The 288,358-nt window shown below is 33.2% G+C and overlaps 9 protein-coding genes across 12 annotated transcripts; 2 read left to right on the forward strand and 7 right to left on the reverse strand.

Annotated features, from left to right (window-relative positions):
- Positions 1-1,945: 1,945 nt before the first annotated feature.
- LOC135844057 (neuropeptide CCHamide-1 receptor-like) lies at positions 1,946-134,861 on the reverse strand. Its single transcript, XM_065362156.1, has 4 exons — positions 134,654-134,861; positions 59,536-59,579; positions 7,773-7,890; positions 1,946-4,047 (listed from the first exon to the last, which is right to left on the reverse strand). The coding sequence occupies exon 4, from the start codon at positions 4,043-4,045 to the stop codon at positions 2,921-2,923; it is 1,125 nt and encodes a 374-aa protein (XP_065218228.1). The 5' UTR covers positions 4,046-4,047; positions 7,773-7,890; positions 59,536-59,579; positions 134,654-134,861; the 3' UTR covers positions 1,946-2,920.
- An 11,294-nt stretch (positions 134,862-146,155) lies between these two features.
- mts (protein phosphatase 2 catalytic subunit mts) lies at positions 146,156-157,887 on the forward strand. Its single transcript, XM_065359626.1, has 8 exons — positions 146,156-146,431; positions 146,807-147,016; positions 147,124-147,387; positions 147,464-147,636; positions 147,719-147,826; positions 148,805-156,660; positions 156,729-157,036; positions 157,110-157,887. Exons 1-6 carry the CDS (start codon positions 146,330-146,332, stop codon positions 148,875-148,877), a joined length of 930 nt encoding a protein of 309 aa, XP_065215698.1. The 5' UTR covers positions 146,156-146,329; the 3' UTR covers positions 148,878-156,660; positions 156,729-157,036; positions 157,110-157,887.
- LOC135842256 (solute carrier family 25 member 16-like) lies at positions 153,889-155,780 on the reverse strand. The gene is made up of 7 exons (XM_065359625.1): positions 155,666-155,780; positions 155,498-155,590; positions 155,283-155,416; positions 155,004-155,189; positions 154,723-154,879; positions 154,503-154,644; positions 153,889-154,426 (listed from the first exon to the last, which is right to left on the reverse strand). Exons 1-7 carry the CDS (start codon positions 155,715-155,717, stop codon positions 154,252-154,254), a joined length of 939 nt encoding a protein of 312 aa, XP_065215697.1. The 5' UTR covers positions 155,718-155,780; the 3' UTR covers positions 153,889-154,251.
- A 229-nt stretch (positions 157,888-158,116) lies between the features above and the next one.
- Positions 158,117-159,515, reverse strand: LOC135842259 (transcription factor A, mitochondrial-like). 2 transcript variants are annotated; one of them, XM_065359628.1, is made up of 5 exons: positions 159,298-159,515; positions 159,039-159,190; positions 158,734-158,933; positions 158,569-158,664; positions 158,117-158,503 (listed from the first exon to the last, which is right to left on the reverse strand). In XM_065359628.1, exons 1-5 carry the CDS (start codon positions 159,351-159,353, stop codon positions 158,312-158,314), a joined length of 696 nt encoding a protein of 231 aa, XP_065215700.1. In that variant the 5' UTR covers positions 159,354-159,515; the 3' UTR covers positions 158,117-158,311. The 2 variants fall into 2 exon arrangements, with proteins under 2 accessions (XP_065215700.1, XP_065215699.1); XM_065359627.1 differs by having other exon boundaries at positions 159,039-159,202; positions 159,298-159,510.
- A 1,379-nt stretch (positions 159,516-160,894) lies between these two features.
- On the reverse strand, positions 160,895-166,231 carry LOC135845191 (uncharacterized). Its single transcript, XM_065363658.1, has 12 exons — positions 166,033-166,231; positions 165,745-165,953; positions 165,470-165,675; positions 165,292-165,387; positions 164,937-165,221; positions 163,562-163,629; positions 163,287-163,492; positions 162,944-163,201; positions 162,660-162,865; positions 162,487-162,585; positions 162,145-162,414; positions 160,895-161,577 (listed from the first exon to the last, which is right to left on the reverse strand). The coding sequence occupies exons 1-12, from the start codon at positions 166,092-166,094 to the stop codon at positions 161,143-161,145; spliced, it is 2,400 nt and encodes a 799-aa protein (XP_065219730.1). The 5' UTR covers positions 166,095-166,231; the 3' UTR covers positions 160,895-161,142.
- Positions 166,232-167,942: 1,711 nt separating this feature from the next.
- Positions 167,943-170,897, forward strand: LOC135842261 (troponin C-like). The gene is made up of 6 exons (XM_065359630.1): positions 167,943-168,146; positions 168,248-168,272; positions 168,358-168,501; positions 169,344-169,463; positions 170,035-170,166; positions 170,444-170,897. Exons 1-6 carry the CDS (start codon positions 168,144-168,146, stop codon positions 170,470-170,472), a joined length of 453 nt encoding a protein of 150 aa, XP_065215702.1. The 5' UTR covers positions 167,943-168,143; the 3' UTR covers positions 170,473-170,897.
- LOC135842254 (SH2 domain-containing protein 4A-like) lies at positions 170,761-205,159 on the reverse strand. Of its 3 annotated transcripts, XM_065359622.1 has the most exons (10): positions 204,792-205,159; positions 190,474-190,529; positions 177,036-177,218; positions 175,438-175,579; positions 174,588-174,765; positions 173,990-174,152; positions 173,678-173,807; positions 173,208-173,356; positions 171,428-171,625; positions 170,761-171,041 (listed from the first exon to the last, which is right to left on the reverse strand). In XM_065359622.1, exons 3-10 carry the CDS (start codon positions 177,214-177,216, stop codon positions 170,938-170,940), a joined length of 1,245 nt encoding a protein of 414 aa, XP_065215694.1. In that variant the 5' UTR covers positions 177,217-177,218; positions 190,474-190,529; positions 204,792-205,159; the 3' UTR covers positions 170,761-170,937. The 3 variants fall into 3 exon arrangements, with proteins under 3 accessions (XP_065215694.1, XP_065215693.1, XP_065215695.1); XM_065359621.1 differs by lacking the exon at positions 190,474-190,529 and having other exon boundaries at positions 204,792-205,156; XM_065359623.1 differs by lacking the exon at positions 190,474-190,529 and having other exon boundaries at positions 173,678-173,783; positions 204,792-205,149.
- A 3,052-nt stretch (positions 205,160-208,211) lies between these two features.
- On the reverse strand, positions 208,212-210,882 carry Orc4 (origin recognition complex subunit 4). Its single transcript, XM_065359624.1, has 8 exons — positions 210,316-210,882; positions 210,041-210,225; positions 209,801-209,966; positions 209,573-209,724; positions 209,192-209,491; positions 208,986-209,120; positions 208,742-208,891; positions 208,212-208,665 (listed from the first exon to the last, which is right to left on the reverse strand). The coding sequence occupies exons 2-8, from the start codon at positions 210,212-210,214 to the stop codon at positions 208,498-208,500; spliced, it is 1,245 nt and encodes a 414-aa protein (XP_065215696.1). The 5' UTR covers positions 210,215-210,225; positions 210,316-210,882; the 3' UTR covers positions 208,212-208,497.
- Positions 210,883-211,763: 881 nt separating this feature from the next.
- Positions 211,764-217,322, reverse strand: LOC135842260 (ly6/PLAUR domain-containing protein 6B-like). Its single transcript, XM_065359629.1, has 5 exons — positions 217,213-217,322; positions 213,202-213,346; positions 212,851-212,934; positions 212,627-212,757; positions 211,764-212,549 (listed from the first exon to the last, which is right to left on the reverse strand). The coding sequence occupies exons 2-5, from the start codon at positions 213,302-213,304 to the stop codon at positions 212,358-212,360; spliced, it is 510 nt and encodes a 169-aa protein (XP_065215701.1). The 5' UTR covers positions 213,305-213,346; positions 217,213-217,322; the 3' UTR covers positions 211,764-212,357.
- Positions 217,323-288,358: the final 71,036 nt, after the last annotated feature.

Consider the following 288,358-nt stretch of genomic DNA (forward strand, 5'->3'; position numbering starts at 1 on the left):
TTTTAGACTTTTTTTGTTCAAAAAATCGCAACACTGCTAAAATGTCATCAAGAAAACATGTTTCCTGGAATAATTTATGAATTTATAAATAACTTGTTTTGCCTATTTTTTAAAAAGAAAAATGTACGCGTATTTTTTGATCACTTGGTTCATTTTGTTTCGAATTTAGAGTTTTCGTTTTTCAGCTTGAAAAATCCTTTTCAGGGATACCTGTTACTCAAACTGAAATTTTTGCATATTTTTTGCATATTTTGGGTGAAAAAATTGATATTTTCATAATATTTCTGCATAAAAATCCTAGCTCTATAATTATAAAGAAAGCTGAAATTCTTTTTTTGAATGTTATCGCTTTGATCAAAAAGCAACTCAAAAGATTGATTTTAATCGCTACATTACCTAATACCTACTTTCGGAATTTGCTTGGCCTCCGAACTATGAAAAATCGAATCAATTTTTGTAGTTTGCATGACCTCTAAATCACGAAATTTTAAATCATTTTTTGGAATTCGCATGTTCTTTACACTAGACGAAAAAACAAATCAATTTTTAGAGTTTGTATGGCTTCCAAATTTCGAAATTTCAATTTGATTTTTGGGGTTCACATGACCTTCAAATTATGATGATTTAATTACAAATTGACTTCTGGGGCTTACATGGCCTCTAAACTATAGGTACATATGAAAAATTGAATCAATTTTTGGAGTTCGCACGGTCTACGAAATTTCAAATCAATTTTTGACACCTACATGGCCTCCAAATTACGAAATTCAATTTGTATCTTGGAGCTTTGGGAAGCCAGACAAGCGGGCAGACGACCTTATAAAAGGATCGACAGACAGACAGACAGACAGATCACCTTAAGATACCAGACAGGTGAGTCAATGACCTTAGGAAACCAGACAAGAAGATAGACGACGTTAAGAAGCTTGAAAGACAGGTCAGTGACCTTAGGAGGCCAGCCAGCCAGCAAGATCGACCGACAGACAGACTAACGACTGTAAAAGTGTAAATCCATTCAGGCGGGGTCAATGACCTTAAGATGCCATATAGCCATAATGCCAGATATACGACCTTGAGAAGGCAGACAGACGGCCTTCAGAGGTCTTATATATGGGTCAATGACCTTTGGAGACCAGACACGGGTCGATGACCTTGAGAGGCCACCGCCAGGTCGGCATGTAGATAATCTGGAGAGGCCAAACAGGCGGACAGACGACCGTGAGAGGCTAAACAGGTAGGTCAATGACCTTGAGAGGCCAGGCAGGCAGACAGACAACCTTTAGATGCATTGGACATGTTGTGCCAAACAGCTCTTTTGACGCTGGATCCTTGAAACATGTACTTGAAGTTTCATAAATGTTGGCTGCATTGGTAAGACTATCATTTCATCAGCCGTACCTGAAGATTTTTTTAAAAATAGGATGATGAGAGAAGTAAATGCTCCAACGTGGAAGCTGAGAGCTCTGAACTGCTCTATCGATATCTACTTCAACATTTAAGATAATTGTTGCTGATTTTGGCTGCATAGGTAGGGCAGGGCTATAATTTCGCCAGGGCTACCAACTTTTTTTTATGACATATTTTAAAAGGGAGAAGAGGGTTGCGCTTATGCTCGGACTGGGTGCTCTAATTTGCCCCAAAGATGCTCTATCCAATCAAAGGGCCTTCCTTGCCTCCTAAACTGCATGGTAGGGCCAGCGAAATCTATTTTCCAATCACTCATTTTGAGGTTTCACATAATTGGAATTTTCAGAGAAAGTTGTCCTCTTGAAAATCGTGTACTTTTTTACACATACTTACCTACTTATCTACGTAAAAATATGCCCCAACATATTTAAAAAAAAAAAAAAAACTTTCACACACATTTTGATTGTTTCCAGTAAGTATTGGAAGGGAGGGAGAAAAAGCAGGTACTTGGCTTTCTCCAAAAATTATTGTTATTTTTATTACTAGAAAAATATATTCGAGATATTATGAGTATAAAACGATTCGTATACATGATTCACATAGATAAATACAGACAAAAGGTTCGTTTGTTAATAATCGCATATTTACAATTTAATTTACAACATTTACCAAAAAAAGAGGTCTTTACTTCTGTACAAAATAAAAATTCTTAACATTTAATTCTTATACAATAAAAATGGTATGTTTTAGGAATTTTTGTAACAAAACTGAAAAAATTAAAGTAACTTTTTTTTTTATCGTGTATTCCACAGAGTAAGAGTCCACTGTACCTCATCGTACTAGAAGGGTAGATAGATGTATGTACCTACTATACTAAACCTCGTGTACCATTTTACACAGAAGGGTAAGTAGGTATGCGTACCTACCCAAATGTTTTTGTATGTATTAAATCGAAATTCCATTTACGTTTGCGGTTGTGGAGGTTAAAATTTCAATTTTTTTTCGCTTCGTTCGCAGACTGAAAAGATTAACATCTTTTTTGCCATCTGCAATAAATGGAGAACGGGTGACAGGGGATAATGCGCGTAAAATACGTCACCGCGACTAAGTGCCAGAAAGAGATGAGTTACTCTACGTCTACATGCACACAAATACTCGTATCATTCTACCATAATACTTGTTTGTTGCGTAGCCTATTTTTGAAATAAGCTTACGCATCGAGAGATCAGACATTTGTAAATAAATGAAATTATTCGAGCTTTTGTGTCAGTGTAGGCCTGTATAATATTTTTGTTGGAGGTTGAAATGCGTACATTTGAGCGAAATAATGGCTTGCGAGGGAAATCTTTTAGCCTGTACGAAGGAATGGAAAATGGAACTCGATGTAATTTTAAAATGTGACTCTCGCTCTGAAATAATGACAGATTTGATACACGTTGACTAGAAAATAGAGACGGGTAGGTACGAGTTACAATTTGGTAGAGTCAAAGCCATCGTTTACTATTGCTAACCGTCAAGAGGCATCAGTGTTTGTCAAAGTGATTTGGTGTGTTAACACGGAATTATGTCTGCGACACGATAAACTATTAGCTCGCGTGGATATGTTATCAGAATTTTGACGAGGTGTTTTACAGCATACGAACAAATACCTGTTGAAGTATTTGCGAAATACGCCGCTGATGAAATATAAAGCGATCGGGTTAATGCAGGAGTTGATGAAACTCAAGCAAAACGCCGCGATACGGAACGTATTCCAAAATTCGTCGAAATCCTCCTGGGAAGTGGGATAGAAGTGGAACCACAGCATGAATACGTGATGCGGCAGGAAGCATATCATAAACATGATTACAAACGAGAGTACCATTTTGGCGACTTTTTTACGAGCTCGAATCTGCGACGACTGGCCCTGCATTTCACCGGGCATATTTCGAGTGGTCATTTCCAAGTGTTTGGCCATCAGGATGTAGAAGCACGCTATTATACAAAGTGGCACGGCGTAATAAGCTAGGAATTTAAACAGCACAACCCCTTTGCGGTACTTTTCACCGAATTCTTCCGGGTATGGGAAACAGTACTCGATCTCGTGATTGTCCACTAACTTGGTGGTTTCTAGATTTGAAAAGAAGGCCGAAGGCATCGCTAATAATCCGGCTAGGAGCCAAATCGCAATGGCTATTACCAAAGTGAATGGTTTCGATGAAATACGTCGACGGATTGGATTCGATATCGCACAGTATCTTTCGGCGCTCAAAGCTGTTAACGTGAATACCGATACTCCGACCGAGATATCTTTAGTTGCCTCGGATATCTTGCATATGGTTTCGCCGTATGGCCAAGAGTCAAACGTGTACACAGTTGACGTGAAAGGTACACTCGTCAGAATTAACAGCAGATCTCCCAACGCCAAGCTAATGATATACGTGTTGGGTACATTCCGCATGTTACGGTGGCGCATGAATATTAATATCAACGTACCATTGCCTAAAACACCGACCAAGAATATCATGGCGAAGATAATCGGTACGACGTATGTCTCCAGCCGATTCTTAAATGGGATGTAGGCCTCGCCGGTCGGCGATAACGAGATGTTGATCGCGTAACATGGAGTTACATCCGAACAGGAGTCACCAACAGGCATATCTGCAAAAAAAAAAAAAAAAATTGACTTGATTGAGATGTTACCTACACAAGAGCATCTTCGTGCTAATGCTAGAGCTGATGAATATGCTTATATGGAAAATAGCCAGGTATTGGACGTTTATAGCCTCTGGTAAACATGGTTTTGCATAAGCGTGACCATCGTGTGTTCCTTTTCTTGTTTGAGTGAAAAATATTTACCATACTCGTACGTTTATGGAAATCAGAATTTTCGAGAGATTTGGTGGTATTATTTTGGTCAAAGTTGATAAAAGAAGTTGAAAAAAATTGTATTCAAATTTTAGTGCGGTGAGGGAAGTATCCCAACTTCCACGAAAATTTTTGAAGTAGACAAAACTAGATCCAAACAGTCTGCAAAAAATATCAACAGCTATAATTTCAGGTGTTCGAGTGAATTTTTGATTTCTAGTGAATTTTTGAAAATCAAATGGCCAAAAATGAGAAAAAAATCAATAATTTCATCCAAATTGACTTGGAAAGCTTATCAAAAATTATCTACCTGAAGATTTCGAAAATTTCAATGAAAATCTAGCTTCACAATTCAAAAAATTACAATTTGCAAAATTTATAATTCTTTTGTCAAAAACTAGGTAGGGTAAATCAATTTTCAGGAAAATTCATCTTCAAGATTTTACGAATATTCTTGCAATTTTTGAATGATTATAGAACCAGCTTTTCGTAGAAATGTTTGAAATGTTGGCAGCACTTCGATAGAAAATTGTTGACAGTTAATTTTTTTAAAAGAATTTAACAATAATATTTTTACTAAAAATGTTTGGGAAGGAGTGCAAACCATTTCATGTTTTTTTTTTTAAAAATGAGGAATCTCAATATTTTTTGAACGCCCTGTTGAGAAGTAAAATGAGGTCTCAAATCGAGTTGGAAATGGCTCATAACAGGATGTAAAACCTGAAATCGGATCTTTATAGTGCTATTTCAGAAACTTTACCCAACGGTTGAGGGGTACTCAGCTGTCAAAAAACAAACATTTCCCCCCAAAAATCACCCAACTTTGAGATCATAATAGTCCCAGTTCTTTGGTCTTGGGAGCCCCAATTTTTTTCTGGTAAGCTGTCAACTAAAAAGATAGGTAGGTATACCCACCACCTCTGCGAATTTGGTTCAAATCCGTGATACATTTTCCTATAATTTATATTGAATTATTTTTGGTTTTATGAGAAGCGCCTAGTTATACTTGGAGAATTGAGTGAGCAGTGGTTGAGATTGCTATTTCTGCTCGCTTATTTTGTTACATAAGATTGCTACATAAGATGATATATATTTTGTGAGACATAGTGACCAAAATCCCATTTTGGGTGAGGAGTACCTATCTGGAATACTCAATTGAGGAAAGGCTCGATAGGGACGCGGACGGTGTGAGACTTCTTGACTTACGAACCCGTCTAAATTATACTAAAAACCAACTCAACATCAAAAGTATTTTCCCAACGATTCTTTTTCCGGGAGGGAGGGGGTGGTATGTAGGTATTCCGATTACTTACGCTTTTAAAAAAATTTTGCGCAGGGCTCGGGACAAAAAAATTGAAAGAGTAGGTAAAAATACTTCGAAAAGCCAAAGTTCAAAATGCTAATTTCATTTTTCAATTTTTGGTAAATTTTAAACATTTTCTCGAGCCACCTCCATTAAAAAAAATTTAATAAAAAATAAAAATATTCAATCAAATTGTGGTAGAATTGGTGAAACATGTGGTTTTTACTTTATTCATCAACTCTCCTACCGTTTTAGAGCTTCCATGCAGAAGATATTTTAATTTTTCAGCTTAAAAATGTCTATGAAAAAGAACCTAATAAAAATTTATCATTCAAATGTTCTGATTCATCATTTTTGTGGCCATTTTAATCGTTGGAAATTTGTGTTTGGCCTTTTTAGTGGCCATTTTTTTTCCTAAACTAGGAAATCCTAAAGGCCACTGAAGACTCAAGAATGACTCGAAACCATTACAATCAATTTAGGAGATCGTTTCAGCTTTTCAACTCAATTTGATAACAATTTTGGTTTTTGTATGGAAAAAATGGCTGGTGTAAACATTTGAATTCTCAAAAAACAATTTTTGAAAATTCAACCTGAAAAATTTGACCTGCTATTTTTTTTATTCCTCGCTGTACAGTGCCAAAAATTTTCTGTTGGCTGGAATACCTCCCTTGTAAAGTTGCATATTTCTTCAAAAAATTAAAAATTTATGAATGCCTGGTACTTTAGGGAGGGGGGAGGGAAAGATCGTCATGGATGGTTCTCCAAACCATTTCAAAAATGTCAAAATTGACATTTCTGTTGAAAAATTTCTTTGGTAGGTAAGTAGTATTCAGCCAATTTTTTTTCAACTTGCAAAAATTCTGGACATTATCGAGGGTCATTCGTGGATTTTTTCTAATCGGATCTTCTCAGCGAAATGCACGTATTTTTTACTTTCACAATTACAACTTTTTTCAACAAACGATCACAGAAAAAGTCGAGGAGAAAAGGTGAGGAGATAAGGGAGGAAAAATTTTCCCATAACAGTTTCCTAAATTAATTTACAAAATATTCAAAAAATTTCTTATCCATTGATTTGTGAACGGAGAGGTGAATTTCAACTTTTCATAACACATAGGCAACTATTTTGAACTTTGTTTTGGTATTTGGGTTGAAAATTGGCTTAATTGATAGGTCAGACCCTAAAACAAAAAAATGAGTGATTTTTTTAAATTTAAATTTTTTGTGGTCAGGAGAGACCGTCGAAGTTGCGAAAATGGCCATTTTTGCCCTACTTCAAGAGTTCGTAGCGACGTCTGTATTGTTTTTGAAAAAAACCAAGGCCATTTTCGGATTCTACGCAATTTTTTAAGTAAACTACTTTCCCCGATTTTTTATTTTCAAAGTTTCAAGCGAATAAGACTAATTTTTCTAAATACGAAAAATTCAATTTGAACTTCGGGTGAACACAGTTCCGCGCCACGGTTACGTGGTGGAGTAACGTCAGCGTCGCGCGCTCTGAGTTTTAAAATATTATACAAATAAAAATCTTCCGTACTCGCTTGAAACTTCAACAATCGAAAATCGGGGAAAGTAGTTTACTTAAAAAAGTGCGTAGAATCCGAAAATGACCTCGATTCTTTTCGCAAAACAATACTGATGTCACTACAAACTGTTGAAGTGGAGCAAAAATGACCATTTTTGCAACTTTGATCATTTCTCATCCTGACTACAAAAACAACTGAAATTGAAAAATCCCACTCTGTTTTTTGTTTTAGGTTCTAAATTGTCGATTAAGCTCATTTTAAACCCTAGCACAAATTTGCCGATGTCTATAGTGGCATGCGGGGAGGGAGGGATGCGAGGTGTGAATGTTGAACAAAGAAATTTTTCTTGATCTCCATCAATCATCCAAGTACCTATTGCCACGATCGATACATTGCCAAGAAAAATTCACTCATTTTGATCACATAAAATAATTTTACTTTTTGTTTTGTAAAAAATTGATAGGCCTGCTTATAGTGATTTTGTGAAACAAATTTTCAAAATTCGAAAAAATTGATCATTTAAAAAAAAAATGTTTCCAATTATTTCGTAATTTACCAAATTTTTATTTATGGGGAGAGGGGGATAAATTTTCGTGTTTTAATGTACACAAACCGACGAGTTTTATTGAAGTATTCATTTATTTATATTTCTATCCTTCATGAGGGAGACTTAAGTAGGTACTTACCTAATTATCAGTGAGTCTCTCGTCGCACCAACCAAATGCGTTTCAAATTGGCCAGTCTGATTTGTTAGCAAATCGACCAATATGGGTGAAATCATATAACCGACATAGGCATGGTGTTCTGAAACACAAAAGATGAAAATGATTACTTTAATGTTAAATGTTTATTTAAACTAAGTGCATAGTTATCTTAATGTAATATTTTGACTTTATCTCATCGCCTTAATGTACCTACAACCAACATCTTATTACATATGGTGCAGGTATACATATATATACCTAGCTAGGTCTAGGTTTAATTTCACAAGTAGAAATGCCTACCTACGAGTAGGTATATCTTAACCAAACAGCACTTATAGAAAAATCTTAATAGCATGCGTTCCCGTACGACTTAATTCGTCACGAAAACGATCGCATTTAGGTACATTAAAAGTTAGTACCTGAAGTGCAAATTCACCTACTTATGAAATCTCGCGTTGCACGAAAGTTATATTCCTAATTAAAATAATGGCCGAGTTCGTGTAAATTTGCAACCGCAAAGTTTCAGTGAACTATGCTGAAAATGTTCTTATAAAAGGAAACGCTATAACTACGCTTTAAATCGTTTATATTTTCCACTGAATCTGCTAAAATATTTTATCAACTCGAACCTCTTATAGCTGTTGTAGGCTTGATGGAAGCAAAAAGTTTTCCAATTTCGTCGCATATACATACATCGAAATATACGAATTCATTTTTCGACTTTAATAAACGCTCATCTCCTACCTGTATGAATTAAATACGATGTATTAAGCGATATGCATTCTCTGTACGTAATTATTTTGCAAATCTTAATGAGCGGTTCTTAATTTGCGAATTCAATTTGTTTCAATTAACGAAATTAAACGCTTGCCTCTACTTCTATCTTAAACTTAATAGAATTAGGGGTGGCTGGACATTATATGTACTATAGGTACGTTGTAGGAGCTCGAGTATTTTTAGGAGAGATATTAAATTGAGAATTCCTATGTAATTTCCTTTGACTGGCGATAAAAAAATGTTATAGGTATTAGGTAGGTATAAAACTTGAAAAGTTTTTTGTCGTCTATATCGTAAAAGCTCCCGTGAAAGTTCTATCGAGTTGTTATTTGTATAGGTATACAAAAAACGAAAAAAATATTTCTTCGACAACATTCTTGCAATCCCGACTGCTCAACAAAAAATAAACTTTCTGTCTTTCTCTTACAGTCGAGTTGCTGACGAGGTGTCAAGTAGACTTTATAATTTTACCGAGATAGGTATACGAATGAATTCCTCCTAAAAATTATTACTTCTACAACTAAGTACCACATAAATGACCTAAATTAGTGCAAGAAGCCGACGTTTTGTCTTCAGATAGTTTTTTCAAAATATTGTTCGAGTCTTTGAAAAAAAAAGATTGACTGTGATTGCCTCAAACCGGCGTAGGGTGTTTCCTTGTAAAGTATTTGTTTAGGCTTCATGATAAACGCCCAATATTCAACTGTCAATTTATCGTTAATTCATTCCTTAGTTGAATTCAAATTCAGAGACCAAATGCTCGAATCTTCATATTAAAATAAGCAACCTTTTGTTTAATAATGTCAGGTCACTTAAAAACATAATAGAACCAAATCTAGCTACCCGGAGATGTCGTTTATCTTTTGATAATGATGTTGGGATCAATTTTTTAAAGCAAACACACTTTGAGATTCGAATAAAAAAATTTCACGAAGTTTTCGTTCTGCTGTTATTACTTAAGTTAGATAGAAAGTGAATTGAAAAGGAAAATAAGAAAATTAGAGGATTTTAAGTACCTACAGAAAAAGAAGTTGTAAAAGTTCTCAAGATAGGTACATACTAGTTGAAAGAGCAAATGTTTCTTGAGAAAACATCACCTTACTGAAAAAGAAAAAAAACACTATGTCGAACAAAAATGTGTCAACTGTTTCACGCTGTAAATAAAGTGCATAAAAGAAAAGATGGTGAGAAAAAAGAACTACATTGGTGATGAGAATAACCAACTATACACTCCAAAAATGCAAATGATTGTTGCTGTTATTGTTTCCTTGAGGGGGGGGGGCAGCTTTCTCACGTGTTATATGCCAAAAAATTCCACTATCGAAAGTTTCTTTATGTTAGAAATACGGTTCTTGAACTGGAACTTTCCAATTTGAACACAAACCAGACTAGATCGAAAAAGTAACTAAGATTTAAGGTCCAAAAGTTCATTTTCGAATTTTTGAAAATTAAAAAAAAATTCAAAAACAGGTTTGAGTTTTTTTTATGGCTGATTGTATTAGTTAGGAACTCGAAAAAAATGTCGTGTCGGAAAATGTTGACCAAATTCAGTAAAAACTTTCATTCGAAGTGGAGAGTCACTCAGAAAAAAATTTAGCTTTTGAGGTGCCCTTAGAAGGATGATATGGGTTCTCAAAGTGAGGAAATTTTTGAAAAATTGTGGTTTCTTCACTTTAGCCTCTTCCCAACCTGTTTTGGGGGAAAATTACTCATTTTCAGAAGATTGGTACTAACCTAGGTCTTTGCCATCAAAATCCAAGAACTTTTTTAGGGTTCAACTGAGCGGAGTCGTTCGTAATTTGTAACTCTTTTCCTCACAAAATAGTTCACATTAATTATGTCGATGACGAAACAATATTGGAACCACGAATTTACGTACTTACTTATAACCTATCCAAAAATAAGCGATCAGCAAATTTTCAACCACTCAATAATAGAGTCCTAAAAGTGGTCTTGGATTTTGGGACCATTTTTCCAAAAAATAAAAATTGGTTTGGAGCTCCAGCTTTGAGGGCTCATATTTCCCCTCCAAAGACACCTCCGGAGCTGAAAGTTTTTCTGAGCAACTTTCAACTCAAAATGAAGTCTCCAATGAATTTGAAAATCCTCCATTTTGTCTTTCACGATCCATCAAAGTGAACCAATGTGAATGTCTTCTTCAATTTAACTCCCACACATCAATACCTATCTATGTACCACTTTTGGGCGATTCTGGAGCCTCCGGAAATTTTTTAATTTTCTCCAGATACTTTAAATCACTTTGGGCACCAAAAAGGCCAATTTGAGATTATTTTCGAGTCGAGTGATCGTTTAAACCATTCGTTTCATACCTTCGTAGAAAATTTGATTTTTTTTCAATTTTTCTAAAATTTACAAATTGATTAAAAATTTATTTTTGAATTGGCAGTTGGCACGCCTGGAATTTTGCGATAACCACCTTAAACAATCGAGAGGGTACTGAGTAAATTTCCAGCAGAGTTAATTAATCCCAAAGTTCATTCTTAAGTCCTATACTTAGAGCGATATGAAATTTTCTGTAAGAAATTTGAAAACTCGCTGGAGGCTCCAAAACAGTCAAATTGCGATTGTTTTCGAGTCGAGTGATCATGCAGACACACGAGATGATATCTTGTCGAAAAAAACCGCGAGATGTATAATTTCTTTAAAAATTAGATTTTTGTGATTGTGAACAACTTCTTCAAATGAAGATAGGCTATGTGGAATATCCTATAACTTCATCCCTTCAGTTATTAGAATAGGCAACTTGACTCACTTTCACGTGATTAGCATTGCTGGATCGCCAGGCAAAATATTCGATACTTGTCCTTTAAAACGTACAATAATATACACAATAGATAGGTAGAGGTACTATATACCATACGTTGAAAAATTACAACAAAAAAAAAACAAATTTGGCTCATCTTGAAAATTCTAATTAGGTAGAATTCATTTATTTGAAAATTTGTTTCTTTTTTTAAACCATCAAACCATCATAATTATCTTCATCTTTTGAAGAAAGCAACCCATTTCAATGACGTAATTTATTCACCTTTACTCATTCAGTAAAATTTAAACCATGGTGCACTGAACATCTCGTAAAGCACATTTTATCCAATATTTTCCCGCAAAAAAAAAAAAGGAAAGGGAAAAAAGAAACCAGAATAGACTGTGAAGTAATTTTTCGAAACATTTTTTTTCGAACATTTTCTACCACATAACTCGTAATTGTTAACGAACAAAAAACATAAATCCGCACAGGGAAAAAGATAAAAATGGTAATGTAAAAAAATCTTGCAACCTCCCACAATCATTTTTTTTTTTTTACCAAACTCTTTATTTTTTTCACTAGGCGCGTTAATTACGAAAAAAAAAAAAACATAAACCGTACGAGAATTAGCTGAAACTCGTTTTAAATCCGAAAGAACACGTCTTTCACAAAATCATTACCTACGTACAAATAAACCGTTACGTTTTAAGTACGTAACAATCACGGAGCATTTGCGAGTTTGAATTAAACTTACGAACTAACGAGTAGTAAAAGTCTTGAAAATATGAAAAGTTCTCGTATATACTAGTACGAGTATTCCCTTAACGCAATAGAATAGTGAAGCCCGTAGAAGGTCAATTTTAAGCCATTTTTCTTATTTTTTTCCGCATTGGCGAGGAACACGAGAACAATCATTTCATTCACTTTGAAACTGTTGGTAACTTTATGGTGGTTTTGTTAGAAGAAACAGAATATACAGGTAACGAGCGATATTTAATGCTGGTAAGGTATCACACAACTATGTTTCAAATATGCCAGCCAAAAAGCCTCCTTAGAGAGAGCCACGGTGTACAAGAGGCAAAGTATAGAAGGGACAATGGAGAAAATTTTTTCTAAAATGAAAAAAAAATAACAGAAATTTGACGTAAATATAATTCTAACCAACCAAAATAAAGAAAATATTTGATCTGAGAATTTTGAAAATTTTTCAACTGAATGAACTACTCACGACCTCACGTATAGCGAAAAACTATAGCTGAATTATCAAAATTCTCCGCCAACGAAAAAGCAATTATTCTTTTTTTTTAACCACGTAGGTACCTACCTTTTTCGTTTGAGAAGAGATTTTCAAATTATTCCGGATGTAAGAATAATAATTTTGACGAGAAATTAAAATATTTTTTCTTTGACTTTGAAAAGTAGAAAAGTGAGTGGAGTATAACTTCGGTATTTGAATCAATTTTTTCAAAACCATTTCAGTTGTAACTAATGCAAAATAAATCACGTTATTCTTGAATAAATTTATTTTTCAAAGTTCTGTTTAAAATGATTGTCAGAAATCGTATTTTTTTGTAGGTAAATAAAAAAAATCTACATAAGCATACATTATACATGGTGTCCCATAAAAAGTAAGTATCAGATAATTTGCTATAGGTAAGTTTAGATACCTACCTATTAAAAAAAAAAAATTCGTAAACAACGTCTTCAAAGTAAGTGGCGAGTTTTGAAAATTTTAAGAAAAAGAAATGTGTACAATTTTAGAATCAGTAAAGATAACTTTTTAACCAACTTAAGCTTAACAAACCCTCTCATTGTATAACAACTTACTTTTTTCATCCTTAAACTAGAGATTGCAAATATTCGCGAGAGCCTTTCAAAAAATAAAGTTTTGATAAACGCGACGAAGGAATACATTTATTTTTTATTCTTTAATAAAAATAATTACTTCAACATCTGTATAATCTTTAGTAAAGAAAACAACCGAACATCTGCTACAATTGCTTTTTCGACCATTTCTAATTTCAAATTCATTTTTATTCCAGCCGCTTAAAAATTTCCAAATATACCGCTCATACAATTCAAATTTAAACTCTCAAATCCGAATGTAAATTTATGTCTCAACGTTTGCGAAATTTTTTCGCGTACGTTTTAGTATTACGTACAAACGAAATCGCTAAATTAAATCTACACGCTTTGAAAACACAATTTCCTACGACGTCGTTAAGATATTTCGCAGATTTATAAATTAAAGTTTCGATTACCAGAATGTTGTGTATAAGAGAAAAGAAAAACAGCCGAATTTATTTCCAATTCGATATATCTATAGAAAAGTTAATACGATTCTGAAAATACGCGCGAAAATAAATTTTGAAAAAATTAAACGTTAAAATATTATTGTTTTAAATTCCGCCTGTTTTATTAAATAAATTTATGCGTAACGTCTAATGAAATGTAGATATAAACCAAACAGCACGCTTGGTTTAACTTGTTAACCGGCGAAACTTTGATTTTCATTGATGAAAAAGCTGAATCGAAGTTCGAGTACACACTCCAAGGAATACGTTTATAAATTTCAAAAAGTAACAAACCAAGCATTAATAATTTCGTTGATTTATTTTAATAAAGCGCATGTTTGTCAAGGTCAAAAAAAAAGAAAAACATCCTACAAGTGAATCTCCCTCGAAACGGAAGGGTCAAGAGGGGAAAATAGGCACCTATAAAGAAAAAGAGAAGACGAATATTGAGTGATAATAACATCATATTTTTAGCCAACTCGAGAAAATGAATCTCGATTAATTTCCCCATCGCGATAAACATGAATTTTAACGACATGGAACCTTTTATAAGTATATTTGATGCTACCACCATCGCGTAAGCGGCTAAATAATACATATAAATTTAAACCTCATCATCGGGATACGAAAATGGATGTTAAATCTTTATTATTTGCTCGCTATTTTTCTATAATGACGAAAACTTGCGAGAAAAATACGTTCGAATGTTTCCTCTTCTAGTTAAAAGAAATAAGCTCGTATTTTTCACAAATAATGTTAGTTCTTCGTTGCATCTGGACTTTCCTACTGTTCCTTCCGCGTTTTCGAGTAGATAACTTTTCCAACACGTGTGGCAAACGTGTTAGACCATTTGGTAATGTAGGACTATCAAATTACACGAATTTATGTTCATCATTGCGAAGACCTGTACGAGTGGATTTTTACTTTGGTGATCTATTTTTGAAAAAAATCAAAACATATTATTTTTGTTGTTTGATGTTGAAATGGAAATTTGAAAGATCTTGAGACTGCTTTAAAAAAACCAACGAATTTTCAAAAATACATCCTCATGCCATTTCATTACTTATAAATCTTGAAATATTATTGAAAGCTACATTTTTTTTTTTGGCGATTGTTCCCTCAAAAATAAAAGTACTCGTATTTACCAGTAATAATCATACCAAAAAATTGCAATCAAGAAATTCGCAATAAAAAAGTAGGAAAAAATAAAAGTCATTCGAATCACAAAAAATATTGCCAATTGAATTGACCAAAAATTACTACCTAATAGTCGGAGAGCCCGCTTAAGGATCTATTGCAATTGCACCCCCCCCCGTCGATCCTCTGGGACAACTTTTTTTAGGGGGTCACCTGAAATCGCAGATTTTGCGTTCCAGCAATCCAGCATAGGACTTGCACAAAATTTTTCCAACTGTACAAAAGTAGATTGAAAGATCAAGCAAAAATTTATCACCTGTCAAAAATTCAAGTGCTAAAGTGGGTTTTTCGATTTTTGATGAATTTTTGAAAATCAAATTTAGGCCAAAAATGAGGGGAACATATCAAAATTTTACCAAATTGACCAAGAAAGCTGAAATTTGAGATATACCCTATTTTTGACATGCCGAATCGATTGGAAGCTGTTTCAAACCATTTTGAGCCGTTCTGGAGCCTCCAACAGATTTTTAGAACTCGAAATTACCACAAAATTTCATCAATGGAGTTGGATAACCGAAATTTACCCTGCAAACTAATTTTAATACGCTACGAAGTCAACTCCACGGGGATTTCAAGTCGTTTTGGAGCCTCCAGCAATTTTTTGAAACTTGAAATTCCCACCATCAAATGGAGTTGGATAACCGAAATTTACCCTGCAAACTAATTTCAATACGCTACGAAGTCAACTGAAGGGGGATTTCAAGTCGTTTTGGAGCCTCCAGCGATTTTTTGAAAATTACTGAAGCCTCCAGCAGATTTTTCAAACTTTGAATTTTTACAAAATTTCATAAAAAATGTAGATGGAAAACTGAAATTTACTCTACACTCCAATTTTAACACCGTCTGAAGACGACTTCAAGTGGGTTCAAGTCATTTTGGAGCCTCCAGCTACTTTTTAAAAATTACTGGAGCCGCTAGTAGATTTTTGAAACTTGAAATTCCCGCAACTTTTTACCAAATGGAGTAGGCAAGCTGAAATTTACTTCGCTAACTAATTTCAGTGCGATATGAAGTCGACTACATGGTGGTTTCAAATGGTTTTGAAGCTTCCAGCTACTTTTTGGAAATTTCAATTTTCCAAAAAACGTCATACGACCTATCAAAAAGTCGCTGGAAGCTCCAAAAGGACTTGAAATAAACCAGCAGTCGACTTCATAGCGTATTGAAATTAGTTTGCAGAATGAATTTCGACTTTCCATCTCCGTTTGATGAAATTTTGGGGAAATTTCAAGTTTCAAAAATCTGCTGGAGGCTCCAGTAATTATCAAAAAATCGCTGGAGGCTCCAAAACGACTTTAAATCTCCCTGCAGTTGACTTCGTAGCGTATTGAAATTAGTTTTCAGGGTAAATTTCGGTTATCCAACTCCATTTGATGAAATTTTGTGGGAATTTCGAGTTCTAAAAATCTGTTGGAGGCTCCAGAACGGCTCAAAATGGTTTGAAACAGCTTCCAATTGATTTAGCATGTCGAAAATAGGGTATATCCCAAATTTCAGCTTTCTTGGTCAATTTGGTAAAATTTTGATTTTTTCCCCTCATTTTTGGCCTAAATTTGATTTTCAAAAATTCACCAAAAATCGAAAAACGCACTTTAGCACTTGAAATTTTGACAGGTGATGAATTTTTGCCTGATCTTTCGATCTACCTTTGTACGGTTTGAAAAATGTTACGCAAGTCCTATGTTGGAACGCAAAACTGCGATGTTGGCTGATCTGTCAATCAAAATGGCCGCCATTTTGTAAGTAGGACCACTTTTTTTTTGAGTACAAGGTCTAGAAATGTTCTTTAGGACTTCCCCTTTAAGAAAAAAGTTGTCCCGGAAGATCAACGGGGGGGGGGGGGTGCAATAGATTCTTAAGCGGGCTCCCCGACTACTAGTAATTAACAAAAAAAAAAAACTAGTAATTTTCCAAAAATATCATTAACTCGAAATTTCCACTCATTTAAAAGTATTTTACTAAAAATTTGGCATTTTTTCTTTCAAACCAAGGCATGCAACTTAGGAACCCCTCCTCCCATGCTTTTTAAAAAGATAACGTTATCTTTAAAACAAATCAAAACAATTCTTTTGGTAAAATATACTCAAATAAATTAAAATTTTCAAATAAAATTCCTTCAGGGTAATATTTTTATCAGTGATAAGACCTACATCTGTACTACGATTACCTACAGGTTAAATATCAGTAATAGATGAGAATGTATGATATTTAAAAAATAAAAATACACTGCATGGTACATAACGGGTTTACATATTTACCAGACGTTTGACGTAACAGTTACTGAGTTTTCCTGCAAAATAAAAGCCTATTTTTTTTGTTTTTTTTTGTTCTATTAGCTGACATCTAAGCCTATAAAGTTACCACGTAAATTAGAATGTACATAACATCATGTCAGTGTTTTTTTCACCGGTCATGTAACATTTTAGATATGAGTTAATTTGATTGGACAGCCTACTTAAAAATTTAGCTAGATTAAGTCCTGCGCTTGAAATAGTAGGTACCTTAGTACCTGTTAGGCCTATTTGTTGTAATAAAATAGAAGGTCGTTAGTCTGGTGGAATTTATTTTGACGTTAATTCGACATAAAGTGGTGATAGCTGTTTTTCAAATTAGGTACTTAAGTGACTTAGTATAAAGGTACTGTTGTTGGCTTAATTATTTTAAGAAAACATCTTTGACAAAAATTTCATAAAGATGGTAGAGTATCTACAGCTTATATAAGATAAGAGTTTGTTTGGACTCGCAGAGAGCTAATGATAATTGTAATGGTTGGAGCGAATAGCAGTATTAGAATCGTCATAGAAGAAAAAATGTATAAGGTCGTTCGTAACGTTGATTTTGCTTGGCTGATTCTTTAGGATTTAGAAAAAAAACGCGGGGAAATTGTCCACAGAGCGTATTTTTACAAAAATCTATATCACGTTACGCTTACTTTCAAAAAAAGGCGCAGATATTCCATTAAAGTTGAAAGTAACTGTCAAAGAGTTTCAAGAAATTTGAATTTTATTTTACAATAATAAATTCAGGACATGTTTCCTGTATAGAGAATCATACGAGACTTTTTAAATAGTATGTAGGTAATTCAACAATTGAACATTTGCACTGTCTCCTCCCACTTTGCTGAAAATTAATCAACTCCATCAGTGCTCAGATTGTATCCTCAATAATGTGAAAATTTCTCGTATTTATAGGGTGGCAACATGGGCCTTTTCGATATCTCAAATACGACCTACGACGTTCTAATTTATTGTTTTTCAACTTCCTAGTTTCTTTTTACTTACATTTTGTATTTTATTTTGTCATCTCATAAAACAAAATCTGTCATTTTGATTCGACTAATTCGTATTCTGCACTTAATCTCGATAAGTTTGATCACATCCGAAGAAGAAAAATCTTGCGATTTTTATGATAGATGGATACAATGTATGTTAGTAATTCCGCGATGTCGATCGTGATGTGAAAGGCTGAAAACATATTTAACGATTGTATAAAACTCGATTTTTTATTTTATTTTCAACGACGTCAATTTAAGATAAAATAATGACTCTACAGTATCTCACGTAATTTATAAACGAGTCAAACGAACATATATAGGGTCATAGGGTGAGTAAGTAACTTAAGTAAAGTAGATATATACGACAAACTGTTAAACGTTTGACTTTTATTTATTTGAGGAAACGTTTTTATTGTATCTACAATTTTTTATGACACTAGTTTTTTCTATTACTTTCTATCGAAATCTTTTTTTTTTTTTTTTACTTTAGTTATTTAATTTGATGACATAATCTTCGCTGCTTTTTTTCTACCGCTAAAAGTTGATAATTTTACAACAATATTGGCGTTAAACAAAGGATGAATTTTTTACTAAGGAAAAATCTTCCACTATTAGGCTAACAAGTGTTAAAATTTTCTCGAAAGCGGCCGTTTTCGCCGGTCTGAGAAACTCAAATTAACAAAACTTGCACAGAAACTGACATCAAGGGAGAAATGTGAAATGAAAAGAAAAAACTTTTTCATTCGCACTTTTCCTGGTTGGATGCTTTGAGAATTGTTAAAGTCTTTAAAAATACTCGTATAGTCGACGAATTTTTAAAAACTTGAAATATTTTACGCTTAATTTTAACTATTGAATACTGATTTAGTTTCAAGCGTATTCAAATCAGATCTACTGTGAATCCTGATTTTCTTAATTCATCGTGCTGTAGTCTTCGTTGTTTGTAAAAATTGAAGTAGGTACCTACAATTATAATGAGGGGAGAATGAAACCTCCGCAATAATTCAACGATACTTCGATAAATTCAAATGAAATACTTACAGGTACCTAGGTAAGTAAGTAAGCAAATAAATGTCCAAATAACAACCGAGTGACTGAAAAATCATGCCCATTTTTCCAATCTCAAGTTATCGAAAGTCAAATAGTTTATCTACGTATGTAGGTAAAGTAGGTAGGTATATATACTTGAAAATTACCAAATACAAGTAAAGAATAATTTATCAAAAAGTCACCAGCCAAAGAAATTACTTGTAATTTACCAAAAAATTGCTAGTAATTTATCAAGAAATTACTTGTAATTTACCAAGAAATTACTTGTAATTTACCAAGAAATTACTTGTATTTTACCAAGAAATTACTTGTAATTTACCAAAAAATTACTTGTAATTTACCAAAAAATTACTTGTAATTTACCAAAAAATTACTTGTAATTTACCAAAAAATTCCACCAGTAATTTACCAAAGAGAAAATTACCAGTATTTACCAAAGAGAAAATTACCAGTAATTTACCAAAGAGAAAATTACCAGTAATTTACCAAAGAGAAAATTACCAGTAATTTACCGTAAAACTACCAGTATTTAACTGTAAAATAACCATAATTTACCAAAGAATTTCCATTTTGTAAACATTCTGTTCCTAATGCATATTTTTGAAAAGTTGATTTAGTGGTTTGATTAGAAAAAAATGTCAAAAAATAGATGAATTTAGACAATTTGTTTGAAATTTTTTATGAAGATTGCGGTAATCAAGGTATTTTAACCTAATCAGGACGAATATTTGAAAAACTCATATCATGAATAATATTAAGCAGTTTAAATAGGTATCACGTTACGCTGTTTTCTAATACGTTTTATCATAAAAAAATCTATAATTATCTACCTAGGTATCTGCGAAACAGTTAATGCAAGATCAAAGCTAGTTGAAAAAAGAAGCGATCTCTCGTCAAATATACTGTATTTTAAAATAACACAAATCCTGAATTCTTTACTAAAAATAATGATCTTTTGCGTTAGTACCCTTCTAGTTTAGGTACCCAGGTAGGTATTTTATGAAAAAAATGTGAAAAACAACAACAATAATAATCATACGAGAGATTTAAACCTTCAGTGTGGGCAAACAATCCGCATATTGAATCAGAAATGAAAGTTTCCTTTCCACTTGGTAATATACGAAAAGAAATAGTTTCAATTTCGCCACGAACTCCCACTTGAGAGGTTATTTGCTCGGAACGAGTTAAGGTAAAATGGAAATTAAAAATAACAGCAATTTTTCTTTTCAGAATTGCGAAATTTGTCTAGAAAAATGAAATCTTTTACCGTTATGTAATCAAGCTAGGTTGAAAGAAAAAAAAAAGGGAAAACGACGATTAATACTTCTCGAAAGTGTATTACGCTAATGCGATGAAAACCTATAGTTTTTCTCGCAAGAAAATATGAAACTCGAGTAAAAATGAGACGATAATGTGAAAAAATTTTCTCACATTTAGCCCGAGATTACACGAATAATTTTTTTTTTCATCTCGAGGAAAACATTGTAAAACAACAACGCCAAAGAGTAATAAAAACGCGTAAACGATTTTTTTTTTCTAAATTGGAGACATTTCACGATTATTTATACGATGAAATTTTCGACGAAAAAAATCACATCTTTTGGTGGATGACTAGGTGAACATGGTTGGTTGTAAGTAATGATTTTTAGCGTTTACCGAAGTAATTAGGTACCTATGTAGGATCAAGTGTAATTCTAGCTCTTGCTGCTGAGAAGTCCAAGTATAGACGGTACAAAATATTTTCACTATAACTCGAGAAAAGGGTGCAGTGATAAAGCTAATGGTCTTCATTACCGTGTACAATTCAGCGAATTACTTAGAATTACCTACTTTGGTAAAATGTACCTAATACTAGGCTGTTTTGCGTTCCGTACACGACGAACGATTTAGCTTTGTAATAATCTCCGCGAGTTGGTTAATTAATTGGCGGACGTGTTTAAAATTTTGATGAAAGGTAGGCGACATTTGTCTTTGTTAAGAACCCCAGTACAATTCACTGTTTCGCGTGTTCCTTTAATGTTTCATTTTGTCAGATGGAAATTATCCGCTATTTTTCGATAATAAAATTTCACCACTGTATAATCAATGTACAGTAGGAGCTGCTGCGGGTATAAAGTATAAAGTTTGTCACTTATCTGCGCCAAGATTATAATCGGAGATGTAGCTGAACTTTACAGGTTGCAACAGGGAGAATATTAGACCAACTGTTGTGCGGCATTTTTAAGGTAACACGAGGAACACGTGGTTTTTCGAGTTTATTAAACTCTTCTAGTCTTTGTAATAAATGAACGAAAAAAATTTTCGTCGTTAAAACCGAATTGGCAAAGTTGCCAATTTAATACTGTAAAGCTAATGCGCTTTTACTTACCAATATCTACGTCGAAAAAACCCATCAAGTTTCATCAATCGTGGTGTAATTTTATACGATTTGATAGAACGGTTTCTTACAGTACCTATTTGACTTTCCTACTCGTAGATATATATTCTTAATGTTATTTTTTGTATAGAATTTTATTACCTACCGTGTGGTTTTTGTGTGAAAGTACGAGTATAGAATCTGCGTCGTAGAGTATCATTTTAGGTAGGTAGGTATATTATTCGTTGTTTTTAATCTTTAAAATTCTACAAAAGTGTATATTTTTCGAACATTTTCCCTTTCCCCCGGTTCAGATTTGAATAGTTGGCCTATCTAGATACCTTACCAAAGTGATATAATCTTACAGTAAGTTACAAGTAATTAAATTAAATACGTTGTCATTAATCTTAGGTACTTAAGTATTGAATTTTTTGACGAGTATCGATACCTACTTCAAGCAATTGAAATGAGGAGATTTCCTTCAAATTCACAGTCGATTTTTCATCATTCCCAAAATAAAATTTTAGGTTGAATTGAAAGAAAATCTTGAATAGGTGTGTTGATTTCCAAAAATTACGTACTTACTAATAAAGAAAGATTTTTCATGAGAAATTTCGAATTTTGGAATAAAAACAGAAGCCTTTTAGATTACCCAAGATAAATCATCGTAACAGAAAATGTAGGTAGGCAATTTTTGGTGAATTACAAGTAATTTTTTTAAATTAAGAAACCTACACTGTTACTCAACTTTTTGATTAATTACCTACTGGTCATTTTTAAAATAAATTTTCGTCTTTTCGTCTGTTTTTTCTGTTCTTTCTTTCTTCCATTCATTCTTCCATTCGCATTCTTAGCCAAAATCAAACAATCAGAAGTGAAAACAGTGGGTGTGTTCAGAACCAAGTTAGGACCTGTGTTTGAGACAGACACCATTTTAATCAGTGAATGTGCTGTGCTCAGACCCAAGTTAGGACCTGTGTTTGAGACAGACACTATTTCAATTGGAAAGTGTGTTCAGACCCAAGTTAGCTCATGTGTTTGAAACCAACACTGTTTCAATCAGTGGGTGTTTTCAGACCCAAGTATGGATCTGTGGTTGAAACAAACACAGTGAGAGACTCAAATTCAATATTTCCAAAAATTTCAAATAACAAACAAGAAACCTACTCCACATTCTTGCCAAAATCAAACAATTAGAATTAAAACTAACTGTGTTTAAGACGGACACGGTTTCAATCAGTGGGTGTCTTTAGACCCAAAGTTGGGACCTGTGTTTGAGACACACACCATTTCAATCAATGGGTGTGTACTGTGTTTAGACCGAAGTTAGAATCTGTATTTGAAACAGTCGGTCCTTTGGTTGAGACGAACACAGTGTTTCAAATTCAATATTTCCAAAATTTTCAAAAAGCAACAAGTGATTAAAAAACATTATCTTTCAACAACTTTTTAAAAATTTTTATTTTAACCCTCAATTATCTTTCATTGGAACCCGAATTGAATGCTGAACTGGACAGAATACTGAACTGGCTAAACTGAAGTGAATGCTAAACTGGGCAGAGTAGAGTACAGAACTGAATTGAACTTAATACTTGACTAAATACTGAACTAATAATACTAAAATTTTATAATATTTTATTTTTTCCAATATTTTTTCATTAATTTATGCATTCATACCTACATTTATTCATTCATTTGTTTTTTTGTCTTTTAGTCTTTTCATCTTTTCGTCTTTTCGTCTTTTCGCCTTTTCATCTTTTTGTCTTTCTTTTCGTCTTTTCGTCTTAATTTTTTTGGTAAATTACAAGCACTTTTTTTGGTAAATTACAGGTAATTTTTTGGTAAATTACAGCCACAGGTAATTTTTTGGTAAATTACAAGTAATTATTCGGTAAATTACAGGTGATTATTTGGTAAATTATAGGTAATTTTTTGGTAAATGCAATTGATTTTTTGGTGAATTACAGGTAATTTTTGTGGTAAATTACAGGTAATTTTTGTGGTAAGTTACAGGTGATTTTTGTGGTAAATTACAGGTAATTTTTTGGTAAATTACAGCCACAGGTAATTTTTTGGTAAATTACAGCCACAGGTAATTTTTTGGTAAATTACAGCTACAGGTAATTTTTTGGTAAATTACAAGTAATTATTCGGTAAATTACAGGTAATTTTTTGGTAAATGCAGTTGATTTTTTGGTGAATTACAGGTAATTTTTGTGGTAAATTACAGGTAGTTTTTGTGGAAAGTTACAGGTGATTTTTGTGGTAAATTACAGGTAATTTTTGTGGTAAATTACAGGTAATTTTTGTGGTAAATTACAGGTAATTTTTCATTTTTGTGGTAAGTTACAGGTGATTTTTGTGGTAAACTACAGGTAATTTTTGTGGTAAATTACAGGTAATTTTTGTGGTAAATTACAGGTGATTTTTGTGGTAAATTACAGGTAATTTTTGTGGTAAATTACAGGTGATTTTTTGGTTAACTAAAGATAATTTTCGTGGTAAATTACTAGTAGTTTTTTGGTAGATTACAGGTAATTTTTCGGTAAATTACGGGTAATTTTTCGGTAAATTACGGGTAATTTTTCGGTAAATTACGGGTAATTTTTCGGTAAAATAAAAGTCATTTTTTGGTAAAATAAAGGTAATTTTTCGGTGAATTACAAGTATTTTTTCGGTGAACCAAAGATAATTTTTCGGTAAACTAAAGGTAATTTTTCGGGTAATTACAGATGATTTTTTGGTAAGTTACAGATGGGGTAAATGTGCCCAAGTTTGCGCGCTTCCTAAGATTGCGCAGTAACGATTTCTCAGAACCAGTGAAAGTTACAACATTGACGTAACTTTTTGGTGGGTAGGCTAGGTAGGTACATTTGTGCCATAATTAGTCAGGAATACGAGTATGCATTTACGGCAAACCGGGTAGGCAACTTATTTTACATCATTTTTCCATACAGTTGAAATTGTTCGAATACGTATTTACGGCAAACAGAGTAGGCATCTTATCTCACATCTTTCTTTCAGTCGATTTTTTTCGATTAAGTACCTACTCGCAAACTGAAAGAGCAAGGAGAATTTTTCATAATAATTAAAATAAGTACTTTTATTGCAATCTTGCAGTCAAATTCAAATGAAAAATTGAATTCATCGAGCATGCGTAGAACTCATTCTAAAATCTGTAAATTTTCAGAACATGGTTCGCTTGGACGACGCAATTTTTTTGCGAGCTACATATTAATCTCCATTTCCCAAGTTTTCTCTTTAGTAAAAAATTAATGAATTTTTTCAATTTTTCAAAATATTTCAAAATTGACATTTTTAAATGAACGAGTCGAGATGGAAAGTGAATGCTTCGTATCACTTCCCGAGGTCTTAATGCCACGTTGGCCTCCCACCAATAATGAATATAAAGTATCGGACAGCCTTAAGCAAAATAAATTCAGTTCCTTCTCTATTTCTTTCAAGCAATTTTGCCCTCGTTCTTTTGCGAAGTGGCAGACAAAATCCGAACACATGTAAAAGATAATCCAGTAGCGATTTCAAAAAGCTATTTTTCAACCTCATAATTACAAATTGTTGCCAACTCGGGGAAGAATTTCACGGCTTGAATCTTTCTCTTTGAGTAGCTTATTTTTCAAAAGCGTTGTACTCTAAAGAGGAACGCGCTACATTGAACTTGACAAAGCTCTTAACGAATATTTCAAAGACGAAAAGTAAAAAAACAACGCTTTAGTTTACTTGTTGAGAAATTTAAATATTTATAAAACGTCTCGAAGAAACAGCAATAAATCTAATTACGGGGAAAAGCTTTTTTTTAGCAAAGGCCGTAAAAACACTAAATATTTATAGGCTACGATAAGATAATAATTAAAATCGCTATTTACATAATTAATCGGAAAATGTCACTTCGTATCATTACAAAATCATTAGAATTGTGTTCCATTGAAAGATTGTTTTCACACTGGTTTTATTCGAATTGACACAGTCGAGAATGAACGTTTATTATAAGAAGTCAGTACCTTTCATAATATTTATCGAAATAAACATTTCTTCTCGCCTTTATGTAAATTTCATTATAGAATACCTAATATGGAAATTTATTTTCAATTTGAATAAATACAAATTCGTCCAGAATGTTGAGATATATTCTCGTGTGTTATAGGTACCAAATAATTTAACGTGTATTCTTGCACAATTTACTATTCCAAGAATCAATTTTCAGTTTATTGCGTTTTTTTCTCCTATAAACTGCATTTGTTTGCTCATTTAAGAAGTATACATAGAAAGAGAAGAAAAATTGTGCCAGCGATAAAGAAAAGCTACGTCATTGCATATACTAAACCAAGCTCGAGAATACAGAGTAACTTTATAAAAATTGCAAAAATAATGAATTCCAAATATTCAATAGTTTACGATTTACTACGAACAATACATATAAGAAGGGAGAAAACTTTTGCGAAATTGTACAACACAAGCGCGCGACGACGATGCAAGTTGCGAGTGCACAGCACAGTTTTCGAGAATTTCTTATTTTTTAATGTCGTAATTCATTTGAAAATCTTTACCAAGACATTTTTGATTCGAAAGTCTTAATACTTTGCGAGTTTCGCATGAAAACACTATTTCACGGATAATGGTTAAAGCACGTAAAATTTTATTCGCACCGAATGTTTATCTATTTACATCATCTACTTCTGCACACTTTTAAATTTCATTCGATAAATTTTACACGCGTTCTAACGCATAATATGCTATGGAGACCTTGTTCGCCTTAAGGTACTACGAAGACCAACCGCGCGACATCTTTTCGAGATATCGATAACGTTCGATGGTATGGGATCGTTTGCAGATTTTTTTTCTATTACTTATCGAAACATTCTACTGGTGGCTTAAAATATTGAACTTTCTCGACAATAAATTATCGACGAGGCTTGTACATTTGCACAAGTTTCTTCCAACTATGAGACGAGAGTTTAGTTTATAATCGAGACCACAAACTGTTACCGTATATTAGAAGAGACGCTCGTGGAGTTATATAAAATGAGAAAAAAAAGTTCAACTCGAGTAATCCATCAAAAATTATTTACGTATTGAATCTTTATAAATAAATTGGTTATTTTTTTTCTTCTTTATTCTTTTCGCCAGAGTAAATCGTACCCATACTTTATTTAGGTACTGTCAAACCTTATATTATACAGTTTACAGGGTTTAAAAAAATATACCTCAACTCGGTATTCTTTTTCACACGCGTATGTCTTTAAAAATTTTGATACTTGACGGGAATATTTTCTTTAAAGCTTACATTTTGAATAATAAATCGTCCAAGTTTCTCATTCCGTTTTAAAAATGAATTTTTTAACAGACACTTTTCGTAACAATGCGATATTATAGTCGAGTGTATAGCACGTCAAGATTAACTACATCGACCCCCATATCTTGGGTAAATTAAAACCCAGGTACCTTCCTACGTACCCAAAAGTAACGTAGCAGTGAAATTTTATCAGCGAAATGTGACTTAATTTGAAGAACACGTGCGGTAAATATCGCTATCGTAGACCTTTAGTAGTGTAAGGTTGGTAAATGCTTCTGCTATATGTGCAAAAACGTTTGTTAAATTTACCTTTGATAATTTTAAATCAACTTTTGGTCCAGAGACGTTTTTACAGGTGTGTAGGAAAAACATGGCTTAAACATCACGTAACAATTAAAATTAACGAGGGTGGTTTAATATAGAAGGAGGTTGAAGCAGTCGCGTAGGTATTCGTCTGTAAGTATTTTCTGTTTAAAGGTAGGTATCGAAATACAGGTTGTTGATACTCGTAGTTGAACTTTTCACATAGGTATCTGTCTTTTGAATGTTTCCTATTAAAGGAGTCTTCATTACTAATTGTTTACCTTCCTACTTTGTAAATTAAAGAAGACTTTGTATCGGAGTGGACGTTTTCAACAGGGGTGGACTTAGCCTTTTCGTGCCTCTATAGGCAGACTAAGAATTGCTGCCTTCCCAAAAATACTTCTCCTGAATTTTTCTCAATCCAGAATGAATCTCAAGAATCCTTGAAAAAATATTCATACAAACTTCACTATTTTTTTTCAAATTTCCTTTCCATTTTCGGAAAGAAAATTTGAAGAAATTTTAATGGTGAGAGGAGGGATAAGTAGTACATAAATAAGTATCTTTAATACAGAATGATAAAATTCCACTAGATAAAATTATCAAAAGTGATTTTTCGCAATTGCTTTCTCAATTTTGAATTTTGTTGGATGTAAAATTTTGAAAAATGAGCGTTGAGAAAATTTTTAAACACCATTAAAAAAATTTTCAATCACATTTTTTTTGCAACCAATTTCTCAAAAATTTTGGATTATGATGAATTATCTATCATAATGTTAAATTTTTGAGAGCTGAATTTCATTTTTTTTAAAATTTGGCAAATGAAAATTTTAGTTTGCTTTTTGAATATGGTCAATATCAGATCCAATCGAAGTAGGTACACAGAAAACCTTACCAATGGTTGAATTATCAATCCATTTTCGACCTTCCAAACCGTTTGGATGCAGGTTTTGAGCCGCCATAGAGCCTACATCGAATTCCTAAATTTATATTTTTGAACAACATATCTTCAAAATTGCTCAAATGAAGTTTAAGTCACCCCCTACAAACTCGTAGTCGTTTTACTCCTAACCTCATCAATTTAGGTATAACTTTTGAAAAAAAAAAAAAATAGAAAATGCGTGTCGATTTAAGTGGGCAGAAACGAATTTCGGAAAATTGTGTCTGAATTAATTTAATTAAAAGAGGTCAAAAATCTTCATCAATTATGCTTTATGAATGCTAAGATTCAAATTCAACTTTTTTTCTTGACAAAAGCTTAATATTGCCACTCCCTAAAATCGGCCACCCTAGAGAGCTACCTATATCCCACGTAGAAAAAGTACACTGGTGTCTATTGGAAAATCAGCAGTGTTTCTTAGTAAGGAATTGCCACTAGTGATTTACTTCTCCTATTCAAAATTATGAGTGATGAGTTACTGCTGATTTCTCAGTAGAGTAGCACTACTGATCCACCTACACAAATCAATGGTATTTCACTACTGTCTAGTATGTGTGTAGTAAATCACCACTGGCAATTCCTTACTAGGAAACACTACTCATTTCTAAGTGTGTGTCAGAAGTGTTTCACTACATGCTATCAGTATCAGTGGGGTGCAATAATTTTCAAAAATCAAAAAAATAGGGTTGGGGAATTTTATTTTGAATTTCCCTATCATTGTTGTGATGCTCACGTCATGTATGATTTTTCCTACCTATAACATTTATAGAAAATTCCTACACCTATACCTCGTGGGGATTCGAACCAGGGACCTACGGATGTCTGACTATACAACCCTAACCACCTGACTACTAGAGCACTACAGTAGATGGGGCATTTAAAGAATATATTTGTTTGCAAACACTCAATTTCAACAGTTCGTGAATTTGAATGTTGAAACTTGAAAATAAGAATAATTGGTGAAGTTCTCAAGAGTGCCGATTTCATTTTTTAAAACTATTTGATCCCAAGTCCCAAACCCAAAATGAGCTCCAAAGGGGGGGGGGAGGTACAAAATTGCAAATTTTTTAAAGAAGTGTGCTGTTGATGTCAACATGTTAAATTTCAATGGCGCTGATCACTGAATCAATTTTTGAAGACCATTTAACCCCAAACCTCAAAATGGGCTCCAGAAGGGGAGGTATATAGAAGTACAAAACCAAAAATTATCAAAAAATATATATGGGTATCAAAATCTCAAATTTTTGGGTTCAGAATTCATTTTTTAAGACAATTTGACCTCAAACCCCAAAATGGGCACCAATGTGGGAGGTACAAAATTGTAAACTTTTTAAAGAAGCACATTATTGATTTCAAATTTTGAGTTTTCAATGATACAGAATCCATTTTTGAAGACCATTCTACCCCAAATCCGAAAATGGGTTTCAAAAAGGGAAGTACAAGACCAAAATTTTTTGAAAATTTTGAAAAAGTATGTTATTAATATCAAAATTTGAGTTTTCCGAATCAATTTTTGAAGACCATTCAATCCCAAACCCGAAAATGGGTTCCAAAGCTGGGGAGGTACAAAAATGAAAATTTTCCAAAAAAAAGTGCAATATTGGTGTGAATTAAAAATTTGGATTTTCAATGGTGTAGATCAGACTTAATTTTTGAAAATCATTTGATCGTAAACCCCAAAACGATATCCACAGCGGAGATTCAAAACCAAAAATTAAATTTTCTAATATATTTGGACACAGAATTCCTTTTTGAGAACAATTTGATCCTAACTTCCCAAAATGGACTTCAAAGGGGAGGTACAAAGTCAAAAATTTTCCAAAAAGGTACAAAGATAGTACAATATTGGTATCAAAATCAGGATTTTCAATGGCCTAGAAATGATGTTTGAAGATAATGTGACCCCAAAACCCAAAATTAGCCTCAAAAAGGTGTAAAATTGCAAATCTTCTCAAAAAAAGTACAATATCGGTATCAAAATCTGGATTTTCAATGGCACAGAATTTTTTGTTGAAGATCATTAGACCCTAAATTTGAATCTGCAGTCCTTCATGTTCAAAATCATAGGTATACATAATCTGATATCTGCATAGCATTCTTTAAAACTTATGAATTTTTTTCCTCTTCTCCCACCCTAATTGGGGGATTTTTAGTTAACAGGGCAATTGGTTGATGACGTTACTAGTAAGGTGTACATTTACTAGTAAATAACTATTAGACCATTACTATTCAGTAGGCAAACAGGATGGCAGAGTGGTGCATTGTGTGGTAAATAATTATTGATGTGTAGTAAAAAACTACAACACATCTACTGAGTTGTAGTAAGTAACTACTGAGCCATGCTACTCTGTAGGCGAACACCATTGTTGAGTGGTGCATTGAATGGTGCATTGTGTGGTAAATAATTATTGATGTGTAGTAAAAAACTACAACACATCTACTGAGTTGTAGTAAGTAACTACTGAGCCATGCTACTCTGTAGGTGAACACCATTGTTGAGTGGTGCATTGAATGGTGAAATATTACCAATGTGTAGTTAAAAACTACTAATCTACCACTGAGCTGTAGTAAATAACTACTGAACCACTACTATTGAATAGGTAAACACCACTGTTGAGTGGTGTATTGAATGGTGAAGTATTATTGAGTAGTAGTTAGAAACTACTACTCTACTACTAAGCTATAGTAAATTACTGCAGAAGTCATACTGCCCTGCAGTGCAACACTACTGTCCAGTAATGAATCAAGTACTGAAAGCACTACTGATGTGGTGTGAATTACTACTTAGCACTACTGTTAGGTAGTGAATTACCACTGCCCCCTGTAAGTTTTTTTTACGTGGGATTACCTGCAAGTAACTCCAACCCTGATTTTTCTACTTCTCTCAAAGTTTTGAGAGCAGAAAAAAAGATTGTGAAATTATTTAGATGGCGGAAATTTTAATTCTATGAGCCAAAGAGTCTCCCTTTTCCCTCGTTCATCAACTGGAGGGGTCCCAACCGACATGTAAAATTATGAAACCGAGAAAAGCTAAATCGAAAGATTATGCAAAAATTTATTGGGTAAGTGCTACCCAAAATTTCAGGTCGAGCTGAAGTGAATTTTTCAATGTATTAGCAGCTTTTTAAAAATAAAATTCGTACAAAATTGAGAAAAAATCAAAATTTTATCTAATTGTCCTAGAAAATCTAATTTTGGTATGTACCAGCTCTATTTTTGACCCCTTCCCCCAATTAGTTTCAAATCGTTTCAAGCCTCAAGCAAGTTTTTTGAAAGTTGAAATGCCCATAAAATTCTATACGTACACCCAATGAAATTGGAAAACTACGCTGAGTCCATTGAAAGTGATTTTGAGCCGTTCTGAACTGTCCAGACATATTTTGAAAATCTTGAAATTTCAAAAAGGGTGATAAAAAGATGAACAGATCAAGTATAAACAATAAGCATTTTTTAAAAAGCTACCTAATAAAATTCAGATTTTTTTGCATTTTTTTTGTTTAAAGATTTTCAAAAGTTTGCCACAAATTGAAAAATGCATTTTAGGACCTTAAATTTTGACTGGTGATGTATTTTTGCATGCTCATAGCTCTCTCCACTTGAAAAAATTCTCTCATAAGAAAAAAAACATCAAACTTTTAATTTAAAAATAAAAATAATTATATTTTGAACACAGCATGAATAATTTTGATACTTTCTCCAAAAATTATGATTTTTGATTTGTTTTCCTTGGAGAAGGGGGAGGGGAGGAAATTTATCCGATTTTTCTTTTTTTTCTTTTTTTTAAAAAAATAATTCTAGAAATTGATAATTCGGGGGAGAACGAAAAAATGAGAGCTATTTTCAGTTCTTCTCAGGTTTTAACACCGTTAATTTTTAAGAATCTTTCCATTATTTTTTCATTTTTTAAAAATAATTACACCAATAAAACACCTTATTTTCATGAAAATTCTCGACAAAACATGGAAGAATTGAGAGATGACTTTATCCAGGGAACGTCTCAGCCACTCAATCATCGATCTCATTCATTTTTCTATCGATGCATAAGGGCTTGTCAAAACAATTCCACCTCAATCAGTTGAAAAAAATGATCGATCTGGAGTTTTGACCTTTTTAAAACAGTCCAAACAGTTTTTATGAATTTTGTAAATATGTAAAAAAACATCAAATAATTGGTGTTAATGTTGAGGGAATGGAGGTGCAAATTTTTCTAAAAAAAAAAAACTCATCACGTACTTAAATAGGTACTTACATTTAGGTCAAATTAGGCAGGCAACTTATTTCACATCATTTTCTTATAAGTAAAGGATCTTCCGTTATGAATTTTTCTTTTCATTTTTCGATTTTTCAATCAAAGTGAATCTTATTGAAAGCACTGCCTCTGACTCAACTACGATCCTTCCTTCTCGTAATTTTTTTATGAACCCAACTCGTTCAAAAGATATGTAAATTGTTCGCTTCAACAAACAATCCTATTATTTCAAATTCTTCGAGATAGCAAATAAAAACATCTGAGATTCGAAAAAAATTACCCTAAATTGAAATTAAAAAGATTTATTTGTTTTTTATTCGAAGTTCCAAAAAATACACTCGTACACTTATGTGTAGCCTGCACGCATTCATATTTCACGCAGTTCTCTTGTGTGAGTATTTCCCTGTAGAAAAATTTCATTGAAATACGGTTCCCTGTCTTTTTAAATATCGCTCCCTCGAGGAAATTTCAGTCTATTGCCACAGTACACCCATTTTGAATGAAAAACACGTCGTTTTTTTTAAGTACAAAGAAATTTTAACATGACCATGGAATATGTAACAGCTGAGACCTCGACCACTACACAACCCTTTTTTAGAATGTTTAATCGATGGCCAAAAGATGCTGCTGTGAATTTTTATAGGCAGGTACGTCGATTTTCTAATTTTCAACATTTTTCCGCTACATTTACTAGGAAGTATGCTGATATAAAGTAGGTAGCTTCCTACCAACAAAATCATTTAAGCTAATAAATTAGATTGTTTACCTATCTAAAACTTTTTTGAGTCTCAAAACTAGGAAATTTCATATTGTTCAAAATAATAACCAATTTAATATAAGCGAAAGCTAAGAAAACAAACGTTACATTTTATCAAGAGCGATATTGATTTATGTACGAGCCATATCAGATGGAAGACAAGGCATGTAACACGAGGATGTCCGAACCGTGGTGTAACTAATTTACCAATAAGGTATACATAGTACATACAAGGTATTACCGAATACCTACGTGTGAGGTTTTCCTAACATATGCGAAGTCGTTTACTTCAACTTTTACCGAATTATTTCCTAAAACCGTGAACCCTTTTTGGTTAGGTACCTCGCAGGTAATCTGGGGTAAAGGTTAAGAAAAAGGAGAGATGATCCGTATCAACATCAATTTTATTAAATTAGCTGGTTTTCCAAAACTTTGTACTATATGAACAAGTTTAATAATGATGCAAACTTATACTTTATTAACCGACACTTCGCCGATATAGATTCGTATTTTCCGAGTACGAAATTTTGTTTCACGTTGCGACTAAAATACCAAATAAGACGAAATTATCTAATTAGATATTCCACTGTTGAGTTTTATCGTGGAATTTTTTCGTCTATGGTACGAATAGTTTTAGATTTACTACACATAGGTAACTATAGATACAGCTTACTTGAAGAACAGACAACTTTTTCTATCCGTGAGTAAAAAGACCTACCTATGTATTCTTTTTTTTTTTAAATCATGATTTAAAATTTTGTAAAATGAGAATCGATGAAAATATACTTGTACACCAGTAGGTAAGTTACAGTGTATTTCAAGGTGACGCCTACGCTCGAATGTTTTTCCAAAATAAATTCGATGCAACACTATTTTATATAGTTTTGTTGAACGTTTCAAAAGTAAAATAGTCATTTAACTTCTTGGTATCGATACAAACCTCGCGAAATTTCCGATTTAGGCACGCAGAAATGAAACGTGTCTGTGTAGTTTTCAACTCATAAACCAGCTGCCAAGTTTTCAGCTTTTGTACTTCATTACAGCCTGAATGAAAATCAAATTTTCAAGTTAGGTAGTGCGAGAATTAAGATAAAAAGTCAAGTTTCATTCACAGGCTGGCTCGAAAATTCTACGACGAGTGAATGAAAAGTGGATTTGTCGTTATTACCTACGTTGCATTTTACGTAATATTCGGCTAAACAGGAGAAGTGGGTTTAATTTTTGGTGTATTTTTTTTTTTTTTTGAAAATAAATCATGAGTAGGTATATACCTACAAGTTCAATGTTAATCATTTAAAATAATGAAACAGTCGATTAGAACATGCCTACAAAGATACTTTATCATTTTTTTGACCAGCCATCGGTCATGGTCTATGTCAATCGACATGCCATAATACTCAGCTGTGAGGAAACGAGATGCATTAGGGAATTTTCAGAAATTTAGACTAACCTTTACTTGGAAAAAACAGATATACTATATGTACGCTTCTTTTATAGGTATGAAAAAATAAATTCATTTATTGTAGCAATACGCGAACATACGGGATTAATATTATTCAATATATTCTTCAAATTTGGAAGGGATGGCAGTGAGAGAGGGATGTGGTACAATTTGGTGGAATGAGCAGAATTCAATTAGAGTCAAAACACGATATAAGAAATATTCATTCTCATATTTTGCAAAAAATTGAAGAATTTTTGCGAAAAATAATCAAAAAAATACTTCATTAATTTTTGAAAATACCTAATCGTGGTCTTTTTCATATCTACCTTCATTAAAAAGATTATGCTCAAAATGAATGGAATTGTCCATCACTCATTAGGGTGGATCACAAAAAACATTTCAGAGAATTTTGACAGACTTTAGGGGAAATCCTCATTTTGAGCTGAAGTGTCACACAAAAAATTTCAGTTCTAAGAATGTACATATCTGGAGGAAATGGGGCTTCAAAGTTCAGGAATTTTCGAAAAAATAATGGTTTTTTCGCTCTCGCCAAATCCAACCTGTTTTGGAAAAACAGGTACAGTTCCAAAGGATAGTAATTGAGATTCTGTGTCAATCTAGGACATCACTATCAAAATTCAAGACTACTTTTTTGGTTTAACTGGGCGGTTGAAAATTTTCAAATCGTATTTCTGAGTAAATTCGGGTTTTGAAAATTTTTTCTTCTGAAATATTTCCCATTAATCAAGCCAAAACATGGAAAACTATAATTTCTGTAATTGGGGGAAAATTTTGGAATACAGTGGTTTCAATTTTTCAGTCGTTACAGCCAATTTTCAAAAAACCAAAAATATTTGGTAAGTTTTTTTTGGCTATTTTTCTCGTTTTTTTGAAATTGTCCTCAGTTTCAGAAATGATATCTTACCAACTTACCATGTTTTGGCTTCATCATCATCCAGCTGTATTACCTCTCTAGGTGGTGGTCGTCGTCATGGTTCCTTGTCCTTTACTGGACATTGGAAATTGCATTTTTGTGGTACCCTAACAGGGTGAGGCGAATGCCTATTGCCACTGCGATTATTCTGGGGAATCGACGTTGTTTGAGCTTTCACGTAGTAGTTTCCCGTTGCTTTCTACGCTATCTACAAAGTAGCTCATACATCACTAGCTGGGTTTTTACAGCCCTGAGTTCCATAATCACCGCTACCTATAGTTGCTCAACCAGTTACAGCTTTTTGACACCAGCAACAGATTGCGTGCATTTCTGTTGCCTCTGCTGATCTGGTGCTCGGAGCTTAACGTGTAATAGATGTTAAATGCACTACAATGTATACATTACACGTTAACGCCTGCGTCTCTAGCGGGATTTGAAACCTCTTGTTCAGAAAGCCGAACCCACTATGCCACTGAGCATACTCTAGATGGTATTGCATACAAATCAACACGTACCCTCATACCAATTTGGGCTTACATCCCTTATGTTGGTGTTACCTTTATTGCATTGATTACATAAATCTCATGGAAATTGGAGCTAGCCGGGTTGTTTGGAGACTCTGAGCTCCTCAGTATTGACCTCTATAGACGCTCGAACAAGTTTTAGCTTTTTGATTCTGCCAACAGATGGCGTGCGTGGTCTGTTAGCTTGGCTAATAACTGGTGGTCCTCCTGTACTTGGTGTGTAATGTGTAACGTGTAATATTGATAACTGATTAGTGCACGTGAGATTTTTTTGATGACATGCTCAAGCTTGCCTCTGTAGCTGTATTGGATTCAAACCAGGTTAGATGCCTCATTAACCCGCCTCCCCCAGCATTCAAAAATGTCATTGACTAATAAATTTTCCTGCGCTAGAACGAAATATGACATGGCATTGGGATATGCACCATTAATTTCTCATGTTGAGCATTTTGACTACTTTTTTATTTTAAGGGTCAAACAATTTTTAAAAATTAAAAAAAAAATTAAAAACAGGTGGAATCATTTTGACTCCTCACTGACAATTGTGTGTCATTGTCCAACTTGCCCTTGCACAGTAATTTGCCTATCCTTTTAATTTAACTTATATGGGGCAAAAAATCTTGGGCTTCTAGCCTGTGCAAAAATTGTTTAAAAATTTCTGCCCCTTAAAATAAAAAAGTAGACAACCTTCTCCACAAGGCAAATGAATGGCAGAGCATACACGCATGTGTACCAGGAGTCCTTACTAACTACCCTATCACTCGTTCCTTCGGAGTGATCACAGGAAGAAACCAGTTTGTGACAATTGTCACCATGGCTGCGATTATGAACTTTCATTACAGTCAACGAATTCGTTAACTCTTCGTTAACTTAATGTGAGATATTTTCTGACGTAAACTTAACATGGCTTAACGAAAAGTTAACGAAAAGTCACAGAAAAAATATGCGAGTTCATAATCGCAGTCCACGTTGGGGTCGGCAGGTTAACGGAGGCCCACGGCTCTTAGTCTTGAATTTTTATGGCAATGACCTTGGTCGATGCAAAATAATATGAAATACCATCTTTTGAAACTAGACCATTTTTGTAAAAACAAATTCAGTAGGGGCGTTGCTAGAACAAAAAAAGCATCATTTTTTCAAAAATGCTCTACTTTGAATACACATATCTCCCCTTCACGAGCACCTCCAGAGCTAAAAAATTTCTGAGTTACTTTCAACTCAAAATGAAGGCCTCCACTGAATTTGGTCAAAATCCTCACCAACATTTTCATTTAGTAATCCGCTTTATTGTTTATTATTACCAATAATATAGGCACCCATTTATTTGACAGACTTCTTCTCCCTCTCCACACCAAAAAATTGCATTAGATAATAAATATGTTCCAAAAGTAATTTTTCAAAAAAAAAAAAAAAAAAATAGTCAAGATCCGGTAAGTAGAAGAGTTTTTAAAGCTCAACTCTCCGTTGAAACCCATTGAAAAATCTGAACAATAGCCATGCAATCACTTCTTTAAAATTCATCTCTCTTTTCATAATTTTATACAAAAATTCGAAAAACTCTCCCTCCCTTCTTCCTTCTAAAAAACACTACTCTTGCCCATTTCCCCTCACTCGAGTACCGACGAAATTGAAAAAAAAATCATTAAAAAACTTGAGTAAATATTTCTGACATGGGAAAAAAATCGTCAAATTTTCTCATTCTTTTGTAAGCTGAAAATTTAAAAGTTCGGTAGGTAACTTCTTAGTCAAACACTTTTTCGTTAATAAAATATTAGTTCGAGATTTTCAGATAAAAGATGTTGCGTGTTTTGACCTTTTCGTAGCATGTGTAAAGTTTCCATTGAAACGCTTTGAGAGGCAGTTCAAGTGGATAATTCCCTCGGTGAGAAAATGTGCAAACTTTTTTCTCGCCAGTAGATTCCTACTACGTACCTTTTTATTCTTGATTTTGTTTTAATCGCTTTAAGGTTTATATTAACTTAAGCCTTGTTTAAGTTGTTCATTTTCGATTTCATTCGGCGCGGTGGTGTAAAAATTTAAACTTTTGACACGTGTTTGTGTTTACAGAAAAATGAAAATTATTTGGAAATTTCTCTTTTACCTAATCGATGCCTTATTTATTTATTTTTAAAAGGAACTGCTATAAATATTTTAAGCAAGTTACGCGTCGAAGAAAAGTTTTAATTGTTTGAAAGTTTAACCCGCCCTTTTGTGATGCAAATGAAGGTTTTTTTCGATTGCTAAACGAAGAAGAGGAGGATGAAAAGGGAGTAAAATCGTTTGGAAAAATGATCTTATATGTCGTATGCTCAGCTAGGTACCTATATGTATGGTAAAAGGTACTTGGGTTTATCTCGACATGAGACATATACGATTACCGATGGAAAAATATAGGCTACGTATTGACGATCACACCTTTTACGTGATAGCGAAATGTTTTAGGATTTCTTGTCGTTGAAAGCTTGATTTAAGTTTGCGGAATTCAATTTACTAAGATATACATCTGGCATTGGATGATTAATCAGTTTGTTTTTCCTGTAACATCCTAATCATCCGGCAGTGGCAGCAAAACTCTACGAAAATAGATTATTCCAAAATTATAATCGTATTTTGATGGTAAGAAAACTTAGCAAAGGGTTGATATTTCGAGATACGAAACGCGAACGTGTTCGAAACGCAGTCAAGATTCCTTTACTTTTTTGCAACGTCTTTTGCCAGCATAACCATAAGATAGTTATATAAGGCTACTTTTCACTTCGAGGCGAACTTTAACCCCAAAAATAACATCGAGTTTATAGTCTCAAAAACCTTATAATATTCGAGAACAGAGTTAATTTGGCAAAATTAATTAAACCCATTAGGTTAACGGCTAAAAAAGTATATTGTTTGGTAAGTTATTTAATTCACTTTGGTTAATGTTTTCCATTTAACGTATTTATCTTTCTAATTGCATCAAGAGATAAGAAAAAAAAATTCAAGAAGGTTTTTTTTCACTAGTTCTTCTATAGGTGTACTAATCGAGTTGGAAAAATGATTCTAAAATATACTTAACGAGTTCTTTTTTGTTGCAAAAGTAAAAAAGAAACGTTGTTTTTTAAAGCTAATTAGGCAGTTTAATCGTTTGAATTAATGTCGAGTAAAAAATTTAATTTGCATACCTTTATTTTGTGTACGAGAAATGGTCCAGATTGGCAGATTTCTTAACGACTGACACGCCATATATTATAATTTTATATCCTACCAGTCAGCATTTCCACGTTAAGGCGAAAAAATATGTGTTCGAGAAGATATATATTTATTCAAAAAATATTTGTTTCGAAAACCGCGACGCTATTTTTCCACGTGAATAAATTTATCAAACCCGCGACAAAATTTGAATTGAAAATAAATCTCGAAGAAGTGGAAAATTTAAGTTTTTGCTCAACTTTGGTCTAGCTTCTTTGTCGAATATTATAGTGAGGAAGTTAAATACGTAATAAATTCAGTTTAAGGAAATTATGAATGTGTGGTGTGTGTTTTTTTTGCCCTATGGTAGTCGAAGAGAGTTGATCCGTATTTCGAGTTACTTGGGATGAAGTGCTTTTTTTTCGTCGTGACATCTTTTGCGTTACGCGGCGGGAGCTTTTTGAATTCACATCATACGTAATTTTTTGCATACAAAGGTTCCTTTACGAGAGAAAAAAATGCGAATATGCGATGAAAAAAGGCGTAAATAATAATTTAGCGTATGCTCTGCCAGCCTGTTTTTTCCTTCGCACGAAATAGGCCTACCTACTTTTTTCTGCTTGATAAATATTCGTACGCTTTTGAGTGTGAGAGAGCAGTAAAGGCAAATATTTTATAAATTTATAAATTTAATAAAGTTTATCGTGGTATGCGTATAAAAGGAATTAAATATATCAAAATGGGAAAGCATCACTGTATCATTTGTCTGATGCGTGAAAAACAAAAAATTACCTGCGGTATACCCACTTATTTACCTATAGCTGTATTATACCAACCACATTTGTATTTTGTATAGAACATTTTTCAAAAGGTTAAAAAACACCCGTTCGCATGAATTATTTTCGTGTAGCTAACGTTCGCTTATACCGACTTGATTTTCGACAAGCTTCAATATTTTAAACAAGTGTTGGCGTTTTGTTTTTTTACTTTTTTTTTTTTTACTACATATACAGAAAGAGAGAAATTTAATGCATCCCTTGTGCTGCAGAGTTTATTCTTTGTAGATATATACAGGATGATGTGCCCGCATCGACACATTGCTGAAAAAAAAGCACCGAAACAATCCAGTCTCTCGGAATTACTTCTCGGGTTGATGATCCTTTTAATAAGAGTGGCTAAAAACTTCGTCTGAGGATACCTGCGTTGGATGTTGTCGCTCTTTTTATTCTAAAAATAGCTCACATAGGTCACAGGTTGCTTAAAAGTATAGCTAAAAATAGTCGTCGTTGTGTTTTTTTAGTTGAATTTTCTCAACTGTAATTTTGGCGTCGAAAAGAAAATAAAAGCTAATACATAGCGTAGGTATACGAACTGAGAAAATATGTGCTTGGGATGAGAAGAAAAAGGGTAAGCGAGGATCGGATCTATTCCATTGTCTCATGCCTGTGAGGAGCTCGTCTGCTATAAATATCTTCGTCTACATGCTCCTCATTTCTAATCGGTTTTGTCGAAGAAATATAGCAGAGAAAGTTATTTTAGTTCGCAATAAAAATACAGGGCGTTCGAGGAGTGAGGAATCAAAATTAAAATTTGGCGATCCACTGATGGGTGGCATGAAAATTAAATTAGAGGTATGTAGCGATACCAAAGAGTACCTAGTCTAGACCACGTTGTAGGGTTCATCATACTCAGTTCAAGCTCCTTTGCCTGTTCATTGTAGGCAACCGTGTACACGTGAAAGTACAATAGGTAGGTATGTTATTTGTGCTAAAAAGTTCCTGTGATAATAATATTGTCAGACATTTAAAAACTTGAAAAAAAAAGTTTATCCATTTCCAATAATAGAGTAGTGGTATGCTTCTGAATTTACATTAGATATTACATCTGAATATCGAAAATCTTGAAAAAATTATATATTCCGAACACTTTTAGTAACATTGAGGTGGACCCTTTTTTAGATCTTGAGTATGATTTTCAAGAACTTGGAAAAGAGATCAATAAATTGCAATATTAGACATTGCTTGAAGAAAATCTGTTGAAGTTTTATAAAAAAATGATACCTCATTATTAATTTGGTGGATTAACAGGTATTAGGTTACTGTTAGTACTTTTGGTGAATTATTGGTAATTTTTGGTAAGTTACTGGTAATTTGTGTGATATTGATGGTAAATTTGGGTAAATACTGGTAATTTTGTTGGTAAATTACGGGTAATTTTGTTGATAAATTTCGGGTAATTTTGTTAGTAAGTTACGGGTAATTTTGTTGGTAAATTACTGGTAATTCTGTTGGTAAATTACGTTTATTCGCGTTTGGTAAATTATTGGTAATTTTTGGTAAATTACTGGTAATTTGTGTGATATTGATGATAAATTTTGGTAAATACAGGTAATTTTGTTGGTAAATTACTGGTAATTTTTTTGGTAAATTACTGGTAATTTTTTTGGTAAATTACTGGTAATTTTTTTGGTAAATTACTGGTAATTTTTTTGGTAAATTACTGGCAATTTTTTTTTGGTAAATTACTGGTAATTTTTTCGGTAAATTACTAGTATTTTTTTTGGTAAATTACTGGTAATTTTTTTGGTAAATTACAGGTAGTTTTTTTTGGTAAATTACTGGTAATTTTTTTAGTAAATTACTAGTATTTTTTTTGGTAAATTACTGGTAATTTTTTTTGGTAAATTACTGGTAATTTTTTTTGGTAAATTACAGGTAATTTTTTGGGGGGGAAATAGGGGACCCTGCCCTATGACAGCGCAGTTCCTAAGATGGCACAAATTCAAATTTCTGGCATCTGGCAACGCTGTCTTTGTGCTTCACATCTTCAACTTTTCAACGTAGTGCATACTTATTGTTAGTACTCGCTCGAACAATTACCTTGCTTTCTTGAGAACACATTTTTGTTTTTTTGCTTAAAAATTTGATCGTTTCAATTTGCCGGAAGCTCTTCCAAATTGGTTTCATTACTAAAAGTGACTGAAAGTATCTTATAATGTGTGAAATTTCATCTACTTTTTAAGGCGCCACTCAGTTTTTTCATTAGTGTTCATGTTCATTCAAAATTGACTAAAATTTGAATTTGTATAACCAGTCCTATGATGGCACAGCCGCAAAAGCAGGAGCTTTTCATCGACAAAAACGGGTAGATTTAGGTGAATTGTGTACTAGTGTATATGGTGTGCCTAATGTTACATGTTTCTGTTCAAAATATTTCATAAAAATGTATTATTGCGAAAAGTTTAAAAAAGTGGGGTTGTCAGCCAAATTCACTGAAAAAACTCTAACAGCCTTTAAACAAATAAAATGGGGTAAATTAGGGATCCTAATGCATTCAACATGATAATTTCAATCAAGTTCAAACAATGTAGTTACAGTTTTACTTTTAAAATTGGATTTGCACCGTCGGCGCATTTGACCTTACTTACTATACAATTCATTCAATTGAGACAAGAGTTTGAAACCAAAAGTTTTATGTTTCTGGTGGTAAGTAGTAGATAGTATGAGGGACCTTCCATCAAATTTTTGTCCATTTTGGTTGGATACTTTAGGAGTACCAGGCTTCAGAAAAAAATTGCTCTGTCTTAAGGCTGGTTCCCCTACAGGTGATTTTTTGGTAAATAACTACGGGTAATTTTTTGGTGAACACTGGTGATTTTTTTTTTTAGTAAATCAAGGGTAAGTTTTTTTTAGTAAATCAAGGGTAACGGTTAAGTTTTTTGGGGAAATTAAAAGTAATTTTTTTGGTAAATACGGGTAATTTTTTGATAAATACGGGTAATTTTTGGTGAATACGGGTAATTTTTGGTAAATACAGACAATTTTTTGGTAAATACAGGTAATTTTTTTAGAAAATCAAAGGTAAGTAAGTTTTTTGGGGAAATTAAGGGTAATTTCTTGGAGGGAAATTACTGGTAATTTTTTTCTGGTAAACTACTGGTAACATTTTTTTTTTACATTACTTACTTACTGGTAGATTTTGTTAAATTATATTGTACCCACTGGTAAGTTTTGTTAGTTTTTGGTGAATTACTTGAAATGTTTGGTAATTTTCTTGTAATTTGCAGAGGTGTGCCGAACAGGGGATGTCTCACTCCCTCAGGCAGAAAAATTTTGGCAGAAAGTTGAGATGAGTTGGAAAAAGTTGGAGAGAGAAAATCAAAAAAATTCCAAATGCCAAAAACGATGGGCTTTTACTTCTTGAATTATAAATTTTCAAACTTCCGCCCTCGTTTTGCTCGGTTCAGATCATTCTTCTTTTCCTGTCTCATCTGACCATAGTTGGATAGTAGAAAAATTGTCTTCTCATTTCAGAAATAATGTTGAGCTTGAACTTGAAAAAATATTTATTCAAAGACGCCCAGCATCTAGACTTTTAGCGTCTGATGTTGTTTCACTTAAAATTTTTCAAAAAAAGTCTAACTTTTGCTAAAATATCGAAAAATTACAAATTTTTTGCCAAAACTTTGGAAACAATTTCTCATTTTTTCCGAAATTGCTTTGTTTTAAACATACTTATACATATACATATGCAAAAGTTATCCTATGTTCTGAGAGAAATGAAAAATTGCAAATTTTCGAGACACATCGAGAGCTTTTACCCTAGTCTTACTCGAGCCTTATTCATATTCTTGAAAATATTTGTATTTTAATTTCCTGAAAACTAAAAGTAGATACTAAAGCCATAAAAACTAACTTTTTTCATCATCAAGAATGCAAGAATGATGTTTAACGCCAATTTTTCACAACTTTCGTCTTTTCTTTTCTCCGACTTTTTCGTTTCTAAATACCCCATGCATACTCGTAGAATAAAGAAAATTCGGCAGAAAAAGGCATAGCAACTTGCTGCGAACCTTTTTTTCATTCATTTCAAGCGGAAAAAACGTGATAAAAATCTAGGCATCGTTTCATCGGTATATCTTGTCTATGAAAAAGTAGTCTTATTTGGGAAATAAATAGTATAGAATAAAATTCCCACAATGGTGCCAAGAATTTTTTGCTTTAAAATTTTTATAAACACGGGCAAAAAATAAAAATTGATTTTTCTCGAATGAATATAAATTGTCGAGCTATTTGGTTCCAGCTGAACGTTACTTCAGCCTCGACAAATTTTTCCAACTTGGAAATTTTCTAGTTTGTAAATTGCAAAGAAAAGGATTATGTTTCGTTTTCCTCATTTATTGGCTTTAAACATTTTAGAGTATGTAGTACGAGTAGCTCGTGGAAGTGTATTTTGAAAAAAAATCTAGACCCAATTTTTCCCCCCATCTCGTTTGATGACGCGTGTAAATTATTTCTTTAAAATTTCCTTCCTTTGAAAATCAATTTCATAAAAAAAACCACACCAAATTGGTTTCACCGGTTGTAAAAACAATTACGATCGAGCCTTTTTTTCCGTTTGTATCAAATGCTCGAGGATGTTATCGTGGTTTTTGTTTTCCATTAAAGGTGTACCTATCTTGATAAATTATAAACGAGGATAAAGAAGGGAGTAAAAAATTTAAACACATATTCGTCATAATTCATACTGCGAATGTGGATTAAAATGACACTAGTAAAAAAATGGCTTCGTTAAAACAAAACTGACACGATGATATGTCGATTACGAATTCATTTTTATTTTTATAGTCTCCAACATCCTATTCAAAATGTTTAACATCATTAAAACGAAGTTATAATCGTAATGCTCTTACACCAAATGTATAAATGAAAGAAAATTGTGAAAGCTACAAGTTGAGGTTTTCATTTTTGGTGTTATGCAGGTATAGGTATAGTTTTTCGTACACTGTAGATAGGTACTCTTAATGAAGCAAATTCGTCTCTTTTCAAAATATCACTTAATCAGCATCTTGTATATGCAATGAAGAAACCCTACCCTTCCCTGCAATGGTAAAATGTAGGTATAGGTACCTCTCTGCCTATGCTATATTAAAATCTAACAAAAGGGTAGTGCGGTTTTCCATTTTGTTAATTTCTTTTTCTCACAAGTGACATTTTTAAATCCTACTTTTGTTCGAAAAATGTATAGTTTCATTAATCATTTATTTTTCTCGGTGTACTCGTAATTAATTACATAGACTTGTCATAGCATCCATGCGTCATCTGTAAAATAAAAAGGATTTTCCATAAAAATTCTATTACTGCGTGTACGCGTCTTTCAGCTGGAAAACATTTGAAATTCGATTTTACTACAGCACACGCGATTCAAAAAAAGAAAAATCGTAGGCAATTTCTCGGCTATATAGGTAGTGTGTCAATAGGTAACAGTAAGCCTACCTATGGTCGATATGGTTCCCAATAATATAATCCCAAGTAAGGGATTTTTTATTTAATAACCAGAAGTATAATGTCGGCTGTTGTTTTGTTTACTAGGATGTTTGTTTATAATGTGTATAGAGTAAAGAGTAGATAATGGTGGGAGGATTTTACTTAAGCCTGGATTTGAGTATTAAGGTCTGACGTTTTCGATTTCGTGGCGTGGTTTTATCTTCTGCTATCTAATTGCTTCGGATACCTTAAAACATATAGATAGGTATCTCGGTTTGACCCTTTTTGTATTCTCGCAAGATACTTTATTTGACAAGTAAATTTCGTATCGGTATTTGTGTGAGTAAATTTTTAAAACCATTCTTGTTTTCTTTCGTGTATGTACTCTCGACTACTTTGTTGGACTTGTACATTAAGGCAACTCTTATTTATGTACTTGAGGTAATTTTTTTCATCACTTGGATCCCTTCTTGAGTTTTTGGGTTTTTATGGCGAAAATCCGACAAAATTGTAGTCTCCTGTTCAAAAAACATGCTCTTACATAATATCTAGAGTGGACCGAGAAAAAATTGACGAAGGGTGCTGGTCAAATTTAGTGGAGACCTTCATTTTGAGTTGAAAGTTATTCCGAAATTTTTTTATTTCTGGAGGTGTCCCTGAAAAAGAGATATGGATATTCAAAGGGGGGAATGGGCTATTTCCATCAAAATTTAAGACCATTTTGAAGGTTCCACGAGCAGTTAAAAATTTGAAAATCTCTAAAAATTTTCATGAGCTTTCTTAAACGAAAAATGTGGCATTCATCATTAATAAATAACACGAAGAACTTACTCCAATTCAGTCTAAATTTCCAAAAAATTGAAAAAAATCATCAAGCTCACTAAATGACGCAGTAATACGAACTGAAAATATATTTTTTCAGTTTTTATGCCTGTCTAGTATTTCAAGATATACTAGGTCTAATACACATTTACAAAATCTACTTGTGCACGAACACGAATCAGACATCTTATTCCGAGCTAGGTGATTTGACTTGTACAAAAGTCCATTAAAACGAGGTAAACATTTTATCGAGGAAATCAACGAAATAACCCTCGAAGACATTTCGAATTACAAACCTAATAAGATTGATACAATTGTCTTCAATAATGTGAAAACCTTTATAGGACTATATAACGGTGACAAAAGCAAAGATGAATGAGTTTTTCGTTTTAGAGCTTTTTTTTCTTCTTTTCCCTTTTTCTTTCGTTTTTCTAGTTAACGTAACGCTTGTCATTTTGCGACGGGTTTAGAAACTCGATCAGAGTATACTTTATAGCAAATACACCACCTACTTATGGTAGAAAAGATACTGTTTTTTTTTCTTTTTTTTTCTAGAAAAATTCACTTCCTTATGTCTTTATGAATTGTGTTATAAATTTCATCATGGTTAATTACCTCTTTTTATAGGTTTTAAAGTGAAAGAAGGGGAAGAAAAGTCGTAATGTATTATAAAGTAGATACACGGCTTCGCCTATGTAAATGTTGAAAAAAAGATATTGTTTTGAAGCCTTATAAAGTAACCTGATACCATAAGACATAGGTACACGAAACGTTGAAAACTTTTTAATTAATCTCCAACCACTAAAAAGACTGTTACCTATTGTGAGATTAATTTACAAGTTTTTTTTTTTCGTTCGTTCATTTTTCTGTAATTTTTTAGCTTTGGTGTATTGTTTGTGGAGAGCTTTGAATTAATTTAGTAAAAAAATAATAATCTACCTACTTATAAGTCATGACATACCTCTATACTATACAGATGATCTCGTTTTTGTAGTTTTTTGTTTTGTTTTAATTAACGTTTTGAAAGAAGAATGTATGTACTTACCAAATACCTACATTCTAATAAATTTTTGATACTGTTAGGCTGTTTTTTTGGGTTCTAGTGCAGGAAAAGAATAAAGATTTATCAAAATTGATTAGTGTATTAAAAACAAAAAGTGGGATTTCTACTTCATATAAACATAAATTCCCGAACTTTGGCAATGTCTTTATCAATAAAGCGTTGAAAAATAAAACAACTCTTTATTTCCTGTACAGTGTATGTTGGCCTCAGTTCAGCGCCTTCCATCCGGTGGTAAAGCAACCTATATAGACCGTTGTCAAAGAGCAGAATATGTCAAAAACGGGCCGAGTTTATTTGCTGGGCACTTCGGATTTTTGTGAGTAGGTAGTAGGTCTAGGTAGTAAAATTATTAAATTAATAATCTACTCTCAATGTGTAGTTATTTTTATAATACATACACATAACCACAAAGACATCATGCCTTAAAGGATTGTCTAAAGTTCTGATCCGAATGATGCATTTTAAAGAGGTACATTAGGACACGTGTATATGGCAGAAAAAAGCGTGGGAGGATTTTGACCAAATTCAGTGGAGACCTACAATTTAGGTACCGGCGGGTAAATACGCCTGTCGGGTAATCACGCCACAATGCTAGTTCTCGAAAAGTACTGTATATTTTGGTAAGATCACTCTTCTGAAATAATTTTTTACATCACAGCACTCCGCCAATGTGAGTGTTAGAGTGTGGGAAGCCTTTTTAAAAATTTTATTGGTGATTGAAATTTCACTCTCAAATTTTTTCCAATTTTTCAAGAAATTTAAAAAAAAAAAAAGTTATTGTAAATACTGTTTTTGATACAACATCTGTCTCGATATTTAATACCGATATTATTCTGCTTGAATTTATTAATTTTGAAAATAATACCATGACGGTAATTACACCACATTATTTTTGATGGGTTATTTTTATGGGGGTTTTCGAAAATCAAATTTTTGCACCAAAAAGGCAAAAAGTACATGTTTCTTGGCCTCACAAATCGATTGGAAGTAGTTTCCAGCAGTTACGAGCAGTTCTTAAGCCTCCAAAAAAATTTTAAAAATAACAATGACGACCATACAAAATTACACCCAATCTTGTTGGAAAGCTGAAATTTTGCACATGGCACATCATTGATCTCCCAAATTGACCCGTTTCCGAGTTTTTAGGCATTTCCGCACCATTTTTGAGGAATTTCGGGCCTTTTTTTTAATAAAAAAAAAAATTGTGGCGTCAAGGTAGGGTAATTCCACCAATTGAGGTACCTCAACAAAAGTGTTACTGGTGCTTTTGTCAAATTTTATAAAAATAATTCAACAGAGGCAAATGAAAATAAGATAGATTTCCGCTTCTTTCGACATATTCACCTTAAAAAAACACTTTGATACGGCTTGACAATTTTAGTTTTAAAAAAATTGTGGTGTAATTACCCGCCGGTATCTTAGTTGAATAAAAAGTTACCCAGGAAAAACTTTTGCTCAGAGATGCTCCTGGAAAGGAAATAATATAGAGGTCTTTGTCTTTAAATAGCAGACAGTCAAGGTAGGTGCCTACCTACTTCTGAAAGAAAATGAAATTTGAAACTTCAAAACTCAAAGGAATTACAGTCTCAATGATTTAAAATGTTTTGGAGAATATTAAAAATTATTCGTTAATTGTGAAAATAGGCTATCAAAAGAGTAAAAGATTGGATCTAATCTGATCAGAACAGGTCCAAACTCATCAAAACTATGATCTGATTAGATCTGATTGAAAGAAGCCAGATCAATTCTGTTCAGATCAGATCGCAATTTCGATTAGGCTTCTTTCTAAACTGAATCAGATCAAACCTGATAAATTTTGTTCAGATCTGATCGCAGATCCAAGTGGATTTCTCTTTAAATTACACCTGATCAAGTCTGAACATCTAATCCAATCATAAATACTGATCTGATTATTTAGATCTGATCAAACAGGCTTGATCAATTTTGTTCAGATCTGATGGCAGATCCAATTAGACTTCTCTCTAAATTGATCAAAATTCAAAAATTCTAATCTGATTAGATTTGATCAAAGAGACCCGGTCAATTCTGTTCAGATCAGATCGCATTTTCTATCAGATTTCTCTCTAAATTGAATCTGATCAGAACTGAACAGATCTAATCCGATCAAAACTCTAATTTGACTGTATCTGATCCAACAAGCCTGGTCCATTTTGTTCAGATCTGATCGCAGATCCAATCAGATTTCTCTCTAAATTAAAACTGATCAAGTCTGAATATATAATTCGATCAAAATTCTGATCTGATCAAACCGACTTGATAAATTTTGTTCAGATGTAATATCAGATCCAATTATACTTCTCTCTAAATTGATCAAACTTGAAAATTTTGATCTGATTAGATTTTATCAAAGAGACCGGGTCAATTCTGTTCAGATCAGATCGCATGCAGTTTCAATCAGACTTCTCTCTAAATTGAATCTGATCGGAACTGAACAGATCTAATCCTCTAATCCGATCAAGACGCTGATCAGATTAGATCCGATCAAAAAGACCTGATCAATTGTGTTCAGATCAGATTGCAATTTCGATTAGGCTTCTTTCCAAATTGAATCTGATCAAGTCTGACCAGATCTAATCCAATCAAAACTCTGATCTGACTGTATCTGATCTAACAAGCCTGCAGGTCATTTTTGTTGAGACCTGATTGCAGATACAATCAAATTTATTTTTGAATTAAAACTCATCAATTCTGAACATCTAATCCGATCAAAATACCGATCTGATTAGATCTGATCAAACATGGCTTGATCAATTCTGTTCAGATCTGATTGCAGATATAATCAGACTTCTCTCTATTGGATTTGACCCAATCTGAATACCATGGGTCTGATCCGATCAACGCTTTATCAGATGAAATCTCATCAGATCCAAGAAACTCAAAAATAATGAAAAAAGTGTTTAAAAAAAGGGGAGGGGGAAAATAGTAGTACATAATTGAATCACTTGAATGTAACCCAACTTAATATGTGCCTATTTTAATATTCTGTCAACATACAATAAAAATACCTACCCAAATAAAAAAATGTTTAAAAACGAAAAAAAAGTGAAAAAATTTTCAGCACAGTGGAAAAATATGGTACCTATCTAATAAAAATGCATAAAATGGCAAAAATGTCGACCATTTTTGAATTGAATTGAAAGTGAAAAAATTCGACGTTGGCTCCTATTTAATTTAATGCCAAATTGAAAATAAGCCGCACGCTCTAAAAATTTTATCTGCCACGAAGAACACCGCAAGCAAAGAAAAAAATTGAGAAATCGATTTTTTAAACTGCACCTTCAATATGCTCATTCGGGTATATTTCATTAAATTATTGAAATTTCATTTTCTTAAATTAGATACTAGGTACCTTCGTGCCTGTCTTTGAATGAATGAAAATGAACATTTTTCAGATACTTACTCGAAAACAATTATTTTTCAGAACTGAAATTGGAAACACTTCAGTTAGTAGCATCGTGCAGCGTACACAAGCCTAGAAATGCGTTTGGTCACGACGACTTAACAACATTACCAACACAGAGCTGGCGGTAATTTTACAAATATTTGATGATATTAGAGGTGTGGTTAATTTACTCATATTTCTCCACAATATGGGTCAGGGAAATGGCATTCTGGCATCGTGTAATTTCCGAATGAAAGTGAAATTTTCACAGTCGATTTACTTTCATCACTTTCATCGGGTATAAGAGCAACATTCACGAAAGCTGTTCAATTTGAGGAAATATACCTAGAAGGCTAGAAAGCCAGCTCGACGTTTTGTTTACATATTAAAAGTTTTTCTTTTCATTTTATCAATGCAATGATTCGATGGTTAATTTATGCACCCTTTTTTCAATAAATTTTATTCATTGCGATGTGATCCTCATCCCTCTGCCGACCGACATTTTCATTTCGAGATTCCCAAAATCCATCCAATCGGTTGTTTTGAAAATTCTTCTCATTCGGTTAGTAATCTCATACTTTAATAAAACTCCACCATTCGGTTTATAATTGAACGAGGAAATTTTCCGAGCTGAAATCGATCACGTGACATGTGTCATTCTATGTACTACAAAAACGCCGGCGAAAATACTCGTACAAAGAAGAAGACGACAAACAAAGCATAAAGCATAAGACCACTCGAAACAGCAGCAACGCTTACGTCGAAAGTTAATAATAAAGTCAGATTATCGACATTTGAGAATAAATACAAGGCGCGGAAAATCGGAAATAGATTTGTAAACGAGCAGAAAGGGGAGGAAGAAGAAGAGAGGGCAAAAAAATGAGTTTACATTAACATCATTTTTCGATATAACATCGAGTAAAATCGATAAAAATTTCATTTCGCGAGTAGGCCCATAAAAATGGAGGGGGACGGGGGGGGGGTAGTTTTAGAAAACCTCCGATAGACTGGATGACGAATACGAAACACGGTAATTGCGGTAAATTGTTCACGGAGCAGGAGCTATGCAATCAATTCGAAAATGGTTAGAATGTTTCTCATTTGAAATTGTTTAAGGTCTCGTTATTGGTGATGACAACTGTAAGTACGTTGTTGAATGGTAAATTTTCACACGTTGAAAGCGCTGCTGTTAGTAAAGCTCGATATTTCGGTCACGTTTCACGGTTTCAGTATCGGTAAACGAACCTTGAAACTGTTTTTGTTTTTGTTTCTTTTCATTTTTCGCGCTGGAAAAAGCGCGGTAAAAATCTCTTATCACGTGTTGACGCCGAACTAAGTAATTTTCATCTAATTATGGTACATTTCTGTCTACCATTGTTTGGTACAATTGTACGAATTTTCCAAGCTCGCTACTAGGTTGCTAGGAATTGCTATATTAACCTCTTTTCTTCCATACAATCGAATAGTAACGAGTAAGCGTAGGTACGTAAAAAAATACTCGTATATAGGCTGGGTCCTGAATCGTAAAAAATTGTTTTGCTTTTTTACGATTTCAGACGTGCTTGAAATTTTTGAAATACAGTAAAAATTACTTTAGAGAAAGATTTTTAGTGTCGGATTTTCAAAAATGGCCAATATGCAGAAGGTCGTGCGTATACGTGGCAAATGATCGGACATTTACTCGGCTGTTTTTGAAATTCGCCTCGTGTGCTCCTCGAGTTTCGCCAGCAGCGTAATGCTGAATGGTTGAAATTTTTCGTCCATCTAAGCATTTCGCGAATCGTTCATTTTATATTCATGTATGGTTGATTTTTTCGCGTGGCATTTTTCAAATAACCTACCATGTACCCTTGTTTTTCGTACGAGTATATGTGAGTCGATCTGTATACGCTTCGGAAAGTTTACAACTTTGGGTACGAAATTGAAAAAGTTTACTAAATTTTTATTCTCGTTTGCATATTATTTATTTGATAAGATTTTAATACCGCATTTTTATAATACATGTTTATCTTACATTACGATACAGCGTTGGCCTATTTGTTCTACTGCATTATGCATTTTGCCAATGTATAGATATATTCGTATGCTCTACCAATTTGTACCAAACATTTATACTAATTAATTAATCAATAACGATATACTTCGAGCACGTCCATTTCATATGTAAACCTGAAATAATTACCCGAGCAAATGGTAACGCTGCGGCTATGATGTCATTGTTATTATGGTGAAATTTCAACAAGCATGTAGCCAACGGGCTTTACCTTTTGATTTATGCCCTGGTATCCGGTGTGTAAAACACGAGCAATTTTGCGCTTTGGTGGTTTATTTGAAAAGAAAACACACCATTTTTAAGAAACACAATAGACCAATTGTTAAACTTTAATTTGCGGAAAATTTTCCCTCTCTATACCAACACATTTTCGTAATATTTTCGAAAAATTATTACGCTGGAAATGGTAGGGTAAGTATAGGAAGACTTCGGTTGATTTTTCAAATACGAGTTGTTTGGGGGAAAAAATAACAAGAAAAATACTCGTTTTCGATAGAAAAACAGGTGTTTGGTTGGAAATGGAAAATCAAAAAATATCTACCGCTACCTACAGATAGCTGTTAATACATATAAAAATGAATCGTAGTGTAAAAAAATACCTATCTTTGTTGATAAAAGTACGTATTTGCCTCGGACGAAATTATATTGGCACGGATGGAATATTGGTAGGTAATGCTACCCTTACTACAAGGTATTACAATTTGTCATTTTCATTTTTTTTCCTCTGATGAAATGATCGCGTAGCTTATGCGATCCAGGTTCTTAATATTTGTGTGTGTTTTTAAATTGGATGACCATTTTTTTTTCTTCATTTCGTAAATTTTGTTTACGTTTTTTGTAGACCTGTCTGCTTTCTTATACTGAAACACACTATTTGGATATCTAGAATATCTAATATTATGTGTACCTATAGGTACTTTGAACTTTGATGAAAAACACGACGAGAAAATTGGATGATGTTTGTATTTATTTTCTACTATGTCGGTTGCTTATAAGGGATTGTTTTGATCGTATCGTATTTGTCTCTTTTTTTGATGCAGGAAGCATTTCATATCATACATTTTGATAGTGAGTACCTATATTATAGAGGTGAGGACAGAATGTTTCATCAAATAATAATCTCCTTTCATCATTGACATAGGCAACATAGGATGAAATATTATCGAATTCAAATAGACACTGTTGCTTTGCAATTTCAAGCAGGGCAGCGAGAACTCAGAAAACTGCATTCTCATTCGTACATTTTTCGATTAGGTACATATTTCCCTAAAGAAACGCCTCCCCAGTCACTCATTCGTCAATTTTGATTATTTTCTTTTTACCAGAGCATAAGACCAATAGAACTGCGTCCGAGAGTATTTCAGCCATCAAAATTAAAATTTCAAGATAGTTCCAAAATATTGTACCTATAAATTTGGTACATGATTAAAAAGTTGAACAATGACGGTTATTTTTAAAAGTAGGTACCTACCTACATATTTTTGGTCAAATTTAAATTATGTTGGAACAATTCCACATCGTCGTCTTAATACGCAAAGTGGCCAACTCCATTTTTGTAAATTGTTCGGGAAATGCGAAAAACAGCGTTATCAACAACTATTGATGGGTGTTACATAGTTATAAGGTTATTTATTAAAGTAAAAAAAAAATTCTGCTAAAAAATGTTTTCACTTGACACATTTTAAGCCACTTTGAGTGGAGTTAGATATTTTTCCCAACTTCAAACGCGGATACTACGTCAGTGAATTCACCTGAGGTAATTTTCAATGTCGGAAGTTATTTACGAAGTGTTCACCTTTCAAATGGTGTTCATAACTCATTTTCACATAATGTAAAAATGAAACTGTTTCACGTAGCTAAATACACAGTGAGTTATCCTTTAGCGGAGTTCGATAATTTTCCCGACTTCAACCACAGATAATGGAGGAATGGGCCTGCACAGGCGTGTTTTTAAGGCTTCAACTTATGAATTAAGTGAAGAAAAATTTGATGATGCTCTTAACTCATTTTGGCCAAAAATTGGAGTTAGCCATTTCGCGTATTAAGACGACAACATGGAGGTCCTATTTTGACATAGGAAATTGAGGATGATGATGATAGCATTTTTGTGAGTTCAATTTTTACAAAATAATGTCTCAAAATTTCATATCTGGGATTTAGAAATTTTTCATTTATTTCAATAGGTCACACGACAAATATTCAAAAATCCTAATACTGGCTCTTTTTTGAGCTCAGAATTCCTCAGTGATCCTATTTGCACTGATTCCTATGAATATGGGTGTCTCAGTACAACAGGTTGTGGATGATTTGGTAGTATGGTTCAGAATAAATAAAATGAAATTAAATGTTGAGAAAACAAACCCAGTATATTTTGGTCACATCACACAGAATTTAAATTTGGAACTGCCTAGTGCCTATTACTAAAGTTGAACGTCTAAAATTTCTGGGAGTATTCATCAACTCCAGTCTAACTTGGACTGATCACATAGACTATCTTACTGGGAAACTATCATCAATAAATATTATCTTCTTTGGCAATTAAAAGGTGTCATCAATGTGCAAACTTTAAAAATGGAGTATTATGGATTGTTCCAGTCCAATATGGCATATGGCTTGGTGTTTTGGGGTGCTAATATTAGTCGTATGCGCAGAATTTTTGTAATACAAAAATGAGCAATTAGAATCATCTATCAAATGCAAGTTACTGAATCATGCAAGAATGTCTTTCTTTCAAATGAAATTTTAACCTTACCCTGCTTATACATATAAGCTGATAGCCCAAATTGTGAAGAAGGGCATAGTAATAGTACATTACGTGACAGGAGCGGAAAGTATGTGATTAACGAGTGCAAAGTTTAAGGAGCATGGCGAAGCTGAGCGACTTAAATCGCACAAGTTAATCGTGTTACTGTCCAATCCTGTCGCGTATACTATCTTAATTTCATATGAGAGGAAAATAAATGCTGAAATTTTAAAAAATGGCTAATTTTGAATACTACTCATTTTCCGATCATATGAAATTAAAATTACATAAGTACTTACCCCTTAACATAGTCATGCATTATACTAGAAATAGGCAACAACTTCATAGCACACAATTCAGGACTAAATTTTACCAAACTAGTAGGTATAGACTTCATGGCTGCAAAAATTTATAACAAAATTCTAAATGAAATCAAAATTATCAATTGCACAAAATTATTTTCCAAAACTCTGAAAAAATGGCTGCTAAAAAAAGCATTCTATTCAATAGATGATTATATGGACGCTGTTACATAACTAAGTGCATTATTATTTTAAAGATATATAAGAATTAAATATGTGTGCTAATCCTCCATATGTATACCTCTGAAGTGCTGTACATGGCCCTATCATTTTATTTTATATTCATTTTTTTATGTATCTTTTCTCTCATTTCCTATACTGTAAGCTAGTAAAATAACTATATGAAAATGCAGCATATGCTGCCTATTGCAAAAAATAAATTCGATTTGATTTGATTTGAACAACATTTTCATGGCAATATTTGAAATTTTTACAACATTTTAGCTAAATTTTATAGATTTCTCAATACTTTTTTAAAAAAAATATCACAATTTTGAGCACAAACTTCTTCAGAAACGCTCAAAAACATATTCTTATCGATCTCATGACACCATCGAAAAATTCTGACAGTAATGACTCAATTTTAGAATCAAAATTCTTCAGAAATGCTCAATAAACATTTTCATTGGCATATTTGAAGTTCTCACAAAATTTTAGCTCACTTTGATAGGCCTATCAACGCTTTTTAAAGAATACGAAAATCACAATATTTTCAACACAAAATTCTTCAGAAATGGTCATAAAATATTTGGAATTTTTCCGAAATTTTAACGGTTTTTTATAGGTCTCACCGTCTTGTGATATTTTTTCAAAAATTTCAAAAATCACCACTTAAATCATTAGCTTAAAATTTTTCAGGAATGCTCAAAAAATATTTTCTTTGTAATATTTGGAATTCTGGTGAAATTTGTAACTCATTTTGACAGGTTGCATGGCACTTTCTAAAAAATTTCAAAAATTACAGATCAATTTTGAGCGCAAAATTCTGCTCAAAAACTGTTTTAGAATTCTCATAGAATTATAACACATTGTAATACTTTGGTACAAATTAGATCTTTCGACATTTTTTCAAAAATTTCAAAAAACACGACATTACTTTGAACTTAAAATTCTTCAGATAGGTATCTTCTTTTTGAATTGTCAGTTTCGCCAGATATTCCAAACGCAATAAAAATAATGAGACCTCCCCCTCTAATCCATACTCGGAAAAATTAAGATGGGCACGACGATGATTATTTTTATCTGCCATCGAAGCAAGAAGAACTTGTTCAAAAAAGGCGAGCAAAATCGAAAACCCCCGACTTTTTCAATCTATAACAAGATAAGCTTGGCGTATTATACACGAGTGTGATCCACATTTGCGGCGAACTGAGTAGGCAATTTTATTAACATGTGCGTTGTGCGAGATTCAATAATTCAATATCCTATTCCGGAGATAATGCAACTGGCATACCAAGTATAATCTTCATTTCATTCATTTATTTTGACGTTGAATGAGAGGAGAAGAGTTTTTGAAAACGATTTTTGAACCACAAAACGATTGAGTAAGAATTAAAAATTGTTCACTCCTCGTGCTATGAGACCACCAAAATATTGTTTGACGAGGAGCTCATCAACTCGAAGTACCTACATCACTTCAGGAAAATCAGATAAAATTGAAATTGAAAATTAAACGCATAGGTAGGTACCTATTATCATTCCGAACAACATATTTTGATTATAAGTTTGGCCCATTTTGAAAAAAATAAACACTTTTCTTGAATGTGGGGGAGGCAGCGTCAGACAGGAAAAGCCTCTGAAAACAAGACAGATATAGGTAATGAAAAATGCTCGGTTTTTCATCATTTTTAGAAAATCTTGAAACAAATTCAACTTTACAGACCCCCCCCCCCCTTACCCTCTTTTTTCCTATTACAATTCGTGTCAGTGTTCAAAATATCGAAATAGAAAGTAAAATATCAGAAATGGTTGTGAAATATTTCTTAAAAGAACTAGGATATTTGTACGTACGATAGGCTAAATTTCCGTTAAAATTCAGAGCAGTTTCTGTTTCTGCTCTCGGTTATTCGTAATTGATTGTTTGTCTCTATTATAGGAAACAATTTCTTATTAAAACTTTGTCTTCGTGACAAAGTAGAGTGTTACCTACACTACCTATCAACAATTTGGTCTACTCGTATCTATACGAGAATGGAATCTTGGAATGGTATAGACGGAACAATGTTGACTGCAACTAACGCTCGTCGTGGTTCTTTGCGTGAAAAATTTCATTTCGATGCAAAAAATGTTAACATCATCGAACATTATTTAATTTCACACATCGAACCAGTCGAGTGTTTCATTTGGCTTGGCTTGGCTTCAAAAAACAACTACAAGTAAGTGCTCGTACATCGCGCACTATGGAAAATACCGTACAATTTTCCACTTTTTCCTCTTTCAACGCCAACAGTATTTTCGCACCCATCTCGAGAATATTTTCACAATTGTTTTATGTGTTTTTTTTTTTTTTACAAAAGTAAAAATAACAACAACAAAAGTTTCCTTTTGTAACCATAAAGGTAAATTCGAATTGTATTTTAAATCCGGTACTTTTCATCGAGATTTTAGAAGCTAACATTATACCTACTGTATAAATCTTAAAAAGAACAATCTTTTTTTATGTGGTTTCTTTTAATTTCACTTTTGCAAGTTTTTCATTCTATTAAAGTTTATTTACCGTGTTTCGAGAGATGTTCCGTGTTTTTCTATTTTTCTCTTTCTTTCTTCCTTTGTCTCTGTCTCGCTCTCGGTTAATATTTTGGATTTTTTGTTTTTGTTTTCTTTTAGGTACTTTTTTTTTCATTTGACATAATTCACCTCGATGGATTTAGATTTTATTGTCAGGAAGTTTTAAAATGGTTGTAGAAATTACTTAGTATGTTTCACTGAAACATATTTCATATTTATAATTTGAATTTACGCCTGCTTTGGAACAGGAAAAGCCGGCTTGAAATGCAGCTTTTATTACGCTTTATATCTCGCGCGCTTTTAAAGCACTAAAAAAAACCAATCGTTTTAACGAGTGAAAATGATCGAAATCATTTTTTCAAGCCATTAGTTCCGGAAAAATTAAAGCTCTCGAGTAATATTATGCACGTAACATAATCACGTGAAATAATGTTACACACCGTGAGATGAGAAATAAGCACGTGCACTTGCTGGACGAAGTGATATAATAAAAGAATGGGTAACATGCAAAAAAGCTTTTAGTTGAAAAATTACTGTGAGATTTTTTACTATGTGAGTTGTGAAAAAAATTGAGGTTTTATCCTCGAGAAAAGAAAATTTGTTTATGACGCGCACCTGTACAATATATGTGGAAGAGTGGAATATTTTTTTTATCATATTTTCAGTATAAGTTTTCGCAACTTTTTTTTTCATGAGTCTTTTATAATTGACTTTGCTTATAAGTAGGAAGTAGGTGTAATTAAACTGTCAAAGGCTTTGAGTAGGTACTTATAATAAGTAACTTTTTTCTCTTATTGAATTGATGGGAACAATGGAATTTTATTGAAATTTTCAAAGCGTTGAAATAGAATATAAAATAGCTCAGTGTTCGCATAATTCTTGATTAAAGAGAGCTCTTTGAGATGAGGAAATTTTGATGACTTTTAATTTTTTTTTAAAAATATGTAGGTACACAAATGCTTACTTGGGAATATTCTTCAAGATTTTAAGAGGAATGATGATTGCAATCTGTAACAAAAGAAATATGATAATTATGATTAATTTCTTGAAAGCTGTTCTTTAAAATAATCTGTAAAAGACAGTTCAGTTTATTTCAAAATAATTACAATTGAAGCATGTGTTTCCAAAACGCACATGGTAGTAGGTACCTAAGTCCAAAAAAATATTGATAAGAAATTCATGGTACTTAGTACATACAATTTGGAAACGTAGAAATGGCCCAAATTGGTTGATTTTTTGATATGTTGTAGCCAATACCCTTGGGCACAACATATCAAAAAATCAGCCATTTTGGGCCACAACTTTATGCTAGATGGCCTTGCAACCTCAGAACCTTTGAAAATGGACTTGGTGCGTTTTGGAAGCATATGCTTCAATTCATGAAAAGGAGGAGTCTGATTTGGTAGAGAAATTTCTAGTTCGAATAAAGCTAAGTATATCGAAAGAACCAGGGGAACGTGATAAGATGTGATTAGATCAGATTAGATCAATTTTATAGTCTTGTTTGATTAGATTCAATCAGACCTCTTCAGGTCTGTGTAATTTGATCTGATTCTCGTATAATCAGATCAGATCCAGATACCTATTCCCTGGATTCACATTGATCGCGTCAGAAAATTAATCCTATCTCAGCAGGTGTGATTTGACAAGTTGTATCATTTATCTACATATGATCTGAGTGACCTCCCAGCAGAAAATTATAGGATCTTATCAGGTCTGAACAGATCTAGTCCGATCTGGTCAGACCATGATTGGATCCAGGGAGTGTCCAGATCTAATCAGGTCTGCTCTGATCTGATACTTTATAATCAAATGAAGATGAGATCTATTCAGGACTAATCTGATCCAAACAGGTCTATCCTATTGAATCTGATCAGATCAGATCTGATCTGGTGAGTTGAAAATGGATTCATGGAATGTCCGGATCTGATCAGATTTCATTAGATACGTTCAGATCAGCTTAAGTTCTGATCAGATAAATTTGAGCATTGATCAGATCAGTTTGAGACCTGATCAGATCTGATTAATCAGTCCAGATCAGACCTGATCAGATCCAGAAATTCCTCAGATCCAATTTAAAATTGGCCAAATCTAGTCAGATCAGAGTTTTGATCGGATTGGATTTGATCAGACGTGATATGATCAAAGTTTTGATCTGATTAAAGCATGTTCAGACCCAATCAGATCCAATAGGGGAGAGATCTAATTGAATGTACATAGATGTCTAATTGATCAGTTCAGATAAAGCCTGATCAGATCCAGAAATGATAAAATTCAATCAGATCTGGTAAATCTGATTACAGTGATAACTTACCCTTGGTTACCTAAACTTTATTTTATCTATTCACATGAGGATCAGAGCACATATAAAATTAGATTTAATAGCTGACAGTTAATTTTCTGATCTGATCAGATATATTTTTTTCAATAAAGTATAATATTTAAATTGAAATTAAAACTTGCGCCGGTAGGGACTTTCAACTTTAACGCGTCAATTTCTAAGAATAATTTTTTGCCAATTGTTAAAATACATTTTGAAAAAAGATGGGTACGTACGAAACAAATAAAACTGTACTTAATGCAGCGAATTTGTTCATACTCGATTGAAACAATAAAATGTATGAAAATAAGGTTTCAAATTGTCGGTTGATGGAGAATTTTTTTAATAATTTCGTATTTGTTAAAGTAGGTACGCGATAGCATTTAAATATGCTTGGAAATGTTCAAGTCCATATTTTTCGAGTGCTTCGATAAAATTAAATTTCTCGAATAAAGTTTTTTCATTTCGCAGGGTTTTATTATTTTTTCGTCGATGATTCTTATATAGGTACCCATAGTTACCTACCTACTTGAACTGCATTATGCGTTGTAGGTAGGTAAGGTACCTACTTATTTATACCGTAATACGAACTTTTACAAAACTAATTAACAAAAAGAAAACCTGAAGAAATCCTGGTGGTGTAACATTTCAAAAAATAAAGTTTTCATAGGTTAATTCTATCCTCTTTTTATTCTCGCGATTACGAGTAATATCAATTTACAAAACACATATAGGCACTTATATTATCTACATTAGGTACCTGCCTATCTTCTACGCTTGCAGTATGTGTACATGTACACATAGGATATAGGTATCTTAAACTTGAAATACTTAAGTATTTCGAAATTCCGTATATTGTATCTTACATAAAGGAGTGAGAGAATTTAATTATGTTTTGTGTTTGGAAATTTTCCAACGTAAAGCTTATTTCTCTAGAGACATTCTAGTCGAAGTTGATGCGTTTAGTGAAACTTTCAAAACGTCGTAATTAGTTATGCTTGCATTAAAATCTTTGATCTCAATCGAATGTACGAGAGAATGACAAAAAACACGATAAATTTTCCTCTCAAGTTTTATAAAACCGGAAAATATCAAGATTTGTTGATTGTTGATGATTTGAAAATTACATTATGTACTTAGTATGTTTTATGATATTTTAATATGTACCTACACCTACCTACTCTATTTGAACTAATGCGTCATATTTTGGTTGAATTTCGTCAGACTCGAAGTTCAGCTGTAAATAAATGGAAATTTCGAAGGAATGTGTTAAATATCCAGTAAATCATTCAGACAAACGGATCATTTGGAAATTTTACTGAAACGCTGCTGTTTCATTTGTTGAAAAACCACAACTTGGTAGGTACCTAGATATGATTTATTAGTCGTTGAAAGCGAAGCTGTTTGTTAGCTATGGGATTTTCTTCATAGATTCAATTGGTGTTTACCAGCTTAAATTTATTCGAGAGCTTGAGTAATAGGTATTAGGTACTAGATTCATTTCAATCATGCGATAAATAAGTTTTTTTTTTTGCCAAAGAATGGTATATATATTTTCATAATAATAGATACCTATTTATGTACTAATTATTACGCCAATTAATTTCAGGGTTTTATGCACAGAAATTAATTCCAAAAATTTACAACTTGGGGGAATCTAATGTAGAATGAATATCAATGAGGAAATAATTTCCTACTGCGTCGAATAACGTGCGTGTTATTTCAAAAAATTAATATTTTTCAGCTCGAGTACGTTTTCTTATTATTATTTTACATTTGAAAAGAAACTCTACTTAGGTAGGTAAGTACAATAATAAGAAGCTTAAACGATTTAAGTCGAGGGTGTCTCTCAGCCTAACTTCTTTATTGTGAGAGATACCTACCTATACGTAGATATATATTGCTTAATCAGTCGCCTCGTAAAACCACCCACAATAATATAATGCAAATGGGCCATTTCGAAATTAAATTCAGTTAAGCACGTCGTTCAATACAGGCTACATTGAAATGCGAATGGGCTATTTTCGATAAAAATAGTGAAATTATCTGAACGATTGAAAACATTTCTTTTATTTTGATAAAACAAAAAAAAATAATAAAACCAAATGGAACAAGAAAGCCTTCAAATTGATATCTATACCTAGCTTAATCGTTTTTAAACCCTTTTTTTTAAAAAAAGAAAATAAGAAAAAAATTATACCTATTGGCATTGACGATTGGTCCATTTTCAAAAATGAGAGGGAAGAAATTTAAGCAATTTCAGATTTCAGAGTTTTCAGGGGGAAACTACCCAAGAACGACAATTATGTTTTTTTAATAACCTAATTAAATTATAACATTGTGACAATAGGTTGAAGACGTTATTTGAAAAGAAATTGTGAGTTGGTGTATTTCTGTATGTAGAAAATTAGGTTGGTACTCAAGACTTCCATCACTCTGTAAAGTCGACCTACTCTCCTTTCCGAATCGATTGACAGCAAGGATCAAATTTTCAGCTGCTAAAGGTGATTACCACTAAGTAATAACGTCTTCTGAAGTGTGATTGCTCTTTAAAGGTGATCACTTGATCAGAAATGACGTTTTTTGAGTTACAATGGGCCATTTCATTTTTTCATCTTTTTGTGCAATTTTTGAAAGATGTTGAAAAATTGAAAAAATCAAACACTATAAAACTCTTAGTTTGCTAATCGGGCAATTCATTTTTTCTTCGCTACTCTATGAGCTTTCAAGCTCCCTAATTACAAAAAAAAAAAAAATTAAATCGATGGTTGAGTGATCAAGAGATTTTCTTGTTGTGTCTTAGATAAGCGCGATATAATTCTGTCTTCTTAAATTTTAAAAATTAACGCTTCGAAGAGATTTTGTAGCGAGTTGTTTTGTGGTCAAGTCTGAATGTAAGAAGGAAACATCTTTACGACAAAATTTAAGAAAAAAATGCTGTCCAATTTTCAAGCAAAAAAGAGCAAAATGTGCTAATATTTTATCTCATCCCACCTTCATCTCTTCTCTCATTACTTACAGAAAACACTGAAACATTGGGAACTGAAAATCATTATTTTTGATTGATTCGTACAAACGTCATCCTAATCTCTTGGACTTGCCCTTTTAAATTTTTTTGTTTTTTTCAAGAAACAAATAAAAAACATAAATATAGACTAGGGAAAAAGTTTCGATAAACTTATATAATTCAAAATATAAAGCACCTGTTTGAAACAATGAAATATAATCTTCCGAATCGAAACGCCTATTGAATGCAAAATACTCGTATAAAAATAAATTATCATTAAATTGCCACGAATTGTTTCCTTTAAAAAATTCTTGTTGATTTACTGTTTAATTGCCATAAAAAGCCTTCATTTAAGGGGGAAAAACAAAACAGTAACGCTTGACATAAAAAGTTAGTTCATCAAGTTTTATTTAGTTAGATAGGTACATAGGTAGGTACTTATTTTTCAAAAGCGAGAACCTGAGAACATATAATTTCAGACAAATTCATGATTAAGAGCCAGGTAAATTCTTTTTCAATAACATATCCTAGAATGGATTAATTAATTTGGAAGGGAATAGGTCGGGCATAAGTGAACGTAGCCTGATGACATAAGTATGTATCTATGACCATTGACCGTGCATAATTAACGTTCATTCATGCAATTTATTGATAGACCTATTTGAAAGCAAATTCGTAAAAATAAGCGAAATATGCGGACAACGACATCAAAAATTTAAATAGGCGGAGGTGGAAAAAAAACAGCCAACCTAGGTAAGCTTTCATTTTCCATACGATAACACTAATTACTTATACATTCGATAAACACATTTACGAATGTCCAGAACATTTTATATTTACTCACACAATGACGATTATTGATTCATAAAGTCAAAATTCAGCGAATAAGTTTCTTTTTTTTATATTTTATTCGAATGAATGATAATTCGTCAATTTTTTCGTGTAGGTGAAAATAAAGAAATGTTTTTAAATTAATTTGTACAAATTAATTTTTAATATCTCACCAAGACTACAATAGGTAAAAAGATTTAACTGAATTAAGTACCTAACCTTATATTCTGATTTTTAATTTCAAATAAGTATATACATTATCTGAAATTTCTTCTCGACTGAACAATTTTAACATTTTATTTGAATTTATTTTTCTGAATTCGACTTCATGTCACCAAATTGAAGGCATTCCACGATAAATTCATTCTTTGGAATTAACTCCACTTGGGTGAAAAATATCATTTTCAGACCAGTTGATGTTTTTCGTCTTTTTGTTTCACATTGAATTTTTTTCTGTACGTCTCCCTTCATTCTACTCCTTATTTTTTTCCACTTAAATTAACTCATTTTCACAATCACAACTCATTGTAAACGTAGTTTTTAGGTGCGTAGTTTTTTTCTACGTAATGGCAGAAGAAAAAATTTAAGCGGAAACAAATACCATCCCCTCGTGTATTCTGCTGCAAGTTTTTAGAAAACCAGCAAATCGAAATATAATTCTTATCAACGCACGATGTGTTTGTAACGTGAAAAAAAAACCTTTTCATTAAATCTTTTCGCAGTAAAATATCTTCGTTGGGTTAATTTATCGCTCGGTGATTTTTTTTCCACCAATCGATGGTTTATTTGTGTACAATGTGCTCGTATATTGTACGTGTATACCCATAGACGATATTTGGGCCAGTTTTTTTCCCTCTGTCGAAGACTGTAGTCTGTAAACACTTGACGAATAATTGTACCTACGCGAGTTTACTTTGAGAATGAATACTTTAGTCGCGTTTATAAAGGAATAAATAAGCTACGTTGTATATAGTTATGTACTTACGAGTACATGCTGACATATATACGAATCCACAATGAAATTCAAAAATGTTGTAAAGTAGGCCCGAGTACAATAATACAGACTGTTTGTTAGGACCATTTCAACTTTTTTTTTCTTCAATCATACGAGCGTTATACTTTTCGCTAACGTCAAAAACTTTAGTAACAGTTGGCATATTTCTAACGTCATAAAATTTCGTTTATAAATTAAATCTTGGTCCAAAATTTCAAATTGAACAACTTTTATCATTCATAACTAAAGACATGAAGTAAGCGTAACATTTTACAGGCAGGCGGTAGGCACTTGTAAATCTCCCATAAGTTATGCTCGTTTTGATGCAGAGGTAGGTACCTGACTACTGAATATTTTACATTTGAGTAGCGTGGAATTCTTTCGACCGACAATAATATTTCAAATCGAATCCACTTTAGAAAGTAGGTACTGCTACGTATACCTAAATTCCTATTTACATTTTTTTCAGTCTATTACCTACGCTTAAATATGCGAATACAGTGTACGAGTTTGGAATACTTCTGTGAGAAAAAAATTAATTGGGAGTGAAAAAATTCAACCATCATTCTTTCATATAAGAGTACCTACGCAGAGGCCGAAACGGCGAAACCCAACTCTTTCAGAAATCGAATAAACTTTTGATGAAATTTACCGTTTTATGATATGCTAGTTTATCAAATGTAGTCTGTGGGTTGATTCTTTCTGTATGATTTCTTATGCAGTAGGTATACCTACCTGCCTATACCTAGACCTACGAGTTTCGAATACTTATGTCGAAATTTTTTAAAAATTAATTGGGCATGAAAAAATTTAATCACCGTACCCAACTCTTTCAGAAAAAAAATGGAGTGTGCATGTAACATTAGAAATCTGATTACTTACAAGCAATTTTTCAATTAATTACTAGGTAGTAGGTAATTTTTGTTGAATCTAGAGACGCTTGACGTCTGACAAAATAATGTTCATTTTACATAGTAAAAAGTAAATTACTAATCATTCCTTTTTCTAGTAAATCACTGCAGCAATTTTTTCTAGAAAAAAAATGCCCAATTTATGTTGAAAAAATCACGAGAATGTCCTCATGACTCTAGAATTTTTTTTTGAATGTCTGGTGACTCTTTGGTGAATCTTGGTAACTTCTTGGTGATAGATTCACCAGAAGTCACCAAGTAGGTTTTTTGTATTTTTTATGGCAAATTATTGGTGAAAAACTACCAGAATGTCCTCATGATCCTAAAAATTTTTTTTAAATGTCTGGTGACTCTTTGGTGAATCTTGGTAACTTCTTGGTGACAGATTCATCAGAAGTCACCAAGTAGGTTTTTTGTATTTTTTATGGCAAATTATTGGTGAAAAACCAACCAGAATATCCTCATGACCCTTGAAATTTTTTTCGAATTTCTGGTGACTCCTTGGTGACAGGTTCACCAGAAGTCACCAAGTGGGATTATCGACTTTGTTAAGACTAATTGTTGGTGGAAAACCACCAGAATGTCCTCTTGACCCTAGAAAATTTTTTGGAATGTATGGTGACTCTTTGGTGAATTCTGGTGGCTTCTTGGTGAGAGATTCACCAGAAGTCACCAATCGAGTTCTTGACTATTTTTCAGAGGAATTTTTGATGAAAAAATCACTAGAACGTCCTCATGACCCCAAACATTTTTTTTCGAATGTCTGGCGACTCCTTGGTGACTTCTTGGTGAGATATTCAGCAGAGGTCACCAATTGAGTTTTTGGCTTTTTTAAAGTGAATTTATGATGTATTAACCACTAGAACATTCTCATGACCCTAGACATTTTTTTTGAATGTCTGGTAACTCCTTGGTGAATCCTGGTGACTTCTTGGCGACAGATTCACCAGAAGTCACCATGTAGGTTTTTTGTATTTTTTATGGAAAATTATTGGTGAAAAACCAACCAGAATATCCTCATGGCCGTTGAAGTTTTTTTTCGAATTTCTGGTGACTCCTTGGTGACAGGTTCACCAGAAGTCACCAAGTGGGATTATTGACTTTGTTAAAACTAATTGTTGGTGGAAAACCACCAGAATGTCCTCTTGACCCTAGAAAATTTTTTGAATTGTCTGGTGACTCTTTGGTGAATTCTGGTGGCTTCTTGGTAAGAGATTCACCAGAAGTCACCAATCGAGTTTTTGACTATTTTTCAGGGGAATTTTTTGATGAAAAAATCACTAGAACGTCCTCATGATCCCAAACATTTTTTTTTGAATGTCTGGTGACTCCTTGGTGACTTCTTGGTGAGATATTCAGCAGAGGTTACCAATTGAGTTTTTAGCTTTTTTTTTAGGTGAATTTATGATGTATTAACCACTAGAACATTCTAATGACCCTAGACATTTTTTTGAATGTCTGGTAACTCCTTGGTGAATCCTGGTGACTTCTTAGTGACAGGTTCACCAAGTCACCAAGTGGGTTTATTGACTTTGTTAAGACCAATTGTTGGTGGAAAACCCACCAGAATGTCCTCTTGACCCTAGAAATTTTTTTTGGAATGTCTGGTGACTTCTTGGTGAGAGATTCACCAGAAGTCACCAATCGAGTCTTTGACTACTTTTCAGGTGAATTTTTGATGAAAAAATCACTAGAACATCCTCATGACTCCAAACAATTTTTTCCAATGTTTGGTGGCTCCTTGGTGAATCCTGGTGACTTCTTAGTGACAGGTTCACCAGAAGTCACCAAGTGAGTTTATTATCTTTTTAAAGACGATTTGTTGTTGAAAAACTACCAGAATGTCCTCAGGGCCTTTGAATATTTTTTTGAATGTCTGGTGACTTCTGGTGACTTCTTGGTGAGAGATTCACCAGAAGTCATCAATTGAATTTTTGATTTTTTCAGGTGAGTTCATGATGAAAAGATCACTAGAACATTCTCATACCTAACCCTAAATAATTCTTTTGAATGTCTGGTGACTCTTTGGTGAATCTTGGTAACTTCTTGAGAACAGATTCACCAAAAGTCACCTAGTGAGTTGTTAATTTTTTTTAGGTGAATTTATGGTGATAACCCCACCAGAATGTCCTCATGATCCTGGAAATTTTTTTGATTGTCTGGGATACCTTGGTGAATTCTGGTGACTTCTTGGTGACAGATTTCACCAGAAGACACCAAGTTGGCTTTTTTGTCTTTTTTATGGCGAATTGTTGGTGAAGAAATCACCAGAATGTCCTCATGGCCTTTGAAAGTTTTGTTTGAATGTCTGGTGGCTCCTGGTGACTTGTTGGTTAGAGATTCACCAGAGGTCACCAATTGAGTTTTTGCCTTTTTTTTTATGTGAAGTTTACGGCGAAAAAACCACTAGAACATTCTCATGGCCCTCGAGATTTTTTTGAATGTGTGGTGACTCCTTGGTGAATCCTGGTGACTTCTTGGTGACCGATTCACCAGAAGTCACCATGTGAGTTGTTGATTTTTTTAAAGGTGAATTTATGGTGACAACCCCACCAGAATGTCCTCATGACCCTAGAAATTTTTTTCGATTGTCTGGTGACTCCTTGGTGAATTCTGGTGACTTCTTGGTGACAGATTCACCAGAAGTCACCAAGTGAGTTGTTGATTTTTTTTAGGTGAATTTATGGTGTAACCTTCACCAGAATGTCCTCGTGACTCTAGACATTTTTTTTCAAATGTCTGGTGACTGCTTGGTGAATTCTCGTGACTTCTGGTGACTTCTTGGTGACAGATTCACCAGAAGACACCAAGTCGTTTTTTTGTCACGAGTAAGGTAAATTGTTGATGAAAACTCACCAGAATGTCCTCTGAGCCTTTGACAAACTCTTGGTGACAGATTCACCAGAAGTCACGAAGTGAGTTTATTGTCTTTTTAACGGCGAATTGTTGGTGAAAAATCCACTAGAATGTCCTCACAGCCTTTGAAAAGTTTTTGGACCCTGAATCTTCAAATAAGATGGGGCCAGGTAGAGAATAAGACATCGGAAGGTGATTTTTTGTTCTATTCTTATTCAATGTACTACTGAAAAAAAGCAAAGGTGCATAGAAATATTATTTTCAAAGTGAATAGTTTTTTGTTTTGTTTTTTTTAATTACCCGCACCTACTGAAAAAAATTTCATTTTTAATTTTTATTTTGAATTTATATTTTTTTGAGGCGAAGGAAGAAGGGGTTGTCTTTTAAAAACATCAATAACTGCATATGATGCTAACATATCAAGCATTAAATTATCTTCTTCAAGGCTCAGTCTTTTGGCACTCCAACTAAAAATCATTATTAGGAGGTCATTGTCAGAACTATGAGAAATATTCTGTCTCAGACCTAAATTTCATCGATTTTTGAAAAACATATTTCTGAATAGATTTTACATTTTCATCAATTGATTCATTATTTTTGTTCTTTAACTACCTATCTCTTAGTGATTAAATTCACGATGAAAAAAATAGATACCCTTCTAGCAATCTATCTACGTAGGTATACTCTTTGCACTCGTAGGTAGGTACCTAATTCGTATCTTTTATTTTTATTCATACCTCGTTCATAGCGGTTATCTCAAAGCTTGAAATTATTGTTTTAGCAGAAGCGAGTAGGTGGCAGCCATAATTTACTTTGTGTTAAAGCGTGTACGAAATTTACTTTTCTTTTCCATGTGTACAATACACATTCTACCTACCTACATATACTACAAACAATACAAGCTGACTTTTGTCTATTCAAAAAAAGGGAAATCGGTCCGTTGCGATTTTTGCAGACAATAGAGCGAATTTTACTCAACGTCGGAGTAAATACACTACGTGAACCGCAAACTCATCCGCTTAATTTTCGGTTCAAGTTTTGCTTTTAAATATTAAAAACCGCAATCGGGTTTCTTATACTATTCGCAACTCTGCACCTAAAGGTTTAGTCTACCACAATTAATAGCTGTTGCTGGAGCGATCGTGTAAATAGTGTTTTTTGTGGATTAATGAATTACTCTCTACTGTGTAGTGTTACCGTGCCCATATAAAATTTCCGAGATGAAGAAGTTGTTGCCGAGTCAAAGAGAACGTCGAAAAGCATTTTATCTAAGTGCTTGCCTAATCTGTACGCGTTGCTAAAATTAAAATGGTCTATAAAGTTTCGCAGAATCTTGGTACAAAAGACTTGCCAACAATGTAAGTGAAAGAAGACTGGGGAGATCTCGGTTATGTACTCTGACATTTGATAAAATCTGAAATCTTTCGACTGTAATCATCGTAATGTTAATCTACAAAGTTGAAATTTTTTTCATCGTGGCAAAAAATTGTGCCTTTCAAATTCTCTGAGCTGCTGTATTTGTTCTGATTTTAAATAACAAATTTCTTAGAGAGACTTTTTTTCTGGATAAAATCATCATCTTTATGGTAGCCGGGTACCTATACTATAGTCGTTTCAAGTACCTATCTACCTATGTTTCCTTTTCGGGGCGTTTATAATTCAACTCTCGCAGAAAATAAAAACGAAGAAAGCAATTTAGCGATTAAGATTTTTAAAACATTGTATTGTATTTTACCGAAAGAGCTGACTCTTTGCGTATTTTACAGCATACAGACAGGTTGTACATTTACGTGCAAGTTAAAACTTTTCGTCAAGTTATTAATGATCTAAAAGCTAATCCTATGCAAGCTTTGTATTTTCTTAGTGGAATTTTAATGAATTTTATCGATCACCTGTGCATGTTTTCTGGTTTGTTTTTTTCCCACCCAATTCGTCTCTCGTGCTATCTTTTCTTCCTCGTTTCTCGTGTTATTCAATCGTATTAGATTGTGGAGTTAAATTTTCAATTTACTTTTATCAAGGTGTTATTAAAGATATTCTCGGATTTTCACGCGGTTAAGTACAATTTTTCATCTGTTTTCGACGTAATCTGTCGAGCCATTTTACATGATTGTCATGATTGCTTAAATTTATTCCTACAAGTCGAATAGGCACATGATGAAATTTTCTAAAAAAAAAAAAAAAAAAAAAAAAAAAAATGAATACTTTAACAAGGAAGGTTTTCAAACTGATAGAAAAATCTTAGCCCAAGTTCTCAAGAGTGTGACAAAATGTCAGCGTTTCATGTAGACCAACGGCCATCTTTTTCAAAAATTTTTCAAGTAAGTATGACATAATGTCGAGAATTTATCGGTGTTTTTTCCAAATTCTTAAAAGTCAGACAAAAGACAAGAAACTCTAACATTAAAATAGAAGAAATTGAACATTTTTTTCATAGTTTTTAAAAGTCTGGCATAATAATTTTAATAATTTATCAATTTACATTTTTTATAAGTATTAAGTTCTTAAAAGTCAAACAAAATTTGGAAGTCTCGTTAAAATTTTGTACTGACGTAGGTAATATCAAAAGTGTTAAATCCTGATCTTTGTTCATTGGTCAACTTGACTTAATGCTCTATCATACATGATCATTTGGACCCCATCTTCAGCGGATCCGGACCCAGTCGGAGCATTATGCTGAGATCTTTCGCAGTCTGACGCCCGGCTCCGGACAAATGTGTCAGTATACTCGTATTTGATCTGATCAAGTCTGGTCTGGTCTGATCATCCGGACCATGGTTTACAGCCCATGTGTCTGGACAGTTGAGGTCATTGACTTACGTGTCTGGCCTCCCAAGGTCGTCTGTTGGCCTGTCTGGCTTCTTAATGTCATTGACCTACGCTTGTCTGGCCTCTCGAGATTGTCTGTGTGTGCTTATATGGCTTCCCAAAATAGGTAGTGTACCTGGCAGTATATATTCTCTCAGGGTCATTGACCTACCTGTGTAGTCTCCCAAGGTCATCTGTCTGCATTCCTGGCCTCTTCAGGTCATTGACTCGTCAGCATGGGGCTTCCCATGGCCACTGACCTACTTGTCTGGCCTCTTATGAACGCCGTGTCTGGCCTTTCAGAGTCATTGGCCCATCTGGCTGGCCTCTGCCAAGGTCGTCTGTCTGCCTATCTGACTTCTCAAGATCGTCTGTCTTCCTGTCTGGCCTCTTGAAGTCATTGACTCGTCTGTCCAGCCTCTCAAGGTTGTCTTCGTGCCTGTCTGGCTTCTTGAAGTCATTGACCCGTCAGTATGGCTTCCCAAGGTCGCCTGTCTGTCTGTTCGTGACAGATCGTCATGTCTCAATTTCCTGATGTGATCAGATCCCATCTTTTCCTCATGAGTCCCCAATATTCTTTTTTTTTCTTTTTTCGTTAAGTAATAATTTTTTTATACCTACAGACACGCACATTTTTTTTCAATTTAGGTACATTTTAAAAATTTCTGCTTCAAATAGAAAAAATTGAACAATGTTTCTATTTAAAAAAATCAGTTTTTTTTAGAACCAAATAGAAAGCTTAACTTTTATCTATTTTCTTAATCAAATCTCATTTTTAAAAATACGTGCACCTAGGTAAGTACGTTTAATAATCTTGAATACTTCTTAATAAAAATAAATGTTAGGTACTTACTCTGCTCTATTGAAGAGGTAGGTAGGTAAATAAATGGATAGGTACCAGTCTCCAGCAACACAATACACTTAAAATTTCAACTCGAAATATCAGTTACTTCGTGTTTCAAACAATCTTTTGAGATTGACTATATAAAATTCGGAATCTTAGTATATCGATATTTTTCCCTTAAGTTCAATAAAACATAGCCAATTTTGAATTTCTCTCAAGTCATGTTCACATTTTAAGAAAACCTCGAACACCAATACCCAATTCACGTAGATACTTTGGTACTTACCATTTTTTTACTTCATATTTCTGCGTTTAATTTTGAAACGAATCTCAACAAATCAACGTAATTAATCGAGAACGTCATGATACTTGAATGATGAGCGAAAAAATTCAAATAAATTACACTTTTCGGCAAAACTACCGCGTCGCGTCGCATCGTTCGTGTAAGTGAAAAAAATGATGTATTCACTCGAGCCATTTAAACGGCTCGAAATTCTTGCTATACAAAATAACAATAATAAATCGCCTGCTACCTTCTATAGTATAGCTACTCAATTTCATGATATTCCATATTCAATACGAATGAATTTACTTGTGTCATAAATCGTGAGAAACATTTTTCATTATTTTTTTCCTTCGATACACAACTCTCAGCATAATTCACAAACGAGCTCGAATTACCCGCATCTACACTATGTAGACTCGTTTTTTTTTCTTTGCTTTTTCTTTCGTATTTGTTGCTACCTATATTTTCAATTTGTGAACGTTTAATACATTGTCGGATGTGTTTTCCTTGAATCTCAACTCAACTTTTTTCAAGATGTATACGTCGTTCTACACCTTATATTGGTTTTTTATTTTTTCTATTTCAAGAAAAGAAAAGCAAAGGAGAAGAAAATGTTGGGGCGTTAATCTGTAGAATGGTTTCGGTTTGTTCCGCCAATTATATGGTTTTTTGATTTTTTTTTTTTTTAGTATGTACGTATTATGGTTACGTTAATGGTTCATTCTAGTCTAGGCGATATTTTTTGTTCGCCAAACGCATTTCACTTTTTTTTTTTGCCAACTGTATGAACTGTAGATTGGAAAACGTTGCCACTGGTGATGAATAATTTGTAAAAAATTTTCTCTCTCTTGTTAACAGATTTGAGAAATTTATGGGATTTTTGAACACGTGCTTTGAAACTATACGAGCTTGGTTTTTTACTGGCTAAGTTTTCTCATCTAATTAAAGTTTTGAAATTGCCTATGTAAATACAGATTAGTACGAGCAATAATGCTTAAGTGGTACACTATTGATAAACTATTTTTGAGCATTTAGTTTTGAAATTCGAGTACATATTTTCTAATACCTATATTATCCTAAAAAAAAGAATTCTAGAAAAACGACTAAATAAAGCCAAACTATGACTTTGCAATTTTCCTTGTAGAAATTTCGTTTTAATCTTAAATAAAATTCGATTAAAAAATTTAAAAAATTTACTTTTTTGAAATTTTTTGATTTAACAAACGCTTTTATAGCAAAATGAATTGTAGCATGCGCGACATTAGACGATTTGGTTTTGGAATTTTCGGTGGCACTGCTCAATTGCTCATGGTCATTCGTTTCTCTCGAGGAAGGGCAAGGTGGGGGTCAAGAGCATGTCCCTGGATTTGTACACGTAAAGAATTGAAAAAATATATCATCGAGTTTGATTTTTTTATCTTTTTCTCGGCCAAATGAATGTCTATGTCTTTATTTGATAGTAAACTTACAACGCTGTCATCGAAATCAATATCTCTGAACTTACCAGTATACCTATTGAAAGCTGTAATGATTGTTTAGATGAATTTTTCTCGATATACCAATAACGAGAAATATAAACTCGTAAGCCTTTTACGTTAATAATATAGCTACCGAAGTATCTACGTAGCTTAATCCAAAAAGACATACACGACTGATTGAAAAAAACTCGCAATTTTTAGCACAGAAAAGAAAACCAAGCATACGATAACTAACTATGCACCGAGTAGGTATAACAAATGGGTTTGTTTGTTGTCTCGTTTTGTTGGCAAAAAAACCAACGCGTTTTATAGCTGATGAAAAAAAATAACGTAGGTAGTTCTGGGGAGGGCAGGGCTTTGATTAATTAGAGGGGAGATGCGAATTTCTCCCTCGTGGCCCATTTAAAAATCGTCGAAAAAGTATAAGATTTTTTACAAGTGCAGATTTCCTCATCAGGTGGAGGTGCTCTTCCTGTACTACGAAGTTTGTGGAATTTGTTTTTGAAACGTGAAGTCCAAACGAGTGTTTAAATGTTAGATCGTGGCTACACTGGAGTAGGCCACGCCTATATTCTCCGACGATCTGTATATGCGTTGTGTATAATGTTCACGGAGACCAGTTCTCCAGTATGTTATGTACGTATTCGTGTGTGTGTTTTCTGTGTACAAGTGGCGCGATGTTTATCAATTTAATAAAGGCGTTTAAGCCCCTGTTTGTGTTGTTATTTCGCGATCGCGATGATACATAAGTTAGAAACGTATTTTCTAACATGGTGGAGGCGAAGCCGGGTAACCCCTCAAATGGTAATTCCCGCAGTGACGCGAATTTGAAGGTCCGAGGTCCGAGAACAAAATACCTATCTACCAAGAGATTAGGTATCAAGGTGACGATGACGCGAACGCGAATTCGGATGCGAGGAGAAGAACAAGATACCTGCCAAGTGATCAAGTATCAAGGAGATGAGTAAAATATTATCTGGGTAATATGTATCCTTTTCATACTATATTTTTGTGCATGTTAGTTGGCCAACTTAGGTAGGTTAATGTTATTTGCATGTACATGTATATGTGTGTGGTGGGTAGATAGGTAGGTACATATCCACATACGGATAGGTATAATATTGTGTGTATTTTAGATAGGTATATACCTACTTACCAATAGGTATTATATGTTGCATCAGATTGCTTTTAGTAGATCTACGTATTCGTTCGCTGTTGTCTGCAGCAGCAGCGGCGGATACAGGTTAGGGTGACAGATTCTAAAAATAGCATGTGTTTTAGAGTTCCCTTTTGGCGGCATCATTTTACGACTTTGCTTGTTTTACTTGCATGTGTGTGTATAGGTATAGGTACCTATTTTATTACGTTAAATATTATGCAGTGGTCATATACTCGTACATGAGTATTTTAAAGGAGTGCTTATGTTTTGAGATCTGCCGCTTGGCTAAAATAATAAGATTTAATGATGCAGAACTTTTTTATTGTTTTTAAAAAATGTCAACCGGCCGGTGATAAAAGGGATGCGACAAGTGTATGTGTATTTGGAGCTGGAATACTGTGTATTTTTCAATTGTGGTGTGCTGTATTTTTCATGATGTATGGAATTTGAAAATTACGAGCTCTTAGTAAATTTTAATACCTAAGATTTCTTTTACCACAAAGAAATCTTGCAGCTGCAGAGTGGCGAGTTGAGATGCGAGGCACAGAGGTGTGGTTTATTCTTTCAAGTGCCTGTATGTAGTGTAGTACCTACTAGGTTTACATTTAGTATTGTGACTGTGACTGTGGTGTATGTTCACGATCTTTTGTGTGCTTTCTTTGGAGATTATTTTTCAATTTTAAATTGATAAAACTACTGAACTATTGATTGTGCTTTGTGGTGTGTACTCTAGTACAGTTCGAGAGTGTGATTTGCTGATTTGTTTATTGCAGTCAAGGTGAGAAATGATATATGTTTACCTAGGTACTACCTACTTAAAATGTGATAAGAGTGTGGGTTCATTGTTACACACTGGTTTCAGGATCTCAATATGAGTGTTCCATATTGCTGAAAATGAATCTCAGTGGGTAACATGAACGAAAAGTGAGCTATCAAGCAAGTTAATAGCTGGGAATATGAGAGTACCATATTCTTGGGGATGGACTTGTGAGATAGTAGGTATAGGTGAGTTTGATATTTCTTTATGAAGAAATTTTATTTGATGAAAATTTTAAAAATGAAATTTTGAATTATGTGAGGACCTTCAATCAGTTCAGTAACTGAAAATAATGAGTGTGCCATATTTTCGGTGACAGTTCTGTTTGATTGTTGTTTTGAGATGTGAAAAATTATTAATTGAATTTTAAATTTAAATTATGATATGAGATCTGTCTTTTGTGTGTTCATCTGGGTACATGAGTGTTCCATGGCTCATGATTGGATGCATGGAAAGTCAGGAGAATTATTTAATAATCTTATTGAGTGGTACTTGCTATTTTTATAGATGAGTAGTCGAGGTTGAGGAAGAGGTCGAGGTCGAGGTCAAGGTCAAGACCAAGGTGGTGACCCAGATTTGATAACTACTATTTTACGACAGCAAACAGAAATCCTAAGGGCCCTGCAAGGAAATCCCTCAGGTACAATTTCGATAAAAACTGATTATAAGCTTACCTCTGATATGCGCTTTGATGTGTGGTATGATAGTTTCTCAAGTGAACTGTCTGCACTTGATCTGCTCGATATAATTCAAACTAATATTATTCCGAATCGTAATTATACTTCGAATGAAATTGTGATTAGAAAGAATAAGGTTCGGCATATTTTGATTAATCGAATTGATACTAGTTATCACAATAAAATTGTAAATATTCGTGACCCTCTTGAAGCATTGACTAAAATCAAGGAATTTAGGAAAGCCGAAATAAATTCTACATCATCGACTTTGCAAAAACAACTTGAGGATCTACGTTTTAATAAAGGTTCCGAATCTGTGGCAGAATTTATTTTGAGATTTGAGGCAGCCGTTCAAAAATTTGAAATGTTATGTAAACCTCTTGAAAACGATGCCAAATGCAATCGTTTCATAATTGCAGTTAGGGAGCAGTACTCGTTATATGAGTTGACTGCTGAGACTAGGTTCATACAGTCAAATTATGACGAATTGATGAAATTATGTTTATGGTTCGAATCAAATGAGAAAGAAAAGCAAGTGCTTGTTACAGAGCCTGCTTCAGCTTTTCGATTTGGAGATGATAGAGGAGGTGTTTCTCAAGGTCAAAATAGTCGAGGTGGACGTGGCTTTGGAGGATGTGGACATAGAGGTGGTGGACGTGGATTTGGTGCTGGGCGTGGCAACCGTGGTAATCGAAGTAATCGTGGCAGTGGCGTAGGACGTGGAACTGGTCGTGGAAATGGCTATGGAAATGGCTATGGAAATTTTTCAAATTATGGAAATTTTCCAACTCGTGGAGGTTTTCAACATCGAGGAAGGTTTCAAAATCCCAGGCATGGTTCCGAAGAAAGGCGAACGGATTATTGCTTCAATTGCGGTGCAAACAAGCATCGAGCGTCGGAATGCTTCATCGAGCCTGGCAGCGGTATACGGTTTTGTTACAAATGCCACAAATACGCTCAGCACATCTCCTCCTCATGTCCCCTAGCCACTCGAGGTAAAATTAAGAACAAAACTCCCAAAAATAAAAATGATAGTGAAAAAGACAAAAAGTAATTAAAAACTTGAATTATAGCGCTACACGAGGTGAGATTAACAAATGAGACGAGTACATCAAATGAGATAAGCACTTCTGGTCAAAGTGGTGTAGTGCTAGCAGCAGGTGTGGAACAAATGAGATCTGAGATAGGTAAGTCAAAAATTACTTTTGTAGCTGATTGTGGTGCGAGTGAACATCTTATTCGAGATTGTGATATTTTGAAAAATAAAAGAGATAGGCAAGTATCATTGCGTGGTGCGAGCGAAGATGTTCACGTAGATATTACTCAAAGTGGTGAGTTATATGTAAAAAGTCTGTGTGGTGAGCCATTTACTCTGAAAAATGTTATGTATGCTAAAAATGCTTCTGAAAATCTATTATCTCTGAGAAAATTTACTGATAATGGATATTCAATTATTTTGAATTCAAATACTATTGAAATTTTTAATCCTAAAACAAAACGTACTTTATTTACTGGAGTTTATAAAAATAATGTGTGGGTTGTAAATTTTGATTTATGTGATGAGAATGAAAAATCTGTGAGGGGCGCAGCTTTTGTAGCGAAGAAACGTAAAATTGATGAGGTCAGCAATGCAAATGAGACAAGTAACGAACCAGATAAGAAATTTAAAAGTGACGTGAATGTCAAAAGTGAAGGTTTCAAAATTCATGAAAATTTAGGGCATATTTCACGATCATATTTGCAGCAAATGGCTAAACGTGATGAGAAACTGAAAAATATAAATTTTGATGAGTCTATACTTGATTGTGAGGTGTGCATTGCTGCAAAGATGACGCGATTACCTTTTAAGAATGATAGGAGATTAGCTATTAGGCCTTTAGAAATTATCAATTCTGACGTGATGGGACCTATTAGGCCAATGACCTTTCCTCATAAGTATAGGTATGTTGTATCTTTTGTTGATGAGTTTTCAAGATATGCAAGTACCTACTCAATAAGAACTAGAGATGAGGTTCCTGCTTGTTTTGAGAAATTTCTGGTGAGAGCAAGGAACAAATTGGGAAGTGATGTGAAAGTTTGCTATTTGAGGTGAGATGGTGCGAAGGAATATACTCAAGGTAAGATGAAAGAAATTTGTGAAAAAGAAAAGATTGAACTTGATGTATCTCCTCCTGATACTCAACAATTGAATGGTAAGTCCGAGCGCTGGAATCGTAAACTTCAAAATACCGTTAGGTGTTTTATGATTGATTCAGGATTACCAGCTAACCTGTGGCATTTAGCTGTTGATGCTGCAACTTATGTGTTGAATAGAACATGTCATAAGGGTATCAATTTTGAAATACCGTTGAATAAATTTGATCCTAGAGAGAAGAGTGGTCTCAAGTATATTTCTCGTTTTGGTTGTCTTGCTTATCACAAAATCTTGAAGAAAAGTGATCTTAAGAAGTTTTCTACTCGAACTTATAGTCAGGAAAAATCGTCAAAGAACAAAGATAGTCTGAAGCGTTATTTCTTAGTAGGATATTCTTCAAACAGCTATAAACTACTTGATATTCAAAGTGGCGAGATTATTAATACACGTGATGTGAGACTGAGACCATCAGTAGTTTATAAGGACGTGTGTGATGAGATTAAGTCGTCGGCTATACCAACTGTTGATGAGACTATCAACTATGATGAGTGGTTTTCAAATGCTAATGCTGAACTTGAGATATTGAAACAAACTAGTTTGAATAAACCATTTACAAGATCAGAGGCGCGAAAATTGGAGATTCAGCAGAATTTGATTGCCTTAGCTAAGTTTGATGATAAAGGTGATGTGTTTGCTTTGATCAACAATGACCCTGTCACTTATTCAGAGGCAATTTCTAGAGAAGATGGCAAAGAATGGCTAGAGGCTATTGAGGAGGAAAAATCATCTATGGTTGAGAATGACGTTTGGGATATCGTAAGGCGAGATGAGTTAGAACCTGGAACTAAGATATTGTCTCACAGATGGGTGTTTCGTAAGAAAATTTGTGTAGGTGGTATTACGAAATATAAGGCAAGGCTAGTTGTTCGTGGGTTTGAAGATACTAATAATTATGAGTTGTATGAAACGTTTGCACCAGTGGAAAGACTACCGAATATTCGAACTATTTTCTCTCTTATTAATAAGCTAGATCTTGAGGTAACTCAGTTGGATGTCAAGACAGCTTTTCTTTATGGTATATTAGATGAGCCAGTTTATATGGAGGTTCCTGAAGGAGTGTTGTCAGATGATGTGCGGGGGGAGTATGTTTGTAAATTGAAGAAGTCTCTCTATGGTTTGAAGATAAGTCCGAAGAAGTGGAATGAGAGGCTTGAATCTGAAATCCGAGAGATAGGTTTGGAGAATACTTTGAATGAGCCATGTTTATTTACATTTCATCAGGATGGAATAATTGCTGTTATTGTTATCTACGTGGATGATTTGATTGTGGCCAGCAACAATGCGGAGAAAATGAAAGAAATTGTTGATAAATTGTCTTCAAATTTTAAGATCAGTGATCTAGGCGAGTTGAAGAAATATTTAGGTATAAATATAACACGTGATAAGAAAAATAAGGTGATAACATTAGATCAGCGTGAATATGTTGATAAGATCTTGGAGCGTTTTGAGATGAGTAATTGTAAATCAGTAAAAACTCCAATGGTTGAACGTGGCGTGATGAATAAGGAGTTGAAAGCTTTAGAAGAGAGTGAAGAGGGAAGTGAAAGTAGGAAAATGTTGGAATTAACTGAATTTCCATTTCGTAAATTGATAGGTTCTTTACGATATTTAACGGATGGTACTAGGCCTGATATTGCTTATGCGGTTCATGAGTTGAGTACTCATATGTCAGCACCTACAAATTACGATTGGATGAGAGCTAAACATGTGTTGAGATATTTAAAAGGAACTCGAGATTACTCATTAAGGTATGAAGGAAAATGTGATGAGTTGGAAGTTTACGCCGATGCAAGTTTTCGTGATGTGCAACCTTCAATGAAAACAACTGAAGGATATATTATTAAATTATTTAGTGATGTGATTTCTTGGGCGGCGCGTAAAAGAAAGAGACGTGTAACCTCAACTTGCGAGGCTGAATTCCGTGCTTTAAATGAAGCATTACGTGAGATGAAGTGTTTGCAAAGCACTATAAAAGGTGTGATGAATCGATATTTATATCCAGTGGTTGCATATTGTGATAGTGATTCAGCTGTGAAATGCACTACTGTTACAAGTAAGCCAAAGTTGAAACATGTGATAGAAACTGAAGCTCAACTGGTAAGAGAGTGTGTGAAATTTGGAGAGGTGAGAGTAGAGAAAGTAACTTCAGAAGAGCAGTTGGCGGATATCTGCACAAAACCGCTACCTATACCTCGTTTTTCTATTTTAAGAGATGAGCTCCTATCTATTATTTAAATTCTAATGCTTTTGTTGTAAGTTTCAGATACACACGATTTAAATGTGGAAAGTTACCTGGACATCGATCTTAATGAAGATGAACTTGATCTAAAATGATTGTTGGTGAGAAAAAGATTATGTGATGTGTCTCAAAATTTTATTCTATGTAAACAGAGTGATGCGAATATAAATAGTCACAGTGTTTTGGCTTTACTGTGGCGGGGCTTCTGTGTGGTGTGATTTATGAATTTTTCTTTTTCAAAATTTTTTTAAATTGTATATCATCGGAGAATAGGGGGAGTGTTAGATCGTGGCTACACTGGAGTAGGCCACGCCTATATTCTCCGACGATCTGTATATGCGTTGTGTATAATGTTCACGGAGACCAGTTCTCCAGTATGTTATGTACGTATTCGTGTGTGTGTTTTCTGTGTACAAGTGGCGCGATGTTTATCAATTTAATAAAGGCGTTTAAGCCCCTGTTTGTGTTGTTATTTCGCGATCGTGATGATACATAAGTTAGAAACGTATTTTCTAACATTAAATATATCTGCCTACTCATAGCATAGATGTTTGAAACAGGATGTTCAAAAATTTGAAGCACTCTTGAGGCTTAAGGAAGGGTTCTAGACAAAAATCATTAGGATTGTAGAGAATTTAATATCAAATTCTGTGAGTCATTAATTTTTTTCAATGAGGTTTCATCTTTGAGATACTTTGCGAAAACTGTAAATTCTGAAATTTGAAATAGAATGCTCGATACTTTTAACCTCCTCTACCCCTCTTTCGCAAACAATGTTGACAGGTACAAAGCTCTCTAAAATAGGAAAATTCAACAAATTAAATAAAACAGCAGAAAGAATATTATCGTTTTTCAAAAGTTAGTATGAGCGTAATTAAGACAATAGTTATGGAAAAATATAAAATACAGGAAACAAAATTGGAAAACTTTATCGAGCTGAGAGAAAATAACAACGAGATAATTGCCGACTTCTTTTGAAAATTAATTTTCACCAACTTATCCTAAAGACCGATTGGCATTTATTAAATTTCAAAAGAGTTCTAATTTTCGATGTTTTGTCACCTGATTACGTGACTTTTGGGATTACGTTTCCTTCGATAATTGCCTCAAATGAATGAATTCTACGCTACTGTTGGATAATCTGCAAAGTGTAAGGCGTATAGCACATCGCATATTCGTTTCATCTTTCGTCTACCTATTTTCATTCAGATAGGTGTACGTAGGTACCTAGAGTAGATTTGACATTTGAACTGAAAAGGTCGTCGAATATGTGCCCATTTGCGCAACGTGCGGAAAAGAAAAACGAAAACGACCAATTTGTAAATTATTTCAGGCACGTTGCTATTGGTGTAGGAAACATATTAACAATTAACGAACAATTAATAACGTTTATTATAAAAAAAATAACAAGGAATATAATTATTACATCTTAACGCTTCGAATATCATAACAAGAATACTCGTACATCACGTACACACGAGGAGAGAGACACAACGAGCGTAATTACCGGGAATTACCCGTGAGGTTTACCACACTCGGCCATTCTGCAGTATGTGTTGTCCTCAACACACCGATTCACGCACTTTTTACGAAATTTCGGCGAACGCAACTCCGGGGAAATGGTACAATTTTCCTCCGAAAAACAAAAACGACAATTATCGCGCTTATCACTAACAATAAACGATTTTTCACGAACTGGTTTTCGCTTCCTTTTCCGATTACGAACACGAATTTCACTCTTTTCAGCAATTTTGCCGGCGTTTTCGACTCGAACGAAGTTGACAGACGTTTCAACGATGTTACACGGCGATTTTTCGGCACTAAACACGACACTATTTTCGTTTAACGACACACGATTCGCCTGTGTGATGATAAATTGATCTTTCCACTTGATCATCGCAACATTCGGGTTTTCGATCCAAGAACAGCCAATGACGAGAGGAACAGGTAACGCATTATCACGGAGGATTAGAATTTCCGTTTCGGGTACTGCCACACCATCGACTGAGACCGTACCTACGATTTTACCAAGTACTTCCGATCCGTTTTCCAAATTACCAACGCCGAAAATTCTCGTATTCGAAGGGGGTTGAATAGTTTCGCACAGGGTGACTGCAGTTGACGCTCGCATCACACATACGCTACTACCATTATCGATCAACGCTCCCGAAATCGTTTTTCCGTTGATAACAGCCGTTTTCACATATTTTTCACGATCAACACCTAACGCTGTATTGACCAGAAGGACGGATTCGGACTTTTTCGTTTCAGGATCAGGAACAACCGGTTTTTCGTTTTCACTTTCAGCAACGTCAGGTTTCGATTTACTAGATTCAAATTCACGAAGTCGTTTGCTCCAATCGGCAGCTTTCGAATAATCGTAAATACGTAGATAATTCGCCATATCTTCGGACTTAAACCCAGCACAAACAGCATTTTTCGATTCTGCAACGGATGCACCAACATCTTTAGCTAAACGCAGCTTATCGAAGATGTATTCGATTGATGATTCGTTATCTTGTTGACATCGCGCGGAGAAACGTTCCCACTTGTCAACCACGTTTCCATCATCTTCGCCAATAAACGTTTCCCAAAAACAACTTCGAAAATCGGACCACGATTTGATATCGTCCGCATTGAGTAGATACCAACTTTTGGCTGCTTTCGTAAGTAATCGCTTCGCAGTTTCCAGCTTTTGTAGGTTATTCCAACCACCGATCAGGCCTTGATTTTCGACGCTTTTCAACCATTCTTTTGCTTCAGTAGCAGACACCTCACCCGTAAACTTCGATATTTCCGGCAGTAGCACTGCGCTGCTAGCTGCTTGGACGATTTCGCTAACGGTATTCATTGAGAGGTCCACTTTCGATGGAGAAAAAGGTGGCGATTGATTTCGTTTCGTTTTGACCATGCTTTCGGCAGAAATCGCGAACAACACACAAAAACACACGTTCAATTATTCAAAACACTTCGTTGACGCACATTCGACCACTTCTGAAATATGTAGGAAACATATTAACAATTAACGAACAATTAATAACGTTTATTATAAAAAAAATAACAAGGAATATAATTATTACATCTTAACGCTTCGAATATCATAACAAGAATACTCGTACATCACGTACACACGAGGAGAGAGACACAACGAGCGTAATTACCGGGAATTACCCGTGAGGTTTACCACAATTGGATGGGAACAATTAGGAAACCCTGATTCGGATATTATTATTTTAAGGAAATAGATGAAACTACCGAAGACCTTTTATCCAGGCGGAAAATATGCTACATTTGTGTACCGCGGCGGTCGTGAGAACAGTTTTTACGATTATTTGCTAGGTCGTTTAAAAACCCTCATTTTGTTTTCATCCCAAAACCACCTATAATAAAATGAAATTCTCGTACAACAAATTTCTTCATTTCCACCTTGTACATAACGATGTGTGAGAGGCGCACGATGCGAATGCGATGGCGAAACCAAAGTTGATTTTCTAATTTTACATAATTTATGACGTGTTATTTAAAGTAGCTTATAGTCGCGCGTATTATTAATGATGCCATCTAAAAGTGTACAAATGGTTGGTTTTAGGTACCTTGCGTTTATATTGAAACAATTGTCGTAGAAGTTTATTATTTCTGATAAAATGAGTTTGAGTGCTACGAAGGTATAAAAATTTTCAGACTTGTATTCGTATTGTTGTATAGGCATGACATAAGTAGGTATAGCGGGGTAAATAAATTACATCGTTTCAAAAAGTTGAATTTTTCCGGGCTGTAGGCCATGAAAAAAACACCCGGCTCAATTACTCAAAACGAAAGTTATATCCATATAACGATATCGTTAAACTATACTTACGTCTAATTTAAAATATATTTTATATTACGTTGAATACATTATAATATAGTTGAATTGGAATATATGGTGAATTTTTTGCAGCTTCAGACGGTGTATATAGGCAGTGAAAATTCGCGATAAAGTCATATTTCCTCGCTGGAAAAAAAACTTGGCAAGAAGACGCAAAATGCGGAAGAATAATAGCCTATTAATTCTAACGATTTACCGATTGGCCATTTGCAAATATACACTTTTTTCAAGGTGCCAATTTATTAATCAACAGCAGGTGAGTGTTCTATTTTTGGAATACGTGCAACAGAAAAAATATCGGTGGTCGTTGCTGGAGTGTCGAATTTTCTCTTGAAATTATTCTACTATAGCGATGAGGGAACCCTTTCAGTAGAGCATGGGTGTATTAAAGACCCACAGATATATACCTACTGCAATTACCTGGATACCTACTTCATTTTTTAACCAGACATGTTTTTTTTGTAAATATTAAAGAATTACTCATGAGAACTTTAAAAAAAAAAAAAAAATGTTATTCACAATTACAAAGATAGTTTCATAGGTACTTATGACTAAATTTCTTCCATCTCGTAAGTAGGCAACTAAGCATACTTAGCTACTAGGTGCTCAGAAATATTGAGCACTCCACAGTCCCAGAATGAGTCACAAATTTTTAAAAGGTTGGAATTTTCACCCCTTTCTCCTCCCCTACCCTTCCGCAGCCCCTCAAAGTTGTTAGCATTGATGAGAATTTTCATTTTTTTCACCAGGTGAAAAAAGTGGTGTCACCCACTGCAGTTGAAAAAAAAACAATGAATCCAAAAATTTTCCATTTTTGCGTCAGAATTTTAAAAAATCTCTTTTTTGAGAAAAAATGTTCCTCGGAAATTCAACTACCTGCTCAAGAAAAAATCAGAATTCTTTCAAGTAAGTACCTAGTGATGTTATGAGCATATGCTCGCCGAGCAAATGCGCGCAAATGCCCGCATATGCGCGCATTTGCGCCCAAAAATTTTGAGCAAATGCTCGAAATATGCGCGATGAAAAAAGCATGTGACATATCAAAATACACGCCAGAGGTCGCTATTGATGAATAAACTAATAAAAACGCTGTCAAATTAACTCTCCTCCCCCAAAGTCAGAAAATGAAATCATTTGAGCAGTTTTTACTTTGAGTCCATAACAATTTCTCGGTAAAGAGTGATGAATTTTGGTTTTATTTGATTCTCAACGGTCAAAATATTTGAAAAACGTATCCTTCAGAAAGTTCTGCTGTTTTCCCTTTTTTTTCATGATGTCCTGTTTGTTTGACATACTCACTTGTTCTATTTTTAAATCATGAAACAAAAGTTTTGAGACTCTTCCTTCTGAAAAATATTGAAGTATTTTTGGGAGAAATGGCTTGTCTTTTCATATTATAACTAAAATTTTTTGCCATTTCCATTTATTCTTTTTTCTTCTTCTTCTTCTTCTTCTTTTTTGTTGAAAATATGAATGTCTAAAAATTTTCTATGAAGTGATGATAAATTTGGGGGGGGAGGCATCAAAGCATCTAAAAATTTAGAATTTAAAAAAAATCGAAATTCTTTTTGAAGTAGTGAAAAAATAATATTGAACCCCTCCCCCTTCCATTCAAACAAAATTCGAGAAATTGTCTTGCTTTGTCTTTTTTAATATTTTTTACCTAATCAAGTAATCATAAAACAAAAATTTGGGGCCTCCCCTTTCTGAAAAATATTGAGGTAGTTTTGAAAAAATGGCTCGTATTTTCATATTTTGAATCAAAAGTTTTTCCATTTCCCAATTATTTTTCCCTTATTTTGAAAATTTAAATTTCTAAAAATTTTCACTCTAGTAATGATAAATTAGGGAGGAAAAATCTATACATTTTAAAATTTTGAATCGAAAAAAAAATTGATTTTAATAATATTGAACATTTTCGCTCGACCATAGAGTCCGAACGGCTCCCAAAGCTCGCGACGCGAGTACAATTGAATACGTCGTATCTTACGATTTAGCCTATTGATGAGTTTTTTTTTTTGAGTAAAATTTTAGTGTTGGCCTTAGTGTTGGGGGGCGTTGTGTCCGCTCACCTCGGCTTCGCCTCGGTTGCGCGGGTCGCTTTGTTGTTCATACTATGTCTGTTAACTTCCCTCGGCCTTCGGCCTCGGTGAGTACAATTTTTTTATAAACAACCGCAAGTGCTACATACACGGTAAATGTCCAGCCTCCGTCTGAACTCACCAAGGGGAGTAATGCTCATCGAATGAAATATAAATTTTAAACGGCTCGGCTTCGCCTCGCCTAATTCGGCATATCATTCAAAACATAATATTGATAAATTTATTCATTGTTTGAAAGCAAAAAAAAATAATTTAATTACTTTTTCTGTAAAAATTCAACTTGTAAAAATAAAAATCACGAAAAAAAATTTTGAAAAAATTTGTGCCGGACGCGGGAATCGAACCCAAGACCTCTTGCACAGCAACCCGTTATCATAGCTAAGCCGCCACGGAGGCAGCTTGCCGGGTTGCGTTTTTTAACCGTTTACAAGTTGTGAAACATGGACGAAAACTACCCCCCCACGCGCGCGCACGTATACGCGTACATACATACGTACGGGCACACGGGAGCCGTTCGGACTCTATGGTCTATCAACATTTTCCCCTTCCTTCAAAATAAAATATGAGAAATTGTCCTGCTTTTATAGTCCTATTTTTCATGTTTTTTCGTTTTTTGGACAACTTTTCATGTTGAAAATCACAAATAGAAGCAAATAACGTTCATTTGTGGAATTTGCGCGCAAATGCGCGCATATGCGCGCAAATGCTCACCTTGCGCGCAGGCAAATGAATATGCGCGCATTTTAACATCACTATAAGTACCTAACCCCTTTTTGAAAAAAAAAATATTTGGGCACTAAATGATGTTGGTTTTCTTATTTGGAGCCATTGGAGCCTTCCACTTCCCTTGGAAAAAATTTAAAATAAAACATTGGAGTTTGTGTGAAATTTGTAACAATTACATCTCTGGTCTAAAGACTTCTAAATAATCTTATTTTCAAGAAAAACCTCCCTTTGTAACTCTTTCATTTCTGGACAAAATCATTCTGAATTCCTCTGATTCCCTTAAATAGAAATTCCTAAAGTTTGATTTATCTAAATCATTTCCCCTACATTAGAGTACCTAAGGATTTTTCAAAAAAAACTGAAATTAAAATTTTTTAATTAGGTACTTCATCATTATCGAGTCGTATAACCGCTCGAGGTGGTTTCGCATACAAATCAACGCGTACTGTTATACCGAATTTGGTATTTGGGTTTGGGCTAACATCCTTTATGTTGGTGTTGCCTCTATTGTGTTGATGACATATCTCATGGAAATTTATTTTTGAGCTTCCACTAGTAGTTTCCCACTTGCTTACTAGTGACATCTACACAAGCACATTGGAGCTAGCCGGGTAGTTCAGAGACCCTCAGCTCCACAGTGTTGACCTCTATTCGCGAAAAAACCCTCGCTTGGGTCGCTAGTATCGCAGTCCTGAAAAGGTGATTAGATGGTAATATCTTTGGTGATTCGCGAAAAAACAGCAAATTTTTCGATTGTTCGCGAGTTCTGATGAACTTTTAGTTAGTCTTAAATTAAAGACAATGAAATTCCCTATCGATTGATACTAATTTTTCACCATTTAGAGGAAAATTAACGATTTAATGAATACTTTTACCGCATTTTTCATACTATATGTCACCTTTAAACTAAAAATTGTCGAACTTTTCAGTAAACCTATGCATATGTTGATGTACCAAAATATTCGGAATTTCATCTTCTTTAAAATGATTTTTTACCGAAAGCTGTAGAAGCAACCGTTCAAAAGTATTCGAAGTTTAAAGTTGCGAAAACAAAGCAAAAACCAGCTACGAACAGTAAGTATTGAACTTTGGACTAGAATTACTCGAAATTTTCAGTGGACACCTAGGTATTTTAATATAGCAAAATGTTCGTAATTTTATCCTCTTTAAAGTGCTTCTTTACCGAAAGCTCTACCTTCAACCGTTCAAAAGTTTTCGAAGATAATGTCACCAAAATGTTCAAATTGCGTTATCACTGTTATCAATTCAAACATGTGTTGATGAATAATCACTTTCCGCAACTTTGATCTTCGAAAACTTTTGAACAGTTGAAGGTAGAGCTTTCGGCAAAGAAGAATTTTAAAGAGGATAAAATTACGAACATTTTGCTATATTAAAATACCAAGGTGTCCACTGAAAATTTCGAGTAATTTTTGTTCGAAGTTCAGTACTTACGATTCGCAGCTGCTTTTTGCCATGTTTTCGCAACTTCAAACTTCCACAACTTTTGAACCGTTGCACATAGAGCTTTCGGTAAAAATCCATTTTAAAGAGGATGAAATCCCGAACATTTAAATTATTTAAAACGCGCACATGCTCACTGAAAATTACGAGTATTTCGAGTTTGAAGTTGATGTACGTAGTATGCAAAAATCAGCAAACTAAAAGTATTCATAAAATCGTTATTTTTTCACGAAATGATGAAAATTTAACATCAATCGATACGGAATTTTATTGTCTATAATTTGATACTGCACTAAAGTTCACCAAAATCCGTGAATAATCGAAAAAGTTGAATTTTTTACACGAAAAATTGCATTCACCTTTTCATCATATCACCTTTTCAGATAGTTGACGGAACAGCCGCTAGGTGTCAGCCACTTCGTTTTTTTTCGCGAATAGACGCTCGAACCAGTTTCAGATTTTTGATTATGCTAACAGATGGCGCGCATGATCTGTTAGCTCGGCTAATAACTATAGTAGTCCCCCATTACTGGGTGTGTTATGTTGATAATTGCACAAATGATTTTTAATTACATGCACAAGCTTGCCTCTATAGCTGGGTTTGAACTGGGTACCTCATGAACGGAGGTCTGCGGCTCTACCTACTACGCCACCTACTAGTAAATAAAGAGAATTTTTTCCATAATTTTTTTTTATCATTCCCATTATTCTTGGACACTGTGAACCTACTTGAAAAATCGGGATACAATAATACCTATAGCCAAGAGGTGAAGAATTAATTTTTTAGAACATCCAATTGCATGTTTTCAGAAATGAGGGGGGGGGAGCAATTTCACTCTTACAAAATCCGGAACGTGGAGAAGGACAAAATTGAGTATGGTAGTCCCCACTTAATGGAATTGGTTTGGGCCGAGGTACTTTTAATTCTATTAACCAGGATATTCTAATAAGCAGTCCAATAAAAAAACGCAAAACAAATTTCAAAATATGTATCCTATATCTTTGCTTAGAGCATTATAACATAACCTTGCACGATGAAAATCCTACTCGGATTAGGGCTTTCCCACTGGTCATAAATAAGCTTGGACTTCCTACAGCATAATTTTCATCATTTTCACATAAAATTTCCAATTTCTACTCGTATTTATTTATTAGAATCGAGTTGGGACCCGAGATGTTTCATTCTATAAACCCAAGAAAGCTGAAGGATAAAAACACACAAAATTCCAAATTCTGTTGAAATTTCTTCACTTTTTGATGTTTTTTAGGAGTTGGTTTCAGTACTTTTTTGGTTGTTTAGTTAGGTTGGTATATTTAGTCTTTTAACATGTTTTGAACACTTTTTTGGGCAATTTTTATAAAATTTTACAAAAATTTCATCTTTTTTTTGCCAATTTTCACTCATTACAAAATAATCTTCATTTCGTGTTTTTATGCCATTTTAACATATTTAAAACATGTCTTTTTTCATCCACTTTTTGTTACATTTTGTTGAATTTCCATGATTTTCTCCAACTTTTGAAGATTAAGCATAAGCAATTCTATTAACCGAATTCAATGCTCTTTTTCACTAAAATAAGAGATAAAATTTACATGTAAGAAGATGCAAGCGTTCCGTTCCAACCCATTTCGATTCCATTATCCGAATTATTCTATTAACCGCGAATGTACATTAAGCGGGGACTACTGTATATTAAATTGTGCTTTCTTGGTGAATATAGATCAAATCCGAGGATTACAAATGCAAAAACGTAAACATTTTAATTCCTTAGTTTTTCTTATTTTTCTGGAAGGAGGAGGGCAAGTCAAGTTCCACTTTTTCACCATATAGAGGTGTCAAGATTGAGTACAAAATCCAAGGATTAGAATGTAAAAACGAAAAAATAATAATATTTTGGATTTTTTATGTATTTTGAGAACTGGAAGGGGCGGGGGAAAGCTTCCGACACGACTTACAAAATTTCCAGTTTGAAAAATGTTGTCCAATAAGTACTTCCATTTTTTCACATTTTGTGTTTCGAGGATGCTCGAAGGCATCATTTAGGTACCTACTTTTCTTCGATGAGACTAAAAATTTAATGGGTGTGATTTTCTCACCCGGGTTCACAATTTCAGGAGTTGAAAGCATAAAAAAAAAAATTGAAGAAAAATTGTAACCGACTTATACTTTTGACACAAAAATTGTTTGGAGTGCTCGATATTTTCCGACCTTTAGAATCGAACAGACTGAGTTTAAAAATTTTTTAAATTTTTAGTGAGTATTAGTAATTTTAATTTTGATCCTTGTGCCAGCTGATCAACATTAAGGACTATGCAATACGAAATAATCTTTAAAATGTGTTCAAAAGTTGATAATTATTATGACTAATGCAATGCTGAAATTGCAGAACAACAATTTTTTCGCGATAGCACAACTCAGTCCCTTTAATCCAGAAAAATAGACAAACACACCAACTCATGCTCAACGTGAGTTGCCTACTCGCCAGATTCCAGCAGATCATGACCAGTAACCTACGAAACACCCTGTACTATGTATAATTTCGCATCTGTTCGCATTCGAAGCCATTTTTCAGCTCGTGTTTCGAAAGACAAAGCGAGCAACAAGACACCTGTAGCTCGACTCATAAAGTTAATACCGTAGACTGTTTAATTAGATATTATATAAATCGGGTCAAAACGATGCGCGTATTTAAATTACGCTAATTCTTATTAAAGCGCAGAAAAAAATTAATATCGTGACAACGAAGTCATTAAAACGTCATGCAGGGTAAATGGTGACGCCAACGTTGGAAATTGCGGAAATTTCATAAATCTATCTAAAATATCTGCTTTTTCTCTCGCGCCTTTTCTTCACTAGTAACATCTGAAAACGACATGAAATCCGCCCGCTGGTTGTCATTTCAGCCGGAATAGCATTAAAGCTTTTCGCTTTTCTCTGAGGAAACTTAATACTTTCAAAATTACGACTTATCTTTGCCCGTTGTCGTCGTCGTCGTCGTCGCATCGCAGCGTGGTGAGCGTGAGCGTGAGATTCAATATTCGCGGCTAAAAGAATCTCTTCGGGTACGGTGAATCGCAAAGTCATAGTGCCCATTGTTCGCACACCACAATGCGATTTGCGGATGGCTTGTATACTTATACACTATGCGATGCTGGCTGGGTAAGGGTAAATAAGACAGCAGCGTGTCTTTTTCAGCAAAAATTGCCACTATGCCAGCGAATCGTACTTACCTACACTATACACAGTCAAAGTCACTCTCGAGGGTTCAGATGTGCTTCGTATACGGAGTATAGACTGCAACCCACGCGGCAAATTTTCATTCGTGAGACACGTTGGTGTACAGCCAACGATATAATGATGTTTGCATTGTACCGTACACTGAGAAGTGAGAGGTACCTATAGCCGTTCTTCTCTGTTTTATAACTACCTTAGTGTAGTCGATTCAAATTAAGCATTGTTCGCGCTTCAAATGTACAAATACCTACCTATATCTCGCTTAGAATGGAATATTTTCATTTTTATAGCGAAGGGTGGGTAGTTTTTGTGAACTTTTGCCAGCTTTAAATGCACTCGAGAAATTCGCCGGTTCAAAGTACTTATTCGCGGATTTTCTATTGTAATTTTTCACCGTATTCACGACCATTTAATAAGTACATTAACTGATTATGGTATACGTACTACGTAGAGACGTGTTCTCTTTTTACAACCAGCAACGGAGATATATTTTTATTTTTGCTTTTTCCATTCAACCTGTGTATTATGTCTGAAACTTTTCTCATTCAAGTTTGGAAGAATAAATACGTGAAAAATGGCGGGAAAAAGTCTGGTCGTAAATTTACAGCACGTTTTTTTCTTATTTTTAGTCCAACTTCTTTTCATACGAGTGGAATTTAGCTGTTGCTGTTTCAGCACGGAAAGGAGGGAATCTCTCACTTGTCACTTGTCAGTCACTAAAATACCGTTTATGCTCAATTTTTTTTTAAAGCATGAGGACCTATGAGGTTGCTCTTGAAAAATTTCAGGTGCTCGAACGAATAATTTAGGGTTTCAAAAAAAATAACCAAAAAACTGCATCAATCAACGGGAAAAAAATGGTAAAAATATTTTTGAGGCCAAATTAATCCTTTTACCGTGGATTTTGATTTTAAAAAACCAGCATTATTCAGTAAAGTTTCACGAAAATTTCTTAAAACTGTAAGTATCAAAATGCCATAAAAATGTTCAAAATTAATTGAAAAATGATTTAACATCCCACAAAATGAACAAAGTAGCACAAAAAAATCAAATTTTAAAACAGTTGTTGAAAATTGCAAAAAATTGATCAATTAGGTAGATATCATTAAAATGGAGGGGAAATGTGAAAATATTGCATAGGTTTCCAAAGTACATACTTATCATAAAAATTGTAAAACTGGAATAGAAATAAATCACTTCAAGAAAATTGCAAGAAATTGATGTACCTATCTAACATCATCAAAATTGAATGAAATTTTACAAAAATTACACATTAAGTAAGCATCACAAAAAAAATCAATTGAGGTACAAAGAAAGAAGTTATTCGAAGTCCTGAGGAAAATCGAAGTAAATAAACAATAGTACCCTATACCTAATTGAAGAAATATACACGGATAACGTAAGGTGCACTGGGGCAAGTCAGAACGATTTTTCGCAATTTCAACTTTGACCAGCTGTTACTCCCCTTCTAATGAACCAATATGGATCAAATTTATTATGTAGGTTCCCATAAGGGTTCTTAACCTATGGTGAAAATTTGAGCGCGATTTACGCAGTAGCCTTCGCTCAGTGGAATAAAATATAAACTGTTCTGACTTCCCCCAATTGGGGGAAGTCAGAAGGGGCTAAACTTTGCAGAGGCGTAGATCACAAACGGAGCGTCCTATAAAAATTGCATAGTAACAAAGTTGTAGAGAATTTAATTCTCATTGAGATTACTCTCATCAGATTTTCACTAGGACGCACGGTTCGTCCGCTATATGCGAAAAACTAAGAAATAGAAAGTCTGCATTTTAGAACAAATTCAAAACAAGAACAAAATACAATTGAACCAAAGACATCTAAAATGAAACCGAATCGCGAAAATTTTTATGCCGTGATGAAGTGGGGGTAGTACCCTCAAGTCACCTTTAGTGGCACTTCGCCAGATATAAACCTCTAGGCGCTAGAGCAAGTTTTCTAACTTACCCCGAATTCCAACTTCCCCTGGTGCACCTTAATAAGAGTAAGATCTGGAAACATGTCAGAAGCGAATAAGATAGGAAAAGGAGTAAGACAGGGATGCCCAATGTTGTGTAGCATCAAATACTGTCAACTAACAATACTGGCAACTGGCAACTCCATTTAAAATACATTGAGCGTTTTTGTCGCACCAAGGGCGCTATCTGAGCTGCTTGGTCTGGAAGTAATACTCATGTCAAGGGCTGTGATTGGTCGATTCAAATCTTGCGACTACTCATGGCTATCAGTACCACATAACAAACCGATCTGATAGGATTTATTTATATACCAGGCCGCTACGAGGATTAAACATCATTTTTCAACAGAGTTGCCAGTATTGTCAGTTTACAGTATTTGGTAGCATGTTCAACATCTACTTCAACAACATGATTATAAAATGGCTGAAAACCAAGCCAAAAGGGCTAGACATCAATGACACCCATGTCAATACCTTGCTATTCACTGATGATCAGGTGGTCTTTGCTGACAATGAAGATGACTTGCAGAGAGCGATGTGCAACCTTCAGAAAGTACCAGATTGATACGGAATGAGAATCCACAAATGTGATGACATTTAGGGGGAAAGAGCCAATACACAGTAAAATTGTTGTAAATGGACTGCCAGTAGAACAAGTCAGAAGCTTTAAATATCTCAGGTGCGAGCTATCTTATGAAGGAGAGGTCGATGCACTACTTGAGATCAACAAATTCCTTAGAGTAAGCGGTGTGATAACCCTAGCCATCCCTTCCCTCCAAGAAAAGTCAGAGCCAAAAACTCGAATCAGAATCTACAATACACTGGCAAGACCAATGCTGATGTATGGAAGTGAGACATGGACAATGAGAAAGGATATAAAAAGCAGAGTAAATGCAGTGGAAATGAGATTCATGTGAGCCATGGCAGGATATTTGAGACAAGATAAGAAGAGGAATGAAGACATACTGAAGGAGCTAGGAGCAGATCCAATCATTGGACAGGTGAAAGATTACAGAAAGAAATGGCGAAGACACATTGATAGAATGTCTGACAAACGGTCCCCTTGAAAAGTCAAAGAATACACTCCAACTGGCAGGAGGAGCAGTGGAAGACCGAAGAGAAAACTTGATGATACACCTGCAAGCAATTCTTCTACAGTTTCCCAGAGGGGCTGAACAGCTCACCTGGACAAAGTTCAATGATGAGCAACCAGGGCTGTAAGGTAATTCATGTTGGTAAATTACGGCGGTATTTTACCAAAAGTTTATTACCATATTTTACCATAATTTACCAAAAAGCCAAATTGAACACTTTTTTCCCATCTTTCCTTCATAAATTTCCAAATTTCCATGGAAATTTATGATTTGAAAGTTACCAAAAATTTTCTCCATATAAATTTCCAAAAAATGACCATGGAAAATTTCCTCTAATAGGCTAACACCTAAAACAGATGAAAATTTACTTCAGAGGCAGGTCAGAAGTTCAGAACTTCAAAGTCAAACTACAAATAACTCTTCACATCCAAATTAGTAAAATACCATAATACCATAAAATACTGTATTTTAACGTCATATTTTACCAGCGAATAAATTACGGTAATTTAACAGCCCTGTGAGCAACATAAAAATTGAAAATGACCAGAAATAAAATCGATACCTCAGATCTCAGAATTTGAAAAAAAAGATATGTATTATGGAAATCGCAAAGATTTCAAAACATTACTGGGTCATTCGACCAAAAAACTGTCATTTTGAAAGTCATGTCTTTCAATTTTGCTAAAAAATTTTTTACAATGTCTACCCACCTGATAAGTAAGAAACCTGTGATCAGTTTGGTCCCCAGACCCTTCAGGACGTTGCCTTAGTTGCAAAGTAGCGTATGTCCATCTGTTCACTTGATACCTAGTGTAAAAGTGCTTTCAATCTGGAGCGCCATCTATTGGGTTTTAGTGGTACCCTTTGGGTAGGTATGTCGAGGACATGTCCCGCCAGCATACCTACCCAATGGGTACCACTAAAACCCAATAGATGGCGCTCCAGATTGAAAGCACTTTTACACTAGGTATCAAGTGAACAGATGGACATACGCTACTTTGCAACTAAGGCAACGAGGAGGCGGGTGAGGGGCATCAATTATTTTTACATTGTCTCGAGGTACTCAACTTCAGAAGAGCATTACTCCAAAGCTATGATATTTTGATCAAAACTGATTCCACAGTTCAAAAGGGAATTGAATTTTGAACTGTTTAAATATTTTGAAATTTTCAAAAGTTAAAAGTTGAAGTTTTAAATCGAAAGTTCAAATTTCAAAATGGTGCCTCAAGTGGGAGCTACCATTTAAAATTATTCTGAAAAAATGTCTATAGATGTATCTTTAGGTGTTTTTTCGAAATATTTAATTTTTTAGATAGGATCTTTTGATGGTGGGGAAGTACCCCCACCCCAAAATTTGGGCAAAACGTTCAAAATCAAATCTGGGGCATGTGATATATCGAATTGTATGTTTTTGATTATGCTAAACACGAATATGACGTCAGATTTTTGATTGGACGCATCCACGGCCCCCAGCATTTTCCTAAATGGGGTAAAAGTTCAAAAAAATGGTTGTATTCGTGTGACACATGAAACAGTATGTTTTCGATATCGCTGAACAATGAACTCATTAGGTATAGCTTTAGTTTTCCAAATTTACCTCACCCATGGCCCCCAGAACCTCCCCAAATGAGTTAAGTCCAACTGGGGGCCGTTGATGGGGACATCGAGTAAGTATGAAGAATGATCACATATGCATTTTTTAATTCCTTCATGCCTACTTAACTGTACCCAACGAACCCCTGTTTTCTCGTAACGTCTTAAATCATTGATTTTCCCTTTAAAATAAACTAGTTAGCGTGAATTTCGACAAAAAAAAATAAACCAATTATTGTTCTACCTCTGCTTTTATTCAATTGGGATATTCTAGACGGTTTTCAGACCTATGTGCGCGCGGTCCCATTGTGAAAAATACCCTTTTTTCTCTTATTCGTTGTGAAATTGAAGCGTCAGAAATCACTCTATATTCTGGGAACGTTGTTCGGAAAAAATTTCGCCGAACAGCGTTACCACTACAATGAAATTTATTTAAATTTCACGCTTCTTTACCCTTTGGGAAAGTTTATTTCGCAAAAGGTATCATCATACGTTTTCTGCATAAGTTACTTAACAAGTTTAAACATACAGGACGCGAAACAACTGTTGATAAATTTCACATGGTCGTCTACAACGACGAGTGTTTTTTCTGCCCTTGGCAGGTTATAGGTATACCTACATTGTAATTTGTATTGGGTCGAGTAGTCGTTTAAATTATTTTATCGAGACTGAATTCGTTTTTGCAAAATTTGATGAAAAAAAATAAGGGAAAATTTTACAAACTTGTAATTTAAGGCATCTTACAAGAAGTTGAGTATTTTTATTTGAAGTTACTATCTCGAGTGACTTCGGATGAAAACGTTTTATCAATTTTGAGAGCCAAAAAAAAAACTACCGAGAGTAAGTAATGATTTCATTAGGTAGGTAGGTACATCACTTCGGTCAAATAAATAAAAAAATTGCCCACTATAATAACATTTCCATTCAATTATTTCCATAAATAAGTACTCGAAATTGGCTATTTTTTCGTCTAAAAATAAAAGGGGAAGACGAATTTCATAAATAGTTGATGCCCCCGAGGTGCGGATAAGAAGCACGTAAAATAAAAATGGCAATATAAGCCGCGGTAACAGTGAAATTAAACGTTTTCGTTTTTATTTTCTTTAGCAGGCGTAAACGTACCGTCACAAATGATGAATTTTACAGCATTAAAATTTGCTATTAAATTAAATGTTTTGAAAAAGGCTCGAGCTAAGTAGACGTTGAAAAAAGTCACGAACGTTTGAGTAGTTTTTGGCGCTTTCGGAAATATTTACCAATGTCGCCGGTTTAATAAAGACGTTGAGTAAACGGGCAAAAATTTAAATTCTGTTTGTCAACAGTTTTACACGAAGCAAAATAAGAATTTACGAAGCGCGAATGTTGGTCCGTAAAATCATCAGATAAAAAATCGCTAGAAATGTCCACCGGAATGGGATAAAGTAATTCGAATTTGTTTCCCTTTCTTGTTTTTTTCCCATCCCGACCCGTCTTACATGTTAAAGCTGGCATTTCTTTTATTCTCTGCTGCAAAATTTCTACGCCGTGTTGAAGTCTCCTTTTTTTTTTTTAGTATTAATTTATGTGTAACACTGGACCGTATCTTTATATCTTTTTTCGTCGTCGGTATTTTTCCACCAAATGGCTTAAATTTGAATGTTATAATTTGCAGTAGCTCGTGTTTTTTTTTGTTTTACGATTTTTTGTTCTCTTATAATAATGTACTATGAATAAAGCAAAGGTAAAGTTACCATAATCTGTTATACGAAGCCGCCTGTTCGACATTTGAGCTAGGTAATGATTTTCTAACTGAAAAAATATGGATAATAAAAGTTTACATTTGTGTTCAATCGAGTGGATCAAATTATGATGCTGTAAAAGTTTCAAAAAAAGTTTATGGTAAACGGTTAAAACAAAAATAATGGTGCTAATATTCTACTTGGTTCGCAAACAAAAATAAATCAGTTTAATACAGGAAGAGTGAGATCAGATTAGGTTGGTTTAGAGTTGGTTAGGTGAGGTTAGTGACCTCTCAAATGAAAGTCTAGTTCTTTTTAATGGATTCAGAAAAATTTGAAAAATTGCTGAGAAGACCCATTTTAAAAAAAAATAATAATTTCTCAAATCAGGGCTCAACATTCTTGGGATCGCTGTTATCTTGGGCACCAAGTTTTCATTTCCTTTCACAAAAATCCATCTTTTCAAGCTCAAAAATGATGCAAATTGCATTTTGCTATAGTTTCTTTCTGTTTGAAAATTGGAATACCTACTGTAGATGCAATATGAAAGGTAGTTTTTCAAATTTAGTGCCCGAAAACCAAAAACATTACAAATCACATTTTATTTTCAATCTATTGACATTTTAACCATATTTAAAGGAAATGTGGTGGGGGGATTCCAAATTTTCGAATGGAAAAAACAGGTAATGTATTCAATAATACTTGAACTCTAAGCCTCAAAACTAATAACAATTAATATGCCACATTGTTCTGATTTTTTTTTCAATTTTAGTCAAGATTTAAGAATACTCAATGAGGCCTCAACCGAGCAATATTTAAACTTTAGATCCAATTTTAAAAATACACCTTTCGGAAAGAAAATAAAAGGGTCCTCACTGTATTTTTCTGTAGGTATTTCTTTTTTCTTTTTTTCATATTTTTGAGTGAGAGAATTCAACTCTTGTTCTAGTCATGAAATGTTGAGCTTCTCAAGATTCAATTTGGTACTCTTAAGAATGGGGATGAGGTGCGGAATCCAAAATTTTCCTGAGTGAATTACCTATTTACATCATCAGGAAAACTTCAGGCTAAAAAGTACTTTTCCATTTTTTTTTTTTTTTTTTTTTTGATTTAAACGAATTAGGTTTTAGCTAAAAATGTTTAAAAAATCAAAGTTTTACTAAATTGACCTTGAAAGCTGAAATTTAGTTTGAAGCCCAATTTTAACCCCTTTCCCTCCGAATCAAGACTTTTACTACTTAAATATTTTAACGTGGTTTAAGGATGTTCTGAAACGTCCAGTCATATTTAAAAAAATCCAGGTTATCAAAAAAAACCACAGAAACTGTCTGAATTAAATCAAGTTCGTACAAATTGCGATCAAAATTTTACCAAATTGAACTAGAGAGCTGAAATGGTATGTAGCCATTTTTTGACCCTCAAAATTCATTGAAAACGGTTTCGAACCCTTTGGAGCATTTTAGAAGTCTCCAAAAAATTTTCAAAAGTCAAAATTTTCTCAAAATTTTGCGAGCTGTTGTGAAGTCACCAGCTATGTTTTAAAAATTCCAGATTACCAAAAAAGTGCTATAAAATTTGTCCAACTCGACTTCAACTCCCAAATAAATGTGGTGGTGTTTGTTTGTGACATAAATTGACTAGGTAATTACACAGAATTTTTTCCAAATCGGTTTCTCCCTTTTTGAAACAGTAAACCATTTCTCCAACAACTTCACGTTTCAAAATTTAAAAAAAGATATGATTTTAAGGTGGAAACCCACGCGATTTTGAAAAATTGGTAAGCATGTTATTATCTATTGTCAAGTGAGTCACTGTCATGCTTCAAATGTGCTTATATAGGTAGGTACTTTACTGAGATTCATTCCAGCAGATTTTATAACACATTTTGGGACACTGGAATTTCTAAAAAAAAAAATTTGGAGGTCCCCAAGCAGCCTAAAATCATATCCAGTCAACTCGGTACATCAAAAATGGAGCATAAACTGAATTTCAGCTTATTTCGTAAAACGGTGTTCAGAAAGGTAAAGGGGATTTTTTTCCAAATTTATTTTGTAAGATTTTGTAGAAATTTTAATTCTTGAAAAATCTGCTGGAGACTAGAACTGCTTAAAAGCGCTCGAAATTTTTTCCAATCGACTCGAGAGATCAACAATAGGGTACAAACCTAATTTCAAATTTCTCGGTCAATTTGGTAAGATTTGAATCTTTCCCCATTTTTGGCTCAAACTTTATTTTCAAAAATTCACCGAAAATCTAAAAAAGCACCGTAGCATCTGAAATTTAAGCTGTTGATGTATTTTATTGGATACTATTTTAACAAAGCTTCATACGACTCAAAAAAATTCTGCCAATTTGGATAGGCTACCTCATTTGTATGAGTAAAAAATACATAAGAATTTTCATACCTACATTTAATTAGGTAGGTATTGATGCACAAAACACGAATTCATATCACCTATCGCGAAAGTAAAATACAATTTCAATCACAAAAGTCCATAAACTTAGCCACTTACCCATTTTTAAATTCGAAAAAACTAAACATCCTCCAAACAATTCACCATCCTCGATTAGGAAAAAATATCACTTAAAGGAGAAAACGAAATTTATTCAGCCCAGATATGAAAATACCATTAAAACCGTCGTCTTCGAAAGTAAACAATGAAAATAAAATAAGCTTACATCATTAGTCTTCTCCGGTGTGTACTTATCATACGTATCGAAAATTCAGACAACCTGGCCAAAAAGTAAGAAAAATTGAAGCTCTCAAGTCGGCTACAAGGAAAAAGTTTCTTTTAAATAGATTGTCAACTTCACCACTAACAAGTCGTTATTCTAATCAAATTCTTATTCGAATGCGTCCCCATTTCCGCACACATTTCCAAGTACACGACGACCTAGAGAGTGTTACCTACCACGTGTTTAATGAAAATGTAAGTAACCGAACAAAAATGTCCTTGAATAGTGTTATTGTAACATAAATATTATTTTAGAAATTTTTTCATCGTCAATTTTTTTTCTTTCCATTAACAGAAAGTGGTTAGGTAAGTATTTCAAATTAATTCCATCTAGGTAGATGTTCATGTTCAATAATTACCTGTAAAATGAAGTGCTAATGTAAGTCAAGTTGGAATTGCTTAAAATTGTTCACAATTTGCAAAAAGTTAATCGAGGTGTGCTGTATTAAAATGAAATGACTGTAACATTTTCATTACCTAAGAATTAAAACATTACTGTACCTATCGTGCTATCTATTATTATCATTTTCCCTTTGGAAATCTCTTTCGTCATTTGTCACAATTAAATCTTCATTTAGTATGGTAAGTTTTTGTCTTCCAGTTGACGTAACTTACTTATATTTTCGTTAATCTCGAAGAAGAAAAAAAAAAATGAAAATTTTGACTGATATTATACCAAGCCAAATAAAATTGGGTTCCAGGTTTCATTTAAAATTTTCCGAGAAAGTTGACGTAAAAAATCAAAAAAAAAAAAAAAAGGGAAACCCCCATCAAAAAGATAAATCCGAAGCTATACGAGTGCGTAGGTACATAATGAACAAAAAAAAAACGAAAAACATTTTAATTTACAAACTTTCTTTTATGAAAACGTATTATACGACTGAAAAAAAAAGAGGAAAAAGTGCGTATAATTAATCTTTGCGAGTTAATTTTGCTCCCTCGACACCACATCCTCACATTGTTATCCGAAGGCAAAAAAAAAGAGACAAAAGATGTGGCAAAATTTCGCAAAACTGAAACTATTTCTTTGAGGTTTAACATAGGAAATGAAATTGAACGAATTTAGCTAATTAATTATTAAAAATGTACGACTAACCCCCTTTTTATAGAGCTTCACCGAGAGAGCAATAATTGTTGAAATAAAAATCCCGAACCTTTAAATTCGATATACCTACATTGTCAATTTGAAGAAAATTAAATTAAAGCTGACAAATTCATTTTCGCAACATTCGATGGTCAACTGACCGTGAAATTTCAACTTGTACAAACACGAGGTTCGAAAGAGGGTAGGAAAAAAGATGAAACTCGTACCTACCTCTCGACTATACCTGTACTGATGTTTGGATAAACGAACGTAACGCGCGTTAACATTTTATATAATAATTCCCATCGAAGGAGCCGATTATATAGTGTCATTATTTAACGATAAAACCAAGAAGGAGACTGGGGATAATTCAACAGGACGTAATAACAATAAAATTACTGTCCTCTAAACTACAAATCCCACCAGCCTTATAAAAGCGCTCAATTACATTAATTTAATTAAAACCAACTGTCCTGCCGATTATGGGCGTTATCTTTGCCATTTCTGTGACGTTTGAAAATTAAAAGCTACCAGCTCGAGCTAATTATATGTAAAGTGATTTACCGAGTCGTTAGGAAATCTACCTATGTGTGTATATCTTGTACCTAGTCGCGTGTTATATTAAACGCTGCTTATTACTGATGAGTGTTATTAAGACCAGGGGATATATGTGTGGATGATTTGATTTTTTATTTCGAAACAATGCTGCGGAGGATTTATTTGCGACTAGACGTATCATCAACGTTGGTAGAAAATAAGGATTGCTTAATTAAATGGAATGTGCCTCATGAAATGAGAATTAACTAAAAGCACCGAGATTTGAGAAAATAAGGGTATCTATTATATTCACATACTATGTATGAATTAGGAGAGATATGTATACCTACTAACCTGTCTTGTAGATACAATGTGCAAATTCTTCGGTTTCATCTAGAGTACATAAATTTAAATAGATAGGTACGTGGAATAGTTGCATTATTTACATTGCAAATGGTCTCATCAGTTAGGAATGTATGTACTACGTAAATTGAAGAGTGAGAAAGATCAACGACTCGTCCTAACGAAGTATTATTCATAAATTCAGGTTCAAGTTTTTCGAAGTTTTATGACTGAGTTTAAATTCCTCATAAATATTTCCGCAAAAACCCCGCAAACCGATTTTCCGAAAGTTTAACCAGTATTGAGAAACGAGACTTCATAGTTCGGTGATTTTCCAGAGGAAATAGCGTAGAAAAAATAAGACATTGTGATGGCGTTAATAGAATTGCATACTCGGTTTGCCGTAAAAACGATACGCTCTATTTCTGTATTTACGGCAAACTGAGTATGCAATTTCATTAACACCAATATTATCGATAGCTTTTTTCCCCAAGGTAGAACCCGAAATATCTGAAGTCGAGTCCTCCAAGTTTGTTCAGATTTTGTACTAGTTTTTTTTCGATGGTCTACCATAACGTTTTTCTGAACCCATTGAAGGAATAAGTGAAGAGGGGATGAACATTACAATTTTCAAATTTTTGAAATCCCGAGAGAAACAGATATCGAAAACGACCGAATAAATTATTTCTTAAATCAGCTTATTAAAATTGCAAAGCTCTTTCAGCTTTCAGTTAATGATCATGTAGCAAATAAATTTTCGAATTTGGGTTTGAAAATCTGAGAGTTCCCGCCCTAATTTTGGTCAATGATTCAAAAAAAAAAAGTGAAGTAGCATATTGATTTTAATTGATTTGAAAGTGCTCGATTTAAACTGGACCGTGATTTTGAAAAGAGCAAGTTCTGAATCAGCTTCCCAGTTTGATTTTTCAACTTTTGTCAAATTTTTAAAAATTCGAAATTTGACTACTTTTGGCGATTTATACTTTTTTTAAAAAATGTATAGTTGGGTAATTCTCAAAAAAAAAGGTCAATTTTGATATGCATAATTTTGAAAAACAAAAATCATTTTTTTGGAAAATTTCAAGCGGGAATTATTTGTATAGGTGTCCCAGATGCCTTTTCTAGTGTTGGCCTCAATTCAATCCCCCCCACTGTGGGCCCTGATACCCTAAAAACGGTGATAATTAGGATTCGACCCTCATAGATGTTTAATATGTCGATTAATATGTTTTCGAGGTCGTAGAGTTCGAATCTGGACTTATTTTTTTGATAGGGGCAGAGGTGAGGCGTGGGTAGGGAGAAAATGTCAAATTTTGCTTGTATTATCGTGTAATATCTCGACTAGCGCGATAAAAGTACAGCTGTCTGAAATTTGGCCAAGTCGAAGGACAATCTCAACGTTTTTTCGTTTCTAGCCTTACTAACTGGACATTATTTGATTTTTAACACGTAATAAATGTGTACTTATCATGTAGAATGGCGTCCCTTTCTCAATTATCGTTTTTGACGGGTTTATCAGGGTAAACAAAAAGGCAAGCCGAAGGACACATTTTTTTTCCACACATCAAAATTTCACAGATTAATACGATCAAAACGAGTTGTTACGCAGGTTTTTAAAAAAACGGTGCGGGGTAACATTTCTATGAGTATAGTGAACCAGTGCAGCCACTCACCAGAAAAAAAATGTTGGATTGGGAAGTCAGCAAAAATAATTAAAAATTGCTCTAAAATTGGCGCAAAAACTGTGAGACAGTTTTCAAATGTGAAATGTGAGCTTCCTATGGACTTGTTGAGATTGAAATTTGCACAATAATATACCTTAGTGTTCTATGATGATGAGAATGTGTCAATTTTTCCCCCCAAAAAAACGATTTCATAACACTTTATAACATTCATTTTCAAAAACATGGTGTGAGACAGGCAATTCGAAGGACATTTGGGATATAAAATCGAATGTACACCAATGAGAGGGGGGACTGAAGAGCCAGGGCCGTATTTACGCACAGGCAACCTAGGCAGTTGCCTAGGGCGGCAAATTTTGAAGAGCTTTCATGGCGATTTTTGCGATTTCTTAAACTTGTAAATCAATTTTCAACAAAAATGACAAAAAAGTCGCGAAAATTGTCAGGAATTTAAATTTTTTTAAATTCTTGTACTACTAGGTGTTCAATAGTAGTGCTACTGCTAAATTGGTATTTTGAATAATCATAAAAATTCAAAATTTCAAAAGCTTTCGCCCTCGCTTCGCTCGGGCATATTATTTTTCTTTTCTCTGAACAAAAGTTGAGTCTTGAGGGTAGAAAAATTGACCTCTCAGATCAAAAATGATGTTTTTTCACTTTTGAGGGATTGTGAATTTTGGTCTTTTGAGTGCTTTCGACCTCGCTTCGTTCAGACCATTTATGGGTGTTTCCAGAAATACCTACCTAGTATATTGGAATTTTATGGAAATTATTGTTAGATTTCTAGAGGAGCAGGGTTGTTGAGAGGGCGTCAAAAAGGGCAATTTGCCCCGGATGTGCTCATTCTAGAGGGCCCGATCAAAGAAGAGCCCTGTTTATTGTTCTTATAGGTATGTACTTAGATAAAAGTATGGGGGGGGGGGTACTTGGTTTTTTTTTGAAAGGGCGGCAAATTTCAATTCTGCCTAGGAGCGCAAAGAGGCTTAATCCGGCCCTGTGAAGAGCTCAATATCAAGTGTAAAATGTGAGGGAGGTGATGCTTGTATGGACTAAAAAAAAATTTTTTAAATCACGCAAAAACAATTGAGAAATTTGCTGTGGACACAACATTTACTACTTTTTGAGAATTACCCAGTTGTATACTTACTGTAAAGTGATGTAAATTAGTTTCAAACCAAATTTCACCATTTCTGGTTACTCTGAAGCCTCCATAGCGCAATTTTCGATCGCTCCAGATCCAGAATTTTGAAATTTTTCTAAAAGACTTAAGTATAGAAATCAACTTGGACACTTACGGGTAAAAAAGTATACTTGTGGCTTATAGTGCTGTTAAAATGCGCGCAAATTCCACAAATCGATGTTACTTGCTTCTATTTGTGACTTTTAAACATGAAAAGTTGTCCAAAAAACGAAAAGACATGAAAAAACAGGACAAAAGCAGGACAATTTCTCATATTTTACTTAAAACGAAGGGGGAGGAGTTCAATATTACTACTACCTATCAATTTTTTTCACTTCTTAGGAAAACATTTCGATTTTTTTTCAATTCAAAATTTTCAGATGTTTAGATCTTTTTCACAAAAATTTATCATCACTGTCACTTGAGAGAGAATTTTTAGAAATTCAAATTTTCAAAATAAGGAAGACTTCACTGAAAATTCAAAAATTAATTTCAACCATTCGCTTCAATTGGGTAATCATTTTTTGATTTTTTCTCTGAAGAAATGAGCCTTTGAATTATCAACTTGTCAAAAACTAGTACCTCATGTAAATTCAGCTTGAAGTTGCTTATTCAATTTTTCTTTACTCTCCTGAAACATTTTTTCTCTCAGCTGCGATAACTTCTTAAGGAGGGTACAGTCACAAAGTATTAAAACCACTTGAGAACTAGGTAGGAGGTACCTCTCAAAAAATTAGCATCGCATGTCTTCCCTTTTTTTTTCAACCTTAGTCTCTGTATTTAGAAGGTAACTTACCTGTTGAATTATTTATCGCGAGACTTTTTTTTTGTTTTTATGTATAGAAAAAATAATAATTTATTGCAGCCCGGTTAACCAAGTCAAAACTTGAACGTAGATTACTACAAAGTGTAAAATAACTACAAAGAAAAAGTCTATTAGTTATAAACAGCAACAGCGTGAAAATTTATCGCTTTCAAGGTACCAGAGAATCCAACCCTACAGCCAGTTTTAACATTGAAATATTCTATGAACATAACGAGGGTAAATTTCATTGAGACGGAGAGAAATTTAATAACTATAAGCTGCCTGTAATGGGTACCTACCTATTTTACGTTGTGTTGTGATTTTCCAATACTTAAGTATGTGATTCACGTAAAGCAACCAAGTTTAATAGGTTTAATGAACGAGGAAAAAAATATACCTATTTACGCTCTCAAACAATAAGTAATGTTTTCCCCCTGGCTTGCGGTTTTCGTTTTATTATTATTTTCATTTGAAATGATTTTTAGCTCGTTTTTCTTCTCTCGCGAAACTGTTTTTTTTTTTTTACGTACACGAAAGGAGCCACAAGATACCTATTTTAGAGATTGAAAAAAACAATAGAAATATTTTCTTGTCCAACATAGGTATACCTACTGGTGTTTCTACATACGTAAGTATAAATTTGTTCGTACACGAGTCGTAAGAGATGTGCATATACGAGTAAAAAAATCATTCCTTCTGTGTTATAGACTATGAGAAATGAAGGAAAAAGGTTATTTATATGTCTCGCGTGGATTTGGTGCGCGAAAAGAAAACTCGTATGTACATTTATGAATATAATAAAACTCAGTGAACGACGAAAATAAAAATTAATTTCACGCGCCAATACGTATCAATAAAGTTTCAATTACGTATCGTCTGTGTGTCGTATTTGTCGTACATTATTTGAAACTTATAAGCCAGAAAGTTCGTTAAAAGATATCGCTCGAGCGTAAACATTGTGTCAATATTATTCGCAAACTCACGTCTCGCGACTCACGTTATAATGCCTAAGTAGAGTACACTACACGACATTAACCCATAAGTCAAAATATAAAGCTCGCACTGCATCTTTTTCGTTGTTGCGTGCAAATAGCTTGCTACGTGAGGCGAATTCAGCGGATAAAAAATACAGCTACCTCGTTCAGCTTGTATTCTTGTCATGTTCCAGTCACAAGTAACAAAAACAATGACTGTGTAAAGCGATGTTAAATTCGGTGAATTTTTTTCGCCACTAATACCGTGTAAAATTTACATATCACGGTATCTAATTCCGGAACACAAGAAGAAATGATCTCACTAAAATAAAACGGACGTAAAACCTCAAAATTGCTCTTTCTCCACTAACCTCGCTCGCCTCTATACCTATCGTTGTGGGTATCTAAAATAAGACCAAATGAAATCTCCGAAACCTTGTATCGTATCTGAGTACTTTTTTCCTCTTCTTCTTCAGCATTCCGCTAATTAGTAACCAAAACGAGCCAAAATTCGCTAACTTTTTGGCGCTAGGTATAAATAAATTTATGCAAATATCAAAATTCTCCGCATCTCTTATAAAATTTACTTACTCGAACCAAGATGACGAAAAGTTGAAAATGAAAGTTTACCAGTACTTTTACTTTACTACATTTTTCAACTTTATTAAAAAATTACTCGTACTTTATTTCGGGTGCGTGACTCGTAACTACCGGCATTTGATTTTAAAACTAGGATGAAAAATTCGCTCGAAAAGAGCAACTTTTGAAATTACCTACGCGAGAATGTTTCGCTTTGTATCTACAACACTTAATTGTTGCGGCTTTAATTCACTAAAGTGTGTAAGTACTCCTTGAAGCTTTTTAAACACTTCTATTGTGTACGGTTAAATACCCCGTTCGTTTAAATAGAAAAGTTTGCTTTAGTAAGGCAGTAGGTTTATTCTATTGTTGGATAAAGCGATGAAAAACGCGGCGTTTTGTTTTCTTATTAAACTGATTTCTGTTGGAAAATTCTTTTCAAAAAATCTCAATAAAAACATGCACTGGGTACCTTAATCTATACCTATTTGACTAGGTATGGTACAAACAAATTTAAATCCGGTTTTTTGAGGTTGAAATTCATTTTTATTTTTGTGATTTTCTTGAAAAATTTTCAACATTTAATAAAGTTGTAATTCGGCTTATTGAAAGAGTGTGTCATTGAAATATCATTGTCAGTATCAAATTTTGGAGCCATTTGATTTTTTCATCGCCCCACCAGACTGTGAAAAAATGGTTGAATACTACGCAAACCTATGGAGTGATCCCGATAATGAAGTCGATGCGACAAACCATGAGGAGATCCAGTTATGAGCCATTTTCTTGGGAGGAGCTAGATGGCGCTTTGAAAAGCTGCAGAAATGGAAAAGCCCCAGGTAGCGATTAGCTACAAACAGACTTATTCAAGAATGCCACATTGCCACAATAACTGTTAAGAACAGACTGCTAGATTTCTACAATAAAATAGGTACTATCAGGTGTTACCATACCCGAAGACTTCGGTACAGCAATCGTAATACCAATTTTCAAAAAAGGAGGCAGAAACGACCCAGGAAACTAACGTGGAAATAAGCCTGTCTAGTTGGGTGAAAATCTGCCCTTCTGCCAATAAAAACACCTTATTAAAGAGCAGTTTAATTGGCGTTTTATACTTGAACGCCAATTCATGGGTGTAATTTGAAGCAACTTTTCAGGTTGTTACATTTTCTGCACTGCAGAAAAAAATTTCTGCTGAAAAAACGCTACAAGAATATTTTGTAGCCTAGCGTTATCGTAGACACTGGACGTGCGTATAAGACAACCAACTGGCAGCCATCTTGGCAAAATATCCTGTGTAACACCAATTTATCCCGCTGGGTGCTTTTTGCAACGCTGTAGTCGATTTTGCAGGCAACAGGGAAAAGGGAGGGATGTGTAATCCGCGAGGAACTCTTGACTGCGTGCGCAGCCAAGAGTTCCTTGTGGACTACACAACCCTCCCTTTTCCCTGTTGCCTGCAAAATCGACTACAGCGCTGCAAAAAGCACCCAGCAGGATAAATTGGCATTACACAACTTTTCTTTACCATTTCCATTCCCCTTGGCCTGCAGTTGGTTGTCTTACTCCGCAGGTCCAGTGTCCATACCTGGCGTATTTTTGTCATGTAAGGCCACTACACTTTTAAATTAAGTGACGTATTTCTGCACATTGAAAGAAACCAGCTACAAAATATACTACGAGTACAAGAATGTTTTGATGCATATTTATTCACGTACTCGCTGAAAAACATGTGTAAATGTGGTATTTTACGTGTGTGTTTTAGGTTTTAGCTTAGTATATAAATAGTTATTCTCTTAATATCATCTGCCCTGATGGTTAGGGTATGAGAGTTCTCACTCTCTGATCCTGAGACCCAAGTTTGATCCCCAGCTGAGCCAAAAAAGTTTTCATGAACTAACAGCAATGGCAAGATTTTTACGCTTAGGGGCAGAAAAACCAAATACACACTGATTAATGGGCAGATATGTATTGGTGTAAAGTGCTGGAATTCCTGCCAGCGTTTACATGTTGAGTAAGGGCAGATTTACTGGGTACCTACTAAATGCTGCTAACAAAATAGCCTACTTGCAAAGATGCTAGCAAGAAAAATCGAGAGCCATGCGGAGCCAATAATATTGGAATGCCAAAATGAATTTCAAACGGGAAGATCGTGCACAGATGGAGTATCTGCTGATGGATAGGCAGTAAAATTGTTGTAAATGGTCATGCCAGTGAGACAAGTCAGAAGCTTTAAATATCTCGGGTGCGAGCTGTCTTATGAAGGAGAGGTCAATGCACAACTTAAGATCCCCAAATTCCTCAGAGTAAGCAGGGTGATAAACCGATCCATCCCTCCAAGAAAAGTCAGAGCTGAAACTCAAATAAGAATTTACAATACGCTGGCAAGATCAAGACCAATGCTGCTGTATGGAAGCAAGACATGGACAATGAGAAAGGATATACAAAGAAGAGTAACCTCAGTGGAAATGAGATTCATGCAAACCACAGCAGTATATTATACAAGTCATGATAAAGGAATCAAGACATCCCGAAGGAGCTAGGAGCAGAGCCAATCATTGGATGGGTAAAAGATTACAGAAAGGAATGGTGAAGACATGTTGATAGAATACCTGATGAAGTGATGAATGGTCCCCTCAAAAAGTCAAAGAATACACTCCAACATGCAGGAGGAGCAGAGGAAGACTGAAGAAAAAACTTGATGACACATCGGCGAGCAATTCTTATGCAGTTTCCCAGATGGGCTGAACATCTCACCGGGTCAAAGTTCAATGATAATGAATTAATGATGATCAATTTTAGACAAAATTCTGGAAAAAATTTTATTAACTCCGAATGGAACCACTCGACTTTAAACCAAGTTTTATATAATCTTTACCATTTCAGTGAAATTTCATTAGTTTTAGCCAGGTAATTTTAAATTTTAAATGCGTTTACAAATTTTTTTTCTGACATTTAATATGTTTTAACGACGACGTTTTAGCATGTAGTTTTTTTAGAATGTCAAATTTTTCTGAACATTTTATCAGGATAGCATTAAATAATTTTAATTTATTGATCTTTCGAGTTTTTTTGTATCATTTTAATAGGATTTCGATCAGGTTTTAAATCAAGTAATTTTTATCAAGTTTTGTCAAATTTTACTGGAATTTCATCAGTTTTAGGTAAATTGCGATTATTTGAAAATTACCTATTTAAAATTGCATTTTTATAAGCGTTTTTATTTTTAGGTAATTTTCAACATGTTTTGATTACATTTTAGGCGAATTTCTTCAAATTGTCGTGGGTTATTGACGATTTTGAATGATTTACTGCACTGAAAGAAATGAATGGCAATGAGTACCGCAAAACGCGGTAATTTTGGTATAGGAATTGAATATAGAAATCAATCCATCTCAGTTCGGGAATGGTTACCGCTCTTGATTCACTCATTACATTAGTAATGTAATAAGTGCATCAAGAGTGGTAACCATTCCCGAACTGAGATGGATTGATTTCTATATTCAATTCCTATACCAAAATTACCGCGTTTTGCGGTGCTCATTGCATCGTTTTGCTATTCATTTCTTTCAGTGTGCTTTTCAAATATTTTCAACGACCTTCAATTCAATTTTATTCAAATTTTCATGAAATTTTATCAGTGTTTTTCGTCGAATTGATATGATTTTAATGTTGTGTAAAGATGGTTTTATCGCCCAATTTTGCTAAAAATGTATCATTTTTTGTAAGTATTTTAAATTAAGTAGGTACATGAATTCCACAACTATCCGTCAGAATATTTCGCACCGGCTCCCTGAAAAATTGTGGCTATAAAGTTACGTAATTGTTTCACGTAGACCGTGCTTAGCTCATTAATTTGTTTTTTTTATCCGTTTTGTAATATCTTCCGGGTTCACGCAACACCAAGAAAAATAATACTGTAAAAATGAAGATTGACATTTTCTCCTCCTACAACACGCAGATTATGTGCATTTTATCATTCGTGTTGATAAAATTGCATAACCAGTTTGCCGTAAAAACGCTATTGAGCAATTCGCAGTTAATTTTGCGTTGCAACGGACCAATCACGAGCTTTTCGATTGTCCCGAAAATTCTCGGCGATGTTTTATGATTGCAAAGTTCAAGGGCCGGAATATGGTATCTACCTACTTGCTGTTTTCCTGCTCACGGAAGAGAAGAGAAGAGGAAGTTTTGTTATGAATATACTGAGTACGGATAAGAAGTCAATAGCTATTCACAAAGCAAAGAAGTGCTTAAAGCTCTGTTTAAAAAAATTTCAAATATCGAGGAAAAGATATAACTTGACCATATTTTTCATAACGTTGCAGATTTTCACATCGACATTGAACTTGAGATTTGTGTAAACGGCAATGTCGTTGCACGGAAAGTATACTTTGTAACATCAGCGATTGAACCAAATTGACCCCCAGACACGTTTAAACGATAACACGCACATGACTCACCGTGGATATATGTAAAACATTTATTTTATCGTGAAAAAGACTAAACGATACGATCGCAGCGTTTTATCGCACACGCATGAAATTTTCGCGTTAAATGTCTCGACGTATAGGTAATCACGAAGCCGAAGCCGAAGAAATAAACGACAGCATCTCAATAAGATAATCGATTTAGTACGACTTGGTCGCTTCCAATTCGTCTTGTAAAAGTAAAACTCGTCGTATTTCGATTGATCAGGGTTTTTTTTCCTTCGTCGCAGATACTCCGCGATAATTTTTTATTTCGAAAGTAACTTAATTTGGAACGTTAGGTTGGCTGTTTTCGGTGAAATTCATCCTAAGGCTATTTGAACACACAACGCAAACAAATGACGAAAAAGAAAGAAGTCGAGTCGATTCCACCGGGAGTATTAAAACGTTTTATTGTCAGTGTAGATGTAGAAGAGACTTAAAGCAACTTCGCCTCAGATTTACACATTGAGATAGATATATAATTAGAAAAAATTATCGCTAGAAATTTTTACGAGCTTTTCGTTCACCACAGAAAAGTTTATCTTGCGGTTGCACAGATTGTAAATAAGGCAGTAGATTCAATTATGAAGTTGGTAAAGGGATGAATGTTACCGGCATAGTTCGCCATTCTTTCTTCGCTGTACAAATAGTCCTAGACCTTTGATCTTCGTCGTGGTAAACTTTTGAATGGTCATTTGAAATTCTTGTACGCTATGTAAGTAATACTTACTTACTGTTAGTTACATATCGCCGTACATTTATGAAATGAAGTTTTTATGTACTTATCCTTGAGATGAACTTATAACGTGTAAAGTTTCAAACTTGCTTTATGTAGGTATTTTTCTTTCTTTCTTCTGCAAATGTGGTGAAAAATTACGATGGGTTTGAGTATAGAGGTAACCACTTGAAGGTATACGAATGAAGAAATTCGGTCACAATTCAAAAAACTACGAACAAAGATTAATCATTTTCTTGAAGACGAGTTCTATTCTCATCATGGTTGAAATGAATTGGTCAGAGAGATTGCAACAAGCAGTAATAGATATACGACCTTAAACGCAATAAAACGTAGGGCATTGAAAACCTCACGATCAAAATTGAAAAATTATTCAAGAAAATAGTTGAAATTAAAACTGTTCAGCCTATTCCTGCATCCGAATGTTAGGCAACCCAAACGGATCAAAAGAAAATGGCATATCTATTTGCTTAATGGAAAAGGTCGCGATGGTTTGAAATGTCATGAAAAAAATTCTAATGAAAAATGATGAGATTCACCTGAGAATATACCAGTTTGAACTTATTTGATATGTTCGATTTTTCCAGCCTAATACTACAGGGATCGTAATGTCATACTTCTCAATCGATGTCTTGTCTAGTGACATTCAAATTCTACGGATAAGCATCGAATGAAATAGCCTCCAGATCCATTGAAGATAAAAATGTGCGAATGAGGACCAACTTGGAAGAATTTAGAACGTAATAGGTACGGTATATATGTATGTATAACTCCCCCTACATCAAGAAGCACTCTGATCAGAACTGACATTCCTCCGAAAAAAGTCTCTAATACCCTGACGGAAACATGAAAAAAGAAACGCAACCTTTACTATTAAATAATGAAAAAAATTGTTTCTCTCCAAGAATGATATTAAAGATGATTGGAATTTCTGGTTTTTTTAAAGTGCGTAGCACACTATTACATTTGGTCTGTACGTTGAGAAATTCTTTGGCTCGAATGTCTCTTGGGGGAATTAATTTTTTTTCAATTTACAATTTTTTGTAAAAATTATTGTTTTCTGTTTATTCCAAATTTTTTGGTAATTTCAAATCCATTTTTTATGTAGTAATTCTGAATGAATTTTCTCTTGATTATTTTTAGTGTATTTTTTCAGCCATTTCAACTACCTACCTACCTTTTTTTGTAATAGGTAGTTTTGACCAGCATTTTTTGTGGTGATTTTGACACGATATTAAGATTTGATTTTTGATTTAGGTGGTTTCAATTTTTTTGGGGGGAAAATAAATGTTTTCGTGTTTGATTTCAAAATGAGTGAATTAGAGTTGAATTTATTGATTTTTTTACGCGGGGGGGGGAGAGGGATTATATGTATAGTGATGGTGATAAATACATTTCTGGTGGCGATTTATAGTTTGGAATTCTTTTAAGATTTCAAATTAATTTTTTTGTAATAATTTTAAATGGATTTTTTTTATTTTCTTCAATTTTATTATGGTGATTTTGAATTTTATTTTTCAATACGTGGTGATTTTTTTCTTACTAATTTTGGATGTAAATGATTTTGTCGTGTTAGAATTCTATTTGTAGGTAGGTAGTTAATGATTTTTTTTATAATTTGAAATACTTTTTTTGCGATGATCTAGAAATAAATCTTGGACGACGATTTTTTATTCAAGTATTTTTTTTTGTTTTTTTGTAATTCAAGATAAATTTGTTTTGTAGGTTTTTTTTTGTTTTCAAATTAAGCCAATGTCACTCAAGCGCAATCGTCAAAGCGTCCTAACCCCAAGAAAAACTGTAAAACTTTTATATTGCTTTTAATATCTTATCCAAGCGAATACGTTGAAATATGAGGATAACTTTTAATTCCCTAACGAATATCAAAAGTTAGATACAGTAAAAAAAAGATTAGGTACGTAGGTAAAATGAGAATCATCTTACGAGAAGTTCTTTTTTTAAAATATAAAATATAATGCATAAATATACGAGTAGGTCTGCCTCGTGATCCATATCAAATGGGTGATTATGTACAAAATAAAGAACCCTAGTAACCTGATTCGATGGGTGACCTTAAATAAAAATTACTTAATGATAAACATCAATTTCTCGACGACATTTACTTGCCTAATTTCACGAGGTACCTAATTTATAAAAGATCAATAAACAGGCGAGTTAATTTTATTTTAAATACTCGCGCTAGGTTAGTGGGCAGGTACAGACGGTACACTAAAGTACTTATAGGCCAGTGGTTTTATTAATAACAATTTATTTTAGTGTACCTATAATTGATTTTTTCATGCTCGTTGGAAAAGTTTTATACTTAAGAAATTTAAAAATGGTTTTAGATAGCTTGAAGCGAAGAGGAGGAGTGAAATGTGCGGGGGAAATATAAGTTTAGTTCTTTGGCATGATTTCTTTCAGAATTTTTTGTGTATAAGGGGGGAGGAGGAGAATTGGTAAGAGAAAACTTTTAAATCGTCATAGCTTCAAATCAAAGAAAGTGACACAAAAAAATTTCCTCCAAAATAAGTAATTTGACGAGGGCTCAGATAATTTTTTTTCAAGTAGGTACCTATAAAATTCAAGTTGAAAATTTGCCTGGAACGGGTTCATTTCTTCACAAATTGAAAATTCTGAAGTCAATGTGTTCTCTTATCAGTCGAAAATACTCGGGAAATAAGAGAACCAGTGATTAAAATTTTCAAAAGAAACGAACCTATTTCGCCTTGTTTTTCAAGATTTTATTAGGTACTACTTTATATGCTTCATAAACTTGAAATTTCATTCCAAAGATCAAACCCTCCAGAGATATGTTCCTTATTAACGCAAGATCAAAGTTGAAATGACACTATAAATATCCATGGGTTGCGACTAGATAATCAATTAAGTGAAAAATAGGCACCTATAGACCGTAACATAGCATCAGGTGTTTGTTCGGTCACGCTGCATAAATTCTCGTTATCAAACATTCAACTCGCCAAATTTCGAAAAATACTCACGAAATTTTCAAATCTACTAAAACACATCGTACATAGCTGCTGGTAATAGGCATAAGTTTGAAACGAATTAATTATTTCGTTGGCCATAAATAACAAACGACTGCCAGTACAGATAGGATGGTCGCTACATATACCTACCTACTCGTAGGTAGGCTACAGGTACATTAAAACTAGCCCTTAAAAAGTCATCTCGATTTGTTTATAAATTTTCAACAGTTAAGTTGCATTAAAAGGTAATTAAAACGGGGTATTTATTCACGCCGAATTTAACCAACGTAAAGTTTTTCCTTTGATAAATTGATTTCTATTTTTCTTCGCCATCGGTACAAATATGCGAAGAGGAAAAGTTGAAAAGTTCCTTCAATAGGTATACTATATCTATATATACTACGTAGGATACGCAATAAACTCGACGAATTCGAATTCCTAGAGGGTTACGGAGGCGGGAAGTTGGGGTAAAAAGTGAGAAATTTTCTTCGCTTTAAATGCAGACTGCCATTAGCATTGCGGGAAGAGGTGAGGGACTGAGGGTGGAATGAAGAATATCCATAAGGCAAAAAAATTGTCAACTCATCGACTGAAATTACCACTAAGAATTTTTTTCTCTTGTATGAAAAAGAAATCTTGAATGTTGAAGCTTGATCATAGGACGCGATGAAAAAGTACAACAAACGTATTCTTTCCTTCGATGTTTATTTCATTCGATTCGTGGCTTGAAAAATGTTCCTTTACGAATAAAAGCTTTTTTCGGCTTTTAGATTTTGGATTTAGGTACCTTTGTGGTGAGTCTAAATTCGATATTAGATATCGATTACGGTAGTATTGGTGAATTTTTCAAATACAATCTACGTAGGGTGAATGGATAGGTGATGTTGAGCTCATTCTAGTAAAAATGCTTTGTCGGCTTCACAAAGGCGGTTTCTTCGTTCGATATTAGTTATTAGGTCTATATTCGATAAATGTTTGAAATTCCCTCCACTAATTGTTGAGTTGGTTCCTTAGTTCCATTCTCGGGCTACCTACCTGAACAATAAATCATCTCTGTCAAATATCGGCGGATGGATTTTCAAAGGTAAAATTTGATTAAAAATTTCCACGTGCATCGTTGTAAGTAGGTACCTATAATATTTGATGGATTTCGATTTTAGAACACGATTGGTTGAAACTGTTTCAAACGCAAGCATAAGTACACCAATATCTTACCTACTCGAGCAATAAACGCAGAAAGTCAGATCCAAAACACAGAAAAAAAAATGTTCAAAATAATTATCCAGCTCATTGATTACGTAAAATTTTCCACTAAACTGAATCGAAATTTATTATCATTTTCCTCTTTCCTCTCAATATTATCTTCCCTGTTGAAGAAAATATGATACGACAAGAAGACGTAAGACATAAAACCTACAATACTGTAGAAAAAATGTGCCTATATCTTACCTACCTAGCTTTATAAACCACAGTGCCACATTGTAAGCTCAGAGAATAGGCATACCACAATTTGGTTCATGTGGTATCTCTCATTAAACGTTCGTATGAGTTTTGCATTAATCGAACGTCAAAACAGAGAAAGCGAAATGAAAGCAGTTCTTTGTCTTACACGTTTCCCTAGAGAACGTGGGTTGAAGCAAAAAATTGGAAAATCAGGAACCACCTGCGCATATCCATTTTTGAACACACAAATAGGCGAAGAGGAGAGATTATGGTTCAAAATTTCAGACCGAGATTAATTCAAGAGGGGAGGAAAAAGTATATTATAATATTGACTCGAAGAGCTCAAATTTTGTCTTGGTCTATTTGACATCACCTGACTACAACTTTTACCAAACGTCATTTGAAAAAAATTGAAAATCGACCCTTTATTTTCGTAGTGTACCTCTTGAGAATAGATAAACGATAACCGATAAGCAGCAATGACGTGTACAAAAAGCACACAAGTCACACTGCACCGTTGGTAAACTTTCGGAAAAATTATTCTTCGCTTTTCTTTGTTGCGAGTTTTTGGACACGTCGAACTCTGAAACATAGTCGATCCACCAACACTATATAAATTCAAAATTACGGTGCGGATAACCCGCAATATGGCCATCAAGTAAAGTTCTTATTTTTTTACTTTTGTTGAACTTGCACGACACGACGACGGAAGAATAAAATAGCTAAAAGCAATCAACAAGTTTTTCCACAATGAGAGGAAAGGAAACACAACTCAGCGAATTTCAGGATTACCGCGTCGATGTTTGATTAAACTTTAATGTGGCGGTGGCGGTTCGGTTTATGGTATGGGTGACCGAATAAATATTATTCAAAAACCAAACTCGACGAGGAAATAGCGATTTATACATGTATGTACGTTGTATGTATCATTGTTTCGTGAAAAGAATAAACATTATTTTTTTTGCCATTTCAGATATTTTAATAGTCGGTTTCGATTGTCTGTCTTGTATCATAAATTATTATTTAGGTATACGATGGGGGGAGATCATAAAATTGAAATGTTTTTCAAAATTTTCCAAGGCAACCTAGATACAAAGTTGCCTTTGTTTATTGTAAAATTCGGAAATTTTTTTCAAATTTTAGCTTCAAGGGTTTGTTTTTAAAACTTTAATAAATAAATAACTATCTGGAAATATTAAACATAAATGGAAAGATGTGGAAAACAAAATTATTTTTAGCCATTGTAGCTCATCAAGGCCATTGGAGGAAATGTTGCTTTCTCCTTCCAAGTTCAGGGATTCCTAAGATCTTCATTTGTGACGCGGCCAGCGATACCATACCATATGTCGGAAAACTTTTTTTTGAGATAATCGCGTTTTTATGGAAAAAGTCAGAAAATATCAAAAAAAAATTTTTTGTCGATTCATATACTATGAAGCCTATACTTTGGAATGGGTGTACCCACCGATCTCAAACACGTCGTTTTAGTGGTGAAAAACCGGTTTTACAAAAGTGCTTTTCATAAAAAAATGTCAAAAAAAAAAAAAAAAATATTATGATGTAAAACCACCTAAAAGATGAAGAAAATCAAAAAAAAAAAAAAAAAAAAAATATTTAAAAATGTTACAAAAATAACCCAAACTTTCAAACACGTTTTTCTCAGAATTTTGGTTTTTGAATTTCAAAAAATACGCAACTTTGAAATTTTGAAAATTTGTCAGATTTTAATATTTTGAAAATCTGTTTGCACCATTGAAAAGAGGAAGAAAAACACTACCAGAAACCACAATAAAACGAAAAAAATTTTTGCCGACATATGGTATGGTATCGCTGGCCGCGTCACATTTTATGTTAGGTGCACATGTCTTTTTTCAAGATTTAAAGTCCATACTTATCAAAAACACACACACACACACACACACACACACACACACACATCATTACCGACGAACTCTACCAAGATGGGACCCTAATTTCTCACATGCGTTGTTCGGACCCCTATTTTTTTTAAATATTGAAGGATGGTATAGGTTTATGTACATCTTTTCAATACCTTTAGAATTGGTTCTAAAAATAGAACCGGGTGGTTGTTGTAAATTACCTTCAACTCTATTTTTTAAAAGTACGCATTTCACGTGCGATGACGGGACCCTAAGTGTAAGTTATATACACCTTTGTTTCAAACTTCACAGTACATGATCGGACTTCTATGTGAATGCAAGTATGAAATTTTGTATACGTCGTCGTTGGGACATTATACACAAATAGTTATGGATTTTCGCATACGTTCTTCGGACCTAATTTGCAATGTTGCCACCTATCTTAGTCACACAAACAGAGTGTCTTATGAGCGATGCTCGGACCTATGAATACAAGTTACGTTCATCAAATTTCTAACATTATGATCCAAGATTGGACTTCCATGTGTATGTAAGTATGAAATTTTATATACGTTGGTTGGACTTGTATAATGACTTCCATGTGTTTTCAATTTTTTTTTGTTCAACATTTTGATGTATTGCACCTTTGAAGACATTGGCCCACTTTTAAAATTTTTTGGAGTCCATTTAATCAGGTTTTTTCTTTTGATTTGGAATAAAATAACATTTGCATTGTATGTAGCAGTTGTTCAGCGACCTTTGCGAAAATTCTAGTGTTTTTCCCGAACCATATTGAGCTTTTGAATGCGATAACCTACTTTTGAATTTATGCAGGTCAATTTTTATCAAACTTTCGCAAGGTTTTCTGACGACTTTTGCGAATATTTATGGGGAAAGCATTTCCATCTCAAATTAAATGCCCAAGCTCGATTTAAAGGGGTCTGAAAAATTTAAATCACTCACAAAGGTCGTCGAATTACCTTTACACACCTGCCAGAGCGTTTCTATCTCAATTCAAATGCAAAAGTCTGATTAAAAAATTACAATGGTTAGTCAAAGGCAGAAAAAAAATACAAACTCCCACAAATTCCCAGTTGACCAAGTGCTAGCGGATTGCTAGCATTTTACTGACGTTTTGGGAAAGTGCTAGCATTTTTCTAGCTTTTTGTAGCTAGCATTAAATCTTTCGCAAAAAGCTAGCAATTTGCTAGCACTTTTTTTCTGGCAAATTATGTTCTAGCAATTCTTTAGCAATTCTCTCGCTTTTTTCAGCTAGCATTTGTATCACACTAATTGTGCTTGCTTAATGCTAGCGTTTTACTAACGGATAATTGCTTGCTTTTCTACACTAGCAATATGCTTGCATTTATCTGCTTACATTTATCTAGCAATCTAATGCTAGCAAAATGCGAGCAGATCTCTAGTCTCTCTCGTCTAGCTTTTACTTTGCATTCTAGCAATAGAAAAACGCTAGCTGATTGCCTTCACTTTTCAGCTAGCTTTCTGTATGGAATTAGATTCTAGCAAAATGCGAGCAAGTATGTGGCATTTTCTTCCTAGCATGTTTTTCACTCGCATTTCCTTCATAGCCTACTCATGCAAGTACAGAAAAACTTCAGTGAATCTCTTTCACCCATTTTTCAGAAAAATACTTCCATATCTTCATTTTTTAAATGGAATTTTTAAATATTTTTAACAGATACCTAAATACGTAATTTTTCGTTTCTCAATGATTTTTTTATTTTCATTTTTAAAAAAATTTCAAATTTGTTAATGCTTTTCATTTTAACAGGTAGGTATTTTTCCTTTCCATTTTGGCTACTTTTCAACTTTGAACAATAATTTTGAAGAATATTCCATTATTGAAAAATCATTCTTGTAATTATTTCATTTTTTATAATGTATAATTTGTTCATTAAAAATGTTGTTCAAATGTTTTTGAAATTTCTTATTTTTAGTTTGTTTGATATTTCATTTTTAAATTTTAAATTTTGGCAATTTTTTAATTTAAAAAAAAAAAAAACTTTATTTTTCAATAAAGAGACTTCTAACCCAAGCGCTAGCTTAATGCTAGCAAATTGCTAGCGTTGTTCTCTCTCATGGTATACTTTGCTACTCTTAGATAAAGTATGTAGTCAATCTGAATATAAGCTCAAGGTAGTATTTTGTATGATAGTAAGAAGAGTGCTACCACTCTACTTACTCTGGCACACCTAACTAGCGTTATGCTAGCGGTGAGCTAGCGTAGGAGGTCAGTTGCCTATTTTTGGATATTGGAGAACTACCTTGACCTGATTGAAAACACCTCCTAGTATTTTTAAAAGTTAATTAGTAAAAATAATTTTCCTGATAATCAAACTTTTCTTGCGCTAGCAAAAAATGCTAGCCTCACGCTAGCAAATTTTACGCTAGCACGAATGGTGCCGGAATTTGAGACACTTTTTTTAAAAATGCTAGCAAATCAGTCGCGATTTAGTCGCATTTACGTAGTAGAATTGCAAGCAAAGTGTTAACAAAATGCTAGCTTTTCGCTAGCTTTATGCTAGCTATACCCTAGCTGTTTGTGCTCAATTCTGCTACGCTAATGCGACCTAATCACTACTGATTTGCTAGCATTTTTAAAAAAAGTGTCTCAAATTCCGGCACCATTCGTGCTAGCGTAAAATTTGCTAGCATTTGGTCAACTGGGAAATTACTCGATTAATTAAAATTTGACTGGAACTGGAAGACCAAAGTTTACTCTGTACTTCAGTATCAACAAGCTGTAAAATCCACTGCAGATGGGTTCAAGTCAATTTGGAGCCTCCTGCCACTTTTTGAAAATTTTTAGAACCTTCAGCACATTTTTGAAACTTGAAATTTCATAAAATGGAGTTGAAGAACCAAAAGTTTATCAGTTTAACTTTGGAAATATTTTTTTTTGTCGAAGTAAAATTTTCTAACGCTTTGATTTGATTTTAATTAGCTGTGCTGCTTCGATTTCGGAAATTGCTTTCTGAAATCGAAGCAACACAGCTAATTAAAATCACATCAAAGCGTTAGAAAATTTTACTACGACTGAAAAAAATTTGATAATTCCTGGAGCCTCCAGTAGATTTTTGAAACTCGAAATCTCCCCAAAATTTCATTGAATGGAGATGGAAAGCCGAAATTTACTTTGCACCGACTTTAGGTGGGTTCAAGTCATTTTGGAGCCTCCAGTGAATTTTTTTAAATTACTGGAGTCTCCACCAAATTTTTAAAACTTGAACTTCCACGAAATTTCATCAAATGGAGTTGGAAAGCCGAACTTCATTCCGCAAACTAATTTCAGGTAGCTACGAAACCAACTGCAGGTGAATTTCAAGTAGTTTTGTAGCCTCCAGTGACTTTTTAAAAATTACTGAAGCCTGCAGTAAATGTTTGAAACTTGAAAATTTCCACAAAATCACATCGACTGTAGATGGAAAGTCGAAGGGTTCAAGTGATTTTGGAGCCTTCAGCGACTTTTTTAAAATTTCTCGAGTCTCCAGCACATTTTTAAAACTTGAAATTTTCACATATCTAATTTTATCAAATGTTTTCACATACTTTTATCAAATGGTGTTTGATAGCCGAAATTTTCAATACGATATAAAGTGGACTGCAGTGGTTTCAAGTGGTTTAAAAGCTATCAGCTACTTTTTGAAAATTTCAATTTTCCAAAAAACGCCATAAAACCTGTTTAAATAATCTGAAGCTTGCTTGCACGCGAGTGGTTGCTTGTTAATAACCTTGACCGATAGAGTACTTGTGTACCCGTTATTTTTTTTTAAATCGGCATCGCGAATCTTGAATAAAACGTATTATTTTTGAGAACCAATTTATTCGATTTCTCACTTCTTTGAAAATTTAAAAAATTCACTCTTCCTCTTTGGTTTTTAGTTGACATCCTAGTTTTGCATTTCTCCAAAGTAGATTGCTGGTAGTTTCAATCCATTTTGGAGCCTTCTGCGCCTTTTTGAAAACTTGAGTTCTTTAAAAAATCCCACAAAATCTGCCTGAATTGATAGTGCGTACTGCGCAGAGTGAATTTCGGCTTTCCAACTCCATTTCATGAAATTTTGTTGAAATTTCAAGTTTCGAAAATCTTTCGGAAGCTACAGTAATTTCTAAAAAGTCGCTGGAAGTTCCAAACGATCTGAAAAATCCACCCGCAGTCGGCTTCGTGGCGTATTGAAATTAGTTTGCAAGATGAAGTTTGGTTGTGATGAAATTTCATGGAAGTTCAAGTTTCAAAAATCTGCTGTTGGCTCCAGAACTAGTTAAAACTGTTTGAAACATTTTCCAATCGATTTGGCAGGTCGAAAATAGGGTATATCCTAAATTTCAGTTTTCTACATCAATTTGATTTTCCCACTCATTTGTGGCCTAAATTCAATTTTCAAAAATTCATCAAAAATGGAAAAAGGCACGAGCACTTGAAATTTTTGACATGTGTTAAAAATGAAAAGCTGCGCCCCCCCCCCCCCAACTATTAGGCAGCTTCAACTTTTGGAAATTGCTTTCGACAGTCTGGACAGTTATGATAACTTACAACGAATCAATTTTGAAAAAAGTTGTCCGTAGGATTTTGAAAAATTTGATAGAGCTGCTTTTCTGTGATTTTTGAGTGAAATTATTTTCAAAATGTGTGTTCAATAGGTATACGTAGTGACGGTGTCTGGACTTGGTTATAACATGTTGTGTGTTTGCCGTTGATTTCAGCGGCAACGTTGCAATACGAGTCCGAACATGGTATGCAGGGTTAGACAAAAATAAGGTCCGAACAACGTATAAGTAAATTCATATTACTTACACCCGCTGCAGTGGTTTCATGTGTATATCAAGTTGGGTGTATCAGCTAAAAAAACATCATGTGTTCTATACGTTCCGAGGACTTTTTACATGAACCACTTTTGATAATTTTGCCATGGCTAAAATTACTCGTAGATCACAAAAAAATGGTTAAAACGTTGTTCGGACCTACCTAAAGTCCGAACAACGTTTTGGGTCCGAACAACGCACGTGAAATTTCAAGGGTGTGGCCGAACAACGTATAGTTTGTAAACACACACACACACACACACACACACACACACACACACACACACACACACACACACACACACACACACACACACACACACACACACACACACACACACACACACACACACACACACACACACACACACACACACACACACACACACACGCACGCACGCACGCACGCACGCACGCACGCACGCACGCACGCACGCACGCACGCACGCACGCACGCACGCACGCACGCACACACACACACACACACACAAGGTGATGATGGAAAATTGTATCCAATGGCCTTCATGAATTAGAAAATATGACCCCAAGTGAGATTTTTAAATCAATAGATACCTAGATAGGTACTTACCTAATATGTTTTTAAGGATCTTTAAATAGTTTATCAAAGTTCCAAAAATCGCTCTAAATTTTACAATTTTGCATTAAATAAGTACCTAAGTATTTATTTCAGAACAATGTTATTTTTTCCAAATTTTTTGGAAAATAGGTACCAACCTGGTACTACCTACTTGAGTACTATCATTCAATTTTTATCATGTCAATTAATCGAGATTTTATGCAGGTTTTGAGAACAAGTCACCAAAAATGAATTTCTAAAATTTTCAACATTCTCTTCACGATAACAGGTAGGTCCGACGGTCCATACATCTGAATTTTAAGCATTCCTATTTTCACCTTGAAATCAGCGATCTTAGCTCATTTGACCAGCATCAAAACCCCTGCAGCCTGCATTCAGGAAATTTGAAGAAAAAAACGAGAAATGACCCACTCCATTACAGTATGCTCTCGATAACTCGAAACTCTTCAACTTGAAACCCTCTATTAGCCAAATCAACCTCCATTCCCCATGAAATCTCCGTAACACTCAATGTTAACTTTACTCGGATAAGTCGAAATTGACTACACAAACCAGTCATAAATCAAAGCTAAATTTTGCCGAAAATAGCTAGAAAGCCTCTATAAGTCGTACATTGTTGGGCTTTTACCTCTATAACTTGAATATTTCAACTCATACTTCTATCTTTTATGCACTTACATATCTCTCAATTCATTCATTTCGCAAGACCTCTATAACTTGAATGCTCTCAAAATCTAAACCTGCATAACTTAAAACTGATTACCTCGAAAACCTCTATAAGTCAAATGAATGACCATTCCCCTTGGATTTCAAGTTATCGAGAGCATACTGTATATTTATATTCTCAAACTCCATTCAGGTATATCCTCTTCCCCCATTCTATCCAGAAAATCCTACAAAAACTAAGAAAAATATTCTCTCATTTGATACTCATTACTTGAACACTCTCAACGCAACACTCAAGTCATCAATGACTTTACTGCTCAGTATAATGATTTCATTTTGTTTTACACCAATAGGTTGAAATCAGTGAATCACTGTGGTTGTTTGGTAATTCATGATAGCAAGGTTTTGTGATTTCCACTTCCATGCTCCTTTGGTATTCTTTTAGATATGTGAACTATATGCTATAGGTAGGTACTTACATCTTTAAACTTAAACAAATGGCAATTGAGAGCAGACTCGACAAAGTTGTGCTCTTCACAGATTCATTAAATTCCATCTCCCAACTAAGATCTAAATCTAAGCAACATCCAATTGCATCAGAAATCTCATCTCTCCAATGTGATGTTAGATACCATAGCCTGGATTCCAGCCCACTCAAAAATTTTAGGAAATGAAACAGCAGACTTAGCAGTAAAGCAGGCACTAAAGATTTCACATGTGCTAGAAACAGTCCCTACCCCTGTGTCCTGTGTCTGATGTGATCAGAGCTGTGGGTCCGAAACAATTCTGAAACTGGAACCAATTAAATCCCGATTCAAATCCAATCCCAAAACCAGCCTGAAATTGTTATTTTTCTAGATACCAAAACCAATATAATTTTGAACCCAAAACAAAATCATTTTGGTTTCAGGATTTCAATTTTTGCCTTTTTTGGCGATTTTATTTGTATTTTGATAAATTGTCACTTTACATCATTTCTCATCATTCATTCAGATCATAGCCCTATTGACAAAAAATATGCGTTTTAGTCTCACTTTTCAGCTATTATGCCCACGTTTTTTCAAATCCACTTGCTGTTTTCAAACCCGCTGTTACTCTATTCCACCTGAAACTGGTTTTGTTAAAGTACTTAGACCGCGTTTTTTTACTGCATCCGCACTGCGTTTATGCCATCTCACACTCCACGGGGTCTTTCATAAAAGCAATTATGCACTGCGTTTACGTGATTACACCGGGCGTAAATGCACCAAAAAACACAGTCTCAGTTTTATGCGTCTAACCGCGTTTTTCTTGTCAGTAGGGAATGAAAATTACATGACAAATTGAGCAAAATATGCATTTAAAACGTTAAACTAATTACACCATCGGATTCCCCTTGTCAAAACGTCCCATTTTTTAGACCCTTTGCAGGTTCCATAGGTCAAATTGGGCTTGAAATGGTTGAAACGAAGATCCCAAAACTAGAGTGATTCAACCCTAAACCAAAACAATTTTTTCAATCCCAAAACAAATCCCAAAACTGAAATGAAAATTCAGAAGAACAAATCCCGAAACAATTCCAATCCCAAAATAAATAAATTTCAATCCCGAAACCAAAATCCAATCCCAAAATTGTTTCGGTCCCACAGTTCTGGGGGTTCCCAGTTAATTCCCAGCCGAAGTCATAACACCAACATTCAACATTTGCCCAGGAAGCAGCTGAAGCAGGCTGTTGCCTTCTGTCATAATACATGAATAGGCCACACCATCCTCACCCACTCTTATCTCTTCAAAAAAGAATCCCCTCTAATATGCTCTACATGTCAAGTCCAAATCACTATCTTCCACATCTTACTCACCTGTCAAAATCATACCAATTTAAGAAAGTCACTAAACTTTTCTAAAACTCTACCTGAAATAGCTCAAACCCCTCCAGCCTTACTCTCCTTTCTTCAAAAATCCAACTTCCTTTCTTAAATGTAACAGTATAAAATAACCCGTGACTGTAGCCTTGTATCTGTACGTTGCATAGTGACCAACCAACAGGCAACCAGTGACACAATAATTAGATGGGTACCAAAAAAATTTCAGTTGCTCAAATAAAAAATTGGGGCTCCCCCAATGTTTTGAATTTCCTAAAATAAATAGATCAAAAACTGTATGAAATGAAAAAATCGATTCTATCATCCTCGAAAATCTCAAGGTTTTTGGGGGGGAGGCGTAAAAAGTTTTAAAAAACTTTGTCACATGCCAAAAAACACACTTTTTTTCATTCGTGTCAAAAATGGGGTTTTAAAATTATGTTGCATGTAGATGTACATATGTACGTACCTAGTTGTAATATGACCTAAAGAAAGACGATTTCCAGGGTTTGTAGCTTCGTAATTGCACAATTCAAGATACATACCTACTTATTGGGACTTTTTTTGAAAAAATTTAAGCTTAGAAATGTAGAAGCTGCCTAATCATACAATTCAAGTATGTACCTACCTAGTACCTACCAACGTATTTCAAGATTTTGAGACATTTTATTGAAACAACCTGAGCCTTCAAAAATCCCATAACCTTCATTTAGTTATAAATAAAGATTGAGCATACCTAACTAATAGTAATTGACCATTCAATTTTTTCATCAATTTGTGTACTTTTTGATTACCTATTTTAGAAAGGGTATAGCGGGTTAAGTATGGTGATTTGGCCCTTGAAACAGTTATTGACCGCTCCTACCCTAAAAGGTCAACCATGATGAGAAAAAACTGTGATGAAAATTTTGGACCCCTAGAGCAAGTATTTTGGGGGGGAGGGGCTAAAATGTCTTTTTTTTTCTTAATTTTCTCACTAGACGCCATTTTTCACCAAATGCTGATGAAAATTTCGAGTTTTTTTAGATCGGTTCTAAAGAGTTCAAAGAACAAAACCAACTTAGGAAAAAAAATTTGGGCAATTTTTTGGGGGGGTTCTGCCATTTTAAAAATTTTGAACCGCCATTTTGTAATGAAGGGTCAAAGTAACAATGGAATTTTTCTAGTTAAAATACGCGTAATTTATCCGTGAACATACCATAAAAATTTCAAAAATTTTGGAGTGGTGGAAGTTTGTCAAAAAAAATAAAAACTGACCACCCCTTGCTTTATTAACCATAAGCTGCACCTACAATACATGGGTTCAAGTTATGGATAAACCACCTATTACCCATTGATTTTATAAAATCCTTTCATTCTAATGCCAGCAGGAAATATTTATGCAGGGCCTTGACCTCCCGTACCCTTTTCAACCCCCCCCCCACCCCATCAAAAATGGTTATTTTAATGAAAAATAAAGTCGCCGATATGGGTGTCGTTTTCATATGAATCGAACCTTCTGAAAATGAATTTTCAGTCGAATTCCCATTTGGACCATTTTTTGCCCCCTCCCCTCACGTCATGTTTAAAATGAGTATACGTAAGCATTTTACACACATACTTAGTCATTATGTTTCGTAGTTTTGTGAATTATTTTCGCATTAGGTATAACTTCGATGGAAAATAGTCAAAATACATATGAATTCACAGTCGAATTTCCATTTGAACAATTTTCTCTCCCCCTCCTCTCTTTGCGTCGTGATTAATATGAGGATAGGTAAGCATTTTGCACACATATCTATTCATTATGAGTCGTATAGTTTTGTGAATTATTTTCACATTAATAATTTCGATGGAAAATAGTAAAAATAAAAACGAATTTGCAGTTGAATTCCCATTTGAACCATTTTTTTTATCTCCCCCCCCCCAACCAGAAAAGTTATTTACTTAGATGAAAAATAAATTCGCCGATAATGTTGTCGTTTTTATATGAATCGAACCTTCTGATAACGAATTCGCATTCGAATTCCCATTTGAACTATTTTTGGGCCCCTCTCCCCCCTCCCACCCAAATGGTTATTTCTGATGAAAAATACAGGTGCTGGGGGCAGTGGATGGGGTCAAATCAAAAATGTGACGTCATATTCGTGTTCAGCGTCACCAAAAATATACGATTCGATGTACCACATGCTTCAGATTTTCTTTCGAAAGTTTAGCCCAAAATTAGGGGGTGGGGGAAGATTCATCCCCAATGTGTTACACACACGGATCGAAGCGACTTGTCCAATCAAAAATCTGATGTCATATTCGTATTCAGCGTCACAAAAAACATACTATTTCATGTGTCGCACTAACAAAACACTTTTTTGAACTTTTACCCCCTTTGGGGAGGTACTGGGGGCCGTGGATGGGGTCCAATCAAAAATCTGATGTCATATTCGTATTCAGCGTCACCAAAAACATTCAATTCGGTAATATATCACATGCCCCAGATTTTCTTTCGAAAGTTTCGCCTAAAATTGGGGGTGGGGAAAAATTCCCCCCCATGGTGTTACACGCAGATCGCGGCGACTTGTCCACCATAAGGCGTCATATATCGATGGTAGATCGTGACCAAAAAATTAGCTGCTGAAGCGAACAGGGTGCCGAATGATTTCAATTTTTATATTTTTTTCAGTGTATTTTTGTGTACGTATTTTTGCGATTTTTCGATATTCAAACCCCCATAAGTTTCCCCCTCGTGAACTTCAGCAGCGAAAATTTTGGCTCATATTATATTTTTTGATGCTCTATCCGCCTGTGAAAAAATTATTTCGATCGGCGTGTCACACCTTGGGTAGTTCCCTTGTCAGTATGTGTGTAAAATGCTTACGTATACTCATTTTAACCATGACGTGAGGGGAGGGGGCAAAAAATGGTCCAAATGGGAATTCGACTGAAAATTCATTTTCAGAAGGTTTCGATTCATATGAAAACGACACCCATATCGGCGACTTTATTTTTCATTAAAATAACCATTTTTGATGGGGTGGGGGGGGGGGGTTGAAAAGGGTACGGGAGGTCAAGGCCCTGCATAAATATTTCCTGCTGGCATTAGAATGAAATGATTTTATAAAATCAATGGTTAATAGGTGGTTTATCCATAACTTGAACCCATGTATTGTAGGTGCAGCTTATGGTTAATAAAGCAAGGGGTGGTCAGTTTTTATTTTTTTTGACAAACTTCCACCACTCCAAAATTTTTGAAATTTTTATGGTATGTTCACGGATAAATTACGCGTATTTTAACTAGAAAAATTCCATTGTTACTTTGACCCTTCATTACAAAATGGCGGTTCAAAATTTTTAAAAGGGCAGAACCCCCCCAAAAAATTGCCCAAATTTTTTTTCCTAAATTGGTTTTGTTCTTTGAACTCTTTAGAACTGATCTAAAAAAACTCGAAATTTTCATCAGCATTTGGTGAAAAATGGCGTCTAGTGAGAAAATTAAGAAAAAAAAAGACATTTTAGCCCCTCCCCCCCAAAATACTTGCTCTAGGGGTCCAAAATTTTTATCACAGTTTTTTCTCATCATGGTTGACCTTTTAGGGTAGGAGCGGTCAATAACTGTTTCAAGGGCCAAATCACCATACTTAACCCGCTATACCCTTTGAAATTTTTGTAGGATCCTAAATTTTCCGTTTGGGCAGCTGAATTTTTTTTATGAGCTTCCCTATGAATCCTCATGGCATGAAATCGTTCGTTGAGTAACCTGCACCCCTTCTTGGTGATATGATTGGAAAAATTACTGTTGAAACATTTCAGCACCAGCTAATCATGGCATTAATTTCATATATTATCCGTTTGTTTGAAACAAAAAACAAAACAAAAATGAAACGCGCATACCAAACCTTCGTCGTCTATTATCGCTCATTTAACTTCGAATCTCTTCAAACTTTTAGTTTATTTAGTTCATTGAACATTGAAAATTCCAACATGTGTTGTTTCATCGTAAAACTCTTTGTTTGCTTTAGAACAATTCTACCCAAATCACTTACCGAATTAGTTTCTTTAAAATTCTCAAAACATTACCCTTTCAGATGCCACGATAAGTGAACCGTTTGCATTCGTTGCTTTGACAGTCTATCAATATCAATTATTATAAGAGTTACTTATCTCAAAAACAGCTCCCCAACGAATCGAAAAAAGTGATCTCGAATCGTACCAAATAAACCATCGTTAAATTTATTTTTCTCGTCGCAAGTACCCAGTTTGGTGAAGTTGGTTTAAATGTGGAATTGTGTGGCGCTTTTGTTATACTTATTAGTTTACTTTATGGGTGGAATAATTATACCAGTGTACTGTGATTTAGCAACACAACCATAGCGTCTGAAAAGCTTTAATGAAATTTCGTGCGAGCACTTGATGAACTGCGGATTTACCTACTAAGAAATATCATTTTGTTTACATTTCCAAGAGCGCGGTATTAATAGCGATATTATAAGCTTACGAAAAAATGGGCCCTTTCTCCGCGACATCCTTATTAGATAATGCACGTTTGGAATTTTTCAATAGTTCGAAATATGTATAGGTACACCTAAGGGCACCTTACGATGTTGAATTGTCACTTTTTAAAAAAAAATCAGTATGTTCAGTGATTAAATTTCATATTCTGCCTTTCGTCTTTTTTTTACTCTTTTCTGTTTACGCTTCATTTAGAAAATGAGAATACACAATCAACCTATATCGATTTCAATATAATGCGAATTTTTTAATTAATTTTAATTAAATTCGGTATCGTAGAAACGTCTCACACATGTTACCTTTCCATTTGCGAGAGATTTTACCTATCGAACAAAAGCTAAAATGCTTAAAAGCCGGCTGAAATGAATTTTCAAACTTTACACGCGAGATAAGCTTTATATTATCGTGTAACAAATCTATAGCAACTCCCAAAACTTATACACATACTTATATGTAGCACATACATTCGCTTAGAAAACATTTAAGAGCAGTTTTCAACTGTTTGAAAGTCCTCTTAATTCTTCGAGAAGAACGGGTTAGGGGTATACAGGTTGATATTATACCTATTTGGTAAACGTTTCTCATTTTTATACAATGAAAAAATTACAATCAACGCGAATTCGTCAACTTATTAAATGATGGATTATATTACTCGTATAGGCTTCGCGAATAAGCACCTTAAAAATAATTGAATTACCAACGTGAAAAATATGCCTATAAAATACTACCCCAAAACAATTAACAACTCGAAAGTATACCTATAAAGGTAAAACTTGACGTTAGCTTTTACGTAAACGATGACGAATAAAAGCCTGCGACTTAATTTAATGAAAAATCGATGAATATTAAGCTCTATAAAATATTAATACTTAGAGAAAACATTACGTTCAATTCGATCAAAATTTTCAACTCATTACGAGAGTATCTTCATACATGTTTGATCACGTCTCCGCAGTATCGTATAGTTATAATGGTTACGTGTATAGAGAATCGCGTTACCTAAATCTACTACCTACGTTAAAATGTACGTAAACCTTACCTTGTTCTTTGGAGGGGATTTTATTTTTCGAAAAAAAAATTTACTCGAACATGATAATTTTTCAAACGAAAATCGTCGCGGGAAAATAAATCGAAAAAAAAATCCTAGGTATCGATAATTTATCGGTGATAACGACACAGGCAACAATAAGTACCTTTCTCGGTAGCGATGTTGGTTGAGATAGACCGCCGACTGACTAGCGTCGGATTTTCACGGACAAAATTACCACTTTTCCAACCTCTTCTTCCAGCGAGAAAATTTAACGCAGTCGCGCGCTAAAAGCATGTAGTTTTCTTCACATTCACCGGTGAATGTTCTTTTAACTTGGAACGATATCTACATAATTGCATTTATACGAGCACATTTTTAAACGAGCATCTTCTAGCCGGTAATAAAAATTAATTTTCTGTTCTATAACTACACACGCACATACTCGTACACATGCATGTGTTTTAACGTCGCCTCGCAGCAGTGTAGATGTCTGAAAGCTAAACGTTTATTAATGAATAATGGTAAGACGTACACGAAATATCAAAGTGATTCTGAAATGTGTGAGAATTTAAATCGGCAAAAATCAAGACGTCTCACTCCGATGGAAAAATTACAAATAAAATTACTTAGGTTAACAAATTTTGACGTTATGTGATAAATATTGATGATGTAATCATACCTACCTGTGTATCTAAATCTACATACACATTATACAGTGGGTAAGTATGGAATTCTTTCTCACCAAATATACCTACCTACATAATTATTTAATTAGTTCCCACCACAAAGTACAAACAATCTACCAATCATAAGTAGGTATATGTTATACCTTATGGGAGGTATAGTTATCCAAAAATAATCGTCAGAATTCGAACTGCTTTTAAAAAAATATTTCAATTTGTAGGGAGCATTTTTCTCTGAAGCCATTTCATTAAATTCGAATGCAAACATTCGCTATGTAAAGGATTCGTGAATCTCATCTTCGTCGAATTATTTCATTCGGATAATTAGAGAGAGCTTATAAGTATACATAAGTAAGATGCGGTTTCGCCAAATTCTTGTTACAACGGTTTCCAACGAATTAGAGTTTAATTTTGGTTAATTTGTTTGCGTTGAAATGTGTTTGTTCGGTTGATTAAATTAGATAAATATATTCCAGATCGATGGTACGTAGGTATTTAAACAAAACGAGACAGTTGATTGGATGTCTTTGTTACAGAACGTTCTGAATGTTGAATTTAATCGTAGGTGTTGATAGGAAATTTGGTATAGGTAGGTACCTATACGACATTATGTAAATTAGCATCGGTACTAGCTGTTTTTACCGAGTAGAGAAAAAGCTAAATATAAAATTAAGTACCTACTCATTTGATAGAAATTATTATTTTTTTGCTGAATAAAGAAATTTTTCGTTTTATATTTGAAGAGTGATATTCCAAAACTCGCTTTGTCCATTTTCACAACTTTTCAGGAGAGAGGAAAAACAGTTTCCCTTTAAACAGGTAAATTGGCTTTTTAGGCGAGTTTAGCACTTTATTTGGGTGGATTTATGATGTAGGAGTGTAGGTATACATTTCATCCACTAAATACTGCTGAAAAAAATTTCAATACCTAAAAATAGACAAAGCGCGTTTTAGAACATTATTTTTTTTAAATTTTCTAGTGAATTGACTATTTAGGTGAGTTTAACACCTCATTTTGGTAGGTTGATGATGTAGGAATGTGAGTTGATACTTCATCTACCAGGTACCACTGCAAACCCAACTTTGATAAAAATGGACAAAGCGAGTTTTGGAATATCACTCTTCATTTCAGAATTTTTGGTTACCTAACTAATGTTTTTTATACCTACATGTAGGTACTAGGTAGGTATGTACTTACCTATTTATTTAGGTAGGTAGTAGGCTCGGGTTGAAAATGGGCTTGATCGATATACTTAAGACCCTAAAACAAAACAAAAAACAGAGTGGAGTTTTCCAATTTGAGTTTTTTTTTGTGGTCAGGAGAGATGATCAAAATTGTAAAAATGGCCGTTTTTGCCCTACTTCAAGAGTTTATAGCGACATCCGTATTGTTTTGCGAAAAAAACCAAGGTCATTTTCGGATTCTACGTACTTTTTTAAATAAACTACTTTCCCAAATTTTTGATTTTTGAAGTTTCAAGCGCATACGAAAGATTTTTATTTGTATAATATTATTTTAAAACTCAGAGCGCGCGATGTTGGCGTTACTCCACCACGTAACCGTGGCGCGGAACTGTGTTCACCCGAAGTTCAAATTGAATTTTTCGTCTTTTGAAAAATTAGTCTTATGCGCTTGAAACTTCGAAAATCAAAAATCGGGGAAAGTAGTTTACTTAAAAAAGTGCGTGGAATCCGAATATGGCCTTGGTTTTTTTCGCAAAACAATACGGATGTCGCTACGAACTCTTGAAGTAGGGCAAAAACGGCCATTTTTGCAACTTTGACAGTCTCTCCTGACCATAAAAACAACTTGAATGGAAAAAACTCTGTTTTTTTGTTTTAGAGTCTGAACTATTAATTAGGCCCATTTTTAACCCAAACACCAAAAAAAGTTGAAAATAATCTTGTTGTAGCTTCCCTCTGGGTTTTTTATCCATGGGCCTGAAATTCCAATTCATGATTTTTCATAGTTTGGAAGACATGAGAGTTTCAAAACACAAATTGAAAATAATGTCGTCATTAGAAGACCATGAAAACTCCAAAATTCAATTTGAAATTCTGTACCTACTCGTATAACTTGGAGACAATTATGCATGCTCCAAAAAAGTTGATTTGAAATTTCATAATTTAAAGACCACACAAGTTTCAAAAATCGAATTAAAATTTTGTAATTTAGAAGTCATGCAAGCGCCAGAGATCAATTTGAAATTTCGTAATTTGAAGAGAAAATGTTCACCTGCCTGAAGCTGCAAGGCCTGTTTGGCCATTCGGGCCACTCAAAGTCGTTTGTCTGTCTGTCTGTCTGTCCGATCTCTCGTGGTCACTGACCTACCTGTCTAGGTGCTCTAGGTTGTCTGTTCGCCTGTCTGGCCTCGTAAAGGTCAATGACCAGTCTGTCTAGCCTCTCAAGGTCGTTTGCATACCGGTCTGTCGAGGGTCGAGCCACTCGAAGTCATTGACCTGTCTATCTAGCATCTCAAGGTTATCTACATACCTGTCTGGCTACCCTAATAGCTTGTCTGTTTGGTCCCTTAAGGCCATTGATCCATCTATCTGGCCTCTTGAGGTCAGGTCACTGACCTATTTGCCTAGCTTTAAGAGGTCGTCTGCTATTCTACTTGGCCGTTTAAAGTCATTGACCCATCAGTGTGGCTTCTTAACGTCTTCTGTCTCCCTGGTCGGCCTCTCAAGGTCATTGGCCACTCTCCCATCTGGCTTCCCTAGGTCTTAACCTGAAAAGCTAAAACTTGCATATGTATATAATATGTACTTCAGGATTTCAAACCATTTTCATCAGTTCTGGGGTCTCCAACAGATTTTTGGAAGTGGAAATTTCTGCAAAATTTTACAAAATGAAATTGGATTATTGGAACGCTAAAATTTACGCTGTAACTTAATTTCTACGTGTTTTGAGTCGTGACTAGAAGTGGTTTCATCGTTTCAAGTCGTTCTGGAACCTTCGGCAACATTTCATAAATTCAAGTTTTCCAAAAAAAAAAAAAAAAACACCATAAAATCTGACCAAATTCACTAATTGATTGTAATCCTTCGAGTAAATCACATAACTAGCACCAATGACGAGCATTAATGTGCTAAAGCTACCGAATTTATCAACATTTGACCCAACTTCCAGACGAAAATCCCGAGTGTTTTTTTTTAATCAGCGTATTTGATGTGTAATGGAGGGAAAATAATGAAATATCAAAAACGCATTAAAGGTGTCTTCCTAGAAATGATCTCATATATGAACAAAAACAAACACAAAGAGGTAGGTGCCATATACAATAAGCTAGAACTCGATTTTAGCTACCCAAAATAATTTCTGTGCTTTCTGGAGGAAAATTCTGAATAAATTGAATATAGCACTGGAGGCTCTAGAATGGATCTTCATTGTGTAATCCTAATCCGAGAGAGTTTTTTTAAGCATAGATATATGTACAACCATTCGTGCATATTTCATTCAACAATTCCGGTTTTGACAGAAAATTCTTGATTTTTCCTCCCCTCTCCCTTTCGTAAATTATGCTGATGAAAGAAGCACACTCGTCGAGGTCTCTGTTAAAAGGCCAAAAGAAAAACCCACAACTCGATTTTTACATAGTTGCACCTAATTATTGAAAGCAAATCCTTGATGAGCCCCATCCCATTTTTGGTGGGGCATGAATAGGAAAAAGTTGAGGTAAAATACGGGCCAATATCCTCGATTTTTAATTTTATGAATTTGATCTAAATTAATTTCAACATCTCCAGGAAAAATTTCAAAAACCAGAAGAGAAATCTAAAATCGAGCTGGAAGTTTCAGAATGACTCGAAATGGTATAATTCTAGGGGAGGGGAGATTAATTTTGGACAAAATCCTGCTGTTCACGCAGTTCTCAAGATTTTTCCCGCGAATAGAAAATTTTTGATTTTTTAAAGTTTTTTGAATTCTAGAGAATTCGATTCGGTTCAGGGAAGTTGATACCAGTTTCCTCAATCATATCTAATTCTTGATTTTTTAAAGCATAAATCGTCGAAAATATCGTCAATTTTGAAATTTCAAAAATTTGCCAAAAATCGAGAAATTAATTTAGGCAGCTGAATTTTCGATGGGGGGGGGGGGGTTAAAACCATTTCCAAAAATCACGATCTCGTTCAAGTCGGAGATGGACTTCAATTCGAGGTATTAGCAAAATTTTATTTCAAAAAAAAATTTTGTTTCAACGATCAGAACATTTTTTTAAATCAAAAATGTAACAATACAACCTCGTTACGCCACTATTAGAATTACCTATGTTCGTATACCTAGCTTATCAAGAATATTTTAAACTCCGCCTTGCACGCGAACATTTCCTTAAACCTAAGAACCTAGCGTAACGAAGCTTTTAATCAAACTTCATCCTTTGATAGAAAATTAATTCCGAATTGTAAACTATGTCACTGGGCTGCTCAGTGAGGGGAGTAAAGTTTTCAAAATCATAATCTTCGCCATGTCCTCCGAAATTTCATTCTCGTTTCGCAGCAATAACAATTGAAAGACTTATACAATGTCATCGCATCCAGTACACATATACCTACCTTTCTTACCTACACCTAGCTCATGCAGTATAAATCTTCCGCTGACAGTATTCTTGCTAATGAAATCGTATACTGACTATGAGTAATTAGTTAAATTTTCGTCGACTTGTAACGCTACCAAAATGTCTGTTATCACCTTTGTTAAAGTTGTATAAAAGAATGAGTCATCCTCATCGTGTATATATAGGTACTTTCATATGCATATGAATGAAATTATTTGCTCATTTATTCAGAATTCCACGATGACATTTCCCCTTTTTATTTGTATAGGAATCCTCTCCTCGCTCGGTTCAAACTCCACCGAGCATTTTATATAATTCATTAATACCTATTACCTTTGTCGATTTTTTTCCTTGGCTGAAAATCTTGATGGCAAATTAATATTGAAATATCGAGCAGCTGAAAACACGTGAAAACGATTAAAACGCTGAAATACGTGTAGATGGAGTCGCACCCACCTTAATTTTCTATCTCTAAATCGACGTATCTGGAAGACATTTACACAATAACTTGTATAGTCGTTCTTTGTTTAAGAATGAATTTTTCCAATAGGATTTACAAGCTAATAGGTAGAATACTTACCTCAAGGGCGTTTCGTGTTCGTTGTTAATAATACAAAATGTAACGAGAAAGTTGAACTTTCAAGTTGCAGTTTAATTTACTTATACTACCTACTGTCTAACTCGAAGGCATCGGTAGACGTATCTTTACACTTGAAAGTTCAACCCACAACATAGGTAGGTAAGGCATAAACGTGTGCATTATCAATACGGAAAAATATTTCACCAAAATTTTCGATCCCTTCAGCCGAAAATTTGAACTAAATTCATATTGGAAAATGAGTCAAAGTCGTCATACGAGATTCGAAATTTCCCTCAGACTGATGAGAAAATAATCGTAGGTACTTATCTGAAACAAATTAAAATACACACTTGATGATTTTAAAATTTCCATTTTACAGAAATCAATTTTACGACGAAAATACCACATTTTATAGTTTTTATTTTCATGTTAGGTATGATTATATTATACAAGGTGTAGGTGACTTTCTTTGAAACTGTTTTACCAAAAGGTAAAAAAGAAATGATAAAATTTTTATTAAAAATAACATTATTACGAATACGAAGTTGATCAAACGAGGAATTTTTTGCGTGGGAATAACGTTCACTCTAGACGATACTTTTCTATCGTTTTTTTACTTCTTTTTTACACAAAAAATTAATTTACTTGTTTACAGAGTGTGAATTACAGGGGTTTTCTCGTTTTACGAGCTGATAAAGGTAAAATTCCTTTTTTCAAAGAAAATCCGCTCCGCTTTTAAATTCTAATTAAATAAGTAGCCTTTTGATGGGGAAAAAACCTCGCTCGTGTAATCAGAGTCCACCCACTAAAACGTTTCTGCGATTTTTAATTTTATACATTCAAACGAGTACCTACCTATCTATATAGGTGAGTAAACAGAAACACGAATATTATTACTATTGTGAAAAATGCACTTCACTTTAATCAAAATGTTAACTTAGCAGTGTGAAAATGGAGAACTTGATTCGTACCGAGCTGAGTCCACGAATAAATTGATGTTAACTCCTGTGTATGCTTAGTTATACCTGGACTTGCTCATTGCTGGTATTCCAATTAATAATAACACTTACTGCATAATTTTGGTTTCACTACACTCAAATTAGGGGTATTATTTGAATTTCAAAGCTGAAACCGCATTCGTATTCGTGCATACAATTGTGTTCAATTTAAATACGAGTTGGTATCTTCGTTAAATTGTCTATGATTTTTCTGTATATTTTGTCTACTCACAAGAGTAGTTTCCCAACCAATACGCAACTAGTTTTACACCGAAGAAAAAAGAATCGATGGAGGACTCCAGAATACACTAGCAATCAAATTTTCAAAGGCTGAAGTTCATTTTCCAATTTTTAGCAAATTTTTCAAAATGTGGGCTAAAAATGGAAAAAAATCAAAAACTCTCCAAAATTTTCTTAGAAAGCTGAGATTTGGTTTGTACCCTATTTTTGCCCTCCCGAGTTGATTGGTGGTGGTTTCAAATCGTTTTGGAGCCTGCAGCGGTAAAAAAAAAAAAAAAAAAAAAAAACGTAAGTAGGGTAATGATGAAGATGTAATGAACTTGCATTTACCACCTTTGCAATCCATTCGATCGATTTAGCCACAGATTTTTTAAAGTTTTTTTGTGCTGGTTCAAATCCAAATCTTCCAGTGATAATTTTTAACAAAAAAAAAAGTAATTTTCAAATGCTGTACCTACGTACAAATAAATTTTAAAATATGAAATTTTACCAGACGTGGAGATAAAATTTTACTTTTGCAAGCCCAACATAAGTACCTATACTTATTGGCTGTAGTCATAATCTCTTTTTGCATGGCGTATTTTTTTTTTTTTTCATCTAACAGTGTTACCTACCAAGTTTAAACAAGCCATTAAAAAAATCCACGTGCGCTGAGAATGTAAAGTATGATCCAAAAAAAAAAAAGCATCCTAAATAAGTGCACTATCGTTTCAGGGCGTATGGTTATGAAAAATCATTCGATAACATGTCGTAAATTAACGATTTAGTGTTTTGAGCTAGGCTACGAGTTTCATGGTAGAATTTGGCATTGATTATTTTCAAATTACTTAACCTTTTTGTCTTGATAGTATTCACGGTTGTCTGGTCAGAACAATTTTCATCCTACGTTGTTTTACTACTGTACGCTATTGAGATTACAGTATCGTCGTCAATTTAAGCCGCGCGATGGTTTAATAAATAATTTATATTACATTTCGGTATCGAGATTTAATGAGTTTTGACAAATGTTGGTTTTTTCTTGACTTTCAGGTACTTAACTCGTACATGAGGAGTTTGGAGTAAATGAACCATGACGGGGTATGCACGAAGATTATTTATTTTAAGTATACGAGTAGGTATACTTATACCACAGATATCAGAAAATATAGCAACGCTGCATTTATACCCATAGAACGTGGATTTTGCCAAATTTTGTTAATCTTATGATTTATTTACACAAATTTTCTCGTAATCCTTGAGATATATGCGTGTAATTTTTTTTTTCGTTGTAGATTTTCAATTATAATTTAGTACATGCATCCAGTCTGTAGAAAATTTATTATAGTGGACATGAATTGTGTGAAAAAGGACGAGAGACTAAAACTGACCAAATAACGTCAACGAAAATAAATTTACTTCTCGTTAACATTATTTTTGCACTGATATATTTTCAAGCTTTTGTTAACAATGCTCTACAAAGTTAGCTTAGGGGTCCATTGTAAACAGTTGAAATTTTACTGTACGAATTTCTATTCGTTATGCTGGCAATGTTTGCTCATTACGAATTCCTACGCTCATTTATAAGCGTTACTACGATTGCTGTATGGACTTTACATTATCGAAATTTCATACTATACCTATACTATTTTGTCGAGAGAAAAAAAGAATAAGGGAATAAGTTTCAAGTTTAAAAGCAAGGCTATACATACGAGTACATATAGCAAACATTACATACGAGGTTCATCGTATTGTACGTGTAGGCTGACAAAGTTTTCTATCTAAACAATGAAATACTCACTCGCATGGTCAGTTGAATTGTCATACCTATTTTAATGTTAAAAATGTTAAACGTTTTGCCGAATCTAATCGTTGCAAGGCGTGTGGTTCTGATAATGAATTGTGAGCTTTTTAGTTCGATTTAAAATTACATCTTATAGGTAGGTAGTTTAAGAGAGCATGTTGAAAAAAAAATGAAATCCTAATTTTCAACTACTAATATTGATTTCTTGATTTTTGGCAATTTTTCAACACTTCTATTTCGAGAGCAAAGCAAATGACCGACATATTCATTATGAAAGCATGAATCGTTGTAATGATTGAAAAATGATAGAAATTATGATACGCATCAGAAAATGAAAATTTAACCTTGTTCTTCTAACGATGGTTTGGTCGGAGTAATGACTGGTGAGTATTGAAGGTTCAAATGAAAATTTTTTGATACGCCTGATTATACTCATACCTAGCGTAACTTTCATACGTACAGTTGAGGAGAATGATCCTTTCGATAAATAAGGCTTTTTCCTTTTTTTTTTCTTGATTTAGTGCATATGAGTGAGAGATGAACCGAGCAGGAGCAAATCAAAATTTGAAAAATTGCTCTTGTGGTCAGAAAATTATGAGGTCTTGACTAAAAAAAAAAAGTTTCAGAAAACGTCTTTTTTCGAGAAGAATAAGAAATTCAAACGTTGTCATTAAACTTTAAAAAATAGGTAAATAAATAAAATAAATCGTGTAGGTACCCATTTAAATAGAGAAAATTGATGGGAAGAAACCCTGTGTTAAATCAACACTTCTTTCTGTCCGTTAAATAGGTAACTCACTTTCGGTTTGTCTGAAGTCCTACGTATAGAGCCCTAAGTCATATTTTCGACTATATTTATGAAGTACTTATGTATTGTATGTACGTATACCTAGTTCGTTTCTGTAAATTTATTGAAAGAGTCGTTTGTTCTATTTCATTCATTGAGTACTTACTTACCTAGTACCTACTGTACCTAGTTGAGAATTGAAAATATTGAAATATATGTACCTAAGTACGCTGAAATATGAAAATTGTTCAAATTAATTTATTGAACTGCGCTCTCTGTAGTAATAGTAATGTACTACATTAGTACGTGCTTCATAAAGAATACATTTGCATTATACATATGTAATAGGTAGGTACTTACTTCTGTCTGAGCCGTTGGGAAAAATAATAATGGAAAAATGACCTCTATAGAGCTCAAGTTTTGGATAGGGTATTGCTTACATATTTGATGCGCATACTTCATACATATTTTATGATATTCACATATAAAGTTTGAAACTGTTGAAAAAACAAAAGCTAAAAATTCATAAAAAATTTAATTGAATTTCCAAAAAAAAAAGTGAAAAAAATGAAAGATTACTCAACTTAGATTAGAATAAAAAGTTTTTAAAAATGATCCATTATTGATTGGCTGAATATAAAATGTACATTATAATATGTAGGTACTTCATTGCCATAAATTTACCTATTCCATAAAAAGAGAGGCTCCAAAATGACTTGAACCCACCTGAAATCGTCTTCAGAGGGTGTCAAAATTGGAGTGCAGAGTTAATTTTAGCTTTCCATCTCCATTTGATGAAATTTTGAATGAATTTGAAGTTTTAAAAATCTAGTGGAAGCTCCAGTATTTTTCAAAAAATCGCTGAAGACTCCAAAACGACTTGAAATTCACCTGCAGTCAACTTCGTAGTGAATTGAAATTAGTTTGCAGAATGAATTTCGGCTTTCCAACTCCATTTAATGAAATTTTTGTGGGAATTTCGAGTTTTAACAATCTGCTGGAGGCTCCAGAACCCAGAACGAACTGCTCAAAGTAAAAACGGTTTGAAATAGTTTTCATTCCATATGGCAGGTCAAAAATAGCAATAGGATGTATCAAATTTCAGCTTTCTGGGTCAATTTGGTGAAATTTTTATTTTTTCCCTTTTTTGGCCAACATTTGATTTTTGAAAATTCACCAAAAATCGAAAAAGGCACTTGAGCACTTGAAATTTTGACAGGTGATGAATTTTTGCCTATTCTTTCGATTTACCTTGGTATGGTTTAAAAAAAATTTTGCAAATCCTATGTTGGATGTTGAAACACAAAATCTGCGATTTGCCTATTTCGTATTTCGGCTGACCTGCCAATCAAAATAGCCGCCATTTTGTAAGTAGGACCACTTTTTTTTGAAGACATTAGGACAAGGGCTAGAAATGTTCCTTAGGACTCCCCCTTTAAAAAAAAAGTTGTCCCGGAGGATCGTCCGGCAGGGGGTGCAATTGAAGGGCTAATGGTGAAAACTGCCTAGTCATTTTTTTGTTCACACAACCTAATTTGGCTAATTTAAACATTTTTTTAAAATATTTCATCAATTTTAAAGGGAAAAAATGAGTATCGTATTTATTTGTAATGCATTCTGAGATAATTGAATTTTTTGAAATAAGAAATAATTATTGAACCAAAAAAATTGAAAATAAAAATATAAAAATAATAAAAATTAATAAAATTTTTAAAATTAAAATTAAAAATTAAAAAAACAAAAAATTTACGAAATAGGATCACACCTGCTCGTGTGTTTCTCTTCTTATCCGTTGCTAGCGCTGGTGTTTTTGTTGATTTGACACGTGCCTTGCGCATCCGTTCGTTGACATTCTGCAAAAAATTTTCTGTGACCGAATTTACCGATTTTCAATTCTTCGTTCTTTGACATACGGCCATTTTGATAGCATTGGTGTGTTATATTTGTTTAAATTTCCAAACGGATAATAAACTTAGTTTCTAAACAAGTGAAAACATTCCGATGCTTTTAGTTTAGTTCATAGTTCGTTAATTTTAATCTGCGCGTTTACAAATATTAATGGAAGACAAGTCGTCCCTTAAGGAGCTCGATCAGTGGATCGAGCAACTAAACGAATGCCGTCAACTGACGGAATCACAAGTAAAAATCCTTTGCGACAAGGTAAGAATCAATTATAATTATTCCTAGTCGACCGCTCGCAATATTTTGCTTTCGTAACACTGTTCGATTGATACACACTTTACGTATTTCTTAATTTTACAACGGTATTATCTCTTACATATCGTTTTCTCGGTATACTGAAAACAATATTCAAATTGATGCGTCGCTGTAGATATTTTATTCACTCGCGATGCATTTCCTCTCATTGGATTATTTCATAATAAATCTCGAGTTTTTCATAAATCATGATAGGCGATTTTCGTTTGATTACATTTGATTACGTGATAAATATAAAGTATGATTCACCTAGTAGACATTTTCCTAGTGTGTTGTTTGATAATGCGATATTATTAAAACCGTTTGTTATGATTTTAGGCTAAAGAAATATTATCAAAGGAATCAAACGTACAGGAAGTTAAATGTCCTGTAACAGTATGCGGAGACGTCCACGGCCAGTTCCACGATTTAATGGAACTTTTTCGTATAGGTGGCAAATCTCCCGATACGAATTATTTGTTCATGGGTGATTATGTAGATCGTGGATATTACTCAGTTGAAACAGTAACATTATTGGTAGCATTAAAAGTACGTGTTAATACGATCATCCTTTGGCGATCGATTCCGTTGACGTAGGACCTACTACGAGTAGTGTGTTGACATTACTAATCGAATTATTCATTTTTTGTTTACAGGTTAGGTATAGGGAACGAATAACTATTTTAAGAGGAAATCACGAATCGAGACAAATTACTCAAGTATATGGGTTTTATGACGAATGTTTGAGAAAATATGGAAATGCCAGTGTGTGGAAATATTTCACTGATTTGTTTGATTACCTACCACTTACCGCGTTAGTCGATGGTCAAATATTTTGTTTACACGGTGGTCTGTCACCTTCTATCGATACATTGGACCATATACGTGCCCTGGACCGTCTTCAAGAAGTACCGCATGAGGTATGAAATTAACTCGTCGATTTTCATCTAGAGTATGATGAGACCCTAATTCGTTTTTTTTTTCATTACGTTACAGGGACCTATGTGTGATTTACTTTGGTCAGATCCTGATGACAGAGGAGGGTGGGGAATATCTCCGCGAGGAGCTGGTTATACTTTCGGTCAAGATATTTCAGAAACGTTCAATCATTCTAACGGTTTAACTTTAGTATCACGAGCACATCAGTTAGTTATGGAAGGCTACAACTGGTCAGTATCTACGATCTTTCATGTGTAGGCTGATTAAATACCCGATTCGTATTCTAATAAGATGTGTGATTTTTGTGTTTAGGTGTCACGATAGAAATGTAGTTACAATTTTCTCCGCCCCGAACTACTGTTACAGATGTGGTAATCAAGCTGCTATTATGGAATTAGACGACGGTCTAAAGTATTCATTGTAAGTATGGTGTTTGCTTTACATTGCTTTCTAATCATCGTAGGACATTTTTTGTGTTTGTTTTTCACCATTGTGTGTTTTACGAGACCCATCATGGGAGGTAATACTCGATAATGGTATTTGACCCTTGATAGCAGGTGAAACCATATTCTCGTCACAAAGGTAATCGGTCGTTTAATTCGAAACTGATAACGTGTCATATTTTTAACATTCGCCGATTCGATTTTAAAGCCGAAGTGACGCTCGATTAGCGTATTTATAGCGACCGAAGATATCTTTATCGTTGCAGCAGATATTCGTGTGATTATTATCTCGTCGCGTCGTTCGTCGTCGGTTTATTTGCGAAAATCCCACTTTTTTCTTCTTTTTTTCTGCAACATAGATGATGATTGATCTCGCTCAGCTACTTATTCTAATGGACCAAGGACATCGACGGCGGAAGGGCAAACCGCCTGTCATTAACGTCTTTGGATGGACCAGTTTTTTGCAACACGTGGTTAAACGCGTTTGAGTTTTGTTTTCTTGATTGATTGGTGGTGGCTCTGGTGTCCATTATGGCACGTGGGAGGAGGGAAATTTTTGCGAATTTATGTAGCTTCGCAGCTGGTGGATTAAATAAAATGTACGTCCGTAATTAATTTCATATCGTCGATATTTTTGTTCGAATTTACGTATCCTCGGTGCTTTGAAATTGAAATGAGAGTTTTTTTTAATCGTGGAAAAAACATCGAAATCAGTTTTTCTCCTTTTTAACTTTTCCTGGTTCTAATTTCGGACGGTGAAAATCTAAGAGGAAAAAAATAATAAATCGTTCATCGTCGTATCCTTGAACAGGCATTTGTAGGTCTTAAAAAATTATTAGAAAAAAAAACACGTCAAGATTATAAAGAAGCCTTTTTGTTTATGCGCTCCAACCTCCAGTATGATTTTCTTTTTACGTCTCTAACAAAATTCGTTATTTTTTTCTTATTGTTACAGTTTACAATTTGATCCGGCACCGAGACGCGGAGAACCACACGTAACTCGTAGAACACCCGATTATTTTTTATAAATTTCTGTATTAATATTATTTCTATTACTATATTGATTTGTTATTAAGAAGAAAAAAAAAATCCGATTTTTATAAACATAATAAAATACTTATATACGTTTTTGTGTAGAGGTAAAGAATGAAAAAAACCCTATTTCTAATATTTATAAACCTAATATTTGTAACGTGTTTGGCACGCGGTTTATAAATTTTTATTTATTTATTTTTTTTCTCCTTAATATATCGCAGGAAAGTATCCGTACGAATAAAATGTCTTTGCTCTATAACGGGAGAAAAAACCGATAGTTTTTTTTATTCGCCTTTTTTTTAGTATACAAAATGGTACATTTTCGTTATTCGGAATTCATATCGTAAATTATTTTATTAAGTGCGTGAGAATGATGGAGGAGATAACGAGCGCGAGATTTTTTTATGCTCGACCAAATAATTGATAAATAAAGCGTAACGTAGCAAAAAAAAAAAGTGAAATTATACGATTGTGTAACGATTGCGAAAACTTGGTGGTAACGATTTGACGCGCATTTTGTCAATAATTTTTAGTCCCGGGACCAAGGTAATTTGAATCTCAGGGGGTTAAATACGATAGAAAAACTAGCGACCGAATTGATCGAAAAAATTAAAAATAAAATTCCTGTGACAAAATTTTCATCGCTGCTGCGTAACGAAATTGGCAACGTGTTGGATACTTAACGAAAGGTTTGAAATTCTGTAATATTCTCCTCTTCTCGCCTACTTTACACATGTAATCAGGGATATAGCTTAGATTTTAGTGATAGTTCGCTTTGCTCATAGCAAGTAGAGCTTATATTGAAAACATTTGTACATTTTAATGTAATTTATTACCTGTTTTGTTTTTTCTTTTCTGTTGTTTTTCTAACACGTTCGGTTCGCGAAGTGCTTTTTATTCGTTCTTTGTCATCCTCTCGTTCTGTTTTGTTTTTTTTTCTGTTTTCAAATCGTGTGTGTTTTTTTTTGTTGTAAAAAAGTTATCGCTTTAATGTTATCGAGTTGTAACGTCATTTTTACACCTTAAAAATATTTTACAACTCTAAAAAAAAAAATCTTAACCCACGACTGCTGGACTGCTTCGATAGCTACCTTCGCTCATCCCTTGCCTCTCCCATCTGTTTATTTTTTTGGTAAATTGTTCTAGCGTAATTGTATATTTTGTAAAGACGGGTAATTTTTACTAATGAGATTCGTTCTTCGTTGTATTTTTTCTTTCTGTCCTTTACCCCTTCTGTGTATTTGTTTTGAATTGATTTTCTCTCAAGCTGTATAGCGAACGTTGGATAGGTTTCGCGCTTCTAACGAATGGATATTGAATAAGAATTTATTATTACCGGATTTATGTAATTTTATAAGTATTTTGTTGGTTTATAAAATGAGCTAAAAAAAAAAATAGCGCAGCATCGGTCGAGTTTTTTTTTTACGAGAAAAAAACCCAATTCTAAATGCGTACGATATTTTAGTATTATCGGTTATATTTTTGAAGACAGGTGCTAGTTATACGATTATGTAGAAACATTTGATTATGTACGAGTTCTGTAATTACACGTAAAGCGAAGTAGGATCCACTTCTAGTCAAAGGAAAAATCGTGTAAATTTTTTGGCCATGTAGGAAAATCGACACCTTGAAGAGAAATTTCGATTGTTTTCTCTTTTCGAGTATTGTGCTATAATTATAAGTGTAAATTGAAAATGTTGCATTTCTACTTCGCTTTACGTTCGATAACGAAATGCAAACGAGTCTGTATAAATGACTGTGTTCGCAGTATGTGGCTGATTGCGTAGTTTGACGTGATCGTGTGTAAAATTTTACCTATTACTTGAAAAAAAAACACAAAATCCCTCGGTAGGTTTCTTCGTACGTACGATATGTTTGCTTTTTGTCGTTTCCACCACACTCTTCTCTGTTTTTTCTACGAGTGAAAAAAAAAATATGGAATAACTAACGAAAACGTGTATTGTAATATGTTACTATTCTTTACAGTGTAAACTTTAGTTGAAGTTAACAATTATCGCATTGTGTCCTCATTAAAAATTTTATTTATTTTTATGCGCTTAAATTATAATAAATTTATATCAGCAATAAAAGTTGCATGCTACTCATTGTGTGATATTTCATTTGTCGTATTTTTTCCCTATTCTAAGCGTGCCGTGCGTTTGATGAAATCACTGTGTTTGTGTACCGTTTGTTGTATGAGCTCTTGGCTCTTGATTGAAGGTGAAGGTTGGTCATTGGCGAATCGCTGCCTTCGACGAGGTGTTATTTTTCATCTCAAGTTTCCTAGTCGTCTTATTATTATGTAAACACGAGATATTTTTGTATTTTTTTTTACACGATCAAAGATTGTAATTATGGCAACGGCAGAAAATCATGATTCGTTTGAAGATCACGCTGAATTCAAGTTGGGAGGGGAGGGGGGATGTTGAAGTTGATTCATTTTTCGTGACAACTCGAATAATTATTGGAAGATTCAATGAGGAAAAAAATAGGTGATGAATGATATGATGTTCTTGAAATAGGTATTCGTTATTTGCCACTACAAACATCCAATTTAAAAAAAAAATAGGGAGTAGGGATGAAAAAGTCACCCTAAAGTAGTTTTGGAGAGGAGTGGGATAGAAGACTTCTAGGATTTCCATTCATTTTTATTTTTGTTAATGAATGGACAAAAGTTTATTATGAGCCAATGAAAATAAATTAACCTACTGTTTTTATTACTTACACAAAATCTTACCATTCTTTTGATTCAAAAAGTGGTAATTTTAAAAATGGCAATACCACAAGCCCTTCATTTTCCAATAAAGACTTATTGGCAGAGAAAACAGAAATCAGACGCTGCAATTTTTGATGCTTTTAGAACTTGGCCTCAAATCTACAAATTTATTTTGGATCCAGGGAAAACGACGAGGAAAAAATTTTCATTTAGAAAAAATTAACATTGTTTTTTATGAATTAAAAACAAAATATTTTTCTAAAACGTTATCATAATTTAAAAATGAGAAGAAAAATTCTGATTCAAATTTGCATTTAGAATAATTACCTGCTCAATTTTCAAAATTATGTAATTTTTTCAAATCTTGGCTCAACTTTTTGCGAAAAAAAACGAACCAAAAATGCTGATAATACTTATCTCAACATTTCACTTCAAAAATCTCACTTTTTGTTATAATCGCCCAACAAAAAGTTAAAAACTGTAAACTTTTCGCCTTTTTACTAAAAATGTTGAAAGTTATTTGTACTCAAAAATCCAGTAATTTTTGCAAAAATAGTTTTTCACCAAAATTTGCCAAAAAATCACGTTTTTCACCAAAAATTAAAGTCACGCTTTTTGCCTAATTCCGAAAATTTTATATTTTGCACCAAAATTTCCAATGCTTCACTTTTTTCCCAAAAAATCAGTCAAAAGTCTCTTTTTTTCAGAAATTGTCAAATGCTATAAAATTGTCTAAATCTGCTGGAAATTCTCATTTTTTTCCAAAAAGCTTTTTTGTTTTTTTTTTCAAATAAATTGTAAAAGTTTTGATTTTTGCCAAAAATTACTCAAAGCTTTCACCTTTTTACTAAATCTCATTTTTTTGTCTGAAAATTTCGAAAAAGTTTCAGTTTCTGGCCTAAAATGGCTAAAAGCCGTGCATTTTGCTAGAATTTTCAACGTCTCGGTTTTTGCCAAAAATCAACGAAATAAGTTATCTTAATTTTTAGACAAAAATTGCGACCAAGTGTTACTTTTTTCGTCAATAATTTCCAAAAAAAACCTCCTACTTTTCGCCAAAACTATTGAAGTCTCGATCGAGTTTTATTTTGTGATTTTTTTCTGCATTAAAATGTTTAGCTCACGTATATCACTTTTTTGGATGCTTATATATAGTGTATTTTTTTGGAAAAAATTGATACATCAAACCTTGCATTATTGATTTACTTTTTTTTAAGGGTTGCGAAGAGCACGAGCTTCTTTTTTGAATTCAATACTCACCTGAACTGATGAAATTTTATTTGCGTTTCCTTGAAAAGAAGTCATTTTTCTTCAATTTTTGGACGCTATCAATCTTTTTAGAATGACAATTTCTAATGTTCAAGGTTCAGTTGCATCAAAACTTTTTGATTTTTCAGATTTTGAAGTTCTTTAAAACGTGAAAGTAAATTTTTTGAGCGAACAGATCGTGTACTTTTTCATAGAGGGCCTCTATTTTTACTCGTATCATTTAAAAAATTTCAAATTATAATTCAAACATCATAAAACTTGAGAATTTTACCATTTTGAGACAGTAGGTAGGTACTAGGTAGATTACTTGCCTCATTCTTTAATATTGAACTTCAAAAGTCGGCATTCAAAAAGAAAAAAATCATACTTAATGCAGGTAAAATTACCACAATTTACATTTAAATTACAAAATTCATCGGGTAACAAAGTACATTTGACGTTCTGAATAATCAATTTCAGAAAATCCCACAAATAACTAATAAAATTGGAAGTGAAAAGAACAATAGTGTTGAAACTTTAATGCAAAGTTCACCTATAAGACTCGTATAAAACACTCGGTAGGATATCATATCAATTTCCCATCAAAGAATCGTAAAAATCTCAAGGAAAATTGAGCGTATTTAAAAATAGGGTACAAGAACCTCACAACTTATCAGATTTTTCACAAGGCCAAACACACTTTATTTCAAATTTCTCAAATATTTCCGTATCGTTATTTCAATATCTCTAATTGGTAACCGCTAAGCTCAATATTTGTAAATAGAAAATACATAAATCAATGTAAGATATGATCAATTACGTTTTCAGTACTATTGGCTTCATTTTCATGATGGAAAAATTTTATCGAGTGATTATCGTTGATGCGTGGTAATGGTATCTCACCAATAGTCAATGCCCTGAAGTGAAAAATTATCTATATCTTTCGTTTTGAAAGAATACTCTCAAAGTAATTCTAAATCAGTTGGTTATAAACAAAAACAGAAACGAATTCACGAGATGAAAAAAAGTGATACACGCAATTAATTAAAACACACCAAATACGAAATTTAATTTCATTACATTTCAGTCTTTTCGCATTAAAAATTAAAATTGTGCGCTTAATTGGATAAAAAAAAACACAAAGATTTAGGTATACAATACGGAACATGAAACCCACAACACCAATAATGAACCAAACAACATTGTAACATAAAACCACACGATAATCAAAAGATCTTGTTCGAAAACAGGAAAATTGATGAGAGAAAAAAAACTGGGAAAACGAGGAAAGAAAATTATAGCTTAGGAATATCAAGCTAAACGTATCAATTTTTTCAAAAGGATTGAATTTTGATTATGAAATGACCCATGTTTAAATGCATTCATATTTTTAGCCTTTCGCTTTATAGTTTCATTCCGGTATCGAGTTGTAATGTTTGCTTCATGAGTTCGTAAACTGAAAACGAAACTGCTACCATAGGTATGGCTCGCAAATAATTTATACTCATGCCTCGATATAAGCCATGAACAACTCCATTTGATTGATAGATTTCAACCAATGTGCTTACCATACCTTTCCTGAAATTTAAACAAGCGTTAGTCATTTATTCGGATTTAAAATATGTACGATGATTTCCAGTGTGCAAAAACTAACCCAAATTTTTGCGTTTCGGGGTTCATCATAGCTAACTGCATTCTCCTCCTGGTTACATCTAGAGGATAAGAAAAGCTTTGTGCTATGGCTCCGGCGAAACCGCCACAAAGAAGCTTAGCAGGAACCGTCAAAACTACTCCTCCTAGAAGAAAAAATTCCATTTGAATTTTGAACGATCCAAATACTCGTTAATTTTCTCATTTAGGTATGCAAATTATACCTGTGTTACGATTACACGGAGTACAAGTCCACTGAGGTGCGTACTTCATACAACTATATTTCAACATTTCAAAAGTATAAAAAGAGAATCCAGCGTACGGAAACATACCGCATAAAGTTGGTAAGAATCCCCTGTATAACCCGCGAATTCCTCCTTCCTGTTGAACATTATCATGTAAATTATTTTTCATTATTTCATGCAAATGAGAAAAACCTTATTATATTACATTATTGACATTGGAAGTACGATTTTAAAATAAATTCTCAGCGAACAATACTAACTTGCTTAACAATGCTCACAGCTGTGTGAACTATTCCCCGGTACCTGTGCTGTCCTGATACTTGAAATGCTAATCGTGCTCTAATCGTATCCAATGGATAGGTTAATGCTACAGCAGTGACTCCTGCTAATGATCCACTCAAGAATTTGGCCACGTGGGATTTATTTCCCATAACCGAAGTTAAAAACTATAATAACGAGATGATAATTTATAAAAAATAAAATCATAAGACAGAGTGACAGATTGTAGGTATATAAATAAAACACGTGATAATGCTTACACTTTTGTACAGTTCAAAGGAGGTGAACTGAGTTGCTGCATAAGGAAATATACGAACCATCTGAGCATTATTTCCTTTATACAAGGCGAAAAAAGATTCCCTTTTCACGATTTCTTTCAGACCGGTAAACACTCCTAAGAAAAATATTGCATCATTACCGATGTAATTAGTCAAATTCTACATTTCAAAATACGTTATGATGAATTAACCCTTACCAAATTTTTTGTAATGATCATTGTGAGCTTGTAATAAGATTTTAATTCTATCCAAAGGAGCTACAGCTGTTTTTGAGCACATTCCAGCAACTCCTAAAAAAATTTCATCATTCAAAATTTGAAAGCACGTGAAACTTATTTTCTAAAAAAAAAAAGGAAAATGCTTACCTCCAGCTAGAAGTGATTTTAAAACGAAATTCAGATCCTTGTCGCTACTCATGATGAAATTATTGCATTAAGTACAGAATGGTGCAGAACTTCAAGACATTCTAGGTACACATACCTAACGGAGAAAAAAATCGTGTGACAATATTGATTCACTAAATTTCTAATAGACAATGCTGAATAGAGCAGTTAATAATAATGTTAGATAATTACCGTAGTACTCCTTTTTAGTTCGATGGAGGGGTATCGTTGAGATTGAAGAAAGTGGAAAGTGAAACTAACATTAACATAACGAAGAATGTGATGGCATAAGAAGAACACGGTACAGTACTAAATTATAAGCCGTGAAAAGTGAAACCGGTATCTGCTCAGTTATATCTCTGTAGAATTCTTGATGAATGCTCATCCGTAGATACGCATCAAAAAATTGAAAAACAGGTCACTAGCTAGATACAAAACCTGTTTTGAAGTTCAAGTTCAAAAATATTTTATTTGAATTTCAAATTATTATCACATCCAACGTTCTTATCAGTATACTGGATAAATCTATAAAACTGCGTATTTGGCTACACTGGAATCCATCCACCAATCGCAAGCACGGAAATTATATTTAAGCATTTTAATTGGTTAATTTCTTGTGAAAACAATGCGCAAGCGCGTGTCTGAAAGCTTACAAAAAAAAACAAAAACAAGAAAAACAAAATTGAACCACGAAAGTTTCAACTTTTGAGTTTCGAACTTTCTTTCTTTCTTTCTTTCTTTTCTTTTTCGTCAAATATTAATGCTATGAAATAATTGCTAAATTTCTGTAATTTAATCAAGTAATATTAGGAGTAGATAAAAATTAATTAGTATGGAAGATCCTAAAGTGAAACGAGAAGCCAGACGGCGTAAAATCTTGGAAAATTCCGAAAAACGATTGCAGAAAATTACTCGTTGCAAATTAGAAGAAAACGACAACATTGAAGATGTTCCAGGAATTAGCAGTAGCAGCTCAGGTAATCCATCAGTTTGAATAAACACGTAAACTTTGGAACTTGAAAGTTAATATCATTTTGTCTCCTAGGGCCTACTAAAAGAAATATTGGTGATAGTGCCTCTGTGGCAGAAGAGTCTCAACCAAACGTAGCACCGAAGCAGGATGATGCTCACAAATTCTTTGAAGATTTGAATCGTGCTGGACATTTGTCAGACTCTATGATGGCAGGATTAAATCGCGTCAAGAGTGATGTCGCACCTCTACTGGGAACCCCTGCCCCAAAACGTGCCCCTACCGATGAGAAATTTTGGAAAAAATTAGGATTCAAACTTACACTATTGGCGATAATTGTTCGCATAATACACATTTTCAAATTGGGCTATCTCTTCGGTGAAGTAAGTTGACGCAGTGAAAACGTCAATTTTAAAAACTGCGACGAAAGTTACTACTTTAAAGTTTGCTTTTCAGACCGTAGTAATTCCGTTCGCACTATTCATGATGACTCAATTGGGAAGCTATCAATTTGACCAACACGCTTCTGGAATTTGTGGACCTATATTGATATTTGTTGGAATATCGCCGACGAAGACAAAAAATCTTCTTGTATGCTACAACGTTGTAACTTCGATTTTAGTATATTTCGCAATTTATTTCTTTTCGTTCGTTTGCGCGCATTTAACTTTCATGACGGTATTTGGATTGTGAAGCATAAATGAAGAATATTGAGAGATTACCTAATTGGTTGTGTATTCCGCTTTTTTAATTTTCTTCTATGCTAGTCATATGTATCGATTAAGTGTTGGTTTTATTGGTTTTTGTTCCATCCATCGATATATTTTAAACGTATTATCTAAGTGCTTAAACGTTCCATTACAATATTGTTCGTTGAAAATATTTTGTTAATCCATTTTGTATATTCAGTTTTGTTCCATTGAAAGTAACTTGTTACCGATAACTGCCAGTGGTGCATATTCAATGTCAATGCTTCATTATCAATAGATTCGATATCTTTGTTAAGGTTTTTCTTTTTTACGTTCATTTTACATATTCTTACACTGTTTTCCATGATATTTTCTTTAATTTTCTTTATGATCAAGTAAACACTAATGGTTAATGATGGAATCTCTTTGAATGTAATGGTGTGTCGTATCGTTTCATTCCTTCCAAAAATTGTATGTTTAAATAGTAAACGTATGGAAATGGTAAATTATAATGTATTCTAGTCAATAAATGTGTGTGCGCATAATTTTGACTCCATTTTTAGTACGAAGAGGTAACTACTCCAACCGTAACAATTGAACTGAACAAAAAAAGAAGATGAGCTGAAACGAGAGTTCTAGAAATGTTTATTTTTTTCAAAGTTTCTGATCCTAAAATTCATTTCTCGAATATTGCAAATTTTTTCATGACTGAAATTTTGAAGACATCCATTCTTTGATCAAAGTATTCCTGTTTTGTAAAGAGAGAATAATTACTGCGATTTACTCATTTATTATAGGAACGTATCAACATGAAATAATAGCTCAATTTTCAAAATCACAATCAATAATGTATGTAGTAACAAAAAACAATTTAGTATCTACGAAAAAACACATTGGTAATTTATTTACATTTATGTAATAGGTATATTGGTACACAAAACACATTACTCAAAAAAAGAACATCCTGTTTCAATCAGGTATTTTTGAAAATTTGCTCCTCTTATACATAATATCAATTTGTCCTTCTTTAATTAATTTATCCTCCCATTCGGTAATTGATTTTTTATATTCGTCGTTCAGTCTTTTCGCCTCCTCTTGAAATTTCACTTTCTCGTCTTCTTTCAAATTCTTATACTCCAATGTGACTTCACTAACCCAGTTCTGAAAAATAATTCTCATTAAGTTTCGTTTTTTTTTTCTTCAATAAAATTCTAATCATGACATACCACAGCTGGTTTTTTTGGAAGTGTACCGCGCTTGCTGTGCAAAAATAATAGAAATGCTGTTGGAGGTTTTTTAGGTCTTCCGCTGACTTTTCTCAACTAAAAACATTCACAATTAGTACTCACCCAGTTGAATTTTCTCTATAAATTTGAAAATACACAACGTACTTTTTTCAGTTTCCTTTTATCTTTCTTAGTCACAATAGTTGACTGTTTTTCTTCAGTTTCCAGGCCATCATGTATACTACATTCATATCGTAAACGAGCCATTCTGTATTCATCTAACTCATCGTAATAAGATTTGGTAAGTTCTCTTTTCTTACACTGATCCAAGGATTCCCATAACTTTTTGACCATCGTAGTGTTCTCTGAAATTAGAATACGAACATGATACAATGATAATAAGCGTATAGGTAATTGTAAGTATATCAGAATTGATAACAATTTTAAAATAGAGAAATTTTGCTTATTACCTCGAAAACTACGATCAGGAAATTTCGCAGATAACTCGGGAAGAACACTGTAGAGGAATCGCAAATATGCTGGGACTGGTCTTTTCGGTAGCCCATCTTTTTCGGAAAATAAATCAGCTGTTCCATAAAATTGACATTTCGGAACATTATTTCTGAAAATGCACCTGAGAATAGAGAAATAGGTAGGTAATTGAATGATGAAATAAGCAATTCACCGAACTATAAGGAAAAAAGTAGATAACTTAAAAATGAAACTTACTTCGACGATAGTGTTCGTGATGAGTGTAAAAAACTTGATATTCGACCAAATAACATCGAGGAAATTTAAGAAAAATGTAATTAATTCTTAAAAAGTAAATTTCATTTCATAATCAGTTACAGTCGGACCACAACAAAACACAACAGTACTTAACAACAGAGGTGAGGAGGAAGTGAGGAGGAGCGTTTTTTTTTATCAGTTTTTGGTTCAGAGATTTTACAGACCTTCAACTGGATAGTTTTTTGCATTCAAACACTCCTCCTCCTACTCCTCCATCATCCTCCTCAAAAAGCTAGTAGGTTTCAGGGTTCGGCATGATCCGGATCATTTTGATCCGGATCATGATCCGGATCACTTTTTTTATGATCCGGATCATGATCCGAATCATTTTCAAAAATTTGATCTTGATCCGTGATCCGGATCACAGCCAGTCGTAGTGATCCGTGATCCGGATCACTCATTTTCGGATCATTCAACGGATCACCAACAATATCATCTTTTTTTTTACTTTTTTCATTTTTTCCTCACTTTTCACCCTTTTAGTTGGTTTAAAATTTTTCATGTAATTAAAAAAGGAGAAAAATCTAAAAAAAATTCAAATAAAAAAGATTTTAACGTTATTTAAATTAAATTAATAATTGAAAGATCAAAAATGAGAAGTTTGATTTGCCAAAAGTAGCGAGATCAAAACGTAGAATGTGAAAAATCATTTGTTTTTGTATCAAAGTGGAAGAAAAGAATTTTTTTTCAATTTTCATATTCAGTGACCCTAATGGTAATAAAAATAAAAATTGAAAATGATCCGAAAATTGATCCGAAAATGATCCGATTTTTCGGATCACGGATCACGGATCATTGATCCGTGATTCGGATCAATTTAAAGTTTGTGATTCGTGATCCGTGATCCGAATCATTTTTTCATGTGTGATCCGTGATCCGTGATCCGATTCACAAAATCGTGATCCGTGCCTGACCCTGGTAGGTTTGTTCGTTTTTATTACTCGGTCTAACCGGGTCTACACTTTCCTTACTCTCCTTACTCCGCTCTCCACTTTTTACCCCTGATTTAACCAAAGACCTATAACAGGTCTCTGGATTTAACCTTACCCGGGTGAGAAACCTGGTTAAAAACGAACAAACCTTGTGACTTGTGAGCAACAGCAACCAACATGCACAAACTTTGCACTTTTCATATTTTCGACTTTTTCGAGTGAGAACCTTTTTTTAAAAATGAATTTAAGTTCAATTTACGTTTACTCTCGTATGGCTTTGCTCTCTGCAGTCTCTGCTCAGTTTTCATCGATTCACAAACTTATTCTATTCTTGTCTTTTCATCAAATGCAGCTTCCTTTCAATTCTGTTTGACTGGTTCTCGGCCAATTTTAATTCAATTTTCACGTAGACATGAAGTTCATCACAAGATTATAAAATTGAAATCATTGGATTATGAGCAAGATAGGTATCGTCATCCCAATATAAAAATAAGCAAAGATCAAAAAGGCAATGTCACCATTCACACTTACTCACAATGTACTGACTTCAGAGATTCGTAAGATCGAAAAAATCGAAACAGAAGATCACAAGAAAAATCATGAAATATCAATAAATAAGTTTACGTATATTTAAGCTGACCAATGAAAAATCATGTTTCAAGACGATACAAAAAATTAAAGATACAACAAATTCAGTTCGTTCCACACAGAACACATAAGATAGGAAAGTAATTTTCAAAAATGAAGGAAATAACACAAAAGTACAATCATTTTAACCGATAGAAAACCTGATAACTTACTTTTATTAATCATAATGAAATAAGTACTTATCATTACAATAATAATCATTATTTTAACAAAAGAAATAAAAAAATGGCAACACAATAAATACAGAAACAAATGTAACACCTATCACAACATTGACTGTATTTCTATCACTGACAGAGGAATCAATCAAAAATATAATTTTACTAAAATCATTTTTCCTGAGCTTGACAATAATTTCATTTATAGAATAACGATTTGTAGTATGCTTCAATTCTGAATCAATTTCCGGTAATTTATCGTTTAAGGTTGAATGACAAGACTGAACGTTGTAGCATTCATTTGTTGTCGATACAGTGGAGATCGTAGTTTCATCGTTTTTTGAGGTTGAATGACAAGACTGAACATTGTAATCATTTTCACTAGATACAGTAGAGATCGTAGATTTATCGTTTTTTGAGTCAGCTTTACAATGTGAATAAATAACATTTTCAACACTAACCGAATCGGAATTCCTCTCTTCCTGAAAAAAAAAAACGAGACAAACAATGTAATCATATGAAATATATCAATATAATCGGATTAAATATGGAAAAAAACACAAGTTTTTTAAAAATCGGTTAGTATTTGTCGAAGAACATTATTCCTCCTTAGATGGCAAAAAAGGCTTTAAAAATATGAATAGTAAAATAGTTGTCAGATATTGCTCTAGCTCTATTCGTCACAATTTTTTATTATCATTCGTCATACCAAAATTCCAGTTTCAGAACAACGTTTCTATCACTCATGTAACTCGTATGCAGCTAATCGTCACTGTTTCAGATATTTCATTCATGATTCAGTATGAGAAAAATTAAAATGAATGAAGCTATTAGCCATTCGCAAATAGAAAACTGATAATTGAAGGGATCAAAAAAATTCTACGACGGGATTTCTTTCAACGAATGAAAAGCACGCACACGCACATAAATGTACATCACATACATAAAAAAGTTAGTGGAACATTTCCGACAAAACATTCAGTTCAGCACGATTGACTTACCTATTACTTTTTGTTTTGCGGAACATTCCCTTTTTGAGCCGAACTTACCGTTTTCTTCGGCAAGTTGGATTTAGATTTCGTACTTTCTTTAGGTTTCGTACTTTCTTCAGATTTTGTACTTTCTTTAGATTTCGTGCTTTTAGATTTTTTTTCAGGTTTTTCAATCAGGTGCGCATATTCTGTGTTCTCAAGACTAGCTTTCCAATTTGATATCTCGGTTTCATATTTTTTCAGTAATTTTTTAGATTCATCAACGTATTTATTCCGTTCTTGCTCAGATAAGTTTTTCCATTCGCCGCCAATTTTCACGGTAAACTCCTACAAGAACACATAACAACCTGATAAGTACCACAGAAAAAGATGTTAACAGCTGAACAAATAGTTGCTTACCGCGACGTTAGCAACAGGTCCAATTTCAGTTCGTCTCTTTTGAGCAAATAGCATATAAGCATTCAGAGGTCTTTTCGGTTTGTTCGCTTCCTTGAAATCCTGAAAAACACGAATAAGAAACAATGTATCGACTTGAATAAATGTTGTAATCGAGATATAGAAATAATTTTCACTTTTTTCAACTGCCGGCGCTGCATATTTTTCTTGTCCACAGCTTTTAATTGTTCTAAAACCTTCTTTTGCTCATCAGTCAAGTTCGCGGTGTACGCCTCCATTTCTTTTTTATATAATTCCATGTCGTTAGAATACGCGTTTTGAAGGGGTAATAATGATTCCGCACTTAAGGTCTTGAACTTCTCGGCAGCAATTTTGACGATTTCTACGTCGATACAAAAAAGAAAATGTATTCAAGTAGTAATAATCAACTAATTATCACTGCTACACAATACCATCATACCTGTTCTTTTCGCATTGGGATGTTGTTGAATTACCTCAGGTTCAATCAAGTTAATATAACGGAAAAAAGTACTCAGCGGTTTTTTCGGTTTAGAAGGTATACTACTTAACACGGCTTCTTGCTGGTTGGCCAACTTCAATTTGTACGCCTCCATATCCGTCCTATACTGCTCTACTTCAATAGAATACTGTTTTTCTAAACCTGATAACGTTTCTTTATCCAGCCTTTTGAACATATCTTTAGCAATTTTATGGATTTCTGGAATAAAAACATCGAAGATGAGGTATTAAGAATGGTAACGATCAATATTATTACAAACCCATTTAAGTATGTATAATCATACCAGTTCTATTCACTTTTGGATGTTCGTGAACAATTTTAGGTTCGATCAATTTGAAATAACGAAAATAAGTGTTCAATGGTCTCTGAGGTTTATCTGGTGTATCTGATGGCGCATTTCTTCGCCCATCGGTTGACTGAGTCGAAAAAGCTTTGAACGATTGTCTCTGGACGTAATTCGGTACATCATTCGATACGCTAGTTCTGTAACTACATAATACATAAAATCAAGCGATGATTGAAAGATTTAATAAAAGCAAAAACACGTGCTATGCTAACTTTTGAATCAATGGACGACTGTGTTTTACTGCTAAGTAAACCGTATTAAAAAACTGCATCTTCGGAAGCTAAAATGAGAACAACGATCACTTCATTAAATTACTCTGTCACGCTGTAATTTAAACACGGAGAATATTTTACAAATTACAATTTTTATATCACGAATTCACAAGTTTACATCTTACATCAGAAATTTAGAATTATCGCGCACAACGGAGGGGAAGGAAAACAAAAACAAGAGAAAATGGTTGGTGGCAGGTGCGGTGCGGTGCACCAAAGATTTCATCCACTACACTACAGATCGCGTTGCTAACAACTTGGAAATTTGGAAAGTTGAATCATGATTCATGAATGAAAATTGAAAAAAAATATGAATAATGAAATGATCAAATGATAAATAATGGATAAATTGATAATGAATGAAAATTGAAATTGAAACATTGAAATAAATCTCAATTCTCAAAAAATTAAAAATATTAAAATTAAAATATTAAATAATTTTAAAAATAGTGAGAAATGAGAAAACAGTGGGAAACTTGAATTTGAACTCCCTTAGAGCAAGCTACATTAAGCTACCTACATATATATGCTCTAAGGAAACTTCAGAAGCTTTCGGTTTTCGATAAGGAACTAGACCTTTCGGCCTCCGAGTCCGGGTCTGGCTTCGTTTGAGAGCTACTGAACTACACACTGAGTACACAGTACACTACAGCAACGGCATTCGAGACTCGAGTTCAAAAGAAAAAGAAAACAGCCTTTCTTCCAACTTTCAATAAATAAATAATAAATAAAAGAACGATCAATTCAATTTTAATTTATATTTCATAATAAATGAAATAAATACTTATGTAATATAATTTTCATTTTCTAATTCACATGTATACTTTCATTCGTTTCAATTCATAACCAATACTACAAGGACCAATACAAAATATAATAATCAATTAAAAATATTTCGTTTTCATTATGCGAATATCATAATCCATGAGTATCAGTATACCGAAAGACACTTGAAATTCTTCGACTTACTCTCCGTTATAAAAATCTTGGAAGGGCCAAATTATCAGAGTAAATTTAAGAGTTCGCAAGTCACAAGAGACAAAACTGAAATTCGCCATAACCTTCCAAGGCAAGAACAATTTCAAAATTTAACGATGGATGAAATAAATTATTAAATTACCTCAATTATGAAAGTTTTAACTTTTAAAGAAGATTCTTGAAGTAAAAAAAAAATTGATTCAGCATGGTGAAAAAATAATTATTTTAAAAGACAAAAATCATTATTCGAAATGTTATCACAGATACAATACATCTATACAAAAACATACCACAATGAGCTAATGGTATAAGAGTAAAATAAAACCGTATCTCTTTATTTAACAACTTTCGACGGGCTTGCATCATTATATTCTTGACCATCTTGATCTTCTTCCAAAGTTATAGGCGGATCCACCACAGGGTTTTCACTGAGAAACTTCTTCGCCTCATCAAGGTTTTTAGTTTTTAAAACATGCATAATATTCAAAGGGCCCACACGATCTTTCCATTCTTCCATTTTCTGGTAATACTCTCTCCGTGATATTATCGATAGTTGGCGAAATTTTTCTTTTTCTTTTTCGGGTAATTCATTCCACTCCTTGGCTATTTCGTGACAATATACCTAAATACCATATTCAAAATATAATATATGTACATATAAATTATGAAAATATAAAAGATCCTTATCTCACCTCTGCATTAATTTTCTTCAACTGGTCTTTTTTGGAAGCTATAAAAAACGTGAATGGATTCATCGGTCTTTTAGGTTTTTCGAATTCCTTCAATCTCTGTCAACGAGGAAAAAATAGATATGTAAATGCGTACAGTATTACAGTAAATCATACATTTAAATGATCAGCAATTACATACTTCTTTAATCTTATGACGAACACGACCCTCTTTTTTTCTCATTTCAAATTTTTTCAAAGCTTTAGATTGTTCTTCCGTTAGACCAGCGTTAAATTTTTGAAGCGCGTCGTAATATTTCTCCAATTCTGTATAATATTCTATTTGATACTTGACCCTTGTGTCAACATCGGCATTATTCCACAATTTACCCGCATACTTCATCTGTTCTATAACAAAAAATAGAAAATGATGAACGAAAATAAACCCGAGTTTTCGAATAGAGTATCACCATTTACCTGCTTTAGGCATCATCGGATTATCTCGAATTAGCGTGGGTTTCATGTCCATGGCAAATCGAATAAAGCTTGTGGCAGGTTTCTTAGGTCTTTCAGGGAAATCACACACGACCGTACTTTCCGAGCATGATTTCGTCAACGAGTCATTCTTCTTTTGAAGAACGCCGAATGAACAAAAGTAATATTTACTGGCACTATTCGTTATTGATCTGAAAATTAAAAGAAAGTATTGTAGTGAATATATATACAATATACCATTTCAGAGTGAAAATTGGTCTATAAATTTACTTGGTTAAAATAGATTGACCACTAGGAACTACAGAGAAGAAAGATCGACTCAATAAACTCATTTTTACTCGATGATGTCACTTCGGGTACCATGCACTATAATAAATCAACCAAGCATTCAAAATTTAAGTAAATCTAAATTTCACAAATTTTTAAAATCATAAAATGAAATTTTCAAATTTTATTTATTTTTTAGTGATAAAAAAAACACCGCACGCACTGATAAGAAAATTTTGGGATTTTCAGATTCGGATTGATTCGGAAATCTCCGGAAACTATCGACCAATTGAAAAACGAGTAACAGTGTTACCACATTTAAAACTGTTGGAAAACCAAAAACGTTTTTTGAAAATAAAAATTTGAAATTTTTAAAAAATAAATTATTATCTAAAAAGAAAAACGTATTTTGTTTTTCAAGCTTATTTTGTATAGGTATTTAATTTAAAATTTAATTTTTAATTTTTTCTCATGTTTTGCCATTTTACTCCGTTGTTTTATGAATTTATTGAATAATTGTAATATATTTGTAATCGTATCTGTTGAAGTAGGTACCTAAAGCTCTTTATGTTGAAGTGATGATCTTTGAAAAAAATCCTCAGATCATTATTTGATTCATTGATTGTTGCATTTTGCATTGCATTGCATGTTTCCAATTTACAAAATGAAACTAGATCTTGATAATATTTTTCTGCTTAATTTTGATTTGATTTTTATTCGAACACTACGTGGTCATAATATATGTCCTTTGATGGATATAATCAATAATGTACATGTACTAGTACCTATCTACTTATTATTAATTTTCAATTTCATATAGACTTGTTCGCGAAATTTGAGACATTTTGACAGCTATGAATATAAATATTTCAAATCAATCCAACCTTTCAATAGTACAAATAATGTAGCTGTCATCAATTATAGCTTATACTTATTGTGTTATGAAACTACATGTGTTGGATTATATTTTTATAGTACTTTTCTTAAATGAGTAATAATTCACATCACATTGAATTAAGCGACCGTAACATGTAGGTGAACAGATTAGATAAGTAGGTACTTAAATGCTCAATTTTTTGGCAAATTTAAAATTGAAATGAGGTATACCTAGTTTATTCCTTTTAACGTGTGATCTCATCACTGCATCCATACAAAAATGCCAATTAACCAATAAAACTCTGCAAAAAGTAAATTATATTTTATCAAAAGTTATTTTAAACCGAAAATAATAGTAAAATTTTCGAGGGTCACTTTAGAAATGGACCACAAATCCAGACCCAGACAAGCGTCTCTTATTCCAACATACTTGACATTCAGAAACTAGAATTTCAAACATTTTTACTTATTCACCTCTCGTGCAATTGTTCAATGTAGTGAGAAAAAACGACTCATTGCAAATTTCATTACCTTCACGCGTCTCTTTTTAAAATAACTTTCTAACTCTCAGGTGCATATTTCATCCGATGTCCACACGAAGGGAGATTCAGAGCAATATTAAATAAGTTTGGCAAACCAAATTTTGTCGCGGTCAATTAAACAAAGTAATATAATTTCATACTCGTAGCGTATTAAAAAAATTATCAAAGTGAGGGGAAATTTACAAATCGATTATATTTCTCCGAAGGGAAAATTTTCGATAATCCTTAAATTGGCTAGTTCGTATAATAAAACTGTCATTGTAAAGGAACACCTATATTGAAATATTTGGCAAATATTCAATCGCTATAAGTCCACAGGTGTTTGAGAGCAAGTAGGTATGGTACATTTCCACGGCAATAACACAAAATATAAACAAATGCAATGTATAAAGGTGTCAAGAGTAAATAAGTACTATACAATTCTTCACCCACATTTTTTCTATTTTTAATCTATTATTCATCTGTCCCATACACATTTCCATCAAGTCAATCGGTATTTATCTAATAGACAGAACAGAAATACAGCAAATTATAGAAATATTAGTATAGTTGGTTCCAAGTTGCCAATTCACGGTCCTATTTCAAATTCTTTACCTTTAATAAACATTCGGCGATGTGAAAATTAACATATAAAAAGGTCACATAGTCTGTCGCATTTTAGTTTTATGACAACGCTGATTCTGCACACACATCAAAATGGTAAGTGACTCGAGTGTCTTTTTTTTTTTTTTAATTTAATTAAAATTTTAATTTCGCGATTTTAATTCATTTTATTACTTGCGTGTTTATTCGCTTGGTAGGATGAAGACGACCAAAAAATGCAAAGTGAGCTTCTTTAATTTTTGATTTTTTTTTAATCAAAAGTTTTATGAATTGTTTCGTGATTGTGAGATTTGTTTTTTTTATCCAGTTATGCGTAAAGCTTTCCAAATGTTTGATACTACAAAATCGGGATTCATTGAGACGGCTAAAATCAGCACTATTTTGAACACAATGGGTCAATTATTCGATGACATCGAGCTACGAGATTTGATTAATGAAAATGATCCCAACGGTGAGTGATGATTTTTAATTGATGTGATTAAATTTTCATAAGCTTTCTCTTATTTTTTTTTTAATATTAATTTTTTTTAAATGAAGTGCCCACGTAATTTTTAGAAAATTTTTTGAAAATTTAAAAAAGCATTAATAAAATAATTCTGTGGTATGTAGATGTAGGTAGATGCTTACTTATTTTGTTTCGGTTTTCTTTTCTCTCTTTAAATTCACTTTTTTTTTATTTCCTTATTTTATTTCATTTTTGAAATATGAATGCAGAATATTTCTTCTAAACTGAGTCAAGTTTTCAATTAACCACATAATTCGTAGAGTAAAACTGTGAAATAACAAACGTGTGATGTTAATGAAGATATTACTTAAACTTTATTTTAATAAACCCTTCTTCCCCCTCTCCCCTACCCTCATCATTTTTAATATTTCACGAGAGACGTTTTATTAAAAATTGATTCGTCGTCGGTGTAAAGATCACCTCTTAAAATTAGACCAATGAGTTCATTCAGTTTTCAACAAATTGTCAAATTTTTGCCTTTCACATCAATCAGTATGAAGTTCAAATAACGACCTTGTAATGAAAAATGAACGTAAAAGTGTAGGAGTGCGTACGTTAAACGTCAATGTTCGTCATGCTTGAAATACCATAATATTATAGGTTCTTGGCACTCGACAATTTTCCCATGTTATAACTTCCGCACTTACGAATAAATCTTTTTCTCGAAAATCGAATTACCTAAGAGATTTTTTTCTAGACACAGGTGAGCAAATGTAGGTGAACTAATTTTTGAGCACGTGAATATTGTACCTACATTTAAATTATTATTCATCTTGAACTGACGATAGGTATTGGTAAAGTGAATTTTGATGGATTTTGCCAAATCGCTTCGCATTTCTTGGAAGAAGATGATTCTGATGCAATGGAAGAAGAATTACGAGAGGCTTTCAGACTTTACGATAAAGAAGGTGAGGATAAAAGGGCGCTATGGGTGTATTATTTTAAGCCAAGTTTTCAAAAATATTTTATGAAGGGAGAAAGAACCGTTCTGAAATTGAGATACCTACTTGAAATTTGATTTCAATTTCCCCTCTCTCTCTCTCGTCAATTCTGTGTTCAATTTTTCGAAATTAAATTTTGCAATTTCTGCAGCAGATTAAAAGTTTCCTTAAAAAATTCAGAATTTTTTCAGTCATTTTCAAATTTTTTTTAAAGCTTAGAAATAAGTTTGGTCCTTTGAAAATTCGATTTTCAGTACCTATTTTTGCAATCAAATTTTAAAAATTATTCTTGATTTGTGCGTTTGAAATTTACTGGAACAACAGATTTTCGTTGCACGTCATCGAGAGAATTTTGAAAATTATGAAAAAAAACTCAAAATCTCACTAATAGGTTTCAAGATGTACGATGATATATGTTTTTGGAGACCACTATGTATTTGGCTGGAAATACATTTTCATATGAGGAATAGAATTTTCACAGACATATTCAGAAAATTAATCAATTAGTATAAGTAATCATAATTTGATCGTTCATCAGGAAATGGATACATAACAACAGCAACATTGAGAGAAATTTTGGCAGCATTGGACGATAAATTGACATCAGACGATTTAGATGGTATCATCAGTGAAATTGATACCGATGGTTCAGGGACAGTTGACTTTGACGGTGAGTTGTTTTTCCAATTTTTATGATGAATCATTATTGTGTATCATATTTCTATTGATAATAATTAGCATCTACTCGTTGAGTTGCATTAACATTTTTTTGAAAAAAAAAATCAATATCCGTCGATCGATTTCCGGTTCATTACATCTGATTCATAGAAAAACCTTCGATGAATAATATTGAAATAGTATTGGTACTGACATTTCTCATTAAATCATATTTTTCACCTCGTATTTATCAATATAATTAACTAACTATTTTTTTTTTTTCATTTTAGAATTCATGGAAATGATGACAGGAGAGTAAATTTTGTTCGCATAGATGTGTTTCAATTCCAAACCACGTAAACTTTCATATATATATTTAAATATTAATATGTGTTTAGTTTTTAAGGCAATTCGATAATTAATTGTAATACGATTTAAAATTCACCCAAAAAATATGAACCATCGAACTAAATTTTCAACGTTGTAAAATTTTGACCAATTAAAGTTCCAATAGAAATATGTATCTGACTTCCTATATCTATCTAGGCCCAACCAAGTAAACTATTAGGAATTTAATGCATGATTGAAATTACGCATACAGATTGGATGAAATATCGAAAATAATTTATTATACAGCAAGTTCATCAGTCAGAAATCACTCGTAGATAAAAAACAGTATGCATAATTATACAATAAGACATACATATTACAAAAATAAAAATATAATAATAAAAATGCGCAATATCCGATTGTATTTTTTAACAATTTAAATATAAATTTTACTTCACATAACAGCAGATAGATCTCTTGACCTAAGACACGGATATTTAAGAGTTTCTTCAGTATTCGACGTCAAAGGTTTGATTTTATAATACGAAATTAAATCACCTGAAAAAAACACACAATATTGAAATATTGAAATATCGCAAGAAAAAAATAAAAATTAAGTACGCGTATTTTACGCAGGAATGAAAACATCAACAAATAGATATAGTATATGTAGAGAAAAATTTTCCATAGCGTATTTTGTCGTCAGTACATTTGCCAAAACAAATAACACGATACGACAAAGGTTAAGAAAACAAGCACTGCAACCGAAGCATTTCAAGTGCCTATACTATAAAGCATTTTTTTAAAAATTTTCCGCCATCTAAAAATGATTTGCACTTCAAGGTAACTGTATTTGATAATTTATACGCAAAACTGACTAAATTAATAATTAAATTGGCATCCCATCGCACGACGGATCCGTAAAGAAATTCCAGCTCACATACCTAATGTATTATGACTAATATGATCGGTTCCGAGAATTTTATAGTGACCGTTGGAAGCATCGATCAGATAATGTTTGACTCCGACAGTGTCTTTGTATGAAATCGCATAGCCCCATACACGTTCGCAGATTCGAACTAGAAATGTGCCACATTTCTCTTCGTTTAGGATACTTTCAGCCTCTCGCCATGAAATGAAACCTGCATAATTTAAAAAATAATAAGTTAGTGTTTTCATCATAGTAGCTGCAATTTTTTTTTTTTTAAATGAAGTAAGTAGCTAAGTACGTATTTCTAATAGGGTAAATTGTGGGGAGAAATGGACGTTCATTTTGAGTTGAAATTTCCTCAGAAATTTTTTAGCGCCTGAGGTGCTTCTAGAGGTGAGATAATAGGGGCTCATAGAGGGAGTATTTTCGCTCCAGTCCTTATCCAATCTGTTTTGGGAAAAATTATCCTACTCCAATAAAGACGGTATTTGAGATTCTACGTCGACCTAGGTCATTGCCATCCAAATTAAAACCACTCTTAATAATTTTTGGCTGAATTCGTTTTTTGAAAATTTTTTCTTCTTATATATTACACATTAATCAAAAAATTGAAATGAAAATTTTGAGTGCTTGATTTAAAAAAAAAAAATATGCATCTGTTTTTCAAGCCAATCAAAAATTGGTAGGTAAATTTGATGAAAGTAAAAATTAATTTTCTTTCTTTTAATACCTACAAAAATTTCAAATTTTATTAAGGAATTCTACACTCTAGAGCATTTAACTTGTTCTTGGAACATCTGATCATGAAACTGAAAATGCATTTAAAATTTTAGGAAATAGAATGGACGGAAGGAAAAAAAAAATCATACCTGTTCAACTTTGGTCACAAAATTTAGTAAATTTTGTATATTTTTATTTTAGCGGAATTAGAAATGAAAATTTCATTCTCCTTCTCCACAAGTAAATAAGCCACCAAAAAATCCAATTGATCAAAAATTTCAAATATTTTTCTTTTTTTACGTTAGAATCACTCTTCGCTGATTTGAACTAAAATTATCGAAATATTATGATATAATAAGAGCAAAACTACTGTTCGAACAAGACAAAGGGTAAAAATTTCAAAATAAATATGAATAATGTACCTATCTACATGTAATTTTTTTACTTTTTTACCAATTAAATCAATGGTCAATCAAAAATGAATAGATAATTAATTTTCAAATTTTAGAACTAAAAAGAAAAAATAATTAAAATTCTGTTTATTTGTTTTCGTTATAAGCATTAGGCAAAATACACCCTCCCCTCCTCCTATCAATTCGATTAAAATATTTTCCTTGAACTATCGAGAATTTTCGTTTCTTTCCTCACCCTCTTCCTCTCCTACTTTCAAATGAGAAAGAATTCAACATGGCTCTAATCTTATTACCTAGTCATTTACAATGAGTATATCGACAATAATTACCTTTTAATTCGCATTTTTAGATAAGAGAAATAATTATACACCATGCATTCAAGAAAGTATTTAAAAATCAATCTAACAATGAAAGAAAAAAAAATGTTTATAGGTAGGTACGTTATCATTTAATTATATTCCACATTAGCCTAGCAACGTTGATTACGAATCGTTGGAAAACGAGTTGCCATAAACGGAATAAATCTCGACGAGTAATTTCCAATACTAAGACAATAAGTCGAGAAAATAATAATAATAAAAAAAAAACGAATAGGTCTAATATATGTAAGATTATAAGTTAATAATTAAAACATCGATACAAACGATCGACCATTCTAACCATGAAACCATTTAGCGGTGGAGTTATCCTTCTCTAGCACAGCTTTTTTTGGTATTTCTGTAGAACGGAACCACTCTAGCAGTGCTTCTTTACTCGGAGGTTTACTGACATTTTTGCACAATTCGAAAGCATTGTCTTGTATTAACAAACTATAACAAAATTAACCAACTACAAGTGATTAGATAATATACAAATAGTTTTAAAGAATCTCCATAGCAATAGTAAATGTAATTTGAGATGTGTGCACATAGACATCAGGTAAATAGGAGCACGAACATCTCGTTTCAAATTACGTCAACAATGTCCAAGTCTAGTATTTTAGTATGTATAGTACGAGTACAAAAATCAACAACATGAATGTCATCATAGACAGCTTAGACAGTTAGACAGACTAAATAACTCAACGAAGCTAAAAGTAATTAATATAGATTTATAAAATAGGTAGGTATAAAAGTTCGCCTATATCGTACCTTTGAAAGTTTTCGTCACCATTTTCGATCATCGAACGGCGATGCTCTTCGCGAGCAAGACGAGCTATTGTTCTCATTCTAATTTCTGCTTCCTTGGCTTTCTTTTCTATAAAACAAGCGAAATAATAACCTTAATAAGGTACAAGTTCATCGACAATTAATAAACAATGCAATTTGTACGCGACACAACGCCGACGATGAAACAATGACTTTTTTCCATCTTACGAGTATATTGACGACGAATAATAAATCGCATTCGTCGTCGTCGTCGTCGTCGTCGTCGTCGTTGTTTAATTAATTGAAAATAATTACGTTGTTCACGCCACAATTGTTCTTGTTCGGTTTCATTGGCGGTATCTTCGATGTCTTTAGTAGATTTTATGGCAGTGTTTTTAACAGGTGATGGAGTTTTTGGTTCGCCGTCTTGTGTGACGCGTTTTTCCCATTCGGCCACTTGTCTGGCTACTTTGGGGACCTGTAAAAAAAAAAAACAGATGTGTGAGTGTAAAATGCACCAAGTGACAAATTGTTTTTTTTTTTTTTCATTAAAAAAAAATCATTTTTGCAAAATATCTTTTTGGTAATTCATCTCAAAAGTGGATCTCATAGCAAAGGGAAAATTGAAAATTAGACAAGAAAAAAGTAGGTACTGATTACTTACAAAGTTTTTTGAGTTCACTCGAATTTCTCAACATTTCTTTTGAACAAAAAAATAATAATGTGCTGCTTTCTTAGTAATATCTACCCAATTCATTCATATTAGATAAAAATGTAAAAAAAAAAAAAAAAAAAAATAGAAAAATGTTTTGATACATTTTAGAACTTTTTTTTTTTACAACAATACGGCTACAGAAATCCTCTTTGAAAACAGACCACAATTCATTTAAAGAAATGAACTCAATCAACTTACTTTATTCAGAGATAGCTCTTGCAAAGCTCCTCTTTTTTCGTTGAAATTGATCACAATGGACGCCGAAGAGGTGGTTTTATTGGTCACTGAGACATCTACGTACTTTGGTATCGGTATCTTATTGACTGCGGTTTCGTTGTTTTTGAGATCAACACTTTGGCCATCTTTCACAGATAACCTATCGATTAAAGAACAATTCAACGTATATTATAGAAGCGGAAAAATTAATCAATTGAGATTATAATAAGTTAAGTAAGTAAACAACGTAGCGTAACGAATCATTGAATTTTAATTACATTCTGTCAGCGGTTATTGAAAACTGCACGCTGCTTTTAGGTTACACCAACGTTAAATAAATTATTCTACTTATTTTTATTCAACAAAAAGGGGAAAAAACACAGCTATTATGATGTAATGTAAAATTAGCTTATATTATTTGGTAGGTATGTCCACGACAGTGTCATGCAGATGATGAAACTATACGCAACGTTGTTTTCAATCGAAAATTGTCCAAGAATACCTCCATTAAATAATATTATAGTCGAGTCGCGTAAGAACCCATTAAATAAAAATTAAAGAATAACGTTGCGAAAGCAAAAACAAAATTAAAGAGAGTATTTTATTTTCTGCTAAAAAATTTCAAGTTTTCCACTCTTCCTCAAAAAAGTTCACGATGAGTTGTCAAATGAGCAACATAACACTCAATAATTCGGAAAAAAGTTGATAGGTAATTGTAACGCATCCGACCTACTTACTTATGAGTAAATATATACATAAGTGTACATTGGTAGGTTATGTTTATTTTTAAGACGAAATAAAGAAAATTTAAATTGCAACGTATTTCGCATACCTCAACTCTTTTTGTTCGTATTCTTTGTTCAAGTCTTTCGTTTCTTTTTCTGGGTAATCGGTTTCGTCGTAAAGATATTCACAGTCTATGATATCAACACGAGGTTCTCCCGTACTGTCAAGAGCCCATTGGACTGATTTACCTGAAAAAACAAACAAACACAAATTGAAACTACGTTCTAGAAAATTTTTCACACTGGTAAATACCATGTACAAGGCAGTAAAAGTAACAATATAGCTTTTTTGGCCATAAAATGTGTCAATGTTTTCTGATTTACGTACCATAGAATTACTTCATAAAACCGATTTGGTAAATAAGAACTAAGAAGAAAAGAAACTGAAGTTTTCGATTTTTCTTTCCAAATTAATTTCGAATTGCCAGCAAATTGCTCCATTTCATTTAAAAAATGCTTATAAAATGTCAGCTGCCAATTTTGAGTTTTCACAATAAAAAGTACAACTTGGAAATTTTGTCAGTATGAAATGTAAACATTTCTTTTTTCAAAAGGCTTACAAAAAAAAATAATAATTACACTACGTAGGGCATTTCTTGAGTCAAAATGACTGAAAAATTTGGAACCGTATCAGCTTTTTGCTCACGATCAAAATTTAAGAAGAAACATCTGCTTTATGCAGGGTTCGTACCTACTCAATTTTTTCAAAAAAAAAAAAAAAAACTTTATCAACTGAAAAAATTTTAAATGTAAATTTTTTGCATAAAAGTGAGAATTTTTTGGCATTTCTGGCAAAAAATATAGGTTTTGACAATTTTAGCAAAAAATCAGAGATCTTGATCTATTTTGGCCAAAAAAGATGAGAATTTCAATTTTTGGAATTTGCAGGTTAGAAAACAAGATTTTTTAGCAATTTTGTAAAAAACGAGAAATTTTGGCAATTTTTGGAAAAAAGACAAGACTTTTTGGAAATCACTGCAGGCAAAAAAACTTCTACTTTTTTGTAGTCTTTGTCGAAAAAATGAAACTTTTTTACAACTTTTTTGAAAAAGTTACGTTTAAAAAAATGTCGACAAAAAAGATACTTCGACAATTTTAGAAAAAAAAAGCAAGGCTTCTCGGCAATTTTTGGCAACAAAGCGAGACTTCTGGACAATTTGAAAAAAAAAAAAAAAGTTGGGCATTTGGAACTTTTTGCAAACAAGCAAAAATTTTAGCAATGTATGGCAAGAAACACCACTTTTTGGCAATTTTCTCAGATGTCGAGCTTTTTTGATATTTTTGGCAGAATGGAGACTTCAACGATTTCATCTAAACGCAGGACTTTGAAACCGTAACGCTGAAAGGACAATGTAACCAATTGGAAAAGGATTCAATTTCTGGAACACCTCCAAGAAATCGAAACCCACAGCCAATTGCTCCTTGGCTCCCTTCTCCCTCCGCTGATCTGAGATTTAAATGTCATAAAAAGGCACGTTGACAATAAAGTTACCCACTCTTTTTTTAATTCAGCCTTTCCGTTGAAAAATTAATAAATATTTATTCCCAAGGTGATTTGATCGTCATAATTAAGTAGGTAGGTAGGTAGCTGGATATTTAATTCTAAACCTAAATAAGCTTATTTCGCCTCCATGAGGAAGCTTACCTTTACGTTTGGATCTCGTATGTTGATTTTTCATAACTTCTGATTCCTTCTGATCCCATAATCTCCACCGTCGTATTTGTTCTCCTCTCATGCAACAATACAAAGTTTGTTTATCTTTCTCAGCCAATCCGGCCAATAATTCCGGATCGATATACATATCCCTGAGCACCTGTTGCAACATATCTGAAACAATAAACACATCATCGTCGTATTATTAGTAGGGCTATCGACTATCGTACATAGTATCGTGTATGTATTTCACAGCTGGCTCGAACCAAACTCATATAATCACGAACACGTATTATTAGGTAATCACGTGTGCGAAATAATGTCACACGGCGACCGGCACAAGTAGGTATTATGGCTTGGGAGTTGGGAGTCGGGATCGGATTGGATGGGAGACTTGGGAGCACTGCAATGCAGCGATTCGATAGCTGCTGTTGTGTACTATTTGTTATTTCTAGGAAATTCTAACACAAATATCTGAGTCTGTGTCTGTGTAACCTATTCTATGTATATAGGGAACGCGCGTCGAATTAAAAGTAAGCCAAATAAACGTGAGGTCAAAGTAATAAGTATATTGTTAACGTAGGAGGTCAATCTAAAATCTAACAAGTAGAACGTGTGACATAGGGTTTTGTTTATAAATATGGTACACGTTTGCACGGCCATTTTGCAAAATGCGATTATACTTTTTAGGAAGAAATGAAAAAATTATCAGAAGCGAGACTATAATGAATAAAACTTATCTCCTACCTATAATATTGGTGAAGAAAGAAACATAGCATTAACCCTTTTACGCAAAGTGTGAGTAATCAGAATCATAGATAAGATCAGATGAGATATGACATGAAATGCTCAAGCTCTGTTGTTCTCTACCTTGATTTAGAACCACATTATTTCAATTGTTTTTCTCTCCCTCGAGGATTTAAATGTCACCATTTCCAGTCATTTTGAAGTCTCCAGCACAATTTTCAATTTTTTCAGGATTCTTGAATTCCTACAGAAGTTATTAAAATCAACAGCATATTTGAGACCAAAATTTAAAAAATTAGAAATTTTCTGTTCGTGGAAGAATTTTTGAGATTTGGGCGAATTTTATTTGAAAAATCATAGGATAAGAATCGATGACTTTTTTGAGATCCCTGTTCTCGTACTTCACCTAATTCTCGACTAACGAGCTTCAAATCAGTACGTATCATCAGACTATTGAAAAAATACAACTTCAGTGATGCTGCGTCTTTTTGGTACTAGAAGATGCCTGAAGGCATATACGAAGCCAAATATTGGAAATTTTGGGACACCCTTTATAAACAAATATTCCATATTCTGTGTCAGTATGCTTCCTCTTCGCAAATATACTCCAGTTTCCATCTAGACTCGTAATATTTCCATCGCATTTCACGATCTCGTAAGCAGCGAGAATACACAGAGATGCCAAGCCATCATTATTCGTTACAGTATTTGCATAAACAAGAGCACCATGCCTGATGCCACTTTGCATAGCGCCGCCAATAGATTTTTCCTTTTACTTATTGCATAGTTCTTGGTATACTGCACGAGCGAGAAGCGAAACTAAATCAAATCGATTTATCCCCGCAGATTTTCCAAATTGTTCGACCATCAAGATGGAAAATACTTGACGGTATTTCCGGTCTCTATAAACAATGATGGAAATTAATTGATGGAATGGTTGCGTTTGCGTTGCAAATTGACATATTCGTTAAATTATGCGCTATTTTTCCGGTGAAAGCAGAGTAGGTATAGGTACCTTACCTGCACAAATTATAAGTAATTTTTACACTATTAACGACGACGATACGGTAGACAGTTTTTTTCGAGACTGTGCAGTACGCAGACGACTTTATATTTTATTTCCTAAGGTATATACTGCAGAGGCAGAGCTCATCGTCTCGAGAAGGAAAGAAAAATAATCGTTTGTTTATTAGCTGCCGATACGATAAATAATTAGGCACGAAACGACAGATACCAGTCGTCTACCGTTTCCTTTTATACGAACCCAGAGACCCATCAACAATTTATAAATCAGATTAAACGAAAATAACGTTAAATTGTTAAGGTTTGGCGATTACACGAAGGAAAACTACATAACATTGAGCACAATTTGCGGTAACGTAAGGTAAAGTGTCGTGGTATTCAAATAGGACTATCATCTCGAAACGAAGCCATCATTATGGTTGTCTTTGAAATTTATAATAGTAACCAGATCACATTTTAGGCTGACCTATAGCTGCGTGGGTAGATTCGACTCCATGTTAGATGTGAAAAAAACTATCCGATAATTCAATCAACACTACTAAAGCAAATGGTACGGCTCATTAATAAAATAAAACATTTCCTGGAAAACGACCATTACTTTACAGTTACGGTTCTTTTTTATTCGGTCTTTGGGTCGTTTCGTTTCGTGTGTATACCAATGAAATTCTCCAGTCGCGGTGGATGTCGGAGTCGGATTGTGTCATGGAGAATGTTATTTTGGAGTTTCTATCTTCGAGAATGTGTATATAGAATAGGTTACAGACCTAGATACATTGAATTTATCATCGCCTGTATAAAAAGGACTACGACGAAACGCCTTCTGGAAAAATTCAAAAATTCAAAAAAAATTGAAAATTCGTTGGGAACTCCAGAATGACAGGGAATTTGGAATCTCGTTTGGAGAAGTCAATATCATGTTCAGAACCCATTTTCAACACTTTAACCTTTAAAAAAAAAATGACCCACAAAATATACATATTAATTTTTTTTTAAACAGAAAGTCCTCGTTTTTGAATTTTTGAATCAAAAAATCAATTCAAGCCAACTGAAATTTTATATGTTTTTGTGCTAAGAGTCATTTTTCATTTTTTTTTTGCAAATTCAAAGCTGAAATTTGGTTTGTACCCTATTTTTAGAGCTCGTATACTCAATTTTTTCCCTCAAAAAATCACTTAAGTAAATAATAAATAACCAAAAAAATTCCAAATAAAAGTAACCAAAAAACTTATAAAAATGCTTGCAAAACATTTTGATGCAGAAAAATTCATTTCAAAAAAATGCAGTTGAATTTAATGCAAGAAAAATTACGAAATGGAACGTCCCAATCAAAACCTGATGATGAAACTTAATCAAGATTTTGGCAGTTTTGGCAAAAAACAGGATTTTTTCTCAAATATTAGTAAGAAAAGAGATACTGAATTTTTATATTATCTATTTTTGTCAAAAAAGTAAGACTACGTATTTCGCAACTTTTTGCCAAAAAAACAAATTTTTTGGAAATTTTTAGAAAAAAAGTCAAATTTTTCAAAAATGCAGAAAACCGAAATTTTTAGAAAATTTTATGTACGTAAAAAACGAGACTTTATGGCAACTGTACATTTAGTACTTGAGTGTCGAGATTTTTTTCTATTTTTGGCTGAATTCGAGACTATGACAATTTTAGAAAAAAGCAAGGCTTTTTACCCAAATTTTGGCAAGTAAATAGTGAACATTTTTAGCAAAGAAGTAAGATATTGGCAATTTATAGAAAAAAATGAAAATGTTCGCAATTCCAAGTAAATCGCAAGAATTTTTAGCAATCCTGGTCAACAAAAAAAAGAATTTTTCTCATTTTTTGGGAAACACAGAACTTTTGGGCAGTTAATGTTAATTGACAAAAAATGATGCTTTTTCGCAATTTGCGTCAAATAAAGCAGTTTTTGACTAAGAAGTGAGAATTTTTTTTCATTTTTTCCCAAAAAAAACAATAATTTTTAGCAATTTTCGGCAGAAAGAAAGACTTGGACAATTTGAATTTTTGAACTCTTTTTTTTTATATAAAGTAACTTTGGCAACAACAATTTCTAAAAAATAACTAAAAGTCACTTTTAATAACTTTGGTAACTCCATAGCCCTATATTTTCGACCTCCTGAGTCGGTTGGTGATGGTTTCAAATCGTTCTGGAGCCCCTAGCAGATTTTGATTTTTTACTTTTCTGCAAAAAATTCTGAATTCGCACTAGCCCAAAAAGATTATAAAAATACTTGCCTAAAACAGTCGAATGAATCACAAAAATGGTAAAACCGAGTTTACAAGTGCTGAATTTCAATTTCACCCTTCTTACGAAAGTTTTTTCAAAAACTGGTTAATAATCTGAAAATCCACTGGAGCCTCCAGAACGATTCGAAACCATTTCCAATCAACTCGTGAGATAGAAAATAGGATACAAACCAAATTAATTTCAGCGTTCTGGGTCAATTCAATAAAATTTTGATTTTTTCCCCATTTCTGGCCCGGGTTTAAATTTTAAAAAATTCGTCAAAAATCGAAAAATGAATTTCGGAACCTGAAATTTTAGCTGGTAACGCATTTTAGGGTCCTCTATCGATTCATTTTTCTTCGATTCAAAAATGCTGCGCAAGTTGCATAGAAAAGTCGAGATTCGTGTTTTTCGAATTGGTGTTTTGAAAGTTTGCCCCTCTCCTCCTCCTCTCCTCGCCTCGCTGAATTTTCCTCAGCTTATTACGTTCAATTTTGAAAAACACAGCAGGTACCTTCCACAGCACAGATTAGACAAGTGTTTATTCAAAGAAGGAAGGAACTAATTCAAGATATCGAATATCAAGTGACAAAAAAAACAAACAAACAAAGAAAAGGCGTGGTTAGAAAAAATCTTATCAGCTTCTTTATCACAAATAAATTATCATTCGACATCCGTAACCTCATCTGTTCTCCCAAGGACGAAACATACAAATTCTTTACCCATTCTCTTTGGTAGGTCTAACTGTAACTATCGTGATTTTTTTTTTTCATTCGTATCTAATTTGAAACTCGAAGAAAGAAAAATCTCCATTCTCCACACATAAGTTTTATCAGCACTTTTAATTCAAGTTTGAATTTTTACATTGAGCTTTGATATTGAGTCATCAGCATCGTACACGTATTAACTAATATCATTTTTACGAGGATTGCATACAAAATAAAATAAAAATAGGTATAGTTGTCTTCCTCTTCCTCGACACCTCAGTAAATTGAGCTATACTGTTGTCATTGGGAACTTGCGATGTTGATAAACCAGCAGCTCAAGTTAAATTTAGGTCTATACGTAATGCCTTGATGGTGACCAATAATCATGCAGTTGAAGGAATCTGTATATAAATTATGTTTCATACAGATGTGATTCAAAAGCCTTGTAGAATTTTAATCAAGCGAACAAAAAAGGTGAGATTATTTGACTTTTTCCCGAATTATTTTAAATCTTTGGTTAAAAATTATTGTACATACCAGAGTGGGTTCAATGGATTGCTAGATTAGATACCTCAAAGTAGATAGAAGCAGAAGCCCAATTTTTCAGTTTGCCAAAATTAATGTCCATGTCTAGAGTAGAGTTTGAAACCGGTTTTAAAAATGTGGCCTGACAAGAGGAATGAATTATCAAATCGTGGAATAAAAACACAACCTTTCCATTTGAATCTCTTTTTAAAAAATCATGTTCTGCAATTTCTGGAATATCGTTCAACTGCATATACAAAAATACTTCGCAGTTTTCAGGTAAGTAATTGTAGCTCAACACAAATCGAATCATCTCGTTGCCACCATTCGTTTAAAAATAATCATGGAAACTCTTCAGGCGTTTAGGGTCGTACGGTACAAATGTGCATAAATGATCACAAAGATTAACACGCCATCTCGATACTTATACCTACTTACAATGTATTTCCTCTTTATGCATCGTTTTAGCTCCTGGTACAATACAAAGATACACAGGTAGGCAAGTACATATGTACTATAATAGGTGCAATACTACCTGCGGCATGGAGGTCTCTACCGTGATGCTTGGTTTACTATTGAATAATATTCTAAATATTCAGGGTCGTTCTTTATCTTGGCAAGAAGAAAAACAAATCCCTAAACGTAAAAACTCTACATTTTTAAAACCTTAGTAAGCTATCATCACTAACTCGTCTAACGGTTTTAGTTCCGCTTCAAACAACCCTGCAGTGAAAGTACCTATAATATTGTTTTTCCAATTACATCATGTGTAGATATGTATATTTGAAATATCTGACTAACCATTATGGTAGGTAGGTACTTATACAATATTATACGTGCTGGCTAGCTTAACTCTTCTCTTCTCGTTACTCGTAGGCCAATTATCACTATGAAATTCGATGACATGAAAAAATTCACCATGGACCATGGTCCAAGTTGGCGCACTTATAAGTATTTTACACTCTTATCCATTGCATTCTTGTGAAAATGTACATAAATAAATCGGCTTCGTAACGGTAACTTAAACTATAACCGGAATTGATAATAACGAGTAAATTGTACTCGTATCGCATGGCGACTCGTGAGAATATTTTTTCGGTCCGCGAACTTGCCTAGCTAGCCGAATTGGCAATCATTAACATTCTTCTCATGGATAAAAATCGATTACCGGAGAACCTCAACAGTAAACTCTTTTTAACAGACAGATACCAGTAGGTACTCTCGTACATCAAGGTTAGAAACAATACGTACCCTCATCAGACATGATCTGATCTTATGGATGTTGAAAAAAAAATAAAATAAAAAGAGCCGGTAATTACACAGGTATGGGTAGAAGGTAGAAGTATAGAGCGAGCACTTATACATTTTTACTCAGACAGACATACCGATTAATTAGTCTCGCTATAATCATCGACGACGACAAATTTATCTTTCAAGTTGACGGTGCTCTCTGGTGGTATGTGTCTTCTCCATATAGGTATATAAATATAACTGCACAGTGCACATCACAATGTATCTTTTTAAGAGTATTTCATTCGAGCTTGACGAGTATTCGATCTATTTTAAGCATACGGTTTTCATACCAGTTGCTATAACAAGTCCGGTATTATCTCACGCTAACCTTTTATCCAGCGTGCAAAGATGTGTCTTCGGAGAAGAGACGGTTCAATGACATACGAGTATAACTGACTATACAATCATATAGGTACCTATACAATTATCTACTTAGATTGGTTACACATGGAATAGTTATTATACGTGTTCTAGGTCCTGCTACACGTACACAGGTACAGGTACAATTCGCCATCGGAAATTAAAGTGGAGAATATACATAATGAGTAATTAATACCGACATATACTCGTACGATTTAATTACCGCCGGCTAAATCCAGAGGCATTCGAACCGTGACCTTCCGCATTATGCCGAATTAACGTTTGTTCGTTCGTTCGTTCGTTCGCAGAAATATTATTCGCTAATGGCAATTTTTCCATCGGAATCGGAACCATTACCTTTTAGAAATGCATAATAAGCTGGACGATGCAATGTACGAGTACGTATAGTACAGCCATACAAGGTAATTGTGTCCTTGATCCGAATTCAAGTCAATTCCTATGTCTTTAAATTAATTTTTGAGCGGATTGGCTAAACTTTTTTTTGCAGATATGCTCATGAAGAGGAAATACTTGAAAGAGGAACGAACTTATCGATGGAAGCTGCATTATTCTGACAAAAAATGAACTTAAGGTCATTTTCAACCAGTTCTGACCAGGTTAATCGGAAATAAGATGTGATCAAAATGAATTTCAAGACCAAAATCCAAAATCTGTTCAAATGGGTCTAGATTCAAGATTTAAAATCTGGAATTATCTCTTGATCAAAATATTTTTGAGGATCTGAGATTTTAAAACTATGATCAAAGATCCTTTTTTCCTGAGAAAATATAAAGTGCTGTTCTTTTTTTTCTCATGAGACCCCCTCCAGGCTCCAACCACCTGGAGTATTGAATTGAAATTTTCAATTTAAAAAAAAATATATTATGCTAATCTATGTCGCAAGAGCTTAAAATTTCAGAGAGGTCTCAACATAGGATTAGATAGGTCAAAAATAAGAATGGGAGGGAGTCAATTGAGGAAAATCAACCATAAAAAACTAAAAATACAAAACCAGTCTCGACGTATTTTAGATAAATGAGGAGCAAAGTAAGGTGAGCTATAGAACCCTAAACGAACCTACATAAAAAAATTACGATACCATCTCCGGAAAAACACGATCTTTTCTTGCTTTTGTCTTCAAAAATTCATCGGAACATAGCCTACGCTTTTGTAGGAGGAGCAGGGGGAGAACAAAATCATTAATAAGTACCATCCATTCACTTAGAAATATTTTTGATACTTTCCAAAAACTTGACTATGCTACAAGTACGAGTAAATGGTTCGAAAATTAAATCATTTTATGCTGAGAAGTCGATTTCAAGGGGGAGGGGGGTGGAATTTAAAAATCTCCACTCGCGCATTTAAAAAAAATTATAGGCCATTTCGTGATGTAGAACTGCAAAATAATGAAATAATATCTATCTAGAGTCAAAAGTTTTTTTTTTTTTTAAAAAAAAAGGTCAAAAGGGTATAAAATTAAAGGGAAGGTAGTCTACAAAAAATTAATAATTTCTTCGCATTATTTCAGCATGGAAAAAAATGAAACAAGAATACACGAACTAAAAAAATACATTTTTTGATTCTTTCCAATTAAATAATTTTTTTAGCAAATAAAAATGAGAGGCGTTTCGCGATATGGGTCCTTGTGGTGATTCGATGTTTTTTTTTTTTTTATTGGCAATTCCGACTTACTTTTTCACGAGAAATCGAATGGTGCAATCAGATTTCGCCTATCTCACCAACTTCTCGTTTAAAACTTACTTGAACATGAATACTCAAAAACTCACATTTTTGGGAAATCGAAAAACAAAGTGTTTGTTTGTTTGTTTTTTTTTTTTTTTTAAAAAATGGTCGATGGAAAAATTATTTTATTGTTGTTACCTATGTAAAATTTCATGGCGAATCCGAATTTCTCGGTATTTTTTTGCGGGGTAGTCTGTAACGTTGTGTAAATTCGCCTTTTCACCACAAGGTCCCTTTTCTAAATCACGGATATCAGGCGATGATGAACGAATTTCGTCAAAATTTCCCATCCAACCTATGCGCAAGACAACACTGCACCCAAAAATCAAAAAAAAAGAATCGAAAAAATCGAAGCAATTCGATGTTTTCTTTCTCCTGAAAAAATCGAAATATCACCACAAGGGCCCTTATCGCAAAACCCCTCTCAAATGTTGATTTCTTGAAAGAACAAAGTATGAAGTTTTTTTTCTTTTAATTTAATTTTTCAGTTTTTTCATAGAAAATGAATTTTTAATTTTTTTTTTTTCATCTTGTAATTCAATTTTATTCCAGTTTGTCTTCTAAAATCTAAACATTTTTCCAATTTTTTCAAAAACATTTTATTATTTTGAAAATTAACGTTTTCTCAACCTTTTTTCTCTCAATATCCATTTTTCAATCGGCCACTCAATTCCTTTATTTTTTTAAAATGAAATATTTATAATTTCTTTCAATTTTTTTTATTTTTTAACAAATTAATTTTTCAAACCACGATCCCTTTTTTCTATTTTTCAATGAAACTTTTTTTTGAGATTTTTCTCTTCATTTGAAATCTATTTTTTGTTTGTCTGATTTTTTCACAGCAATCGATTTGTAATTACTTTAACAGCTTACTTTCTTCGCAATTCTCGCACTTCTCAATTTTTTAATGTATTGTTTTGTTTTTTTTCTCATCTTTCTATTTGTTGATCACTTCTTTTTAAAATCCATTTTTCAATCGATTTTTTCCGGTACCATAGACAGAATTTCCACCTGAATGGTGAGAGGTGATGAAAAAAAAAGCAATGAAAAAGTCAAAATTTGTGATGATTTTGTAAAAATATGTACTTGTAGGCACAAGAGCAAACATTTTTCAAAAGAATGCCCCAAAAAACGCCACGAACTTTTTATATTTTTTATGTAAAATTTTCATCCGAAAAATCCTTCCAAGTATTTTATCTCAGGATGGGAGGGGGTGATTCTACTCCAAAACACCCTCTCCCCCTGAATACGTTTTCAATTTTTTTTCTCGATTCATTTTAATAATTGTTTTCAGTTTTATATATTTGACTAAGGTATGCTTTCTCATCAATTTTTTCAGATCTCTTCCTAACGTAAGAAAAGTGAACCCATTTTTAGTAAATTTTTTCATAAAATGATGTTTTTTCGATTACCTATTTTGTATCGTCAGTACCTATCAATTTTTTCGTTGTTTGAAGTTTTTTTTTAAAACTAGAAAATGTGCCTACCAAGTACCAATTAACGTCATCGGGTAAACATTTTGTTAATTATTCACACACATCAATGTTTTTTCTCCCAAATTAATTTTTGTCAATTTCTCATTTTTTTGTTCGCTTTCAAAAATATTAAGTATAATTCTTTGGTAATTTTTTTTTCTTACGCTAAAATTATTTTGTGATCGACATTTTGAGAAATGTTTCACTTCAAGTAACTGATTCGAATGATTTTATCAACTTCGGGAGATTATTTTTATCCATTTTTATGACGATTTAACTTGTTTTCTCATATTTGAAACAATGTTTATGATATTTTAATTAACTCTTATGACATTTTAATGGCATTTAAGTACTTGCAATCGAACTTTAAGACATTTATTACACGTTTACGTACACTTATCACAATATTTTTCAATTTTAAACGTGGAGTACATAAAGTTTGGTGAATTTGGCCAAAAAATTATACCTGGGATGCTTGTTTTTCCTTCAAGCACGAGTATACTCGTACATCAATGAAATAACGCCATAGTTTGTCGCTAACTGTTCAATGTTGATTACTTTCAACAGTATATAGGTATCTGGGAAGTAGGTACTTGTGCCAGCTGTACATGCTGTGCATATAGGTAATTTATTCTATTAAACGCAGTTCAGAAAAAATTCCAACACTACAGCAAGGTAAGGATGCATGGTTCTTTAAAGAGAAAAATATTCAGTTCAACTGCGCACCTCAAACATGGGCGAGTAGGTTAGGTTAGGTAGGTACAGACAGACTACAGAGATACATTGTATAAATAAAACCAGTTACCGGAAAAATTTACAGTTAAATGCCAATCGCTATTTACCAATGATGCAATATAGGTTCATAATATTAAAATGTAAAATTTTTTAGTTCGTCAATTTTAATTTTTAACGTGGATATTATACCATTGCGACGTGTTGTCAGTCGCCCTACGTCGCATATTTCATATTTGCCTCGTGTAATGTGTACACTACATACGGGTATAGGTATTAAGGTATGCATATAACATATAACCATATTCATTCGAATAAATCGCATTCGCACGTACGGGATAAATCAACAATACTGATAATATTGTACGAATCGACGTAATTAACGTGAAGGTTAATTCGATATCAAAAATCGTATAAATTAGTTTCCATTCATTTTCGCAAAATTTATAATTTATAAGTCACACAAACGTGATTCTTTTTCTATCGAAAAACTCGCCACGATACTGACATAAATAAAAATTTTAACAGAGGAAAAATAATTTTTTTTTACATCTCTTATCAGGCTAAAAGGGAACCAAGTAGGTAGATGTACCACTACCAATGTATTAGATTCTGGCAACTTGCTGTATTTTTCCTTCGAAATAATATTTATCCGAAGGTGTGTTCAGTTTTATGTTTATTTTTTTGTTTTTGTGTAAAATTCATAAAAAAATTTATCTTTTTGACAAAAAAAAAGCAGAAAAGAAAAACACAGAAAAAAGGAAATGGTGCTCGTAGCCTTGGTAGGTAGGTATATACGCTCATGTGTCCTCTTATCGTCGTAATGTCAACGAATTCTTGTCGAGAATTTTTATTTTCATTTAAAATCATGTAGGTGTTTGAAAAAAGTGACGTGAAATTGCATTTAAACGATCGGCCTTGCAAAAAAAGCTGTCAGTTTAAAAATAATGAAATAAAATGTTCAAAAAATCAAGCATTGCGATTATTTTTTAAGAACTATACATAGAACGATTTTTTACAAGTCGTCTCTTTTCAAAATTTATTAAAAATATGAAAATAAAAAAACACCTGACGTAGACGAAAAAATGACTCAGACTCAGTTTTTCTATGTACCTAATTTATCGCGAAAAAAAAACACTCCAATTAAAGTAATGATAGTGATCTGAATTATTATCATAAAAGGGTTATCTCAATATGAAAATATAAAAAGCTCAAAATCCAAAGATAGGGAATACACTATATACCGAGAGATACATCTGATAACACGTTTTTAATTTAAAGTTTTAATTAAATAAATGATATAAATGAGTAATAATATTAGTATAACTAGGTACTTTTGATTTTTCTATGTAAGTACCCACTTAATCTAGTGAAAAATCAAATTAGTTTAAGTTTTTCCAAGAGTAGATAGGTATTGGTAATTTTTTTATCTGCAACAGATGGTACCTACGTCATTTTAATGATTTTTGAAAACTCGATCATTCGAGTAAACAATAATTAGAAAAAATAATCAAATTTATTGCTCATTACAACTGCAATAAGAGTTTCTAGAGAAGAGATCGTTCTCATAATTTTTAATTGGCATGCAGCAAGAACAGCAAAAATTCGTCGTCAAATTCGTTCTTTGCAATAAGTAATAACAATAAAACGAGAATGACTAAGTACCTAACCACTCGTACTCGTAATTCCAAATTCGAATTCTTTTTAAAATGCATCGCTGTAACGTAATGACTTCGACGATGACGAAGAAATGGAGAAGATTACGCTGCGATGACGAATTTTGAAATAAGTATGAGAAGGTACTTGAACGTGTCAAATCGCATTTATATGTATAGTAAAGAACAAAGACTCCGTTAAAATGTGAGTAAAGTCGATTACTCATCAAAGACTTGACCGAAATAGGTACCTATATAGACTATGTACGAGTATTAAAAATTCGGTCAATACTCGACTACTATTTTGTTTAATTTTAGAGATTATCAAGCCTTTTCTTCCCTATCACACATACAAACGCTCTCAGACCTTTAGGGACCACTGCGAGCCCTCAGGTATGTGTAAGGGGGGAAAGATGAGATTACTTGTGTCCCAATTATCAAATGCACGTTAAAAAAAACTCTAAAGTTTAGGGAATAATTGAAAGTTTCCCTTGCCACCCGAACGAAATTTTGCCTTTCTAGTTTTTGAAAATTTTAATGGCTTATTGTTTCTGAGTCCTCTCGTGTAAGCTATTTCAAGGGCATATCTATTGTCGAAAAAATCCTAGAAATAGGTATGAATTTAATTATTATTGGGCCCAAACTGACATAGTTGAAAATGAGTAAAAATATTCGTAGGTAAATTTTTATGGAAATATTTCCAAAAATTGCACAAAAGTTTTGAAAATGTTGCAAAAAAATTCAATTTTTACAAAATGAGAGAGAAAGGGAATTGGAAAAAATGGTGGAAAACTATCAGTAAATTTAGTATGAGTCTTCCAGGAAAGTGAGGAATAATTTGAAGAATCGCAATGTCGATAACAGTTAGTTTTCAGAAGAGGGGTTGAACAAAAACAGATCCTTGTATGAATCATAAATGACTGACTTACTTATTCATCGCGTTCTGTCTCACTCGTATGGTAAAAATGTAAAATGTACTACTCACCTGAAACAAAACAAAAAAAATTGGTTATAGTGGATTGACAATTTTTTTATAGTATGCATAATAATTTTTAAAAGCAATTTCAATGCATGCATTATAACGTTTTAAGACCTCTATGATGAAGGAACGTTCGCTGGATCAATATACTAAGCTAGTTCTGGGATTATGGTAACAAGAGATATTATTTCAAGAACAACAACGTCCTTGAATTTCAACTCGTATAATTAGTATTGATTGATAATTGAGCTGCAGAGTAAAATGTTCAACAGCAAAGAGAAACAATGTCTCAGAAAGAATTAGAAATAATAAGTAAGTACTCAATGTAAAACTGTTCTTTGAATTTTCAATTTGATATTATGAAAAATTATTCAACTAAAAAGGGAGATAATGCGAATCTGAACGTAGACCTACCATTATGCTACAGGACGAAATTATTTTTTTTCAAACAAATTCTCAAATACCTATTTACTTACAGTCGGGGGCCCGCATAAGGATCAATTGCGCCCCCTGCCGCTCCTCCGGGACAATTTTTTTTCTTAAAGGGGGAGTCCTAAGGAACATTTCTAGGCCTCGTCCTCAAAAAAAAAAAAAAAAAAAAAACATGGCCCTACTCACAAAATGGCGGCCATTTTGATTGACAGGTCAGCCGAAATCGCAGATTTTGCGTTCCAGCAGAGGACTTAAACGAAATTTTTTAAACCTTACAAAAGTAGATCAAAAGAGCAGGCAAAAATTTATCATTTGTCAAAATTTCAAGTGCCTAAGTGCCTTTTTCGATTTTTGGTGAACTTTTGAAAATCAAATTTAGGCCAAAAATGAGGTAAAAAATCAAAATCTCACCAAATTGACCTAAAAAGATAAAATTTGGAATATACCCTAATTTCGACCTGCCAAATCAATTGGAAACGATTTCAGACCGTTTACAGTGGTTCTGGAGCCTCCAGCAGATTTTGGAAACTTGAAATTCCCACAAAATTTCATCAAATGGAGTTGGAAAGACGAAATTCATTCTGCAAACTAGTTTCAATACGCTACGAAGTCGACTGCAGGTGGATTTCAAGTCGTTCTGGAGTCTCCAGCGACTTTTTGAAAATACTGGAGTCTCCAGTAGATTTCTGAAACTTGAAATTTTCACAAAATTTCATCAGATGGAGATGAAAAACGGAAATTCACTCTGCACTCCAATTTTAGCACTCTCTGAAGACGACTTCAGGTGGGTTCAAGTCATTTTTGAGCCTCAGCGACTTTTTGAAAATTCCTGGAGTATCCAGCAGATTTTTGAAACTGGAGAGGACAATGGTAAAAAAAACACACTACCAGCCAAAATTTCAGGCACTAAAATCCATTTTTAGATTTTCGGCTAGTTTTTGAAAATTCATATTTGAGCCAAAAATGCGGAACAAATCAAATTTTTACCAAGAATAGGTTACAGAGATGGTAGGCCTGAATCCGAGATTATACTAGACGCTGAATTTCACTTTCATCCTACTCACAGCGTTTTTCCCCGAAAATTTTAGAATCCAAAAATCCACTTGAGGCTTCAGAATGGTTCGGAACCATGACCAATCGACTCGAAGTATTGAAAACAGAGCTCATAACTAAATTTTAGCTTTTTAGCCCAATTTGATGAAATTTTGATATTTTCTTTTGGCTCAAATTTGAACGGTTAAAAATTTTCCAAAAATGTGAAAATGTATTTTAGCACATGAAATTTTGGCTGGTGGTGTATTTTAGGATCCTCTGTCGATTTCCTCTTCCACAGACTCAAAATTTTTGTACCGGTTCGGTTACTTCCCTTGGTAGTGCAAATTGTTGAAATTTGCAACCGGGTTTCAAACCCCTGAAGCTGTTTAAAAAATATAATATGAATGAATTCAACTTTTCAAATCTACATTTTCTGATTCGATTTTATAGAATTTCACCAAAACGAACAGAGTAAGAAATCCGAATTCTCTCAGGATCATTTTAAAATCAGGTTCTCACTAAACGAGACTGCTTCGAGGAAAGCAAAATATTGAAAATTTGAAAACTATAAGTATCTACCTGATAAAATTATTTCAAATAAAATTACATATATTTTATTTTCACGAGATTTGATACAACGTTGTGAAAAAAAAGTTTGATAAATAATGTAATCAAATTATGTACAATATGAAATTGCGTCAATACTTTTCGTAAAACTGATAAAAAATTTTCCGATTTCACATAATTTAAATTCGATAAACAGACTCAGATCCGGTATTTTTTTCGATCTCACTTCATTTGATATTTTTTCATGATGAGAAGTGTTTTCAAATTATCTTTCACTTACACATGTAGGTATGACAATTTTTTTTTGAACTGCAATTTACTTCAAAGAGAGAGCATTTTTGAATGTCAAAATTAGATACGTGGAAAACTTTGCTGAATGTTTATTTTCAAGGACTTGAAAATCTCGTTCTCTTTTGCTTCGAGGACTTTTAAAAAAATATATATGCTCCCTTCAACGTGAATTTATTTTGTAAAATACAAGTGTGAAAATCGTAATTAAAAAAATTATAATTTATGAAAATGAGGAAACGTCTTCAATGCTAATTCTTACTTTTTTTTTCTTTTTTTTTTACAAAAAAAAACAACTTTTGAGGAAATGATGTGAAAAAATCCCCCAAAAAAGATTCAAACGAAGACCAAGATAGGTAAAGTGATTAGTCAATTTTTTCGACGTATAAAAATGAAATTCATAAAACACGAAGCTATAATACGTAAAAATTGACGAAATTTCAAATCCCAATCACCGATTACTCATAGTCATAACTACACTATATCGTTCTCATTAAATCAAAATCATACAGGAGCAAAGTTCATCGACTAGCAAAATATTATCATCTATGATTCGCAACTCGTAATACTAGGTACCCATACCTATTATCTGGCCAGCTACCTACGTCATTATATTAATCGGCACGTTTTCATAATGGCATCTGCATGCAGTCGAAACATCCATCCATCGCACTCGGAGCGGAAATTACAGAAGTTTAAACGTCACACAATTGCATTCGTTTAAATCAGCGAAAAATAAAATGAAAAAAAAAAACAAACCTCGATGCACAGAAGCAGTAGGTAATTATACCTCCTCACCTACCAACACCTGGAGAAAATACCTTTTTAATATTGCGCAAAGAGAAATACCTTTCTCCTGCTTATAAACGAATTGCAAATCGTGATTTTTTTTCGCAAACAAAAGCGAAATGTGTACCTATGTCTGTCGGTGAGTCGAGTTGGGGTATTACTTAATCGTAATGTGTGTTTGTTTTCATAACTTTTAAATCGACCAGGCCATTAAAATTATTCGTATATGAACTCATTACCGTTAATTTAGGAAGCGTCATTCGATCGAGTTTAATTAGAATTCATCGGGTGTTTACGTATACGAATTTCAAAATATTATCGATTATTTCGAACATACGATCAAAATCTCTCTGACGTGTATGAATGAAAAAATTCCAGAGTCAATATGAACTATTGAAATGAATTTTGATTTTGATGGCAGAATCTTCCTGCGTAGTTTAGTGAGTCAAATTACTCCGATTTGCGTCACTTTTGAGATGATTTAGCTCAAATCTTAATATTACTTTTTTCACCCTAAAATCCTCAAATTTTTATGAAAAATTCCAGCCAAATATTCAATTTTGTAAAAGTGAGCTGAACTCTGAAAAATCCATTTCAGGGCAGTTAAACTTGTTGAGCTGAAAAAAGGAGTCCTGGGTAAGACGGCGCACTTATTTTTTGACGTTCGTATTTAAAAAAGGGCCTTAGTCGACTTGAGCCCTTCTGAAATGAACACATTCAATTTTGCTAAAACAAATGGTTGATTTTCGTAAAATGCTGGCAAAAATAGGGATCATTTGAAATTTTCCCACTCGTAGAGTGAATCATTTGTATTTTAGAACATTCTATTTTTGAGATTTGTAGTTTGAACGATAATCAGAAAGCTCAACTTTATTGAACCATCTTCTCTAATTGAGTAATTTGGAATCCCATAAATGAGCCACCATGTCAACTAAATATGTACAAAAGTTCAATAATACGATTTGAAAGAAACGTTTTAGTATACTTATGGAATAAAACCAAACACATTGGACGACTCATTCTTACTCATACTCTTCTGTATCATATACCACCTACAGCTTATATCCTAAACCGCCTCGTAATACGCGTATTAAAAAGATGGAAACAGTCGCGACGAGATGATTCATTCGTCTTCAGCATTAGATAAAGCACACATAAGACCTACCTAACCTACGTCTATATGTCTCACACACCCTATTTCAAACACTCCTTAAGCAGGAAACGCTATTGAAAAGGTTTCTATTTTCAATAGTTTAACTCTCATATATACGTAATACGTATAAGTACATTGTCACTATCTTGGAAGAAACCAAACAATATTCTTAAAAAACCTGACCCAAAAAAGAGAGAAAAACAAGTCACAAACCAAGGTCACGGTTTGTGGATTCGTCTAACGAGAAATTGTAATTATCGCGTCAAAATCGTGAATTTCAATTAGAAAAAGGATGCGGAGCCAGTACCATCGTCGTTGCACACTTTTCATCGCCAAGTGAAAATTTCCTCCCCGTGGGAATCATTACGAGAGCGAGTAATTGATGAGAAACTAGATTTTTTTAAACCAAGTTTCTCGTCGATCTTCGGGAGTTCGACGAGTCATTGGCCAAGCATTATGATGTAACGTAAATAATACACAAATCGATACGTACATATTATTTTTGGCACGGTTTATATCCTCAGCACAGAAGAGATGATTTCCTTTTCGAATAGGTACCTACCTAGTATGTACGAGTGCACGAAGATCTTGCACAAGTGCAATTTACACAATGTATTTTGTTCGTCTTTTCTCCACACACATATGTTTCCGTTAGACGTATTTATAGTAAACCATGCTCATTGCTCATCATCGTGGTAAGCGTAAAATGATACGAAAAAAGTGAATCCGTTAAAGACGAATTCTTTTCACGCCAAATAAATTTAGATTTTTTTTATTTCTAATCACCACGCCATATGACTCTCTCCTTTTTTACACGTGAATTGGTCGAGTTGTTTCGGTGCAAGGATCTATGCTGGTTATTTTAACACGTTACTTACGATACTCTAAATTGAAATATGTACCTCTATCACAACACGAATGACGAAAGTTTATTGCTCGCACAATTAATTAATAGCATACCTATCTATCTATGGCTTGAAAAATAACAAAGCGTTCAGAGAAGGAAAAAAAAAGAATAAAATGAGTTCGAGGGAGTAAAAATAAGCGAGAAAATTTTAAATACTCGTACAAACGATAAATTATTATACGTGTGGGCTCAATTGATCCGTCATCCATCAACGAAAAAAATGATATTGTTTTTAAAAAATTAACGACGTATAGGATGTTGATATGGGTTTTATTTAGCATTTCGCTTGTTTTGGTTCCCACTCCCCATCTGTGGAATTTTCGCTCATCTTTAATTATACTGTTTGCGATTGAAGAAAAATGTATGGTTTTAATTTATTTGATAATAAGAAATTATGTAAGAAAAGTACGTCAGAAAAGATTTCAGTGAAACGTCCTGGTGCCATCGTATGCAATACAGGTAAAAATTACACATCACGATTCGATTTCAAATCACATTTCAATATATGTATTAAAAGGTGTCCCTGCATTGGCACATCAGTTGGCTTTTTCCACACCTCCTCCCCCCTCTTTAAAAAAAAAAAGTTGAAAATATCATGAAAATGTATACTAAATAAGAATAATAACTGTATGTTGATCCCTATCAATTTGAAGGCCATATAATTACTCAGTTCGAATTTCCAATATGGATTAATTTTTTGGATTCAATATTGAAATTCAAAATAAATTGAAAATTCATTTCTAAAGGAATGAAAACATGGTGAAAATTTCTTGAAAACTTCTAGTTTTACATTTCGAAATGCTTTACCTACTCATATTTTCATATACTATGTAGGTAAGTATGTAATTTTTGTTGAATTTGATTAAATTTTACTAAAATTTTATTAGCAATTTTCAGGGATTTTAAAGACCACGTTTTAATTCAAAATGAATTGAAAATTCAATTCATGAAAAATGCGAAAACAGTGAAATTTTTTTTTAAATTTTATTTTGCATTTCAAAATTCTTTACTTATTTATATTTTCATACAATTGTAGGTAATTTTAAAGTTTTTAAATACCTTTTTTTGAGTGTTTTTATAACATTTTATAACGTTTTTCACATCTTTTCCTGCATTTTTGGCAAAATTTACAGGAATTTAATCAATTTGGGTTATCATTTTCTAATGCTAGTATTAGTGTTCTGAAAATGTTTCAACACTGTGTTGATGCAATTTTTGCTGAATTTTGTTGAATTTTACAAAAATTTCATGGTATTTTGATGTCATTTTCATTTTTTTAAAACACTTTTTTATGCAATTTTTCCCAAGCTCACCTGTATGAAGTTTCATATTTTTTTGTTAATTTTTAGTAACATAATTTCAAAGTTTTTTTTGTACGTTGATATAACTTTGATAGCAGGCTGGGGGAGGCTTTTGCCCTATCTTAGGGCCTCGAGTGTTATCTATATCGTTGTATTTGTAACACTCTTGTAAAATAAAGCTTGACTGATTGATTAATCACTTTGATAAGAATTCATAATTTTTTTTTTATATATAAATTTTGTTCATGCAATTTTTGTCAGAATTGACTGAGTTTTCAACGATGTCTCATGCAGTTTTTGTTAAATTTCAAGTTAGTAATTTTTTTCCTACTCGGTGTTTTTCAATCATTTTTTTTTTTTTTTTTTAGTCAAAAATGTCATCATTTTTAGGTAATTTTTTTGAGATGTTTCTAACATTCTGGGTAAAATTTTACTGAAATTTCATGACTTTTTGATGACTTGAAGCGATTTTAATGCTTTATATGTACTTGCTTAATTTTGCCAAAAAGCTGATCATTTTTAGGTATACCTACCTAAGTAAGTAATTCTTTTTGAATTTTTTTAAATTTTACTAAAATTTCATAAGTTTTTGGTAGTCAAGTGTTTTTAAAGTTTTTTTTTTGTTTTTTTTTTTGTATTTGATAAGGTTGTAGCAATGTTTTACGCATTTTATCCACATTTTTTAAAATTATATTAGATCTTGATATATTACAATTTTGAGAGTTTTCAAAAATCCGAACTGAAAAAATGAAATAAAAAAACTGAATTCGGTACTTGAATTATGTATAATTTTTATCAGTTAGAAAATAAAAGAAAACTTTTGATCGTTTATAATTTGTTCAAGTTTTTTTGTATGTCAAAATTGAATTGATTTTCCTCCATTTTTTGAGGACTTTTGTAAAGACTTGAGGGAGGAGGAAATTCGGTGAGCATATTAACATATTTTAATATTTATTAGAAAATAACATCAAATAAAATAAACCTTGAATTTTGTTTATTTTTTGTTTTTTATACATTTTGCTGCCAGGTACTTAACCTTCCCTTCTATTATTTCCCAATTCATCAAATTTCAAAAAAAAAAAAAATTGAACAGATTTTCAGATTAAAAGAGAGTGACAACAGTATAGAAGATAGTACGCGACATATTTCCGGATCACCCTACTGATAATGAGGCATACCAATAAGCTACCTAGAACCTCTACCTATCTCGACTACCTATATCTACACGACCCTGAATTTTATCATAACACAAAACTTCTTATCTTTAAATACCGAATACCTATCTTTCACGCCAAAATTTCGGACTAATTCCCCAACGAACCGAACACGAAGGACAAAACCCTTGAAAAAAAATTCAAAAATTTAGGACTTTTATAGGTATTGGGTGCTCATTTAGTCGAACAATCATGCACATGCACATACACAGCACACACCTATACTAATTCGAGTGTTTAATTAGATTGTTAATTGTTCTTGATAAGCTTTTAATCTTCTTTCTTCGCTTTAGGTGTCAAATTACACAGCTTTTTTTTTATCTAAAAAATTTCGAGTTCTTCGGATTATACCTTATATACCTACCTACCTACCTACCTACCAATTCATCAGCAAAGCGGGTAGATTCTATAAGTACTGAAAAATTTTCACATTGGAATGCGTGTAAAATTGGAATTCGTATAAAAATTCTTGGTAAAACGTTGTGTTAGGTAGGTAAAGTACCTACGTATTTTTTCACATACCTAGTACCTAACTTACTGGTGATTGAATAATACCGTACAACTGCGCATTAAAAATCTGATAATAAAACATTAGATACCGTTAAATGTGTACGAGTACATAATTCTATTTTTTTTTCTATAATTGTTTTTTTTTTTTTTAATAAATCGTTGAACAATGCGAGAAGCTTCGGAAACTGTGTTGCGATAAATTATAAATTATGGTATTTCCGACCTAGAATGCATCAAGTCACCCATCATAATTCTTCGACATTAGATAAGATAATGAAATCGAACCAGGAAATACGTTCAAAATGATATATTTCTATATGGTTGAGCTCATATCAATTTGACATGTTTGTCGAATTAGTCTAACATATTCTAATAACCTGGTCTCTTAAAATACGCAAAAAAAAAAATGAATTCGAATTTCGAAGGATGAAAAATTAATTTAAAAAATTGTGAGAAACATGAAACATAACATGGTAAAATAATGGGAAGTGGTTTTCTTGAGATTTGCTGGTGTAATACCTATTATGTAGGAACTGGAAGCAGGTACATAGACATACTACATATTACATTCTTGTTCAACTATACAATTTGCTCCTATATGCGAACTTCCAGCAAGAAAAATTTGTTTCATATCAGTCACCAAAAGTGTTAAGATTAGGGTAGGGTTTACTTGATTGTTTTTTCAATTTTTTTCCATCAAATGAAATGTGTAACTTGGTGACAGTTTAGCTAATTTTTTGATAATTTCAAGCAATTTCGTTCATATTTTGGGTAATTTTCAGCAATTCTTGAGTTGATTTTGAGCTAATTACAGCAGCTTTGTTAATATGTAACTATATTTTTGTAAAGTTTTTACGTTTTTTTTTTTTTTAATTACAATTTTCCAATAGGTAGTTTACTTATTTAGAAAAAAAAATTGTTAATTTTCCCCACTTTTTCATTCTCAAACTTTGTTTACGTCAGTTCTACCAATTTTTTTGTTAATTTTGAGCATTATGTCAAATTTTTACTATTTTCAGCAATTTATGTTAATTTATCTAATTTATAGCTGCTTTCAGAATATTTTGTTCACATTTTGAGTATTTTTTGTAGAATTGTTTTAAATTTTCGCTGAATGTTTTCAATGACTTTTAAATAAATTTAGCTACTTTTACAGACATTTTTAGAAGTTTCAGCGTAATTTTACTCAATTTTTTTTGATACTCGTAGATTCATATTTCATGATTTGATTTTCTGACAATTTCAAGCAATTTTGTTGATATTTTTGTTTTTTAATTATTTTGCAAATTCAGTTTCTGAATTTTATGTACAAGTTCTCCCACTTTTCTATCTACTTTTCGAAAAAAAATAGAAATATTTTACCATATGTTTACAGCATGTCTATCTACCATTTTCAGGTTTGAAAAACTTCGTCGCGGGTAGGTAAACCTATAGTGTTGGAAGTTGGAGAAGGAGATGGTGAATGGTGATAATGTTTTACCTGAGTTGCTATCGGTCGCATGAATTCGATATGGCCATAAAATTCACATTAATATCGGTCATACGTACCTAGAGTAAAAATTTCAAGAATTTACCTATTTCATCAAGATTGTGTTTCTAAGTGGGTACTGAAAGACGTTGGTTCTTATTGTTTTGTACAATTTTAATTGCTAGGTAGATTCTAGAAGAGCTACTGTTTCATTATAGTGTACCTAGTATACCTATTACCTACTTACGTGCAGCCACACAAAAACTGCAGTAGGTAGGTACGCTGTACCTTTATATTTTTAATAGTGTAGCACACCTCATCGTCATTTAATTAATACTGAGAACTGTCTGCTTGAATAAGGTTTGCGGTATCTGTACGAAGCTACGAACTGTAAGCTGCTTAATATAATATGATCGATACTGGCATTGTTCAAGATCAGATTGGTTCGTATTTCTGATCCAGTTGAATACACTCGGATGATTGGATGTTGAGTAATAATGCCCAATACATACATAATACGATCATTATTAGTAACCTCTTGTATTCTCTATTGAGCCATTATAGAAGTGGCTAGCTGTCCATAGATTCTTAGAAAATATCAATTTTTAAACGTGGTATTAAAAATAGACTGATTTATTTCGAAACATTTCGGCCCGTGATGAAATCAGCTAAAACTGTTCGGTTTTATAATGAGTAAATTTCAAATCGAAACGTCGAAAAAATTAAAATTAAAAATTTTATCTTCTGATAAACAAACTATATAGTAAGTACACAGAAGATAACACTATCATTATTAAATTCTTCGGTGCCTATTTAATAAAGCACTCTCGTACGAATACTCACACTCACACCCATAAATACAATGCAACTCATAAAGTTGACCTTTAAAAAGTAAAAACCTTACGTTATACTAAAATCTCGTATGCATCTGACTTCACCCAATAATTTTATCCGAATTCGCCTTGAATGTGATGGAAATATACGAATAAATCACGGGCAATTTGACGGACTGATGTTAGCAAAGCGTAAAATGATGGAAAAAAATACTTTCATCGTGGCGTAATACAAGTATTATGGTGTAGTGTTGGTGTTTGTTAAAATGCAAATAATACTGTATACTCATTTACGATTATCAACGCTCTCGGATAAGGCAGAATGCTCCAAGAACAAGAACATGGACAATGCTGAATTCAGTTTATAGAGCTACATGAGAACATACACATATTGTACGTTATTAATACTACCTAGCTATCATCGAAAATATTAACAAGATGACTTTTCCATAAGTATAGGTATAGGTATAGAGGTAAGTATTATAATAAGTATGCGATATCTATTCACGACAAACTTGCATTCACCAGCAGCGTGACCTTTATATTATCTCTTTGTTTTGTTCTTCGTATGGCAAATTTTGATGGAATATAAACGATTTCCTGAATATATCCCGTCTAATGTAGCTATTTTGACGTGATGTATGAAAAGTACCCAACCTAACCTAACCTACCTATAGTATTTACATGCTGTCCAATACCAAAAACAGAACAATAGACGTTGGTCTCATGGCGTTAATTTTCAACCGTTTAAAACACGCGTGACGCAATTTTTACCAAATTCTGGAATCACTCGAATACATTACAGACTACATACAGTTTACCTAGAAAACAGAGCTATAATGTAAGATGACTTGGCAAAAATGGTGAAAAATTATCACCATTATCCTCTTATTCCGCAGCCCAAGCCATAAAATGAAACGAATCCATGAGAATTTAGAATATAATAACTGATAAAAATCTTATTCCACAAAGGTGTAATTTCTATTATTCGTACGAAAGCTATAGTAGGTCTTGAAATTAATTTTTCTTTTCGTATAATTTAACGGTGTAATGACCCAAGTTTTATGGCAGCCTACGTAACTGAAATGCAATAGAGTATTGATAAATTTTATCGACAGTGAAAGAATGCACGAGGATTAAAGTTATGCCGTATTATAAAAATATCGATTTCAAATTAAGAATTATATTGCAGGGTGTGGTTGAAATGGTTCATTTTGATTTTACTTGTTGAGAAAATTGATTTCACTTTAAATTAGAAAATGTTGAATTGAAATAATTTGTGTCATGTACCTATGTTTTAATTGATTGAAAAGTACTGGAAATATTTCATCAACAATAGATCAAGAATTAAAAATAAAATTTTTTTAAATTTAAAAATCAGAAAAAAGAATTAAAAACTTGATGAAATAATGATAAGTATTTAAACTTATCATACTGAGGAGAAGACAACTTGAAATGAAAAATAAAATATTTCTTATTTAAAGTAGATAGGTACAAAAACCCAAAGGAAAATGATAGGATCTAATCTGCAGATCTATCCAGATCTTCTATTCCAAGTAATCCAATCAAAACTATGATCGGACCAAATTTAGTTTTATTTTTCAATCATATTCGTTTTTTATTCTTGAAAAAAATTACTCAAAGACGAGTAATACCCATAAAAATGTTCAAATTAAAAAAAAAAAAAAAAAAAATGCACAATGAATGATGCCAAGTAAATGTGAATCAAATGAAGTCATCCTCATCACCAGAAGTCAGATGTCAATATTAAAAGATCAATATTTGGCATTTTTGATCGAAATTTGTCAAAAATTTTGCCCTGTAGGATATTTTTCAAAAAAAGATTCTTTTATTCTATAAAATGTCAAGAAATTGAACCATTTCTTTCAACGTGTAAGGGTGAGGAGCAAATGAGATATTTTGATGAAAATAAGTTGAAACGAGAAGGTAGAAACGATATAGATATGTGAGCTTCCAATAAAAAATTGTCCGTCAAGTTGAGCTTTCTAAATTTCACTCCAACTATTTCGAAAACAAAGCTTCCAAGAAAAAATAAATAAATAATGACGAATCATAGGGCTCCACTAATGGGCAATTTCATGCTCTGCGATTTTTTACTTCATTTTCGTTTCCCTTGTTGGAAACTACAGTTTTTTTTTCTAAAAAATTTACTTATTTTATAAAATGGAAAATGGGAAATACCTACGCAATTTTTTAATCTGTTCATTACAAAATGTCGATTTTTGGGGGGAAAATTATTAAAAGTTCTGCGAAAAAAAAAATGAAAATGAGAAAATTTGAGGAGCATAAAATTTCTCACCATTGGAATATCTTTGTTGGGAGAGGGGGGGGGGGGTGGCTTCATTTTTGACATATATTGAGGAAAACTCGCAATACTCGACCTGATTCAAACGATTACTTTTTGGCCCATAAAATGGATTGGTTTTAAAAATAAATCTTCAATAGATGAGAATTTTTTCACTAAAAAAAAGTTTTCCACAATCAAAATCAATGCTAAATATTGAAAAATATTAATTTTTGAATGTTTTTGTTGTTAAATTTTCGATCACTTTCGACGTAATTTCAAAAAATAACCAAACAAAAACATTAAAATAAAAAAAAATGAAAAAGGTGATAAAGAGAAAAAATGCAAACAAAAATTGAAAAAAAATGTTTTTCAAGACAAATTTTCAAAAGCCATTTCATTTGTTGCAACGTTATTTTGAAATGGTAGTTTTTATCACGTGTTTTCTTCCATTATCACCTATCAGGTTATTCCTTTTGTCTCGTAGCAAATTGAAAAAAAACGACATCGTTGCAAACGAAAAATAAAGTTTAGGTTTCGTTTTAGCTTACATTTCGTATCTATTACCGGATCCTTTGATGAATCAGCAGTCAGCTTCGAACATTTTAAAAATATATTTTCAAACAACAATAAACCTAAAACCGTTTTTTTTTTGTACAGACAAAAGAAGAATCACTGACCAGTAAATCTGCCCTACAAAACATATAAGCTTTGTTTGGCTTTGGCCTTTTCTTCGCTGCTAGCCTTTCATTACGAAACCATCCCCTCGCTTCATCACTGCCCCCACAGTGAATCTTATTCATTGTTCTTTTGGATACTTTCGAGAGAAAAAATGCATACCTATCTAGATATGCGATCTCATCTCTTTTTAGCGATATAAATCACTAAAACCAATTTTCGAGGGAGTAAAGATTGTTAAATGTGAGATAAACGTACTAAAATTCAGTGCTAATGAAGGAGTTAACATCTGGATATATTGTAGTTGTACCAATAGTGAGATATTCAATGAATTATTGATCTTTCAAGTACTATGAACAGATATATGTAAGTAAGAATTCAATACATACACCTAGGGCCACAAAAAATTTTAAATAGGTGTATTTCAAACCTCTAAAATAGGTACCATTGAAAGGTACACGTGCACGAAAAAATTCAGGTAAAAATTAATCGTTTACAATAAAGCACATATAGGTAGGTTTCTTGCTGCCACCTTGTATCAGGAATGTACTTAACAAACTATTTACAAACTACCTGTGTACTTATGTATGTTAAATAGGTAATACCCTTGAGCCTTGACCATAATCAATGTCTCCTTCCTTCTAACTACAACCTTAAATAGGTGCTTATCCAATCTAGCTATAAGCTTTGTTCGAAACCAAACTTCTAAGCTAAGCTCAAAAAAGCTCATACTAAGTATTAACAAAAAAAAACCTCCAAAAGCATAACAAAAATTGAAAAAAACTTACTGGTAAATAATAATGCTGACAACTACGACTGGAATAACACTCAAAACTATACTGGAACTCACAAAATTTCAACACCTTTTCGAACACTTTAAAATAATTCGAAAAATATGTGGTACATTATGATTAAAAAACCGCGAACAATTTTTTCACCAGTCTACTAACACAATTTTATTAGATAACCGGAATAAAAAAATGTAAAATAATCGTATTCTCACAGCGTACCGCAAGCGACACAAGGCAACACGAGTAACTATGAACGAACCGTTCGCAGTTTTCAACTGGAATGACTAATAAGAGACAACCCTCCTACCAACTCTGCAGAGTGGAATACTGATATCGCGGTTTCGAAGCACGTTGTTTGTTGTGAACACGATGTAGCGGTGTAGTGGTAGTGTGATTTTGGTGTAAATAATTAAGTAAGTCATTGCGTCATTATCATCGTGAAGATAATCTTTAAACTGGTTGTGGTTATTGATATGGGTACTCGAGAAGCGGACTTGGGCTCGACGCGAACGCGATGTAGCTCTTCCGATCAATTGGAAATTTTTGTCAATTGCCACTTGCCAATTGGCGTCAATTCTAATAGTAACGATGACGCGTACTGGTAATAATTGTGAACATTAATTACGTACATAGGTTTCCTGAAAATGTACCTTGAGAAAGTTTTTAAAATGATACTTCTACCTGTGAATAATGTATGCGTGAAATGAGTACTAGAGCTAAATTAAGAATATGTGACAAATTCAACACGATCAAGATACAAGGCAACAATTCAGAACTGTGACTGCTGACTGACACCGAGTCGATGGAATTGACGATTAGTTTGCTGAATGAATAATTTACCTGGTCATGACCTCGTTCGCACTTTATTCAGTGCTTATTACAAAATATGAATTCAACTTTTGAGCCCAAATTTATTCAACTTTAAATAAATATGTAGAACCAGATTTAAAAATAGGTTTGGGGAGGCAGAGGAGAGCTGAACTAAATAATGCAAACAAAATTGATCATTTTTTTCGTTTTAAAAATTTTATTTTAGAATAAAAATTTGAAAAACGATTTTCTGTCGCTTTGCTTACAGATGTTGAAAAGGATCGACCATTAATTGTGAACAATTTCTGATCTAGAAAATCAGAAAATTCAGTTTTTAGTTGGAAATTGAAGTTTGTGATAGGCAATCTTCTTCTATTATACTGTGTGATCATTTTACATTTTTATTCAATTTTTAAAGTAATTATTCAACAAAAAAGTTATGAATATTACCCATAGCGAAAAATAATTATTTTACTGACGTCAAAAGGTTGAAACGTTCACAGATTTCTAGTAAAAAATTGTTATCAAAGAACTTTCCGTTGAGTTGGTAATCCCAAATTAACAAATTTTAAGTAAGATCGAATAAATTCATCGAAAATTGAAAAAAAAACATGTTTCAAACTTGAAAGTGATACACAAAAAATCGAAAACAATTTGCAAAACATACGAAAAATAACAAAAATGACCGAAAATAAATAAAATGTTAATAGATTTGAGCACAATTTGTCCAACATTAGGTAAGGTTAAATTTTGTCAAAACTCGAGATAAAATGTCTTAATACATAGTTGAATAAAATTTTGCAAAATAGCTCAAATATTATGGAATTTTCAAAATTTAATGAAAATCCGTCAATCATAAAAATTATTAAACTGAAATTTTAGTAATTAAAAATGATTATACAGGGTGTCCACTCATTTCTGGAAATGATTTTCCTTGACTTTTTCAGGTTTTCCAGACCAATTTTTCCATTTTTCCAGACCATTTTTTTCTATGCTTACCCCACACTTTAATTAAAGAGGATGGGGGGGGGGGGGGGGCGGGTGTAATTTTATATCATAAGCTTTTCTTCGAACTGGATACATATTTGGATATAAAAAACAGCTAAACTTCGATTATCAACTTTTTAAATTAAAAATAAATAAATAAATAAATAAAACATGCAGCATCAATTTTAGCCAATTGATACAATATTCATACCCTATGACTTATGAAAATTTTTCTTCTGTTTTTTGGATTTTTGGAGGCCTAAAAATGTGAAATTTGTTTTTTTCAATGAGAAACAAATTGACCCGAGCGAAGAGAGGGCTACAACTTTTGAAAATTTTCATTTCGAGATGCCTAAAAACGAGGTTTTTCAATGCAAAGAATTTATTTTTTGGTTTCTTAAATTTTAATATTGGAATGATGTTTTTTTTGAAAGAAGTTACTTTTGAAAAAGAAAAGAGAACAGGCTCGAGCGAAAGCTTCTAAAAATTTGCATCTCGAGAGGCATAAAAACGAGGTTTTTTCATGTGAGGACAAGTAGTTTTTTTTGGCTTTTAAAATTTTACAATTTGAATGATATTTTTTGAAGGAAGTTGATTTTGACAAAGAAAACAGAACAGGCCAAAGCGAGGACGAAAGCTCTTGTAAATTTGTATTTCGAGATGCATATAAACGATGTTTTTTTTTGTGAAGAGTTTATTTTTTGGTTTTAAAACTTGATTTTTATTATCTAGAAATGTTCAACTTGTATGTGAAGCAAAAGCTTTTGAAAATTTGTCTTTCGAGAAGTAAAAAATAATGTTTTTCTTTCATCACAGGTCCTTATCCAAAATTTGCAATTGATCGTTTTTTCAAAATTCCAGGGATTTTGCGTGAAAATTACGAAATTCCCTGACTTTTCCAGACCGACCAAATTCCCTGACTTTTCCAGGTTTTCCAGGCTTGTGGACACCCTGTTATAAATTGAGCAAGAATTAGCAAGAATCTGCAGACATTTTACAAAAATTGGGAAAATGTAATAAAATACTACAAAATGTAAGGAAAATTTTGCAAAAACTAAACAAAGCATCAAAAAAAATAATAAATGAAAAATACAAAAAATCGGTCAAAATCGTAAAATTGACGTGAAAATCCTCGAAAATTATCCAAAATTAGGAAAAATCTCAAAAAAAAGGAGCAAAATTAACATAAAATTGCTCAAACATTTTAAAAACTTGTTGAAAGTATCAGAAAAAAAAGAAAGATTGAAAACTAGAGAAAATTCGTCCACGTTCAACTTTTACGTTCACATTCATGTAAAACATGAAAATAAAATAAAAAATGTAAAAGATGACAGCCAAATCATAAAGCCCAATTTTTAAAAGTGATGAGAAGGGATTAGAGGGTCATGACTGAAAATTTTCGATCACAAAACTGTTCACTGTTATCTCTTCCCTATCGAGATTTTGTGAAAATTGAAATTCATTACAATATACGACAGTATAAAAGAACTGGAATTGTAACGCGTGTTTTTTGAGTTTTAATAAAAATACTGGTATCGTGTTACCGCTGAAGAAGGCAACAAGTTTTGCTGAAACGTTCGGTCATACGTCTATGTGTTATCAATAAAATTGCGTGTAATGTATTGCCTCAGTATTTTTATTAAAATATACGACAGTAAAATAATCAAAAAATATAATTGAATTAAAAAAAAAATCAGTAAAAATTCATTATTATTAACAATTAGAAAAAATTAAAAGATTAAATCATCAAAAATAATTTTAAAAATTCTAATTTTATAACCGGAAATCCATTTTTATCAATTACTTCACTCAAGCACTGATCGATTACTTCACCTCAACGAGTTCTTTCACACAACATCAACATGATAGCGAAAAAAATCAAACTTACGTTTCTGGAAAAATACATTTACGATATACTATTTTCAATCCATACTTTGATATCTCCCAACAAACTTGGGTAGGTTTTAATTCCGTCTCTAATATCATCACACGATATTGATAATCGATGGAAAACAAATTCTGGCAATTCAGATTCAGTCACTGCAGACGAAAATGGACAAATTAAACTTAAATCCTAAAATTGAGAAAAAAAGAACAGATTAAAGATTGAGCAACGCTGATAACTTAAAATAATAATTATAACAATTTACCACTAGAGTTTCGAAAGCTCTGTAAGCCATTTGTTTAGGAACACTTGGTACCGCTTGAGAAGTTCTCGCGAAGTTAGAATATCTTTTGTAAATCATTTCAAAATTAAAAGGTTCGTTATATAATTCAGTTTGATGAAATGCTGCAATCATCTAAATGAAAACATTCGTATTCAGACAAAATATCCAACAGTAAGATAAGATTTCATAATAATAAATCAGTAATAATAGTACAATGCATATTTACCAAACACAGCTGTACAGTTGAAAGACTTTTAAACAAATTTAACTTATAATCCGGATCCAATAAAGTTAATGCTACAGATAAATTCTTCAGCGTCAGGTAACGATTGTCTTTATCTAACTGCATAATACTGTTGAACTACAAAAAATTTCCAATATTAATACGATCAAAATACAGATTGTTTTCCTTAAAATGAAACACACACTTACCACGAAGTTGGTGAAGAACCTTTCATCGTTACTTTGATCGGAGATATGTTTTAGTAAGTCTATCACATCATTATCAATTGCCAATTTATCGATACTTTCGTTCCAACTTTCAACGTACGAAGAATCAGAGCAAGCGTTTTCTTCAACTTTTAGAAGTTTAACAAAGCTGGCTATTTTTTTGTTCAAAGTACGACTTTGATTCAAATTAATAATCAATTGCGAAAATCTCGATTTAACACGTTTCTCGAACTTCTCCAGAATATTACTATAAGTTGTTATTCCGATTACGAAACCAGGCACCTAAACACAAACGTCGGAATTTAAAATTGAAAATAAACATTACTCAATAAAATATGTATATGTACAGCAATGCAATTCAACCTGTTCGGTTCGAATGGTATCGAACATGAAGTATAAAATCTGAGAATCTTGAAAAAGATGAAAATCTTCGAGCACGAATACAGCAGTCTTGACATTTTCTTCATTTGCTCTACATAAAGTTTTTAATTTTTGAAATAACTTTGGAAAAATATCTGAAACACATTACGAAACCGAAGCATGAAATTAACGTCCAATTCGTAATACGATGGTCAAATCGAAAATACTCACCGGAGGAAACAATTTCATCCTCGCAGAATTCTAAACCAGCGTCGATTTGGTCACTCATATCTTGAAAAGCCAACGTATCATTGGAATGAAAAAGCCCATGTAACCTGATGACACGATATCGGTCTTCGTAAGCTTTCTCAATTTCGTCGAGCACATTTTGCACCAACTGTTCAACAGTAACGTGAGATTTTAAAATTTACATTCAGAAAGAAATAAAACGAAGATGAATTTGTACTCAACCGTTGATTTTCCTGATCCAGGACAGCCTGATACGATGACTGATTTACTATTGCCGGTTTCTATTGTTCCTTTCAGCAAATTGAACAAATCTTTTTGTGCTGCTTCACAGCCTTCGAGTTCTCTAGACAATATTTTACGTTTGAGATGCTTTTTCAGTTCTGTCACGGGATTCATTGCTCCTTAATCTTGAAAAGAAAATCGTATAAAATTTAATAAGTGAAAATGTTGCTTACAATAAATTAGGCTGATTCAAAGTGAAACTAAATGCAACTTACAGAGATCTATGAGGAATTCGGTGAAGTGATGATAAATGTTGAAACTGTACAACGTTGATGAATATTTGATGCAAATATGAAATAATATTACATGAAACCTTATGAAACGAACTTTCGCATTGCGATTGCCGATTTTTATCAATAGAGCATTGTATAAATGTTACAAATAGTATTCGCTGCGCCGTACGTCCATGTCAAATAAACATCAACAAACCACTTCGTCCTGCGCTGATTGGGTGGCGACATTAGCGCTCCAAGCGGATGCCCGGCGAATAACAGAATTTTGCTCCGACCATACTCAGTTGCAAGTTCGTTAGTTGCTCCGTGGTTTGTTAGTGGTGATTTGACATGAATGTACGGCGCAGCGAATACTATTTGTAAGATTTCCCAATGCTCTATAGAGAGATAACAGGTTTGTTCGTTTTTAACCAGGTTTCTTACCCGGGTAAGGTTAAATCCAGAGACCTGTTATAGGTCTTTGGTTAAATCAGGGGTAAAAAGTGGAGAGCGGAGTAAGGAGAGTAAGGAAAGTGTAGACCCGGTTAGACGGAGTAATAAAAACGAACAAACCTATTGAAACAAAAACAAAATATTTTGGCGGTTTTTTCATCAGTGTGACCAAATTATGAAATGAATAAATAGTATTGAATGAAGCATTACGATTGGTTCAAGCCAAAATAAGCAATTTCTACTTCTAAGCATTTTTTTCATTTTTTAAAAATAACCAAAGATTCATTTTCACACTAATTCATTAATCGTTGCTACTAGTAAATTGTAACTTTGTGAGAATAAATTTTCGGATATTCAATCGTCTTTGTCAATTCGTCAACATTAATTGTTTCTTTTTAGCCAGGTAGGATTTGATTTTTCCTCTGAAATTTCAGAGTTTTCTTTCAAAAACATCTTTTGTTTTTATTCATATTTACCTGCGTCACAGCATAAAATTATTGCAAAGTTTAGTTTTTGAATTTGAAGACTAGCTAATGTTGAGCTCGTCTTGCAGTACTCAATATTCTACAAAATTATTCATTTTGAGAATAATACCTAATATCTACGTCTTCTACTCTAGAAAAATGATGTTTAAAAGATTTAGAAGCAGTTGCCTAAACGAGAATATCAAAGATGTACAGCTTCTTGGTTCTTGGAGGTGAAGGAAACTTGAAGCAGTTTGTTTGCTTAAAATGTAGATGACGGAAAGGCAGGAGCATTCGTTATTTTGTAATCTTATTCTGCACATTCGCTATAAAAATTACAAAAAATAATAACTGCAAAAACATAATTCCAATCACGAATTAGGTCGGTACTTCAACTGAAGAATTTTTTTCATATACTCGTATTTCAATTCAAAAACAAATATTGACTCAAAGTGCAGCTGATAGCGACGTTCTTTTTCTTCTATTAAACATTAATTCAACTGAAATAAGTGAGAAAAAAATTACCATTAAACATCTCGAAATATAATAAATTTTTAATAATTAAAAACTAAAAATTACAATTCACTATTTACGTGAAAAGTATTATGATTAATTATACAGTATTGAAAATGAAAAATCATCATTTTTTCCTGTAATCACTCACAATAAATGATAGCATAACGACAATGTAAGAAGCTATGACAGCTGAAGCTTAAAATAAAATATAATATTTTAACAAATCATATATACTTACAACAAATAATACTTACTTCAAATCACAAAGAGCGAAGGCTTTGAAAACCACGTTTATAAGCAAATAATTCAATGGTAACTTTAAAAATATTAAATACTTTGTGTTGATGAAAGGCTCAAAATACATAATGAAAGTTGAAACGAAACACGTATGTAAAAATTAAATTGGCTACAAAGTTGATTATACAACATAATGAAAGTTTTTCTTTTACGTATTATCAAACATCGGGTAGGTACAGTAGGTATAGGTAGGTATTCTAAAACTGAACATGTGTGAAAGATTCCTGCCAAATACGAGAGAATCTGATATGATATGAAAGTTATCTATTAGGTTGACGTGATTGCTGCATTTTAACATCCTAACTGAATTTTTTTTTACCAAAAGAACATCCTCAGCATTGGAATAAAAATTGAGAACATGGCGCCGATAGACTGGATAGCACTCGAGTTGACTACAGGTTTCTGTTTGCTTTTATGAGTTGCACGTTTATTTGACAATATTGCATCTGATTGATTGGTAGGTACGGTGACGTTGCAGTAGATTTCATCACAGCAAGAAACACAAATCTGAAACCATTAAGATTTTCATTTTTTTTTTGTTCAGTCTTGGTCTAATTTCTGAGTTGAAAGTGAAAAATACCAACCGTTTGCGTATCCACTTTCAAACATCCCACCCCTAACGACCAGCATTCCGAGCTATTAGCACATTTCTTGTTGACAACTACACTAGCACCAGTTGAATCCATGATGTGTAAGGTGTGGCAGAAATCATTACCTAGAAAAGATGCGATATTCAGGTACATATAAGCACGTGAGCCGTGAATAAGTATTTGTTGTATCAATGAGAAAGTATGCATGAATTATATACCTTTAGGGCACGGTACGTCGATGGCGTACTGATTACAGATGTAATTGTCTGATACATTGACACAAGTATAACATATCAGTGGCACTAAACAAAAAATAAACCACGATGAAAAAAAATGTCATTAAAACTATAAATGGTAAGTTAATTAGAGAAAAGCGGTGAAAAAAAATTCAATGAAAATAAATTTCTATGCAATTCTTCTTAAAACTTCTTTTCTTCATCATTCACAAGGATTTAATTACAGTCGGTATATGATCGTTTATCCATCGAATGTTTTCATAGGTATAGTGTGATGAATATTTCAATAAAAAATCATGACAGGCATGTAATTAATTTTTTTCTTATACTTACATTCCGTTTCATTATCTTTAATGTGTATAGCCAAAGTTAAATTTTTAATTGATTGGATGACGAAAACCCAGCTAATAATTAAGCCACAAGGGCCATTCACCATGCCGCTTAATATCGCAGCATGCCATACAAGTCGACATTCTACCTGTTGGAAAAAATAACACAAAAAAATTATTAGAATTGAGTATTTTAATAATTACTTGGAAAATAGGTATACCATACCTATTGCCTACATACTACATAATATCTAATTTTACTGAAAAGATTTGGTTTTTCATTTTGGGTGTTTAATAAACTAAGTATTTCAGGAATTTTAAGCAAAAAATACAAACATTTATAGGCAAGGACAGTTACAACTGCAAAAGAAAAAAGAAACACGAAAAAATTACAATTTGAAAAAACATGGCTAGGAGTACATAGGATAGGCAACCAAAATGTAAAATTTCAAGTAAGTATGCATCTATTTCAAATTATTTCCCATTTCAAATTATTCCCTAATCCCTATCAATATTCATTTTTTTTCAAAATTAATTATCTGGATCAAATTGTTTGTTTTGTTTTCATGTTTTCTCCAGTAATGCTCAATTTTCTAAGCCAACCGAGTATCTGGAATTCTGGAAAAAATGGAAACAGTGCTATAACAAGTTGATTTTCTCTATAGAAAGCTCCGTTTTTAAGATAAGAATTTCAATTTTTATCTTCTGTCGTAAATATTCTTTGAACTCGAGCTTTTTTGAAAAGAACTGATCAGTTATCAGACTTGATTGATAGAAAACTTCTCGATGTTCAATATTATTTCTTATTCACTTTTTTGTAGAACTCTTTTTTTTTTTGCCTAAGAAATGAAGTGTAATGTAGGGAGCCTGAGAGCCTGTAGATGTTCTTTTTTTGTTTTTTGAAAGTCGATTTTCTGTGCAGTAAGTAAATCAGTTTTGAGGCAAACAAATGATCCTACAAAAAAAAAGAAACAGTGACATTTTTTTCTGAAAAGCTCAAAGCTTAGTTTTCGAGATATTTAATGCAAGAAAATAAATGTTGAGGTTTTGAATTTGAAGCAAAAATATTACGATGAAAATGAAACGTCCTTAGAAAGAAATAGGCCTACAATCGGAACCAACTGATGAGTGATGGGAAATCTCACACCCAGTTTGATATATTTTCATTCTATCGTACGGTAAGATGCTCAATTATGTTAACCCAAAAAATTGGTTTTAATTTCGCAAAAAAATGTCATGCGATGGGATTTTTAAAATCATTTTTCTTGTCATTAGCGAGAAGAATCGTATCGAAGTAACCTGTTCAGTGTTCATATAACGTATCTTCAAAGGAAAATAATTGGATCTGATAAGCGATGAACAAATCTAATCCAATAAAAACTCTGATCTGATCTAGTCTGATCAGCACTTATTCAGATCTGGTGAGATCCAATCAGGTCCCTTTTATTGGATCGAATCAAGTCTGAACAAATTTAATCCGATCTAATCGTTGATCTGGCCAGAATGTCATGCAAATTGGATTAGTGAAATGTCAGGATCTGATCAGATCCAAATACATAAAAAGGGGAACGTTGAACGATATTTTCTCATTATGTTCACTAGAGCGGAATCTACCCCTCCCCCCTCTCAAAAAAAGGTCGTCGGATTTTGACCAAATTCAGCAGAGCGACCTTCATTTTGATTTTAGAGTCAAAAGGTACTCAGAAAATTTTTAGCTTCGTGGGTGCCCCTGGAGGAGAGAAATGGAACTACAGAGAGGAGGCATTTTCGAAAAAATTGTTCAAGACCACTTCAGGGTTCTACTGAGTGGTTGAAAATTTGCAAATACCTAGCTTATTTTTGAGTAGATAAATATTCAGATTTTGAAATTTTTTTCTTCGCAGATATTTCGCATTAATCATGCCAAAATTTTGTAAGATATAATTCCGGAAACTGGGGAAATATTTTGGAACGCAGTGATGCCAACTTTTTGGTCAGTATTGCCAATTTCAAAAATCGAAAAAATTTCATAAGTTTTTGGCTATGTTTTTTTAGATTTTTTGAAATAGGCAATAATGACCAAAAAGGAGCGAAAAAACAATGATTTTTTTCGAAAATGCCTGCTCTTTGATAGCCCATTTCCCCCTCCCAGGAGCCCCCTCAGAGCTAAAATTTTTTCAGAGTAACTTTCAACTCAAAATGAAATGATTACTTTGAGAAAATTGCCTACTTGTTACCTAGTCCTCTATTGATCTTTCTTAAGTAGGTACCTATTTGAGCTTGGTAACACTTCAGCTCAAAAAATACTCAAAAATCCTAAACCAAACATTTTCTTACTTTTCTTTATCAGTTAATGACATTATCTTGATAGCTTGTCCCTGAACTAGATCCTATCTTGATATCTTTTAAGACTGATGTTTTGCCTATTTGTCAAATTCAAGGGGCAAATTGCTGTTTGAAAAGGACGATTTCAAAATAATAAAAACTCGATGTTTTTTCATGATAATTAGTTGCTCAACGTCGGATCTAGAGGGCCTACAAACTATTTCTGGAAAAAGATGTTTTGTAGAAGAACTCTAATCATGATAATGGGAAAATCGCCAACAATTTAATGAGTTTTCTAAGAAAAATTGAAGGAGTTTCATGACGTTACACATGAACGAATTTTTGAAACTCCGCATACTTTCATTTCTGTCTAACTTTAGACAAAAACCTCATCATGATTAAGTTAGCTCAGCTTTAAAAATTGTGCCTCAATTACGAATTAATTTTCTCCCATTAAAATTATTGATGCAAATATTTTTTCTGAGCAGCTAGTATAGCCTCTTTAAATTTCTTACTAGGCAAAAATCATTATAGCAAATTTGCCCTTATTTTTAGTGAAGTTCATGTTCATTCTTATGATCAAAAATCTAAATATTTATTCAGTGATTTTCGCTCTTCTAATAATTCGGTTTCAAGTTTTTTCAAATTCATCTACCTATAGGCCTATCTACCTATAGTTTTTTCGTAATAGGGTCAAATTATACTTAATCCAAACAGGAACCTTCCGCATTTACTTATTCAATACCTCGTAGGTTTATAAGTAAGCATCGTTAACAAATATTTCAAGACTAACATCAAAAAATATTACACACATAGGTATAAAAGTAGGTAAGTCCTTTTTATGCGAATGAAATTTTCACGCTAGTCTTACGGCATAATATACATTTTAGAAAAAAAATAGGTAGTATACATCCCTAGTAATAATATAAAAACGTAAATAAGTCGTAAAACTTTTCCTTTGTAAGCCAAGTAGGTAGGTATATACATAGTGTAGCTTTTACAAAAGCACATAAATAATGTTATCGGTACCATAATAAATTTTTCACAACGTTTACAAGCTGCACTAATGATTCAGTTAGCATCTCTTCTCTATATACACGAAACAGTAAAGTTCCCATGTAAAAAGACTCTATCAAAAATGATTTAAAACTTTAACATGTAAAAAAAAAAATACATCGCCAAGATATCAACTGGTGGATTTAAAAAAATGTTTAATTGTTATCAAAGAGTACGGTACGTTTTTCATTATTTCAACACTTGCCAATTAATCGACTCAAATTACAAAACAAATCCTCCGCCTTGCAAAAGCTTCCACTAATAAATTCACAACGATAATTTCAAACGTATCAGATTCACTTTGAAAATGCAAAGAAAAAAGCATTCGAGAGCTCTTTTTTTTCATGAAAAAAGAAAAGGGAGCATAAACGATCGTTATTATTCGCGACAATTATCACTTGAAAAAATTAACTACACGAGATCAAAGAGGTGGGATTTTTTTCAACAGATGAATCACGTAAAGTCTGCTTAAATTATACAACCAACGAATAGAAAATGTTACGCTTATCTCGTGCTATACCAGTGAAAAGCTACAATATCGGTCAATTCGTGGGGGTGAAATTTGTTTTTTTTTAAAATAAAATCTACAGATATAATATCGAACCAGTGCAGAATTTAGTCGAGTTAAAAAATATAAATGATAAATTGTACTTACGGAATATAAATTACTTTCAGTAACACATGACCTAGAAAAGTAATGACATACCGAACACTAATAGCAATAGAAGGTATGTTTAACAACCTACGGGTTGTTTTTGTATCGAACGAATTTGTAAAATGAACCTTTGTTTTGCGAAAAACGACGACGGAAACCGAAAACGTCCGATTCCCAGTTTTGAGAAATTTTCACGCTGGCGTTTTTTCTATCGTAGTATCTTTCGTTTGGCGAAATGAAAAGCGAATAAAAACTGCCGTCATTTCTCTTACATCTAAATGATGGCAAAAAAGAAACTCCCCAGCACAAGCACAAGCACAACCGAATGCCTAAAAAAGTTGAAATAGCTTTACGGTGCAGTGGTACGGCGTGCAAAAATATTTAGGCTATGATAAACGGCCCTTTGTGCCATTCTTATCCTTTCTTCGTAACTTAGCGTGGAAATTACTTTCGCAACCTACATTCGCTTCATTTTTGCTTTCATTAGGTTTGAATTCTATCTTTTGGAAATATGTTTCATTTAAACATTTTCATCGCTACACCGTTCGATATCGTTTTCATTTCAACCCACACACACTCGACACACAGAGAGAGAAAGGCTAACGCTGGGATGGCGTGGTGGTCGAAAAGGGGGATAATCCTTTCGGCTATGATATCGAAACGAAAACGGTCTAGCTGTCTTTTTGTTTTCGCATTACGTTCTATGAAACAATGCGATTAAAAGCAACAGGAGAATAAAACGAATTAAAAGCTTTTTAATAGCGCTTTTCTGAAATTTTCGCGCCATAAATGAAGATGTTTTTCAAATTATCGTTTCACGTTGTGTAGCCCTACGATACGGGATATTACGGGATACCCGTTGCACAAAATTATCTACTCGCGTGTATGTTTTAATGCGAAATAATAACGTTATCGTTTTTAGTTTTCAATCCGGCATTCTTTTACTGTTTTTAGCCTTTTTACATCCCTGCAGTTGCCATTTTTATCTATCGTAACAACAACAACAACGACGTTGTTGTTGCTCTATTTTTCTCTTCATTCGTACGTATCCTGACAATATAAAGTTCGATTTTTTCATCTTCTTACGCGTTATTGGAATTGCATACGCTGTACTTTTTAAGGCGCAAAGGTTTCATGTTTTGTGTATGAATCTATGAATCATTTAGAACGGTAGAAATAAAAAAAAAATTTAAAAAAATTATCATGTTTGATTCGTCTCAATTTTTTTAAATTTTTTTTTCCAATTCGAAGATTTCACACAAAGCGACTAAAATAACATGGGAAAGCAAGGGTTCTCGTTTTTAAAAATTTATACTGGAGCTTCGATTTGTAGAAGAGTGTTTTTTTAATGAAAATATTTTTACTGCATCTCATAATTTTTCTTCTTTTTTTTGTGAAAAAAACGCCCGCATGTAGGGTACCCAGGTATGAAACGTATTTCGGATATAGTCACCAGACGTTCAAAAAAAAATTTCAAAGGCTCTGAGGACATTCTGGTGATTTTTTCATAAAAAATTCGCCATAAAAAAGACAAAAGACCCACTTGGTGAATTCCAGTGAATTTTCCACCAGAAGTCATCAGAATTCACCAAGGAGTACCCAGGTATTCAAAAAAAATTTAAAAGACTCTGAGGACATTCTGGTGATTTTTTTCATCAAAAATTCGCCTTTAAAAAGTCAGAAACTCATTTGATGACTTCCAGGGAATCATCCACCAGAAGTCACCAGAAGTCACCAGAATTCAACAAGGAGTCACCAGACGTTCCAAAAAATTTTCAAAAGCTCTGAGGACATTCTGGTGATTTTTTCACCAAAAATTTCCCATAAAAAAGACAAAAGACCCACGTGGAGACTTCTGGTGAATCTGTCACCAGAAGTCACCAGAATTCACCAAGAAGTCACCAGGCATTCAAAAAAATTTTAAAATGCACAGAGGACATTCTGGTGGTTTTTTATCCAACAGTTCGCCGTAAAAAAGACAAAAATCCCACTAGTGATTTTTGGTGAATCTGTTGCCAAAAGGCACCAGAATTCACCAAGGAGTCGCCAAACGTTCAAAAAAGGTTTCAAAGGCTTTGAGAACATTCTGATGATTTTTTCATCAAAAATTCGCTTTTAAAAAATCAGTAACTCACTTGGTGACTTCCAGTGAATCTTCCACCAGAAGTCACCAGAATTCACCAAGGAGTCACCAGGCATTCAGAAAAATTTTAAAAGGCTCTGAGGACATTCTGGTGGTTTTTTAACCAACAATTTGCTGTAAAAAAGACAAAAAACCCACTAGGTGACTTTTTGTAAATCTGTTGCCAAAAGGCACCAGAATTCACCAAGCAGTCGCCAGACGTTCAAAAAAGATTTCAAAGGCTCTGAGGACATTCTGATGATTTTTTCATAAAAAATTCGCCTTTAAAAAATCAGAAACTCACTTGGTGACTTCCAGTGAATCTTCCACCAGAATTCACCAAGGAGTCACCGGGCATTCAAAACATTTTTAAAAGGCTCTAAGGACATTCTGGTGGCTTTTTAACCAACAATTCGCCTTGAAAAAGTCAGAAACTCACTTGGTGACTTGACTTCCGGGGAATCTTTCACAAGGAGTCACCAAAGGAGTCACCAGGCATTCAAAAAAAATTTAAAAGGCTCTGAGGACATTCTGGTGGTTTTTTAACTAACAATTCGCCGTAAAAAAGACAAAAATCCCACTAGGTGACTTTTGGTGAATCTGTCACCAAAATGCCCCAGAATTCACCAAGCAGTCGCCAAACGTTCAAAAAAGGTTTCAAAGGCTCTGAGAACATTCTGATGATTTTTTTTATCAAAAATTCGCTTTTAAAAAATCAGTAACTCACTTGGTGACTTCCAGTGAATCTTCCACCAGAAGTCACCAGAATTCACCAAGGAGTCACCAGGCATTCGAAACATTTTTAAAAGGCTCTAAGGACATTCTGGTGGCTTTTTAACCAACAATTCGCCATAAAAAAGACAAAAAACCCACATGGTGACTTGTGGTGAATCTGTCACCAGAAGTCACCAGAATTCACCAAGGAGTCACCAGACATTCAAAAAAATTTTAAAAGGCTCTGAGGACATTCTGGTGATTTTTTTCATCAAAAATTCGCCTTTAAAAAGTCAGAAACTCATTTGATGACTTCCAGGGAGTTTTTTACCAGCTTTTTTCATGATAGAAATATCCACAAAATCAAAAGTTTCCCTTTTAAGAGGAAATCTTGGGTTACTTCTTTGCACTCGGGAAATTTTTGATTTTTGACCATTTTTCTTACGTAAAAATTTGGTCAAAAAACCACTCTTGAGGTATCACTCCGAAAATCGACTCAAATGTGGATAAATTCGTTAAACAGGTCGAGTATATAACAGACAAATCAATTTTTAGCTACTCAACTTCATATTCACGTCCTCTGGAGCATATTCAGAATTCTGGAGAAATTGAAAGATTGCGCTGGAGGCTCCAGAATGGCGGGAAATGGTGAAATTTGGATTTGGGAAATTATATATCAGTTTTTAGGACTTATTTTGATTACCTATTGTTACTCATCACGTATGTACTTTTTTTAAAAAAGCATAAATCACCAAAAATAGTCAATTTTGAATTTTTAAACGTTCGTTCGCCAAAAATCGAAAAGTGAAGTTGGGCGGCTGAAAATTTGGTTTCGGGGGTTTTAGACCAGGCTCTTTCCGAAAATCTCGATCCCGTTCAAATCGAATGATGACACTTAAGTGGCCTTAGATTCTGACAAAAATGATCTAGGTTAATGTGCAATCTCAAATATGTGAAGGGCTAATTGTGAAAGTCGCCTTAGTCAGCAGTGATTTTTGTACATAATCAATGAAAACATTGTTGTCCTGCTTCAGTGATAATGTAAAAACTTCATGGTCAAGTATTAAAAAAACATCTTCAACTATCCCAGAATGCATTACAATACTCATTTTTCCCTTTAAAATTGATGAAATATGAAAAAAAAAATGTTTAAAGTTATGTGAACAAAAAAATGACTAAGGCGACTTTCACAATTAGCCCTTCATGTATTATATTTTTCGGAACTGGATCATTTTTCTAAAAACCGATTGGTAGGAGCTTGGGCAATATTACCACGATTTTTTCGAAAATATCGTCTCTTTGAAGGCCAATATTTCATCTCCAGGGACACTTTCGGAGCTGGAATTTTTTCTGATCAACTTTCAACTCAAAATGAAGGTTTCTACCGAATTTGATCGAAATCTCTAACATTTTTCTTTCATTATCCGTTCCAAAAAAAAATACGCCTCTAGTACAAATATCGAAAAAGATTGGTTACTGCATATTTTTTAATTTACTAAATAGCACATCACTGACCGCAGCATGCGGAGGTAATTGATTCGTTAATTTCGTTTTAAAATGTCCGCACGACGTCATCTTTTAAATTATTATTTTCGCGGTAAACATACAAAGACACGCGCGATCTATGTAGGTAACCTGTTCGTGTGTATGTTAAAAATTTTGAAGTATATTATCTTGTTATTCATTTCAACACTATATCCAAGTTGTACCTATTAGCTTAATAAGGTAGGTATATCCAGTCGGATGCTGTCTTCTTGTTGTATATACTCGTACTTTGGCTCTTTGGCGCAGCACAGAGGTGGAAAAGTTGCTAACTGCGCGATCGCGGGGCTATCAAAGCAGTAAAAATTTTCAATTACGTTCGAATTCTGAAAAATCATTTTATTGTAGTTTTTATTTATTACACCCCGCGGAGTACCGAATCACGCTGTTATCTATTAAAGCTACTACTTGCATCGTATCAACGCGTATACACGTTTTGGAATAATTTCCTTTTATTTGATGCTTCTCGACAATATTCTATTTCTGACAGTTATTAATAGACGCCCTGGGCGATTTGACTCAGAATATCGTCAAAAAATGGAACGACTGAAAGAATACGTACGGGTACCTATCTAACATTAATCACACCCAAGTCTAAGAATGTAAAAAGAATAAAAAATATATAAGCAGCCTAACTCTTTCAATACAATTCGGCTCTCTCTCCATACAATCTATGCACAGCGCGTTCTCTTGTTAACGCCAAACAGTACAACGCCACAAAAATCTTTTTCGTGTTCTTCTTTCTGTGATGTTTATTCTCTTCATCATCATCATCGTGTATTACCTATTCTATTCTCTCATTTTTTTTTTCAACTTCTTCTTCTTACTCTTCTTTTTTTAATAAACGTTAAAAAATTCCTTACATTTCGTAGAATATAATTTTCAATAGCTACACACTCGTATCTAGCTATACGCTGCTGCAAAAATATACCTAAATGAAAATCAAACGATGCGCGAAAGTGCCCGCCGGCGAAATATCAAAGTTAACGATATCGTTTCAAAGGTAATAGCCCGAGATATACGTACCAACACTCATTACTCAGGTGAAAAATATCGTACAGCGTTTTATAGGTGAATGGTCTCCGGTCCAAAGTTACGAGTATACTCCATAGACGTGTTTTTGAAGCCGAAGCCAAATTAGCGCGTATACTTGGCGTTTTGGAAAAGTCTCCGATCCTTTGTACGCTTCATCGTGAATGGAAACAAGTTTGCATTTCCGCTGTGATTGATCATTTGTGGCGTATCTCATTGGAATGCAATTGGTGCACCTAGGGTTTCACGTGTTGTACTTACGATTCTTGAAAGTAGCAATTTTATCGTTTTGAATAGCGACCAACCCGGTATCGGCAACCCTTTCGCATTTTCCATATGTAATTAGAAACGCTTTAACGATCGCCTTTAGTTTTGTTGAATATAACCCGTACAGCGACGCCATTCTATTGGAAATAATATCTCAAAAATAAGCTAACTTATCGGTTTTTTTTCTTTTTTCTATTTCTTTATTGCTATACGATTTGCTGGCTTGACACTCGCGCGTTCATCGACAGCGTAATGACTAATGATATTCAAATATTACGAATCTTTTCATCGTACTGTCATCGATATTAAAAAATGATTTTAAATTGAAATTCTTCCTCGCTAGCTCGTGTAAAGGGTTGTTTTCACTTCGCTTAACCCGTAATTAGTATTCTTTTTTTGAATCGTGTTGCCATTTTGATATAGGTAGGAACGTGAGCTGCCAGTATCGAGTGCTTTTTTACGACTATCTATAGGTATTATTAGGTATAATGGTATCTGTTTGTTTGCATGTACTTATTTGTTTGTTTGCAAATTCGAGCACGCGTATAAGTTGAACTTGACATAAAAGTAAACTTTAAAACGTTTACTACTTAATTGGTTCTCAAAAAGGTAGAAATTGCGGCAAAGGGAGGCACTGAGGAGGGCAATCCAAAAAATAAATAGATATTCGAATTCAGCATCTTGAAATGAATAAAAATCGACGTCACACATCATATTGTCATAATTTTATGCATTTTTTCAAAATAATCAAAAATGTACTTTTGAACTCGCACTACTGCGGAATTTCACGGTATCTACTTGAATTGGCCGAGACCCCGAAAGAGTATTCAACAACCACCAACCAAAGTTATAGAAGCTAATAATGTTCATTTTTATGACTAAGAATTGTCTTTTTTTTTTTTTGCAAAAAAATTCAAACAGTCATACTTTTTTCTCAAAATTGTCTACAATTCTCGCTTTTTTGAATAAAATATTATTAAGTTTTGCTTTATGGAAAAAATTGACAAAAATTTCACATTCTGGCAAAGTTGCGAAAAATTTTTCACTTTTTTCCAAAAAATTTATCTTTTTTAAAAAAATTGTCCAAAAGTTTATTTTTTTGCAGGAAAATGTAAAAAAAAAACATTTTGTTGAAATCGTAAAAGTCTTGCCAAAAATTCTCGCTTTTTCAAAAAAGACAATACAACGTGTTTAACAAAACTCCCAGACAAATAATCTTGTCTTTTTCATGACTCTTTTATGACTTTTTCATGACGTATTTTCCAAGTGCATCCTGTTCCCCAAAATTTAAATATTCCCCCCCCCCCAAAAATTAAATAACTTGAAACTGCGAGACATTTTTTAAAATTTGTGGTCAAGTAGGTAGGTAAGTAGGTAAGTACTTATTTTAATTTTTTCATTTTTCTGATTTTTTTAACTTTTTTAAATTTTTTTTTTAATTTTATGGGCATTTAAAAAAATTTCAAGTGTGTTTTGAGCAAACTTCGTGACTTTTTCATAACTTTCATGACCACCTACCAAAATTTATGACTTTTTCATCACTTTCATGACTGTTAGACACCCTGCAAAAATTTTTACTTTTAAGAAAAATGACCGAGTACAAGATGTTATTGTCGTCTATTCGCCAAAACATCATAAGAAGAATATACTCTTTTCCAAAAATTGTCCACAAGTCTCATTTTTTTTGACAGAAACCGAAAATATATCATTTTTTTGGCCACATAATCAAGCTTACTTAAATTTTGTTTTTTGTAAAAATAGTCAAAGTCTTGCATTTTTCCAAAAGTTGACAAAATTCTCGATTTTTTAAAAATTAACAAGAATCTTCGCTTTTAAGAAAAAGAAATAATGATCGTCGCTTTTTCGATCAAAATACTTAGTAAAAAAGTATCTTTTTTGCCAATAATTGCCAAAACATCTTGCTTATTCTGGTTCAAATTGTCACAGTGTTGCTTTTTGCGAAAAATTGATAAAAACTCGCGTTCTTGCTGAAAATTTTAAAGTCTTCACTTTTTCAAACAATTTGTCCAAAATTTCAACTTTTTGCCGGAAATTGCTAAAAACTTTCCTTTTGCTAAAATTATTACCAAAATCTCAAATTTTACCAAAAATTTTAGATTTTTTTCAAAAATGACAAAAATTGTTGCTTTTTAGCAAAACAGCTGATTTTTTGGAAAATATTTCAAAAAGTCCCACACTTTTACCGAAAAATTGTCCAAGTCTCACTTCTTTGACAGAAATTGAGAAAAAATATGTATCATTTTGTGAACTCCAATTATCCATCAAAAGGTCTAAACTTGTCATAATCTTTCACTCTTGCTTTTTTTTTTTTTTTTTTACAAAAACAAAATTTGCAAAAAATTTTTCTTCTTTCCCAAAAATTACCAAATAATTTCGCTTTTTTTCTTTACCAAAAAGTTGCAAAATTAGTAAACTTTTTAAAATTGAAAACCAGAACTTTTCAATTTGAAATTTTGTTTTTTTATCATTTTTCTCTACATTAAATTTTTTTTTCATGTTTTGTCACTTTTCTTATTATCCACTTTTTCAAGCTTTTTTGACCAAGTTACTTTTTTTTGGAAAAAAAATTGAATGCATGCCCTGTCCTTCAGTGTTTTCTTGTCTGGTTCAAAAAAATTTCTGCTGAAATTGATATGAGTAGGTAAATAGGTGCCTTAGGTGTTTGGGTGTACAATGGGAAAAATACCAGTACATAAGGCATGGCTCAGTCTTGGGCACTTTTTGGTCAAATGATACGAAATTTGGCGTACAATACATTTTCTTCTCACAAATACTCACCACCAATTTTTTTGATTTTTTTCTGTCATCCAAAATTGGTCTTTGAATTTTGAAAATGGCCTCAAAACCACCAGTTGAAAGTTGTGGTTTTTATTTTTTGTAAATGTTTCTTTCGCAATGTATGTATTTTTTACCTCAACGTTTTTCGAGGGATTAAACTTACCCATACTGATCAAAAAATCATCTTCCGACCGTATTTTTCAATTTTTTTTACCAACAAAATTACGTAGATTTAGTTTATCAAATTACCATAATTTTTACTTTTTTTGCCAATAATTTGACACAGATGTAATTTAAATTCTTGAGTATTTCAAGAAAAATTTAAGCAAAAAATCGAATATTGAAAAATTGATGAAAATTATAGCAACAAAAGTGTACTCTTATTTCAAGGTAGTTTAAACTATTAGTGATTTCTTCTAGATCTAGTGTATAACATTTTTAAATCTAAAACCAAAAACACCTCTGTAATTGAAAGGGCTTTCCTTTTTGCCAAAAAATTGCCCAGATGTACATTTTTTCGACCTAAAAACCGATCTTCGATACATCTCACGCAATCAGAATTCGATTAGTCGTTCTTCCAGCGTGATTCAATCCGATATTCGTACTATGAAATTCTCAGACCAATTTTCAGCATTAAGAGTGTAACCCAGCCATTCGAATATTTTCTCGGGGTTAGAAAAAAAAACGAAGAAAAAAATCAAAAATTTCACACTATAATTTCGCGTCGAATTCAACGTTTGGATTTCCATCATCCGTAAAGACGAAATTATTAATCGATTTTTATTATTTTTAAAATATATATTTTTTTCTCTTTCATAACTAAAATATCCATTTCTGTGTACTATGTACGCGACCTAGATGAAAAATGATGTTTTGAACGGACCCATTGTGTATCGACTGCGCCGCACTTTGCCTATCGTTTTCATTTTTTTCGATAATCATTAACCGTATGCCCTATCAACCTTTCCTCCTGCAGACAATGTTACCTCTACGAAATGTTTTATTCCTTGTAGCAACAATCCTTCTTTTTCCAGTTACTTGCATCGCATCGTGCAGAATGGGTTAAATTCCCCCCTGCTGCAGCGGACAATAATTTATCAATATTTCAAACCTATACACAAGACTTGCTAGGAAAAAAATCTCGATATAATAAGAAATTTTTATACTCCGCCGCCGTGATACCGGCTTTTTCCGTTCTTATGTGTGTTTTAAGTATCGCTAGATCATTAAGAAATTCAACAAAAAACGCGATTTTACGTGAAGAAGGGTGCGAATCGTAGAAAAAAAAGTGTTTATTATTTCCACTACAATAGAAGTCGACGAAGGTCAATAGCTATTGGATTACCCTCGGCATTAACGTATAGGGGTAATTTTTAAGGGTGTTTTGTATATACTGTAACTCTATATCGTTCATTTGGAATGAGACTTTTCATATAAGATTTTTTTTCCTTCATACTTATACATAGGTACGTACGCGTATGTATCCAATTTTAAATTACATTAAGTGGAGAACCGTGTGAATGGTTTTTTTTTACCACTTTTTGGTAATTACTTCGTCGGGTTATAACCTTCGATTTTTTTTTCGGTGTTTTGGAAGAAAGAACGGTTTAAAAAGATACAGACATCGAGATACAAGTATAGGTACCGCAGTCCCAAGAAACCTTGGTTGTCGTCGTCGTCGTCGTGTGGAATAAACGCGCATAGAATTAAGGGTATGCGGGTGCTTTCCTTTCGTTTTTACTCCTTTTTTCTTTCTTTTTTGTTCCGCGTTTACTTTCGATTTTGTAAGCAGGTGCAGAGATGTTGGAGATTGTTGCGACGCGATGTTATTTTACACAAAAACTACGCCGAGAGTAAACGGGGTTAGAAAAATCTTCACAAATCCGTTCCGTTCCAACTGTACGCATTAACATGACAAAAAAACAATAGGGCGTTTACCAAATTGTTGCGTTTCTCTGCCGTTCACTACGTGGAGGACAACTCTCCAGCGCTACTATTGATGCATGCTATTTTCTTCACAAAAATGCAATTTTTTCAATTGTTCGCGAGTTCGGGTGAATTTTTATGTGGTCTCAAAATAAAGACAATGAAATTCCCTATCGATTGATGTTAAATTTTTATCATTTCGCGTGAAAATAACGATTTTATAATATGAATACTTCCATTTACCGATTTTTGCATACTACATATGTCAACTTCAAACTCAAAATACTCAAAATTTTCAGTGAACACATAGGTATTTTAATAAAGCAAAATGTTCGTAATTTTATCCTCTTTAAAATGGGGGTCTCTCGAAATCTCTACATTTAACCGTTGAAAAGTTTTCGAAGCTGAAAGTTGCGAAAACAATGCAAAAACCTGCTGCGAGCGGTAGTGTTGAACTTTGAACTAAAATTACTCAAAATTTTGTGGACACATAGGTATTTGAGTAATACAAAATGTTCGTAATTTTATCCTCTTTAAAAAACTTTTTTACCCAAAGCTCTACCTCTGACCATTTAAAAGTTTTCGAAGTTTAAAGTTGCGAAAACCAAACAAAAAACCAGTTGCGGGTAGAAAACATTGAAATTTGAACTAAAAAGTAAAAATACTCAACATTTTGAGTGGACACAAAGGTATTTGAGTAATGCAAAATGTTCATACTTTTATCCTCTTTAAAATACTTTTTTACCCAAAGCTCTGCTTCTCACCATTCAAAAGTTCCTGAAGGTCAAATTTGCCAAAAGTGATAAAATAATTATGCTATTATGTTCTCACAAGGGACAAGGGAACCTCTTGAGGTGTCCGCTTCCGATTTGAACGGGACCGCGATTTCTGAAAAGAGCATGTTCTAAAAATCCCAAATCCAAATTTTCAGCTGCCCAAGTTCATTTTTCGATTTTTGTCGAATTTTTGAAAATCCAAAATTGACTGTTTTGTTTTGGTGATTTATGCTTTTTTTTTTTGTTAAAGTACGTAATTGATCAGTAAAAATGTTCAAAATAAGGCCTAAAAAACTGATATTAACCCCCCCCCCCATCCAAATTTCGGCATTTTCAGCCATTCTGGAGCCTCCAGCGCTAACTATTTTTCAATTTCTCCAGAATTATTAATTTGCTCCAGAAGGCGATTGGGCAGCTAAAAATCGAGTTGTGTGTCATGTCATACTCAACCTGTTCAACGAATTTATCCACATTCGAGCCGATTCTGGAGGGGACACCTCAAGAGTGGTTTTTTGACCAGCTTTTTTCATAATAAGAATATCCAAAAATCAAAAATTTCTCGTTTGCGAGAAAATTATCGAAAAATGCGCGAATCGATGTATTTTATCATTAATCAAGCCCACGAGGGAGAATTTCCCCATTTCCAGCCTTTCTGGAGCCCCTGAAGAAATTGAAAAATCGCGCTGGAGGCTCCAGAATTGCTGGAAATGGTGACATTCTCCCTCGTTGGGTTAATTCATGACAAAATACTGTGATTCGCGCAAATTTCGAAAATTTTCTCGTAATCCGGAAACTTTTGATTTTTTTGGATTTTTTATTTGAAAAAAAAACTGGTCAAAAAACCACTCTTGAGGTGTCTCCTCCAGAATCGGCTGAAATGTCGATGAATTCGTTAAACAAGTCGAGTATGACACACAACTCGATTTTCAGCTGCCCAAATTCATATTCACGTCTTCTGGAGCAAATTAAAATTCTGGAGAAATTGAAAAATCGCGCTGGAGGCTCCAGAATGGCTGGAAATGCCGAAATTTGGATTTGGGGGGGGGGGGTTAATATCAGTTTTTTAGGTCTTATTTTGAACATTTTTACTGATCAATTACGTACTTTTTTAAAAAAAGCATAAATCACCAAAATAGTCAATTTTGGATTTTCAAATATTCGCCAAAAATCGAAAAATGAACTTGGGCAGCTGAAAATTTGGTTTTGGGAGTTTTAGAACATGCTCTTTCCAAAAATCGCGGCCCCGTTCAAATCGGAGGCACGGAGGCGGGCACCTCAAGAGGTTCCCTTGTCAGTCACATTACCCATTACCCATACCTATAGTGTTGATCAGTGACCTCTTTCTGACTTTAATCTTCAAGAACTTGAGCTTTGGGTAAAAAAGTGTTTAAAGAGGATAAAATTACGAACATTTTGCATTACTTAAATACCTATGTGTCCACTCAAAATGTTGAGTATTTTTACTTTTTAGTTCAAATTTCAATGTTTTCTACCCGCAGCTGGTTTTTTGTTTGGTTTTCGCAACTTTAAACTTCGAAAACTTTTAAATGGTCAGAGGTAGAGCTTCGGGTAAAAAAGTTTTTTAAAGAGGATAAAATTACGAACATTTTGTATTACTCAAATACCTATGTGTCCACTCAAAATTTTGAGTAATTTTAGTTCAAAGTTCAACACTACCGCTCGCAGCTGGTTTTTGCGTTGTTTTCGCAACTTTCATCTTCGAAAACTTTTCAACGGTTAAATGTAGAGATTTCGGGAGACCCCCATTTTAAAGAGGATAAAATTACGAACATTTTGCTTTATTAAAATACCTATGTGTTCACTGAAAATTTTGAGTATTTTGAGTTTGACGTTGACATATGTAGTATGCAAAAATCGGTAAATGAAAGTATTCATATTATAAAATTGTTATTTTCACGGCGAAATGATAAAAATTTAACATCAATCGATAGGGAATTTCATTGTCTTTAATTTGAGACCACATAAAAATTCACCCGAACTCGCGAACAATCGAAAAAATTGCATTTTTATGAAGAAAATTGTATGCATCAATAGTAGCGCTGGAGAGTTGTCCTCCACGTAGACAAGGCAGAGAGTATGCATGCCCGCATTGCTCCGATTGGTAAACGCCCTATAAGGATGTAGCGTGGGAGGATCGGAATAAAAACGTGTTAATTCTGTGTTTTTCTTAGGTTTTTTTTTTCACTCGTTTTAGGTCGTCAACGGTGAAAAAAACTTATTTGGGGTGGATTGCCAACTGGAAGATAGACGGTGACAGCGATAAACCGAGATAATAAAACAGCTGATAAAAATGTCGCGAATAGATCCAATTCGAGGGCAAAATCAGAGTCAGCGAGGGTGTTTAAATTGAAAGTGAAATCATACTTGTTTGGTATGAAATCTGTTTCAGTATCAGATCTAGTAAAACGATAAGAGGTTCAACTCTGCATTGAAAGTGAAACTAAAGTGTGATCTGTGAGGCATCAACACTTTTATACAAATAGGAGAACGTCTTGAAATTACCTTGACCAAAATTTCAATTCTATTAATGTTTAGATTTTTGGGAATCTTTTAGAAAATTAAGAGAATTTAAAAAAAGTATATGGTGAATTTGTAGTTTTGTCATACCTTGTTTTTTCAAATTAAACGACTGATTTCAATCTTACCAAATTGAAAAACCCTATTTAAAGAAAATTTGCAATTTGACTATCTTGTGACTTCTTAGAGACAGATTCACTAAGCAATGACCATACTTGATCGATTTTGTACCTGGTGACTTTAGGTGAATCTGTCATCAAGAAAAGACCATTTGTAATTGATTTTGTACCTGGTGGTTTTTGGTGAATTAGTCACCAAGAAGTCACCAAAACATGGAAAATTTATATTTGATGGTCTGGTGACTTCTTAGTGACAGATTCACCAAGAAGTGACCATATTATGTGATCGATTTGTACTTGGTGACTTTTGATGAATCCTGGTGACTTCTTGATGACAGATACACCAAGCAGTGACCATATTTGATCGAGTTTATACCTGGTAAATTTTTGTGAATTTTGGTGACTTTTGGTGAATCAGTCAGTCACTAAGAAGTCACAAAACCATTAAAAATTATTATTTGACTGCCTAGTGACTTCTTGGTGACAGATTCACCAAGCAGTGACCAATTGACAATATTTGATCGATTTTGTACTTGGTGACTTTTGGTGATTCAGACACTAAAAAGTCAACAAAACATGGAAAATGCATATTTGACTGTATGGCGACTTCTTGGTGATTGATTCGCCAAGCAGTGACCATATTTGATCGATTTTGTACATGATAGCTTTTGGTGATTCCTGATGACTTTTAATGAATCAGTCACCAAGAAGTCACCCAAAAATGGAAAAATGTGACTGTCTGGTGACTTCTTGGTGATAGATTCACCAAGCAGGGACCATGATATATGATTGATTTGTACTTGGCGACTTTTGGTGAATCACCAAGAAGACACCAAAACATAGAAAATTAATATTGTCTGGTGACGTCTTGGTGACACATTAACCCAGCAAAGACCATTCGTAATCGATTTTGTACCTGGTGATTCTTGGTGAATTTTGGTCACTTTTGGTGAATTAGTCACTAAGAAGTCACCAAACCATAGAGAATTCATATTTGACTGTCTGGTGACTTCTTGGTGACATATTCAACAAGCAAAAACCATTTGTAATCGTTTTTGTACCTAGTGAATTTTGGTGACTTTTGGTGAATGTCTCTAAGAAGTCATCGATAAAACATAAAAGATTCATATTTGACTGTCTGGTGACTTCTTGGTGACATATTCACCCAACAAAGAGCATTTGTGATCGATTTTGTACTTTGTGATCTCTAAGAAGTCACCAAAACATGGGAAATGCATATTAAACTGTATGGCGACCTCTTGGTGACAGATTCACCAAGCAGTGACCATATTATCTGATCGATTTGTACTTGGTGACTTTTGGTGAATCAGTCACCAAAAAGTTACCAAAACATAAAAAATCCATATTTGACTGTCTGGTATGTGGTGACTTCTTGGTGACATATGCACCAAGCAAAGACCATTTATAGTCGATTTTGTACCCGGTGAATTTTGGTGACTTTTGGTGAATCAGTCACCAAGAAGTCACCAAAACACAAAAAAATCCATGTTTGACTGTCTGGTATGTGGTGACTTCTTGGTGGCATACGCACCAAGCAAAGACCATTTGTAGTCGATTTTGCACCTGGTGAATTTTGGTGACTTTTGGTGAATCTTGGTGACTTTTGTTGGTGAATCAGTCGGCAAAAAGTTACCAAAACATAAAAAATCCATATTCGACTGTCTGGTGACTGTTTGGTGAAATATTCCCCAAGCAGAGCCCATTTGTAATTGATTTTGTACCTGACGAATTTTGGTGACTTTTGCATGGTGATTCCTGGTGACTTTTGGTGAATCAGTCAGCAAAAAGTTACCAAACATAAAAAATCCATATTTGACTGTCTGGTGTGTGGTGACTTCTTGGTGACATATACACCAAGCTAAGACGATTTGAAGTCGATTTTGTACCTGGTGAATTTTGGTGACTTTTGGTGAATCAGTTAACAAGAAGTGACCAATTATTACTTTGAAAAATTTTCACTTTTCTGATTTTTTTTTTTTGCTTTTTAATTTAATCATATATATTAGAATTTTTTAAAATTTTGAAATTGGTTTGTTCATGCTTTCTATTTGTACATACCCAAGTATTTTTTTCAGAACTTGAAAAAAAAACATCCTGCCAAATTTTATATGCTAAATTGCATCCCTTGATTTCTGAAATTTTTAAAATAATTTCAAAAAAAAATTCACTACAGCCACTTAAATTTCAAAAACAAAATAAATAAATAAATAAATAAATAAATAAATAAATAAGAAAAAAAAAACGAATGTAAAATAATTTGCGAATTCAAATTCACCATTTATTTTACAGAAAATGTTTGCTCTTAATTTGCTTATCAACTTTAGGACACCATTAGGGTAGGTCAATACTTTTTTGGCGTGGATTTTTTTTCGTGAACTTGACGAATTAGAGCAATTTGATAGGTACCTATACTTATATGTATAGAAATTGATTATTTTGGAAAACTGTCTATGATTTTGCTTTATAGTCCAGTCATTAAAGACCAATTTTGTCCCATCTACGGGAAAAATGAATATCAAACAGATCTTTTGCAGATATTGTTCACAGTGGTCCCCTCAACAACATACTAAAAGTCCCCGCCCCTACGGGGTCCGGAACCCCCTTAAAGGGGGGTGGGACCTCCCCCAATTTCAGTTTTTTGCCATTTTCTCCCCCCGCATTGCATTTTAGCGAAAAATATGCCATACATAAAAGAATCTACGTCAAATTTCCGATCTAATGACGTATCAACTTTTCTTGTAGGTTCAAGGGGGGTGGAACCACAACCATTTAAAAAAGGGGGGTTTCCTGAAAAATACATAAAGGATATAGGCGCCTATGGGGGGTGAAATGGCCCCCGAAAGCGTTCGAGTTGATATTTGCATGGAAGGTGTATACCATTGAGAAACTACCGCGTGAAAAATTTCAGATCCACACCCCCTCCCCTTTTTGGGGGACCCCCTTTTTTGACACTTCAATAACACTTTTCTCAGCCCCATTTTAACCGATTTTGAAAATTTTTCAGTATGTTATGTATATCCTTATTAGGTATCCCCACAAAAATTTTCAACCCCTTCCCCTCATATTTACCCCTCAAAATGGCGTTTTTTTCATTTTTTTATGCCTATTAAGAATCAAGATTGCAAGGTACAATTTTAGAAACACGTTTTTTGGATGTATTTTTGACCACCAAACATCATGTACTTTTTTCGAAATTTTTGCTTTGGTGCGCCGCGCTGAAAAGTTGAAGAAATATGTCTTAACCGGTTGGGGGGGGGTGAAATGAGAATTTTGGGAAACATGAATATTGAATATCAATGAGTAGGGTGTCGTTTTCTTATGATTCGATACCGCTGATCACGAATATGACGTCAGATTTTGTTTAACACTCACACAGCCCCTCCGGAGCCCTCAGCCCCCACCTCAATTTTTGATATTTTAAAAATAAACTTACATTGATGATTTTGGTGTCGTTTTCTTACGATTCGATACTGCTAAGTACGATTATGACGTCAGATTTTCTGCTACACCCAAACAGCACCTCCGAAGCCCTCAGCCCCCTCCTGAATTTCCACTATTTTTGAAGTTAGGCTACTTTAACAACCACGTAATAAAAGTGTACCTACTTATCATGTAAAATAACTTCCCTTTCTCAATTATCGTTTGTGGCGGGTTCAATAGAGTAAATAAAAACACAAGCTGAAGTACAAGATTTTTCTAATCTGAATATCAAAACTTCAGAGATAAGTACGATCAGAGCGAGCTGTTACGTATTACGTAGGTTTTCAAAATTACAGTGTGGGGTATCATTTCTATGAGAACAGTGAACCAGTGCAACCACCCACCAGAAAAAAATGTTGGATTGGCAAGCTAGCAAAAATAATTAAAAATTACTCTAAAATTGACGCAAAAACTGTATGACAATTTTCAAAAATGTGAAATGTGAGCTTCCTATGGACTGATTACGATTGCAATTTGCACAATAATATACCTTTGTGTTCTATGATAATGAGAATGTGCCAATTTTTCCCCAAAAAAATGAAGTCATCTTGAAAAAATGATTTTTGTTTTTCAAAATTATGCATATTATTAAAACTGACCTTTTCTTGAGAATTACCCATTTATTTTAGTGGAAATTCAGGAGGGGGCTGAAGGCTTCGGAGGGGCTGTGTGGGTGTAGCAGAAAATCTGACGTCATATTCGTACTCAGCAGTATCGAATCGTAAGAAAACGACACCAAAATCATCAAAGTAAGTTTATTTTTAAAATATCAAAAATTGAGGTGGGGGCTGAGGACTCCGGAGGGGCTGTGTGAGTGTTAAACAAAATCTGACGTCATATTCGTGATCAGCGGTATCGAATCATAAGAAAACGACACCCTACTCATTGATATTCAATATTCATGTTTCCCAAAATTCTCATTTCACCCCCCCCCAACCGGTTAAGACATATTTCTTCAACTTTTCAGCGCGGCGCACCAAAGCAAAAATTTCGAAAAAAGTACATGATGTTTGGTGGTCAAAAATACATCCAAAAAACGTGTTTCTAAAATTGTACCTTGCAATCTTGATTCTTAATAGGCATAAAAAAATGAAAAAAACGCCATTTTGAGGGGTAAATATGAGGGGAAGGGGTTGAAAATTTTTGTGGGGATACCTAATAAGGATATACATAACATACTGAAAAATTTTCAAAATCGGTTAAAATGGGGCTGAGAAAAGTGTTATTGAAGTGTCAAAAAAGGGGGTCCCCCAAAAAGGGGAGGGGGTGTGGATCTGAAATTTTTCACGCGGTAGTTTCTCAATGGTATACACCTTCCATGCAAATATCAACTCGAACGCTTTCGGGGGCCATTTCACCCCCCATAGGCGCCTATATCCTTTATGTATTTTTCAGGAAACCCCCCTTTTTTAAATGGTTGTGGTTCCACCCCCCTTGAACCTACAAGAAAAGTTGATACGTCATTAGATCGGAAATTTGACGTAGATTCTTTTATGTATGGCATATTTTTCGCTAAAATGCAATGCGGGGGGAGAAAATGGCAAAAAACTGAAATTGGGGGAGGTCCCACCCCCCTTTAAGGGGGTTCCGGACCCCGTAGGGGCGGGGACTTTTAGTATGTTGTTGAGGGGACCACTGTGAACAATATCTGCAAAAGATCTGTTTGATATTCATTTTTCCTGTAAAAATTTCTTTAATGACTGGACTATTATAGATGTGGGTGATCATAATTGATATCGTGACCGAAGTTTTCTGGTAAAAATGGACTTATTTGCAAGAATTTTGAAGTAGAAATTGAGAATTTTTATTGTTTTTGACTAAATTTTATTTTGTTACCTACATTTAAAAATATGTTCTCAACTATAAGTGAGGTTGAGGAGCTCTCTAATGTGAAACCAATAAGATTTTTTGTTGTTGAAAGTTTGGCATTTGGGGTCTAAAAAGTATCTACATATTTTCCCGCTCGCATGTAGTAAAGTAGGTCACAAATCAGCGGTGGTTGTTTGAATAGGTCTACGATCCAAACAGAAAATTGCTAGAGTTCCAGCTGTCCAATCGCACACTTCGCGAGATTTCAAAACTTTTTTTTTTTTATCTAGGCCCAAAATAAACTTTATGCGAGCTATAAGATACATACCTATCTTACATTTTGAATACAAGCTTACACTCAGTTCAACACTTCTAAATAGGTACCTATCATTTCAATTCCTCTTACCAACAGTAAAGGTTTTTCAACTCTTCTCCTCTCCCCCTTTCTCACCATTGATAACCCTGAAGAAAAAAAAAATAGAACAGACACAACAATACTTGTATAGGTACCTATGCTCTCGAAAAGCAAAAGTTTCATTTTGTATAAAAACAATAACATTATTATAAGGCTGATTTTCGATTACCAAAGGTAGATGTAATCTATAAGTGTAACCAAAATAATTCCACATATGGCGCACTCATAAATCATTTCCATGTAATACATCCATCTGTTCACCTCGAATTCATATAAGATCATGTTGAAAATTAACCTAACATAAAGCGTGTGCTTTTTTCAAGGATTAAGAAGTAAGAGAAAACGAAACAGTAGGTACCTATAACTCGTCATACTGTATGGCATTATTTTATTTTAACCATATAGGAGAATTTTCGTTTCGTTATGTACAATACACGAGCTGCCATACCATATCGTGCGCCTACAATATTCTACGTATACTTATACACACCAAAAAATACGACAAATCGAAACTCATATCGCGAAACTTGCGATGAAAAATACCATATTGAAAAATCCTATCAAACTTCTATTACGACAATTTCTCATAAAAATCACCGTATACAATAAGAACAATTTCTTCCTCTTTTTTTTATAATACCGGGAAAACGTCCAAGGAAAAAAATTCCACTTCCACATCTGTTAGTAATAATCTATACGAGGCCTACACCACCAAAATGAATACCTTCGTAGGATTCAAAACGTAAAAAAGATTTTATTTTTATACCATTTCGTCAAATTACTTACACATTTGAACGGTTATACCTACCTAAGGAAAGCGAATTTTTTTTACAAAGATTTCAAAAATACAATAATGATCAGGGCGTTTTTCGTTTTCGTATTTTCTTCGCTTGAATTTTGGACGAAAAAAATTCAATTATAAAATAAACTCGTATCGGTTTCAATATGGAACAATTAATATATGTAGTAGTCGTACAACATGTAAAACATTCTAATCTATTCTGATATACGGGCGCCCAATTTAAAAATAACGATTATCGACGAGAAAAAACGATCAATCATTTAACCCATTCGTTACGCTCTTCAACGGGAGAATGTAAAAATTAAAAAATAATATTTCCAAACACTTCGAAAAGGGTTTTTTTTTCGCGAGCTCCGTAATAAAAGGGGTAACAATGGAACATATTGCCAAAAGACGTGAGAACACTACTGAATGACATACTCAATATCGAAAATTCCCTTAAACAAAGAAAAAGCGCCGGTATAAGATTTTTCCCTAAAAAATTCTTCCTTCCGCGTTAAAGAAATCACGCTAACAAAACAGCGGAAAGTGAAAATTATTGATGATTCGAAGAATGCCGCTTATAATGTCAAAAATTCTTTGATGGATTGATTTTTTACTCGAGACTAATTTTTTTTTTTTTCGTGAAAAAAATCACTTCGCATAGTTGGAATGTTTTGTGTACAAGCCGACTTTGGAAATTAAAAAAAACGACTGGCAGTAGCGATGATAAATGAACAACGATGACGTCACGTAAACACATCACCTGGCGAGTATTAAATCTGGGTAGAAATTGCTTGTTTCTTAAAACTGTTTTTTGTGTATGTTAGGTAGAACAGAAAAAAAGGGTTTAACGCGACGTGAGTTTACCAAAGGATTCTTTATGTACTGAAATTAATGTTTAGTCACGCTGAATTTTATTAAATTATTTTCCTAACGGATTTCGAATTTTTAAAGCTTTTTCCTCTCTTGTATTTTTTTTTTTTTAGTGGTGTATTTATTTTAATTATTATAAAGAAACCTGCAGCTGCGTTACAAGTAAATTTTCGATTACGTTTCGATGTACTTTTAATCGTGTTTCACTACTGTTACTTTTTAGTTGATTTTGAAATTGAATTTGAAATGTTGAGCCAGTGAAAGTTTGTATAATTCAAATTGTGACGACGATTTAATGGAATATTTCCAAAAATTCTCCTCCTCGAATTGAAAAGTATAGGTAGAGGTAGAGGTGTGAATTCAACAATGATAATGGTGGAATGCAAGTCTTTGATTTTGAAAGTTGACTGTGCGTAAGATATAGGTATACCATTTAAATTTTGAATGCCACGAAAAATTTAAAAAGTTTCAAATGGGCCAAAAATTGGAATAAGAGCAGGAAGAGGAGAATTAGCTAAAATATCATGCAATTTGTACCTGGCACCTTTGATTAGAATTAGAAGTTATTTTTGTTCTAATGGTGCAAAGCCATCTGTTTTTATTATTTTCCCATCCCTTTGAACGATATATGAGGTGAGGGGGAGTGTTACGTGATCCATTGATAAGTTTTTGAAAGTATCAAATACCATTTTTCCAGGAATTTTTTCAATGCAAACTTTCTAGGTCCTTCTCCTAGTCTTCAAGTACAAGTACTCTTTCAATAAACTCAAAATTTAGAGAAAAAATATTTATTAAATTTTTCAAAATTATTTTTTATCCAAATGAAAATACTCAGGCTGAAAATCATAAACGTTAGTAAGTTTTTCTCTAAAAAAAAATAGGTAGATACGTTCGAATTCGGAGACTTGAAATCAGTCAAAAAATTGACGTGTCACACTCTATTTTTTCAATTTTTCGAACTTGAAAAAAATCGGAGAGTGTGGGGTGGAGAGGGTGCGTGCGTTATCCTCGATTTTATAAAATTTTAATTTTATTTAGGACGTTGTTGGTAGATTTAAAACGGTCAAGTCAATAAATAAGCCCACATATTATAATATTTAAACTCAGGCAGTTGAATCAGCAACAAACGATCCCTACTTATGCCACTTTATTTTAAATCCTAAATTTTTAATCAAAATCAGGAGCCTTCATCATCCTGTACCACTAAATTATAATGATGAGATGTCATTTTGAACATCAGCATCTTGAAAAGAAATACCAAAAAAGGTCAACTTTCCAAATGATAATTGAACTTTCACCCTCAAAGTTCAATTTTGTATCTTCAAAACACTAAATTTGAAAAAAATGAGCAACTGGGGTACACTAACAAGGGAAGTATCCCAACCGGAAGAACATTTTTTGAACCAGACAAAAATCAGAATCGAAAGAGTGTCAGGTGCTGAAGTAATTTTTTGTCACTTTTTGAAAATTAAAGAGCCGAAGATGGGAAAAAAGCGAAATGTTAAATGTTGCCTAATTGATCTAGAAAGCTGAAATTTAGTAAGATGTCATGTTTTCGACCCCTTCCTCCGCACCCCCCTTGAATCGACTGAAAACCGTTTTGAACGGTTTAATGAGCTGTTTTGAAGACTCCAGCAGATTTTAGAAACTTGAAATTTCCACAAAATTTAACCGAATGAAGTTTAAAAAGCTGAAATTTAATTTATGCCCTAATTTAAAAATTCTGAGTCCATTGGAGATGGCTTTTAGGCATTTTTGAGCCTTCGGCTGTATTTTAAGAACTCCAGATTTTCACAAAGGCCCATAAAAATTGTCCAAACTAACTTCAGCACATGAAAATACGATTGGTGGTTGTTAGTTAGTGACTTTCAAAGCGTTTGTATTCTTCTAAAATCGATTTGTGCCGTTCGAAATCGTATAACTACTTTTTCAAGAGATTTCATTGAAATTTGAAAAATAATCACTGCAGTGGTGCTGTTTGACAAAAAAAAAAAAAAAAAATGAATTCGTCTTGTGGTCTATTTTTGACATTTCGAGTCGACTGGAGATGGTTTTAATATTATGTTTAAATCTCCAACAAATTTTTTTTTTGAATATTTCAGATTTTCAAAAAATGACATAAAATTTGTGGAAATCACCTTCAGCATGTGTAACCAAGTTCACTTCATGTTATTGACCCACTCAACCGATTACACACCAATTTTCAAAAATGCTTGCTGTCAGTGCATAAATAATAGAATTATTAAAATATATCTGGGGGCTCCAGAAGGGCTAGAAACATTTTCCAATCGACTTGGAATGTTGAAATCAAGGTATAAAATATATTTCAACTTTCCAACTTCATTGAGAGAAATTTCGTAGAAATTTCAAGTAATCTGTTGAAGGCTTCAGAAGTATTCAAAAAGTTCAAAACCGTTTCCAATTTATTCCTGGGGTTAATAATGGTGTAGATACATAGCGAATTTCAGCTTTCTAGGTCAATTTGGTCACTGTTCAATTTTTCCCACTTTTGGCTGAAATTAAGAAAGTGGAAGTAGAGGGTATCTTCAATTTTTATAAAATCTCTGAAGTATTTTTGCAAAATTTTATAAGTACAGTTTACTACCTGAATTTATGGATATGCAGAAAAATAATTATCCTATGTAAATTGCAAAGAATTAGATCACACGTCTTTGATCGAAAATTTTCTAAATGCTGAATCTATCAGTTGAAAGTTCAAAACCAATTCATAAATTGGACTAGAAGACATTGAATTAATATTTCATCAAAAAGATAATTAAAAAATACAAATCTTCTGCACAATCAAAATGGAACAGCATCTATCATAAAATTCACCAACCAGTTTATTTGAAAAATCGATTTTATGTGCCATCGATTAGATAATGCTCAGCTCGTACCAAGAATCAATTATGGTTAAAACAAAACTAATTTCATTCATAAACCGGTTCTTTTGCGGGTCATTTTTGAAATCATAAAAATAAATTAATTGACGAATCAAAATTCAGTGACATTAATAATTACCTATATATTTAATCATTTCAATACGTACTTATAGCTTGAAAAATTTTCATCAACAAACAGAGAGGCTGGGAGAGCCTTAATATTTAGGTAGGTATATATTAAAACCAAGCTAATTTTTTCAACGAATTCGAACAAAATTTTAGGTAGGCAAGTAGGTAGGTAATGCTAATAAATTCGTAATTTGTTCAAGAATCGCAACATATGCGAACCTAATGTTGAATTAACCACATTAGGTATCATAAATATTACAGTCACCACATTGAAGGAAAACTCCAAAAAGTATTTTGCACAACATTCGAGATTAATTTCAATACACCAACCAACCCTCGTCGGTAGCTTTTTAACCATTAGTGTCATTAATAATGAAACGTCTTCCACAAACATTCACAAGTCGGCAAAAAAAAAACTCCATAGCTATTTCTTCATCGTAAGTATATCGCGAAGTACACACGTACATATTTAAATACGTATGTACCAAAATATTCAAAAACTACGACATTCCATTTAATTACTCTTTTTTTCTACGTAAAACGTCTTAAAATGAATGACAAGCGTAAAAACGTATCTGTTACCCATCTGTTATCATTTCCGTTTTAGGATATAGTTCACTAATTGTGGACTATTTACGAGTTGCACCGAAGATACGAACTGGATGACGAAAGGAAAAAAAAAATACACAGAAAAACCAAAATCATCTCCATGTGACAACTGTTTTTTTCTTAACCTTTTTTTAAACTTTGATCTTAACACATTTCTACATTTCATTAAATATATATTTTTTTCCATACCCCGATACTACAACATGCATGAAAAATAGGGAAACACTGACATGTTCCTCGTGTACCTTAACCATACGATGATTATACGCAGAAATGCGACTAGGTACATGAGCGTTAGTAAAACCTTTGCAAGTGACACAAATGTAGTAATGTTAGCAATAAATACGGATAATTGTCCGTTTTTTGACTTTTATTACTGCAAGTAACACGCATTTTTTCCCCTGCTAATCCTACAAGCTTTATGTGATTTCCGATTACATAAACTAAAAAGCAAAGCGTAACGTACTAGTGTAGGTATCTATTGCCTACTATACGAGGGTGTTTTGGCACACATGCGGAATCAACAAAATCCAATTTAGTGTTGGAGAATTATTGTTTGTATTGTTTCGCCTCACGAATAGAGAAATGCAAGCCTTTAAACACCAACTGGACGTTCAGAGTAGGTACAGAACGTATACTTGAAAACCTTAAACACCTTAAACAATCGATAAGTAGGTATCTGAAGATCACCTGAGCTTAATTTCAATATTTCATTTGCATTTTTATTTTACTGAAACAAATAAGTACCTACATCGTCGTTGATGGTACTTTTGAATTTGGATTAAAAAATTTAATAGGTTATAATTTGCAAGAGTTGTCTCGTCAATTTTTTTTATCTTTGTTGAAGAAGTCACATAGCAAAAAAAACAAGAAAAAAATTTCTTGCAGATAATTGAAAAATTGTGGAATTTTTTAGTATTGATCACTACCAATAATAAGCAATTAAATAAGGTTGCCTTTTTGTAAATTTTGAATAGAAAAAGAAATTTTGAAATTAGGCTATTTCTTCTAAAACTAAGATTGAAAATTTTAAACCTGCTTCACTTCGACGATTCAAGTGTTGAAAAAAAATAGATATAGGTAGCCTATCTATGATTATTCGATAGGTAGTAAAAATAATGGCAACTTATTAGTCCTAAATATCTAAGTAATATCAACTCCCCTGAATCAAATGTCACCATTTCCATTCATTCTGGAGTCTGCAGTACCAGTGAAATTGGGCGCGAGAAGTTAATGTTAGATGAAGGACTAATTTCAATCACATTTTACTGAATAAATATGTATTATTTCATTACTTATTATTTTTAAACGCATAAGTACATACATCGCCGAAAATAGTCAATTTTATATTTTCAAAAATTTATCAAAAATCAATTTGGGCTGCTGAAATTTTGGTCAAGGGGGTTTTAGGCCATGCTTTTGCCAAAAATCACGGTCCTTTTCCAATCGGAAACCAGCATCTTGAGAGGTTCACTTGTTAAAATATCTACAAATCAAATTCAACGTATTTTAAATGGAAGTTTTGGAATTTTTCATTTCTATACGATAAAAAACGATAAAATTCAGAAAAAAATACAGAACTGGCCTTTTTTCGAATAAAAAATTTTCTTCACTAGAAAATTGTCCGAACCGATGTAAAAATTCTGAGTCCGAACGAAGCTGAAATGAAAAAGCACTGAAAAAATACCCAACTAGTCAAAAATTTCAGGTGTTGAAATCTATATCTCGAATTTTGGGAATTTCTGAGAAATATACAAAGAGCCAAACTTGAGAAAAAAAATCAAAGTTTTACCTAATAATTAAGCCAGGAAACTAAGATTTGACGAGTAAAGATTATTTTTCACCCCTTACCCTCCAACGGTTTGAAGAAGTTTCAAGTTCATTTCGTTTTGGTTTGTTCTTGAGCGTTTAACAAATTTTCAAAAATTATACTTGCCTGCATCATTCATAAAATGTTGACCAATCAAGTTGAAAAACTGAGATTTTCTATAACATGGTATCGAACGATTTTTTTTTTAAATCACTACTTTTTTCACTGCATGTTTTCAACAAAATTTTCAGAAAGCTCTCCACTCGACCCCCCCCCCCCCCCACACACACACACACAAATTACAAGTGTCCATTATTTTTGGCAAGTCATTTACCCTGACTTTTCCAGGCTATACGTACTTTACTTACCCCATACTTTAATTTAAAGACAAAGTTGTCGGGGGAGGGGAGAGGGGAATAATTTTTTTTTTCATAAGTTTCTGTTCAAACTGAGTCGAGAGCGTTTTGAAAATATTAATTTCAAAATGCCTAAGAACGAGTTTATTTTTTGTTTTTTAAGATTTAGAATTTGAATGATTTTTTTTTGAAAGAAGTTGAATTTGAAAAAGAAAACAGAACACGTCCAAGTGAGGGGGGAAAACACTTGAAAATTTGTATTTCGAGAGGCATAAAAACGATGTTTTTTTGTGAGAAGTTTATTTTTTTGGCTTTAAAACTTACCTAATTTATTAAAAGAAATTCCCATCTTGATTTTGAAAAAGAAAAGAAAACAAGCCCGAGCGAAGCGAGGGCAAAAATTTTTGAAAATTCGTGAGTCCAGAAGTAAAAGATGACGTTTTTCTTTCATCACAGGCCCATATCCGAAATTGGCAATTGATCGTTTTTTCAAAAGTCCAAGGATTTTTCGTGAAAATTACAAAATCTTTTGACTTTTCCAGACTGACCAAATTCCCTGACTTTTCCAGGCTTTCCAGGAGAATGGACATCCTGATAACCAAATTCAAATTTTTCACAGGAAAATTTTCAAAAAAATAGAAATTGGAAGAAAAATTGTATACTTACAAAGTATTTTTCATTTTCAATCAAAATTGTAAAGAAAAAACAATACAAAAATGAACAAATTAATGAATTTTTTCATTTTTTCACTACCTTTTTGACTGAATTCACTACTTTTCCACTACGTTCACTACCTGTTAGATACCCTGTATCATTATAGTTCCTTTCAATCTCCCTGATTAATTCCAGACAATTTTAAGTCATCTTGAAGTCGCCGGAGATGTTTTGGAAATTCCAGCTCGCAAAAAAAAACATTCAAAAATTCATTCAAAGGAACATTTGGAATGTAACTAAACACCGTTCAAAAGAGCTTAAAAAGTCTCCTGCAAGATATTGACTTTTTGACAATTGGCCAAAATTCACGATCTAGATCTTGTAAAGCGCCTGAAATTTTGACTGTTGGACTATTCTTTCATCTTCTTCCGAACAGTTTTATTTGGACCAGGAATTTTTTTGGCTGATTGGAAAATTTCCCCATCAGATAAGAAAAAAGTTATGGGAAACCGATAGTTGAAAATTGACTTTGGTTCTTATGAATACCTAATGAGAAGTAGTAGTATTCACTCAAGATTTCATGGAATATCGTCAAGTGCTGCACCTATTTTAAGCTTTAAATTTCAATGCCATTTGCAAAATTATGGAAAGTTTAAGTTTTTTTTTCATTGCACAGCAGTTTTTATTTTCTTCGAGATGAATCCTTTTTTAGATTTTCTGAAAGTTCATAGGTTTCTCATAAAAATTGAGAATTATGAACACGTCGTTCTAATCTCACAGAATTTTATTTCTACCGCTCTTCCATGCAGATTACAACAAGGCAAATGATGCAACATATTAGAAGTCTCACAATAAACAGCTCTCTGCATCCTCCCTCTTCTCACATTAAAAAATCTTATAACGAGCGAATCATTGTTTGCGAAAGTTTTTTCCATTAATTTCACTTTATTTCTGAACGTATATTTTTGACGTCAAGCTTCATACCACCACAATTTCTGTGATATCCCGCATCCCACTTGATTTTTTACCCATTTAGGAACCCCTATTCTATGGTACCCTAACCCTTTGTTGACGATGATGAAAACATACAGAGTGGTTTTTTTGGTACCTATTCTTAGTTAAGGCAAATGGAGGATTTAAGGACGGTTTTTAGGAAATTCTTGACAATGAAGCCAGCCTCTAAATTATTATAATATTGTTTTTGGAAAGGAAATGTGAGCCGTTTACTGATGCATGTGTTAATTTGCCTAAAAATTGAAAATTAAGTATGCAGGCATTTAGGTACCTACATCTACTTTACTTGCCTAATTTTCATAATTCCTACATCTTTCAAATCACAGAGGATTCAGAAAATTTGTAGTAAACTGATTCATATTCACTCAACAATGAAATAAAAAACAGTCAGATACCCATTTATTTATTTATTATGATGTCATTAGGTCAAGAAATAATAAACCGTCGCATTACTCGCGTTTACCTATTTTGCCCGAAGTCTACCAACTTATGGAAAATTTTCAATTTGAAACATACCTAGGTATAAAAATCAATCATATTTTATAGAAAAATATGCGATCAAACAACGAATCACTCGTATCTTTTCTTCGGACCACGATATTTCTTCTCCTATTACAATAAGTATAGGTATAGGTACTGTAAAGAACAGTACTGGAAGCTGCGTTTTACTCCAAGTAACAAGACTTTTATAAGCGTATGTGGAATAAGTAATATATATATCTAGGTTTTTATACTTTTTTTTGTCGAAGTCAACAGCATTAATATATCACGCCATGAAATTAACGTCTAGACGACCAACCAGCAGCAGTTAAAACGCTTCAAATCTGACTGTTTATTATGGAAAAAAGCAGATCAACTGCGGCGAAACGGACTTTTACGCTGGCGGGTTTCAGATAATACTTTTCTTAACTGTTCTTACCGCGCCGCGACAATAAATCACCCTTCTATTCCATTTCACCTCTTTTTTTTCGCATTTGTGTGTGAACTATTCGGTTTTTATTATTTCTAAAAAGCGATAACAACGTTTGAAAACTTGTCTATGTTTCGTTGTTATATTCGCCATTTGTATTCTTTACGGCTTTTACAGGTAGTAAAAATATGCGTCGTCATTTGTAATCTAGAATTTCTATATTTTTCTACTCTCTGGTACATCTCATCTCATACAGGTGAGGTAGATATACTTGGGTACTCACATAGATCTGTGGCTGGAATATTATTGTAGTATTGTTCAAGTACAAATATACCTACCTATTAGAATTATGAAGATAAGTGCAAATATAGTGTTAACAGCTCAGGTGCATTCAGCTCATAGCCTATATTAGAGCAATATGGTGACTTTTTACTTCGACATGCTGATAGAAAAACTTGATGTCCATTACATATACTTACTGCGTGATAATCGATGTAAACCAAAACACCACATATTCACCTTATGTGTATAATAATGTTTATCTGTGTATACCTGATAATATTTCTAATCGAACCTTTACCCAATATATCATACAAGGATGAGGGATCATACGTAATCTGGCGAATTCCATTCACGCTTCTATACTTGCAACACAAAACCCACCCTTCTTTAAAGAGAGAGGTAGGCTAGGTACTACACACGCGGTACGTATGACGAAGAAAAAAAGAGAAATCATTTAACAACCCCTGGTCTAGACCTAGACTCACCCATACGATCTCTTCATCACAAAACGTAAACGAACACGTACGAAGGAAAGAGACGGTCATTGCCCTTAAGGATTACCCAAGACAAGGCCTATTTTCTGTATATGTACAAAAAATACCTTTTTCTAAACCAAATACCTTAAACCGTTCAACAATCCTTTGGTATCCAAACACCTGGTCTTTTCTTTTGAAAGTTGAGGGAAAAAAAGAGAACTACGGATTGAAATAAACGTACTGTACCTACACATGTATAGTAGTTATTACCCATCTACCTACACGTAGGAGTTATTCTTCGGGAAATATGTGAGTATTTAATGTTGGGTAAGATTTTTTTTTCTCTCTCGAATAAATTAACAATTTTCTTCATCTTCCAACATCGTCGTGACCTTCTTGACGATCAAATATTAGTCTTACTCTCGAAAATATACGAATAAGACTGGTGTGTAAACGCGAATGAAATATAGGAGGGAAAATTGAAAGTATACGTAATAAAACCACGACGAATGTGCGCGAACGGTCTTGAAAAAACGTTTCATTTTTTGGGGTAATCAAGTTCAATGTACGAGTACTAATATTTTTTTATGAGTTTGGTTTTTTAAAAATACGAGTATGTATGGTACAGCCAGCCGTCACGCACTTAGCTTTGTCTGGCTCTATGCGGGCGTATGCTTTGAAATACATTTGGTGCTTTTTAAAAGAGTGTGTGTTTTTTTTTTGCAGCTCTATATGAGCGTAATCGACGAGTAGGTAGTTTTATGAAATTTCCCAGTCGAGTATTACATAGTAGGAAGTTTTCGGAGAGTTAGGCCTATCGTGAAAATGATTTGAAAATTGAGAATACAAGTAGGTAGGTAAGTATACTTATTTTTAACAGAGTGCTAGAAAGAAATCTACCAATATTATCAATATAGGTCCACCTCGAAACAGAGGACATTGGAAAGTAGCCTGAAGCTCAAAAAGGAATTGAAGTCCAACCTCAAGGTACATAAGTATTGAGATTGAGGAGAAGATTGAAGCTCACGAAAAAGCAAACGACATGAAGGCTGTAGCATCGCAAATAGAAATTGAGATGGAGGACAAAGCTCAGGAAGGGCCGAAAGAATGTGACACTTTTGACACATACAAGTATTTCAGCATGATTTTTTCCAAAAAAAAAAAAAATGTTCACCCCACCAGAATGTGGTTTTCGATTTTCTATCGAAACGTTCCTAAAATTTTATCTCAATTATAGTTTGAAAAAAATGTAGGTAAGTAAAGATACTGAGGCACGTTTTTTGGGAATCAAATGGCACATTTTAATGAAGAAAAAAAGGTTACCTATATAGTTGTGTTCAAGGGGAAATGTAAATAGTGTATACTTTCACTTTTTACATGCAATTTGGATACATTGAGTATAGAAAAAATCACCCCTCAATGATGCATGTAAATTGGATAAGTATATGAAAATCTTGTATTTGGAGAAAGGAATTGAGAAGTTGAAAAAATGGCAATGTTCCTTAATTTTTGATGTAAAGTCAATTCTACTCATATTTATGCAGTTTTTTCTTCATTTATACCTACCTGACAAAAACTCAGTGAAGAAATTTTGAAAACTGGAAAACTTGTGAGAAAATTTCCCTCAGATCAATTTTTTCATTTTTGGGGTGGGTGGGGGGGTTAAAATTTAAAAATATCATTTTAACCTGACAATTTCTTTACCTAGATACTTCAAAAAAACCCACATTCTTGAACTTTGTTTCTCAATTTCTTCTGATCCAAAGTGTCTAAAAAGAGCAAAAACATGAAAAAACAAGACAGAAGCAGACGTAGCATTTTTTCAAGTGTTTTATTTTGGAGGGGGAGGAGGAGCCAAGATTTTTTGATGCTCAAAAAAATATTTCAAGTTTTTTTTTAATTCAAATTTTTTTCCAATTTATTAATAAGTAGGTATTGATAAAATGTTTGAAAATTCAAAAAAAGAGAATTTTCACGAAGTTCCAACATTTTTAAGATGGGGAAGAGGGGGAGGAGGAGGAGGAGGAGGAGGAGGAGAAACAGGATATTTTCACAAAGTTCCAGTACATATTTTTAAGAGAAGGGCTGAAAGTTCGGCTTTGTTCTTACTTTTTCATGCAGCTCTGCTTTGTTTGATACGTTGTAATTTCATATTTTTATTTTTTTGTCTTTTAGAATTCGGATTTTCGAAAAAATGTTTTGAGTGGCATGGATTAATTGAAAGAAGAAAATCCAAAAAAGTTGTCTTGGTTTTCTATTTTCCAATTTGAAATGTTTCGTTTGTTTTCTCTGATTCTATTTTCATAGGTTATGTAGAATTGAAAAGAAACAATTGGCAAAAATTTCTTTTCCCTTCTCTTAAAAATAGTGGAACTTTGTCAAAATATCCTGTTTCTCCTCCTCCTCCTCCTCCTCCTCCTCCTCCTCCTCCTCCCTCTTAAAAATGTTGGAACTTTGTGAAAATTCCCTTTTTTTGAATTTTCTAACATTTTATTAAAATACTTAATAATAAATTGGAAAAAAATTTGAATTAAAAAAAAACTTGAAATATTTTCTTGAGCATCAAAAAATCTTGGCTCCTCCTCCTCCTCCAAAATAAAACACTTGAAAAAATGCTACGTCTGCTTCTGTCTTGTTTTTTCATGTTTTTGCTCTTTTTAGACACTTTGGATCAGAAGAAACTGAGAAACAAAGTTGAAAAATGTGGTTTTTTTGGTAGGTAAGTTTTAATTTTTTGACAAGCATTTATCAAGAATTGGGTTCAAACACACTAAATAAAAAGTAAATGCAAAAATATCTAATCAACCAGAATTTTAGGACTTTGAATCCATTTCTTGAATTTTTCTCTACTCTAAGGCTGCGGACACGACATGAGCGTTGAGCGTTAGCAAGAGCGTTGGCAAAAATTTAAAAAACGTAATCTTAATGTTGGACGGTTTTGACGAGAATATTTCTGAGCGATGACACTCAACGCTCAGAAATATCAAACAATTTTGATATTTGAGCATCAGCGAGAGCGGCAAACGAATTTTGAAAATTTGAAAACGCTCACGCTGACGCTCAACGCTCATGTCATGTCCGTAGCCTAAATTTTCAGTATCTTAAAATTTTAGAGATATTATTTCATATTACTCCAAAATTAAGAAAATAATGCTCACAAGGGAGGTAAGTAAGTATCTACATATCTCAAAATGAATGCAAGAAAAATTTTCGAACTGGACGAAACCAAATTTAAAGAGCATGCAAAAATATATCATCAGCCAAAATTTCAGGTGTTTAAGAGCATTTTTTCGATTTTTGGCGAATTTTTAAAAAACAACTTTGGACTGTATAAAAATTAAGAAAAATCACAATTTCACCAAATGGACATTGAAAGGTGCAATTTGACCTCTTCGAATCCATTGAAAACAGTTTCCAACCATTTTAATCAGTTCTGGGGCCTCAAGCAGATTTTTAAAAGTTTAAATTTTTCACAAAATTTTCCCAATTGAAGTTGAATAGCTGAAATTCACTCTATATCTTAAATTCAACTTGCTGAATTCGCTGGAGTTCGTTAAGCCGTTCTGGAGCTTCCAGCGACATTTCGAAAATTCCAGTTTTCCAAAAAAATCTTGTCTTTGGCTCGTACTTAAAGTATGCTTGAAATTTTGAAAACTTGAAAAATTCACAGTTCCTCTGCCATCTGAAAAAATGCTAAAATTCAGTTATTTGCTTTTCATTCTTGATATTCAGAATCGACAGCAGGTGGTTTCAAGCCGTTTTGGAGCCAGTCGACAAGTTTTTCTCACTTGTCAATTTACCAAATTTTAGTCACTCAGCTCAAAAAGTTGTGAATTTTTTTCACAAGCTCAGATTATAGATAGTTACTTTCACTTATTTTGAGATTGAAAGTTGCGTCATTTCAGGAAATACTTGACCATTAAATGACCAATCAATAATCGAATAATACAAAGTATCTAGATACGTAGACATACGAGTATACGTATTTTTATTCGAAAGTAAACTCCAAATCGTACCTTTTATTATTTTTCCAAACACCAGCATTTGTTTCGATTTAGGTAAATGACAAATACATACACTGCAATAGTGCAATACTCACTACCTATACTTACTATATAATCAAGCCATAGTAAGTTTCGAAATAGTCTACAAATAGTCTAAATTACACCGATAATAAGCGTTTTCATTTTGTCGGCATCGTCAAAAGAACCATGCGACAAAGAAAGAAAATACCTTGCGCAATATTCGCGAATTGTCAATTCTATCCGTAGAGTAATATCTATTTCGTCGATAATGGAGAGAACTTAATTACAGTTGGAGAGTAAATAAAAAGTTTAAAAGAAAAAAAAAAAGAATGAAAAAATCGGTCATTGTTAACCTTCTTTAGTAGGCTAAAATTTGTTTCGGTTTTTTCTCGTCATAAGCGAAGGAAAAGTTATTAGTACTTGGACGTTTTTTAGACGTAGGCGGTTTTTTTCATTTTTTTGTACACGATACCTCAGCACGTCTTGCTTCACGGTTTTTACCTATTACAATGGTGGCGCCAAACTTGAGATGAGAATTATTGGTATTGTGCGACTTTGTCCAGCCAACACGCAACTCTTATAGTAATACTATAATATCCAGTATACCGAGCAAGTTTTTATATCAAAGCCGACAGAATCAGAATTTATACACAGTTTCCAGCCATAAACTATAGTACATAGGTGTTAAAAAGTCGATGAGAATTTTCCTATACACACGTTTGCCAATGCCAACGTTGCCGCCAAATCATCGATGGTTTAATTTACCCATCGTCTGTATATGTGAATAAGAAGACGAAAAAAAAAAAGGCCACCTATACCTACACCCACGTATACTATATTTCGCACTCGTCAAGTTCGAGTGACAAAGACGACGAAAATGAATTCTTCAAATAAGAAAATTTAAACTTCGCATACAAAAGCTTCGCATCGCGTTCGGAATAATTTTCATTATAATATTCGAAATTCCTTTATAAAATTTCATTAATTAAAATTCAAAGAAATCGTCCTGTAAAAGCGATAAAAAAAGGGACAAATTATTATACGGATGGAATCAATAAAGAGCTATAAAAAGGCAGGTATAACGAACAGCAGATCTGTATACTAAAAGATGAAAAATATTCGAGTGAATTCAAAGGTCGGAGGTGAGTAGTCGGTGTTGGAAAATGAAAACAAAGAAGCGTAAAAGGCCAATTGACGAGAGTGAAAAGAAACATTGCAGCAGCCGGATGATGTTCGGTGGAAAATATGAGATTATGATTAGAACTGACGATATGACAGGGGGAAAAAAGGATTCACTATTCAGAAAGGTAACAATGAGCAACCAACACGTGAAAAGAGTGAAAAGAATGTCTGAACAACAAAAATATAGAATTTCATCCAAAACCGAGAATTACCTGACAATGGTAAAACACTTGTGCTTTATTTTCTTCACAGCTATAGCGTTGATATACCTTTACAGACATTTTTTTTTTGTAAGTTATGGTACTTTAGTTATCAGGTCATATGAACACAAAAACTTATTCTCGTCGCTCTTTTTCAAAAAAACATGATTAAATGGGAAAAATACATTCCTAACCTACCTACTTATAGGTAATGTATTTCAAAAAATGAAAATTTCGTGTCACTTTTTCGGGAGGGGATATAAAAATATCGCTCTTTGAATGTTTGAAAAAATGGCCACGAATCCATGAGAAATCGGAAAGAAATATTTCTGATAAGTGATGTGCATGATAATGGTTCCATTGCAATGTTCTAAATTAAAAACACCCAAAATTGATGAAGTTCGTAAAATTTGACGAAAATTTACGAAAAGTAAAAGGCTAAAAGCGTTGAAAACGTGTTAAAATGATGCAGAAAAGCTCTTAAAAAACATTAAAATTACTGAAAAATTATTAAAAAATGATGAATAATTTCGGTAAGTATGCAAGAAAACTTGTTGAAAACGTGTTAAGTATAATGAAGTAAAAACCATCACCAAAAAGTGATGAAATTTCAGTATTATCTAACAAATCAAGCAAAAATTCCACCAAATACATTATATCGTTCAAACGTCTTTAAAACCTCAAGTGAAGAGTCCAGGGAAAGAACCAGGTAAGTCACTTTTTCAAACTTCTGAGTTACGGCGTTTTGAAGTATCAGAAGGCTCCAATTTTGTAGCGAATTTGAATTTCATCAAGGTAATGACTGGAAATACATCACACAACATCCCACAAACACAACTTGAGGCATTGTAGAAAAAAAATGAAGAGATGAGCCAGTCACGACTTGAAAAGTCACTGTTTTCGTGAAAAAATCAAGCAAAAAATCGAAAAATCAGTGTTTCGCAACAACTTGAATTCGATGAAAATCGATTATTATGATGACATAATGAAAAATTTTTGTATTCTAAATAGTTGACGATGTTGAAATTTTCTTCCTGTCGCCTCACATTTTGTCTCGGCTCATTTTTCTCTTCTCCTCTTTTTTTTAAAGGCCATTTTAACCACGAAAAATCGATTTTTTTCAAAATGTAAATGGACTATATACATTTTTCTACTCCTCAGTGTGAATTTAATTCAACCCTAAACTCATTTTTGAAAAAAAGTGACTTACCTGGTTCTTTCCCTGGACTCTTCAAGTAAAAACTTTGATAACCCCGTAAATTATCTAAAAATGAAGAAAACTTGATAAAAATACATAAAAAAGTGTTGAAGTGATGTAAAAACACTCAAAAAAAAAGTTTTGGAAACGAATTAAAATGATGGAAAAATATTTTTAAAAAGTTTTAAAATCACTAAAAATCATTGCAGCCAAAATTGTATAAATGTATCGATATCGATTAATTTGAAATTCAAAAACAATTCCTAAACACGAATAAAGCATTAAAATTGAAAATTTTTAATTTGACGAAAATTGCATCAAGAAATGTTGAAAATGCGTTAAAATTGCGTAAGAATATATTCGCAAAAGCATTAAAATTTTGGAAAATAACTAAAACACAATGAAATGACATGACAATTTTAAAAAAATTGCCAAAAATGCAACAAAAAAAGTGTTGGAAATGTGTTAAATAATGTAAAATCACTGCAGAAACACATTAAAATCACTGACAATTTGTAAAAAGTTATGAAATTAGAACAAAATTCGCTAAAAGTTCATGAAAAGTGTTGAAAATGACATGAAATATCTATCGAAAAAATCATTTTTACTTAAAAGGAAATGAAGCATACATTACGTTTCCAAAACGCACCAAGTCCATTTTCAAAGATTCTGAGGTTGCAAGGCTATCTAACATAAAGTTGCGCCCCAAAATGGCTGATTTTTTGATATGTTGTGCCCAAGAGTCTTGGCTACAACATATCAAAAAATCAGCTAATTTGGGTCATTTCTACGTTTCCAAATTGTACTGAGTACCATGAATTTCTTATCAATATTTTTTTGGACTTAGTGCGTTTTGGAAACGTATGCTTCAAATGAAAACTAAAACTAACAACTAACAACTGAAAACCGAAATCCAAAGCTCAAACCGATTAATAAAGTGGATGGGTAGTTGAAACTTGAACTTCTATTGAAAAATTAAGTAGTTCTGTTTAAACTGAAACCTAAATTTTTTCTCATTAGGTTTTGCCATTCCTGCCTCCAGCGACATACTGGAAATTCATAAATTCCAGTTTACAAAAAGTGCCCAAAAATCGGTTTAAATTCCACTAGAAATCAAATTTTAAGCTTTTCACTCGTAAATTACGAGCCTCTAGCCGATAAGTTGCTGTATATGGCTCATTAAATGAAATAAATAAATAAATGAATAAATGAATAAACTTAACTTTATGTACATATATGTATTATGTATCACAATTTGATCACATTTTGACTATTTTTTTAACAAAAAATGAGCGAAATTTGAATTTTCAAAAATCTAAAAGTGAAATTCAGTGTCTGAAAATTTACGCTGTTTTTCTGTTTTTTTTTTCTTTTTTTTTGTGGGTAGAGGGAAAAATCCGACTCTATAGTTTAAATTATACTGCAACGTAAGATTTTTGAAAAATAATCTATTTATAAGTTGAATTATTCCAATGTCTCCTTTTTTTTCTTCAAATTTTTGTATGTTTTTTGTAGTATGTAATTAAGGAAAAATAGCGTTGGAATCGGAAGAAACTGAAAAGTGCTTGAGAATTTCACATTGAGTTAACACTTCAACAGATCATGCTGAAGTTTTTTTGTACCAGAATTGACCTCCGTCATTTAAGATCAAAAATTTCACTTTCAATAAAAAATTTTATAATCTATTTCATGTTTTTGACAAAAGCATAAAATTTTCAAATTTTTTCATTTTTTCAAAAGATTTTTTCAGGTTTTTTCTACTTTTGGAACATTAAACTATTAAAAAAAGAGAAAAAACCTGTTAATCAATTCAAGTCAGCAAGTGAAATGATCCATTACCAACCAAAGAATACAAAAGAAATTGAAATTCCTTGTGAATAGGTTTATGTATTGCAAATATTTTCAAATTTTGAATGTCAACCGAATTTTGGAGTTATGTCTCAGATCTGAAATTTCCAACTGATTTCATTGAAGCAATTTCATCATTTCTTTTCACAACCTGCAATACCTGCATATCATGACATTTTTTTTGTTTTTTTTTTTGGGGGGGGGGGGTGTTTATAATTTCAAAAACCGCGAAGAAAGAAAGAATTAATCTGAAAAAATTGTCTTCAGAAGGCATATTCGTAAACTTTTGTAATTTAGTAAACTAAAAGCAAAATGATTGGACCAGCTTTTTACGACGATTTTATCCGGTAAAATGAATGGTGGATCAATTCTATCAAAGGCATTCGATTCCGTATTAAATTTCACATAAGAATTGATGTCTGACTCGATTTCCACGATTTTGTACCTACACTAATTTATTTTTATTTGGAAAAAAAAAAACTTTCAATAATAGATTAGGTGCGTCAAAGCCAGTTTCATCAATATTTTGCAATTTTGACAGATTTTTTTCGACATTTTGATGCTGTTTCTGGTAAACAGTTCAGCCTATTTCCTATCCCTATTTTTTTTTTTTTTTTTTTTTTTTTTTTTAAATAAATTTCTCAGGTTTCTCAACTTACATTACTCGTATTTATCTGTTTGCTAATTATTTTTTCATGTACCTATCTATGAACTTATAAATAACAAGGCAAATAATCACAACCAATTCTTTTACCAAAAAATCATTCAGTTCCGAGTAGTATTATGATTTAATTTGATATATTATGACATTTCAAAATATAGGGAGCGAAAAAAAAAGGATCGCAGCAGCGGTTAACCGTTGTAATATGACACGTTGGACAGGTTTTCTCGGAATTAAACCACACACTAAATACTGGGGTGAACATGGCACCGGGCGACTACCTATTTGTAATAGACTTCTGGTCTTCGAATCACAATCATATTTTACCTAGGTATACGTGAAATAGCATCATCATTCCAATACACAGTTACTGTAATGAATATTAAATAAAATCTTGCATCGAATTCGGTAGTTCCTAGTTGGTCGATTCCAAAAAATTAAACCGTGCTTCCTTCCATTGTCCTCATATACAGCATCGACCATGGATATCGGGTTAGCCACGTTTAAATATTTTAACGTGATTACTCGAATATTTAAAAATATTTTCATACGATATGGTGTAAGATTTTTATCGAAGCTGAGGTAATAATTATTGCGAGAGATCAAAAACAACACAATAGATATACCTACCTACGTGGGATATCACCCACTATTAAAACACTTGCAGCTATTTATAAATTATACCGTGTGGTTATTATTATTATTTTTTTTATCCAAAAAGTCGTGAATATCTTCTTTACTTATAAGATGAAATACCCACAAATTTCATGTGCATTACCTTATAAGAAGGATCGGGAAGAATCTAAGGTTTCGTGAAATTGGTAAAGAATTTTAGAAGTATATAAATTTAATGTGTTAGATTTGAGATTCGTTTTCTCATATTGGGCGAAAAATTTTTTCACGGAAATGGTTGATTGGGTAAATGAACCTGCAAGAGCGCCGTGATTTGGTTTGGAATCTTGATAAGATCAAATCTTATATAGAAAAAGCGAGGTTTCCAATTCCCATAATTTAAAATTGGACAGCTATTCGACCTGATGGTAGGGCGAGCGAATATTAACACAAGAGTTTGGCATAACTTCAAAACTGAAGGCGCTTTAAACACCTGTTGAAAACAAATTCGTCGAAATCCTGCAGGTTGAAATACTTTTATTGGACAGTGGACACCTAGTAAATATTTGTACTTATTACATCTTCATTATTTCGACGATTTTTCAAAATTTTTACTAATTTCACACATAATGTAGGTACCTACTACCTATGTAATCAAAAGTATACCTACCAAATATTTAAAAAAAAAAAAAAAAAAAACGCCACTCATTTAAATGATTAGTCTAAGTTAATTAATTGAGGTCAAAAAATCGTATAATATTGGAAAAATTTTGTTCAAGTATCTATTTAAAATAAAGATTTCAAAAATTAATTTTTGTGCTAAATTTTATTAAGCATTATTTTGATTTAAATTTGAATTAGGGGGTGAGGCAATTTTCAATATTGTTGTTTTTGTTAGTTATGTTTGTTTGGCTCTTTGAAGTCATTAGAGCTCACAGGTGATCCTCCGAGTTCACTGGAGTCATTTATTAAACATTGAACCTTAAAAAGCTCAAACTAATTCTCATGTGTAATTTTAATTTAAATGAAAATCGTTTGGAAATTTTGGGAAGAAAATAATTTTTGAAATTTATAGGTATTCTGAATTAGGCTATAAAAAATGTTTTATTTTTAAAAAGCATGTTACTTGTTTGTTGATTTTTTTTTACATTTTTTTGATCAGTGATCACTGATTACCTTACGAGCATTCAGTCTCAAATTCCTCACACGTATTTCTCTGTTTTCGAGGAAAAAATTTACAAAATAAAATTTTGAATTGAAAAAAAAGCACAGCCAGCACATTAACTTTACAGCAATCACAACTCCTTATTCCTCTATACAATCGTCGTATCTAATTGAATTATTAAAATTAGACGTCAGCATATTATAGCATTGAACATTCATTTTTTAATCCATAGATAGGTGTTCGAATTACACAAAATATTCGTTTTGAATATCACATACATAATTTTAAACGTACCTATACCAACAGCTCGAGAACTCGTCAAATCTAGATGGGCCGTATTTATGCTACAACATAGCATTCGCATAATCTTGATGTGGTATGTCATTGGGCGTGACTTCGAAGAAACAACGAATCAAGAGATACACAGTTTTGAAGAGGCAACATCACCTTCACATCACGTATACTCATTCTGTTTTCTACATAATGAAGCAAAATCTTCTTCGCGTTAACTTAATTAAGAACCATTTACAAGATGTTAGATGCATGCGTTGTGTAAATGACTGAAGTCTGTCGTTTAGGTTTAAATTAGGCATTCTTTGGAGATGAGGGAAAAAAAATCTGCGACGTAATAATTTTTCATTTTGGAGTAGGTTATACCTATCTACGTACTTAAGTACGTATTTTTTGAGAAGAAAAAAAGTTGCAATCGTTATTCTAATAAAGATAACGCGAAGCGAACTTTGATAAAAGAAGGAAACCCTCAATATCTACTTATCTAACCTAATATTAAGACATTTCGGCTGCAAAATGATGCGTTTAATGAGACCGTTATTTGTTTATTAACGGTAATAAATAATAATTAAAATAATGGAACCGACACCGCCGTCCTGTTTTTAGAAAACTTAGGCTGGCCGCCAGATCACGTACATTTGCCATTAAAAGGTTAATGATAATGTTAGTAATTCTGATCGGTAGCATCAAATCGTGAACACTATGATAAGCAAATACTTAGAAGATAAATGGTTGGTAGTTAAGAGAGCAAACGTTCGATGAAAAATTTCTTCTTCGGTGTGAATAAATTTCCCAATATTCTGGTTGTATTCGTATATTTCGAGAATGTAAATATCCATTCGTAATTCGTATGTTGAAGTGCCCATATCTAAACGTTATTAAACTGAAGTAAAAGTAAGTAAGTACATATCTAGAGTAAAAAAAACTGCTCAAATTTTTTAGAAAAAAATTATTTTGAAGCTACGGATTAGAAAAAAAACACGAATATTTTTTTTAAAAAGGAAAAAAAATTTGGAAGAACCTGATTTAAGAATTACTAACATTCCAAAGTTCTATTGAAATCGCTTTATTATGCCAAAAAAAATTATTGAAATGGTACACTTTATTAATTTACTGGCTGACTAGACTGAAGAGATTTTTCGAGAAATGATAAAAATTTTAACCAACTCAGGCAACGAAAGTTTTTTTTTTTTAGAATACTGAGCGAAATTTTATGAAAATTGTTTGAAGATTAGTTGACAATGCAAAAGTGATTTCTAAGTAATAATAAAGTATCATAAGGACCGCAGAATCGGTTCCCAAATCACTGAATGAATTCACTAAAAAGTTGGCGATAAAAATACAAAATTGAGCGACATTTGGCAAAAATCGTTTTTAAAAATGTCAAAATATTATGAAAACATTTTAAAATAGGTACCAATATAAGTAATTATAGTTGTTGTAACATTATAAAATTCAAGAAAAATTCCGAAAAAACGTCAAAAATTGCAAAAAAAGTTGGCAAAATAGGAAAAAAATTACAATAATCAACTAAAATGGTTAAATTTTAGTAAAATTAAGAGACATTTGGCAAAAATTTCGCAAAACATCGTTAAAACACACGTTGAAATTATACAAAAACAATTGAAAATACGGGCTTTGGCCTTTGAAAATGCGTAAAAATCTATTATATTCAATAATTTCAATAAGTAGGTATATTAAAAAGAAAACAAACGGCAACATCCTTACTCGGATATCAATAAATAATTTGTAAATGTCACCTTATGTTATTTTTTCAAAATCATGCTTCAAAATGATTATACATAGATAGACGTAGGTAGGTATTACCTATTTGAAAAACCATCTTATAAGTTGTGATTCCTCATCTACTCAACGTCATTTTTCAAAACTCACCCCAAATAAATCGAGTACCTTTCAAAAAACCACTTTGAGATTCATGATTCTCCGCACAGCTAACATTGTTTCATGAAAACCAATCTAAAAAAATATCTAAATGAATCACCTTCACCACTTTATGAGTTATGATTCTTCATCAAGCTAAGGCCCTTTTCCGAAAATAATAAGTACGAGTTCACACGATGAGAAAAAGATTTGGAGTGATCAGATTATAGAAAATCACCTTCGGTACCTGATTAGATCTGATCAGGCTAGCTTTTGTCTGAACAGACAAAATCGCATTATTTACTCGTATCAAGTTGGAGAACAGTGTCCAGGTGTGATAAAATTTGATTAGATCCGATCAGATTTTTCTGGACCGAATCAGATAAGTATGATAAGATTAAATCAGATCAGACTCAGGTATTTTCAGGACCAACTAGTATATTCACCGAATTCCTGGAACGGAAAAGTTGGAAAATGAATCCTCTAGAAATGATGGGAAATTGATAAAATATGAAGCTGAAATGTTGTATAAAATATGGCACAAGTTGCTCTGATTTTCCCAAGTAAGTAAGCTTATTGGCAGGAAAAATACCACATTCAATTTTTTTTAATTAGAAAAAAAACGCGATAAGCGTAAAAATTCCCTGGAGAAAATGATTGGATCGGAAATCAGAACTTCGATCTGATTTGATCAGATCTCAGATCTGCATGGTCTGATGAAACCAGATCTAAACTATGAAATTTTTAAATCTGATCAGTTCCAATCATTTTTCGTCGGGTTTTGAATTTAACTTGTAGATCTCAAATTGACAGAAAATTACCCCACATCAAAATTGTATGAGATTTAAGTATCAAAAAAATGCTTACCGAATCAAAACTTGACTAAAAATTTGCCAATTATGAAAATTGCGTAAAATTTAAAAAAAATGGTCCTAAAAATCAGTAGAGACTGAAGTAAAAATTGTTGAATTGAAAGTGATGAGAAAAAAAGTACCCGCAAAACATTTGAGAGGTTCCATGGAATAGGGGCCTTAGTCAATTTTGTTGGTTGTTTTGATTTTTACAATTATTCTGAATTATATTTAAAATAATTTTTATATTACTTGTAATTCCACCTTACGAGTACATGGGAAAGTCATATTTTATCCGCAGGTGACTTTTTGGAGACAGATTTACCAAGCACAAGCAGTGACCACATTTGACCGATTTGGTACGCCTGGTGACTTCTGGTGAATCTTGGTGACTGATTCACCAGAAGTCACCAGGATTCACCAGAACATGGGAAAGTAATACATATTTTATCCCCAGGTGACTTTTGGGAGACAGATTCACCAAGCAATGACCACATTCGAGCGATTTTGTACATCTGGTGACTTCTGGTGAATGTGGGTGACTGATTCAGCCGAAGTCACCAGGATTCACCAAAACATAGACAAGTCATTTTCTATAGCCTGATGACTTTTATATTTGACCGATTTTGTACGCCTGGTGACTTCTTGGTGAATCAGTCACCAGGTGTACAAAATCGCTCAAATATGATCACTGCTAGGTGAATCTGTCACCCAAAAGTCACCAGGGGATAAAATTCAACTTTCCCATGTTCTGGTGACTTCTGGTGAATCAGTCACCAAGATTCACCAGAAGTCACTAGGCGTACAAAATCGCTCAAATATTGTCACTGCTTGGTGAATCTGTCTCCAAAAAGTCACCAGAGTATAAAATATGACTTTTCCGTGTTCTGGTGAATCAGTCACCAAGATTCACCAGAAGTCACCAGACGTGCAAAATCGGTCAAATATGTTCACTACAGACAGGGTGAATCTGTCTCCAAAAAGTCACCAGAGTATAAAATATGACTTTTCTGTGTTCTGGTCAATCTTGGTGACTTTTGGTAAATCAGTCACCCACATTCACCAGAAGTCACCAGGATTCACCAGAACACAGAAAAGTCATAATTATTTTATACTTACTCTGGTGACTTTTTGGAGACAGATTCACCAAGCAGTGACCACATTTGACCGATTTGGTACGCCTGGTGACTTCTGGTGAATCTTGGTGACTGATTCACCAGAAGTCACCATGGATTGACCAGAACATGGGAATAAAGTAATATTTTACACATGGTGACTTTTGGGTGACAGATTCACCTAGCAGTGACCATATTTGAGCGATTTTGTACACCTGTTGACTGATTCACCAGAAGTCACCAGGATACACCATAACATAGGAAAGTCATATGTTCTTCCATGATAAAAAAAACGAATTGGAAAATGTTTGCTCATAGGAAAAAATTTCAAGTCCATTTGAACATGTAAAAATCAGTGAAAAAAATCGACCAATGCCCCTCATTTACAAAATTGTATTAAAAAAAGATTCCAAAATCACATAAAATAAAAATCAATCAAATATTGTCGAGTTTGAGTAAAATTTAGCAAAAAATACTTGATGAAATATGAATTGAATAAAAATTAAATACGTTCTCCATTTACTGAAATTTTGTAATATCAAATTCGTAAATTTCAAGACATTAACTTACATCATCGAACCCCTGTAACTGATATACCTCTACAAAAGATTCAAAAGAAACTCTACCTATTTATCAAAACCGCCAGAAAGCTATAGGTAAACACAACAAACATCCCCTACTTTAGAATATTCCAATCGAGGGATGAAGGGAATAAAATAAATATCTTCGGCAACAAATCGGATAAACCACGAAAAATTAATGAAAAATGTAAAAAATTTTTATCTGTCGAAAAACCTCGAGAACACGAACCGAGATTTCTACTTGATCTATTCAAAGTGCCTCTTGTATACCTGCTGCTCGATTGTTTGGTCGCGGGTCGGTCGGTCATTCGAATGTTTTCAATGATCCCTGTATACGAGTATGACATTAATCTAGCTCATTTTTTGTATGTGATCGCGGTGACACCTGCCGCGTCAAAACAACTAATAATTATTTCAATTGTCCTTTCCCTCGTGTTAAACTTCACGTGAAAATCCTATCATTACGGTTCATTTATTATGTCCTTGTGTAGAAACATTTTAGAATACAGGTGTCTATACGATATATTTTCTACTATTCCTATATAGTATGGTACCTACACGTATACGGAAGAGAGAAAAAAATTCCTTATACGATATGTTGATATTATTATACGTGTACAAATCGAATGATGTATCCCAACTGCTATTTAATTTTTCACCACATATGTTGACTCTTGACATTTTCGTCCCCATTGTATACGTAGGAAAGATAATTTTTACCAACTTCATAAACTCGAACGCGAAGACTGAACAGATATACGATACTGTGGTACTAATTAAAAATTCGAACGTAGGTAATTTTACTACATTAAAATGTTAACACCTCGCGCATTAGTTGCGGCATTAATTGCACTCCGTAGTAATTAAACACACGCTCGAACAAAATAGGCGTGATTTTTAACAAGCTTTGATTACGTAGTCGTCATGACGAGCGATGTAGGTAGGTAAGGTATCTCCAGTGTACACCAACCGAACCATACCTAACTAAAGCTTACTAATACACTGGTTTTATAAACACACTCTACATCAATGTAAAAGCCTCCAACGTCTTCGACTCTTCGCACCTTTGTATATACAGTTAATCCTTAACAGTTTTTGATCTAAACTTTCTTCTAAATAGCAAATTAATTCAATCCTATTTGCGTAATTACGGATGACACGAAATGGGTGGCATGTTTCTGTCATCTGGTTCAGACGTTGATAAATATGGAAGAACTGCGGAATACTTACGCGAACGGTTTTGATTTTACGACAAACAGGAAACTGTAATTTTCTCGATATTAAATCGCTAAACTTTTTTCCGCGAGTAGTGGTTACACCTTAATGACTTTTGAAGGTTTTATCAGTTGCGAAAGTTTTCATAATTTAATATTCGGAAATATATAATTTTTTTCACGAGATAACATTTTTTTTTTCAAAAGTGACAAAAACATTTTTTTACTTTTAAAAATGATGATGAAAATTTATTCCACTTTTTCCCCCTTTATAATGAATTAGTTCGAGAAATGCGTATTATTACGAATAATCTATACCTGCCTAAATTTCAGACTTGGATCGTTGATTCTGGAATAAGAACGGAATTCGAATCACCTACTTAAGCTCTTAATACCTACCTAGTAGGTATGACTAGATTTGAGAAAATTACCTAATCTGAAATTTGAAGGAAAATATTCGCACGTATGGCGTATTTTTTCACACGTAGGTATATAGGTAAGGTACCTATAATTTTTCATGCTTTCAAGCGAAGCAATTGAGATCCGGGTCAAGTCCCGCTGGGATAATATATTTTTTTACTCGGTGTTTTTTTTCTTCACTAGGCATTTAGAATTCGTCCTTTCAACTTAGTTTCATTCGCACATTGGGCCCATTTTCAGACATTTTACAAATTTTCGAAATAAATGATAAAATATAAGGATAGGTACATCCACTAGCTATAAATATTTTAGTTATTTTTAAATTCGAAGAGCTGTTCGAGTTAGTAGGTATAAGGAGATTTTTTATTGAATGGAGGGGGTGTGGTGCTTCTTTTTTTTATTTTGAAGATTTGAAACTGACATTAATTTAGAGGCCGCGTTATTATACGAAAGTAATTTCGGTTCCCCTGTCCCATTTTATCAAAGATTGGTTCAATTAAGGTATACAGTTAGCTGGAATTTTAAGAATTCTCTATTTTTAACCTACGTAAGTAAATCGAATAAGAAGAACTTTCAGCAGCGTTTTGGATTTTTCAGTGCTCGAAAAAAATCATGACTATTAAGGCTCCAATGAAATTCAAATTTTACAAAATTGGAAATGATTACGTTTCAATTTTCATAATGTCTTCAATTATGTAGGTACCTAGGTATTAAAAATTTAGACTTGAAATACTTTTTCAAATTCTATGTTTTTCACTGATAAATTTCGGAAAAAATAAAAAAAAAATACAGAAGGCTCCAATATTGCTCAAAACAACATCGGGCTGCCCTTTTAATTTTTTTCCCTTTTTTTGATTTCAAGCCAAAATTTATCTGTTGGTTGGAATGTCCCTGCGTATCAAGGCATTTCCCTCAAAACCAAACGTGAATTAATTTTTTAGAAAAATGCAGAACAATTTGACAAGCTTAATCATGATTGTAATTAGAAAAATATCAGAAAATGAGTCATACGTCGAAAGAGTAACCAATGGCCAAATTTCAAGTAGTTAACTTCATTTTCGGTTTTTGACGAAATTTTCAAAACTTTAGATAATTTGGTCCATTTTTTTAAAGGAAAAAAAATTGATCAGACTAATGTGAAAATCTGAAATATGATTTTTACTTTATTAGACTTCAGTTTTGATAAAATATAATTTAAAATTTTATGCGTCTTTGTGAATATTTTCAACCCATGAACACTACAATTTTCACAATCCGGTTCAGCTTATTTTACAAATCAAAAAACTTTCCAACACCAAAGTAGATATTTTTGGAAGAAAAAAATGAAAAATTTCCCATTCAGAACACGTCTATGTATCTGAAGACTTGAAATAATGATTTATTCTCTGTTTCTGTTTTTTTGAATCGATTGAAGACGGTTTCGAGCCATTTTGTGAATTTTGTCGTTTCAGTTCCTATAAAAAAAATATATTCAAGTAAGACCCCCCACCCTCCCAACAAAAAGGGGTTCGAACGTTTAAGCTTGGATAAATCTAACAAGTTACAATGAATGGCCAATTTGAGTTTGTAAATGCTGAATTTCACTCTGGACTTTTTTGAGGCAAATTCGTCTAAAACTAGAAAATTTAAAAATCGTTTGGAGGCTCAGAACGGCTTAAAACAATCATCAACCGTTTTTTTTATTGGCACGTTCAAAAACGAGAATTTTTCTTTTTTTCCTTTAAAAAAATACCCAATCGCCGAAGAAAATGTTGAAAATTTGTGTCTCAGTCAATTAAGAGGATGAGAAATAAGGTAAGTACATACATACATTTAAGTTTGTGTAGGCTTAATTTTATTTTTCAAAAAAAAAAAAAAAAAAAAAAAAACACTGACAAGGGAACCTCTTGAGGTGTCACACTCCGATTTGAACGGGATCGCGATTTTTGGAAAGAGCATGGTCTAAAACCCCCAAAACCAAATTTTCAGCTGCCCAAGTTCATTTTTCGATTTTTGGCGAATTTTTGAAAATTCAAAATTGACTGTTTTTGGCGATTTATGCTTTTTTTTTAAGAGTACGAACTTGATCAGTAAAAATGGTCAAAATAAGTCCCAAAACTAATATTAATTACCCGAATCCCAATTTTACCATTTCCAGCCATTCTGGAGCCTCCAGCGCGATTTTTCAATTTCTCCAGAATTTTGAATTTGCTCCAGAAGGCATGAATATGAAGTTGGACAGCTAAAAATCGAGTTGTATAATATTACACTATTACACTCGACCTGTTCAACGAGTTTATCCACATTTGAGTCGATTTTGAGAGTGACACCTCAAGAGTGGGTTTTTGAGGTGTCACTCTCGCTCCAAAACGGCTGGAAATGGTAGAATTTGCGCTCCGGGGGTTAGTTCTTGAAGAAATACAGCGATTCGCGTGAATTTCAAAAATTTCCTCACAAACGGTTATCTTTTGATTTTTTTGATTTTTTAATTTTGAAAAAAGCTGATCAAAAAACCACTCTTGAGGTGTCACTCCCGAAATCGTCTCAAATGTAGATAAACTCGTTAAACAGATCGAGTATAATACACAACTCGATTTTTAGCTGCCCAACTGCATATTCACGCCTTCTGGAGCAAATTCAAAATTCTGGAGAAACAGAAAAATCGCGCTGGAGGCTCCAGAATGGCGGGAAATTGCGAAATTTGGATTGGGGGGGGGGTTAGTTTTGGACAAAATACAGCGATTCGTGTGAATTTCAAAAATTTCCACACAAACGGGAAACTTTTAATTTTTTGGATTTTTTAATTTTGAAAAAAGCTGGTCAAAAAGCTACTTTGGAGGTGTCACTCTCAAAATCGGCTCAAATGTGGATAAACTCGTTGAACAGGTCGAGTGTAATATTATACAACTCGATTTTTAGCTGCCCAACTTCATATATTCACGCCTTCTGGAGCAAATTCAAAATTCTGGAGAAATTGAAAAATCCCGCTGGAGGCTCCAGAATGGCTGGAAATGGTAAAATTTGGATTTGGGTAATTAATATTAGTTTTGGGATTTATTTTTACCATTTTTATTGATCAAGTTCGTACTCTTGAAAAAAAGCATAAATCGCCAAAAACAGTCAATTTTGAATTTTCAAAAATTCGCCAAAAATCGAAAAATGAACTTGGGCAGCTGAAAATTTGGTTTTGGGGGTTTTAGACCATGCTCTTTCCAAAAATCGCGGTCCCGTTCAAATCGGAGTGTGATACCTCAAGAGGTTCCCCTTGTGAGGCTCCAAAACCACACAAAATCACCACCTATGGATCAAATGGGAGGGGAGGGGGAGGAAGCATCCCAGAATATAGTGTAGACCAAATTTCAGCGTCCTTCCTCAATTTGACCAGATTTTTATTCACAAAACATGAAGCCAAATTTGATTTTTCAAAAGTTTGCCAAAAATCAAAACTTTAACTCGATTTCAGGCCAAAAGTTTTATTCTCAAAAAAAAATCACAAGCTATACATACGTACATTCCTTGAAAATTTTAGATTTTTTTCAACTTTCAAAAAAATTGAGTTGAAGATGTTTTTTGACTAATTTGAGGTCACCCATTCTGAGTGCAGTGTCATGTTTTGAGTCTCATGGCTTAAAAAAGTTAATTTTTCTCCCAAAATTTATATTTCTTGAAAAAGGTCTAACCAATGCAAGGTTCAACTTTTGAGTTTTTGATGTCTTTTTCGCGATCAGCGTCCTCAAATTTTTGAGGAAAAAAAGGCCTCGAGACAAATTCTGAGTCTAAAAAGTTGGTCATTTCCAAGAAAACGACGCGCTTTGGTGAAAATCTGACACCGAAAATAAATTCGTCGTGTCAGAAAACAAGCTAGGAAGAAAGTGGGCTGGAAAATTATACTTTTGGACATGAAATTTTTAGGTAGAGGTCAAATTATAGTCTTCAAAGCTATACCTACAGAATTCAATTTCTGAAAAATATTTGATCCTTCAATTAAGAGTGGCTTTCCAAAGAAAGAATTTTATTTAAATTTTTCCTTAATATATGAAAAAATATTCCCACTTTTCAATTTTTCCAACTTTAAAAATAAATCGATTCAGGTATGAAAAAAAAGAAGAGAGATTCAAAAAACCGTTCTACATCTGAGCAATAATTCGACTCCATTTGCCTTACTTCGTAATATACGCAATAGGACTTATTTGACCACGTATTTTATGCCGGACGAAACAGGAAATGAAAACTCAAAACCTTAAAATATATTCCCAACGTCGAATGCTTTCGCCTACTTGTACGTAAATCGAAGATAAAAAAGGCTTTTACCAGAAAAAATCCAACGTTTAAACGAAGTTGATTTGTATGCTGTCCCTCGTACTTATTAACAACCTCCTCCTCATCGTGCAGCGCGGTATTAGCACACGAACTCGTACATTACTATCGCATAATAAAAATGGCAAACTAGTCCATTACAATAACGCCGAAAATTATGACCTCGTTAATCTAAATCTCAAACAACCATCCCCCGTATAATACTTTAAAAACGGTAATAATTTTTCTTCATAAGAAAACCGCCTCAAAAAATGCCAAAAAAATACCCGAGTATTGCGTAAAATCGCGCACAAAAAAGTGGACAAAATTAACGATCTCGTCTGGAATTCAAATTTTGTCTCGGAATTTGTTATTTTTTTTTAGGCGACATGATGCTATATGTACCTTTTGTGGTAAACTAAAATATTTCACTTTATTTCTTGTGAATGAAACTCGAATTGAACTCGGTATTTGTAACTTGGACATCTTCCAGACAGTTTATGAACCAGTTTCTTCATAAATCTGTGGCTGAGCAAAACATTTTTGTCTTATGTTAAAATAAACTATTTATTCGTTGTTTTTTTTTTCTTTCTTAGCTTATATAGTTTTGTTTCTACGGTTTTTTGTGTACTTTTGGATTACCTAAATCGCCGCTTGCGAAAGTGCATTAAAATTTTACTCACGAAATCTCAAACCAACGATTAACTTTTTTTTTGGTTGATAAGATGACATTTTGAAGTGACCACGAGTGTGACTGAATTCAAAGTAAATATTTACAAGTTTGAACCATTTCGAATAGTTTTCATCGATCAGTAATTCGTTTAATGGAATAATATTCTCGAACCAATGATATTTACTCGTCTTGTAGGTCCAGTTGTTGTGGGTATGTAACTGTATGTATCTTGAATGTAGGTAGCTAAAGGTACGTAATGCAGTGGCCAGACAATGTTGGTTACTTTACCTGCTGAATGAAGGGTAAGAGGATCAAGGAGAGTTCAACACACCTAATTTAAATGATAAATACGAACTACATTACGATACATATGGGAGATATAAAAATAAGGAGACATCGCGTCGAAGAAAAATGAAATTTCTGAAAAATCTTGATCTAAAGTTTGTTGTTAATCCGTATTAAAAAATGATAAAATTTTACGTTATCAATTTTTTTTTTTTTTTTTTTCAGTTACAAAGTTGTGTAAAACAACAATAAAACATGGTCGAGTCGGCTAAAACGATGTATTCCTTTATAGCCGAGCATGTAAAAGGGCAGCTAGGTAAAAATTTGACGTATAAAATATATAATTTCTACACAAATTGATCGTTTGACAAATTAGACTTAAGTTGTTGCTACTTTAAAAATAACAAATACGACCAGTTATCGACCGATCGAGTAGTTGCGCGCGGCGGTTACAAAACCGGTCCCGAACGCCTATCCTTAATTTTTATCATTCACTTAGAATGCAAAACGGTCCTCATTAACATATTTGTTAAGTTCTTTAAATCGGTATTTTTTGGTTAGTTAATGGTCTGGATTATATCTTTGTCAGCTGCCGTGTCATAACTGATCCTATCGTCTACTTAAATGGATTTTTTTTACTCCTTATCTTTATTAATAATATTTATAAATTCTTGAGTGAAACTGCTTGTAACTCTTTTCAGTAATATATCTCCTTAAATCGCTTGTTTTATCTACCAGAATAATAAAGCCGAATTATTTATTTAATTTTAATGTCGTAGAATTAATTTGTTGGGTAATAATTTTAGTTTGCGCGATAACTAAACGTAGTAACGTGAATTCGTTGGTCGCGTGGCGGTGGCTTTCTCGACACTTTTATAATGCACCGTTAAATACGATGCGATGCGAGATTTTTGTCGGTGGTTGGTTCGTTTACACACGTATTTAGTGGGCGATCGTGGCAATTAAGGTGTTCAAGCACCTGTAATTTACTGTTATAAGTAGACAAGTTCCTTAGTTTTGTGGTAGTCCTCGGCGTAAACGCGTAAATCACTCGTAAATTATTAACGTATCTCTACGTAATGAAATTACACTTTCAATCTTGTTGATCTTGTTTGCTATAGACTTTGCATTTCGCGGTACAGTATCTGTCTATTTATCTTAAACTACCTAGGTAATCTAAATTCGGCAAATTTTCAAGGGTAATGGCCATTTTTAAATACCCCGGGATCAATTCGTAATTTCTTTTTGATTACAGGTTGCGGAGATTATTTGATTATAATGAGACATTTTTTGGTACGAATTTATGTACCTAGGTAACCTACATTAATATTATGAAAAATTGAAATAATTTTTTTTTTGTGAATGTAAGACATTCTTCTACGTAGTGTAGAAGCTTGATAACTGAGCAAATTAGGTTTAATTTCCACATTTTTAACAGATTGAGCGAACTTACTTAACAAGGAGACCTCTCGGTTACTCAATCACCGAATTTAATCATAGGTATCTAAATCAGAATTTGGGACTGAAAAAATTCAGCTGCTCTAACAATTCTTTATTTTCTTATGAAGTCAATAAATTAGATATCCAACGGTTACTCTCAGTCACCGAATTTCATTATTTTTTGACGACTATGAGTATATTGGGATTTGGGATATACTTATAGCTCTCAAAAAAATCAGTTGCCCATGCGTCGAGTAGGTACTTTTGATCTTCCAAAATAGTCACATTTGAAAGACCAATTTTGACAAAGGTAGGGATGAATGGGGATATGATGAGTCTCAATATTTTTTTTTCAAAAAAGGTCTTGAAAATCTGATGTTTGGGCTGCTACAACTCTGAAACATTCATTCTAGGTCATATTCTAACAACTAACGAGTTTTAAGGGCTACTTCTAACACGAATGTTGAAAAATGTATTTTTTATTTAGACCCAATTTTTTCAAAAGAATAACCTAAAATGTGAAATTTTTCGATTGGATATCTTCAACTTCGAAAATCCAATATTCTGACGACCAACGACCTATTAGGGTAGGTTTTCATGCGGGTGTCACGTTTTCCAAGTGATGATCAATTGAAGAGCTCTATTCCAAAGTGGGTTAAGTCATTTTAAAAAAAGACACGTTTTACGGAGATTTTTACTTCAAAAGTGGGTTAAGTCATCGATTTTTCAAAGTAAATTTTTCTACAAATAATTGTTCTATGTCCAAAGAAAGGAAAGGTGCACCGACCTTTGAAAACAGAACAAATTTCAGCATCAAAAACCTTAAACGCATTTTTTGGAGGAAAAAATGACTTGACCCACTTTGGAATATAGTTCTTCAATTTTTGTGCTCAGAATTGTGCTGGAAACGTTTTTTTTCAAGGATTTGAATTTTTGTACAATTTTTGGTAGATCTTCCAATCATCTTTGAAAAAATCGATCATACCTTGAGATCAAAGTCTAAAATCAAAAATCTGTTGATTGAAAATATGTAGCTGAAAAAAAAGTGCAATTTTGGTTATTTTTCTTCAAAACAAAAACAAAGACGAGTTCGAAAAGGATGGATCATTCTTTATGATCATTGATCAAAATCTTAAGATCGTTTTTCAGCAAAAAAAAAAACGTAGTTTAGGTAATTTTCGACAAATAAAAATAATAAAAATGAATTGAAAAAATACAAAACAATTATTGATCAATTTCGAAAAATTATTATCGATCGAGCGAGATAAAACAATCGAAAATAAATCGAATTTCAGGATCCGGTCAATCAATTTTCAATCATGATCGATTTCTCGTCTGTAGGTTTATTTTAGAGACAAAATTGATTTTTCATTTCGAACATGGCCGATTTTATTCCATCGAAATCGAAAATAAATCGTTTCAGGAGTTCGATTAAAAAATCGATTTTCAGCAATCTTCAATTTTTAATCGGGAGGTCTGTTTTACAGGAAAAAAAATGATTTTTCATTTCGAGCACGATCGATTATACTGGATTAAAAATCGAAAATAAATTAACTTTGACGTTCGCGATTAATCGATTTCCAGTCAAGAACGATTTTTGATCAGAATGTCTTGAGATTAAATTGATTTTTCCTCGGGAACATAATCGATTGTAATGGTATCAAAAATCGAAAATAAATCGAGTTTGGTTCCAATTAATCAAGATTTGACCAATACGCCTACAGGGTGTCTACAGGAATTTATTGACCAAAAATCACTGCTTTTTCACTACCTTTCAAAAAAAAATCATCACCTTTCAAAATATTCTCACCCCCCCCCCCCCCACAAGATCGATTTTTCCTTTTTTTGCAGGGTGTCTATAACAAAATTTCAAAATAAAAAATCATGACGTCAGCAGAACTTTTAGCGGGACGTTTTTTAAACATTCAGGATTTTTAAATTTAATTTTTACCTTTAAGGTTCTTTGCTAAATGACCTAGGTAAGTACATAACAAATTTTTTAAAAAATGTATAAAAATTTTATGTAAAATTTGAACGATTTTAGTGAAAAAAATGTTCAATTTTTCGAAATAAAACGGCGAAGATGATTTTTTGAAAAAAATTCAAACTTGAAAAAGAAAAGCAAAATAATGAGCCCGAGTGAAGCAAGGCCAAAAGCTTTCAAAAATTCATGTTTTGAGAAGTAAAAAAAAGGGTTCTCTATGCAGGGAGGAGTTTATTTTTATGATTCAAACTTTGAACATTATTACTTGAATTTGAACAATAAGCTTTTCATTTGGAAAAAGAAGGCAAAATCTCTCAAAAATATGCAATTCGAGTTCCAACAATGTCGAAAAATGAGCCCTTTTCTACAAAACATTTTTTGTGTGTGGAAAATTGGATTTTCTATTTTTTTTTTTTTTTCATTTTCCACTATACCTTTTAAGCAAAATTCCTGAAAATCATTACTTTTTCACCACTTTTACTACCGACTTTCAAAATCACTACCTTTTCACTACTTTCACTACCCTGTAGATACCCTGGCTTAGCTTTCAAAACTGAGTTTTTCGAAGTCACTCAGCACAAAAAAAAAACATCAAAATTGAGCTTTGCGTCAATGGAATGGAATAAAAAAATTGAAATGATTTTTGAACTCATTGTCAGCGCTTTCAATTGAGTCACTTGACAGATTTTTTTTAATTCTATCCAAAATTCGTTGCCTTTGTGCCCCTCTACCTCCGCAAAATCTTGAGACCTCATTCACTATCATTTTTTCAAATTTTGTAATGATAAATACACATTATTTTTCTACTGTTCTTTTTCGCATGGCAAGTTTAGCTTTCACTTTGAATTTTTCAAATTTTACTCATTCAGGCGATAGATGGTACTTTGTGACCGTCTAATTCGATGTTCTACCCTCTGGCAAGTAAAGTGTCGCCCTAAAAATCCAAATTCATTCTCAACTTTTCTGACCCAGTCACGAATACTAAAAGAAATTGAGCAACTTCTTCGGAACTTTCTCCCATGTCTAGTCAAATTTATGCTAGACTACCTTACCTCCCCTTCCCTCTCCGTCACTACAATGAATTTGATATGGGCTTGGTGATTTCAGAACAAAAGTATAAAAATAAGTAAGAATTACGCTTCCTCTCGCCACAGCCCCACAGGTTCTTCTCATTCCTAGACTGCTAGGGTAAAGACCATTGTACAATTATATGAGCTCATTCAGATCAACAGGTTGCCATTCTTTTCAAGCACGTTTTTCTCGTCTACATCCTTATTCGTATATTGGACTCCAAAACACTTGAATTTTTTTCTGGTACCAAATTGAGTCTTCCTCGTCGATAAATCTCATCTCCGAAGCAAAGACGCCAATATAAATATAAATCAATTAAAATAAAGTATTACTCCAATAACACGCTTCAGAAGTGAAAAAAAAACAACATCGAACGCTATATTAAACAAGACAGTGAGACACACATTACTTCAGTAGGACTTGCCGCCGCCACCTCGTAATAATTTCATCGTGAATAATTCACACCTCGAACTATAATTCATTTTTTATAATTTCGCGCCTTTTTACGGGTTTTGTTCGGCAGACAAACTGTCTACGCGTTGGGTATATAGGTACAATTGTTCGCGAATAAAGAATCCAGATTTTCGCTGGTTCGGTATTCACTATAACAAAATTATAGAACTGGTTTTGCCTTTGGTTGATATAGGTAACGTGTTCGTATAAATGAAACATTAGGTCCAGTTTATGGCAAAAAAAAAATCATACTTCGGTTACCTTTAATGTCCGAACGAACGAAATATCTTCATTATCTGTTCGTTTAATCGACTGAGGTTAAAATGTATCAAAAAAATTGGTTGCAAGTCTTTATTTGGATGTGTGATCTCGGTATAGCGTATACTAGATTTATATACCTACTCGTCACAAAAAAACTGCGGAAGCCGACATCGACGTGAAATTGTCTGTTTTAAAATATCGATAACTTGACTAGATTTTGTATTCGGTTAACTCGTCTATAATGAGGGTTCTGGATTTGTTTTGAAAATTTTATCAAGTAGGTACAAAAATTTTATGCGTAGATTTTCTTTTTTTTTAAATTTACATGTGATGAAAAGCTGTTTTGCCTTTTCGAATATTTTCAATAATACTTCGTTTAAAAAAAAAACTGACTGAAAATATGTAAATGATGGAATATTTTTCAAAACTAAATTCACTTAGAATAGATATGCGAGTACATGAGTTATACGACCTTATTCATAAGTCCTTGTCCTTGTGTGAAAAAAGATTCTGAAAAATGCATTCGCACTTCGGCGATGAAATGCAGTTAACGAAGCGTACGAGTTATGTGAGAGTCTGCGCGGTCCAGGTGCTCTGGAAATAGAAAAAAAAGGATACACGATACCAGAATTTTTACTATTAAATTATTCAAATGAATACGATTTTTAAATGCAAATTGCATAAAGTGTTGAGAACTTATTGCCATTTTGCGAATATGCTGTGAGTGCCTATGTTCACATTATTTGGGTTAGCGATTCGTATTTAATTTCATGCCTACAATGATAAGTACGACAATAACATGTCGTCGCCTAAAAAAATAACAACCCTCCCTCTTCTTTTTCTCCATGGGAAGTGACTTAGATATGGTTTTCAAAATCGAATGTATGAACCCTTCAATAAATGGGCATGGAATTGGAAAATTTCTATCAAGTTTTGCAGGTTTTATGTAAATTATCAACCTATAGTATGAAATTGTCATTTTCTTCTAATAGAATATCAAGATTAGGTACTTATACTCATGGGAAGCGAGGTCCAAAGTTGACAGACATTAATTCAGAAAATGGGCCAATCTAAAAATTATCAATTTGAAGTTTTGCAATAATTCAAATTCTTGGAGCTTTCAGAAAATTCTAGGAAATTTTTGGAAATTCTTGAAAATTCCTATTCCAACAAAATTTTATCCAATCAAGCAAGAAAGCTGAAATTTAGTCGGTATCACAATTTCAAGCTCACATCGATTGGAGGCGGTTTTCAGGCGAGCGATTTTAAACCGCTTTTAATAATAAGTAAGAGGAGGGAGGGTTCAAAAATTAAATAAATGAATAGCAAATTTCAATTTTTCGGCTCAATTGAGTAAAATTTTAATTTTTAATTTTTGTAGAGCATTTTTCCATTTTTAGTGAATTTTTGAAAATAGAATTTGGAGGCTTTAGAACGGCTTGAAGCCACCAACAATGGACCCAGCACGTTTAAATTAGAGTATGAAGCAGATTTTAGCTTTCCAACTCGATTTGGTAAAATTTTGTAGAAATTTCAACTTTCAAAAATCTGCTAGAGGCTCCTTAACTGCTCAAAACGGTTTGAAACCGAACAGTTTCCAATCAATTCGAGGACCTAAAATAGAGTCCATACAAAATTCTAGCTTTCTGGGTCAATTTGGTCAATTTTTGATTTTCAAAAATTTGCCAAAAACAAAATAAGAACGAAATTTGAACACTTGAAATTTTGGCTGGTGATAAAATTTTTATAACTCTTTCGATGTAATTTTTTTCGGTTCAAAAATTTTTCTGAGAGTTGGAAAATCTCCCTCATCTGAAATGAAATACTAGTCAATATCTTATTTCTCGTGCTTTAGCATCATAAATGCAGAAAGGTAGGTAGAGGTACATATAAGGTTACCTTGTACGTAAAGCTATCAGCAATCTGCTGTCATACGTAATAATTGAACATTTCAAAATCTCGTATTACGATTCAAATTGTCCCCAACTAGGTAAGTAAGTACATCAAAAGGGTATTCAAACAACACATCGCAGGGTGCCGAAAAAAATCAACGCTTAGATTTCGCATCACTTTACATAACTATGCAGTATGCATGCACCCTCTTGCCATCAGTATAAACATTTCAAAAAGAATTTTTCGTATACGTATATAGGACTACTACTTTTTATCCTACGTTTTTTTTTTCATTTCAACACCTTTCGATGCAATTTTATGCATTGAAAATAGTTGAATAATATTTTCAGCCAGCCTCGCGTTCTTTTCCTACACACGCATCATATCTATCAGCAGGTCTATCGTAGGTAGGTCGAGATGTATCCACATCCAGGTACTACCGCAATAAATAAATCATTAAACCATCAAACCCCGGTAAACGTCCGTAAACGATTTTTTAAAGAATTAATTCGTTTGCAGCGGATCCGACTGCGTCGAATGGTTTTTCATAAAAAAGAAAAAGTCACTATTCACCATTTAAGAAATCGCCAAACATAAAATGGTTGTGTCGGCGTTTTTCAAACGAAATCGTGTTTAAAACGTTATATTATGAATTATGGTTTTCTTTTCGCTTTCGTATTAATATATTTTATAGATATCTAGCGTTTGATGATGTCTCGAAGTATTTCATTTTACTGAATCGGGAACGCTTTGGGACTTGAGAAAAAAAAAGGTGGCTGGATGTTTTTTACTACTTAGGTAATAACTGATGCTCGACGTGAAGCTTTTTATTTGTATGTAATTTTTTGGCTATATTTTTGAAATATATTATTTCAAAGTGCCCAACCCAAGTATATCATATCATCTGAGCAGAAAAAATGGGTCGCAGGAAGATGGAATGCTTTTATGGTGAATTTTTTTTCCTTCGGAATTTCAAAGTAAAAATCCGTCAAAATACTTACCTACCTATGTACATAATTCCAATGTTTTAATAAACTTATTTACATACTAGAATAGGACCAAGATGATGAAGGGAGTGGTGAAAATGAAAATTCTTCAGGGTTAAGTAATTGGATTGGACTTGTGGCCACAGGAGAAAACGCTGGAGTGGAAAAATGGGCTTCGGCACTGCACCCACCTATTTTATTTTACATCATCAACAAAGGAAACCTCTAAAGCTTCAATGAAAAATTCTAGAAAAAAATGCACCCGGTGTAAAATTGTTCTGTCCTTCTTTCCTGAAATTGAATGGTGAGGGAGGGGGGGGGGGGTCCGAAGGAAAATTGAAATCAAAAATCTCACTTACCTAGAAAATTCCTCTCGAACATGTATTAGACTTATGACGTGAAAGTCCCGACGGATGTGAAAATTTTTTCTTACAGTAGCTGTGGGAAAATTTTTTAAAAAAACGTTTGTTCAGTTTTTATCCTATCGCTAAGTATACCTACAAAATTGACATAAATTTGAGCATTCTATCAAACATACTTACTGGCAAAAATACGCAATCTGATGAGAACATGTGTTTATATGACGACTGCTAGCAGTAATATTTGGAAACGTTTCTCCACATCCAGAATTATGACATTTGTATCTGAAAACAAGTAGATACTTATATAAGTACTTTGTAAGTAGTGTAGGTGAGTGATAAGATACTATTCGAATGTAATTTTACAATAAGAATGAGAACTTGGAACTCACATTCTTGAAGAACGTTTTGATCGAGGCCACATTAGAAATTTCAAAATTTTTTCGACTCGTTTACTTTTTCTATTGAGTTTCGAGTCCAAATCAAAGCAGACAATCAGCTCATTTAGTTCATCCATCCCAAGTCTGAATGAGGAATTACCAAACGTATTTCATCATAAAAAGAACACTTACAATCATTTGAAAACATATAGTCTTTAGTGCAACACCAACTTGTGAAGAGTAGCTTTCTTTCTATTGTATTTAGCTGATCCTTTTGGAAATGAAAATCCTTGAAATTTTTCTATATTAGAAAATACAGATGAAGTTTTCCCATTATGATCAAAAAGCAAACGGTGTAAACTTTTCAGATTCGTTACTCCTAAACGCTAAAAGTTGATGGCACACGCAGAAGTTATTTTGGTAAATTAATTTGTTTTTAAGAAAGATGTTTATCCGGTACATCTAATGAATTCTTTTTTGCACCTGAAGTCTTCTCCTCACTGTTATGATGCTACCTAAAGGTTTGCCTTTCCTAGTAGCTTTGTTATCGTCTGATAATGGCTCTGATTTTATTACAGCATGGCTCGACATCCTTGCATGACAATTTTTTTAATGGGTTACAATCAGAAGCGGAAACTGCAAAGTAGAATGAATAAAATGTTGTCATAATTATGATAAATGAAATCAGAATCAGAACTATATCAGAACACAGCTCATTTAAATTAGTTTGAACTCAGCTCCGAGGCTCCGACTCTCAGTTATGAGTTATCACTGCCCCTAAGAAACCCGATGCCATTATTGTTTACTCTTGACTTTTGAGACTGATGAAGTGATGACTCATAGTCAGAGTTGAAGTCGAACACTCGATCTGCACTTAAAGTTAAATCATAGGTAAGACTTCCTCAACAATTTTTTTCGGCGGCCGGATTTTCGAAAGTTGAAAAGGATAGAGCGACACGAAGCCCCCCACGTGATCATGGACGATAAGTGAGAGACTAGAGTATCAGAGTCCCTTTCTAAATCGCGCTCAAAGTACTTACTTATAATTATGATGAAACAATTTTCTGAAATTTGACAAAAAAATTACTCACTTTCGGTGCCAAAAACTGTTTTAAAGATGTCTTCGTCTTCTGTCTTACTTAAAAACAATGTCAATTGTCATCACTCATCAGTACAGAATATTATGTGTACGTACATAGTACAAAAAATCAAATTTGAAATTTCACGTTGCAGGTTGCACTACGTTTGTTCAACTGATAAGCATTTTTGATAAGGGAAATTTCATGTGCGCGCGCAGCTCCCACTTGGTCGCCATTAGACCCTACCTTATTTTGTTCCCCGCAGGTGGAAGTGGTGCGATGTAATTATTAATTTATAATCGTTTTTCGTTTGTTTTCAAGTTTGTAAATTGTAAATAAAAATAAATGGTAAGCTGGAGATGAAAATTTTGATTCGAATGAATTTTTTAATTTCCAATTTTAAACTTCACAGTTCTCAATCTCAACGTTGAATTTCGAATTTTTAAAATTCATTGATCATTTCGTTCGTTTTTTTCATTTTTTCACTATCGAAAACAAAAAAAAACAATGAAAAAGAAACGACCAGTCGTACTTAAACGAATTCAAACAAAACAAAAGTCGAAAATATAATATTTTTATTTGAAAAATTCAGTGTTGAAAATTTTGAAGTTTGAATTTGAAAATTGGAAAAAATAATTTAAAATATACATCCATCAATCTCCAACTTACCTGGAATTATTGAAAAAAAAAATTAAAAAATGAAAACAAATGAAATGATCCTGAATAATTACAATGAATCACTTTCACCTGCGGCGGACAAAATAAGGTCTGGATCAGGAAATTTCATAGGTACAGGGTGCCCAGAAATATCGGGTACCCCAAAGAAAGTTTTTCATTAAAAATATAGGTTGGCAACGTGAAATAGATGCATATGATTGGTCATGGTGGAATGTTATCTCTCCAGTCCAACAACCAATCATGTGCTATCATTATTATCATTCACTGTGACCAACCGCGAAGTATTGGCAGAAAACATTTTTAGGGGTACCCGATATTTCTGGGCACCCTGTAAATAGTAAAATGGTAAATAAGTAGGTACATTTTTTTGAGAAAATCCAAAATCGTTTTTATTAATTCATTATTATTGGAATATTCATTTTTTTTTCATTCCTTAACCCTAAGGCTAAAATCAATCTCTGCGCTCGAATAGATTGCCAACATTTTCAAACGGATCATGGAGCTTTCAAGTTTCAACAACAGAAACTCAGAAAGTATACCTGCCTTTTGAAGTGATTTCAGACTCTACAGGGAATCAACATTATTGCTGAAGGCTGCAGAATGTGAAAACTCCAAAAATCAACTTGGACACTTTAAAATTTGGTTTTGAGATTGAGGTGTGAGCTAAATTTTGGCTGAATTCGAGCTGACGAATTTGAAGGTTTTCATGTTGGACAGGGACATATCACCTGTGTTGTGATGAGAGGAGGTTGGCTCAAAATTTTTTGGAGATGGTTGTACATCAGCAGAAGTAAAAATGAAATAAAAATCCAATAAATTTGCAAAAATTGAAAAATCATCTTCATCAACGCTTGAAAATTTTGATTGGTAGGTACCTAATTAGTATCATGTTGAATTTAAGGGGACAAGGCAATGTATCAAAGCATATTACCCACACACCCTCTTCACTTCTCTCACATTCTAATACTTTATAATATTTTTCGACAAAAAACCTATCTGAAAAAAATGAAAATTTCAATCTCAATGGTTATCAATCACTCAATTACCTATATACAGCCATACCGCCTCAAAATAATGGTAAATTTTTTTCACTCGTTATAAATTGGCAAACAGGTAAATAACGACCTTTGAAAAAAAAATAATTTTTACACATCGTATCCGAAGAATTGCTGAAATTATCCGAAAGTTGAAAAAAAAAACACTGAAAATAATAAATTACTCGTCGTACAATCGTAAAATGTTAAAAACATAACAATAAAGTCCCGAGGATAATTTCAAATTGAACAACTTTACCACGCTAGACCACAAAATTATTACAAAATACAAACGAAAACGAGGAAAAAAATTAAAATAAATTTTTACAAACGTACATATACGCGTACGTCGATAATTTAAATAAAACGTAAATATATCTTGTCAGATAGAAAGCCTACAGCAATATCGGTGTACCTTTAAATAATAAAAATTAACGGCTCGTTTAAAATCAATCCGTAAAAAAAAAGAGGGGAATTTATAAACCAGATTTCGAAGAGTTCTTTTGCTCTTTCTACGCCAAAAGGTTTAATTTTCTATAAGCTTTATTTGCATATCAGCAGCGCACAGTATTTTTCACGTTATACGTGTACAAAAACCAGGTGCTGGTAGAGTTCTAAATGAGTAAAAAAGTACATGTAATGTGCTATGGACACTGTTTTATGCTAGGTACATATAGGTTTGTCTAGGTTAGGTATCTCGTAGGTACCTACTCGCGAGGGCCTCTAGAAAATTATGGAATCACATGTTTATAAATTTAATTTCACTATTTAAAAACGCGACTCGATGTACCCACTTACTCTTTGTACCCTTGAGTTTTTCAAATGTCGATTTCGCGAACAGTACATCATTGATTTGCATTGTAAAGCTCTCGACCATTGAACGAATGACAATATTTTAAAATGGTCCCGCTCGCACCCAAACAGATGTAGAGCGAATTTTCATTACACGCGGAAATATTTGCATAGGTTTATTTAATAGGTATATAGGTAGGTGATAAATAACCGCCATTATTGATCAATGATCGTACATATGTACAATCACGCCAAACACGTGAATGCATTTCTTGTTGAATTTAAATTTTCCGACTATACGAACAGGGTGTCTCTTTTTCACACTCACACTAAATGATCGAAGGGATACTGCGTGCCTTTTTTTTTTACCAAAAAAAAAAAACTCAAACCCAGAGAACCAGTTCAAATGAAACCGGTCCAAACTAGGGCGAGGTTGTATTTAGGATTTAAAATTTAAAATTAATTTATTAGCCGTTTTATAACCCGAAGAGAAAATTAATCCAAACTGCACTCTTTTAATCCAATTCCACCACCGCAATATTCTCTCCATCTTGGGCTATAATCGTTTTAGGTTTCACGTAGATACGTATAAAAGACCAGCGTATAGAGATACAATATTGGTAATTTTCGTTAAATTGAGATATTTTATATGGACTTTATACGAAGGAGACTGACAACTGTCGAAGGTTATTATACTTCCTAGAAACCATTTTCGGATGTATTTTGGCTTTAAGCGAGTTAATTTGACAACGATCTTCGTAATCGTACAGAATTCCACGTTTTTTACCTATCTATTACTTACTTAAGTACCTACTAAAGGACCATCATTGCTTCAAATGAAATTAATTCGTAAGGTAAAAATTCTTTTATCAATTTTGGATTGAATTGAATCGTTTCGACAGAGTATTTTTATCACAATTCAAGAAAAAGTGGAAATGAGTTACAGACATATTCAAAACATTATTACCAAACGCATGGGAAGAATTTTCTAATATATAAAAATAGGTAATTTGGGGGGGGGGGGGTGACATTGATAGAGTTGTCAGTAAGGACATTATATTACACCATCACCATCGACAGGTAATTAGAAAACTACCGATTGAACTTTAGGACGATGAACTGTTCATTATTCACGATAATACAAAGTCTACTCAAAATTATCCCTTTCAGAATGCAATTAAATAGAGATGAGAGATCTAAAGAGTAACTACGGCAAACACTATCAAAATGAATGCTTAGGTATATTCAGTTCTTGAAAGTTTTACATATTTCGACGTTGTTTTGTCATTTTCCCACTGCCTGCAACAACTTTTTAACCAACCAAATAAATCAAATCTAAACCCCTCTATACACGGGTGTAATAAGCTTGCAATTATAAACACCAAAAAAAATCTTATAAATGTTTTGCGTACTTTTTGCAGTTTAAAAAATTTTTGCTTTAATTTATTTTTACTATTTTTCATCAATTTTTAAAATTTTTTGCATAATTCTTGTTTTTCTTTTTCTTTCTGAATTAGGTAGGTACCTATCAACAAAAATTCAATAGGTAGTGTAATCACTAATATAGTTTGTTTTAAATTATTTTTGTGGAAATTTGATGAACTCAAGCAAAAGATTATGTTCAAATAAAAACCCCGAAAAGACATAGAAACAATTTCAAATTTTTTGGTCAATAATTTACTCCCTACTTCCAGCATCCAGACACAAGCTAAAAATTTGAAAAAAATTTAAAATTTTTGAAATATCATTGTTTCGAAATTTGTTGTTGTTGTTGTTGTTTTTTTGATTTAGCGAATTATTCTCCTAGGAATAGCGGAAATTATCTCAAAATTATCATAGGAATATTTTGGACACAACAAAACTAGGTACTTTTTAAACGATGAATAAAATTTCTCAATAATACTTTGAGCGCTCTCCAGATGAAGGGGGGAAATTTGCTACATTGCGTTGAGTTTATTTCACTTTCATTTTTTATTTTGCCAATTTTTCATAAATTGCCGGGTATGTAATATTTTTGCAATTCACTGAATCTCAAAACTATTTTTTGTAAATTTTTTCTCAATTTTTTTTCCGCCAATTTCTCTTATTTTATTTCTTTAATAATTTCAGTCAATTTTGTGCCATATTTTGCGTAATCTTTCAAATATTTCTCAAAACTATCACGCGTTGACCAATTTTTTGCAATTTCAAGTTCAAATTTGGGCACTCTACTATTGATCTTGAAACATTTGCTGACATTTTGTATCCTTAATTTTTGCAACATTTAATGCGAAGTTTTACTTATAATTTGCAATAATTTTCAAAAAAAATTACTCACCAATTTTTTCATGAAAAATGTTTGCATTACATTTTGCATCATTTCCTCCATTTTTGATCATTCTTTTGGTCAATTTTTTCAATTTTCTGGTAATTTGATGCAATTTTGTTTACAATTTTTACAAAGCTATTGCATAATTTTTCCATCAACTCGACAATTTTAATTTTTTTATCAAATCTACATATTAATTTTTCGCGTATTTGTTTTTCATTTTTCAATTTTTTTAAAGCAATTTTTGCAATATTTTATAAATTTTTGAATTATTTTATGCTGTTGTTATCACATTTATCTACACAAATTACCTACATTTTCATGTCAAATTTCGCCATTTTACCTTCGATTAGGAAATTTCGTTAATATTTTGAGCAATTATTTCAACTTTGATGAATTGAAGGGTTTAATTCCAAGTCGGCCTAAGTCCATTTTTATCATTTTCGAGTTAGCAGCGCCATCCGGTGGTACAGGTCGGTTAACACCTTTATCACCTTGTCCCAACACCTGGCGTTACTTTTTTCGCTCAGGAGCGCTGTTTTGCCGGCTCAAAAAAACAGCTGATTATTCCAAAGTGGCCTAAATCATACATTTTTTAAGAGTATTTGTATACAAGTGCGGTTGTGCCGGTTTTTTTCAAGTTTTTCAACGATTTTCGAGAGACGAAATTTGAAGGTGCTTCGAATGAAATTGTTTCAGAAATGTATTAAATTAATGATTCGTGAATTTTTTTTTGAAAAAACGCGTTTTCCAGCTCTTTTTCGAAATTTTTAACATCAGATAATTCCAAATGGGCCTAAGTCCACTTTTTCTGACTGTTTGACGCGCTCTGGAGCTGAAATAACGCAAAATTAAAAAAATACCAATACGGTACTTTAAAGCAGAAGGATCAAGCTTCACAACCATATAATCACATCATTTATTATTGAAGCGGAAGGGCGAGAAAAACACTTATTTGTGTTTATCTCGAAACGGAAAAAATGGACTTAGGCCGACTTGGAATTAAACCCTTCAATTTTTGTTATTCACCTAATTTTTCAATGACTCTGACAGGATCACTTAAAATGTAAACATACAGTAGCAATGAGGGTAAAGGTTCCCCCCTTCCATAAACTCCTGAGATTTAGTGCCCTAGGTCCACATATGTGGTATTTTCCCAATTGTTTGTACCATAATAAACTGCTATTAAACTAGAAACTAGAGCAAAATCTACTTTTTTAAACGCATATTTAATATTTTGTTAATTGAAAAAAAAAAAAAAAAAACAGAACTTATGGATTTTATTTTACTGTACGCTTTTTGACCTACCTAGTATAAAGTTCCTTTTTTTGTTTTTTTTTTTACTTGAAAATTGCTGTCAGCAGTTAGAATTTTTTGAGCCAAAATTAAGAAATAATTTAAAACTTTAAAAAATTCTAATTAACATTTTTCTAATTTTTTTTTTTTTTTTTTAGAATTTCTTTTTATTTAAATACTTTTATTTTTCAGGATTTTTTGAAGCTGTGCATTTTTCTACTTATTCTCAAAAAATAAAAATGAAAAGTATGGTTTCAGTTTTTGAGATATCTCTGTTAGGTAGGTATCTCTATTTATAATCAAATGCTCCTTGTATGATTCGAGTCAGGTTTATCCTTTCTGTTAATTTATTCAACCTTGAGGCAATTTTTACACTACTTTGCATTAAATGTAAGTTAGCAGCTTTAGCCAAGCGCAGTAAGGTATAGATCTTTATAGGTAGGTAAAGCCACTCGAGACAGTAAATTTCAATGTTCTCTCAATATCTACCACATATCTGCAGCTTATTACACATTACTTTACCATTGGCAACAAGTTCAAGAATCAAGTCAAGACTAAGTAAGCAAATATGGATTTTTTTCTAAACTCTTGAATATATTTTCATTGAATATTCTCTCGATTTTCCGATTACATCTTATTCGCATGACGACGACGATGACCGGTAATAAAAAATAAACTCGTAGAGTATAATAAGAACTCTGCTGAACATACAAGCTAAGTAAGTACCTAAGCACCAGACGATAATAATCCATTCCTCGACAATGCTACCAATTGCATCTAACTTTACTACTATATAGGACTGCTGTTGCAGTCGGCAACGATATTATATTTTCACCGAAGCACATCAGAGAAACCAGTTGTTCATATTTCATAACTCAATTATGTATGTACGACTGCTACAAATTGAGCAGACCTATATAGAAAATTATATTTTTTTTTACGTGTTACGTTGTATTAATTCGAGAAAGATAATTCAACACGATTTAAACCAATGGCTAATTATGGATTTAGAACCAAATTCCAGCTACTATACTGATTTATTGTTTGATTATTAGTTGAAAAAATATTAAAAACGATGACGCGAGCTTTAATTTTTATTCATATTTATAGGATTTTTTCCCCTCTTCATCATTGTAGTACCTATGTAGTTGTGGTAATTGTGGCTTTCTCATACAGCTGATGGCTGCAATGTTATTGAACTTTTATATATTTCCAAATTACGTGTAAAAAAAAAAAGAATAACTTACGCGATCCCTTGACCCTCGCCATGTCCGTTAGAAACCTGTGACCTTCGTGTAGGTTTTCCAGCCATCACCCTTTTTCTACTCGTATAGTATGGAATTCATTTTGCCTAAAAAGCCATCAAAATTATAACTACGTATTATTCTTCGATATGCAAAATATGCGATATTCAAATAAGTAAAAATAATACATTCGTATTCACAATGGCGAACAAAATAAAAGATTTTCTCTTATAACTGAGGGTAAATCCGTAGGGTTAGTGCGGTATTTAAAAAAAGAAAAAATATCCGAAGAAAAAAAGGGTTACTTCTCATGCGCGATTTATCATAAGTCGCGCGCTCACGGGTAAAGTTACCCGATTTAGGCTCATACTATGTAAATGATTCCTTTGTTATTTCATCATGGTAAATGGGAATAACAAATGAATTATATAAAACTATATGACTTATGTACGTATGATGGAATACGCGCGCATAAATTATTATTAAAAAATATTATCGCAACTTCTTTGTCGCTCGATAATGTTTCAATTTTTAATTTTAACGATTTGTGTAACGCAGCATGAAGCCGCTCGTTAAGTAACTACCAAAAATCATGGCAACGATCGGTTTCATTTAGTTTGGAATTAATTTTACTAACGAGACAAAGGTCCGAGCTGCTGTTTTTTTTTCTTTTCTATACTCAGAACCCTATACAACCTGCAAATGGATATTCTCGAATATTCTAATGTTAAATCGAGCGACAGTTTGTCAATAGGGAAATATGTAGCTATATAAGTACCATATTTGTAAATCTGTTCGAGAAATACTTATACCTATAGCTTTGAATATGTGTATATGATGAGGGTGTTTTTTTCAAAACACGATTGAAAATAAAAATGTATTAATAGCTCTAAACATCAGGAAGTAAAGGCCTAAAGTCAAGATGAGAGGGTTAAAATAAGAATGTAGGTACCTATCTAGAATTAAACATTTAAATGGCGTAATGAGAATTTTTCGGGTTAAGGAAGCGTTCAAATTGTATCATTCATTATTTAAGTGTGGGCATATACTTCAAAATTTTATGAGGCAGGTA

This window comes from Planococcus citri, chromosome 4, assembly GCF_950023065.1.
Source record: "Planococcus citri chromosome 4, ihPlaCitr1.1, whole genome shotgun sequence".
NCBI classification, from domain to species: domain Eukaryota; kingdom Metazoa; phylum Arthropoda; class Insecta; order Hemiptera; family Pseudococcidae; genus Planococcus; species Planococcus citri.

Coding starts and splice junctions, on each gene's coding strand:
- LOC135844057 (XM_065362156.1), bottom strand. CDS start 4,045: ATGCCTGTTGGTGACTCCTGTTCGGATGTAACTCCATGTTACGCGATC.
- LOC135842256 (XM_065359625.1), bottom strand. CDS start 155,717: ATGAGTAGCGACAAGGATCTGAATTTCGTTTTAAAATCACTTCTAGCT. Junction 155,190..155,282: donor CCTTTGAACTGTACAAAAGT/GTAAGCATTATC, acceptor TCGTTATTATAG/TTTTTAACTTCGGTTATGGG. Junction 154,427..154,502: donor CCCGAAACGCAAAAATTTGG/GTTAGTTTTTGC, acceptor TTTAAATTTCAG/GAAAGGTATGGTAAGCACAT.
- mts (XM_065359626.1), top strand. CDS start 146,330: ATGGAAGACAAGTCGTCCCTTAAGGAGCTCGATCAGTGGATCGAGCAA. Junction 147,388..147,463: donor TTCAAGAAGTACCGCATGAG/GTATGAAATTAA, acceptor ATTACGTTACAG/GGACCTATGTGTGATTTACT. Junction 147,827..148,804: donor GACGGTCTAAAGTATTCATT/GTAAGTATGGTG, acceptor TTATTGTTACAG/TTTACAATTTGATCCGGCAC.
- LOC135842260 (XM_065359629.1), bottom strand. CDS start 213,304: ATGGTGAATGGCCCTTGTGGCTTAATTATTAGCTGGGTTTTCGTCATC. Junction 212,935..213,201: donor TAAAGATAATGAAACGGAAT/GTAAGTATAAGA, acceptor TTTTTTGTTTAG/TGCCACTGATATGTTATACT. Junction 212,758..212,850: donor CGACGTACCGTGCCCTAAAG/GTATATAATTCA, acceptor CATCTTTTCTAG/GTAATGATTTCTGCCACACC.
- LOC135845191 (XM_065363658.1), bottom strand. CDS start 166,094: ATGAGTTTATTGAGTCGATCTTTCTTCTCTGTAGTTCCTAGTGGTCAA. Junction 162,866..162,943: donor TCCCAATGCGAAAAGAACAG/GTATGATGGTAT, acceptor GTATCGACGTAG/AAATCGTCAAAATTGCTGCC. Junction 162,586..162,659: donor AGCGCCGGCAGTTGAAAAAA/GTGAAAATTATT, acceptor CGTGTTTTTCAG/GATTTCAAGGAAGCGAACAA.
- LOC135842259 (XM_065359627.1), bottom strand. CDS start 159,353: ATGTTATTTGGTCGAATATCAAGTTTTTTACACTCATCACGAACACTA. Junction 158,934..159,038: donor TCCTGATCGTAGTTTTCGAG/GTAATAAGCAAA, acceptor TTCTAATTTCAG/AGAACACTACGATGGTCAAA. Junction 158,665..158,733: donor ATAAAAGGAAACTGAAAAAA/GTACGTTGTGTA, acceptor GAATGTTTTTAG/TTGAGAAAAGTCAGCGGAAG.
- LOC135842254 (XM_065359622.1), bottom strand. CDS start 177,216: ATGTTGCAACAGGTGCTCAGGGATATGTATATCGATCCGGAATTATTG. Junction 174,766..175,437: donor TACGAACAAAAAGAGTTGAG/GTATGCGAAATA, acceptor TTTAATCGATAG/GTTATCTGTGAAAGATGGCC. Junction 173,357..173,677: donor GGTGACGAAAACTTTCAAAG/GTACGATATAGG, acceptor ATTTTGTTATAG/TTTGTTAATACAAGACAATG.
- Orc4 (XM_065359624.1), bottom strand. CDS start 210,214: ATGAATCCCGTGACAGAACTGAAAAAGCATCTCAAACGTAAAATATTG. Junction 208,892..208,985: donor CAACTGTACAGCTGTGTTTG/GTAAATATGCAT, acceptor GTTTTCATTTAG/ATGATTGCAGCATTTCATCA. Junction 208,666..208,741: donor GAGCTTTCGAAACTCTAGTG/GTAAATTGTTAT, acceptor TCTCAATTTTAG/GATTTAAGTTTAATTTGTCC.
- LOC135842261 (XM_065359630.1), top strand. Junction 168,502..169,343: donor TAATGAAAATGATCCCAACG/GTGAGTGATGAT, acceptor AACTGACGATAG/GTATTGGTAAAGTGAATTTT. Junction 169,464..170,034: donor CAGACTTTACGATAAAGAAG/GTGAGGATAAAA, acceptor ATCGTTCATCAG/GAAATGGATACATAACAACA.